General features: G+C 42.4%; 4 protein-coding genes, 1 long non-coding RNA gene and 1 other non-coding gene across 19 annotated transcripts; 4 read left to right on the forward strand and 2 right to left on the reverse strand.

The window, feature by feature from the left end:
* The first annotated feature begins 64422 nt into the window (after nucleotides 1-64422).
* On the forward strand, nucleotides 64423-76002 carry HEY2 (hes related family bHLH transcription factor with YRPW motif 2). Its single transcript, XM_054819035.1, has 5 exons — nucleotides 64423-64639; nucleotides 65790-65868; nucleotides 65976-66059; nucleotides 68730-68811; nucleotides 73790-76002. The coding sequence occupies exons 1-5, from the start codon at nucleotides 64557-64559 to the stop codon at nucleotides 74470-74472; spliced, it is 1011 nt and encodes a 336-aa protein (XP_054675010.1). The 5' UTR covers nucleotides 64423-64556; the 3' UTR covers nucleotides 74473-76002.
* Nucleotides 76003-88804: 12802 nt separating this feature from the next.
* On the reverse strand, nucleotides 88805-88876 carry TRNAE-CUC (transfer RNA glutamic acid (anticodon CUC)). Its single transcript has one exon. It is a non-coding gene; the product is annotated as a tRNA-Glu (tRNA).
* Nucleotides 88877-89727: 851 nt separating this feature from the next.
* NCOA7 (nuclear receptor coactivator 7) lies at nucleotides 89728-190869 on the forward strand. 12 transcript variants are annotated; one of them, XM_054819023.1, is made up of 17 exons: nucleotides 89728-89765; nucleotides 91380-91570; nucleotides 115720-115851; nucleotides 136953-137206; nucleotides 161581-161660; nucleotides 162489-162596; nucleotides 164015-164116; nucleotides 165182-165307; nucleotides 167709-167893; nucleotides 169303-170369; nucleotides 171824-171992; nucleotides 180932-181079; nucleotides 185549-185674; nucleotides 186157-186309; nucleotides 186860-186955; nucleotides 187625-187698; nucleotides 188602-190869. In XM_054819023.1, the coding sequence occupies exons 3-17, from the start codon at nucleotides 115802-115804 to the stop codon at nucleotides 188735-188737; spliced, it is 2874 nt and encodes a 957-aa protein (XP_054674998.1). In that variant the 5' UTR covers nucleotides 89728-89765; nucleotides 91380-91570; nucleotides 115720-115801; the 3' UTR covers nucleotides 188738-190869. The 12 variants fall into 12 exon arrangements, with proteins under 12 accessions (XP_054674998.1, XP_054675008.1, XP_054674999.1 ...); XM_054819025.1 differs by lacking the exons at nucleotides 89728-89765; nucleotides 91380-91570 and adding exons at nucleotides 95906-96019; nucleotides 100004-100150; XM_054819028.1 differs by lacking the exons at nucleotides 89728-89765; nucleotides 91380-91570; nucleotides 115720-115851 and adding exons at nucleotides 149616-149681; nucleotides 153847-153940; nucleotides 154826-154943 and having other exon boundaries at nucleotides 137105-137206.
* Nucleotides 190870-192918: 2049 nt separating this feature from the next.
* On the forward strand, nucleotides 192919-200022 carry HINT3 (histidine triad nucleotide binding protein 3). The gene is made up of 5 exons (XM_054819036.1): nucleotides 192919-193112; nucleotides 193718-193835; nucleotides 195174-195243; nucleotides 196073-196199; nucleotides 198257-200022. Exons 1-5 carry the CDS (start codon nucleotides 192978-192980, stop codon nucleotides 198302-198304), a joined length of 498 nt encoding a protein of 165 aa, XP_054675011.1. The 5' UTR covers nucleotides 192919-192977; the 3' UTR covers nucleotides 198305-200022.
* Nucleotides 197875-205994, reverse strand: LOC129203954 (uncharacterized). Its single transcript, XR_008576219.1, has 3 exons — nucleotides 205651-205994; nucleotides 205009-205389; nucleotides 197875-198142 (listed from the first exon to the last, which is right to left on the reverse strand). It is a non-coding gene; the product is annotated as an uncharacterized LOC129203954 (long non-coding RNA).
* A 2689-nt stretch (nucleotides 205995-208683) lies between these two features.
* On the forward strand, nucleotides 208684-236618 carry TRMT11 (tRNA methyltransferase 11 homolog). 3 transcript variants are annotated; one of them, XM_054821710.1, is made up of 13 exons: nucleotides 208684-208798; nucleotides 211675-211740; nucleotides 212467-212540; nucleotides 214202-214283; nucleotides 214377-214469; nucleotides 215529-215663; nucleotides 217316-217472; nucleotides 221633-221713; nucleotides 222385-222549; nucleotides 223951-224023; nucleotides 224773-224904; nucleotides 228472-228592; nucleotides 236035-236618. In XM_054821710.1, the coding sequence occupies exons 1-13, from the start codon at nucleotides 208724-208726 to the stop codon at nucleotides 236164-236166; spliced, it is 1386 nt and encodes a 461-aa protein (XP_054677685.1). In that variant the 5' UTR covers nucleotides 208684-208723; the 3' UTR covers nucleotides 236167-236618. The 3 variants fall into 3 exon arrangements, with proteins under 3 accessions (XP_054677685.1, XP_054677686.1, XP_054677687.1); XM_054821711.1 differs by lacking the exon at nucleotides 236035-236618 and adding an exon at nucleotides 235407-236026; XM_054821712.1 differs by lacking the exon at nucleotides 208684-208798 and adding an exon at nucleotides 213284-213410 and having other exon boundaries at nucleotides 211678-211740.
* The last annotated feature ends 51740 nt before the right edge of the window (nucleotides 236619-288358 follow it).

A 288358-nucleotide genomic window follows, 5' to 3' on the forward strand; every position in this document is an offset into this window, starting at 1 on the left:
CCTGAGGTTACACTTCTGTTCAGAAATCATGTCAGATCAAGAACTGTGTTGAGGATCTGATTCATTCAGTGTCTGACCTGTACGAAGTAAAATTAGAGTTAAAAGACTTTGGAGACCTTGCCACTTCTTAGAGAATCCTGGATTTTTGTGTTATTTCTGGTTTTATAGCATCTTATAAAGCAATACTTCTATCTCCTGTTAATGCCTTACCAGGTCTATGCAAGCAGGATTGTCCAAAGTCCCCCTCCAATGCTGCAGGCCTCTCCACTCCTCATTTCTCCCCGTTGCCTTTTGTCTGCTGTTTCTGTCATATTTTTTTGCACAGCATTTCAGCTTCTTTAAATGCACCACTACTGGAGCCTCAACTGATCTCAATTTGTATGTCACACAAGAAAAAAAAAATGAAAAGAAAAAAAACCCAGTCTGAAATACCATTTGCTTTTTACTGTCTAAAATGCACCATAAGTTCACCTCATGTCATGTGCGTGTTTCCATTCTCCTTCGCATCAATTTTTCCATGGAAACTTGCACCAGCGTCATATAGGATAGTAACGCCCTGCGCCTGGGCTGCCCATGCGTGAGAGGAGGAGGGGGTTGCTGGGAAGGTAGGTGTGACAGACAGACAAATGGCCTGCAGCTCTTCAGCACATGTGTTTCTCAAGCTCCAGTTGTGAGCTGACATGTTTACATTTCAAACCACTCACAGATTGCAGTGGGTGCAAACAGGCATCTTCAATTATTCGTGTGGCCTCCTCCCCATAAATAAAATATTAAGAAAGAAAGAAAACAGCCTTCTAGCCTGTTTACTGCTGGGATTTATCCCATCTTTATGTACTCAAGCAGAGTAACTACGAGGGACACCTCGGCTGTCATGGAAATAAAAAGTTACAACAAATAAGCCCAGACAACAGTCAGATAGCTGCGCTCCCCCTGGGGCCAGGAGAAAGAGCCCCAACAAAGGGATGACTCTGCAGCGAGGAGGGGGTCAGGGCCCTGGCTGACACGCAGGCAAACTTCTGTACGTCATCACGATGTCACCCCAGAATGGGGAGCTGCTGGCTGCCTCAGCCCCACTCGCCCTGGAGGTGGGGTGCGATGCGGTGCAGCAGCCCCACAGCCCACCCGGCTGCTGCCGGCATTCCCACCGGCTTTGCGTGACAGTTTAGCCCAGGTGACATCTGTGTCACATCCAGTTCCTACGTACCCCAGTGAAACTCCAAATCCGTGCCAAGGGAACTTCTTCTGGGCCATAATGCACATATGTTTGTTCAGTCAGGCGTTTGTCCATGATGGTAACTCAGCACAAAAAAAAAAGAAAAAGGAAAAGTGCAGCAGTTATGTCCTATGTGAATCTCACGTGGATTTAGAAATAACTTCAGTCCAGGTAGATTTAAGGTGGCATTTTTTAAAGAACCTGTTTCTCAAAGTGGCTTTAATGCCTGCCTCCCTCCGGCTTTCAGTGAGGTTTATCCAAGCTGGCAATTACAGCACTTCACATGCGGCGGGGCTTCACACGTCTTAATTCACAGATATTATCCCCACAATAGACATTCCTGTTTGGCATGTGGCAATGTCGATACGAACATGTGGTCGTGGGCCCCGTGCAGGGTGCGACACAATTCCTATGTCTTTGCCCAGCTCACAGGTGAAAACAGCATTTCAGTTCCTGCTGGGCATATTAGCAAAGAGTGCAGGAATAATTTTTGCCAGTTCCCTTTAAATTTTGAACTTTTATAAACTAATGAAAAAGAAATTGATGGGCAAATAAACTAATGAGAGCAGAGAAAATCCATAAATTCAGGAAGACCGATCTCCTGCAATAATCTGTGGACAGAGTGGTTCAACAATATTTAGATATTTTTCTTTTTTACTATTCCCTACAAGTTGTATTAATCCTGCCTTCAAGAACTGGTGCCCCTGCTTAATCAGACTTATAATAAGCCTAATATTTAAGTTCTCAAGAACAATTTGAGATTTCCTTCCAGTGAACATTAGAAAATGATACCGTGATTAGCCATGATATCTCTCTGACTGAGACTGCTAAACAAAACAAGCTCCTGGCACAACTATTTGATTTGGGAAGAAAGAGAAGCAAGAGTAATGACAGCCAGTTTCCAGGTTTTTATTAGAGGAAATGTTTTTGATACAGAAGTCCCATCCCAGATATATTTAAGTTCACATACTAAATAACATAAGCTCTTTCTAAAACGTGGAAAAGTTCATAAAAGCTAATCAATTTTTTTCTTACAGCCCTCTATTCACTTTTTTCTTTATGTAGCCCCCAAGATTTAAAAGAATTTTGACATAAAAGATAACCAAAGGGTCAATCCTGCCCAAAGATATAGTAGTCAGTTAATTTTGCCCAGCTTTACCTCTGAACCATAAGGACTTTGTTAGCATAAAAAGAGACAATTTTATTTTTCTGAGGAATATGAAGCCACTAGAGCTCTTGAAGAATAAACAAAATCTTTTCCTGCATTGTGCCATACAGTCTTAGAAAAATAGTGAACTGACTTTCTTCTCACATTTTTTACCACAAGTGATGCACAAGGCAGAAAAAAAATGCTGAATGGATTCTGAAATTCTAGGTTGGACCGGCAAAAGTTAGAAAAAACTTGCAGATTTAACCACTGTGATACTGAAACAAGTGACAGAAACAGAACAGAGCTATGCAACTTTATATTTTTGTTTTCCATGGTTCAGTTTAATCCCTCTTAAGAAGAGAAAATAGAGCTAGCACTGACCAGAAGGCTGTTTCTTTTTCTTCATGCCACAGAAATTCAAATTTCAAATTGCTTTTTACTCTGGTCTGAAAGTGTTTTAAAAGTAAACATCTGTCTTTCATCGGCTGGATGGCAATTAAAGAAAATCTACCATTAACCCCCCCAAGTACTTCTGCAGATTCTGGGTCACTGGAAGCAAACGATGCTTGGGGCTCTCGGGGGTCCTTGGGTGCAGAGGAATCCAGTGCATCTACACCTCGTTCGGTGAGGAAGGGAATCTGGCGTCAGAGTGCCTTTCTGCAATATAGCTTGGAGACAGCAAAAAAGTCAGAAACGGATCCTAAACCAAAACATCACCTACAGTATATGTCTGTTCCTACATGTGTTCCCAATAGTCTCCTGAAGACACATGTGTATTCGTTTTTAAAAAAATGAGAAAGAGTAGCATCTATTACAACTGAACAAAAAATGTACTTTATTGCATTTTCATGTGTAAAAACACATTCAGTCCTTCCTGTCATTTGCCTTCTCTCATGTTTAGCACCCAAGGCTATCTACTGTTCTCTTCTGAAGCAGCCTTACGAGTTCACCTTCTAGCAAATACTTGAGCACACTCAAGGTGCAGGTACTTGGCTCTCTGGGACATGATCCAATCTGTTAAGCGAGAAGAAAATGCATTTCCTCCTTTCTTTGACATGTCACCTAATATATTTCAGGAATATGAAAGGCAGAGGAGAGGAGTCAGCCTGAAATCCCATGCCTCACTCAGTGCCTCCAAACAGGCATTTCCACGTGCTTGGTGTGAGCACATTTCTTCAGAGCGGAAACTGAGCTTTATTCCATCCCAAACTGGCTACCCCAAGATGTGGAATATCCAGACTTGACGGCCTCAGGAAATTTAAACTATTACCTGCCAAATGACTGCATAGCCACTAGGGCAGTCCAAGTCCATTCTGACATTTTTCAGCTAGGACAGCAAGATGCCTTTGACCAGGGCATAAGCCAAAAGTGATGGTGGTTAGGCTTAGGGAGACCCAAGTGCTGCCACCCACTGCTAGGACATCCCATGTGTTGCATCCAGCCTTTAACACAACTCATAAGCATTCAGGGGACAAACCCCTAAATATCTTTCAACCTATTCTGTTTTGGTTTACAGGGATTATTGTGCCACGCATATTACCATGGCATCCGAGTGGTGCATTCCCAGTGGTGCACGAAGCAGCCTACATCTAGACCTATTTTTGAAAAAGAGGATTTTAGTTCACAAGTCAACTAGACGCTTTTGAAAATGTTAGTCCCAGTCAGACTAAGCTCCTTGGGTTTCCCCCAGAGAAGCAGTTGGGATGCCTGGGACCTACCAGCACAGAAGCGGTTAATTTCTATGAAGACTCCGAGAAAGAAAAACAGTCTAAGAACAGCCTTGTGTTGGGAGGAGGGCTAGAAAACGAGGCTGTTGCTGTTGTTTTCATTGTGTGCACTCTAATCAGAGAGAGTAAGAACAATAATGCATGTAATGCTGATTTTGGACCGTTTCCATGCAGCTTTTCCCAGGCTAGGCAGCCTTGGGAACCACTGATAGTGTGGCACACCAGGGGCACAGCCTCAATCACCAAGCACAGGGCAGGGCAGCCTTTTCTGCGGATAAAATATGTGAGGGATGACAAGAATCTTCCCAGCATGGGAAGTGGCAATAACAAAAAAAAAAAAATACAAGGGGCTGAAGCTGAGTGCAACATCCACTGCAGAGCGTGCCTGCAGGCAACACTCAGATTTGAAAGGTAGACTGCTATTTTTCATTTCCTCCCCCATTTTGTGTTTGTTTGTTTGTTTGTTTGTTTGTTTTCCCTTCTTTCATTAGATGCCCCCCTCCCCCTCTCAGCACCACTTTGAAGCCAAGATGAAAGAAATGTTGTGGCTGCTGGCACGGAGCACACACAGGGAGACCGACTGAAGTGTGCTTTAGTTTAAGATGCCATGGCTTTTTTTTTTTTTTTCCTAAGTAGGGGAGGGATAGGGGGGAGGGGAGAAGAGGAGAAGAAAGTTATTCAGCTAAAAACAATATATTACACTTCATTGAAAAGCATATTGTACAGCTCGGATTGAAACATGGTCCTAATTTTTCAAAGCTTTGCTCTTCAAGGACAGAGGGTTTGGGGTAGCTAAGATGTGGCGTCCTCCCAGACAGCAACTGCCCATATTTTATTCATAAAACCTGTCACATCAGTGTATGATGACAATTGACACAACAAGCTGTAGCTTCGTGACCTGTTTTGAATAAGTCGGTCAAATCAATGATGTTTGTCCCTTAGTAGCAGAAATGTATATAGCCACTGCAGGGTGGAAAAAAGTCACTTGCCACCATTTTTGTTCCTAAAACAAAGAGATGCTTTTGAACAGTAACAATAAAAGGATCAACTTGTTTTCTTTTCTTTTCTTTTCTTTTCTTTTCTTTTCTTTTCTTTTCTTTTCTTTTCTTTTCTTTTCTTTTCTTTTCTTTTCTTTTCTCTTCTCTAGGCAATGGATTTCTTTTGACACCCACTTTTAAAAAAAGAAAAATCTGGCAGGGTTAGGGGTAGAATTCACACACCTCTGCCTTAACATTGTAAATACTGAAAGAAGCAATTAACTTTGAGTGGCTGAAGAATTCAGATCTTTGGGGAAACCCTGGTGCCAGTGACATCAGCAAGGGATGTGTCGATGACTTCAGCATATCAAGGAGTTCAAATCCCACTGAGTTCATTATGTGCCATCCCAGCCTGCAAGAACAAGGCCTTTCCACCAACCCAGACTTGCTCCGATGCTGGGAAAGTTGTGAAAAGACTCTATAAAATCCAGGGGAAAAGGAAGGTCACCATGGATGGTTGCAATATTTTCTCCTGCCTTCAGCTTCCAGACCTTGCCCCTATAAAAGTGTCATTCACCACTAGAATTTCATGCTTATTTAATATCTGTTAGTCACTGTTAAACTGCCAACAGCTAGCTAAATTCACACTAATGTTCTTTTAAATATGCAGCAGTCCTACCGTTACAATCATTATGGAATTAAACTGTAGAATTAAACTCTCAGGTCAAATACCTTAACATATATCTAAAACAGCATTAATTAGCATGTCCAAGGATTTTTTGGAAGCCCTTGAAGAGAGCAATTACAACAATTGGTGAATATCCTTTGAAGGGTGGATTGCATGCAGCTTAGCAAGTTAGAACTTCTGACTATTAATTTATTTTGAACTAATTCTGACCCTGCTTCTGTCTGCTAACTGCAAGCCAATTTTCAAAGGCCAAGTGTACTGATGTGCAAAGTAAGCCAAGTTTGCTGGAGAATAGAGAGCAGTAAGCCAGCTCTCAAAGGGATGGGGCTGGTTCAGTATCAGGGATTAACGGAGAAGCAAAAGAATCACAAAATAGATGTTATCATGACCTGTTATACAGAAAAATAATTTTATAGCAATATGTTTTGTATATGGAACAATCCAGGGTCCATGTTAGGAAAGAGCACGGCCATTGTAAGAGTTTCTTGTTGCACCAATAACAGAGAGGATTTGTTTCAAACTAAGCCGCTTCCAAGCAAGTAGCAAGTGAGGGAACAGACCCATTTGCAATCATGAGCAGACCTTTAAACAACAGACAGATTATAGGGCTTGAAGAGGTTTTCTGATTTGACATCCAGGAAGGACCAGTTATATCTAAAGTATTCCAGGCATGTTTATGGAATCTCCTCTTTAAGATCTAAAATGATAGAGATTCCTCAGTTTCCCCAGGTAACATAATTCAGTGCGTAACTAGCTGCACATTAAAAATAATTCCTAAAATATTCCCCAGTCTCCTTTATTACTGTTTGGTATGCATGCATCCCATTCTTCTGGAAGGCAAAACATATTGCACATTAGCATTTTCATTTGGGCTGCCTTTATCCTTATCATTAATAGGTCTGGTCAGGCCCATCTTTCCTCCTAATGGCTCCGGGATGGTGCAATTAAAGCTGTAATATGCTCCAACTCTTTTATTTGTTGCATTTTGTCTAGCCAAATTCTAATTGTAGGACTCCTTTTTGTGAGTACCATGATACACTTCCTATTGCCATTGTTTTAAAAACACAGGCCCTTTCAGAAGCCTAAGTAGGAGGGGAAGAGGAAACGTCCAACATTTAAATCAATTGCAGTAACCCGGTGCCAAGACATTGGGCAATGAACTTTGCATATCAGACAACCACATGGACCTCCCTCAGTCTGAATCGACAGGTGAATAATATTCCAGAACTGAAGTATTTTCAACTGAAGGATAGAAAGAATCAAACACAACAATTCTGCATATGGTTATTCTCCCAGTACTACACAAAATCCTGCTGCAAATCGGAAACAGCAGAGTGAGGAAAAAGTTTGGATCCAGAAAGAGTTATTTTTTCAACGTGGAGAGATTAACAAGAGTTCTCCAAAATTCACTCTTCTTGAATCAGTGGGTTTGATGTCTCCTGGGCATAATTGTAAAGTAGTGACACAGGAAAGGCACAGTAAGTTGTAATTCTTACGTAGCATCCAAGAAATACTCCAGTTATTGTAACTACCAGAAAGACGACTTAAGTACCTTCTGGAGGGGCTCGGTAAAAGTATCTGTTCAATATCCCTCTGAGGCAGAAAAATCAAATTGTCAGTGCTTCTGAAAGAGTTAACATTTGAAAAAAAGAATGGACAATTATATGAAGAATAAAAAATATAGGGGATTATAAAAGATAATGCTGAAAAAAAGCCAAAGGAGACATTAAAACTGTTGCTTCATGATTTAGATGGCTCTAAATATTGGTGGTAAGGAAGGAACCTGCTGGGGAGGAACACACATCTGCCTGCATGTGTAAGGCAAGGTTTTGTCACCAAGTATCTAGTGCTGACTGGTTTTTAAGGTAGTGTATTGAACAGGATGAGCCACATACTGGTCCTATATGAGAATTACCACGTTCTTAAAAAAAGAGATATTTTAATAATTCCAGAATCAACCTCAAGGTAGCATCTTTTTCATTTTCACCATCATATCTGGCACAGAAATGTTTGTGAACACTGATCACTAACTCATTCACTAATTTGTTCTTTTTACCAGCTGAGTGCTAAGTGTCAGCTGCAAGACTACAGCATTATAGTCCTGGCTTTAGCTTTTTAATTACAGCATCCTACTCCCACTAGACCTGTGTGCTTATCAACCTTCCTGGCTGTGTGCCTGACCCCATGAGGCTCTGCATGCAGAGCCCCATAGAAAAAGGCAGTACTCTCTGCCTCCAGCACCTTTAAGTCTAAGTCTCTGCACTGTCCTACAGATACAGCAACCATTATTTCTATGAATCCTTGAGCTTTGCCTAGTTTATATGGCTTAAAAGGCCAGATAACAAAATTCTGTTAGCTAAACCTAGTAGTTCTGCAAGTGAACTTTGAGTTTCATTTAGCGTCCAGCCAATGATTTTGGGAAGTCAGCCCCTGTCTCTGCTACATAACAGGTTAGGGGCCAGATGCATCCTGTAGACTTCTTCAGCAGCCTCCTCGAGCTCTGTGAGGATCACCCTTACCAACAAATTCATGATCTAGTGTCTAACGGGAAGTATAAGTTGAAGAGATTTTTTTTTTTTATTAAATAATTAAATATTCTTCATTAAGTAACACTGAGATACTAAAATACTAAGTTGATTTTTCATGCCTTATGAATGCCTTTGAAAGGCAGCAAATCCATGCAAGTTATTGACTGCCTGCAGTACAAGGCAGAGGCTTTTTAAAAGGTTACAGGAGAATCCTGGTATTGGTTAACAAATTTGTCCTCTCCTACGTGTGACTAGTATATTCAAAGGAAAATATGTCATGCATTACTTTTAAGAAAGAGAGTAGGTGTGTTTTAAAGCACAAATAAATCTCCACCTTTGCAGCCTCTGAGCGGATCGCAGCAGGCAGATAAAAGGTTTGCGTCACTACTCGTGAGCTGTTCGTAACAAGCTTGAAAACTTTCCCTTGAAACATTAGTCCAAAGCTAAGGCTTACTAGCCAGAGCAAAAACAGCTGTGTTGCCATGACCCACAGCTTTTAAGGGAACAAAACAATTAGTACAGTTATTTATAACTACTTTTGAAGAGTGTAAAAGTCATACATTTCAGTTTTTCCTTTGTGTTCCTTATAAACAAAATACCCCTTAAAATAATTGTGTTAAGAGTAAAGGCACATGAGATACATGACTGCGACAAATAATGGCCTCTTGTAAAAGTATGGGAGTTTGGAGGTTTTTTACATTCCTACTATAATAAAGATCATGGGCTTTTTAAAGGAGTGCAACGACATCTGTGAGGAGGACATGAATTGCCATTGACATTTGAATTTCTCAATTATGTCTAGGCATAATTCATAGTAACTGCCGCACTGTCTCCTGACCCTGCCAGGAGCAAAGAGAAGCCCAGAGAGCAGGGAAGCGCAGCCCCCGGCGCCCTGAAGCCTGGGCTTGTGCCTCCGGCACAGCAGAACGGCAGCAAGCAGGGACGGGGAGCAACGTGGAACCGATCTGATGGGAAAAAGGTGGCGACACCAATTTGGTTTAGAGGTCAGATCCTTGCAGTCTTTTCCAACTGCTCTCACTCACTGAAACTTTTCTGTTCTTGTACTTTTCTGGTGCGGTTTAGTTAGACCTGCTACACTGGCTGGAGTGCTTATCTAAGTGAAGGCTGTTAACGCTTTTGGTCACGCTGCTCTCCGTTATCTGAAGCTCCCACCAAAATCACCATGTTATTCTGGAACAACTATGAGAGCTAATAAAAAGAATAAATATCTGAAGGCAATAATACCATATCTGAATGGATGCTTTCAGCAAAGGAATGCAGATTCAAAACGTAAATAAACTAGCGAGCAGAACTGTGACGCCCTCTCTTGCTGCCTGAGACACAACAGGGGTGTCACAGAGGTGGAAGGGTGGTGGAAGAGAATGGAGCAAGCTCTTTTCCACTAGCAATAAAAGTAAGGATACTGAAAGGATTACTGAAACTGGAACCAGGGAGTTCCTGACATGTGCCACAGCATTACTGAGAAGGGAAGTGAGTAACACCAGGTCTCCGGCTGATTAAAAACTTTCTTTTGGCACTTTGGGCTTGTTGACTGAGGGAACATGAGATTCCTGAGCAGGTACTAGAAGACTGCCGGAGTACTCTCTAACATGCCCCTGTAACAAATGTATGGGTGTCACCCTGGCTGTAGATGAAACTGCTGCTATGGAAGAGCCCCAGCCATATTCTATTTTTCTTTCTTCACTGGGCAACAGCTACAGATGCCAGCATGGGGTGCTTTTGTGGGTCCCAAAAGATGATGAATCCAAAGTGCAAGGCAAAATGTTTAACAGTGCTGCTGCTTGGAAGCCACCAGGGCAGAGATGTTCGCTTTAAAAATCTGTCACAGATGTTACAGATTGCTGAACTAGGGACTTGGCTATGAAGTCCATTTTTCAGCTCATGGAAATGATTTAACTATTTAAATCTAGCACTGCCCAACTACCTCTCCTCTCTTCTGGATCATGGCATAAGGGGAGCGTAGCCTTGAATATGGGGAGACTGAGGTTTAATTTTCAGCTCTGTCATCATTTTCTGGTCTGATTTTGAACATAGCATTTGAATGTGTGTCAGAATGATGGGATGGTAAATGTGTCTGCCCTCCCACCCAAGGCTGGTCATGAGATCAGTGACAAAAACATTTGGGCCCAATACACTTTGCTCGAGCAGGGGTCTCCCACCATCAACACTCTCCCACTGCAAGGCAGCTGCTAAACGCCTTGCAAACACAGCTGGTAGCCACGGGATGACTCAGCCAGGCTGGAGCCCTCTCTGTGAGGCCAGAGATGCGTGCTGCTGCCCGAGGGGCTATCGGGACATCTCCTGCCTGCCATCAAACCAGTCACCCCTCCATGGCCTTCCATGGCAGGGTGACTGGTTCAATGGCAGACTTGGGACATCCCAGCAGCAGCACGATGGGCTGCTCTGCTCAGAACATGTCTGCTGTCCCTCCTACGCTCTCCCCCAGCCTCTCACATGGAAGCAGTGATGACAGTGGGGACAGCGGCAGATCCTGCTCTACTCGCTACCAGTCTGACAACAGACAGTGCATGTCTATTTTTATTATACCTTTTGCTATAGTGGGTCTTGGATGTGGAGTAATTGCTGGAAACATTGTTCATCCTGAAACTATACTGGCTAGCGCCTTGCATAAGACAGCTCTGTCATTGCCTCCACCCTCAGTGTAGATAGTCTCAACAGCAGAGGAGCATCCTCCCGTGCTGACACACTGGTGTGCTTAACTCCATCTCTCTGTCATTCTTTCGGCTGTGCTGTGAGCAAGAGAGACGGCAAAAAAGAGAGAACGTGGTTGAAAGGAGAAGAGGCTTTCTGATTCAGTGCCTCTGCCTCTGCCTTTGTCTGTTGCTATCACACAGTGATTGAGTTACAGCAGTGCAAAGGAGGCTGTGGGAACGTCTCTGTCTGCTGGCCACAGAAACAGAGAGGTCCACCCGGCCAGAGCCACAGCAGCGATACAGGACAGTGAAGGAGCCCTCCACCTTCACGAGCCCAGGCAGGCTCTGCGGCAGCTTTTCCACATGACGTGCCATTACTCCCAGCCTCCCTGCCTTCGTGACAATACCACGCAACACTGAAGTTTTGCCTTTTCTGCTTAAATCTGATTTCCCACATATCACTTTCGTAAGTGACATGGCCTAGGGTGGTCCTCAGTTTGCCAGTGCCTATGTTAAAATATATTAAAGCAGCCTGATTTTCAAGGAGAAAGTTCTTGAAAATCTCTTCTCCGTTTGTCCCCATACAACTGAGGGACTGAAGATCCTTAGCTAATACAAGGATCCCACCAGACCCACACTCCTTCTACAAGCTCTGTAAAGATTGTGGAAAAGCCAGCGATGTTTTGAACTTTAAAAGCAGGAGCTATCTTCAACAGGGAAAGAAAAGCAATTCTATGAGCTGTTCTTTTATTTTTCAGGTTTAACTGGCAAGCTACACTTGATGCTAAAAGCTACTGCAAGTAGGGGGTATCCTATGATTTATACACGGCTTACTAATAGTAGGGTAATGATCTGGAGAAAATCGGATTACCTGTTTTTCAGACACAGCAAAAGGAAGTAGCTGAATTCTGTAATCCTTGTTTTGATAAGCTCTGTTTTGCTGTGTTTACTCTCACCTCTAGCCAAAATGAAGTCCTGATTTTGAATAGATCCTTTGAAAACAGCAAAATGTTAACTAATAAGAACAGGAAGATGGATGTATATAGGTTTTTTCCTGCTCATCATTGCTTTAATATTTGAATACTTTACAATTTCAATATATTTATACTTGCAATTACCCCAGGAGATCCAACATTTATACAATACCAACTAAAAGAGGAATAAGTGTTATATCATGTTAGCTGAACGTGGCTCCCTCAAGGCTTACCTGGCATCCTAATCACCAAAACAGTCTTTTTCTGTAAGCTAAATACATATATTCTGAAAAAGTGTGTTGTAGAGATGATTCTTTCAATGGCTGAGAAGTGATATGTTTCAGTGGCACTCCTTTGTGACTCTGCATATATGCATATGTACACGCATAGAGATCCATGTGTGAAAACAGAGAAAACTAAGATTCATTTTTCTAATCTAATCTAACTCTGAATGATTTTACACTCCTTCCTCCCATCTGCTTTCTCTCTGATTTGCTGTGGTTCTCCAAGCCGGTGGGAACTTCTGACAATTTCTGAGATGTTGAGCTACAGCTGAGCCAGCAGGACGGGCAGGTGCCATAAAGAATTTCGAAGAGCTGGCTGATGAGAGCAGATTGGTGACAGAGCAGTTTTAAACACAAAGATGTGAAATTTCCACAGCAGAAAGATCCCAAAGCTTTTCAAAAAGCTTTTACTGAGAGTTTTTCAGACTAAATACATAAATTGTTTCAACTATTTTACTCGCTGTGTCAGGAGTGAGTAAAAGCAAGAGTGAAGGGTACCGTGGAAAAAGAGCGTACTGCGAACTCATAGGACCACTTCAGCAGAGTGGTCCAACCAACCCAAACTCCAATATGGTCACAATTCTAGAGGCACGTCTTCTGAATCTGTAATGGCCATGTAGCCAAAAGAGAATATCTGAGTCTAAGGGCTGTAGGTTCAGTGGCACAATGTCCACCAATGCTGAAAGAAGAGAAAGTCCATATATCTGATCCAGCCTTGGTGCTTCCTTGTGTTGGGTAAGCCGTGCCAGAGCATGGCCAATTTATATGGAGACAATCCAAAAGTTTTCGCATCTGATATTTCTAGGGTTAAAATACTATTTATTCACTTGCTTTATATGGCAGTCCTATAAAAAAAAAAAATTAAAAAAATTGACCAAACAAAAAAACCCCAGTACTATAGAAACACAAACAACTCAGAGACACACTGTGATTTTTTTTTTTAGTTTTCCTATGATACCAGGTCTGTCGATCTGCACCCTGGTTGTCATAATTTGCCCCTTGGCAGCACTTATCCCTCTCCCTTAGCTGCTCTGAATTCCTCCTACTTCTCCAATGTATGTACTCTCCATCAGTTTTCTCATGGCTTCTTCACCATCTGTATCGTGTCATCCTAGCCTGAGACTTTCAATTGCAGCACTTACTTACAAACTAGAGAAAAGGCCTTTCTCTCAGCCTAGATTTCCCCCGTGCTAGGATTGCTCTTAGGAGGGCAAGACAAGAAAAGGAAAGAAAAAAAAGAGAGAGAGAGGAGAGAGAGAGGAGAGAGGAGAGGAGAGGAGAGGAGAGGAGAGGAGAGGAGAGGAGAGGAGAGGAGAGGAGAGGAGAGGAGAGGAGAGGAAGAGAAGAGAAGGGAAGGGAAGGGAAGGGAAGGGAAGGGAAGGGAAGGGAAGGGAAGGGAAGGGAAGAGAAGAGAAGAGAAGAGAAGAGAAGAGAAGAGAAGAGAAGAGAAGAGAAGAGAAGAGAAGAGAAGAGAAGAGAAGAGAAGAGAAGAGCAAAAAGGGAACAAGACATTTAAGGATATCCTACAACACATATTTTCTGGGATCTGCTTAGCACTATCTGTACACATGTTATCAAGGGAAATTTCTCACAATGAACTTTGACGTATTGCAAAGAGGGAAAAAGAAAAGAGGAAAAATAAAATAAATAAAATAAAATAAAATGAAATAAAATAAAATAACCTGTGGCATAATTCCCATGGGAAGACCATGTCCAAGAGTGACGTTCTTGAGGCTAATCTTCCCATATGTCCTCTCTAACAAGCACGGTAAGAAATAATTGCAACCATTCCTGCTCAAGTCATATACGCTGGCAAAAATTATTTCACCAAAAGAGCATTCTTTTGTGCAAGTCCCTGAGCACTTGTGCGAGGCTGTGAGGCAGCACTCGCTCGCTCTCTAACATTCGTGCTCTCGAGAGTGTGGCATTCAAGTACGGAGTGGGTTGCACTTTCTGGTATAGCGAGTAAAGGTGATTCTCACTGTTACTGTAAATTAACCTGTCAACACTAGCCAGAGAGCCGAAGCCAATAAAAATAATGGGCCTGCTAGTGAAAAGCTGTTGACATAGCATTTCAAAAAGACAAGTTCAGCACTTGTGGCTGCAAGGGCACCAAACGTTTTTGTTTTCGTTTTTCCCAAGTTTGCTTGGAAGATGCAGAAAAGTGAGGAATGTTCAGCATCATTTCCAGCCTGCTGGTGCGTTAGAGAGGGCATGGACAGCCTGAGGATTTTCAGACCCAAAAGCCACCTGAGATTGTGTACTTAGCTTGCATATCTGTATTGCATGAGAAAATCAGTAACCAAGGGGTTATATTTGTCACCAAATCGTTTTCAGTCATGATGCTCTTTAAAATGGGCCTTTAGAACCGATGATTGCATATTGAGCCCCCAGTGTTCTCAACCATTGCAAAATTATCACATAAATTCATGCTCTCTCCTTCGTTTGTAGGAGGCACTCATGCATCGGATCAGAAGTACAGGTAGACTTGAAAGTGGAAGAGCATAAGCACTTCTTTGTTCAGAGTGGGTTTTGAGTAGCCATTGGTCTTCAAAGCTGTTTGTATTCCAGCAAGTTGCATTACCACTACTATGAAGTGATTTTATAAGTATTGTTTCCAGTACTCAGGAACAATTCCTGCTGTGCTCCTCACCATCTTCAGTTAAGCCAGTACATGCAGAGCTCATCCTGCCGGCCGGATCAAGGCAGTCCATTACCAAAGGGAGCAAATACAAAGGACAAAGGAGCCTGTAAGCAAGTTGTGTGGTGGAGTGTGGGAGGGAAAGGAATAATCCTCTCTGCCCTGGTGGCTGGGACAAAAACTGCCTGTGGAGTGACTGGGACTCAGTTCAGTCATTCTTGCTGTTCTGATGTTCCTCTGAGTCTTCCTGACACATGGCCATATGGTTAGAGCACTGATGTCCAGGTGTTTTAAGCTCAGTCCCTGACTCAGCTAGAGACTAACTGAAGGCTGGATGAGTGAAGAAATCCTACATGAATGGGATGACAGGTCTTCTGTTTCCCCACCTGGTGAAACAGTGTGGCCTTATCTGTGTGTCATAGCTGTGGGTCCTCAGGCCAGGAGTGCCTCTCTCCCCATGTTTATTCAGCGCCTGCCACAGGGACACCAATGTCACAGGGAGCCTGTATGGTAGCCGAAAAAAAATAAGCAGATAGATGGATGTCCACATCCAACTTCCCCATTTTATCTTTTAACAACAGCTGCTACCAAGCTCAGCTTTATCGCTTTGTACTGCCATCCTCTCCAGATAACTTTACCTAGCACGAGACAGTGGCCTCCTGCCTCCTTTTGATGCCTCTGGTTTCCTCCATCAGAGTTTGGCAGACTCTCCATTACAGCAGACATACCGATTGGTCCACAGGCCAGAAATGTCTTTCACAACTCATTAAGGTTTTACAACTATTACAACTGCAAAAGAGTTGCCTAATACCCACATAGAGCTCTACACCAGTGAGGTGTCATCTTCCCCAGACAGAAATGCAATAACATGATTCCCATCTCAAATAATCTGCTAACTAGCTAACTCTTCATACAGTGCTAGCCCTTGCATCTGCTAATTTGCAATACAACTTCCTAAAAAATTATTTTAAAATTCAATGTTTGACTCAGAACTATTTTAATTGATGATTATTTTTTTCTGAACCATGATTTGATTTTGGAGTTAGAATCAGAATCACAGAGTGGTTTGGGTTGGAGGGGACCTCAAAGCCCATCTAGTTCCAACCCCCCTGCCATGGGCAGGGACACCCTCCACTAGACCAGGTTGCCCAAAGCCCCATCCAACCTGGCCTTGAACACTTCCAGGGAGGGGGCAGCCACAGCTTCTCTGGGCAACCTGTTCCAGTGCCTCACCACCCTCACAGTAAAGAATTTCTTCCTAATATCTAATCTAATTCTACCCTCTTTCATTTTAAAACCATTATCCCTTGTCCTATCACTACATGCCCTTGTAAACAGTCCCTCTTCAGTTCTCTTGTAGATCTTTAACATAAAGAAATTTAGAAATTAAAGACTAGATTTACCAAGTGACTTTAAAAACCTTGAGAATGTGTTGTGTCCTGATCCTACATCCTTAGCAAGAAAGTTCATTTGTTGCAGAATTTACTGGGCAGACACCAATTCAACGCCTCTCCTTGTGTCTCTGCTGCAGAGAACAGCACACTCGCATTTGGGCCCTTTGCTTCTCGGGGGCTTGTCTCAACACTCAGAAAAGGTGCTCTGTAATGGGGCTCTCCCAATACTTTGCACTGAAGCTTCTTCCCAATTTATAGAAAGTAATTAAAGTAGTTAATTAGCCACTCACACAAGTGCTGTAGACACCAAAATATAAGAATGGGTTGTGGAGGAGGGACATGCAAACATCTCTTTCTTTTCTGCATTGTGAAAGCCACTAAGTTGCCTCATGAATCAAGCCTTCCAAAATTCAATGTTTCCTTCTGAAAATGTTGAAATGAACCAGTCTGGCATTTCCAGAACTTTATTTGTTTGTTAGTTTTTGCATCAGCCAAAATTAGTTGTCCTGCTTGACCCAGTGTCACAAGCCTGAACTTTTTTGGGCAAACACTTGATTTATTAGGGGAAAAGAGAACAATTGCAAAGTCCTGGTCTGTGCCCCTTCCTTCTAAGCCAGGTCCAACAACTGGGGAGCAGAGCCCCTGCTCCATCGCGCCTGGGCGTAACGGGCAGCCTCTGACCGGCAGCATGAGGTTAGCTGCTTGTGTGGCAGCGTGTGGCATTTCTTCTTAATAAAAAAAGAAATCACCAAAGCAAAAACAGATGATAGAGAGTAGCCGTTGCTGAGATACTACAAATAAGTAAACAATCCTTGGGCTTTGTGCTGTTGCTATTTTTCTTTAATGAGGACTGTGGGTGGGAGGCCTTGGCACCTCTTCAGTGCACCCAGCCTAGAAAAAGAGCTGGTCCTACCCTGGTCAGCTTGACGAAGCACCAGGAGTGGTATCTCCTGAGCAACTCAGCTCACAGTTGGGGAGTATTTCCCCGCTTTGAAGGTTTCTGTTGCTGACATCAGAATAAAATATGAAAACCCTGTCTCTTCTCCTGGATCAAATCATGCAGTTCGGCTCCCACGAGAAGAAGCTGCTGTCAGGGAATTGGCAGGCTTCCCAAAGCTTGGTTGTTGAGTGACAAGGAGTGGGGTAGGGCGCTGTACCAGAGCTAGTAATGATTTTTTAGCTTATTATTATTAAGTATTAAAAAATATAGAGAAGATGTCCTCACAGGCGCAAATCATCTCAATTGTAAGCTGATGGCAGAGTGCATGAAATCTCATTTTGAGGACAAGCCAAGCTGTACCACATCAGTCATGGGCTTTTTGGGTACACTTGCAAAATATTTTCCTGCACTCTTCAAGCCTCATGTTTGTCCACCATGAGACTTGTTCAACAAAACATAATGATACCAGCGGGAAAGAGGTACAGAGTTGTCCCTGGAAACACCTTCAGGCTACAACTTCTATACCCAAGTACCCTCCTACTTCAAGAAGCCTCGTTCTAATTTTTTGCCAACTGCAATTGCACTTACACATGGGTTTAACAGTTCTGCTGTCTCTGGACCTCCATGTCTACTTCTTTGCACAAAACTGGCCCCGTTACTGGAAAATAAAAATGAGACGGTTACTTGAGATTCCAGCTGGACACCAAATGAATTGTTCTTCGTGATACAAACCAGCCTCATGGGAGCCCACAGAAAAGAGGGCAGCATGGCTTTTTCACTCCTCCTGTACACTGGGGCATTGCTATTGCTTGTGAGTCTTTCTGCATATACAGCCCTGATCCCTCATGGATTTCTTTAAAAACTGTCAATAATGTTGTTTACACTCCTGTGGTGAGAGGACAGAGTATTTTATGCCTAGCTCAAGAAAGGAACTGCACTCGGTAAGGGCTGCATTCCTTGTCAAACATCAGTTTGAACACGAAGGTCTGCAGCTGCTCCTTTGGAGTCCTGTGTTGCCTGTGTAGATTGCTTCCTCTTCCCGATACCTCAGTAAAACCTGTTGCTATTGCTGCCACTATTTCTTTCATTACAAGTAAATGTACAAAAAGTACTAACTGCAAACATTAATGAATGTACCTTTATGTTCGAGGGAAAGGCGAGAACAATGTGGGCTGACCAGACCAGCTGGCTGCTCACAGTCAGCTGCTGCCAAACGAGGTGCAAGGGGGGAAAACCGAAGTGCCCGCCAAATGCGTCACTCTGGGTGCCAGCTCAAAGGGCATGTGGTTTCCCACAGACTTGTGTTTCAAAGCTGGTGTCCAGAGAGGAGTAAAGTTTCTTCTTTGAAAAGCTCTGTCTCCAGTGGATTCTCAGGTGTCTGTTAGGGTTGTGCTCCCTCAACAGCATTTCTTTCAGCTGGGGTGGTACAATAGGCTTGTGTGATTTCATGAAGCTTGCGGGAATGTCCTTAATACCTTGGTGATGCCTACCAGCTCTAGATGAAATTGGTCATCTGGTTTGAAATGTATTGAGATGTGTATATGAACAAACATATGCATAGCACATTGAATGGTATGTTGGGAGCCTTATTTACTAGAAAACCCAGCTACTAAGTAAAACAAAACCAAAAGTAATGTCAGTAGCAGTAGTGTCAGCAGTCTCCTTACCTGTCATGGTGCTGAGGGCACCCACAGGTCTTTCTGTCCCCAACCAGCCTCCCCCAGGACTCCCCCCACCCTACCCACAGCCCAGGACACCATTTCAGCTCAGCCTAGGGTGGTCAGTCCCTGCCCCAGTGGGGCTGTAGCAATACTGGTTTCCAGCCCTATCTCCTGGATGAACTGGACTTACACCATAGATAGCCTGTCTCCTGGATGTACACTGTAGCTTGTCTCCAGTCCTCTCTCTGGCTCCATCTCCTCTTGCTCCTGACGGCAGCCCCTGAATGGTCCCTGGCTCTGGTCGGTCACTTGCCGTGTCAGGGACTGTTGATGGACGTTGGTACAATCCCCGGATCTGCCCACCGTGATCAGACCCTGTGGGACAGCACCCATTGGTGAGGGCATGACCTGCACCAGAGTCCCCCTTGGCTCTCAGCTCATCCCCCTTTGGGAGCAGACTCACTGCACCCTAATGTTACCTACCAAACAACAAACCACATGGTGAAGCTTTGAAAGTTATTGGAAGACTTACATTAAAATAGGTACTATAAAACATAACTAAGAGACGTATCTCAAGAGACTGAGGTGTACAGCATGCTTTTTTCAGGTCAAATAAACCATCAAGATCATAAAATTACTGTAAGTGTTTTTATAGCAGATAAGGAAAATCGATCTTCTCTGGCCAGGAGAAAGAGCTTCATCCATCCTGTCAAAGGAGCCTTCTAAGAGCCATATGGCAGCCCAACATGTCTAATATGGAGTATTTAGCCAGTTAGTGCCAGATCTGTAAATATCGCCTCTTAGAAGTGTAAAACCATATGAAGTACATTTATACAAGCTTTCAGTAGATAATTTGGGGCTCATAAATGGGGACTAATGTCACAAGCTTTTGTGGGAGTAGGAAGAGGGCAAAAATGAGCAATGATATCTCTGCTCGTCAAGGTTCAAAAAGTACAAATACTTGAGATGACCTCAGCCAACAAGCTGATACTCCTTGGGGTAACTTCCTTGGTGAGGAACTACCAAAAACAATTGATTTGTGTGGTGGTGGGGAGCCTTTAACACTAGGAATTATTTCTTATGGAAAAAGGGTAAATAGTTCACATGCAAAGTCACAACTCTGTATTTATACAAGTCTTATCAAACTAATTCATGAAAAATTTTTTTTAGCAGACAAGCTTTAAATAATAAGTACAGCACTGTGGCATGTGTTAGCAAGGAAAATATAATATTAAATAACTCCTACAAGGCTTAAGGCCATGTAATAATCACTGGAAGCTGAACAAGCTTCTCTGAAATGGAGGCGTAACAAATATGTTCCTCCTGCTGCAAACAAGGTCACAAATACTTGAGTATTCCCAATAGTTTGTTTATGGCTAGCTATCTACATGATGCTTTAGCCTGGCTATCTGGAGCTGTGGAGGAAAGGAAGAAGAGCTGAAGTCTACAGCTTGTAGCAAAGAAAACGAGAGGTTAAAATCACAGAACCAGTGAGGATGAAAAGTGAAAGGTACTAAAGGGTGGCACAAGGAAGTGTCAAGCGCCAATGAAGGTGTGTTTGTTATCTCAGCCCTGTTACGGGAAAACACGCAAGGGGACAAGTTGGAGCTCCAGCAAGGGTGTGCCTGGAACTAGAGTAGATATATAAGCTAAGGCTGTTATCACCCCGAGAAACCAGCACAAGGGCTTTTGCAATGACGGCGTAGTACTCTCTGGGTGACCAGCGGTCAAACTGCATTGGAATCCTGTAGTGCACTCATACTCCCACACTCAAGGTGACGAGCATCATATTCTATTTTGTTGAGTCAAAATAAGTGAGTTAGTGTTTTATTTTCTCAATCATTGTGCAAACATTTGGATGAATGTCCTCTGTAGTGTCATTAGCACATTTTACAGTCTGTTCTTTAATGCTTTATAGGCACATCCTTCAACAGCCCCTAGGTTTTGTCCTCTGTGTCAAAATCCTCCGTAAGACCTATCAAAGCTACCTGTGGGCCAAGCCTAGAGGACAACGGCTTCCCACGACAGCTTCATTCCTGGGGACAATGGAGCTGTCAAGATCCACGAGTCCAACCCTTGTGCCTGGCTGGCAGGGGCTCCGCAGCAGCCAGCCTTCAGCTGCAGCACGTGCTTGTCAAAGGCAGCAGGAAGACTCAGATATCAACATTCACAGCCTTTGAAAAGAAAAATGTAGAAACATAGCGTACCATTAATCCTCCATCCACTTAGAGCTCAGAATTAAAAATACACAAGAAAATTTATCTCAAAAAAAAAAAAAAAGGAGATGGAGAAAGATGCAGAAATCTCCTTCTGTTCTTGGTTTTTTTACAAGTTGATGAGCTATTCAAAAAATGACATGATGAGCACAGTAAAAGAAGCCAGCAAATGACTGTCAGGTTATTTTCACAAAATCACAACCAGATCCTGCCTTTCTTTTTGAAAAAGAATTGCTGCTGTCATTACCTATAGATGATGAAATAAATCTGTTCATTTCTGTTTTTAACTGCAAACCGAGGAAGAAAAGTTAAAAAAGTTTCCTGTTCCTTACTTGACATAATGCAGAAAATAATAAAAGGCAATTAATTTTAATCATAAAGGAGCCAGGCATGCAGCTTGCACTTACAAACATTTGTATCCAACCAGCCAGATACTTTGTACTATATGGCTTTATGGATCTAGTCCTCCATTCAAGTTTTCCTTCAGTGATCTCAAGCTGTAAAAGTCCAAATACCTCCTTCATGCAACAGGACTATAATGGAGTCCCGATACTCCAGTGAACAGACAGCCGAAACCAGTGCCTAACGTGTGAGCACACCGCTCTGCTCCTTTCTGGCGTAGTGCTGAATGGTTAGCTTAAAGCACCTGTACTTTATGCTGCAAAAACATCATTACCATTGCTCGGCCCAAATCAGTGCTTTACTGTGGGTTTTTTTGTATCTTTCTCCAGCCTCACTAGTAATGGCTTAAACCAAGTTCTCTGTCTTTGTCCCGAAGAGAACCAGAGTGTGGTGCATCCTTTCAAACCACCATGTCAGGAAGATTAGATTAATTTGTGAAACCTTCAACTTTGGTGCTTCCTTAGTTATGGTTTTTTATGTGTGTGTTTTTATGTGACTGTTTTCTGTGTAACATATAAGCGCCATACCTTCCAGTACTGCTTTAAGCAACCCTCAGCTTTGAGGCTGGGACTCTGTAGGTACAACTGCATTTGCCAGTTCATGCCTGAGACATAGCACTGAGGAAAGAGGGAATATGATGATCGCTTTCAAACCTATGTACTCAAACAAGCACCCAGAGAAGCCAAAAATGAACACTTCGGCTTCTGCGCTTTCGCAGGCTTGAAGACCTCTGATCAGGAAAGCATTTATGGATGCATTTAATTAGAAACACATGTTAAAATTATGGACTTCAATTATACTAACTTCAATGCAACTTAATTGAAAATGTGCTTAAATATTTCCTGTTTGAGGCCTGAAAGAACAAGAACACAATTCTTCAAAATACAGGACGTTTCATTGTGTGGAATCTTAAAGGACTTTATGTGCTGCATATGCTGCCATTCTTCAGCCCTGAAAAGCGGTTGCTTCTAAGGTGGAACATTTTATGTGCTATGAGAACAAACAGTGACACTGCAACAGCTACAGACAATGAGTATATCATGCCCCAATAAAACCACTGTAGGAAAACAGACAACCAGAACATAATTTCTCAGCTTGAAATTTAGAGGAGACACTAACTGTTACAAAAAGCCTTGCTGGAGCTCTGACAATGAGCATGGAGGTCTGGAGCCCTTAGCTTCATGTCGGCACGCTGATTCATTCCTTACTCTCGGGGAAGAACGACCTCTTCCTTAACAAAATACTGGTAGAACGTTATTTCTTGTACAGCATTTAGTTTCCCTGCAAGGTGTCCTACCCAAAGCCTTGCTTAGCTTGCAAGAGTGTCACAGCCTGGCTGTCACGGCCATAGGGAAAAAGCTGCCTGGCAGTTTAGAAGATGTCAAAGTTTTGTCACTGGTTTTTGCTGCTGTTGTTGCCTCCCACTTAGGGCACTTAATCCTTTGCATTTATTTCTGAAAACCACTCTGTGCCATCACTTCTTTAACAGCGCTTAAAAATTGATAGCACGATATGTTTCACAGCCCTGCGCTTTGCCTTACACGTCGCGTCTGTCTCGCCCGCTCTCAGCAGCCCCCGCCGCAGCTGCAGAGGAACGCTGCCCAACGCGCGCGAGAGGTTCACAGGAACGCGAGGGGCACCGACAGGGCTGCGAGCCTGCGCCGCCCTTCCCGCGCACACCGGCTGCAATGCTTTTGCTGTTGTAAAACCTCCAGGTACAGCTCTATTAGCCAGAGAAATATTTTTGACAGTATAGCTCTTTCCTTCGTGGCTAGGATATAATGATGTCAACCACCTTTATGCAGCTTCACTATATTTACAGTAGATCCTGCAGCAGGACATTCATGCTCTTTCTTTAAATTCACTTTCTTAACTACCACCATATTACGGTCAAAAAAATGATGTGTCTTAGGTCTTTGGCTCAAAGCAACCTGCTTGCATGATCACTACAGAAATTTGTTCTGGAACATATATTCCAAACAGTGTCAGTCTAGAAATATGAAAAAAAAAAAAAAATCTTTTAACACCATTTACAGTTAAGTAGAATCTCATTTCTTCTCAGTTTTGTCTCAGTTGTTGTTTTTCTTTTTCTATTGCTTGATGCCCTCTTTGAGGAGTGATATAAAAGACTTTATAAAAGGACATTTGCAGCAGATTAGTCTATGATGTGAATTAATCCCAGTCTGAGTTCTTAAAACATTCGACATGTCAGAATTTACAAGGCAGCTATGCAGTAATCATTCAAAATGGATTACTGCATGACTGAAATTATATTTCTACTATATACACAGACCAATAGACATAAAGGGCAACAAAGAAACATACTGCAATTACATTAGTAGTAAGAGGAGGATGGGAAAAGAGCTGGACCACCATGTAGTGTAGAAGGAATGACACCACTTGATCACACAGGCGAAGGCAAAATATTAAAGATTTGCGTCAGCCTTCAGTACAAAGATCGCATGCAATCGCACAATTAAGACAACTTAAATCAGAACTCAGCTCTCAGGCTAAGAGGAATATTTAGAAAAGTCAGTTGTTGAGTTGTGCTGTTTCCCAAATCAGCTTCCTGATTAATTTTGTCTTGTGTTTAAAGAACTAGCTGAAACCACCTTGGAGGTTCAGAGGGCTCAGATGGGCAAATGCAGAACAGACATTCATGCCACCCAGTGCAGATCGTCTGAAAGTCAGGCATCATTAATAACCCACATTGCACAGTCACTGGAGACAAGCGTCTTCTCCAGAAGGTAATTTGCTCATCCTAAAATGGTTCCTAAAATGACTCTCTTGAGGCACTCATATTTTTCCCATAATTACAGAGGGAACCTTGATAACTATTTTAAATTGGACATCTAATGCTTCAACATCTCGTGTCATGTAAGCTGAACTACCTTTATATCTTCAGAAAAAGGAGACGCTATGGGATTGCAGGGCAGTCATGTTATCTTCAATGTAGGAAAAATACTAGAATAAAGAATTGGGTACTCTTTGTGAGAGACTGCCAGATAATGAGGAAAGGAGTACAGTCAACGTGGATTTGTCAAAGTCTCTGTATTTCAAATCTTCCTGTAGAGCACTGTGGCTACTGGGTACAGACTACTGGGCAGAAGTTTCTCAGTCCATCCTGGTATTTCATATTGCATCTGCAGCAAGAGGCAAAAAAATATATTCCCCATGTGCTCTAACCAAGAAGCAATTTGCGAGTGGACAGCAATGGCAGGTGGCTGTGCAGGGAGCCCTTTTGGCACCTGGGGACTCCCTGGTACCTGCTTGGGCAGTCTCCTCTGTCATGGCAGTGCCACACGTCAGGGGCGAGGAGCAGAGAGAGCAGTGACCAGCTGGAGGGAGGACAGTGCTGCTGCTGTAACACCTCCTCTCAAACAGCCACACAGATTAGGCAGCCAGCTCTATTTTCACCCCCTCCGCGGGCTTTGGCTACAGAAACATAGCCGCCTGTTTGGCTGCCGTGAGCAACAGCCCAGGCAGAGCCGTGAGCGGTGGCTGGAGCGAGGTCACTGAGAGCCGCAGTGTGATGGGAGATGGAGATGGCACAAGGGGAGAGAAAAGTGATCCTTCTGCCAGGGAAGGGTACGAGAGTGGTGTCAGACGAAAAACTTTTTTATACAGCAAGCATATTGTCTCTTATTCAGACCTTCCCTGAGGAACAGCTTTGCAGGGAATGCCCATAGTTGTTCTCTTCTTCTTGGTCCTTTGATGTGGTTACCTACTGAAGCCACCTCTGAGCAACTGTTCCTCTGGTCCTGACCCATCATCATGTCTTCCAGCAGGTCGGGGGTGTGATGTTCAGACCACTGCATGCCTCTGCTGCGGGCAGCACCCACCGGACAGGCCCCGCAGGGTGCACCGGGCAGCGAGGTCGCACACAGCTCTCCACACCCAGAGGCCATGCAGAATTGCAGGCACTCAGGGAATTTTGCTGGTGGGAATGCAGATTCCTCAGGAATTTCGGTTCTTTTGGCCTCCAGCAGCCTCTGCATGAGTGCCCTATGCAGCTACCTTACAAGCAGATGTCTTTACTTAGCTATCCCACACACAGTAAAAAAAAACAGATAATGGTGCAAATGTTTCAAAGTAAAGTATAAAATTACCTGTAAAGAGATGTGGTTGAAATAAAATATGTATGGACAAATACCTATGTTTTAGCATTCCATCACATAGCTACTGATCCTATTTAGAATTATGTATTACCAAAATAAATTTTAAAATAGTCAGATCCTTGGCTGTTTGAGATCAAAAGGTTGCCTGATCCCTGACATCTTTTCAGCATAACTATTGTAATTGACATTTTCTCAGGCTGCCTGACTTTGATTTCTGTTCCTTTGTGTCCCTGTGCCACAGCCCTCACTGTGAGGACTGAGGAGCATCTCTGCTGTGCAGCAGAGCACAACACCCAAACCCTAGCACAAGGGTCCACCAACATCGTGTGCTCTCAAAACAGTAAGATAATCCCATACAGTCTCCTCTGAATAGTTGTGGAAGCAGTAATTTATGGAATTACATTATTACTGGAATTGTGAAAATAATTCTTTTCAAATATGTCTTATTGATACTGAATGACCATATTGACACTAGTTCTGGACCCATCGACTTCCACGGGTTGGGATCTCTGCAGCCAAAATGCTTCAGACCTGCCACTGGCTCAGCTGACCCAGCTTGGGTGTTTCCATTCCCACAAGGTGGATGTTTCCTGAGCCTCTGGATTTAGAAGTAATGATGAGCAAAGAGAGTAGAAGAATATGCTGGCTAACTTACATGCAGCATTAGCACAAATAGTACTGGTTAAATAAGGTGACATCTCCTAGACTCAGCTGTTCTGCAAGCTCCCTGCATGGCAGCCATCAAGCACCAGAAGGCAATTCAGAAATCAAAATGTTCTGAAAATCTTTTTGTGCTGTGCCTGCACAGCACCTTGCATGGTGGGGTGCTGGTCCATATCAAGCTCAGAGGCATGAGTGCAGTGAAAACAGCGGATGAGTTATCTCAGATTTGGGGGGGCGGGGGGCAATGCTGCCATTTACCGTAGCAAATGGTGTCATCCTCATTGACTCTGCCTGTCTTCCCGAGGGGCAAAATACAGCTGATTGGGGATGCCTTTTAGGTTAGACAGGGGGGTCCAGCTCCACCCTCCCATACATCTTTTTCTCTTCTTCTAGCTGTCTCAGTAATAATCATGAAAGCAAAACCAAACCAGTAACAGGACTGACAATAATGGCAACATGCAGAACCATAATTTGTTCTTTAACAAGCAGTTCAGCTGTATCGGGCTGGACATAGGACTTGTCCATAGACAAAGTGTGATGGACCGTGTTACTGGGTTTTGCAGTGTACCATCTGCAGAGAACAGCACAGGCTTTTCTTGCCTTCATAGCTCTCAGATGGTGCAGAATGCACGAGCATCTCTCTAACTTTAGGTTAGGGTTTTCCTTATGATAGTGAGGATGAAATAGAAATGACTGGTTTTATAGAAAAACCTAAATACAAATATATGTTGAAGTACTGTGCTACACAGGGTCCTTGGTGCTCTCACAGAGGAGACATATAATGATAACTTACAATGTCATGGCTGTGTTAAAATTACACTGATGATAGATTAAATCAGTGTCTGACGTTGATTATTTCCAGCACTAACTTTGGAACTTAAATTACCTTTCTGTTACTTTTGCCTGTGCTTTCTAGTTTCTTGTACTTTCAGTCATAAGGTTATATTTTGGCCACTCACACTGCCGTGCAGTTTGAAAGGTGCAAGAATAAAACATTCCAGAAGCAGAAGTGTCTTGCTTCCAGGATGCTGTATGTTTTAATTTCATTTTTTAGATATTCTGTAAACCAAATAATTTTCCCACAAGGTGAAACAGATGTAATAAATTTTCAGCACTTGCCTTTGTGAAGGGATTTCATAAATTAAGTGTCAGGTCAAACATTCCCTGGAGAAACCAGGGCACAGATTATGGCTAAAGCCATGAATGGCACATGCCGATCTATGGCTATACCTCCAGCATTCATTTGGAGTGTATGACACCTTGAACTTCAAAGAATAGGTCATTACAATAGATACAAGAATGAACAGCAGAGAGGGCAGTGAAATACAACATTAACTTCTGCCATTTTTAGGTACAGAGCCAGCAGTGTTTTCCCATGTGCTTACAGAAAAAGGAAGGTTTTGTAAACTTACAGGTGATGGAAAAGCACAGTTACATCTCAATATACAGTGAAGAATGGGAAGGATAACTTTTTCTATTAGCTGTGAGTTTTTCCCTAGCAGAAACTGAGCTTTTTCTCTTCTTTTCTTTCCCAGAAAGTGGTCAAGTTAAAAAACAAATACGTGAGCAAATATAGATGTGGGTGTATAATTTTAGAGATATCTTATATGTAGTTTTAGTGATGTTCTACTTTAGCGCCTTGCCATCATTGGGGAATTACTTTGTACTTTTACATTCCAGACAAACCCTCCCAACATCCTCTCCTGTACTTTGATGGAGAAATCCAGTACTTATAGAGATAATGCTTATTTATATCCCATGAGCTGTGCTTCCTGCCCACTTGAACCTCTGGTGAAAGCTGCAGGTTCTTCTCTAAAATGACTAGATCTTCCCAGTTCACTAGTTTCTCCCATTCTTGGAAGTACTGCAGAAACTCATGAGTTCAAACAAAGATTAATACTAGTTTTTAAATGTATTTTCCCAGTTCTGATAGGGACGCAGAAGTCCAACTGGATTGTTGGCAGAGGACTTCAGAAATAAAATGCTGTAAAGATAGCTGAAAAGTAGCAAGTAAAACCAACATGATGTGATCAGCATTGCACCAGTCAGACAAAAGGGCCTTTAGAAGTGTATTTTAAGCCACTAGGGTTGATTTAACAGAGACAAAGTTTACTGTGGCACAGCAAGCACTCTTGCTCCATGGAGGCAGCTGAAAGCAGTCAGTGAGTCCTCTCCGAGCTGTCGGGGGAAGGAAGGAAGAGAAAAAAACAGAATCAGTGTATTTTCTGAAATGCTGTCTCTTTCCACTTCTGGTCTTTAGCTAGTTTGTGAAGTTAAACCCCAACAGAAGACAATGATTTAGAAGGGCAGAAGGCTGCCCTGAGGCTGGTGTCGCCAGTGCCTGAGACAAGCCCTGGGAAGCTGTCCTGGGAACATGCCACGCTGAACAGCCTGCGAAGGGAAAGGGCTGCCTGAGCGTCCCCCAGCCACGCTGCCACCAGTCTGCGGCTGGCCACCCGCAGGGTTCCATGTGTCTTTTCGATGTTAGCATCTGTGGGGTTGTCTTGTGACAAATTTCGGGGTTGGTTCAAGACTAATACAGAAATATGGGGAAATTCAGTGTTCCTCCCCTAAGACTATTCCCCACATTACTTCTTGCATTCAAGTACACCGAGCCTGTAGAAACAAAGTCTTCAGAAGAGGATGGGGAACACAATCATGAGCTTAAGCCAAAAAAAAAAGCCCTACTGAAATGCAGTGGATAAGGTAAATAGAATACCCCTTTCACATCTTTCTAATGCCCCTGGAAGAGATCTCTCTAACTTCCTTTTCCCTAGTGTTGAAGACCGTCCCACATCTGTACCAGGTTCACCACCTCTCAAAGACCACATCAATGCAGGGCAGGAGCCCAGGTTTGTCTTGGCAAGTCTCTCTCTAGTCCTTGGGAGTCCAGCTTGCTTAGACTACTGTGGGAGCATCACTCCCTTATTCAGACAGTGTCCCAGCCTCCCTGAGGGGAGGTACTGCTGTCCTGCATGTCACCTCCCACTGCAAGGTCCTCCCTACCATCATCCATACTAGCCTTCAGTCAATTGCAACAGAGACCCCAGAAATGGGGACCGCTGCAGCAACCTTGAGCAGAAAGTCTTGAAGCATAGGAATGAAGTCTTTGTTCCAAGATAACACTTCTATTAAATTCCCAAAGTGCAAGTGTAACTATAATAAACTACCTCTTGAATTTCTCTTTTGCAAATGAAGCTCTGCGTGACAGCTCTTTACCCTTTTCATCAACATAGGGAGTAGATAGCTTTTTCCTCCTTAAAGCTTCTGGCCGTGGGGTTGCAGGTACTTTACTGACAGTAGCAGTATAGCAATCCGTAACACCACAATCTAAAGACAGATGCTGAAGTCTCAGTCAAACCTGAAATGATTATCTTATGTCGTGCATCCTGGCAATCCTTTCATTCATGGCTTGGTTATAAGACGTACTGTTACAATGATCACAAGGATCACAAAGCCAGAACTAAAACCTGTGGGGGGAACCAGCGTTCATCAAGGTAGTCAACTTTGCTCAGCCCTTCACAGCATAGCTCATGGAGCTTGACCCAATTTCTCCATTATGGCAGCTGTGATATTTGAAAACACTTGGTAGCTATGTTGTCAGCCTGTAGAATGAAGTACCACTTTAACTTCCAGCAACTCCTTATGCTTCCAGAGAAAAGGAGAACTTTGTCCTTGCCTTTATCCATTAAAAATGTGTAGCAGTCCGCATTCAGCCCTGCTAAGATGAAGCACTGGAAAAGAAGAAAGGGAGAAAGAATGAGCCACATGTTGCAGCTGTATAGCCATGCTTCAGGCATCACTAGAAGACACTTGGGTGTCTCTCATCATAAGTGATACGTAAAAATCTATGATGTCGAATCAATGAGTGCATCCTGAATCCAGGCAGCCATGGATCACTGCCAGCTTGCAGACCATCAGGAACCCTTGTCATCAAGTTCTTAGTTCGAAACATCATACTGGTGAGAGAGTTCCATAGGCCAGCTCCAGACAACAAGTAATCCACACTTGGTTTGTAAATCAGTGGAATAAGAAAAATGTTGGCTTCCTTAGTATTCGTAACTTTCACATTCTTTATTTCTTAACCCTGGAATTTTGAAGACAGAAACTCTGTGGGGCTATCCTCATTAAACAAAACCACCAGCAGGTCTCCCCATGCAGCCAAAAAAGTGGAGTTCAGAAGAGATTCCATCCTTAATTACAGCTGAGTGCTCTGCACACACTTATCTGTGAGACAGAGAAACAGATCTGCATTCCTCAAAAAAAAAAAAAAAGAGTATTTCAATGCCTTGCTGCTCACATACAAATGCAACTATAACCTTATGCTTTTATACTTCTTCTTATCTAATGTATCTTTTTTAGATTCCTAAGCACTGAAAATACAATCATTTGGCCACAATTTGTTGTCTTTATTGCAGATGAATACTGTTTGAAATATGAGAGACCTGAAGCCCATCCAAACTTCTTCTGACATTGTTTTTCTGAGCATGGCCCAAACTTTGCCATGACTCAAGTGAAGTTTAAAGCATAGTGATGCTGAATAAAAATAAAGCATCATCCAACAGTTTGCATAATGTAACAATACGTGAGATAGAGATGAAATTAAATAGTGCAGGGATCAGTAAGGAAGACACATCCATAGCCAAAGTTTCAAGCAACTGACAAAGACCATCAGGATTTTGCAGTAAAGAATAGCCATGTTTTTTCAGTGATGTCAAAGATGAAAGAGATTTTTATAATTTTCAGCTGTTACTAGTGCAAGCCATTTCACAAACTCATTTCAGCCAAGAAAAGGACCCAAACATGTGCCAAACAATCCCATACAAAGCTTCCCATGTAGCCTGTACATTTATACACGCCTATCAGAAGCACAACATCAGATTATCAGACAGACGATAATTTGCTGCAGGATATCAGATTCTGTAAATATGTTGTGTGTTTGGCCTAGCTAACCAAAGATAAGCCTTTATTCTGAAGATTTTTCCATCATAGACAGTAAGAAAATCTGATGACCTGCAGCTTGGAGATGAGAATGGGAGGGGTAAACTCAAACCAAGAGAAAAGTTTGTATTAAACTTCAAACAGTAAAAAAAAAATTCTTTAACTATAGGAGGGGAGAATACTAAAGTTACAACATGTCAAGTCAACTCTTTGCATATTAATATTGCTGATTCTTTTTAATATATGTTGTTAATGCTTTCTTCACCTTCATTAAATATGTCCTTGTTTTCTCCCATAAAGTCTCAGTAGCACTATTATGTATTGGTGGCTGTTACGAAGTTGTCTTTGTCTTGATATTCCCAAGATGACTCCATCTCTGTAGCAAGCCTCTCTCACTCTACATTATCCACTGTTAATAGCAATCCAAACAACTCCTAGACTTCAAATATTTCTGAAAAATTGGAAGAGCATCCATGGCTCCATTCTGCAGCGGGAAGAACCGCGGCACAGAGAGATAAAATCATCGTCTTTGGCAGGAAGCCACTTACAGAATACTTGCTTTTTGGTTTCTTTTTTTTTTTTTTCTCCTGCCTTTATATTCCAGATACTTCTTAGATATTTTTTCTTTCTCTTTCTTGCTGGTATTCTGTTTGGGGTTTTTTTGTTTGGTTGGTTTTTTGTTTTTATCTTCACCTTGTTTGTTGAGGTGCCTGTATTATTAATTACTTCTCCCTGCAGGCTATTTCACAGGAGAAAACCTCCCCCTGGTTGCATAAAGTCCCTAGTGAAACATCCAGCAGGACCAAGATTAAGCATACCTTGGTCTACTTTTGTCCCACTTTTCTCTGTCCTTTGGATCAGCTTACCCCTAGTTCTATCCATTTTGCGTTAAACTTCTAACTCTCCCCCCCATTCCCTGCCGCCGCCTTCCTATTTTCTTTCTGCCTCTCTCTCCTCTTTTCCCACCAGCTGGACATAAAAGGACCAGGATTTGAAATACCAAACAATAGCTTTTCAGATCTTGGTATGTTTCCTAAGGACTTCACAGGACTGGAGTCTATGGGAGGGGGAGTAGCCTTTAAAAAAAATAAGTAGATGTTCCTAATCATTGCCAGGAGATGCACTAAGGGGAGCCTAAAAGGACTCAGTCACAAAAAGGGAGTGGTATTTTCCTTGCCATGAGCCCAGTATTGCACTAGCCAGCACTCTGAGTCACTGGGGGGAACTTTGCTGGGAGAAGTCATGCAGGATGTTCAGTCCAAGAAATCAGTCTCAGAACAGCCATTGCCCTATTTTGGAGAATATCAAGTATCAACACATAGTTTCAGGAAGGCTGTTCAAGGTAATCTTCTCATTATGGGGAAAAAGCGTCAGCTGTGCCTAAGCAGAACAGTCCCCCTTAACAGTTTCTCCCTGGTATTCCTTATTACTCTCATGTTAACATGGTCGCTGTGACCCAAGGTCATCTGCTGAGTACAGATTGGTGGCATATGTTCAAAATGTCCCTACATTCCTTTAAATAGTTCAAGAAATATTTCCCAGATCTCGATGCATTTTGGAGCTACCAAATGATAGCTTAAGTCAGTCCCTGTCCACGTACTCCTTTCCTAGCTCCCCACAGTTGCTCTTACTTCTAACATCAGCATTGTTTATCAATTTCCACAAAAATTACCTAACAAAGATCAGTAAAACTGAAACACCCCGAGGTGTCCCTCTGTGTCCCGCAGCCTGTGACACAGTTGGAAGCTCAGGAAAAAAAAATCTTGTTCTCAGAATGCTCCCTTCAATAGAGACAGAAAAGAAGAAAGAGAGGATTATAGGAAAGGTTGGGAGGGCTTTTAGCAAACTGACACAAAAAGTAAGAAATAAACGATGGATGTGCTCTTGTCTCAGAAGTCTATGATGGATTTCAAATCATTAACCGTGGTGTATTTGTATTGGAATAGATGTCCCACAGACATTTGAGACAGGTCCTTTGTTGCAAGAAAAGCAGAAAAGAGGAGGTAGCTTCCCAAAGACGGCTTTGATTTATATTTGTATATCTTGCATGGAAAATGGAATAATTTGGTACAGAGTCACCATTTGTCACTTTGTCATTTAAAGTGCGATGTGGAAAGAAAGTCACAGAACAGTGACAGACATAACAGTGACATGGACCAGCTTGTCATCTATTGCTTTACATACATAGCCTTCGTCGCTTGCACTGCTGAAACATCACATTAGTTAATCTATGTGATGTAATGAGAAACAGCACTGTAACCCAGGGCATCTCTTCATATGCCTCTCTAATCACAGTAAGTCTTCCTGTTTCTGAAATCCATGAGTGGGTTTTCATCTTGTACAATGCAATGCATATAAATGAAGAGTGGGAAGACTGTACGCTTGGTTATACAAAGGGAAAAATATGGGAAAAAAATCTTAATATCAAACATGATGTTGATGAGTTCATTGCTTATCTGATTTTATTTCTGGGTATGTCACCGGACCTGCCACAGATTTGGACAAAACAGGTGTTTTCTCCATGCTTCTGATGCTCCTCCCTTGAAATGAATTTTACAAATGTAAACTACCACAAAATGAATCGATACTACTCAGAGGTGAGAGCCCAGCTAGCACCTGTCTATGAGTATGCTGTGAGACCAGCTCCTCGGTCCAGGTCCATGCCTGAGCCATGTCCAGACTCCTCACTCCAACTGTGGAGGAAGTTGAGACAAGACCCAGACATAGACCCTCGCTCCCTCCCTCCCTTGTGCCCTCGGTCCCAAGGGAAGGAAAGCCAGATGCATTTGCTGGAGGCAGCTCCAGAGTTTTCCAACAGATCCCAGGTCTGATGAACTAACAGACCAGGACAGTGAGGGGAGTGGACTCTATACTCAGGCTTCCCTCTCTTCAAAGGTAATGTAAAAAAAACCACAAAACCAGCCCTACAATCACGAGAGGGAAAAAAAAAAGAAAGGCTCTGTGAACTCTTGAAATTTAGGCTCACTGGGAGCGATACTTTGTAAACAATTAATACAGATCTTCCCAGGTGTGTCTTACACTACAGGCCTATAAGATTAATGCAGCTTTCTCAGAATCTTTATAAGAGGAACGGAAAACAACCGCGCTAATCTGACAAAACATAGACATACCAGATAGTATGGACCTGGACAGAAAAGAGGAAGGCATTTGAAAACTTTGTGTTTAGGGAGTGTTGTGTCCTTTTGAAATATCTCAAAGACAGCCTTGTGCAGGCTTTACAATTAGCGAGGGAAAGAGAGGATTGTGAAAAAAAGAAATGAAGGAAATGGAAGGAGAACACGAAGAGCATTTTAAGAGGTTGGAGGCAAATCCCTCACCACAGACAAGTGGGCAAAAAGGGAGCTAAAAATAGGCAGCATGAGACAGGGTTCTCCAAAAGAGAGCGGGAAGGACACTGTGTTCTGGTGCGACCAACCACAGACGAATGTGCCAAGGCTCTTGTACATTTTGTTGGCAGTTGCTCAAGGCTGGCACGTAGTCTGTACCAGGAAAGGTGTCACCAAGTAGGCAGTGCCCTTCGCTGGGGCGTGCGTTGCCAGTACAAACTCCTGAGGGGCCAGAGACAAATGGCTCATCAGTCAGTGACAGAAAATGATAAAAATGATCTTCCTGGATTCTCCCTTATCGCCAGAGGAACTGATAGAAGCAAAGTTTTATGTACTTATCCAACTCTATCAAGAACATGTGGGGGTTTTTTTCTACCTACTCACAGTCAGTTTATAGCCATTTGTTCTTGTGCTTACATTGGCATTTAGTTTCTTTCTAAATTATCTTTAGTTAGCTTATCTTCTCCCCCCATGTGTTTATAGAGAGTAATCATATCCCCCCCCACTATGCTAACACACCAACCTCTGCTATTTTCTTATTGTAAATCAGATCTTTGATTCTGTGATTGCTCCTTTTCCACTTCTGCATCTACTCTGGTCCAAACCAGTTTCTCTTGAAGTGGTGTAAACAGAGTGAAAATGAAAGTTCAAATAAAAGTTCACAAGCACCTTGCAAAATAGTACCTCTCTACCTCTGTCTAAGATGCCAGACCTGACTCTGGGGGTAAATAAGTCTTTTTCACTCCCAAATTACACTGATGTTTCTAAGTCCTTATTACCTCTTACAGAGACCCAGTTTATAAAGATGTTCTGATCACCTCCTAAATGCAATGATTTGCTATTTGTACTATTAAATTCTATCCCATTTCTGCTGCAGTCATCTTCAAATTAATCTTCAAAGTCATCTTTATGCAATGGTCTGATCTTCATCTGTATTGACGTGCTTCTCATTTTATTTATCACTGGCGGTTTTCATCAGCTTATTCCTGTTTTCTATGCCAAGCTCATGAAACAAACATATTAAGTGGCACCAGTGCCAAGACAGTGTCTCAAGGTACCTCCTTGCAGCCTGACAGGTTTCTTTTCAGCACAGCATGTCGTCCCTTCCCTTTTATGTACAACTCAGGGATCTCATATTAATCTTCGTCTTCTCCAATGTGACAGTTTCTCAAGTGGTACAATATCAAATACTTCACTAGAGACCCGGAATATTGGACATACTATATTTCCTTTAGCTAGAAAATCACTTATTTTTCTCAAAGATAAATTTCTTGTCTATATGGAATGGTTTATGCAACCAAGGCAATGTTTTGTCCTGTTTTCTATTTACTTCCATTTCCTTAGTTATTCTCTATGTCAGCAGTAAGCTGTGCTAAAAATCCTTGCTGCTAGAACCATACTTCTCCAACTGGTCTCACAGGTGAAGGTTGTGCAGTGCCCTGACTTGAGCACATGGAGAGGGCATGGAGACCACATGTTCCTCACTGTCTCTTCCAATCCAAGAGGCAGGAGACACATTTAAAGCAAACACAAGGAGGTTGTTCTTCAATCAAGCTGCAGGTAACCTCTGGAATTTCTCATCCTGAGATGTTGTGGATGATTAAAGTCCTGAGACGTTGTGGATGACTGAAGTTAAAAACAGATGAGGGGGCGCGTAAATGAGTCAATGAAAGAGGAAGCAACTGAAGGTTAATAACTACAACCCTCCCCACACTCATTCTGGGTATGTAAGTCCCTAGGCCACAAACTGCTGGAGGCTCAGAGACTAATCCTGATTTGGGAAGCATGGCGAGACAGATTTTCAGTCTAACCCAGTGAATTGACTCATATGTTTATGTAATTTACCATATCTTATTTGAGTAGCTTATCTGAGTCTTATTTCCACCACACTTATTCTAACATACCTACTCCCATTCACTTTCCCACTTTTTACCTCATGGCCAACATCATCATTATTGAAAGCTGAGACAAAGTGTTTGTTTAGCTTTTACACAAGACTTAGATTATCTTTAAACCCTGTAATATCCTTAAGGCACAGCAGATGCACTTCTTTTTCTTTTTTCCTTTACGTTTCTTGCTTCACCTGCTGTTATTTGCTGTAATTTATTTTTTTTTAGTTAAAAGCTTGACTTCTAGAAATTCTCACTTTGTTCCTACATTTTCTAAGATCTGGGAAATGGTTTATTTCTTGATAAGTCTTTTTTTTTATTTCCTGTAGCCCACAAGTTTCATTCATAAGTTCTTGTTTCACACAATAATTCACTAGGCCACAACTGGACCCCTTTCTGCAAGTTCTTCCTTGCTAAAGATAAAATATCAAGGTAGATTTTACACTTTTGGTATGAGGAATTCCAGCCCTCTGCTGTCTCTCAGTTCTTCGTGATCTCTAAGTACTGAAGGTGAGGACAACAGCTCAGGAGAGAATGGAAAGCAGATTTTCGCCCTCTGAAGCCCCTTCAGGCGTCTAAGGTACTTACCTTCAACAATTGCAGCCATCTAGTGGGCAAATACCAGAAACAGTCACTAGTCGGAAAAAATGTGATCTTGGTCTCCTGCTACTTGCAATTGTTCACTCTTTGAGTGGACTGATGCTTCATGGCTAAACCAGGCAATATGGAAAAACATGTCCCAAGATATCTTTCTCATAAGCTTGTATTACAGCGCAGTTGCCCTGGCCATCCCTCTAAGACCTCAGGAATGAGCATGCCTTGCTACTGCTGATCATTATACCACAAGGATATCACTTGGACATACAGATTTATTCTCTTGCATTTCCGATACCACAAAAAAATTATGATTTTACTAATGCTGCCATACACTGAGAGTGATAATAAATACATAACTAGGATGGTTTCTACAGTGGGGGCCACACAACTGACTCACGTGGAAGCTTGACAAGCAAGCGTGGAGTAAGATTTATGTACATCAAGGCCTTACCTTGCAGCTGCAATTCCCAACCTGTGCTACACCTACCTTATTGATGCACCGATCACTCTATCAAGGGGAACGTCAGCAGCTGCTGATTAACCCTGGTGTAAATGCTTGCCATCACAGTAGGTGTCTCTACATAGACAATTACCACTTTTGCACACTCGATTAACTCAGACAGCTAGGTAACGGCAATCCAACAGCAACTGCCTTTTGGGGTATGGGAGATATGGAAGGAAAATATATCAGCTGCTATGCATTTGGTGGAGGAGAGAGTGCAAAGTTGTAGGAAAAGGAAGAAAGGAATGTAGATATCTCTTGACCTGTCAAGAGCCACCTATGGAGCCAGAAGTTGTTGCTATTGCTGGTGTCAGTGGTAATTACCTCTTTTTAGCATCAGTTGTGGTTGTATCCACACACTCTATGACCACAAACTGCTTTGCTAAAGGTTTTTTTAATGCAGATATCTCAGTCACAATTTGAATATCGTATAAAATAAGGTACTTCCTTAAGATTGACCTTCATTATTTTCTTAAATGACCATGTTATCATACAGTGCATAACACTCAAAATGCTCTTGTGTCAAAAAAACATGCACTTGGCAACATCATTACGATGACGTCCTTCTTTCCCTGCCAAAAGTCATCTTTTAAAATGCTGCTACTTGAGTGCAAGTCGTGACTATTCTGTTTTCTCAGCTAGGAACTCACCACAGTTTTCATGCTGTATCTCTGATAAATGCTTCTACATACACTGAAAGAATGACTTATTGGAAGTATAGTCATTTCAGTTTTGTTTTAAGTAATACCACAAAACTTAGTTGAACTCCAGTGGTTATTACCAAGATAAAAGACATATGCCCATAAAAGAATTTGCCAAAAAGTGACCCCTGTAAACCTAACTGTTATACTAAGCAGGTACAATGCAAAAGTCTAGCTTTTCCACACCCCGCACCCATGTTATGGGTGCTTTCAGGTGTCTTATCATTGTCAGTGTATGCTTGCATAATTTCTGGGTATTTGGAATAAAAAATTTAAATAGCAATTTTCTAGTGAGATTCAGTCCTTGTGCTTCCTTGAGATCACTGCTATGACACTGGGTATGAAGAGAATAGACATGATAGGAGAGGATCAGATCAACGTGGATGAGAAAGAAAGTCAGAAACATTCGGCCACTGAAGTTCCCCTTTCTGTGCCTACAGCATTTTCCCTCCCTTTTCATTCAGCTCCCATTTTCCCTTGTCCCAATGTCTGAACTGATGCACAGAATTTTGACCATTTTCTGCTCCTCCATCTCCCAGCAAAGTATCACTGCCAGATACTCACAGCTGCCTCTGATTTTTCTGGAGCAGCAGGTATTTGTCTCCAGAGCATGACTGCTCACAAGGATATCTCCGGTGTTTCATATTTTATGGGCAGGGCAGTTTCTATCAAAAAGCACAAGCAGCTCTGCGTGCCTAACCCCCAGGGCAAAACTGTGAGCGTGCAGCAGCATCCAACAGCACCCAGGGAGCAGGGGAAATATGTGCCAGAGGAGACATCATGCTCTATGCAGACCTCCATTGCGTTCAGCACAGCTTCTGCAGCTCCTGGAGCCGGATGCTGTTTGGACACTAGTGTAACTACATGGCTGATGCAGCACCTGAGCTAAGGAAGCTGTGTGCAGCCAAAAACATAGCAAATCCATCCCTTTTTCCTATTCATAAATTATTTTTAAGCTCTGCATTTTATCAATTTGTTTTACTTGTAAGAAATTCACTGTAACTGTTTATTGAAGTGTATGTTATTCATGTTATACCTAACTCACATGATATTACTTCTATTGCCAGATCAACTCTCTGAAACCTTTCATCAATAGACAGTGGAACTGAAACAGTCATTTCTAGTTAGATCTTTCAGCAAAGACAGACTTACACAAAACAGCACCCCACGTTTTCTTGTGTGCATGGCCTGGGGCAGCAGTTTTCAGTACTGAAACCCAATGGTACACAAGAGAAAGGAAAGCAGATGTGCCGTGAAGTTCCCAGCATCAGCAGAGCATCCTCAGCTATATATTCTAGCGATAAGTCCACCCCAGGGGGGCTGACATCAAACTGATGTTGGATTTATTTCACATTCCAGAATAGCAGCAATAAACCTAAATTACATAGGTCTACACTGGACTTTTAGCGCCTGACAGTCATTTGTCAGCTGCCGTCTTGCTCCACATGTACTCAGTCCCTGCAATATTTTAGCATGTTGCCTTTTGGCAGGATTAGTCTACTGGACGTCCCCTGAGAAAGCCATAGGAAATACATACTGGTCTTGTGGTTAATTTAACAAAACTCTTGATGTCATTATTATTTAGTGGAAATGTAGTCAAACACTTACTGGGCAGCCAAAATTTAAATAAATTCCCATGTTCTTAAGTGGTCATTCTGAATGTTTGACATAAAATGCACATCTCTGTTTAAGACACATGGCATACGCAGATGAACTTACACACTACTGTGGGTTTTAACATGCTGAAACAATTTGCAACCCTGCTTTAAAGCTGCTGGCTTCCAAAACCAATGGTGATAAGTAAAGTGAGATCTGGAACAAATTAATATATTTCTCAATAACCTGCGGGTTTCTTCGGAACTGTTCATAGTAGTTAATGGGCAGCCAGAGGTTCCCATAGTTATAACAAAACGTAAAGAAGAAAAAACCCTATGAATATTGATAAGGTGAAAAGTCAAGCACTTAAAATTTAGTAAGTGTAAAAATAAGGTTCCCTGTGTGATGTTAATTTGCGACCCTCATATACGTTTATTCTGATGCAAACCTGATATTCAACTTCTTTCCACAGGATTCTTCTGCAGCCAGGACAGACCGGGAAGCCAGGAAGCAGAAGCAAAGTGCTGCATTCCAAGTAGGACACAACTGGCTGTCAGCAAATGTCACGCCAAAACCAGCTTCTCTGCCGCAGAATGAGAGAGGAGCCCGGAGGATTTATCAGAGGCACGACTGACCGAGGTGTGTGCGCCTTTGTGCAGAGACACTGGGTGTGCAGAAAACAAGTTAACTCCTCCATTTCCCACCTTTTCCAGGAGGCCCTTAAGAGCAGATGTAACCCAGGTGGGTTTCCGAGGAGGGGCGGCCTCATCCTGCTGCCTCCCTCCCTTCCCTGTAACCCCACAGCTGGGTTTCTCACCCGAGCTGGGGGACAGCAGGTCAGTGCCCACAGCCAACGGGACCTTGGAAAGAGAGAACAATCAGGACCAGGCAGCCGGAGTTGTTCCAGGAGTGCATACATTTCTTTGGCCATCATCTTTCCAACCTAGGGATCTGCGGGGAAGCGCCAGGTTGGCTGGGCTGGTTGTGCCCCCAGCTGCAGACCTGCGGTGGGAGAGGAGCTCTCCCCAGCTGGGCACCTCCGGGGAGCAGGTTGCATCCACAGGAAACATGTATCCCCAAGGCACAGTGCAGGTAATGCCCTGCGGAGATCTTCAAACCCCTTCTAAATGAGCTACTGCAAGGAGAAGGGATTAATCCTGCATTAATGCACTACTACGCCCAGCCTAATGAGCTCTGTTTCTTAAGCTGTAACGCCACCTTATCATCCCTTTTCCCCCTTGTGTTATTCTCTGTGTGGCTGTTATGTATTGGCCCTTTTTATTACAGCAATTTACAATGGAGAGAAAAGACTTTACAATTTGCACCCATTTTCTTCTTTTTTTTCTTCTTTCCAGAAAAAAACAGAAACAAAAACAAAAACAAAAAAACCACCCACAAAACCACAAAAAAACAAAGACCAACCCTGCCATTCAGCTTGTGCGTTTTTGTACTTGGGCACTACAATGGTCCACATTAACAGCTGTAATATTTTTTATAGGAGGTAACTGGAAGTTCAGAGACACTGAGTGGCCTCTCTACGCAGGAAGAAACAAAAGCCTTTATTCCCAGCTTCCTCTTCTAACAGCAAAGCTGCTCTCCCACCCTCCCTACAGTTTACTGAAAATTGTTCCTTCTCTTTAAAATGTTTACTCCAGAATACCACAATTGTGTCTCAGATTCCCACAAAGCTCAGAGTAGCAATACAACAGACCCCAAATCTGTCAACACAGCTTCACCTCAGTGTTGCTGCCGTAGCCAATGTTTGGATCAACGCACCTCAGACTGCTGCACAGCCTATACATAGAGCACACCCACTTGTAAAGGAGGCAACCGTGAGCTCTGAGTGACAAACCAGCATACGGATTTGGGGAGATACAGGGGCTAAGCTTTAAAATTGCAACCTAGGGAGTGAAGAGTAAAAAAGAAAAAAAAAAAAACCACTTTTAAAATTACCCCATATCTAAAATTTCAGAGTATTTGTTTCCAAGTCAGACAAAGAGTCTCATTCAAATAGTACAGTTGCTTATGACTCAAATTTTCCTGAGCCTCCACATTCCCAAATATTCAGCCGACTTCAGTATTTTTTAATGTAAAGCCAGCTCAAGGCTCCTCAGCAGTGTAGCCAAAATGCAATTTTGGAAATGGTGGCAGAATGGGTCCAGGGTGAGGAGGACCAAATATGATGGGCTTTAGTATGTGGTGAAGAACCAGAACAGCATTTCTTGCAGTATGAGAAGTATGGTTCGAGCAATTTGAGTCTGCTCAGAGCTTGATTCCATGAAAGTTATTTTTTAAACTTTACAGTTCCTAAAGAGGAGAGAGAAGAGATTTCTGCCTCTTGGGTGGGAATGCTTAACAAGGGACACACAGAGTTGATCCCCACCTGGAAGGGGCTATTCGCCTAAGAGGGACTGCAGGGCACAGGTTTTCATTGCTCACTGGGTTCAATTTCCTGGCCTTTTGCTGAGTGGCAGCCAAATAGTTGTGGCACTCGCTGTCCTGGCACAGGGGTTGTGCTGCCTGGGCTCCCCAGGGGTGACAAAGGGGACTGCAGTCACTCCAGTTTCGCACACGATAGGTGATGGGAGGTTCTGCTTCTTGAAAGAATAGGTCACCAAGATGAAATCTGCAAGACAGGCAGTGCCATAGAGTGCTCCTGAGCACTGTATTTTGGTCAGATTTTTGGGTTGGGGGTTTTTTTGGTCTTTTATAACCAAAGGAATCTGTTTTGTCCTCCCCCTTGATGCACCTACATGCTGTTTTTGAGCACCAGCTTGTGTACTTAGGTATGGTGCTAGGTGCTTCCTCCACAGACTGATTAGCCTGCTCCCACCTTGATATGATCCTCAGAGGGACGTGAATGTGGCACTCAGTATTCAGCTGGGGCAGCCTTCCGAGCCACAGTCAGCCTCCTGACTTCTTATGGGAATGCTCCATAACAGGGTAATTCGTGGCAGTCCGTTTGCAGAGGAGGAGAGATGTAATGACTGATCTCCTTTACACAGCCCTTCACTAGTTACCACTTATAGCAACGTGTTCAACAATAGCCTCAAGCAAGATCAGTGGCTTCACTGAGGACTAATGATGTCCATGCTATCTGCTGAGCACCTACCTGGAGCCCAAGCCTTACTTTCTGGAGGCCGTTCAGGGATAATTGGGAATGCATGGCTTTACAGCTTAGAGGGACTCACAGTATGAAGGTGTACGTGGCCTCAAAGACAGGATCAACAGCAATGGGAATGTTCCGTGATACGTGGTCTGAATGTACGTTACACTTGTTTCCCTCTCCATCAGAGGCTTTTTAAACTGCCTCTTTGGGGAGATGGTGATCAAGATGGTGCCATGTTCGTGTGCATTTAGTGAGCCTGGGGAGATGAACTGGTGTACCTACTTTCACCCGCTGAGTGCTTGTACATAGGGACTGCCTATTTCAAAGAGTGCTGGTTACTGGTAAGTAATGTGTCTGTTGCCTTTTCTCCTTGCTTCATTCTGTGTAATGTTCAGATTAAAAATATGTTAAGAGGTCCAGGTTGGTTTAACCAGGTCTTTCAGTGACTCTGCAAATTGTATTGTTTCAGCACATCTCAACTTTCCACTACAATTTAGGATGAAATTAGTTGATTTACTTCATGAAACATACAAACTCAACCAACTTTTGCTTGTTGTGGATGTGACTTGCCCCAGTGCCCCATCGCTCCTGTACTACAGACCATCACATCAGAAAGCAGGAAGGAACTTACACTTGGAGGTTGACTGCTAGCCCCTTTCTTGATACCATAAGGGAGAATGTGGTGTCCCCCAGTTGGCAGAAAAAGCAAAGTTAGTCTACTTCCTTTGTCAAATGTGTTAGTACTCCTGCTGCTGCCCCAGGAAACTCAGGGTTCCAGGATCACCGGAAATTGGTCAATGAACCAGCACAGGTCTACAGATCCATAGCTGCTTCTGAATAAAGGTGCCCTTCATGCACCGTGTACATGGGGAACTTCTCCTCGAGAGGCTTATGCAAGACTCCAAGTCCTTTGCTCATGTCACAGAGTTTTCATGAGGTTAAAGATTAAGTTTTGCATAGCACTAATATGAGCAAATATTTATCATTCTGAGCTGAACTAACATGTAACTGGGCCTACCCCAGTTCAACAAGGATTGTAAGCTGCTGCCTGCTTAAAGCAAGCCATAGGCTTAAGCAGCTTGCTGAATAAAAGCCGAAGGGAAGAGACATTGAAAGAAAAGGTTAGGCAATCATAAATGGTTGCATAAAGTTTTCAAACTAACTTTAAAATTGTTTTCCCCTTAATTCTGATGCCTTACTTTTTTTTTAATTGGTATTGCCTTCCCAGTAGAATCTCAGTGCAGCTGTCATCTTTACAACAGAAAAGAAAGAAAACTGAAACAAAATGATAGCTTCCCATTTAATTGAATACCAGTTTTTAGCAGGTGGGGTCAGGTCCAAACACAGAATTTCTGACAGACTCTGAGTTCTTTATTTGCATCTTCCAAAAGCCTTGAGCTGTTCTGCAAATGTTTTATCTTATATTAATTGAGAATCACTCATTTCAATATAATTTCAAATCATACACGGAGCACACGGGGGTATTGTAAACATAGCAAAACATTACAACATCTGTTATTATTAATGTTCTTCATTTTCTGCCAAGTTTATCCATGGTCCTGTCGAGTGAGGAGATCCCTCCTCACTGGTACAGGAATCTGATGATCAGAGCCAGGCTCACCAGGGATGAGGAGACACAAGGATTCTGATGCATTTCGGAACAGCGTAAAGGACTTCTTCATACTCTTCTGACTGAGAAGTGAATGAGCTATCACCTGTGAATATGACTGGATGGACTGAGTGTCATATGAATCTCCTTCTTACCAATGCATTGTGATCTCCTCGGCAACCTTAATTTTGGTGAGTTTGATGTGGTGCAATGAAGGTTCATTATTTGTTTTCAATGGCTTGTGAAGAAAGGCACCATGTCCTGCATCACCCAGGTTCTGTTTGTCCAACACACTGCATTTACATATATTTAGCCCAGAGAAGGCAGTGTTCAAGTACCCTATCTGTGGGGATGTTTCAGGCAAGAAAAGTATTTTTTCTGTTTTGAATGCCAAAAAATGGTAAATACCAAGTAGGGAATAATAGTAATAGCACAAAATACCGTCGGTGAGGTGAGATTGGCAAGCTCTTTGCATGTCAATATACAGAAAGCTGGGCTGTAGCATGCCATGCTAACATCTGGAGGAATGAATTGCAAGGTTTGAGCCTCATGTTTCTGAAGGCTCAAAAATGTTTTCTGTGACATTGATAAAGATTAGGAGAAAAAAAAGAAGTCTTCTCACTGAAATCTCCAGGAGAAAAATACATTCAACAGAACAAAATGATTTCCCACAATCTAAATCAGTTCAGACTTATCCCAGAGGGAGCTGCTCATCCTTTCTGCCTATTTCCACCCCATTTGTTTTGTGCCATTTCTTTCTAATACAACCAGGGAAACTGATCAAACACATTCTATACATACCACCCAGCCCACAGTCTCAGCATCCCAGCTGTATTCCTAACCTCACAAATTCACAGTGAAACCATCTCCAGGGTTTCAAAAGCATAGCAGCTTTCATGAAGGGGGGCAGTGGGAGCTCTCTTAATTAGCCTAGCTTCTTTGTGCATTTCTAGACATGTCTCTCTTTTTGTTCACCTTCAAGATTTTAATGCCAGGGTAGAAAGAGAAGATTTCTCCTCCATAAAGTAGCATCACATTCTTTTAGGTCTTCTTTTTTTCCTATCAAAGTTTTGGCACTCAGAAAAACAGCTGGGGCCAAACATCTAAATGGAAAGAGATGAATTTTAACCAGTCTGCACATTTATTGAGCACTAACAGAGGAAAATTTGGAAGCCCATCCAGTTAGGTGAGCATTTTATTACCAGGAAGTCCTTCACATGTCCCTACAACTCTGGCAGGGGAAATTCAAACGCAAAACCATCATTAATGTAATTCAACCCTTTCTGGAAGTACAGCAAAATGAAATGCAGTCTTGATAGCTTAATTCTTTTAACTTTTCCTCTTGAGACATGACTTACTGACCTGACAGTCATTTTCTAGAGGAGGCTGAATGCAGGGAAGGCAGCAGGACTGTGAATTTTCTCACTAGTGTTTTAAAGCACAGGTCTATACAGAGGAAAAAGTTGAGGATAAAGTCATGGAAAGGTGGGTTCCAGCTTTACTGTGTTCCTGATTTCATTAGCAAAGGTTTGCAACAAGGAAATCACATGATCCCCCAGCACATTCAGCCTGGGCTCAGAGGTCCTGAGACAACAAATCCTTCAAGGATGTGCCTAACCTACACACAGCCAGATTTTCTAAGGAGATCTCATGAAGATCAAGTTAGAGAATAATTAAAAATGTTATCACAATTTCTCTCTGGCTACTGATAACAAGGTTTGAAAACTGAGATTCTCCATTAAAGTTTACATGGGTTCCAAAATCTAGAGTAGTACATGGCTGGATGAGAGGCAGAAGTTAGTTTAAGTTTGTAGCTTCTGAGAATTGATTTATCTTATAGGCTGCAATATTTCTGTTACTGGAGAACTGAAATAAAACAGTTAAATTCTGTGTGTTGTCTAGTTTTTAATATTATGCATTACCATGATGGCTTAAAAGAAAGATGAAAACATGAAAGAAATGGAGAATTTTAAATAACCCCAAAAGTGGATCTCCTCCTGAAGTCAAGGCAGCTACAAACACCAATCTAGCTCCACATGTTTCCTCATTGCTATGAAGAGACTGGCTTCCTTATTCAGCAAGCTATATTTAAAGAATTTCATGCTAAGCCACTGCAATATAAAGGAACATAAACTAATTCTGGTCTCTGCCTCAACTTTCCTGCAAGAAAGCAAGCAATGATCTAATTAAAGGCTACTTACCTATTCAGTACATGCCTATGTGTACATTGCACATTTTACTGCATGTGTATTCCTCTGCTTTTCAGTGTATTCTATCTCTTTTCTCAGAAACAGCAAAGTTTAAGGGGGAGGTATTACCTAGAAATATATCAGCATTGCTTTACAAACCTATAGTAATAAACTACATCAATGTCTGGAACGACTGTAAAACTCTCACTGTGAGACTTTTTGTGTTTTATTTTTCCCACATAAAATAAGATCTTATTTTTATATTAAAAGTTTGAACAAGACTTACATGTGTTAAATTTGGCATACTGTACACAATCCTCCTAGTTTACAAGGTACCATTCCAAAAGTGACATTTTGGCCATTTTGGAGTTTTAATGCCAGTGAATCAGCATAATGACCACAAATACATATAGTTAATGCACAAAGTGAAGCAGGTATAATATATGCGCACCCATGGGGCCCAAGGGGTAAGGGGTCTCCTCATCCTCAAGCTATTAATCTTTGCAAACCAGCATCTTAATCCACATTTTCATTTAATTGTAGTTAATATTTAGCTGTTAGGCTGTGTGCTGCAGGGAAGGGGCTGAGAAAAGATCCACAGGAATATATCCACAGTCAAGTTCAGACAACTAATCACATCTGTTCCCCCTGGATTCTTAACATAGTCCCAAGCCTCATCTCTCAACCATTCTGTTGAACAAATGTCATAGATTTTGCATTCACCATGGAAAAAAGAGGCTAAATTGACTTTGTTGGCCAGCTATTCATCCTTGTTTCTTTTCAATGTAATATCTAACATGTTGATGCTATTTTAAAAAATTGAATTCATTAACATGTTAGTCAATATACAAATATTGTTTGATGATTAACGTCTTGTTCTTTTTCCCAGGGATAAAATGATCAAACTAAATATCAGATGTTTTTTCTTATTGCTTTACTTTCTCAGCTGTTTTTTTAACTATCATTTTCTGTAGATAATTGGGTAAAAGGAGAAGCTTCTGTAATTATTGTCATTTTGGATGGACTCCTTTATGTATTCTTGTTAGAGCATTTCTGCTGTTTGAAGGGACTGTGGCCGTCCCCCCTATTGAAGAGTTATACTCTAAGAAAACAATGGAAAACACAGTTCTACAACCGCCATGCATGGACTTCTCTTTATTTTTCTGAATAGGGTTTGGGCTGCAGGATCCTGGAGGATAATTTTATTTCTTTTTGGACACAGCCTTACTGTCCTGCCTAAGCCCAGCAGACTGTGGGGCACAGCTCAGTTACATCTGTACTAGCAGACAATGGCTCTGCTCCTGCTTCTGATGTAGTCACTGAGAGTTTTGCCATGAACTCATATTACTGTAATTCAGATGTGCTACTGAAATAAATGTGATGTATATTTTCCATGATATGATTACTGGATTCAGTTCTGGTCAATTAAAGCAGCCTGCCCAGGGCTATCAACAGGGTAATGATTAATGTCAATAAGCAACCTTTCCTGGCATCTGCTAGCTGCCTGTTAAAAAAAAAAAAAAAAAAAAAAAGACAGTCCCATCAATTTGCTGCCTTCAGCCACATTTAGGCTAAGAATACACAACTGTATGGAGCTGAAGTCATGTATTGTGCCGAACTGGCAGAGGGAGCACGTGTTGCTAGGAGTGTGTTGGACCTGCCATGACTGTGGTCCTGGCTCAAAGTGAAGAATTTGGGTGTAGCGCTGTGCACATCACCTGTGAAAGACCACCTGGCAGCACTCTGCCTCGCAGAACAGCTGAACTAGACCTGAGGCTCACAGCACAGCAGAAAAAGGCTCAAAACATAACAGAGATAAGAGAAAATTTTCTGCATGTGAGCACTTGAATCAGCATAATTATAACAAAACAGCCCAAGTGCCAATCAGGGCTTCAGTGTGTGGCGGGCAACCTGAGTGCCAGCCCTGCGGAGGACAGCACGAGAACAGCTCTGGGCTGGGACCCTGTCACAGAGGGAGAACTTCAGAATTGGGAAGTTCCTGGTGAGCTTCACGTGTGTCCCTGGCTCCCCCTGCTCTCCTTCCAGCTAGCTCCTAGTAGACCCACAATGACCATCAATGTTTCAGCAAGTGTGAGATACCGTCTCTTTTTCCATCCTGGCTGGGCCTTCCTAATCACCCAGTGGGTTGCATCTCTGAAACAAAGACACTCCCTCACACTCCAGCTCCTCTCGTAGCTCCTTCTCCCCTGGTTTTGATGCCACCCTAGAGATTGTGCTAAACAGATCCCCACACCATGGGAAGCAAAGATGGGCATCTCTCATTCTCCATTGTGTTGAAGCAGGAAACGGCTACAGAAAAACCTCTTCTCAGCGCGCCTGGGCTGATGACATGGGACTGGTGGGATCCCTTCTGGTCAGAACGTAACCCTCACTGGAACAATCAGCAATTTGGACATCCGAAAATTATTTTATTAAACAGCAGTTGTTAATCAGTAGGAGGTCTTTTTCCACAGCCATTCTTTAAAGCCCAAACATTTCCATGTTTCCTGTAATACTTGTGCTTAGTCACACATTGACAAATAGAAGGAAAAAAACTCAGATCTGTATGACAGATTTTTGGAACTACCAAAATAATCTCTTTGAATTTTGCAGTCACTCAACAGCAGGAGTCCAGGAGAAGGGTGTTGAAAACAAAAACTTGTATTTATTCACTGGAATTTTTACTGCCATTTCTCTCCCAGAAAAGGATACCTACCATATTCTTCTAAAAATACTTTATCAAATAAACAGACCAGAGACCCCATCAAAGTTTAATAGTTGCCAAGTCCACTTTTTGCTACCCAGCCTATAAGTCTGACAGAAAGAGAAAGGATGGTCCTTTGCAGTTTAGCCAGAATTTATCCCACTTCAGGATGAAGGTGTTTAAGACATTCAGGTATGGAGACCAAAAGTTCTGCCAGAAAACATCTTCTGCAGAGCATCCTGCCATCCTGCAACTCGGACACCCCTATGACACTCCAGCTGAATCTGGCCTCCCCATCATTTACATGTACTACACATGCCACTACACATCCCAGAGAGGGACTGCTGTTCAGAAGTACTTCACTCTCCCCATGACATGCCTGAATGTCCTTGGGAGCCCAACTCAAAGGCATGAGTCTCGCCAGCTGATGTTGAGAGTCGAAACTTCAGTGTCTTGTTGTGAATCTAGTCCTTACCCCATCCCATGTCCATTTGCATAATACGAATAATATTTTTCACTAGATAAAACATTTCTGTGAATATAAAGCACATTAAAGTCCATGAAGTGCTTAATTCTTGGTGTCTTTCAGGTCATTTTGCTATGATGGAGTTATATGTACTATAGGGAAATGAGCACCCCTGCTCATCACCTTCACAGCATACTCAGAAGTGGCCTTTGTAAACTAAATGAAAAATAAGAATCGCCAATAAATATGGACTGAGAATCGAGACTTTATAAAATCACAAGTATTCCCTCACAGTAAAGACAGTATTTATGCTAGAGACTGTGTCTAAATAAATTTTGTCCAGGTGAACATGATGCTGGCCATGATGGGGGAAAGCCATGGGTAGAAGTCTCCTGGAGAAGCAAACAACGGCAGCTGGGTGTGCATGATGGGTGCAGCTGCCCACCACCAAGCCTTTTTGGTGACCTCAGCAGGATAAGTAGAGCCAGCAGTTTCCATGCAGCAGAGAACAATTTCTTTCACTTCACAGCTTTCTCCTGAGGCTCCCGAGAGAGCAATTCTTCTTTTTTCCAGACTGTTTCCAACTGCCATAGAGCTTCCCCCCAAATCCCTGTAACTCCTGCCTTATCAATACAAGAAAGGAAGGAAACATAAAATGTTGAGAGTGACAGGTTCAACTGTTTTTCTTCTTGACTAAAAATGTGGGAAATCTGTGGTGGTAGGGGAGTGGAGTGAAAACACGTCAGCGTGGCATGGTGACATGTCTTTGCAAGCCTCTCGCCTCTTGCTCTCCTTCCACAGACACAACCGACCACAAACACGGATGCAATAGGAGCAGCTGTCACAGATCTCCCAGTTTGCCCCGTTACATCTTCTAGCAGTTCCTCTTGGTGCAGACCCCTTTTTGATCAGCGATACAAGGAAGATTAGATCTGAGCTGATGCAATGGTTCATTGCGGGACATGGCACTTTCGGCTCCTGACTGTCAGTGCAACGTGCCATGTGGACACGTGGGGCTACTGCATCTGCGTAAGGGCGGCCACGCTGAGCTCCCACAATGCACAAAACTCATGTACTGAATTTTCCCTCTTTGCCTCCAGCCATCCCTGTTCTGTTTCTTGCTAAGTCAATTAATATCTGCCATACTAGCAGTAAAGGGCCCTTGGGAAAAAGGAAACCAGGGAGTAGGCTGGTTGTTCCCGATCTAGGCTCGCCCTGTGCCAATACAGCATATTTTCTAGAGTGTTTTTTACAATTCAGTTTAAATGACTCAGCTGAGGGGTTTTGTATAACTTCTGACCACAGCCTAACAGTTCTCACAGGAGGTAATATTTCCTAGTGTTTGGCATGAGCTTTCCTCCTTTTCATCTTAGCACTTGTGCTCCTTCAGCAATCCTTACCCACTTCTTTCCTTTCTTCGTGCTTACAGCCTACAACTTTGAACGTGGTTACTGGATCCCTCAGCTTCCACCAAGCCCTTCACCACGCAGCATAATATATCACATTCATTACTGTTATGCAAGTACCTAGACAGACAGGCTTTATCTAGCTGTTTTAATCTTTCCCATAAACCAGTCCTTAAAGTTCAACAGCGGTTTGAGTTATTTTATGTGATTTCCCACCAGTTTGTCAGCATCAATCTGCAATGCTCAGATCTTTGAATAACTGGATTGTCGCAGTGCTGACAAGGTGTGACCATTTTCTTTTTGGTAAGTAACCAACTCCTCATTTGTCGCATTTTACTAATTGCACTTAATTCTACCTCTGTTTTTTTCCCATGTTCCGTTATACTCTCTGTATTACACTTTTTGTGATAAGCAGCACCAGAGACAATTTGATGCCTTAGTCTGTCAGCAGCAAAGGTAATCGCCGTAAATATTTAAACCACAGCAAACTCTGATATATGAAACAATTAAAACCCTTTCAAAAGCATCCTCTCTCTAAACCCGTCTCCTGGTAAACTGAATTTAAGTGGCAGCAAAGCAATCAAATCAAAACATTGCCTTTCATTTCTGCTGATGTGAAATATTCCCCCTCTCTGCTCTATGTTCTTGCTCCTCACAGAGTAAGTAGATGTTTGATTAGGTACAGATTTAAACACAAAAAAGATTTTCCAGGCCTCAGTTCCAAGTTCCAAGCAATTACCCGTTTGCTGGGTGTAACTCACTGCAGGGTCGCCCAACTGGAGAGCAGAACAGAGGAGGCTCTTTACAAAGAAAAAAAAAAATCTTCCAAGTGTTTCACCTCACAAGGAATTCTTGAAAAATGTGCCTCCCCCCAGAGACCTGGCGTTGTTTGTCTCATTTGAGGGCTGAGTGTTTTCCTCTCGCTAGCAGACTGGCAAAGAGGTGGAGGGCTCATGCTGCAGAGTGAAGAGCTGTCCTGAGCTGACACTGGATTTGCACGGGAGGTCCTGAGGGCTCCACTCGTGTCACCTAATAGTGCTGCCTGCCGCACGCTGGACCCTTGCACTTGATCTTGGGAACGGCAAACAGGATGTACTCACCTTGTCTGCACTCCAGCAGCACTGGCAGAAAAATAACTTTGCAATCAGGGCAAAAAGTCTCAGTCACATGCCTAGATCTGCCCCAAAAGCAGCCTTTCTAAGAGGGAATATTCAGCTGTTAACGCTGGTGGTCTTCCAGAGAGTCTGCAACGCTGTCCCTGAGAAGCTAGAGAGAGTAAGAGCTAGTATTGGTCCTCCATGTCTCAGATAATCATGATTAAATGTGATTTTTTTAACACTAAAACCAAGTCTAGAACAAGAAGCTAACTAACTAGCTCTGACTAGATGACACCAAGTGGTCACAGAAAAATTTACATTTATTATTTCTGGAACACTTTGCAAAACATTCACCCTTTGAACTGGAGTTTTGCAGCTTTGCCATTTGAACAATTTTATTTTTTATGGGGGAGCCACTAAGTCTGGGTATTTTGAGTCTAGGAAGAGCACTGAAACTGTTAAAAAATACAAGGAATATATTTCAACATGAATTGCTACTGTATTCAAAAAGCTGACTTACTGTATATTAACAAGATACAGATTTTTAAGCACTAGTTATTAATTTAGTTAATTAATGGTTAGTGAAGTAATAACTAGGCTATGCAGTGGTGCTCATATAGAAGTCAATGAAAAAGTTCCTATTACTAAAACATCAGAAGTCTTTGGATAAGGCATTGCATGGACTACGCAAACCTACTGAAGTATAAAATAGCAGCAGATCAGTTACACCGTTATTTCAGAACAAGTGTTTATCACTCCCTATGCTCTTAGGTTTATAATAGCTCTCACAAGAGATATTTGAACAAGCCTTTACTGGACAAGATACTTAAGGACGTAGGAAAAGAGAAGTCGGTGGTGCATTTTCTCATCCGTTACAATTTTGTGTATGATACAGAGTCATATAAGCAAATATCAAAACGTATTTTTAAAAATTAGTCATTTGCTGGAATGTGTTCTGTTAGGATGTTTTCTTTTCTCCCTTAGATGACTCTGTGAAATACTTCCCTAGCCACTTTGCCAGCAACCATGAAACCCCAGCAAAACATCAGAAGTCCAGCCAACCCAAGACTGCAAAACTGGCTACACTGAAAATTAACTCAACAGGTTCTTCCATTGTTTTTGAAGGGCTTAAATTCTCCCCCGCTAAAGACTCTGAACGTTTGCAGGCACATGTGAAAAAGGAGAGGGGTGGTGGTGTAAAAGCAAATGCTCTCTACGCCCACGGGGAAGGCGAGAAGCGGGTGTGCGGGCAAAGGTGTGTGGACGCACATGCTTTGTACTACCTCTGTCCCTAGCAATGAAACTCTGCTCTCTTTCTACACGGGCATCCTCTATAAATATTTCCTGTTTTGACTCTGATCCCTGTACAAGGCATGTTCTGAATCAAAAAACTGTGACTTGAAGAAGTGAGAACAGCGTGAAACACACAACGGAAGGCAACCCATGCCGTCCTCTTTCTTCCTGAGCTTTCACTGGGCTAAATGTTTCCGGCACTGACGGCACAGCGACTGGCTGTACGGTGAGGATTTACTCCCCTGGAACCTGCCCCACAGGTCCACGGCCATTTGCCCAACTGAACTATGCTGGCCTCTTTATAGACTTGCTATGTTAGAAATACTCTGCGCCCCTCTGTTCGCACCCCCGCTTCTCACAATTCACCTTACGCCTTGGGCTGTTTCCTGAGCTCTCCGGGTTGCTCTCTGTCATGCCCATGTCCTCACTGCTATTGGCAGGTCTCAAAATTTTAAATAATCTTACATGTTCCCTTTAGCATCTCTCCAGTAGTCTGCTCACTTCCCATTTAAGATCAATACAGAAGAAATCAATGGCCCAAACACCCATTCCCTCAAGCAGTTCTCTCTGGACTGTAATGCATTGCTGGCATCTCCTCTGCATCCGGTCTGTTAGCTGTCTTTCCCTCTTTATAGCAGGGGTTTTATCTGAGATAATTTTAATTAGCAGAAGGTTAAGATTTCTAGAGAAACTGTACTTGGCAGAGCGGTCCTGAAAATCTAAATAAGTATTACTTATGCTATTTTATGTTTTGCTGTATGGAACAAATAAAATACTGGTTTGAAAATAACACAGGTGACTGATAGACTTCTGATGGACTACTTGGGCAAACCCATGGACTCACAGAGCATGAGGGCTCTGGCCTTGTTGAAACCGTGGCAAAAGCCTCACTGTAGATGAAACCGTGCCCTGAGCCATGCAGGGTAACTGGCTTTGGAAGCAGGGCATACGAGTGACCTGTACCCATTGCGTGGGTACTAACCTATTTCAAATAAGCAGGTGCTTGGCAACTGCCTCCAGCAGGACGTTTGCTCTGCGCGACAATCCCCTCTCCTTAATCAATACTGGCAAGGCAGTCTTCCTTTGTTCTCCTTGCTGTCAGACTCCCTCTCAGAGCAGGAAGCTTTGCCCAGCACGTTCCCGCAGAGGAAATGTCCTACCCCCTTTTGCCCTCCCCAGCCCCATGTGCCCACTCAAACCCCACTCCCCACCGCAGCTGAGGAAGGGCAGCAGCAGGGACGTTTCTGGAGCTCATCCCTCTCGCCTCCCTCCTCCCTGACAGAGCCAGCAGGCTGCTGCTCCAGCTTGGAATTCTCCTATCAGGGAAGAAAAATCCCCTCTGATTGCAGAAACCCAAATCGCCCACAGAGGTGGATGGATGATGGAGTCCAAGCGTTGCTGCTCTGACATGTCACCTCACACAAAAAATCATGCATGTCAACATACCTCAGTGTGGGGCTCCCAGCCAGCAGGAGCTCCACGGTTGAGGGCAACATTTTGGTAGCTCAGGGACATGGACATACCCTGGGGGCATCTGGGTTTTACAGCACCTGTGCTTAGGCCCAGAAACAATATAAAAGTAATACAGGAGATATACTAGCAGTGCTACTGTAATATAACCTGGAAAATACTGGAGCTAGTCTGTTCTGGGGAGCATCTGCTGAGCCTGGAAAATCAGTATGGGGAGTCTCAGCAGACAACATAGACGACTGTCACAGCCCTTGTGTTTGGGAGCCCCACGCATGTCTGGAAAATCCACCAAAATGCTTTGGAGACTCTTGACATGCACAGGAATGGGGAAGGCAGATATGCCTGTCTTGACCAAACTAGTGGAAGAAGGGAGGAGAAAATATGGTAAGAGAAAAGGCAGGGGTGAGGGAGGGCTGGGGAAGGGCCAGGATGGTGAACGCACGGTATTTCAGCAGAGTAGGAATGAGTGAGCCAGAGGGAGTGACAGGAGTGATGTGGCCAGAGCTATTAACCAGAAGGACAAACTGAACAGCTTTTCTAGCAGTTCAGAAGCAGAGAGGAGATGTGCTTGGGAAGCCAGGCAGAAGCCTGAACAAAGTTTAGTCTATCTAACAGAAAAGTCAGATTATTCTCTGCGTTTGTAGGGAGACCTGATAGCTGCACTTGGAGATAGCCTTCACATCTAAGCAAACAAGAGGGCAGAGAAGGCACCAGCATTATAAGCGCTTCTCGCCAAGACTGAGAGAACTGATGCCCTTGGCCAAGTCCAAGGAAGCAGAGACGAGAGCTTTAGGAAGGAAGAAGAGCAGTTCAGCGCTGGCTGTGTGAATGCCAAAGATGGGAGAGGGATGTGGGAAGAGGGAGAGTCTATCAGAAAAAGATGACACGTAAAAGCCACCTCTGTGGCTTGGGAAAAGTTACTTCCAGAAATCAAGCTCTGTGAGCTGCGGTCCCTAAGACGAGCTCAGGCTGTTCCCAGAGGTGGAGGTGGGAAAAGGAAGGGAGCAAAGGTGGAGACCGGAGCGTGCCGCACGAAGAGCAGTAGAAAATAAAGGGACAATGAGAAGCAGGGAAAGCAGCTAAGGAGGAGGGCTTGCAGAGTGCAAGCTTGCTTTCCAAGCAGGATTGATGGCAGGAAAGAAGAGAAAGTTTCAGAGACCTGAGATTTGGGTCAGAAAAGGAAGCTAAAATCTTCAATTAAAAAAGCATTCTGTGGTCAAAAACAATGCAACAGTGACTAAGGTGGGGGCTGGAGGGAAGAAACATGAAATAACAGTGCCTGCTTTATCCTTAACACCAGGAGAAAAGCAGCCAGGGACCTCCTGGTGTTTTGGCAGGGGGAGCGTCCATTTGCTGTGGCCCCAGAACAGTTGCAGGCCTGAGGAAGCGGTGCTGGCCACCCTGGGTCCTGCCATGGAGCCCAAAGCGGGAAAAGCATGGGTCCAAAAATGAAACCTCTGCTCCTTGCAAAGGTAAGCACCAACACGCACGCAGAGCCAGCAAGCACCAAAAGCAAAGTGCTCTCTCACAGTAATTGTAAATGTTCTTTGGTTAACATCTGCCATAAAAAATAAAACACAAGAAAACAACTTACCAAGCAAAAGAAAGCGTTTTGGAAAGCCTTCAGTCTGCACAGATTTTTTCATCTCTTGTACCACAAAGAACAGTGAACGCTTCTTAAGTCACTGCCAATTAGTCTGACATGTCCTCAGAGCTGCAGAGCTTTCCTCTCAAAGAGAAAGCCTAATCTCTTTCTCCTATAATAGGACATATTTATTTTCAACCGTGTATAAACAAAAAAGACACATTAAATAAAATTAATCGAAAAGATGTTAAACTAAAATACTACCAAAGTAATGTAACATTTTGAAGGAGAGAAAAATGTTTATCACCATAAATCAAAAATACCTTGACTGTATCCTTTTATTTCAGAAGTGAGAAGAAAATTGGAATTAGGCCCAGCTCCTACAGAGAGCTCTTCAATTTCTTTATTGAAGCAAAAGTCAAATTCAGTCAACACAGGTTTTCCTGATTAAGCTCAGCGGGATCAAACGTCACATTAACTAAAGAATCACAGAAATAACTTGTTTAAGCAGAGGCAGCCGTAAGACACAAGACTGAGCACAACCAAGACAGAGGCAATTTCTCTTCCTTGGAAAATGAGAGTGATTGACAAAAGGGAACTTTCTGCAGTTTATAGTAACTGTCCTCTGCATGGGCACACATTCATGGCAGTATTTAAAACTTTCAGTTTGGGGAAAACCAGTTTCTTTCTTTGGTTTAAGATCCTGATCCAAACTCTTCTGTGGTGGAAGACTCTGGCTTTTCAATGGATTTATGCCTGCTTAATTTGGGTACAAATTTTACCAGTTCAGTATTCATTTTGACCCTAAGTGTTTTATTGCAGAGATTTGGAAGGTGTTTTCATTAATAATTTTCTTTTTCCAGAGATCATAATTTCTTGTTAGATGTTTAGCGTGTCCTTTTACTTGCCTAGCTTTATGGGATCTGTAGTTTCACGGTCACTTCTAGGTGCCAACAAGTACTGTTACTGAGGAAGTTCATTAAAATACCATGGATCTAGCCAGAATATCTGAGATTGCTTATTTTTATTATACGCATAGTCTATGTACAGGAGTATTTTTAGAGCATAGGTGATGTGCTTTATTATTAACAGCTAGGTTTGAAGCCTGAAGATGATACACTATTTTCTCTCATAAAGAAATCTCAGCTAACGCCACTGCTGTATCCTTAGCACTCCCTGAAAATTGGTTCCTTTGGAACTCTCTGGAAAGCATCTTGTTTTTTTTTATTATAAAGGAACAACTGACAACAAAATTCAAATAATGACAGTTGTCCAGTTTTGGCAACCAAAAAGTACAAAAGAAGTCCCATTTGGAGTGAAAACATTCAAGAAAGAAAGGAAAATGCTGAAGAAAGCTGACTATGAAGAGGAACTAAAAAAGAAAGAATTCCTTTAGTCCAAAACCCACCAAGTTTTGATTAAAAAAAATTCAAGAAGTTCCCCACTTTCAACACAGGATGTATTTATCTAGCCTTGTCACAGTTACTAGCAACATGAGCTAGTCAAACCATGCTTCACCGTTGTGAAAATTTATTTAAACAGAAATTAGTTTCAACAAGAAAGCTGTGCTTATGTGCTCATTTTTACAAGTAAATGCTCTATTTCCATTATAATAGGATAATTTTATTCTTGCTACAGTTCTATGGACTTTAATAGAGCTACCTCTAAAACAGATTAAAGTTCATAATTCGTGTTGTGCAGAAAACCGTGAGACTAGGCTCTGTATAGTTTTGTGAGGTCATTAAGTGGCCTGATTTCCATTAATAAAGAAAGTGCCCTAGTTCCCATTAACACCATTGAAGCCGTTCATTAAGATGACTAAAGTTAGAGAGTTCTTAAATCTTGGCCCATAGTCTTTGAAGAAAACACAGAGCCAAAGCCAAGGAGATGTTCAGGGAAAGTTTAAAATGCACAATGAGGCCCTAATTCTCCACTGCTGCATGTCTCCTGTGGTCATGTACAGCTGGGTACAGTCCTCATAAAATACTACCAGGCAAGAAATTTTGCACATGTGCAGAAAATCAAGACCTGGCTTTTGCAGAACATGTGACGCTAAGTATCAGGCAAAATGCTGCAGTTACCAAGACCTTCAACACAATGACTTTAAAATATTAGCAGGCGATTACTATTTCCATTTTACTGATAGGGGACTAAAATAGAGAGACAAAGCAAGCTAGGCTAGATGGAAATGCTGAGGAAAATTAATAGAGTTAATTTTTAAAGTGGATTAGTTAAACCACAAACAATTCTATGTAGACACCCATTCAAAACTAAAGCTGCTTTTACTCTATTCAGTTATTTTATTCTGAAAGTGAATTAATTTAAATCAAATTGCAGCGAGTTCTGTTGTGAATGAGAGCATGCAAATTGAGGTTCAGTACAGTTCACAGGCACTTTTAATTTACACCTTTTGTTAATTTAATGAATTGTCCTGAGTGCCTGAGCTCACACAGGAAGATTGCCAAGTTGCAAGGAGTTAAGGATGAGGCTCTTCAACTGCAGGGTTTGTCCTCTCCAGCAGCCCTTCCTTGGGCCACTGCTCAACCATCCTTCTTATCACCAGAAGGCACAGCCCTGAGTCCTTGATTCTGTGGGAGCCAGAGGAGGTATTCTTGTCTTTCCCTGTCACCTAGGAAGTAGTGACAGCTCTCAGGGAGAGCATTTCATGCATTTAATGGGAGGACTGGACAAACACGCAGCACCTATTGATCAGGGGCCAGGAGGAACCACTCGACCCAGGAGGGTGCATTCATTGACCTCTGTAGGCACCAAAAGCAGGGAAGTAGTGTGACACATCACAGGGGATGCGGAATCATGTTTTCATGGTCAGCCTAAAAACATGATAGTCAACTTCACTACTTCACCAAGATCAGATTCGCTGAGGTGTAACTCAATGATAAACATTAAAAGATGTCACTGAGAAAAATCTACAAATACACACTGCATCTTCCTTCCTGCCTACTTTTTTTAAATCATATGCAGCTTGAAATTGTTGTTTTTTACAGCAAGTCTCTGTACAATTTTTTTTTAATACTTCACAAAACTGAAGTAAGCTGAAGTGATCTACTGGCGTGATCACATCCACCTCAGGGCAGTGCAATTCTATCACTATCTATGTGGTTATTGTAGTACCGCAGCAAACACCTATGGATCAGCCTCTACTTTGGCCCATTGGCAAAAGTCCTCCAGCCCAGCTAATAGTCAAATATTTCTCCACGATACAAAAATGTGTGGAATGACACACATCTGATTTCACCCGTGTGCAGCCAGTGTCTAGGCAAAGCCACGTATTTTAAGGTCTCTCCACCTTTTTTGAGTATTATTTCCTTCAGCTTTGTGTCCAACTCGCTTTGGCTAAGAATTTAGCCAGAAATCATCTTAACCTTTTAGTTACAATTGTATCAGAGGAAAAAAAAAAATCTCTCATTTTTCAGCTTTTCCTGACAGTTAATGATGAGTCCATCAAGAAAAAAAAATAATACAGCAGCATTGTTCGTAGTCCATGGATACGTCTTGTCTTTCTCTACTGTTCTTAGAACTTCCTAATAGGAGAAAGTAACTTAAAAGTGATAGAACAGTTATCCCTATGAGGCTGCTTACCGGGTAAAGGAATGGGGATACAAACGTTTGTGTAAGGAGAGGGTAAAGTCTAAAAAACAGCTCTAAGACTAAAAGTTTGAGTACCTTCTGTGTCCAGTAAAGAAACTAGGGGCAATCTTGAGGCCCCTTGAAGAGAGCTGCTGTGTAAAACTGCATTTTTAAAATGTTCTTTAAAACTCCTAACTATTTAAGCTTAAACGTCTCACAGCTACGTAAAAGGGACAATCCCGAAATCTCGGGGAAATGGCAGATTTATTTTCGGGGACGGGGGGCGCAGACGAGCGTTGCTTCTCTACGTGAGCCGGCTTTACAGATGTAGCGAGAAATGTCCCGCTTTCCTTCTTTCGCAAGCCAATTCTCGAAACGCCCCCACGGTTCAGCCACTCGCGGGGGGCGCCGCCGGCGCCGTCCGCCCGCCCGGCTCTGGCCCCGTGTGACCCACGGGGGGCGCGTCCCACCGCCGCCTCCAGGCCCCGGAGCCACACCGAGCTTTTATTCGCACCACGTTTTTCAAAAGGAAAAAAAAAAAAAAAAAAAAAACCCAAAAACAAACCGAGGGAAGGAAGGAGAGGGAGCTGCCTACTCTCCTCACGCCGCACCCCGGCCGGCCGCGGCGGCGGGACAGGGTGTCTCCGGGCCGGGGAGCTTCCCACGGAGCCGCTGCCCGCTGGCCGGGGGCTGCCTTTCCTGGGGAAAAAGCTATTCGGGGGGCTCCAGGGAGACAGCGTCTCCGCCCAGCTCTCTCCCTGAGGCGGTGGGCGAGGGCGGGGGATGCCCCGGGGCCCCGCGGCTTCCAGGCGGGAGGCAGGGAGCGCCGGCGGGGCGCGGGGAGTCGGTCCGGCTTTCTCCCTTTGGAGGGAAATGTACTGGGGAGCGGAGAAAGATGCATTTCTCTGGGCTTCAAATGCATGCCTGTCAACGGTGCTTGCTGATAGCAGAGTGGGTAATCCCACTGCAGCAAATCTGGGGAGCCACGCTTTACGGGGCCACTGGAGAAAGAGACACACGAGTAATAGGATGTATTTCCACCAGGGACCTAAGCAAAACAAGAGGCTTCACTCCGCGACGGCGGCTCCGCGGGCGCGGAGGGCCCGCCGCAGCCCCTGCCCGGGGGGTCGCGGTGCTGGCCCTGCCCGTGGGGGACCGTGGAGCTCCCGCGGAGCCCCGGCTGCCGCAGTGCACCTGCCACGGCGGGCGAGCAAGGAACCTAGGCGGGGGTGCAAGGGCCTGTCTTCCTAGCTGCGTCCCGGGAAAGCCCGTAATACCTCCCCCAAGGAGCAGGTAGCTCTTAAAAAAAAAAAAAAAAATAATAATCTGGGTAATTGCCTGCTAACACTAGGAGCCTCACAGAGCAGGGACTTCAGTAAGGCTGCCAGGAGGATTTAGTAGCCGGTTCCACGACCAACAACGCTGACATAAGCTCTACTCGTGGAGGTAAACATAGGATAGCTCAGGTTTCTGTAGGAGAAAAGCACGGGAGACTTGTGCCCTGAGGAAAAAAAAAAATATCGTAAGGCAGCAGGAACTATTTCCAGAGCGAGCAGAAATTACAAATCTAGCGGCACCGACGCGTGACATTAAAGATTTCTGTGCAAAACCCCGAGACAGCTCGGAAACGCACCGATATCCCCGGATCATTAAAATATTTCAGCGGGGATTCAAAAACCCACGCTCGAGCCTGTTGCCCCGTTTCGGAAGCGTTTTCAGGCGCATCTAGAGCAGCTGCAGAGCAGCTGCAGCCCAGGCGAGGTAACGTGGACTTCAGTTCAGACCTACCAAATCTCGCCACCCGCTGAAAGGCGATTTCTGCGGCGGGGCAGCGTTTCCCGGCCGCTCCCGGCCCGAGGGTCCCGGGCGGCGGCGATAGCGGGCTCGGCCCTCTCAGGTCCCCCCGTGTCCTTACAGCACAGACAACGAAGGGAAGTTTTTCTATTTTTTATTATTTATTTTTTAATATAGAAAACCCCACGCCGAGCAGTAAATCTGCTGACTCGGCTCCCAGATTTCTAAAGCACTTTTGCTTCAAATTGCAGTCAGGCGCCGCAAGCTGCTCCTGCTATTCCATTTCTCCTGAAAGGTCCCGATACTTTTTTGGTTCGGGTTTTTTGGTGGTTTTGATTTGTTTTGCTTTTGCGGGGTTCTTCCCCCCCCCCCCCGATACCATCAAAGGGGCCATTGTGGGGAATGTGTCCCAAGTCCCCGGGAGCTGCCTTTGCCTTTCCCGCGGGTGCTCCCTTCTGTTTTGTCTAAGCAGCCGCGGAGCTTTTAGTAACTCTGCAAACACGGCCATGAAAAGGATGTCCCGGTAGGGCAATGAGGCATGAAATCCCGCTGTTCCTTTACATAGTGGCAACATCCACATGAAAGAGCAAACACCCGACGTGCCACCAAATATAATTGCATAGATGGAGAGTATTAGCGGAAAAGAGCTGGCGCCGGTTTCCCTTTCGCCACGGCCCTTTCTCGCACGCACACCCGCAAACGAAGCAAAAACCACCTGTACCTTCTGCAGGATTTAGCCGAGTGGAAAACTGAGTAATTGGCACCATCGGCTGCTAAATATAAGGCAGCCGGGGCAAACTCCGCCCGCGGGAAGAAGCGGCCGCGGCGCTGCCGAGCGGAGCCGCGCCGGGGAGGTGCCCGCTCCCCCCGCCCGTCCGGACCGCCGAGCTCGCAGCCTGCCCCGAAAGGAAAGCCGGAGACATCGCCCTTTCCAGCTCCTCTTTCCTCCCTCCCCGACCCGCCGGTCTCCTCTCCCTCGGGCCGGCGCAGCATGGTGCTGTCACCCCCCGGAAACCCGGAGGGGCGAGGGCACGGCGGCTCCGGCGCCACGGTGAGGGTCGCGGGGCCACGCCGCGCCGGCAAGGAGGCTGCTGGCCAGTTCATCGTTTTGCGGCGATCCCGGCGATTGCTTTCCGCGTCTCCCTCCGGCAGGTGCTGCCACTGCGCTCCCCGGAGCCCGGGCCGGGCAGCCGCCTCCTCGCCTGGCCGCCCGGCTGCAAGTCCTCCGGGCTGCTGAGCGACCCGCGGCTCCGTGTGTCCCCCGAGAGCCAGGATAACGCGGCGCTGCCCAGGCTGGTGCCGGCGCCGCAGCGCGCCGACCGCCCCTGGCACCTCTCGGCCAGCGTCCCGGCAGCAGGGCCGGGAGAAAAATGCTCCCAGGAAGGTGGCAAAAGGGAATAGGCAAAAGGAGACGGTCGCCGAAGGTGAAAGATTAAATTTCTGCGGAGAATATACCGGAGGACATACCACCTCAAGTGTATTTTGTCAGGAATCCGGAATTAGAAAACACAAAACAAACAAACGGGGTGTGTGGGGGGGAAATCCCAAACAAAAGCAAAATAAAACCCTCCTGTTACAGATCCGCCAGTAACCAAGCCGCTAAGATTCCTCCAAGTCCTTTCCAGCCGGGATTATCGCCGTGCTTGGCTCCCGTCCCTGCAAGTGCCCGCTACCCATCGGCGCGCCCGTGGGAGCACTGCGGGAGTGACGGGGCCGCTCGCCCGGCCGGACTGGGCCGGGATTTGCACCTTTCCCGGGATTTATACTTTTCCCGGAATTTACACAATCCTCAAACCCGCGCTCCTGCGCCCTACAAGACACCCGGCGGCATCCGAGGAGCAGCGGCCAGGACCGTCCGACACCGCCGGAGGCTTTGTAGAACGGGGTGGGAGCTGATCCGGCTCAGGGCTTACGGGCCAGGGGCAGCAAGGCCCCCCCCAAATGCCGGGTGGGATAGTGGGGCCGTCCCCTGCCCTCCCTTCGGCGGCATGGGAAGGCTGGGAGCCGGATCCCGCTTCTTCCCCTCGGAGGGCGAGTCCCGGGGCTGTCCTGGAGCGCCCCCCCCCCCCCCCCCCGGCCCCGTGTCGGGGGCATCTGCCCCTCCGCTCCCCGCCTGCCGGTGGCCGAGGGCTGCCGGGCCCCCCGCAGAGCGGCTGCCTGCTCCTCCGCGCCGCTCCGCGCCCCCGCGGTGGGCGGCCCCCCTCCCCGTCACCCTCGGCGGGGCGGGCTTTGCCGGGGGCGGGCCGTCGGGCTTGAGGCTGTGCCGCGGCGTGGGAAAGCGCCTCAGAGAGGGTTTGCTCTGCTGGCGGTGCGGAGCCGAGCTGAGCCGAGCTGTGCCGTGCCGGAGCCCCCCCCCCCCCCCCGGATTTATTTATCTCTGCCCCCACCCCGGCTATAAGCTGCGCCGTGTCCTGTCCCCACGATGAAGCGACCTTGCGAGGAAACTACCTCAGACAGCGACATGGACGAGACTATAGACGTGGGGAGTGAGAACAATTACTCGGGGTAAGTGGGGCTCCCCCGGCCCCCCCTACCCCGGGGCCGCCTTCACCGCGGGCGGCGGCGTTGGCCGGAATGCGCCCTGGGATGGGGCAGAGCGAGGGGGAAACCCGGCCGCCCCGTCGTGGAAGAGAGGTGGGGAGGGCGAGTGCGAAGCGGGGTGCGATTTTGTCCCCCTCCAGGTCAACTAGCATTTTTGTTGATAGCCCCCCAAGAATTTGCCCTGCGGTGTAGCTGCCCGAGCCTCGAAATTACGCAGAGTACTCAAGTAGCTTGTGAGCCACCAGGCTGCAGTCCATTGGCTCCGCTTAATTTGCCATTTTCAATCAAGTCCTTTCCAAAACATCTCCTGAGCAGGCCGAACAACCTAAGGGAATCGGCGCCCGTGGGAAATGAGCTGTGGAAAGTAAGCGAGGATCCACGGTAGTTGAACGGTACCTTCAGCAAAGCCGGTGCGCGGCGGAGGGTGAGCCGCGGTGTTTGCCGGAGCTCCGCGGGGACGGCGCTGCCCCGCAGAGCTGCGCTTCTCCGTCCCGGAGCCCCGTCTCGTCCGCGTCGGTGGCTAAATCAGTATCAAAAGCTATTGGATATACTTTCTCACTTATGATGAAATAAAAGCCTTTTTGTACTCGTGGGTAGCGTAGTTTTTAAAATGGATTTTGAATTCTCTTCCTCATGCGGGACAACACGGCACACACGGGCTGGGGAACTGGCTTTGGACTGGAGCATGTATTGAATCTTGTAGCAGTGGGCAGGAATGTCAAAACCTAGCAGGCCAGGCGGGTTGTGGCATCAGATGCATGTACTTCACACTGCTGTTAGCATGTATAGATGATTCACGTGGTTTTGGACTCGGTTCTTCAGCCTGTGTTTGGTAGACAGGGCTTTATATGCAATGAAAATGAAATTTGCTGAGCTGGACTCTCTCCAGAAAGGGACTTTATTTCCAAAAGAGTCTTGTCAATTCAAAATATATGCTGGGGCAATCAAAAATTAAATGTCTCTCACTCTCTAAAAATACTGTGCAGTACAAACCACATCTAAGCATTGAAAACAGCCTGAGAGAGACTATGCATACTTAATACGGTGACCTGAGGTATCTTCAAAGAGCAGTGTCAAGTTGTGCAACACCTGACATACTTTTATTGTTTCACAGGCAAAGTAATAGTTCTGTCATTCGATCAAATTCCCCAACAACAACATCTCAAATTATGGCCAGAAAGAAAAGAAGAGGGGTACGTTGCATTTCATTCTTTTCCCGTGTGACAGTTTGCATGCGTGCTGTGATTTTGCCCTTCAACGTTTTTTATAAACTTAATGTGTTTTGGTTTTTTTGGAATAGATTATAGAGAAAAGGCGCCGTGATCGTATAAATAACAGTTTATCAGAGCTGAGGCGGCTTGTGCCAACTGCTTTTGAAAAACAAGTAAGCCTTTTTTTTTTTTCCTAATTCTGTATCTCATCTGGCAATGCTAGTTCTCTTGTAAAACTCATTAAAATAATATTGTATGTGTCCTGATCTGGCACAAAGCAGGCATTTCAATAAAATGCTTTGTTGTGGCAAAACTATTAGAAACATAATTCATTATAAGGCTGAAAAACATTTCCATTCTTTGGCTTGTTTTTCCCTTAAGGGTAACAGTGTTCATGTTGCCTCTGTTCTTTCGATGAATTCCAGTAGTGGTTTTGTTAAAAATGTGCTTTACTCCATATTTAAATAAAACAAAAACAAGCCCAACACAACTCCCCTAAACCTGTATGTCAATTAGCCTTTTGTTTAAATCTTTAAATATAATCTCCTTTTCCCTACTTTAAGAAACCTTTATTTTTTAAACTGTAATTTCAGTTGCAAATTAATCAATCCAGTTTCCTGAAAAAGGAACAGACAGTCTGGATTATTCACGTTTTAAAATGACTCTTCAGAACCAGTGCATTAGGAGGCGGAATAGGCCCATGTCGTGTCAGCTAGTGAAGTAGGCGGTATTTTCAAAGACTTTCAGTGAGCAAGTATTCAATGGGAAGGCTGGAAGGATCCAGCAAACTTCAGTGAACTTTGGTTCAGCTCCTGAAATGGGTCACGAAATTACAGACCAAAAGCTTAGAATACAATCTGTGCTGTAAGAAGGGCATTCCGTTTATGTCATTCGAATTTATTTATTTTCCTTTTCATATCTTGATTTTTATTTTTTGGTCTTTGATTTAATGTTTAGCCTTGTTCCTGTTTTACTGGAGGTATTTGGATATGTGCAATTGACACTGTATTTCAATAAAAAGGAACCAACTGAGAATCAAGAACCTGACCTCCTTGTAGTAGTAAAATAGAAAACAGAAAGTAAAGTTTGAGAGCAGGATTGCTGAAGCTCTGTGGTAACTGCATGGCAAGCACTGCACTGTATGAGGCCTGTTACATCCCTGGTCTGAACAAAAGCTAAAAGGAAATTTTAAATATTGTAATCATGGTGAGAGCATCACCTGCAACACGCTTTTAATAACCAGTAGTTCTAACTGTGCCCTTGCGTAGGTTCTCGCAAAATGGAGTGACAGAGGTATTTTCAGCTAGATAAACAGGGGCAAGAGACAACAGTTGTTTGTCCCATTTTATTGTTTACTTCTTGAAAACCACAAACATTATAAAACAAGTCCTACAGAGCCTTTGGAAATTACCCAGCGCCATGCAGTTTTTAGCTATTAGTCACTCTCACTGAGATGGCTTGTACTGTGTCTGTGGAAAAGATGAAGTCTGAGAAAAGTACAGGATGTAGTCGCATGTAAAATGGGTAATTCTGACCAAAAATTCACATGCGCACCAACATATGTACAAGCAGAGCATTGAAAGCAATAAGCAGATCGAGAAAAAAAAGTATTGGCGTAAAAAAGAGCGTACACTGTATTTTGTTCAGAAAGCCCCGCCATTTTTCTGCAATATGCCAAGGACAAAGTCCTTTTCCAGCTCCTTGACATTCAGCTCACTGAAGTTTCCAAGTTGGAGGTTTAGTTGCGCTTCCGCTTCCCTTCCTCCCTCCCCAAATCACAGCTCTGCTCTCCAGAGTCCCTCACAGAGCTGGCGAAGCGGGGCTGCGGAGGAGGGCGTAAGCCTTACCTAACTTAGACGCGTGCAACCTGGGCGAAGCCAGCTGAGGCTGCAGGATGGCTGATGGCAGTGAGGTGGTCCGGATGATAACTAAGAAAAAAAAAATTGGCTTTCAGGATGTGATCAGCTGGTGGCTGAAGCTTGTGCAGCCCTCGTTTTAACTGATGCCAAGGGATGATCTCTTGCGCTGGAGTAACATTTGTGTGGTAAACTCAGTCATCTGGGCGTGCTCCAGATATTGAAGGGAATGCTACCATTCGAAAAAGTTTTATTTATAGATTAATATATTAATACTACCTTTTGAGTTGTATTTTATACTTTTCCAGCACTTTTTTACAGTTCCGTGAGCCACCCTCAGTAACGGAAAAGATTTTTACTGACAGAGGAGCTAAACCTTTTATTTTTAACAGAGTTTAGCTTCGCCTCCCTGCAAACTAGGCCTCTCACTAACTTAAAATACTGCGGACTGTGCGGTTGTTTTTTCAGTCGAGAATGAGAATAGAATATTCAGCAGCCAAATGACATGTCGAAAATTAATAGGCGATTAAGAAAGAGGGATACTTCTTGGTGTGTATCCATAGGGACACCTACTGGTAAAAGCAGAAAAAAAATGTTGCCGTAGGGTCTTCATCAATCACAGTGCAGACCTGTCCTGCCAGCTCTCCGTTTGTGTTTGTTGTTAAAAAGAAAGTCCAGAAAGTTATGGCTTTCTCTCATTTCATGAAGATGTCACCTCTACACTATCTTCAAGGCCAGAGCTATGCTGAGCTATATTGCCTTAATAAAGCAAAATTGTGCTGCTGCTGGTGCTTGTATTGCTAGAGAGGAGACGGCGTTAGTCCTTAGACAAAGTCTGGGAGGCAGATGCTCACGAAAGAATTAAGCTGAGAATGTCCTAATGATAGGGGAAATTGAAACCATAAGGCTGAGCTCAGTGGAAAGTATATCAAATTAAAGTTTCTGGTACTTGTAAGCCTTTATTTATATGAGTTTCTTATCTCAAAGGGATCTGCCAAATTAGAAAAAGCGGAAATACTGCAAATGACAGTGGATCATCTGAAGATGCTGCAGGCAACTGGAGGTAAAGGTAAGGAGCCGACGGTTTCTTTTCTAATATTTGGGGAAATCTCAGCAAAAAAAGTGCTTTGAGGGGCTGTGATAGGCGTTTCCAGATTAAAGGAGTGGAAATCAATGCTAATGGCAGGATTGAACTCGTGGGAAAGAACTACTGGGACAAAAGAAGCACTTGACCCTGGGCTTGTGTTTGCTTTCATAACGCTGTGGGAGTAAAGGCTTCATTCACAGGCAGCCCAGTCAGAGATTTGTTTGGGGTTTCCAAAGAGCACTGAAATCTGCACAGGGAGACAAAACAAATACACAAACACCAAACATAAACAGGAGGTTTGTGGCAACAATTGTGTAGCACAAAACCGATGCTAAACCTCATTATCCAGCAGCTATACCAAAGGAAGTGGATGGAGAGGAACTTACATTATTGTTCGTGTATTTTCTTTGTTCTGGAAAGACTTTTAAATTCCAGGTTAGACCATCTCATTCACCAGAATAAACCAGTCTTGCTCTGTGCAGCTCCAGGTATCTGATAAAGCAGACAGGCAGATGGCTGCACTCATATCTATACGCTATAGTTGTGTGTCAGAGCTCTGGGTAGCTCACTGTTACCGGGTGCTGGCGTGACGCAGGGGCTGCGCTGGCTGACCCGCTAGATCAGCCGGCTGCCGGGAGTCGAGCGTACCTCACTTGTGCAAGCTGACAGTCCCGAGGCTGGAGGCCAAATGATTTCAGCCACCCACGAGGTATTCTGTATAGTCATGATTTTGGAACTTATTTGGAGTGAAAAACTTGCTGGCCTCCTGTAAGCACGGTCCCACGTCCTGTGCCATCAACTGTTACTGTGGTTCAAATTGTTGTAATGGAAACCAGCTGATTTTTCACAGACCCATTCTGCCATATAGGTAAAGGCTAGAAAAGAGGTAGCTGCTTCTTTCTCTCTTCCTTTTTTGATTAAACTCAAAAGTTTTTAGCCCATGACTGAATTACTGCTCCTCTCTGTACCTTGCAATGACCACGGAATTCAATTTATTTAATCAGTGCATGCTTAACAACAGATGGTTATAGGAAAGCATGCCAAAGGCTGGTGTTCTGTTATTTGTGAAAATTAACACCGAGCTGACATACGTATTTTCTAGGTCTTAAGAGGCTTTTGCTGGAAGTCCATTTAAGCTTAAAATTTATGGGTGGCTTGTTCTGTAAGAGGTGAAAGGGATTTTATTGCCCTTCATATAACAGACACACCTCTTGATTCCTTGGAAAATGTGCAAAATTGAATAAAAAAATGTTTATTTTTATATCTAAAAATGTCCCTTAAAAAGCACTACTTAGTGGGTAAAGCTAGGCTCTTGAAAGTTACGAAACGCCAGAATTGATCGTGCTTGTGCAATTTGAATTCAGATCCTCTGTATGTGTGCGCGACGGTGCTGTCTTTAATTGCGTGGCTGCGTGCTGGCTTTCCACAAGCTCTGTCTCACTTGGTGCACGGGTGATAGGCGCTCAGCTGCTGAAGGAAGCAGTGGCTGTTTCGCTTCATCCTCCCCGCGTGACGTGCAGCTCAGCTATCCCAACCTGACCCCCGCTTCACGCTGCACATCGTTCTTCTTAAAAGCTGCGGCAGCTCCCACCCCTCTGATGTCTGCACCGACAGCGGGAGGGCCAGGAGGTCAACCCTCCTTCCCTTGCCTCCCTGCCTCAAAAGAGTATGTGGGGGATTATTTTATAACTGGCTCAGGTCGGGTGGCCCAGCTAGTGGGGCAGGGGATGAAGTGCCTGGGATGGGAGCTGCCGGGCAGAGAGAGGTGTCGGCAGAGCCCCAGCCTCCGGCTGCACCCGGACAAGCTGGATTTTGTCAGCATTCCCAAGTCCTGTGGTCTCTCCCGCCGTGCACCGCCGCTGATGTGCGTCTCCCTGCCCCGGCTCACGCCGGCGTGCCCGTGGGTGCCAGAGGGCGGTGCAGGGAAGGACGAAGCGCCGGGGTGCGGGGAGAGGCGACGCTGGCTTACACCCGCGTGAGCCCGCTGCCGCCGGGCGGGCAACCGCAGCCGCCTTCACGCCGTACACAGCCCTGTTTGTTACTCGCACTCTGTAGCACATCAGTAAAATACCCAACTGCTTCATAAATGCTATGACTTTACCTTCTCCTTCAGACCCAGAGATAAGACTAATCTTACTGCACAGATTAAGAAACTTTAAGAAAAAGGTTTGCGAGTTAGTACTGGGCAAAGTTTAAGCCTGCATTTCCTGTTCGCTTAATGTTTTACTTTGCAACCTAAGTAACAGCTTTAAATATAATTTCTTAGGGTGCTCTTAAGGCAGATGTTTGTTTTATTTGCAAGTGTAGTTATTCTGAGTTTGTAACTCATCTTCTGAGCTAGAAACCTTTTTGGATCAGCAAAAAAAATGAGTTCCATCATTTTTCCTATGGACAAAAGCTATTATCACAGCAGGGAGAAATGGATCCTGATACCCTTATGCTCCCTTGTGGTGAGGGCTGCGGAGAGCTCATCTTCTTCCTCCTCACGTAGAAATGGAGGACACCCACGATGGGGAATGCCCGGGGCTAGGAAAGCCAGGGTGGAGTTGGCCGCTCCTCAGCGTGCTGAGCCTGAAGTGGGCACGGTGGAAGAAAACTCAGCGTGGCTCCTGTCCCTTCTCTGCTTTTCGGAGCTGCCCAGGCAGGCAGGCTGACGCCTCTGAGGTCCTACGCAGACTCCGTGTTTCCGCCACCCTGCTGCAGGTGTGGGCAATGGTCTCCTGTTCACATTGAGTTATTATTCTGGCCTGGGGCCAGGGCTTTTCGCTGACCGTGCAAGCAAGCACAGGCGAGGAGTAATTTGTCAACAGCGAGTAGCTCACTGGGATTTCGGTGTTGTTTTATTGCAGCTTCACTGCAAATTTAGCTTGGGTGACTGACACCTGGGTCAGCAACGTAGGTTAATATAGCTCAAATGACTTAGTCAGTGTCCTGTGTGCAGGGCAGGTGGGGTTACCAGGATAGCTGAAGGAAAACGGAGGCTTCCCATTTACTATGAAACGGCGGCGTGTATGTGTGTGGGTGGTGATGGAGGATGTTCTTGGGTTTTGGAAAGAAACAAGAAACATTTTTAAGTCTCTTTCAGAAGAGGGAAGCCAGCAAAAGGGAAACCTGGAAAAGATAACCATCAAAATCAAAACATAATAGAGCCTGGGAGTCCCAGCTCTCATCTCTGTTCTGTTTTCATGTCTCGGCCACCATAGGAGACTGAGAGGGAGCCAGGATCACCAGGGCTTTGGGACACAGAGCCAGCAGCTCAGACTCAGGGGAAGCTGGTGACAACCACATCCCCCGCGTCTCGTCCGGTCTGGAGGGAGGGAGGCCGGGAAGCCCTGGCTTGAGCCGCGTGCTCTCAGGACTCCCAGGCTGGCTGAGCCGCGGCCAGAGCCGGGGAAGCAGCTTTGGCTGTGCGTCAGCCCCTCTGAACCCGCCGGAGGTCCTGGAGCCTCTGGTGCAGAGGCAGTCGCCATGCCAGGCTGGCTGGCGCCCGAGCAGGTACCCTGCTAGCTCGCCACCGCTGGCCTGCTGGCGTTTGTTTCTCGGGAGCTCACTCAAACCGCAGCGTTTCCGCAGGTCGCTTGGTCGCAGCGGACCTGGCAGGAAAAAAGCTGCAAGGAGTCAGTGCTTGCTGAGACGAGTCCTCGACCCCTCGTGCTCACCGATCTGCTGGCTGAGCGGCGTTTCTCTCGGGTTTCGTACAGCCTCAGATGAGCAAGGCAGCCTGCGTCAAAATCGCTGTCATAATTTGGCAAGAAGGGGTATATAGGAGGCAGGGGATTTGGGGCGACGTCTATAAACGTGCCCAAGTTAATTCTATAATGCGGGTGTGCAGTGACGGAAAGGCTCTTTGCTTGCTTGAAAGTTGATAAAACAGCTAAGGTGCTAGTGTTCTTCAGAAAGCCTGAGATTATTTCATGCCAGAGAGTGCACGGCCTAATGCAGGCATTGCTGCCACATTCCTCCATAATAAGGGCATTTGATCTTTAGATACTAACAGTCATCATAGTCATACATACCTAAAATTTTTCACTGAAAGCAAGAGGAATAAACACTATACCAGACTGGGCGTGGATAGGACATTATTCCTCCAAGGAGACTACTTTTAAACTAAAATAGGAAAATTCTAAAAATTGGAATAGGATTTTGTGGTTGATGAGCTGCAACTTAAGCACTAGATTTGAAGTTAGACCCTTTTTAGAATGGGAATATCTTTTCATGTGCATTTAATAAGGCAAATATTTTTTTCGAATGCTTTTTTGTCCCAAGCCTGTGGAGCTCCAGTTGCTGTTTGTCGAAATACCTCATGGACCATATGACTGTCAGTCTTCCATCTTCAAATTAGCAATGGCATTACATAAAACATTTTCTCAGTAAAGCTTTTTATTGTGTGTGTGCAGGGTCATGACAAGATGTTTTTAGTTTGTAGTTAAGTAACACCGTATGTCATATTGTCTTAATGACTCTGTGAAGAAGATGGGACCCCGGCAGCAGTTACAACAACCGTCTCACAATGTCGAGAAATAGTTTGAGAGCGTTACTAGGAATGCCAGCGCAGGGAAGAAAAGGCAGGGTAGTGCATGCAAGCTCCCTGATCTCCAGCCTGTTTCTTTGTGTGGATAAACATCTCGTTCACACACGCGCGCAGGGTCAATAGTGCACTGCAGCAGCTTGCTGAGGAATTTCAGGAGAGGCATCGTATATCTTTTTAAGTATCACAAGTACTTATGGACTTAATTCTTTTCATTTGTATATTGTCTGCAAAAACAACTGCAGCCTATTGCATTACAGGGATGGTCACACAAATCATTTACAGATCGGAGAACAAACTTTTTGCGTTGCAAATCTTAACCTGTAAATGGGAGATCTGGCAGCTGAGCGAGGACCGGGTTTAGCCGCGTCACCCAGCGTCAGCTGGGAAGCCGGCTCGGCACTCAACGCATCTTTTGCCCTCCCCTTGCAGGTTATTTTGACGCTCATTCCCTGGCCATGGATTTCATGAGCATTGGCTTCCGGGAGTGCTTGACAGAAGTCGCAAGGTACCTGACTTCGGTGGAAGGTCTCGACACATCTGATCCCCTGCGCGTTAGACTCGTGTCTCACCTGAGCACCTGTGCCTCTCAGAGGGAAGCCGCCGCCATGACCTCCTCCATGGCCCACCACCACCACCCCTTGCACCCTCACCACTGGGCAGCCGCCTTTCACCACCTCCCGGCCGCTTTGCTGCAGCCGAACGGACTCCACGCCTCCGACGCCGCCCCGTGCAGACTCTCCTCAGACGTGCCCCCCCACGGCTCTGCCCTGCTCACGGCCACCTTCGCCCACGCCGACGCCGCCCTCAGAGTCCCCTCCGCTGGCAGCGTCGCTCCCTGCGTCCCCCCTCTCTCTACCTCCCTCTTGTCCCTCTCGGCTACCGTCCATGCCGCGGCAGCGGCAGCCACAGCGGCTGCCCAGAGCTTCCCCCTCTCCTTCACCGGCGCCTTCCCCATGCTTCCCCCCAGCGCGGCCGCTGCCGCCGCCGTGGCTGCAGCGACAGCCATCACCCCTCCTTTGGCCGTGTCAGCCACCGCCAGCCCTCAGCAGGCTGGCAGCGGGGGCAGCACTAAACCGTACCGACCCTGGGGGACTGAAGTTGGAGCCTTTTAAGTCCCCTCTCTCCCTTCCCGCTCCAGCTCCCTCCTCTCCCTCAGCACACGCGTGCGTGCACACACACACACACCCCCGCGTGCACACCCACACTCACACATGAGCCTGCGGGACTCGGCGTGTCCTTCCTGCTCAGCCCAGCGAGCGGACGCCTTCACCCAAAGGGCATGAGAGGTGCCGGCAAGCCTGCCGAGGAACGGCACAGCTGTCCTCTTTTCGGGTGTCAGAGAGGACACAGGATGATTTCTTCTTCTTCTTCTCGGTTTGTTTCACTGGAGGCACCTTGAGGGAGCAGCAATGACTTTCAGAAACAGCGTGACCATATTGGCATGTAGAGGTTTCCTGGGAAATAGGTAGTCACTAGAACTAATAATTCTCCAGCTATGCATCCTTGTTTGGCAGAGAGGCGAGGGATCATACCTACCGGGTCTCCACAGGCTAGAAAAAGAGTTTGAGTTTCGTAAGTGCCTGACATTGAAAAACCAGTAATAAAAGAAATATATATGTATGTGTTCTGCTATAACAAATAACATTGTGCGGGTATGGAAATGAGAGAGAGGCGAAATCCTGCATTTAACTTCAGAACTGGGATACCTTTCCAGGGAAGAGCGTGCTCTTGAAGGGGAGAGGGGTTTTTAGCCAAAAGATTGCCGAGGAAGAATGTTCAGTTTGACAGGCCTGGTTCTCACTTCCTTACTTCACTTTCTTTGTACAGACTTGCCAAATTGTGACATCTAGCATAGCATTGGTAAAAGCAATTATCTTATCAGTGCTGGGATTAATGAACGTTTCAGCACTGCCTGTGAGCCTTGAGGCACCCTTTTTATGGCTTAAATGTGGTGCTAGCTCCAATCTGCACAAACAGTGAATTTGTCATGCACCCAGAAGTAACCACCTACTTAAAGCGTGCACACTTGAATACAGTTGATTCATGCCAATAGAAGAGACCCAGTGTTGCAAGAGTTCAAATTTACTTACTTAGCTGTATTTGGACATTTACTTTTAGCCAATTCTGTGCAAGATCCCTCTTCTTTTCACTATCAACTACAGGGAGAACGATCACTCTGGGTATGAAGTTAGGGTAGGGACAATTTTTAAATTGGCTATTAACACGCCAACATTGTAATGTGGGTTTGATTCCAAACCAAAATGAATGTATTAAAGGGTATGTCAGTAAGTTATTTTGTCAATACCCAGACAACTAGTGCTGCATAAAACAGTTTGCTTTCATTTTTTATTACAGTGACTTAAAATAACCTAAGTATTTTAATACATCCAGTCAAGAACTAGAGATTTTATGTAAAAAAAAAAAAAAAACAAACACAGCATGTATTATTATGCACTTGATTTCTCTGCTGTGTGGAGAAAGCAATAAGCATTGAGAATGTTAAACATTATGCAAAATATACTTTAAAATATTTGTTTTAAAAATACTGTACCTAGTCGGTCTTTTATGCATTACTTTGTTAACCTTTTTTCTATGCAAAAGTCTTTACATATCACTAATTAAACGAAGTCCTTTTTGACTGCGTTTTATGGATGATTTGTTGCAGTTTTTGTTTGCTCTTGGGGAATACTCGTGGACTCTAAGTTAGTTTCTGCCACTGGTAACAAGCCTGTCGGCTGCTCCGTCCTCTCCTGCTCCCCTTGCGCAGCCAGGGAGCCCGTCTCATACCGCGTGCTCTGAAATAGGCAGGAAAAAAGCGGTCTGTAAAGCAGCATTGGTTTTCAGGCTCGTAAACTGGTTCTGCATTAACAGTACGCCTGATGATACAAACCCGTCTGTCCATCCCGGAGAGCACCAAAAATCGTTGGGATTTCTAGGTTCAGCTTTCCTTCAGTTCCTCACTAAGGGCCTGTGTTTAGAAGGGGAAAACTTTAACCTAATGACATGATTAAGAGATAATTAATAATAATTGAGAGAAGGTAGTTTTTATTTCCAGTTCTGGGCTGCTAATTTACCAGTTCTCACTGAGGCAAGGGTTTGTTACTGTTTCATCTGCAAGGCCCATCTGTAGAAGGCATGTGAAGCTCTGCCCGTAAGGAGGAGCGCAAAGTCTTACAGGTCCAAAAGACACTAAAAGATTATTATGCCCAAATAACAGCCGACAAGGCTGAGGCACAGAAATGAAGTGACCACCCTTCAGACAGACAGAGACTTCATCCATTGCCAAAATGCAGCCTCAGCCCAGCGGCTCGCTCCCCATCATCCCTTTCTCCCAAATGTTAAACAAACACGTAACCCATCCTCGCCTGCATCAGCTGGTCTCCAGCCCCCAGGCGAGGAGGGATTGCGATTTGCCTGAACAGCATGCTGTCCCATGGAGAAAATGGACAAAAGAGTGGGAAGAAGGCTCTTTACTCTTGTGCTGTAAATCATGCTGGATCTTCCTTCAAGTTTTGTTATTTGGAAGGCAATTAGATATTTTTCTGTTTCAGGACATAAATGCTGCGCTGCTGTATTGGCATGTTTAGCAGCACACAGTTCAGGTACCATTTGCTTTCCATATAAGCAGTTTCAAGAATAAAGATGACATTAGTGAACTGGCAAGTAGATAAAAAGTGGGCTTTATTTACATGAAAAAGAGCAGGTTGCAACCCTACTTGACTTTAAGCTGTTAACTATTAACCTGGCCTCTAAGAGACCGGTAGGAGGTCTCCCATGCATCATATTGTGTTAAAAATGGGCAGCCACTGATTTGGTTCCACCTAAGGGCTTCAATCTGATTGATGTGCCCTAAAACATTACCATTACCATTTGTTGCCACAAATGCAACATTTTGCCTCATTCTGAAAAAAAAAAGGAGTTTGAAAAAATATTTCTAAGAGACTGATCAGATGAAAGCGTAGTTATTAGCATCTTGAAACAATGCACCATGGATGGATTTGTGCAGCCTGTGTGTTGGGGCTTGTCCCATTTTCACTCTCACAAAACAGGCCCAATTCATGGATGCTGATGTCTCCTCTCTTTTCTTGTTTTGTTGTCGTTTGGTTTGGTTTGGTTTGTTTATTTAATCTGAATCACCTGAAGGGACCAGCACATGAGGCAGGAGCTCAGCCTTCATGCCTGTTTAGTCCTGAGCTTCTGTTGGGAATGTTACCTCTCTGACAGCAGATGAAGATTTCCCAAGTGAGAAATTAATGGAGAAGCAGCATATTTCACATGTGCAGTTGGAAAGCCATCAGAGGGTAATAGCTTCTGATGGCTTTGGTTGTGGCTGTGCTAACAGGTCAGAGCTGAAGGAGTCCATGAATTTTTAAAACAGAGCAAAGGAAAGCTGTTTCCTTGGCATAACTGAGATCCAAAAGGTAGGACTTGTGGCTGTGCACGCAAGCTTACTTCGGCCTTTTTCTATCTTTATCTGCATTCAGTGATGAATGGACCTGGAGGAAGAAGAAAGTTTATAATCTATATAATTTAGGACTAGATATAGCACAGCACAAGAAAGCAAATCAGGCTGCTTGCTCAACAGTAAGCAGTTGGCTTTGACTAACTTTTCAATGGGTGGGTTTGCAACTTTAAATTCCACTTATTGAGAGGATCAAAGGAGGTTATGCAATTTCCTAGAATGTTTTTCTTAAGAGGAAAAAGCTAAAAACCAATTCTGTCACTCAGCATTAGCAGGCTCGAAACCTTAGCCCTCAGCAGTGCAAATAAAAAGCACTTAGGCTGCCGTAGCTGCGGGACTGACTGTGTCACACAGCACTGGGAGAAGATTAGCCTGGAGAGGAGACGGGCAATAGAGGCGGTGCTGCCTGTCCTCCCTTTGCTCTGATTGCAAGTGGAGGAAATCCGGCTTTAGGTATTGCCCCAGAAGAAAAACCGGCTTCTGTGGCTGAGGACTGAATGCATATAATTCAAAGCAGAATAATTGTGTCCTGGCTGCGACTACACCTGCCTGAACAACTGGCAGGAGGTGCCAGTTCATGCTGTTGCCGCCTTAGTGCGGGCCTCCAAAATGTTTGTTTGCAGCTATTCTGAAAGATGGTACTTCAATCAGGATGTCGTGAGGTACGTAAAGGGCATTTACCGAAGCCTGGGACGTGGATATTGGCAAATTCTTAGGGCTATTGTAAATGACAAATTTCTTATTCATAACAGAAAAAAGGTCACAAGCATCTTTTCATCAGAAGATACTACATCAGAAAATACTACTGAAGTGTGAAGTGACTGTTACCAGCTTTGTAGTCATCAGTCTCATTAGTCATCTGCTTCTGTAGGCACAGATAGCCTGAGAGCACACCAATGAGGACCCGATGTAATAGTCACAGGTAGTTTTGTCCAACTTTGAGAAAAGATGAAGAAATTGGTATAGCTTTGTTAACAAGCTTCATGTGCCCAGCCTCATTTGTGTGAGGCTACCGCCTGAACCTGAGTGTAATTTTACTCAATGCTGAAATTTTTACTTGTGCTCCATTCCTCTGCTTCACCATTTTACACAGTAACGTCTTGTGTTTTGGAAACTAATGTGTAGTGTAAAGGTCTCACCACAGCAACACATCTGACCATGACCAGAAATGAGAAGCAGAGGAGCACCAGGCAGGTGCTAGAAATGCTGGGATCTCAACTTGAGGGTAAACCCAAGCTTTTCTGATTTACAAATGAAACAAAATCTTGACAGATAATTATCTGAAAAGAGATATTTTGGTTCGGGTGGGGTTTTTTTTGTTGTGGGTTTTTTTCCCTCTGGTAATTGCTGCCACTGGAAGTTATAAAGTGCTATTAATGTGCAAATACAATCACTTAGTCAGCATTCAGTTGCCGAATATTTGCCATGTCCTAAGCTGGACTCCAACTATCTCTCTGGAAGGTGCAGGTCTCCCTTGTGCCCTGTGTCACCTCCGCCAGCCGTAGGCAGATGCCTGGGAAACCCAAGGTTGCTTAAGTGGCACTAAATGCGTATGGCCAGGCAACTGAATTTCTCCTTCTCTATCTTGCATCATCTCTGGAGAGACAGGATTTGAAGCTTAATAATATTTTTGCGTGATCTAATTTTTTCAAAGAATCAGCCTCCTTGTCACCTGAAGAAACAACAGAACTGTATCAAAATCATTTGAGGATAACGTGTTGTTATCATCTATCCATCTTGTAAAACTAAGTCAACACCTGCAATGGGGTCATTCAACACTGACTTCAGAATTTCTCTTAATGCTCTGGCTGCAGCAGTGGCAGTGATTATAAGATGATGTCAATATAATTTCTTTTTAAGGGGATATTTTTCTGCATTCATGGTGGAAATGCAAAGCTGAGATACATGATTTGGTGTTGTACTCTAGAAATTAAAAAAATCAAAAGCAAAAGGAAATTAATATGGGAAATAAAAGGAGATGTGGCTGGTCGGATTACTTCCATGGTCTGCAGAGGCAGATTCCTTTTTTACAGCTACAGCTGATGATATTGAATTAAAGAAAAGCTAAATGTTTTAGACGATGTTTATCTGAACAGTGCTATTACTTATTCTACAGGAAAATCCTTCTGAGGTGTTGACTTAATTTTGCTTCCCACACAGTCCATATTCAGCATTTTTTTCTTCCACAAAGGAAAGTCTTCAGGATGAAAAAAATATCTTGATGCAACATTGAAATTGTGATTGCAGTCTTCATATATGTTAAACTGCAAGACCTCCTATGGAATCAACATGCTGCTCCAGGAAGCAGTATGTTACAGGAAGATGTAAAGAAAAGTGTTTTACCTGTAAAGAATACCCATACAGAGTATTCTATATTATTGTGTGGTAGGTGAAAATCTAATAAATGACTACAAGGCAATCCATGAACTTAAAGAGAGAGAATTACGATTACTTAAAGGCCTATACTTTTTTTCTCCTTAGTTTTGATTTAACTCTGAATGCTGTATTTTTTTTTAATATATCAAGAAGCAAAGTAACTTCATTTTTCTTGGACTCCTTTGGGGAGTTTAAAACAAAACGTTACGCATTTTAGGTACACTTTTGCAAAGAGATTAACAAGATGAGGTCTTTTGTGTGTGGATAGTTCAAATAGTTTTTAATGACACTTCCCAGCTCAACACTTGGGTTTAATATACAAGCCTTAAAATAAAATAACATTGTTTCCCTCCCCACTCCCTCTCCTTCTGTTGCTTTCTGAATGTATTTTGGTGGAGGAGAAGGGAGTTTATTTTGTTTGGGTTTTCTTGGGTTTGTTTTTCTGAAGAGGCACCAGGGTGGCAAGGGGGAGCGACGGCGGGGCACGCCGGCTCCTCGGGCGTGAGGAGCATCTCCTTTCCCCTGGGCAGGCAGAGACACTTCCTCGCCTTTTCCCTCCCCTGCCCTCTTTTTGGGCAGCCATCCCACCGGGCAGCCCCCTCCCTCCTTTCCCGGCAGAAAGGAAAGGCAAAGGAGTTGCAAGGACAGCAAAAGACTGCAGTTTCACCGGGCTGTCCGGGTCTCTCTCCCCATGCCCTTTTCATTTCATTGATCACAAAGGCCGAAGTGTGTGTTTTTTGATAATTACCTCAGGTCTTCAGTCGTGATCTGCCATCACATCACCGGTGTCTGCTTCCTTCCCTCCCCCAGTTATCACAGGTCCGATACCTGCCCAGCTACAATGACGTTGTCCCTTCATTTTTTTATTGCAGTTAGCGGATAAAAATACTACAAACAGGAATCTCAAAAAAAACCCCAAACAAGCCAAAACAAATCAAAATGTTTCTTGAAACTGCTGGAAACTGACCTTCATGTGCCGCCCTGTCCTCCTTCAAGGCCTGCTAAACCCACAAGAAAGATTCCCATTAGTAAATCACTATTGGATCATTAAACCTTTTTAAGGCAGTATGCGCCTTACCAAGAGAATGAGGATTACGACACAGCAGTGGCTGCTGCCCACTGACAATCATGGGAACCGACCTCAGTCATAAATCCATGAATTATCTGGCTCACTTTGACCGGTTCTCATGCCAGAGCAGCTCCTTTGATGTGACCGTCAAAACCCAAGGATGCCCAATAGCAGTAACAATGAACAAAACAATAGAGAAGTAATAATTCAATATAAATATGTAAAACCTGCTTGCCCGTATGCCCAGCTTTTGCAGTAGGGTATTTCTGTGCCTGTGGTTGAAATTGGAGACAAAAAAGAGAAAGAGGGGTTTTTTTTTTTTCTGTGTATTACCCTTTAAGGGAAGAAATGCTGGGCATGTTACAGAGATATTTTTTAGCTACCATTGATGTGCATGACTTTTTCGGCTAAGGGAGGGCTCCCTGTTGCTTTTCAAAATCAGTCTGATGATAGTTCAGAAACAATATGCACTTAAGGACTGGTTCTGCAGAGGGACTAAGGATATTAGGCATACTCATACTATTCCACTTCAGTGGGACTATTCATATAAATAAATTATTCATGCTTTTAAGCCCCGGCAGGACCAAAACTTTAAAGGATGCATTCTCGTTTGTCTCATTTGTAAAAATATTTAGGTTGTCAAGCTCCTTGTGATTGCTTAAGCACATCAGAAGTACAACTGTTCCTTACTCTGCTTCTTGGCTGCCCACCTGTAAAGCAGGAACAGAGTTATTTAGTTTCTTGTCCTTGATCTTGTCTAATTAGACCTCAGACTCCATGGAAAAGATGTCTCGAAACTCACGTTCATCTTGTGAGCACCCCTAACTAGGGTCTGTGATCCTTACCGTAAGCCTCCAGTTAATAGAAGGTAGTGGCTGTCCCGGAGCCCAGAAGCTAGTGAGGAAGGCAAAATTCTGATGGCATAAAGGATGACATGGAAGAAAAATCCCCTTCAAATTGTATGATCAGAGAAGCAGCAGAATTTAGTAAATTACTTTTAACTATTCGGTTTTTTACTCTTAAAGCAGGATCAGCAAATTGTAATAGACAGGAGGTAAAAAGGATTTTAAGATACCTGGTTTTCAGAAGCACTGGATTACCTGTAAGCACACCAACATGATGGGAATGAATAAGCAGAGGACACTACTTCTGGGTATTACTGTGCTGAGCTGTCACAGGGGAATCACTGCTGTGCTTGGGGTGAGGTGAGTCTTGCCTGCCTGTAGGCAGATGGCTGCCCGCTCCTGCTGCCTGCAGCGTATTTATCTCACACTGCCACGAGTTACCCACTCCAAGCAGCCCAGCAACGGAGTGCAGTCACCAAGAAAGCAGAGAGGCAGGAGGGCAGTGGGCGCCTCTTCTAAACTTCTGTGTTTCTGAAGAAGCGTGGCAGTACGGCATGTTGCAGCGCGCTGTTGCGTGTTGCCTGCATTCACAGCCAGAGCCGCCGGCAGCTCCCGTCACTCCTCACTCACCAAACACAGACTTGGGGAGGTCGTGGTGGGAAGCCCAAAGGTGAGCGCTTCAGAACCAGGGTTGGCATGCACACATTGGCGTCTTGTGAGCCTTGCAGCAGGCAGGGGAGTCATGGTGATAGGAGCTTGTGCTCGTCGTCGCACGTGCTTCACACACAGCTTCAGCCCGCTTGCTTAAGGGGAGATGAGTGCAGTATGGTTGGAGGGATGAAAGCCACTCAGCGGGTTACAGCAAGATGCTCCATTTAGATTGACCTCAGGCCATTGTCCAAACAGATATGAAGCTGAGACTTTTAACCCAGCTTGGGGCAGAGGAGGAACAAACTGAAGACTCTACACTACAAAACTTCATCCTGTTCTAATTAGACAGGTAGTCTCTTACCTGAACAGAGGGGAGGACCATTCTTGTTTCTTTCATTTATTTTGCTGGATCTCTTGTGCAGAACTGCAGCTTACAAAATACCGATTATGCCATTTATGAATACAGAGTTGTCATTTACGTCAAAAAATCCCTTGCAAAGGATATGGGGCCAGTTTGGGTGCATAGCTGCTTGGCGGAAGAGCTGCAGAAGGCACCCTGCCGTGGCCACGCTCCATCAGCCGCCGTGGCCTTGCCTGGGTCACTGCTATTCCATGTTGCACGCAGCGGGCAGCACCATAAGCCAGAGCATGTGCTGTAATATCAATTTATAGTCTATTATTATTTTCCTGCTTTGGGGGGAAGCTGGCACCTCCCAGCTCCATTTTCCTGCCAGCAAGACAAAGATTAGGCACGGCATAATAACGTTGTCAATATAGTTTACTAAAATGTGATTAATCAAAAGAGCACATGGGAAACAAAGCATGGAAAAGCAGAAGGTAATGATTGACTGTAGCCACAAGGCAGTAATAAAAGGGGTCTAGAAAGCAGATTTTCAGCATGTAAGCAAAAAAGTTCAGGCATTTAAAAGGATCAGAGATTTCATAATTTCATGATCAGAGCACTTCTTAATAGGACATGGCAATTGCTCCTGTAAAAGGACTTTTTTGAAAATGGTCCTTGGACAGTATTATCTAGATCTGTGTGTGGTAATTAAATCTGCATTGGACTTTCGTTACCATCACCTTAAATAAAAAGCCTCGGTTTGGAAAAAATAATTTCTCTTAAAAAATGATGCAGAGTAAATTTTACAACTATAGTTCTGAAGGGACAGTCCTAGCAGGATTCGAAATGAGGTTGTTATGGTTGGGGTTTTTTTTAGTTTATCTCACTGTCCAGGAGGTGTTCCATATTGAATCTGTACCTAGGAAAGAGATTTACAGTTATGTTTTAAGACAGCAGTATTTTACAAAAAGGATCTTGGGGAGATAATGGTGGGGCGGGGAGGGGTGGGGGGTGGAGAAGGGATCGCGTGCCTGAAAACATCCTTCCATCTCCAGCAGTTTAAAAACACTTTGCCTTGTTTGTGTCCTTTGACTGCCGTGGTGACAACAGCACTAGTGTCTTAGCACAGACTGCTCCCATGGTCCACCAAGCTTGTGAATCAGTGCAGAAGGGAACAAAACCAGACCCTTCTTGTCTCCCTGGCCAGCTGATGCCGTGGGATCCTGCCCTGGGATGGAGAAATTCTGGTTCCCTCCTTTGCCTTAGTGCAGACTTTATGCATGATCTTCACTTCAAAATCTAGAGGTGAAAACCAGAGATGCTGCTGGCCCCTGACAGAACAGCTGTGAGGATGAACACGTCCAGAGCCACGTGGTTCTTCGTCACTCTGGTAATGGCATATGTCATCAATGTATAAATGCCACAGATAGATAGACTGAGGTGTTGAAGAATCCTTACTCCTGATAATCCCTTTGTAACTTCTCTTTTTTAAATGCTACATTAAGGCTGTTTCAAAGACAGCTTGCAAAGCTTCCATGTACAGCTTTAGACTCAAGGAAACACATTGCGCGTGATTTGGCTTAGTAACGGCTTCATCTGTACATCTTTACCAGCAAATTCAAACCCTTCATTACTTTATAGCTCATTGGAATTAAACAGACACAATGTTGACCTATGGAATTAAATCGGAAACCTTCCGAGCAGGGCCCACGCAGGGAGGCGCGGGTGAGTGGTGGCAGACACGGGACCGGGGTGCCACCTCGTGGCATGTTCAGATGATGTTTTTATCGATAAGCAGAGGATCGTTGCCCTGTAGAGGATAAACAAAAAATAAGGGATAAGCAGCCACCAGAATGTCCTGGGAACAGAATAAATCCAATGACCGCATGACTGTACGTCCTTCAGATAGAAGTGACATATAAGGGCAAGTAGAAAATATGCCTTTAGAAAAAAACCTGGGAGCTTTCATTTTTCTAAACAAAGTCATGAAAAACTTTATGTTCACTCACAGGCAAGACAAGATATAAGATTCGAAAAAAATTATGAAATTGAATTAATGTAGGGCTATAACTTAAAGAAGATAGCCAGAAAGAAAAGTTAATGCCAGATCAAGTTTGGATGCAAAAGCTCCTGTTCCTAAATTTTCCAATAAAGTATAAAAAGTAAGCGATAGGAGTCTTAACCAGAAACTCAGCCACTAGTTTAAACTGATCTGTAGTTAAGGTATTGTTTTTCTTACCTTCCTTATTTCTACTGCAGTGCACTCCCATCAACCTTCACTGTGAGATGGAAGGCAATTGGTCAAACCTTTAGGGAAGAACAGAAATGAAAGTAAAAATACTTGAGATCCAGTATCTCAGAATATATCACAGTTAGAAGCAAATTTGAGAATGCGACACTAATAATGACAATAACAATAACAATCAACCATACTGATGTTATATTTGTTTGAAATACCTCTGTTCTAGCCTGTGCAGCCACGTGTCAGATTGCTTTTGTAATGTGTTTTTGATTGTACTGCCTGCCTTTCCTCTGCAAAATAGTCCACCTTTTCTGGGGCTTCAACATTCCAGTGTCATGAGTTACTATTTAAAACAATAATAACAACAAAGACTTTAGGAGAGATGCTTCTTCCATCTGCTAAAAACAAGTACCCTGTTCCTTCCCTCCATCATGTTAATCTAAGGCCCAGGAAACAGGGAGTCAATCTTAAACCCACACTGAAGGTGAACACCTATCCTGGTGTCTTTTCAACCCAAACCAGGACACCTTTAATCACAGTGGGACCTGAAATGGTAGACTAGCAAGAAGACTGGTTTCCACTTCTTACCTGGTGGATATTTGTCCTCTGTGCAATGGCAAGTTTCAGGTCTGGCATTGGACTGAAAAGGGATTGGGAAGTCCATTGGGTAGCTTCTTCAGAGACTATGCTTCCATTCCTAGCAAAATACTGGAAACTGTACTCTTTCTTTGTGTGCAAGAGCTATTCTGGTGACTTTGCCAGGTTTTTAAAATCTCACGTATGATTATCCTTTCTCAAATGACTTTAAAGCTGGACTCATGGTGCTAAGAGCATGCAAACATACTATGAAAAAAATGGGTTAAAACTGAAGGAAATGCTTCTTTTGCTACTATTCTGTAAAACCACACCTGTACCTTTTCTAGGAGAGTAATTAACACCTGAAATTCACTTTAGCTGCTTCTAAAATGACCCATCATTTTCTGAAGTAGAAAACAGCCAACTTCTTCCACCAATTTGGTAATGCATTTCACAGAGACCGAAGAGAGACAGGGGAATCTAAGAGCCCCACACAGCTATCTCAGTGCAGCTCATGTAAACTGGTAATCATAGGGGAAAATCCAAGATGAAATAATAAAATTAGGGCTTCCAGGGCCTTAGGAGACTCACAGAGCTACTTCCCTGGCCCAGCCTGAGACCCCTGATGCGATGCTTGCCCAGCCTGCTCTTAACAACCTCCAGCCACAGGAATGCAGTAATTCCTTAGGTTACATCCCATGGTCCCAGTGCTTAGGTATTATTGGGCAGCTTTTCTTAATATCTACAGTGACGACGGCCCTTTTGACTGTTTGCTTTGTGCCTTAAAGCAAAGGTGATCCCATCCCTTTGAACCCCCTTAAAGCTTCCTTGTCATAAAAAAATATAGGGGATGACCTTGGGATTTCTCATGACATGCTCCTATCTGCGTTGGAGGGCAGCCCAGACTGCAGTACGCCTCCGGCACGCCCTGGGAAAGGCAGCCAAAGCCATTATTTCCAGTGGTGCTTTCACATCAGGGCAAAGTACTCCAGCGTAAAGCATGGCCCGACACCGTTAAGGAGTTATATGGGTGATGCAATGGCCCTGGCTTACTATTGGCAGCAGGGAGGATCCCTGCTAAAGCATAATCTGCCAGGTATGCTAGCCTCTGTTTTGCAGTGTGTCTGAGGTAACTACTATATTAATTTATTACCAATATTTCTTGTTTTACCTGCAGCAGTGTATTGGGTCTGGATGGGATGGAGTTAACTTCCCCTGTAGCAGCCCTCATAGTGCTGTGCTGTGTATTTGTAGCTAGAGGGGTGTTGGTAACACACCCGTGCTTTGGCTACTGCTGAGCAGTGCTGTCTTTCCAACATTCCCCCCTCCAAAGGCCAATCTGCTGTGGAGGGGCAAGCATTTGGAGGGGACACAGCCGGGACAGATGACCCAACCTGACCAAAGAGAATATTCCATACCATATGGCAGTCATGCTAAGCAATAAAAGCTAAGAGAAGGGGAGACAGATGCATTATGACATTAGTTATTAAGGCGTTTGTCTTCCAAAGCAACTGCTACATGGGGCCCTGCTTCCCAGGAAGTGGCTGGACATAGCCTGCTGATGCGAAGTAGAGAATAACTCTTCCTTTTTTGCTTTGCTTCCATGCACGGCCATTGCTTTCTTTCATTAAACTGCCTTCATCTCAGCCTATGAGGTTTTTATCTTATTTTCTCCCCCTGTCCTGCTGAGGAGGGGGAGTGAGAGAGCGGCTGGGTGGCAGCTGGTGGCCAGCCAAGGTCAGCCCACCACAGGCAAGGCACCACTCCAACATGAAAGGAGAGGTCTTCCCACTGCCTACTCTCTCACCCCACAAATCAGGGGCGGGGGTGAGAGGTGGGGGAACTAATGAGGGGAAAAAGAGCTGCTCTTGCTGGAGCCCTGGATGCAGGTTTGAGTGCGCAGGTGATGTGCTCTGCTATGGGACAGAGCTGGTGGCTGCTGGGGAGCTCTGGGAGGAGGGGGGGAGGTACCCCACTGCTGCAGAACCAGAAGAGGCTTTACTCTGTTCTCATCACCTCTCTCCTCCTCACCTTCCAAGGCACCTGCACCATTTTTAGGAGCTGAGAAGGTGTGCTGGGGCCTTCCTTGCGGGAGGCAGTGAGACATGCTAATGACAGGCAGGTATTAAAACTCCCTTTGCCGTCCCCGTTTATGTCTTTCCACCTCCCAAAGAATTAATGGGATCTTGCTTGTCCCCCTAACAACTCTGCATGGTGAGGGCTGTGCAAATATACTGCGAAGAGACAGTCTGTTCCTCAGGTGAGGAGACACTATGGAGCACTGCAGCCCCTCTCCTGCCAGGCGAGTCACCTTCCTTCTGTGGGGGAGGCGGCACTGGTTCGGAGAGGCGTGCACAGCAGGGACAGCTAAGGGGGTCCCTGCTGCCATGGCCCAAGGATTCACGATGGCACCAAGTGACCCTTTATATGTGGGGGGAAAGGTGTGGAAACACCCTTAGCTGTCAGACCCACAAAAAAAAAAAAAAAAAGTATTTCTAAGTGCTGGCCAACAGCCCTGCCTGTGCCTCTCTATGCAGACATTGCTCAGCAGTCCTCTGCTGACTTCTACAAACCCTGTGGGTGGGCATGGAGTGTCCACAGGCAGTTTTGTGAAGGGAAGACTTCCAGACAGATGCTGCACCTCAGCCGGCTTCCGCTGCCTGCCGGCACCTACACAGGGAGGTGAGGCTTTGCACACTCCCTTTGTGCACGACTCCAAACTGCCAAGTGCCTCTTAAAACTCGCTGCTAGGCAGCAACGCCGACGCCTCGGGCTCGCACAGCAGCTGACCGGCTGTCCCCTAAATTGTATAAACCAGGAGAGGGTCGGAGAAAACCCCAAAAAGCAAAAGAGTGGGGGGCGTGCTCAGAAAAATTTAGTTTCCCTGACCGGGAATCGAACCCGGGCCGCGGCGGTGAGAGCGCCGAATCCTAACCACTAGACCACCAGGGATCTGTATGTGTATTGCACGCCCTTCCTCAAGAGCTAACTCACATGACCACATCACACTCCCCCACCGCCTTGCTGGTTTCTCTTCTTTGTGCTCCCCCCTTCCGGGCAGTACTAAGTCCCCGAGGCAGCTGTGTGTAGGCAGGGACGTTCCATTCCACCCTACGGAAGGGGGGGTGGGGGGCTGCGGGGTGGGGAGGAGAGCAGGCGCCTCAGGCAGGATGGCGGTGGGAGGCCGGGCTGGACACAGTCTCCGGCCTTGTCGGTCCGGCAATGGAGCGCGAGCAAGCGTCCCCCGCACAGCGCTACGGCCAAGAACTGCGCGGCCGGGGCAGAAGGCGAGTCGTCAGGAGGAAGGCGCCGTAGCGCGGGGCGGACAGGGTCTCCCTCCTCCCGCCGGGGTCCCTCCCGCCGCCCCAGGCCGCTGGCTGGATGGCAGCCTCTGACGGGAGCGGGGCCGAGCGGGATTATTTTTCCTCGTTTCGCGTTGCCTGTTCGCAATAGTGTCTCTACGGGGCGTTGCTGTAACATCTTCGGGCAGGACCTCCTCAGTCAAGCGCTCTGCGCTGTGAACCCCGGCCGACAGCTCCCGGGAGAGGAGGAGCGTGAGTGCTGGTGGTGCTTCCCTCCCCCTGTCTTAATTGCTCTTCAGGCGGGCTGTGGATACAAAAAGACCACAGCTTCTCCGGTTTTTGGTCTGTAGGGGAGAGCTTATTAGAAGGTCTACTTCGAGTGGAAGTCTGTGGTGGCACAGAGGGAAAACAGATTGTCAGTTCACTTGTGCTTGCAGTGCCTTCTTACACGATAGATATGAATGTGTGACTTTGCTTTTTTTTGGTAAGGTTTCTATGAAAGGAGTGAAAACTCTGGCATCAATGCAGCTGACATCTGCGTAAGTGCTTTTTCTTCTGGCATGTTGATTTCATGAACAAAGTAGATCTGCAAGCTGTACTAGCAAAAGTAATTTTCCCTCTTTAAGCAGCATCCATAATATAAGAGGGTTTGCTCTACGCAAGCAAATTTCTCTGGTTCTCAAACCCTCTGCCTCTGAAATGCATTATGTAAGAAACCTTTTCCATGTTAAGATAGATAAGCTTCAGGCTATATGCTTGTGGACTCTGCAAATATGCATTAGCTTATCTTTAAAAGCTTTAGAGTCTGAAAACAAACTTACAGAGACCACTTTCCCCAGGGATGTACTCGGGGGGTTGGGTGTTTGGTTTCTGTCTCACCAGAGTCCCTGTTCAGCCAATGGCTCATTTCATACCAAACCCTTCACAGTAGCAGGCTTAAACAAAATGTGTTGATTGTGGTGGAGCTTTCTTTTGTCCAAATTGAGCAATTTTACTGTACAGTGAAGTAGATAACTTATAAAATTACAGGTTGCAATCAGGCCCTGTTAGATAGTCTGATGTCTTACACACCGCAGGAACTGCATTTCACATATGTATAGCGATAGCAGCTTCTTTGGTTAAGACCAAGGCATGTCAGGCCTTGAGGAGACAAGGCTGTGGAGCGCTCGAGGCAGAGCACAGCTCAGACTGAGGTGCCACTGCAAAGATGGGTTCATCCTTAGGTGAGAGAGGTCACCTGGTCTCAGCAGGTAATCTGTGCCTCTTGTTGAATGAAGAGAAAGGCAAAGTGGGACCTGGTTTCCTGCAACTCAGGATGTGCAGGGAACACGAACCAAATTTTAAGGTAGTTCTATACTGCAGGAACTGACCTAGCTTTAAAGGAGTTTGTATGCCTCACTGGGTCTGCAGTGTCATGGTTAAAAGTATAGGCTTCCCCACCCTAGGTGCTTCTCAGGTGGGTTTTGGAGGGGTACTGATTTCTGTGCTTCTGTGGCTGTGATGCTAGCAGCACTTGAGACAGCTAGGTTAAAACTAGGGTAGGTCCACATCAGCTGCATTTGCGGTATTGAAGATGTGTGTTACGAAAGGGTCGTTGCCACTGTTTGTTCTTAGAGTGCTTCTGTTGTGTGACACCTCAGAGTAAGGCAGGGGTGAGCCCCCTGATTCTTAAGCTGCCTGAGTGACAGACAAAATATTCCCCTGGACAATTTCAGAAAAGTAGCTGAGCCTATGAAAGATGGGATATCATGGCTGATGACAGGCGAACATGTTTTATCCATGCCTTAGGAAACTGTTAGATGTAGAAACAAATAATTCTTGCTGTGTTATGCTTGAAAATTAGCACGTTATTTTCAAGATTTTTAATATGTCATACTAAATTGCTTTTGAGCAGTGAAAGGATTGTTGATGACAGCTGTAAGAGTAGTGAAAACTCTCATGTATGTACTAGAGAAATTTTAATGAAATAAGAAATCTTTTCCTGGATGTGCACCCAAGTTGTGGGGGACGGGGGCTGACCACTAGACCATCAGGAAAGTAGCATTGAGAGTCATATGCTGTCTAGTTATTTTTAGAAATAGCTTTCTTTTCTGTACAAGTCATGTGCACTGACAAAAGATTATGCCTTTTCTCTGGCTTCCTGTACCCAATAGAGAAATGCATCAGTGAAACTGTCAGCGATTCAGCCTCCTGCCAGCACAGAAGCAGCCAGTGCCTGTGCCTGCACCCCTGCGATGCTAGCTGGAGAAGAATGATCTTCCCAAAAGCGCCAGGGAAGGAATGTCAGAGGCCGATGTTTCTTTTCACTTAACACAACGGAACAGCGGTGTGTCAATAAAGCCAAGTGAGTAACGTTCAATGTTAGAGGTATTGTATCCCACCTTTCAGAGTTTGGTATGCACAGCTGAATTTTGGACCTGAAAAATTGGAGCAATTACTTTAAATGCAAGCTGTAAAGCAGCATGCAATTAACTTGTCTGTTCCATATGAATATATTACGTATTATTACTACTTTAATTTGCCATGTTAATTGATGTGTGACAGTAGGCTTACTATGTAAAAATGAGTAAGAATAACATTGAAGTAATGTGCTAATTTACTGAAAGTATATTATTTGGGAATGTTTCCACTATATATAATGGTAAGTACAAATTGTCTTTGGTACCTGTGGTACATGCTTCAGCAGTAGGGAAAATCCTTGATTTGCACAGAAGATATTTACAGCTATGTGCTACGTATGCATTTATCACTCTCTTTTCTCAACTGTGAATTTGATCTGGAAAGTCTTGACATCAGCTTTTCTTCTTTAAGTTAGCCTGAATTAAAATGCACATCATCTCAGTTTCAGGGAGGTAGAGAGGGGAGGGAAGGAAAAGATGATGCACAGTCTTTTGCCATTTTACTTTTAATTTCCATGTATGATCAGAATAGTTACTTAACTGTTAGATTACAGTGCTTTTTTTGGGGAAAAGTACTATTGTAGTTTATATTTCTTCTATCTATTTTCACCATGATAGTGTTTTTATGGAAATAATCTAAGGAAAATCTCAAAAGGCATTGTCCAAATGTTACAGCAGTTCTGATACTCCTAGCTCCAAGATCATCCAAGCTGTACAGTGACTTGCTCTATCTTCTTGTAGTTTAATTTAAATAGAGCTAGGGGGCAGTCTGTGAGAATTTGCAGTGTCATGTCTTAATACTGTGCAGACTAGTCATTTACTGTTTACAGAAAATATTTTAAAGATCCTGAAGAAAAATGGGGCAGTAACTCATCAGCAATATTTTTCTAAATACTTTTACAAGTTCTTGTATTGTTTTCCTTGATCTTCCATTTTTTCCCTGACACTGTATTTGATCCAGAAAAACCTGTGTCAGCTTTTTTTCTCTTAGCCTGTGTTAAAATGCACATGATTCTGGGGTTTGGGATAAGGTGTGGCAGTGAGGTGCTTCATCCAGTGTCCCACTGAGCTCAACAACCTTACTTGAAACAAATATGACCTTTTTTTACCATGTCCTCATGTATCTCAGCAAACTCCTTTTCTTTTACAGTCTTTCTTCTGCAGAGCATTTTGGAAGCAACTTCTGGTTTGCTCTACTAGACAGTAGAAACGGGTGCACAGAATCAGTTATGAGGGGAGAACTTCTTATAAAAGTTCCAAGCTCTGGTCTCTTTCATTTTTGTGAAACTTGTAGAAATTTTCAATACCTCTGTTAAATTGAGTTATATTTAGACAATCAATTCAATGTTACAGGGTTAGTTAGGGACACTCAGAAAATTCATCATTACATAAACTAAAGAAACCAGGCTAAAAATAGCAATGTATTATTACAGAAGTCAACCTCCAGTGCATGGTAGGATCAAGCAGAGCCTCAATTATGCATAAAAGTCTGCCTGTATGAAACCTATTTTGTGACTCCTTCATGGTGAATAATTGTAAGAGTAATTGGGAAAAGCAGGATGACTGCTAATGGAAAAAGACGAGATTGGGGCCACCTTTATTTTTATACCTTTTCAAAACTGGACCGTCATGGTATTCAAGTTCATCAGTGTAATTCTTTATGGCAGATTGTCTTTCTTAAATAAATGAGCTGTAAGCTAACAGTTCCAGATGTTAAAAAAAATTTACATAAACCACACATGAGCAATACAATATTTTTTTCTGATATTAGTGTAGGCTGATCTGAATGCAGGCCACAACCATACTGTACCTGTGACAATTTTTCCTTTGTAATGTATGCAGCTCTATTAATATACAGTGAAGTTTGTATTGTGGAAGATCAAAACCCATTCAAACATTGTACTTAAGTATCCCAAGTCTATTCTGTCTTCCATGTATTATTATGCATGTGAGTTTGTGTGAGAAATCCTTTTCTAGGGTAAAAATTCACAACTTGGAAGTGATTAAAATAGCAAACTTGTATTTTATCTCCATCAAAATAGTGCAATCAGTGATAAAATAAATTTGCCCAATCCTGAAATGAATGTGACATGAATTTAAGATTTTCTTGTGCACAGATATTCTAAGCATTGATATCACAAAGACAACTAAAATATGTTAGATCATTTGTATTCAAATGAATGCCATGGAACATATTGCCATGGGAAAGAGCAAACCACTCAGACTGTCTTCTATGCTGTAGGAAGCCCAAAACTAAATTTTATTTCAAAGTTGATGTGTGTATCTCTCTGTCATGTTCATTGCTGTAACAGGTAGTCAGGCATTACCTCTTACTTCCAGACTCAGTAAAATAAAATGGTATATTACATCCCACTCACGCATTTTCTTCCAACGACATGAACTGCGCATTGAGCTCCAGGCAATGACCCACAGCGTCGTAACCAGAACTTGCATGATGCTTCTGTTCCAGTCCTAGCCTGCTTATTCTGCTGCTCTGACAGGAGTTTGAGTGATTTCTGCCCCATGCCAGTAGGCTAGAATATATATTTGAAATGCTTGGGGCAATGTAAATACTGTAGAAACTCTCTACTTTCTTTGCTATATGGAATCTATGCATTGTCCTCATAGAGCTTTCTACACAGTACAGTAGAGGTGACCATGCTTGGAATGATGATGGACAGTGAATTGGTACATTAGGACAGTGACAACTTTTCCTGGAGCTAAAATAAGGTCATTGTCATTATGCTGCAAGTTCAGCTAAGACAGAAGGAGAGTTTTCACCGCTTTGGTGGATAGGGCTGTGCATCTTGCGATTTGGCAAAAAAAGTCAGGTAATGGTACTATTTTAGGTCTGAAGTTTTCTTCCTCTTTTTCCCCCCAATTTTTGTTATCTCAGCAGATCCAGAGAGTAAGGGAGAGCAGGGTCCCGTTCTTCTGTGCTCTGCTACAGAACCCTTGTGCCAGTGAGGTCTTTGAGATTTTAACCAATGTAACTTTAGGTTTGCCCATCTTTTGCCTGGGTAATAATATAGATATAAGATGTAATAACTGCAGTATGCTATCAAAATGTATCCTCTAAGCAGGAGATTATGTTTTAAAGAAAATATATGTCTTGTAAAATAAACTGTTTTGGAGGAAAAAAAAACCAACAAACCAAACAAAGCAGATGCAAACCAATTTTAGCTGGAAGTACAGCAGCAAGTTTAGTGGAGGAGTTGATACAGTTACTGTCCCAGTACTGACACTGAGTGGTAGAAAGATACGCTGCGGGTAGGGTAATGGTAGTGGGGGGACATGGCCGCATGCCCATATTAGAGTTGCATTAAGTCCTGGAACTGGCAATACGGTTTTGAAATGGATCGTTAAGCAGCTGTTAGGTTAAAAAATAGGCTGTTGACAGATACCTCTCTTACTTAAAATTAAAACTTGCTGGATTTGTAACATTATAACTACTAAGGAAAAGGATTCTTATCCTGAGACACCTGCACACCACTCGCTATTTTATTTTTGCACGTTCTTTTAGCATGTGTATGTATGCATTTTGTGGTTTTATTTATGCAGGTACCTGCCTATCTTCAGGCTTTTGAACTGCAGAATAGGGGATTTAATGGTGTTACAATACTGTAGGCCTCTTCCTGAGCTTTCCAGTCTTTCAGAGCTTGTTACCGGCGGGAATGGGAAGCTAAATCTCGTTTAGGCTAGCTACAAACATCTAGAAGGGTTACCTGGAGTTATCTCAGGGAAGGGAATGGAGTCTCTGGTAACTATAGCGGGTTTTGGGGGTTGGGTGAAGAAACCTGCGCGTTGGCAGTGTGGAAACAGCAGATAAAGTTTGCAGGCTTTTCAGTTTCCCATGGATCTAAAGGCTTTGGTTAACCTCAATTTCCAAAATTGGTTGTTTTGTTTTAGTATTGCCCTTGAGAGAATTCCTCTCCGGAGGCAGAGCCCGGTGGGCGCTTGGGCTTTATGAAGAGATACGCCACACTCGGCTGGTTTTGTCCCCAAAGACAGATCCCTTTCCCCAGCACAGGGCTTGTCGGTACCGCGGCGGGCGGGCGGGTGGGTGCAGAGGCCCGTGAAGCGGCTCGGGTAGAGCGCGCCCTTCTCTCGCCCGCCCAGTGCTCCGGTACGGGCCCGCTCCCGGAGCGTCCAGCTGCAGCCCGCCGGCTGCGGAGCGACCGTCATCTGCGGGGGCCGGGGCGGGGCCGAGCGGGAGGCGGAATCGCCGGGGCGGAGCCGCGGGCCGTGCCGTGGGGGAGCGGCGGGGCCGGCGCTGCTCTGGCCGAGCGGGGAGCGCTGCAGCCGGCGCTCCCGCAGCGACCTCCTGCCGCCGCTCGGCAGCGGGGCCTGGGCGCAGCGCCGCGGGGCCGCCATGCCGCCCGCCCGCCCTGCAGGTGCGCGCCGCGGGGGAGGGCGCGTTATTTTCCTGTTTACGCCGTGCCGAGGGAGGGCGGGGGGTGGGCGAGCGAGCGCGCGCGTCTGCTCGGCCACGGCCTTGTTCCCTGGCGGGGGTCGGCGGGGCGGGGCCGGGCCGGGAGGTGAGCCGAGCCGAGCCGAGCCCCGGCGGGGCGGGGTCTGGTGCGGCCGGTGTTGTGGTACCGGAGGATCTGTTTGCCTGCTCGCTTGTTTACAGAGCCAGCCCGTCATCGCAGCGCGGGAGGTGAGGGGCGGCCCCGCGGTGGCGATGTGTTTCCCCCGGTGCGTGTGTGGCCGGGCTGCGCGGGGCGGCTGCGGGGACCAGCCCGCTCAGCGGCGGCTCTGGGCGGACCCGGCCGGCGGTGCTATTCCTGTCAGCCCCGGCTTTCGCCTCTGCTGTCGCCTTTAACCAGCCGATACAGATGAGCGGATTGCTTTGTTGGCTTTCACGGCTTCACACCGTAGTTGTTTCCTCCCTCCCCAGATCTTGGATGACTTACTGGAATGTTCCAGGCTGTCTCTCTCTAAATTTATAGTCTCAGGTTGTCATGATTAAGAAGTGCTGCCGGGTGCCAAAGGTGTGTTAGTAACTGATTTTTGTCTGTTAATCTGTGCAACGGACTTTCCTCCCTGTACCTCATCGTACACTACTTCAGAGTTGTTTTTTCGGGCTGGAGGGGCTTTCCTGTGTGCTGGTGATGTGTTTGCAGTATTATGGTGCTAAAGGATGCAGTAACTGTTTGTCCTCTAGGTGATGGAATAAGATGATGAACACCTCTATACTCAATAACAGGCTTTTACCATGTGTTTACTTTACATGCCACAATTATTGTTCTCTCTCCAAGTAGTCATGCATTTCTTGTATTAATGCATAATGATGGACTTTTAAGATGGGTAGGTGCCCATTAATCGATTATGGTTTGCCTCAAATGCTGTGACCCAGACTAAGGGCCTGTGTTTGGATGGTACGTAAAATGCATGTTGATGAACTCTGCCAGCATATTGTATCAGCAAATGTTTACATAGTGTGGAAATCATGTTTTGCTAACGTTGTTATTTTGGATGTGTATGTATACACACGCAGGCTTCAGAAAATTAATGGAGAAGGCAATAGAAAATGCCAAGAAAAGTATGCATGCATATATACTATATGAATGAAAATTGCTTTATCAGGATTATATATCTTTAAATGTAAGTGGTAGTTAAATATATGTAAGTTCTAGTGCATTTTAGACTGCTTTCTCTTTCATTCTTTTACTTGTAAAATGTCCATAAATAGACACAAAATATTTTAAGGATCTAAACAGGCAAGCAATGTTGGTCCTGTGAAGAGTTGTGCTAAAGCTGATAGGACTGCTTGTAGACAAAAAGCTGTTGATGGCTTTCCCTCCCCCCCTTTTTTAATTTTTTTTTTTTTTAATAATCAAAATCTTGGGCTTGGAAGGAAATTCTGTACTTCAGTTAAATTCAGTACCTTTTTTTTTCTTGTTGTGTGTTATGTTATGAAAAGGAAACACTTCTAGAAAACCTGATTTGTCTAAGTCAGTTGTGAGGCACAATCTCTGAGTCTCGCTCCTTGCCTTTGCCCAGTGTCCTGTTCTCGCTTCACCAGCAGCCACGCTCCTGCCTGGATTCATCAGGTCTACTGCCGAAATGATAAGTGATTGCCTTTGAAGTGACTTAGAATTGTTTGGAACAGTCGTTGTCTCATTGTATAGGAATATGGCTTTGTTGCTTTGTGTATCCAGGATTTTGAAAGAGAAGAGTAAAACTGGCTGGGGATTGGCTTTAGTGAGTATTTGGCTAGCTTACAGTCCTGACTTCAGTGGACGGCTTGCAGATCCCTTACAGTGTCAGGGAATAAGTCCCTCAATTTATTGGACTGTGATTTGGGTTAGAAAATAACACTTCTTCAAAAAGGTTAGTAACAAAATTGTGAGAATCCTATAGATGGGTGCTGCAGCCAGAGTGGCTCCCTGCAGTCGCCCATCTGGGTGAGTGTTTCAAAGGTGGGAAATTAGCGTGAGCTTCTGGAGCATGATCTGGCACAAGAATTTGCTGCTCCAGGCAGCTGGAGATGTTCACAAACAATAGTTATGTTGGAAATGAGGGACAAAGGACTCAGTTTCCTTTTGCTTTCCAACAGGCATTGCAGGAAAGCTGGAACCATAACCAGCACCAAGAAAAATGGTAAAACTTCCTTTTTGGCACCTGTTTTGTGCTCTCTGTGTCTCTGCAGGTGGCGGATGCAGCAGCAGGCAGTGGTCCTCAGCTCTACTGGCGAGGCGAATTTAGTGTCATCACCCAAGAAGCAGCAGACTGACAAATCTCTTCCTCCTAGTGATCAATAAGTCAAAAAAGTCTAAGGCTTTATGGGTGCAGCTCTTGTAGTGAGGTATCCACTCAATGGTGTAGTTATTGATGGTGGGGATGGCTGCCTGCCATGGAGTTCGTGGTTTCTTGCTACCTGCTGCGAGGGAGCTGGGCCTCAGGATCTGCACCCTCGGGGAGAAAAATGCACGAGTCATGCTGCTGCTGCCGTGGGTTTGTCCTGGGGGTTAAGATTGCTTTCCCAAAAAGAGGAAACCTAACGCTATGGTTGAGGAGAGAAGTCAACATTAAGAGGACGAAAAGGAGGGTAGGAGAAACAAGTTTTCAGATTTTTATTTTTTTTTTTATTAATCTGACTGGTTTCTTTATTCCCATGTCATTTTTCCTAACCCAGTTCATGAAATAGTGAAGCAGTGACAAAATTCACAGCAAGCTAGAGGAATTATATTCCCCCCCACAAACATAATGTTTCGGATTGATACATTAAACACATATACTGGAGTAGTCTCTCTTTTTCATCTTTTCATTGCAAACCCTTCTGATTGTAGGCAGAAGGCTATACTACTTTGTTCTTGATCAAAATGTCAGGCAGATGTGAGCAGCTGTGCCACTGCTGGAAGGTGTCTATTATGAACTGTTTGTTCAGTTTTGGGGTGGGCAGTGTGCTATATCGGGGCAGGGGCCTGTGGTTGTGTATCTTCAGTCTCTCCTCTGCTTGCCTGCAAGGGCAGAGTGCAGGCAGGCTTCGTGGGGTCTGCCAGTGCTTCCCGATGGGTTGCAGTGCAGAAGGTAGCAGTAAGTACCAAGAAAGGTGAATTACTCTAGGTGCAATGCTTTGGTCTTGGACCTGTGCTGCTCCCAATCTCTGACCAAGCTTGGAGAAATAGTACCAGTACTTCAGCTTGGTACCGTATAGCATCCTAGTGACATGCCTGTACTTAGCTGAGACTTAATGACTTGTCATGGAACCACAGCTTATCCTTTTGGAAGACTTCTGGCTTAGATTTGGAGCTCTCAATGTAGAGTACTCGTTGTAATCTTAATAAGCCTTTCTGATTGCTATTCGTCTTGTTTTTAAGATGCGAGCTGTGCTTTCAGTTGCATGCCTCAAATTCCATGTGTTGTGTGGTCCTATGGCCTTGACAGCTAGATGAAGCTGTTCCCTGCTCTCAGTTATTCTGTCCCCTGTAGTACTCATGTGTTGTAATTAAGCTTTAGGTCTCCTGTTTGATAACCTACATGTAGATCCCACGGAGATGCCATTTTTTTTCTTTTGTTGCCTTTGTTATGGCTAATCTGTATGTTTTATGGGGTTTCTTTTCAGTATCCTTTCTGAAATGCAGGCTCTGTGCCTACCCATCATATTTAAGTAATGGTAATATCAACCTGGTTTACAGGAACAGAAAACATTGGAGCTGAGTAGGGAAGTTTATACCTGTTTATACAGGCAAGATTTGTGTTTACCTTTTGGTTACAGTGTCAAATTAGGATTGTTTATGTTTCATTCTCTATCTGCTTAGCAGGATTTAAAAGCCTTTTATTAATAGCTACCAGTGTCTAGAAAGGAAATTTTCTTATAGTAGTCTCACCCATTAGTGACTAATTGGGATCTTCCCATGGTGTTTCTGTAGATACCTGAGCCATTTCCCCAAAATCGAAGACCCCCCAGGCAGACAAAGAGCTGTCCCAGTGCACCAGTTAGAGGAAATAACTTTATTTTGCAGAAGTTCACAGTGAGAGTTACTGCTGCCTTGAACTCGACATTATCTTAAGAAAAGGTAATTTATTCCCTGACTCATTTTTCAAGTAAATTTAACCTTTTCTGACAGTGCTCTCTCTATCTACCACTACTCCTGTCTGATTTTTTTCTGCTTTCCATCCCACATGCCATCTGTCTTATTTTCTGGTTTGTTTTCTTTTGAAATACTCTAAGCTAATGCAGCAGATAAAAAAAGAAGTATGGGTATTTCTGAACCATCGCTGATGGTTCTGAGGGGAAGAGATGTGGATGATGACCTGCCGGGTCAGGTGATGCTGTGGTTGCAGAAACTAATTGGGATCTGCCTAGGTTGTTACATGAAGGGCATGCTACAAGGAACAACGGTATCATCAGTGGCTCAGCAGTGCTCGCATGCTGTGTCAATAGTCGCTGTGCACAAATAACGTAGTAGGTAGCACTAGTCTGTTGCTGTAGTTAACTGTCTGGTGGTCAAGTAATGCCCTAGTCTGTTGGCAAGGGCTTTATTTCACCATCAGCTTAAGTAGCTGCATTTCTATAATGCTTTTAAGTAGCTACACTGATGCTAAAGACCTGGGCACTTCCGATAAAGCTGGGTATAATACTGTATGCAGGTTTTGGTAGCTGTACGAAACTCAGCAAAGCTTTGTAGGCCAGAGAGTGGCTTGAGTTTTCCTTCACGCTTTCTCACAAAGGTTCAGATAATTCAGAGAAGCATTGAAGAATATAATAAAGTAATTTTACACATTAAGATTATTTGTGTGATATTTAGAATATATATTAAAAAGAAATTCTTCCCTCGTAACTTATAAGCAATGTTTGATTTTTTTTTTTTTTTGTACTCACTTTTTTCCCCGTCCTGGTTGCCAATCAAACCTGTTGCAGTGAAACTGCTGAAGACTGATGGCTAAAGCTAGCAGCTGTGATAACCCATGATGTAAAATCCAGGCAATTCCATCTGTCCTGGCTCCAAAAACTTCTGAAATGCAAGTGTTGTCTGGTAGATGCGTGGTGTGAGTGGTGATATCCTGGTGACAATGGTGGAGAACCAAGGAGATAAAACTTTGACTCTTATTTTGTTAGGGAACAGTGTGCTGAAAAGTGTCCAGGTATGTGGGGAAAGATTGACTTTGCTCGCTGTAAGCCAGTCACTTGTGCAGATATGGCCCAAATGATAAACAGCTATGCAACGATGAACAGGAAAGCCCCCTTGCCACCCAGCTGCATGGGGTCAAGTAGCAAGCAGTCTGACTAGTCATCAGAGCACTTAGGAGGTGAATTGAGAACCACAAAGGAATGACAAGGGTGGCTTTCTACCAGTGCGGGTGAGTCATTCTCCAGCCCTTGTGCTTAGGTATCAGCTGAAGAAAGTTCATTTGATTTACAAGTAATTTGTTTAGGTGTTTTTTTGGTGTTTGGTGTTTTTTGTTTGGTTGGTTTTTAATTGTGTGATGCTGAACTGTGTTGGCTAGGTACGCCCTGTTGTTAGGGATGAGTAGATGGTGGGAGGTGGCTGGCATCATCGCATCTCTGTACAGAGGCTAGGCAGGAACTTGCAGTGGCATCTACATTTGTGTCCTGCTATGGTCATGCTTGCAGGATGGAAAGTAAAATTTCCTATATTGGGCTAGTGCCAATGTGGTTGCTCATTGGGACACATTTGTTTCCTTATATGCAGGAATTCTGGATTCCTTAAAATTGAGCCCTGCTGCTAACTGATCACTCAGTGGATAAATTTTTAAGTGGATTATTTGTTTTGAAAATGGGATTTCCCTTTGTAATGCATATTTTCTGTTAGTACAAGTAACACATTGGTTGTCGCAAAAAGGGATTAAGGATCTGCAGATGAGTTTTCTTTTCTCCTGCTCTGTTGACACTATGCACTTGATGCTAATGTGTGAGTAATAAGTTTCAGTGTTTTGTCAACTAGTTGTGTCCTTTCCTGAGCCCTACTCTGGTAGTTCCCAGTCTCAGGTTGAGCCTGGCAGGTAACAAGCAGGTCTTACAGGAAGGGGATTTGAGACCACAATCCTACGCAAGTACAAGAAATCCAGAATCTTCTACAGGCAGGGTGGGAAGAGCAAGTAACATGAATTCCAGGAAACAACTAGACCATATGCAGTTGCATGTGTTGGCGAGTTCTCCTGGGCTCCGTGGATGGCGAGCTGTGATAAAAACACTGCACCCAGGAGAGTGGCTCCTAGCCCTTCTGCTTAACTCTGAGAGCCCTTCAGATTAAGCTTGTGAGAAGACCAAGGAAGGTGTGTTTCTTTCCCCTTGTTTTCCTCCTGGGGATGAAGTGCAGACCCAAACCTGGCAGAGCGGGGGCATGCTGCTTCTCGCAGAATGGGGCTCTGCTCCCCTAGGAGCGAGCCATGATTGAAGAGTGCTGTGGGCAGTCTGTGCAAATGCCAGCGGAAAGCCAAGGAGGCTTCCAAAAGGAAAGCTGGCGGAGCTGGAGGGGCCACCTGTAGCACCAAACCTGATTTAAAGGTGCTTCTGAAGAAATGTGTATTTCTTTGTACTTGGTAACCGTAATATGTTCATTTTGTCATGAGGACCCATGCAGGATTTGGGATGTAAGGACTTCAAGTTAGAAAATGTATTTTTTGGGCAAAATTATGGTCATCCTCCAGTAAATGCTAACAGGCCTTTAAAAGCCTCTCTTCTGGCTGTGTTTTTTTGTGGGTTTTGGGGTTTTTTTTATAGTATCTAGAAACTTTGTAAACAATCAGACTTCCATGGAGGTCACTGAAATCTGGACTTCACTTTCAGTACTGAGTACAGTTTTCAACTTTTTACTGCTTTACAGTCAGCATTATATTGCATTTAAAATAAAAGTTTTACCTGGTACTGTGTTTTGTAACCGCTGTTTAAGTTTTGATTTCTTCTTCATCCCATGTACTATTTGTTGTGAATTCTGTGATGAAAGAGCTGTGGTTGATTATTTTCTCACTGAAAAGCTCTAGGATGACAGTATACTGTGTTATAAATTGGAGTTTGCTTTATCTGACCTTGAAATATCTTTCTTCCTGCTTCTGTGATTCTCTTCATTTTTTTTTTTCCTTTTTACTTCACAGAGTCCAGTGAGCAGACAACTCAGAAAAGCAATTTTGACCTGTGGAAGCTAGTGCCAGATATTAACCTATTCATTAGGTTAGCCCAGCCACGTGTTTGGGATTGGAAGTATGCATTTTAATCCTAGGTCTTGTAATAGTTATTGATAAGAATGTGAATCTAACTCTGGGTTAATACTTCAGTCCTTTTTAACTACAAATCACTAATGCACCCAGATGGGGTAATTGTAAGCTGCTTTTCCTATTTTTTCAAAGGTGTAGGTCTCTACCCAGTTTGGACAGATTTTCAGAGCAACTGTGAAAAGGTCTGAATTGCTCTCTGTCAAATTTTAACACCAAAACTGGAAGCACTACAGCCCCTCAAAAAAAGTGGCTTTAACATGGACCAAAAAACCTTCCAAAACTCATTAACACATTGACTGTTTTGGCTGTCTTCAACTTGGGGAAGGGCAAGCAGTTACTTTGATGTAGCTGTAAACAAGTGAAGAAGGTGTTTTGTTTGAAATGTGCTGGGCAGTCTGAAACACTCGCCGTTGCCAGCTATGTCAGCCATAACTTGCGGTGGATGCAAAGTTAACAGCTTTCATCTTTGGGCCCCAATTCTGCAAATGTGTGCTTAGGTATTACAAGCATAACACGAGTAAGTGACTAGTCCCTCTGAATGCATTTGGTACATGAGTAGAGAGCTCAGCAGTGTTGTGGTACCTGGTGATGTGGCTGAGGTGGCTTCTGTGAAAATGCAGCACTGGAGGAATTGAAGCTATTTGTGAAATTAGGTCAAATTTTGTGGAGCTTTTTTTCCTAGCAAAAAGAAATATCTAGCTTCAGAAATGCTGATTTACATTGTCAATCTTGTCAGTGTAAGATGTTTGAATTTTAGTTTCAAAATCAACCCATTTTGTTCAACAGGAACACCTCGGTTCAATAATAATGTTTAATACACTTGAATAATCTGAAAGTAAAATATATACTTCTATAGTTTTACCAGAAAATTTCTACACTTCTGTTTTTATGCAACAGCACTCAACCTTAATTCAAGCATATTTTTAACTTTTCGTTGTTTTTTTAACTAAGCCCTGAACCATCTCATTGACTGAACACATCCAGAGTTGAGCAATTAAAGTCCAGATTAGATAAGCTGAAAAAAAGGATAACATATAGCTATTTTGTATGAACCATTCCGTTGTTCTGTCTTTCCTGTATACATAGAAATAGGTTGATAACTTTATTTACCTGAATAATTTTGAGCAGACACTTACTGTGCACAAATGATTAGAACACAGAAAAGCAGAGAAAACTTGTTTTTCTGTTTTTGGGAAGAAGTAAGCAGCTATTCAGAGAGATTCTGTAATTAGGTAGGTAAATGTAACTGTGCTATGGTATATAGCAAGGGGAATTTGCTTTGAGAGGAGAGTTTTTGCTTTGTATGTAGTGCAAGGTTACTCTCCGTACAAGGCCAGAAACTGTGTGTAGTTTTATATAGGAATCCGGAGATGGAGGAAGGAAAAATGGTAAGATAATAAAGGTTTTAAGGATGTTTCAGAAGAGCAAGAGAACTAAATCATTCTCAGTTACACAATACCTAAAGGAATTTTGCAAGGAGGAAGGAAATAATTAGAAACATTGCTGCTTTTAAAACACGTTTCAGACTATGCAGTGGGTAGAGGGTACGATTTACTGGCGATGTAATTTTAATGCACCTAACGTTGCCAGCATCTCAGCACCTGTGAAGCTGCGTATGCTGGTGTAATACAAGGTCATGCTCAACGGACTGTAATGCAATAAATGTTGCAGCTTAAGGAATTGAAAAATAGACAGTGAAGGTTTCCCAGTGTTAATTTTGTACATTACAAATGTACAGGATTATCTGTTACAATTAAACTGTTCAATATGTTACTTAATGTACAGTGTATGCAATGTGACACAGTTAAGGTTGCTATGGAAACCTGCCATTTTGGTTCTGTTAACGGTGTTTCAGATAGGAAAACATTTGCATTGCATTACTGTGAGACTCCTTTCTCCCCCCACTCAGCTCCTTTCCTTCTCAGCTGGGAGGGAGGTGACAGAGAAAAAGCCATGGCCTGGAAGTTGCATGAGTGAGGGTCAATTGAAAAAAGGGATGTTGAGCTGAACATAAAAATTATAATTTTCCCTTCAAGTAGCTCTTGTGTCTTGAGCTGCTTTTTTTAAGTGAGGAAGTATTTAAATGTTAATCTTTCACAGTCTAGTGTCAGTGGGCTATTAATTTGAGGGTCTTTTTCTAAAAACTTGAAAATGATGGGTACTTTCTAAAGAAGAGTTTCCAGTAATTTTCACAGCATGATTATGAATATTGTTGGAAATGTACTTGACCTAAAAAACAGTGACCAGTTCTAATACTTCCTGTTGGATTGATGAGTTTATTCATATTTTGACACTTTTGTATTGCCTGGCCTTACTCTGTAAAGCATTGAGAACATGTTAACCAAGCTTCATTGAGTACAATGGGAATATGTACAAATATAAACCTAACTTTATGCTTAAGCATTTTGGGGCCTAAACTAATTGTAAGTAGAAGGTGATTTGTGGTACCTATGATTTACAGTACAAGTATTTGTGCCGAGCATCAAGCTGCATCTTTGTGGTTTAAGTGACTCCTCAAACACCTGTCTCTTTCTGCTCTACCTCTACTTTTTTTACCTCTGGTATAAATGCCTTTATAGGGTTGGTGAGAAGAGAGCCAAGAAGCGAGAGAGCAGGTTTGCTGTGAAGCTGAGAACATGCGCTTGTCTTTCGTAGGCTGTTTTTCATCTCATGAATGCTGGCCACAGGTCTCAGCAGCACTCGTCTTTCAAAGTGTGTGGTTGCTGAGGCCCACTGAACGAAGTCGCTGCTCAAGGAGTTACACCGACGGTTGCCTGCCCGAGCTTTCTCCTGCAGGTCTGCCTTCTGTGGCAGAAGTAAGGGTGTGCTTGCAGTTCAGCTGTGTGCAGCAGAGCCCGTTGGAAGTGGGTGTGAGCTGGCATGCCAGGATATAAACTGAACTGCAGATACAGAGCTGCTTCTGCTGACTCTGCTGCAGGTAATTTGTGTGGTAATTTTCGGTGGAGGACTGGTAGCAAACAGCTGAAGTAGGTGAAAAGGAGGAAGGTGAAGGGCAGTAATACTTCAAACTGGCAGCCGCTTGCTGCGTGGACGTATTTTAACAGCCTGAGAGAGGTGAGCAAAAGCCCAGTTTCTTTGGCTTGGCACTTTGACTGGCTGAGGTACCCTTGATCACCAAAGGACTTCTGCTGTCTTACCTATCTGCAGTGGTGCTACTGTTTTTCTCGTGCCCTATGTAAGCTTATTCATAGGAGCAACTCTGGTATGGCCGGGTCTGGGATATGTGACGCTGGCCCTTAACAGCATTCTGTGTATGGGACGTAGGAGAGTTCTTCTTATTGCTCACCTGGCATGGAGGTGGCACCAGGCAGTCGACTGATTTTGTTTGGTACCTGACTTGCTCTCGTAACACCTTGCTGCATAGGAGTGGTGAGGATGAAGTGACTTTGCTGCTTCTGTCCCTTTGCTTGGTTCAGAGAGGGGAATCTAGGGAGAACTTGGTCATGTCCCTTAAAAACGTGGTAGAGAACCTGTAACTCATTGGCTCTGGGAGTGATGTGGTTATCTGTGTGCATATGCTTTGACCTTATCAAAACAGATGTGCAGGCTTTCTTTGAAATGTTTCCAAACAGATTATGAAACAAGCAGCTGTTAGGAGCAAGTAAGTAAGTGCTGGTGTCAACTGCCAAATCAGCAAGGTAGTCCTAAGGGAATTGTCTAAATGCTAGTTGATGTATTGAATGTTCATCAATTTGCATTTTTTAGAAAACTGCAAGTACTTGGTGTTTGAGTTGAACACTGCTAAGCACATACATAAAAGTCCTCTGTGTGTGTGCCTGCACACTCCAGGGCGAGGTAAGAGAACAGTGACATTTGTCTTACCCTCTCTGGATATGGGAAACTGCATCCTCCTCCTGTTCTGGGGTGGTGGAACTATGATGCTGTACATCAATTTAGGATCTGACTCAGAAATGCAACATAAGCTGCGATAGAAATACCTTAGTATGTGACATAAGCACAGACTTGTTTTCATTCAGCAGGTGTCCCAGGAAAGAAAGGCACGAAGGGTAAGCCATTTGCCTTGCAGTTACAAGATCTGTGGTTTTGTAATAACTTTGCAGAATGACCACACGGTCCTTCTGGATCTCACTCGCTCACCTATAAAATGAAAGCAAAGTTCTTGATGAGGAATGTTTGAAAGGCTTAGCTTGTTAAATAAAAGTAGCTAAAATTTACTGGAGTCTCAATTAACTGGAATCAGGACCCTGCAAATTCTTGGGTGTTTCTGTTGTTTACATGTATGAGGTTCTCTGTATTTCAGTGGCTACAGAATTCATTCTGTTTATCCAAATGCTATTGTTTTTCTGCTGCCTTGTACCTTTTGTTACAGTATTTGGTAGGAAGAGACCAGTGTTTTCTGTCAACAGTCTATAAAGATGCAGGATTTGGCATTTAGACTCCACATACTGTGTATACCTGTACAACATGAGCTTGAGAGGCTGCAGGGTTCAGAAGGCTTCAGCTTGACGCTTACTTGAACCGGAGGGGGTTAAAAAAAGGAATACAAGAAAAGTTGTATTCAAAACTTCTGCAGCAATGTTCTTGTTGACTTAAAAATGAAAATCTTCCCAAGTGGCCTAATTTCAAAGAGCACTATACTTTTACATTTGGTATGGCATAGCACTCTACCTGTTAATAGCTTACACTGTGTTTTGTAACTGGTTTCTGTCTAGCAACCGCAGCTCAATGACACAGTAAATGTTCCTTATGGAAAATGCATCTGGTGATGTTCAGCTGCCAATGAGGGAAGATTAAATCTGAATGTTTTTCTGTCTTGACAGCCGTCACTGGTGATGTGGAATTTCTGGTAGCTCTTTTGCTTCCCCTTATTCTGTGTGAAACTTGACAGCCTGAGTTAGTGGGTAAAAGTCTTCTCACAAGCAAGGTAGAAATAATTCGGCTGGGGAATCTATTGGAGCTGAATCAAGTTTTGTTGTTGTTCTGTTTCTGAGTCAGAAATGTTTCTGTTACGTTGATTCTCATTTATTTTACTTGAACTTTGTTTGTGTGGACAGGCTGTGGCAGATCCAGTTGACAAGTTGAAGGTGATCTAAGCTTAGCCTCTTCTTACTGCATTGGTAGGGAACGAAAATACTTGGACCTTACTACTCTGTAGAGGGGTTAATAAGCTCCTAAACATTGCACCCAGTTCCTCAAGAGCAAGGGTGTTTGTTTCTTTTGCCTGTCTTCAGGTCTTATCTTCACTGCCCTTGAGAGTCCACAGGGTGCAATAGCCACATGGAATAAGTCTCTCTCCATTTGGAGATAGAGGAATTGTGGAACTGGTCTGTGTTTAATCTGGACAAGAAGTCCAGAGATTGCTTTTGCACACAAATTTATTTTCAGTCTCTTAAAATCCCCAAATAATTAAAATGCAAAAATCAAGAGTGTTACAAGAAATGTGACGGGCTTAATACTTGAAAGGTCAGTAGAGTTGTGTGCATAAATAAGGGTTATTTACCAAAGCAAGGGTTGAGTCATCAGCCTGAACTTCACTGAGGTGGAGAAGCTCTCTTAGGTTAGTTTAGCACCCTTCAGTTATGTATAATGAACTGGAACCTCTTCATAGAGCTTATTAATGTTTTGGAAATAACATTACACTTTACATGGTAATTATAATGTAACTATATAATTGTATTAAAATAACTCCATATTTATCTTAAGATAGCTTTAGAATAAAGTCTATTTGTCCATTCTACTGAATCTAACTTGACACAATTAGTCTATGTTGTGTTTTATTGGCTTGTGCTAGTGCTTTCCTGAAAGCTTCCAATCTCACTTTTAGCTAGGTCATTCTGCCTGAAGGAAAGACTAAAAAAGTTGTGGCTTACTCTCTTCTTTGCTGGCTGTGCATTTCTGTTACCTTTCATCTTGAGATGCTGTAGTGTTTATTCTGAAACTTTTATCTTACTGTTACACTGAATAAAATACACTAGCAGAATATGAAAGCAGTAAAAATCAACCTGGTTAGTCCTGTCAGTGAGGCATTAATTAAATACTGCAAAGTTTAGCATTTCTTCTAAGGTGCTGATGTGCTTTCCACCTTCCTGTTTTTAAAAATGGAATGTCTCTTGAAATGAATGCTAGAGTTGATATTAGTGCTTTGGCTTGTGAAGCTTAACCATATGCATTTATATGACCCAGTAGCAAATTATAATGCATCTCCTCTTCTGTGTTAACTTGTTTCTGTTGCCTTACGCTTAAAGGTGTTGTGTGTGACCCTATGCTGCAGCCTTGTTGGTGTGTATCTGTATCTATTTGCATCTGCACAGTGCCCTGAAAACTGCTTTGGGCTCACCAGAGGTGCAGATAGCAACCCCCAAGGGTTCAGTTTCAGATCTCTAATACAATGAAAATGCTTCTTCTCTATCTGTGATTTGTTCTACAATTTCTTATTCCGCCAGCTTGATGGACATTTTTAATACTGTTCTTGAAGTACTACATATATAGCTTTCCTTTTTTTGGTCTTAATATGGACCAAGGTGTAATCCTTGTCATCTCTCATGGTGCATTTTTTTAGGGGTCAGAATTGGCACATGTACCCAGAAGACTTATTTGTAAGGAGACACTCTGCTGCAGAGTTGCCGATCTTAAGCAGAATCGTTAGTAATGCTTCGTGTCTAAAAATGACTGGTGACAACATTTGAATTGTATTGTAGCAGATGATGGCAAGGAAGCATGCAGTGCTATGAACAGATGTGTGCAGCATTTGTCTGTAGTCTCAGGGGCAGAGGTAAAATAGAGAAGCAAAAATAAAAAACTAATGTTGCATGGGATAATGGACCAGAGAGCAGGTGAGAGCTGTGTGGTGTGTCTGGGCAGCATCCTGTTCCCACGGCACTGTGGGGTGTCCCTATTACATCCTTGGTGTGACCATGTCCGCTTGGCTCTCTCACTGGGAGCCTTCTACCTCAATCTGCTCCGTCTTCCTAACTGTGGAAAATTTCTGCTTAGGCCTCTCACCTCTCCTGCTTGTTTTTCACAGTATGATCGCTGCCAGTATTGCTTACGTTGTAGGGCCCCTGCTAAGGCACATACCCTTGCCTCGGTTTCCCTAAAGTCAATTCATTGCTTTTTTTACATATTTCCTGAGGGAGCTGAGACCACCATTTAAACCTAGATCCTCAGAGGTGTTAGGCATTTTATTTCCTTTTGTGGATCTGAGCTTTAATTTCTGTGTGTGTGTCTGCAGATCCTAATAAAGGTGAGACTGTGCTCAAAGTTTGTCAGTTTAAATTTTACACGGAATATAATACCTGGTTCCTTGTCAAAGTTGTCTCCTCCCTTGTTCTCATTGTTGCTGGTTATTGAGGCTGGTTGGATTAAAGCTAGTGGAAGGTACTTGCACACGTTGCTTTTCTGCTCTTATTTGAGCCTGTGGAGGTACTTCATGTAGTTCAGTTTTCCATTTGCAAAGTAGGGGATTACAGCATTTTCCTACCTCATGAAAGATTGAGAGATATTGACTCTACAGGGTTGTGAAAATATATCTAAACAATTGCACGATCTTGAATGTTTTTTGGGTTTTTTTCTGTATGTCTTTGCAGGACTTGCAGTGGGCACAGATGGCCAGAGACAAGCTATCAAGTCCATTGAATGTTCTAAAAATAATCAGATACTTCACTGGTTTCTGCATTGCTAGTGCTGTTGGATGTGCTGTTGTTCATGTGCATGCTTTTGGAAAGTAATGCTCACAGTTGGAGGATTGATCGTTGATGCTTTAGAGCCAGCAAACAGGATTTCTGGGTGCTTACGTCTGAGTGCAGCAAGCAGGTCCTTCTGTTGTCTCATGAAAATGTAAACTGCCTAAACCACAAGTAGCAAGGTATATTATTCTTCATGCCTGAGAAGGGAGGGAAAAGAGAGGAAAAATAATTAGAAAAGAATTGGTAAATTTATCAAAGTCTTTAGAGGACTTGGGATGCTCTATTCACATATTTATTTTTAATGTTCCCCTCAAAAATACAGTTCCCTTCCCCTTTGTTTATCCTCACACTTAGAGCATCTTTCTCTGCTGCTGCTTTGAATGTACTGTGACAGGAGGCTGCTGTCCTGCAGTGCCAGGTGGCAGAGCAGGCAGCAGGAGCTGGGAGCAGCATTTTCGGAGGTCTTGAGAAGGTGGTGGCAGTTGCAGTGGTGTTGGTACCCACAGTCAGGAGTTCAGTCTGGTCCTCTGACTTTTTTTTTAGTTTCTTTTAAACTTTTTGTTTTGTGGCCTTGCTGGAGCATTCCCACTCTTGTTACAAGCTCCCAGTAGCATCCCCAAAACTCCCTGACAGCAAGCCTAAAGAAACAAACCAAGTATCCAAAAATATAGTAATATAAATTAAAAAAATCTAGAGCAATAGGACTAACAGTGAAAGGTCCGGTATATTTTTATATATTTTTTCTTTTCTTCATATAATTATCAGGTGCCGACATTGGCTAAATTTGGAGAGCATCAAATTTTTACCAGGATCCTTACTTAAATGCATTGTTTGTCTGTCAGGAATATCTTTCTTTTGAAGTTATCTCATAAAAGATTATATTGCTGTAGACATGTAGTATAAGCTTTTCAGTGTCTTATTTCCATTTCAGTGTAGAAGGGGTTAAACTGAGCCTGAAATTTCTATAAAACCAGCTTTGTCATCATTTGAGTTTGGACTATACTCATGATGTATGAGTAAGGTGTCTTTCTCCCAGTATATAAATATCCCTCAAATATGTACATTTTTAGTAGTCTGCCTGATTCAGCCTTCGTCTCTGCCAGAAAGGAGCTACCAGGAAAACAAGGTTCATTTTAATCATATATCCTTAATAACATTTTAAGCAGTTCATATTAATAAAGAATAGCTGGGATTTCCTTCTTGGGAGATATCAAAGGACAGGTAGGGGGGAAGTGTGTAGTAGGTTTACTTTTATTGATGGAACTTTAAAACGTCAGTGATAACCTATAAAGCAAACATGGCTTTTGTACTGTTACTACTTAAAGAACTAAAAATTGAAAAGGACCTTTCAGAAATACTAGTTTCAGTAGCAATTACTGCAGGTTATGCTGTGGTCCTCCTAGTTTTCAGGTGGTTTTTTTTTTTTCCTTCTCCTCAAAGCCAACCAGTACATGAAAAATTCTCAATAACAAAAGTGAACACAGAAGTTATGAAGTCTGCACTCCTAATCAGTTTGCTTTTCCTAGTACTACATTTTCAAAATGTAATTTTCAGCCTTAAATATGCCTTCCTAGAACACTGCCTTTGTTTCTACATGGACCTGTTGGAGCAAGTCCAGAGGAGAGCCACGAAGGTGATCAGAGGGCTGGAGCACCTCTCCTATGAGGACAGGCTGAGAGAGTTGGGGTTGTTCAGCCTGGAGAAGAGAAGGCTCTGGGGAGACCTTATAGCAGCCTTCCAGTACCTGAAGGGGGTCTGCAAGAAAGCTGGAGAGGGACTGTTTACAAGGGCAAGTAGTGATAGGACAAGGGGTAATGGCCTTAGGCTGAAGGAGGGTCGATTTAGGTTAGATGTTAGGAAGAAATTCTTTACTGTGAGGGTGGTGAGGCACTGGAACAGGTTGCCCAGAGAGGTTGTGGCTGCCCCCTCCCTGGAAGTGTTCAAGGCCAGGTTGGATGGGGCTTTGGGCAACCTGGTCTAGTGGAGGGTGTCCCTGCCCATGGCAGGGGGGTTGGAACCAGATGGTCTTTAAGGTCCCTTCCAACCCAAAACATTCTATGATTCCATGATTCTTCTAAGAAGGTGAGCTAAACAAGTTTTAAGTCAACAGTATGGGACCTGATATTAAATTATTTTATTGTGAAAATTTTCATTAATCAGTGACTGGATATGAGATCTCTGTATTTTTATCAGCAAAAGGTAAAAAAGTATTTCACCTGAATGCCTTTGTTACTTCTGTTCTATGGATAGCGTTCCAATTTTCTGAGTGCCCATCTGTTCCGAATATTTTTAATATATTTTTTTTCAAGTTCTTGATTTATTGCCCCACCATGTGAAAGGACTTGGAGTTACTTTTCGTTGATGTAGGAAGAACAGGCTCCATACCCACATTTTCATTGCTAGCTTTGTTTAGCGAGGATGAAAGCAAGCAGCAAACTTTAGACTTGGCGAGCTGAGCAATGCCATGCTTGTTTGGTGCTGGCATCTCCTGCAGCATCTGTGGTTAGGTCTAGGCTTAAGCCCTATCTCCTCTCTCTTCGTGCCCCCTTTGCCAAAGCAGGGGGTGGCTGCTCTGCCACTGGGCAGGACATGGCTGTGAGCAGGCGGAATTTTCTCCTCCTGGCTCCCTGGGCAGTGACGCTCCCGTCATTTGTCAGCACAGTGCCAGAGCACAGCTGGTATTCCCCGGGGTGGGGTGCGGTAGATCATGGGAGAGGAAGAGAATGAATGGCGGGGAGCATGCTGTTGACACTTGCACAGAGTGAGACCCTGAGGACAGCTCTCGCTTCCCTCTGTCCATCCCAGATGATCATGTTTCAGTGAGGTGAGAGGGGCTCTCCCTGCTTCCCTCTTCTTGTTCCCATGGGTCCCACTGTCCTTGTGGTCGTGGGTTTAATATTGTCTCGGTGCTCCTGCAGTTATTTGATAGTTCTTGGTGTCAACGTGAGGCTCAGCTCTGACCCATCAGCGCCCTTGTGCACACATCGCGGCATGTAGTGAAGGCAAAGCAGCCAAAGGGGAAAGAGTGGTTCCTCTTTCTTTGAACTCTTTTGTAGTTTGCTATAGAGGTTGTAGTTGTATGCTGTGAAAGATTTATTGTAACTCTAAATGCAGTACTAACAAAGCCACCATTTTTGGTCTTCTGAAGATCTAAGGACCTGCCCCAACAGGGAATATAAGGATGCATCAAAATTCTTAGGAAGTATGTGGTATCTTCATACAGACTGGACATCTGAGCAGGACAATTTGTTTTGATGCTGTTCTTGTGCTACTATCATGTAGGTTTCTGTGTCCAGCTGAAGACTGCAACATGCATTAAGTTGCAGAGATAAAACAGTATTCTCTTTATAAAAAGCCAAAGATGTCATAGGCAAATTTGCCATTTAAAGAGTGACTGTTAGTGTAAGGCTCTACCTGATGTATAAAGATCAGAGAGACTAGATTCTTTTTGATGCACTGGATGTATTCAAAATTAATGAGTAAGAAAAAGTGCATTTTGAAACAATGGACTTTAATTGCTGTGAACTGGTGCTCCATAAATATGGACAGAAAATTATGGCAAGTCTTTCTGATAGAATCTAGCATGGTATGTTCTTGGGCTTTTTTAGTAGATTAGTCTATTTTCGCTACATTATCTCTTTTGTTGACATCTGGCAGTTTTGTAGTTTATGATCTTTTAATGTAGGGGAAAATAGTGGGAACTGATTAGATCCCAGAGGAATTTTTCTTTTACTACGAATCATCATTTATGTGGCTTCCATTTCTTTGTTATACAGCCCATTAGACTAAAATATTTTGTAGTAACTTCTGGTTTGAACTTTAATCTGGAATACTGATAAAGAACTCTTAGGAAGTTAATTTACTTTGTTCACGTGCACAAGCCATTGGGGTAGGTTGAATGCCTCCATTGGGGTGGGTTGGAGAGGGGAAGAGGCTAAAACATCTTGGTAGGATTCTTGGAAAGCAGTTGATGTGGCATATCATTAATTGCAGTAATTGCCAAGGAGTTCTGAAACTCCCAACTTCTGGTTTCCAAGTGCCTCAGTATGGCATTGTGTGAAATGGTGGTGATTTCCATGGCATAAGGCAGTATTACTGGTCTCTTTTTTTTTTTTTTTTTCTAAACTTCTCAGAAAACCTTCCGTACTGTTGTCTATCTCAAGGTGACTGCAATTCATCTGGAGAGCAGGAGGTCTATTATGTTTCTCCCTTTATACTTGTTTGAATTTCTGTACTGTTTCACAACAGTCAAGCCTGTGTAAAGAATGTAGATCGCTCTTTTTTCCTTTACATTGTTTTAAAAATTTTTCTCACTATTTTACAGAATTTTTATAAAGTGAACAGTGTGTGTCTTTCTGGTTATATTGTTTGTTTGTACTGGATGTTTCCAAAGCTTCTCTTGATCTTCCTGTCTATAAAACACATGAAACCAGGAAGATGTTTTGGTATAAACTATTTAACAGCTTGCAAAAGATTTTAATCCAGGGTTTTAAAACTTGCTACTGCTCTTTGGGTTACCTGCTTTGCAGTATCTCTCTTCCTCTGCTGGAGAAGCTGGCCAGAGTGCATTTATTGTTTTTTGTCTCGTATACTAAATGGATATCACATGGCAAGCACTGACTGGTTAAAGTTTTACTTTGCCTTGTCACTGGGTCAATTGCATGTCTGCAACCCTGTTAGTTTTTGTAGGTGTTGTTGGCATATTGATTTATGAACTTCCTAATTTCAAATGTTATATACAGGGGACTCTGCCTGGATATGAGGTACTGAGGGGAAAAAGAGCATCACACCTGGCCGCTCACCTTGCCTATTTGACTGTACATAATGGAGACCAAGGAAGAGAAGAAAGAACGAAGACAAGGCTATTTTGCTCGGTAAGGTTACAGGGTTTATTTCAATGTTGATTAAAATATGGAACTCCTCATTCTGCCTTTTTCACAAGGCTTTATGATTTTTCAACTGCATATAAAAATGAAACCCATGCTGCATTATGTATCCAGAAGGCGCTTTCCTTACTGTGTCCCTAATGTTGGAGTGGTGATTTTTTGCTTTTAGGTAGTGGAGGTAAACTTGAATTATAATTGTTATTCATAACACAAAACTGGTTTTGGGTACTCAATTGCAAATTGCACTGCATTTGAGCTTCCAGGATCATTCCTGAACAGTGTTTATAAAAACAAGCGCATCTAAAACATAAACATGTCTAAACTTAAAGTTTATCTGATTTCAAATAAAGCACAGACTAAGTAGTATTATCTGATAGGATAGATCAGCTAAGAAAGGGTAAGCTGCCTAGACTGTATCATCTTTATAAATAAAAACAATGTTTTTTCAGTCAATCATTTTTATCATTTGGAATTCATGATTGGTGATTTAAGAAATAGATGTCATTGATTTCCTAATAACTTCTCTCTGTTAATTTAGCCAGTCTGTAATCATCTCTAAGCTCTGATGTACAAGAAGAATCAAAGTTTACTTACTCTTGGGGGGATGGGACGGGGAGGAAATCAGTATAAAACCCATCTTTGACTCAAAGATACTTTCTACACTGTTGAAGAGGAAAAGTGTATACTCTCTCCACTCTATACTAAGTAACTGTTACTGAAAGTACACTGAAACACTGGCCTTAGTGCATTACAGACATCTGGAGACATGCCTGTTGCTCCACGGAGGAGTAGTAATGTGGGGGAAAAAAAGTTGCAGCATTTCTTTGTTGCTGTTCCGGTGGTACGTAGCAGTGGCTAAAGACATGAAGTTTTGTGGTGAAGGACATCTGTTAATGCCAGATAACTTGCTTTCCATTTGGAGAAATGCAATTATGTTGATGTTGACAGAAAGAAATGTTGCAGTTTTGGATTTTGAGAAGAGGAAATAAGCAACGGCACCTATAGCAGAGAAAGTATCGAGTAGGATAAAGCAAAAGTAGCTAAAGAGATTGTACAAAGGAAGGAGTAATTTCTTGTTAAGGAAGACTCAGGCTTTGAGAGAGATGTCTGAGTAAGATGCTTTAGTATTGAAGAGAATGTTTTGAGTACTTTCTAAATGCTGTCTGCTAAACAAGAGGCTAAACAAAAAGCCACGAGAGGCTTTCAGCAAAGTCCTTGACATTTTATTTAATCTGTTTTGCAGCTTTCTTGTGTCATCTGTGGCTAGTCTCTTAAAAATTCACAGGGGCAGTGTGTCCTGTGTGGGCACAGGACATGAGGGAAGGATCCAAAAGACCTGAGATAAATTCTTAGTTCTAGCACTTACCTTCTGTCTAACTTTGGGGGGGGTCATCTGTCTCTTTCCCTCCTGGCTTGCATCTTTTTTCTTTATGTAGCTTGTAGGCCCTTAAATGAAGTTCCCATTCTAATCAAACCCATGTATAATTTCTACAAGAATGTTCTTGCAGACCCTCAAATCATATTTCAATAGAAGCTAAAGTAGGGCAGAAGGTGACATGCCCAGTTTGCCTTCACATACAGTGTCTGCATCTACAGTCAGGGACAGAAGCAGAACTGAATTTACATGTGTTTGATTTTAGTCTAGCATCTTAAGTCAGTCATGCTTCCTCTAGGAAACAGGTGTCCCAGCATCTTGCAAATGAATGGTTTGAATGCTTTATATGATGACCCATGTAAATGTCATATGAGTACCTGGAAATAATAGGCAGCTTATAGAGCCTTTAGCACAACGGCAGTTCTAACAATGTCCCTACTTGTTTTTTTTAAAACTTTTTAAAATTTAGCTTTTGACTTGATGTAGACAGAAGTTCCCAGCTTAGGTGCCTGATATTGGGACACCAAGATGATTTAATCACGTGCATGCTCTGATGTTGCTGTCAGTTTTGGTTATTTCATATCTTAGAATCTGTGGACACCTGTTCTGTCCTTAAATTTAAGCACCCAAGTTTAATACGTTTTGGCCCTCGTCCTGTTCTGTGTGCTACTTCAAACACCCTGCTTTCCCTGCCAGCTTGGGCTCATATTTATTAAGCTAAGAGCAACCTCAGCTGATTCCCCAATGCACGCGCCCCTCTACTTCCATTACTGGGTTTTTTTTTTCCCCCCTCTTATCTCTTATTACCCCCCCACCTTTACCTGAATCTTGTTATTTGGGCCTGTGATCAGATGTTCATGGGAGAAGACTCTGCTGCTTACCAAGGAAGAGAATGGGAAAAGGGTTAGATTTTTTTGTCAGCAGGAAGGAAAACTGTGCTCCATGTCAGGAGGGTGGGGAAAAGGGCTCTGCTCCACCCAGGGCTGAGAAGAAGGATCCTGCTTATATCCTGGTTAGAAAGGAGAAAACGTATCCAATGCTGATGAAATACAATGTTTTATAGCTACCTTGTAGACTATATTAATGAAAATACACAAATTTTAATAGAAAACTTCACTCTTTAATGTGAGGGGAAGGGTTGTTGTGGTATTAAGAAGGACAAAAGCATTAACTGAAAAATGGGAGATAATAGCTCTTTCTCTTAAGCTCCTGCTAACGGAAACCCAAATTCTCTGTTGGCAGAGCAAGGGAGCATGTGAGCATGAACACCAGGATGAGCAGCAGCCTCACTGCCCTGCCAGCATCTCATTCTGACTTCCCATCAGAAGGCAGCTTTTGGCCTTCAGGCTGGTGTGATCTTGGGCCCTCCTGGACAGCTTTTGGTAGGGGTGGTGATCAGTGTCTGACTGGTTACACTAGCAGTCGTTGGAAAGGTTAGCTTGAGAACCCCAAAATATTTGAAGTGGTTAGCATGGTGGTGGTTATGTGCTGACAAACCAGCTCCTGAACTGCTGGAGAGGAAGCAAGATTAACATGAAATAACTGCCTGCATCTCTGTCCCCCAAATTTAGTCTTCTAAATAAACATTTATCCTTTAAAATACTTAAAATTTCTCTATAGAAGGGAGCACCTAGCCATTGTATCTTTCCTCTACAGATCTTCATGGTCTGAGTGCCTCAGTTTTCCCTGGTCTCTTCCTCTCCCTATGGCAAGTGGAGCTGAAATGAAACCCTCATCATCCATTGTTGCTACTTACCCACTGTGTGTTGTGATAAAGAGCTTATTTTTTTGCCTTAGTTGGCAAGAAATGAAACAAGTAACTTTTCAAACAAAATAGAAATCTCTACAAACTTTTAAAAGACCAATTTAGATTCCTTATGCAGATAAGATGTTAGAGCTCGTGGGAGTTCAACAGACAAGAAGTATAAAAGCAACATGCAAGCATAAAATTCTCTTATGCAATAGGTAGTTATTTAAGACTGCTACTCCTACTGAAAGACACTTCTGTGTAGTTGAGTTTTCTTGCCTAATTCTTCAAACCTTGTTTTTAGGCACTTCTGTTGCCTTCTGTGTCATTAGCTCCCAAATGGACCAATATTATGCCAGCTCTTGCAAAGAACTCTGTCTCCTCTTGCTGTGAAGTCTGTCCTGGTGTCCAGCAAGTCCAAAAATAAATGGTACAGCAGTGTAATATAGATGTACAATGGCACATCTAGGTGTATTGGGTCCCTGACAACTCTGATGTTTGGTGCTTTTTATTGTGATTATGTGCCCTTGAACTGTGGTACAACTTACCATTTCCCTCTGCTTGTGCTTCCTTTATCTTCCCTCTCTCCTTACAGAACGGAGAACCTCTCAGGTTTCCCCCACCCATTGCATAGGGTCAGGTTCAGAGGTATTTCACCTCGTGAAATGAATAGCTATTAAAATTTTAACTTAATTTAAAAAGAAATTACCAACATGAGTGAGTATGTCACATGGAAGGAATTGCCTAGAATACCAATTAGTAGTCTGGAACGCTGAATGCACAGCTTGAAACTGGAATTGCTTTGCATGTGGTGTTGTGTGATACTGCATATATTTGGACAAGAAGTTCTAGGAGATGAGAACTTGACGGGAAGAGTTTGAGTAGTTTTCTGAAAGAATGACAAAAGGGGCTTTTAGTTTCAAGTTTTCTGTGTCTCTTAACCTTCCTCACTGTGGGTTACTCAGCATTTTTGATGCTTTATATGATCTGTGTCAAGTAGCTCTCTACTACTTTCTTAGCAGAGAACAACAAATTAGTAGTACTTTATTTGAAAAAATGTTACTTTTCAACATGTCAGCCGAGATGCTTACATTAATAGTTATGTCTCCAACTTGTGGTGACCTAAATCTGAAGAATGCTGTATGGAGATGAACTGTAAAACTGGTATTTAAATTGAATGATTTTTTTAATAGTTTCAAGGGGAATTATGGATTTTAGTTCTCAGTCTCTTTTTTTTGGTCACCATCTGAGCGCCAGGTTTCTGAAGTCAAATATGAAGTGCTTGTATTAGGGAAATATTCTCACTGGATTTTGGGTGCTTTTGTATTTATTGAATTTACATTGGTTTTGTTACCATCATTCTTTTGAAAAAACTACATCAATGTCTGGGACCTAGTCCAAAGCCCATCTGATTAGGTAGAGAATCCCTTTAGCTCCAGATTGTTTATACTCTGTCAGAACCTGAAGCCAGTTGTACAACCTTATGTTCACCTCTTGTTGCCTTAAGACATGAATATTTAAGGGAAATAAAGGAATTCACAGCATGTTTTAATTTAATTTAGACTCTTGCCTTAGATACCTAAATTTACATTCATAAGAATTAAGATTTGTACATTAAAACTAAGATTTTAAAAAGATATGTATGAGTGCTTAGCACAGTTATAATTTACTTGTTACCATGCTCTACAGCTTTTTTTTCTCCTAATTATTTTTAATACCTAAAAATAAGTAAACAGTATAACAAATAGTATATGGTATTCCAATCACATTAGTTGTTTACGACCTAACATTAGCTTTCCTTTTAAACATTCACAACCCATGGCAGTGGGAATCATTAATACATAGTTGCTGAGCTGTAAACAGCTAGAGTCTGGAAAGCTTAGCTGGAGAAGGAGTCAGATATACCTGTCTTACTGTTAAGGTCTTTCCCTGGTCCTTGCTTTTGCCTCCTGTGGGAGGCAGGATGTTGGCTTGCATGGACCCTTGGTCTAACACACTATGGTCACTCCTTTGGTCAGTCTTTTGCATGTTACAAAGTGACACATTTATTAGCATCTCATTTGGAATTTTTGTGGCTTTGTTCTGTTTTATTCCCATGTTCAGATTTTTGTACTGTTCATGCTTTTCATTCCTGTGACTATTAAGACGTAGGAAGGTGATGAAATGAGAAAAACGCAGCGAACACAGAGGGAATGTGTGGAAAAGGAGGATATCAGTGGTAGCTAGGAAGGAAACCCAGGTAAGAATATATGCACAAACATACTTTCTTGAGGGCATCTCCTATATGTGAGACTTTGTCATAGGTTCTTCTGTTAGGTGCTTTTCTTGTTGGCCAGGCTTATTATATCCATGCAACAGGCTTCAAATGTTGGGTGCTCCTCAGATCGCTGGTTCTCTAGCAGTCATCTCCTCGCAATTGTTCTTGCTCTGCTGAGCTAAAGTGTTGATGTTTATTCAGGTTTCCTGTAGCACCCATAATTTATTTTTTGCTTTTAGAAGGAAAAGTTTCCACACATTGTTTTTAAAACAAACCATTGTGGAGGTTTATCTTGGGCGTGAAGAATAGTCAAGCCAAGATCCTGGAGATGCTTAAATTTTTTTAAATGACTCTAGGAAATAATACATCATTTCAGCTCATCTGTATAATGGAAATTTCTTAGCTCTGCTTCCAGACATATAAACATTACCTCATAATCCTGTTATTGAAACTAAAAACAGTATTGCATTTTACTTGTATTGTTTTGACCAATAACATGTATGCCTGAGACATTTTATTTTCTAAGAAAAGGCTGAAGATATCACTACTTCACATTTATGAGGTGCAATGGATATTATTTGCTCTGTAATTTAGGGGTATATGTGTGGGATAGTCGATTTGCTATGTTTGATGCTGCGAGAAGCCATAAAAAAATTTCTGAAACATACAATATTGTGATTTGCCTTCCAGTTACTTAAAATGGAGAGGTTTCAATGTTTTTAGCAGCCTTTCTGCCTGCTGCTGTGGAGGTTAGTATTTCAGCTGTCCTTTGCAGCCGTTGTAGTTTTCAGACATTAAAGAATGTCTAGACTTCCACAGACAGCAGCACCAGGAGCTTTTAAGTAGAGCTTTGGGAGGTTGGTCAGATCCTTCAGATGATTGAGAGACATTGCTCATAAATTCATTGTTGTATGTATATATGAAAAAAAAAGGAAAGTTTTCTTTTTATCATAGATATAAACCTGGAGCATGAAAGTCGGGGGGAAATTGAACCTGCTTTTTCTGAAGAGTGTTGCAGTGCAAGACAAAAGTATGTTCAACAGCTTGAGAACTGTTTCCTCATCTTGCTTTGCTGTTGCTTTCTGGACCCTGAGGTTTTTATAGTAGTGGTCTTGTAATTCTGTGGTGCAGGATGAGTGTTAGCAGAAGAGCATGAATTACCGTCCTCTACTTAGCCTGTGAATCACAGCATTATTCCCAACGTGAGTGCTTCCTCTGGGAAGCATAAACAAGGCAGTGGTTTTGCAGCCTCGGTTCTTTCCAGTGCTTTCATCCTCAAGAGTAGTGGAGTCATTTAGGATTGAAAAATAATTTTGTTATTGGGTAACAGAATTAGTGAAAGTATCTAATGGGGCCCTGAGGCTTTCTTCAGGGTTTTTCAAAATTTTCCAGTACCAGAAATGCTATTTATGGAGATACAAAGCTTGCATAAGATGGAAAGCATGGTTAATCTCCTCACCCGTTCACTTCCCTCTGCATGTGAAGTGAGACTTGGTAACAGTGTGGGCTCTGTATAAAGAGGCTTTTTTTTTTTAGGAAAGAGAAGAAAGGCGGAGTTTCATGATGTTCTTGATTCTTTGAGAGCTATATCACAGAATATACAGAGAAAAGAGTTTCCGTTTATTTAATCTTCAAGCATGCTGTCTCACACCAGCAATTTCAGAATTTTCACTAATCACCTTGCAAGATAGGTATAAGGCTGGCTTGTTAGGCAGCAAGCATACAATGACCTTGTATCCGCTTTTCCCAAAGGGACCTTTGGGTGTCTCTTATCAGCCTTTAAAAAGACACTGCAAAAAAAGAAACTTATTTAGCCTTCTTTTTAGAACATAAATAGTTACACGCTAGGCCTTCTGATGTAGGAGTCTGTGCAGTTTTGATAAGAGCTGCTATTAACATAGTTGTAATGCATTTTGACTGCCTCCCGTTCCTTGCAGCTGCATGTGCTGGGCATGAGGGGTGTGCTGGAGGCTCCCGATGGGCCCTGCTGTTTACTTTTTTGCTCTTAGAGGGTTTTAAAGGTGTTGTATCTTAAAGGCTATAAAATTTGGGGGCTTCAAAAGGTGACTTTCTGGATAGGTGAGATACAGACTTTTTACTGTTGTCTGTAGGAAACTGATATAATTACCTTTTTCAATTACACTGTTTCTGTAGTGTCTGTGGGCATGCTCTTGTCCCTTCAGCCTCCCAGACGTGTCTTCTCTCCTGCTCTTAGGACCTACTCCATAAAATTCTGCTTTATTGCAGTGAACTGTTTTAAAACTAAGCCTAGCTTAAACACTGAAGGAAATTTAGCATTAATACTTGGCAGATGTGTGGTTCCATGGTCAATTTTAAAGCGATGCTGTGTAAGATGCTACTGAAAGAGGTGGTCCCACTCAGTCTTCTAGTTTTGCCATGTCTCTTATGGATGGCAGAGCTGCTGTGGCATGAAGGCCCCCTTCCAGAAGCAGCCAGAGGGTTTTTTTAAGTGACATGGAGGCACACCCCTAAAGAGATGCCTAATGGTACTGACTTTTTGGTGGTTCTGTTAATCATCTTGTTCTCTGAGAAATCCCAGCTGTCTAATCCCCTTGTGGCAGCGGTTCTGGTCAGCTCTCCTGTGCTTTGTACCACATGGTAGTAGGGAGTGGCGTGTACGGTAGTTTGAGAAGGAGAAGAGTTAGCATCATGTTAGAGTTTGCTGGACTGAAGAAAACCCTTCAGGGAAGGTTACTGGTGTTCCTGCCCACAGATGAAATTGCCTGCCTTTTATCTGCTGCTGTGATTCAAGACTTTTGCCTGTTCATTTCTGGCATGTGCCACATGGCTACATTGGATTATTGATTTGGATGGTGGCATGGTCTATTTCTGGTAGTGGTGCTGCATGTTTAAAGGGAAGGATATGAATGATACCTGCAGGAATGTGCTTTGGAGAGAGGCAGTTTTTTCCCCTCTGTCTGAGGGATTGGAAAGCATTATCTAGGTAATTAAAGGAATTCTGTCGGTAAGAGAAGGAATGCTGTGGATCCTGTGCGGGGACACTGGATGACTGCTTGCGCTGTATTTGAACTATTAATTGCATGTTCCACAGTTTCTGCTGTGTGCCTGTGGGCATTGGGCTCCCCACTCCTGCCTCCCCCAGGAAATGAAGCTTTTTCCCCCTTCTCTGGGGCTTTGGACCAGAGTAAGATGCTGTGTGGATATTCCTGATGGCATTAGGTTCCCCATGGTGACAGACTGGTAAGCTCTCATGCATTCAGCATTAATCCAGCTTCCAGCCTGAGTTTGGAAGGGGTTTCTCCCCGCCTCACTCCTGCCGATCTGATTATGGGGAGGTGGGTTGTAAGTGTAGGTTTGTGGTGGTTTTTTCTGTCCTACTCTGTAGTCTGGGCAGGGAGTGTTTCCTAGGATCATCTGAAATGTAAGCATGTATGTTAGCTATGCTGTAAGTCTTTTCATGCTATTCCATTGAGGTCTGTGGCATTTGTCCTGTTGACTTGTGTGAGAGAAAATCCCAGGGAGCAGAACTGGTTGGGAATTTGGAGAGGAGGGAGAGAATTGTCCTTATGCTGCAAAACCTTTGTAATGTAAATGAGCCATAAATCAGCTCTCTAAGTGTCTTAATGCACTGAGTATTTTCCTGTCAGACAGCAGCCTCTGGCACAGAGAACTTGTCTTGTATAGCACTTAATATAGTGATAATACCTCCAGGTTTCTACCACTATTTTTCTGGAGTGGCTGTTTTTATTTCAGTAGGAGTAAACTTAACATCTAGCCAATCACAGGTAAACTTAGTTTAAATTATATTTTCTGTATTTCACTTAACAGCGCATTTCTGTCAGCTGCTGGATTTTTGCTTTCAGTAATGCTTCTATAAATACATGACTTCAAAGTGTTAATCACATTTCAATCAGTCTTTAAAAGTCAAATCTCCTTAAGCAGAAGATTTATCTGTATGTTCAATATCAGTGTTAAAAAGATGATGCTACTCTTTACACCTGGACCACAGCAGGTGCTGCATGTAGCAGTTCTGCTTGCCTGAGGATGAGACGAGTTTTTTGTTATTATAGAAGTGTTTTGTGTTGCAAATGCTGCCAAACGTGCCCCCCCCCCCCCACGTGCTTTTTTGTGGTTTTTTTGGCAATCCCACAGTGTGTCTTAAAACTTCAACATATGACTCTGGTCATGTGAACTGATTCATTTGAGCAATTTTATGCATATGAAGAATCATACTCTTAGGTTTAATAGAATGGTGAAAGTTGCTTGCAGGAGCATAGTGTAGCAAGGGTGGTGGGAGCAGGTCCAAGGCACTGCTGCTGCAGGGTGAAATGCCAGGGCATGGGAGAGAAGGGGAGGCCAGCAGCTCCCCACCCACCTGCCGTAGCAGGGGTAGGACCCAGCAGGCCAGGAAGCTCTCCTTCCCTGCCCAGAAGGGAATGGGCAAGGGGGGACAGTGGCAGGCGGCAGGACGGGATGTTGCAGAGCACCTGCCTTATCTGGCTCTGGCCAGCCGGGTTTGCTAGGAGGCCCTTGTCCTTGAACGCAGCAGGGGATTGAAGATAGCTGGCCTGCTTCTCCTCACCACCCTCCTGCTCCGGCTCTGTGGGGAGGAGGCAGTGCTTAACCCTCCCCGGCCGTGCTGCAGCCTGGGTGTGTGTGGTTGCTGCCGGGAGCAAGGCTACTCTGTGTTAAGCAGAGGGACTGCCTTATAAGATCAAATTCAAGAGCATTGTAACTTTCTCATTTCCTCAGCTTATTATTCTAGTTTGGTGTCTGCCTGAAGTGTGGGACTGTCTGGAGAATGTGGAGATGAAGCAGAACTTTTTGTGTCCTCCTGTCATGTCTTCTTCCAACGTGCTGATGGAGGGCAAGATTTACTTTTTACTTTTTATTTTTCCCCTGCTGTAACTGCTTTTTCACCTTCCAATCATAAACATTGTGATGGCATGTTTAAAGTTTCAGCTGAAGAGTAAATGTCAAAATCCAAACTATTTTTCCATCAAAAAAAAAAAAGCATAAATAATTAAATATTTGATTTAAAAACCACAGAGACATTTTAAGACGTAGTAATTAACACAGGCTTTGTCTCCTGCAAGTGTAAACATAATGGAGGACCTCCGACACTAGTATAATGATATAGCTGCTGAAAAATACCAGACCATGTCAAATACTCATTTTAGCCTAAGGTATACGCATATGGGAAGTTAGTTGCATTGGTACATGCATGCCATGTAACTGTCCCTGTAGAAAAGCCCTACCCTGTCATGTCATCTTTACACTCATAGTTAATGATCTTTTGACCATAGTATTAAAAAGGTGGTGCCATATTATTTTGTATAGAAGCATTGATGCAAACACTTCCTCTGGGTGGAGGGGGATTATCATTCTCACTTACGAAATATCCATTGTAGCACACAATATCGCTTATTATTCCAAATGCTAAAGCTACAGATTCCTCATTTTCCCACCCATTATCAGCATTGCTGGGTGTTTCTTTGAACTTTAATCCATGTAACAAGTTCTTCAGTGCGCTTGGGCATTTCCTCTTCTGTGCTGGGTGAGTGTCAGTTAATGGGTATGCTATTCAGGAAGCCAATTAAACTGCTCAACATGCAAAATAGGTTACAAGTTGTTTGGGGACAATGAATGCAAACATAGAACTGAGACAACAAGTGGGTTGATTGAGGGTTTTTTTAACAATTGCTCTGAAATACTTTAAATAGAACCTTTCTCCACTTGTGTCATGATGCTTCTTTCTGTAAATTTTGTTCCTGAACAAATGAGTTTGCAACCTGTTTGTAAGCATGTGTACATCGTCTCTTATGTTATGAGCTCCAGATGTGATTCACAGAATCCCTGGGAAATACATGGTGGCATTTGGGTAATTGCGTCATCGTGAAAGTTAGCATTTAAAACCAGTAGTTTGGCTTCGTTTTTAGTGGGATTTTGTTTGGTTTTTTTTCATCCTGGTCTTCTCTATAAATAATAATAAAAGAAGAAGCTGTATGTTTTTTTCTTTGTTTTTTTTTCAAACTACTATTATTTACATATGTATTACTTCTGTAGAATGGTGCAATGATGCAGAGAGCCTTGACATTTAAATGTCAATTTACAAAGTAACTTTTTAAATAAAAGCAAAAGCTAATGCAGACAGATGTTGTAAATCTCAGTCGTCTCCCTAAGATATCCCTTTCAGTGGTCATTTAAATAAAGAAATAATTGAATTTTTGACTTGTGTTTGACCACTGACTTCTTGAGCATGGTTACTTTCAGACCCCTCCAACCTCGCTGGTCAGCAGAGTTAGCCAGGTGACTTTACTTACCTAGTTGAGTCAACTTACTTAACATTAAGATCCTCTTTATGAAGAAAACAATGATTTCTTTTCTTCCCTGCTGCTGTTGGAGAAGCAGAGTCACTGTTTCCTTGCTTTTTGCAGCAGGGGAAGCTGCCTGTCTCCCAGCCCTCGCAACACAAACCTTCATGAAAATTTCCCAACGTCAAAGCACCTTTTCTGGATAAGTGGGAAGAAGCTGCCACAACTGCTTCAGTACTCCTGTCCAGAGGTCTGTTGGGCATGGCGTGGCCTGTGTCTGGTTTGACTTTCTGGCTTCCTCTTTTTGCTAAACTCAGCCTAACATTACAGAGAATAAGCAAGGCTGTAGCTTGACAAGCCCCTTGGTCTGGGCAAAGTGCCTTTGAACTGGCACTGCTGCTTGGAGGAGCAGTTTTGTCTCCTCTTTTGGCCTTCTCCTTTGCGTTGATACAAATGTTTGCACAGCCAAGTGGGGTCTAATGGGGGAGTGATCCAATTTTGAAAAAGTAATTTATGTATTGGCACTTTTGCTGGGTTATGTTTAACATAGATAATTTCCCAGATCTGGTCCCTGTGGAGCCGCAACAAACACTTGTGTGCAAGAATGGGGACAACTCCTGGGGACAGGATTAATGGTGAGCAGAGAGAGAGGTGCCTTCTTTTGCTGACAAAAGTGGCTTAAAAGCTTCTTGAGCTACAAGCTTTTCCTTCAATAGTTCTGTGCTCTGCTCCTCCTGAGTCCTAGGGGTTTGCTGTGCTTTTTTGTCCCAATACCACTGCAGTCAGCATGCTTTCTCTCTGCCAGAGGCCAGTTGGGGAAGCTTAAGAAGGAAAAAATAAAAAGGTGAGTGTATGCAGGGATCCTTCAAGAGTGTGCCCACAGGTGTACAGGCTTCTAGCAGATTGTGGTGTAGGCACTTGCTAAGCAATAAAAAAGGAAAGGCTGTATCCCTGTGACTCTGTTCTCCATAGCCCTTCATAGGCCCGCCCTGCAACGATGAATTTTCATAGTTGCTTTTTGTACCTGATTACATCTTTGGCAAACACAGCATGCCTAAGCTACTTATTTTTAGCAGCTTTTCACCTTATCTGAAAGTATTTCTTGAAAGAATTTAATGTGGTGCCCTTGGTATTTCTCATATAAGAAATACTAAAATACCATTCTCTGAGGTTTTTTCCTGTAGGTGGGTTCCAGCTGTGTTACCGCTGCATGATGTATGGCACGTTTCCCATGGATTTTGCTTTAACTAACCATTGATTTTCATCTACAGTTTTATTGCTTCATTGTAAATGTTTATTGCTGTTTGAGTCATTGAGTGCTAAATTTCCTTCCAACTGTTTTATCAATACTAAAGCCAGTTTAATCAATACTAAAACTGGTTCTGTATTATCAGCAGTTTGGTACTTACCTGATCTGAGAAGGTGGGTGTGCAGTGATGACTTTATGGAGTGGTACACATCTCCCCACAGCTGTCCGTGTACCCTGTCGTCGTCTTTCTTCTTCTGGGTCGTTCGCAATTCTTGCACTTTGTTTCCCTATGTTAATCAATTACTAATTTAAAAGGGCCTTCCCCTTTGTTTCATGGAATTTGAGTTTCTTGAAGTGTGTTCAATTGAGGCAGGGAGAGAAGAGTTTGTCCAAGTTTCAGGGAGAACTTGAGATGTGTTTCAGCCAGCCCTATTACCACGTGCTTGTTGTCCTCATTAAATAATCTTAATACTTTTAAGATGGTATGACTCTCCTGTGCAGAATCTGTGCGGCTTCCCTGTAACATCCTCCTTTGCCGTGTAACTGCAGTTCCCTTTTTCTTACAGTTTCAGCCAGCTGCTGCCAAGGGGAGTGGTGGCTCTGGGAGCTGGCACTGAGCATGGGAGAGCAGCTGGAGCCCAGCACTGGCTGGAGGTGACAGGGCAAGGCTGTTCCTCCCTGGCCAGGGCTTCGGTGCAGGGAGAGAGTGTCTTGCTGAGCCACTTTGGGAAGAATTCGTTGCATGTGTAGGAGCGGTTTGGGGTGATTAATGAACACCACAGCCAGAGAAAGTATCTGGCATCATCAGCAGAGGAGAAGAGGAGGGGCAGGATGGGAGTGTGGTAAGAGTCAAGTTGGTATTTGTGACAAGATAGGTTTGTGGCGAGGGTTTAACTGAACAAGCCTGTTATGGGAACTTGAGGCAAAGTTAAAGGAGTCATCTGAAGGGAGGGATTTCTTCATTTTGCCTTCTGCCTAAAGCTGTTCTTTGAGAGCTTGCAGTAACAAATCAAACAAAACAGCTTTCCAAAATCCTTTCCCTGTGGAAAAGATTTTATTAAATTGTTGTTACGGTAATGAAATGCTGAACACATCCTAACCTCTTTTGCTAAGTAAACAGAAAAGATGGGGATACTTTTTGCCTTTGCAAATAGAAAGTTTATTAAGCTGTGTGGGAACATTGTATTCTTAAATTTAAGGAAACAAATACTTTCTGACAGCTCAGAACTCTCTTGAGTTTTACCCTGGGAAATTGTGATTATTCCCTCCCCCCCCCAAAAAAAACCAAACAAAAAACCCAAAAAACCCCATGAGAGCTTAAGTGGGATATTTAAAATTTCCTGGTATCAGTCAGAAGGCTGGGGGGAAAATGAACATATTTTCGTTTAATCTAAGAACTTTTTTCTATCAGAAGGTACAATGTCTTTAAAATATCAGAACTACTTTACTACAAATCCTTCCCTCCATGTCACAGATGATGAAAAAAAGGTAGAGTGACTTGATTTTGTAAGCTAATGGCATCGGGAAGAAAACAGACATACCCAGACTGTCAGTACAGTGCTTTACTCTTTGGAGCATGCCACCTTTTCTTGAGCCTTGCTGATGACTGACCATGTGTGAAACCTGTTGCTGGTATTTATTGTAAATTAGCAACAGGAGTTCCAATAAAGGTGGAAATTTCCAGCTTTGTCCTGTGCTGCTAATATCAGAGGTTTCCGTAGTTGCTGTGTGTCATTTGGAATGCCCAGCGTATGGATACTTTTCAGTGCCTGGAACCACCATACTGCAACCATGCTGTTGTCCTTGATAACTATTCCAGAGTTACTTTTTTTTTTTTGTAGTTATGTTGTGTTTTTTCCCCCCTGCAGTTAATTGTTTAAATCTCTCAAAAAAAGTGTGCTCTTATTTTTGCCTTAATAGGCAATGCTGTTTTAATGGTAAAGGTACAGCCCTGTGGCTTGCTCATTTCCAAACCAGGATGCATACCAGCCTGAAATGGCGGGTGTTTCATGGAGCATGCTTTCTTGTGTGGTGGGTGATGTTTAGTTTTAGGAAGACTTCTCACTGAGGAGGAATGGTTTTCTGTTCATTTGTGTTGTGAAGTGAAAGTAGCTACACTGAGGAAGTTGGGAGTGAAGTGTTACAGTCTGGCAAGCAGTCTGACTTCTTTTGGCTTTGCAGGCAGTAATGATTTATTTTGCCCGAGGTGGTTTATTCACCAGGTTACGTCAGATGGGATGAGAGCACAGCCGTGCCCGGAGCTGGCCAAGTCGTACTGGCACCGAGCGGGGTGAAGGGGAGATGGATGATCTGTGCGAGCTGGAATAGAATAGCTGACTGGGATCAGACCAGTGGGTGCCTAACAGGGATTTTTACTGTAAGGTTTCTGTACACAGGGGTTCTTTTAATAAATCTGATTTATTTAGCTGTTCTGGATGGGCGGAGAAAGGCATGTAGAGTACAAAGAGATTAGTACATATTATATTGAGTCCAGAGATTTACATTAAGATGAAAATAGTTAATTTTGAATGAAATAATTGGGGTGTATATCATTTATATACAAAGTAAATTAACAGGAATCTTGATGAGAACAAAACAGATTAAGAAGTTTGAAGTGTTTTAAAGTTCTTTTTCACAAGTTCTGTTAATCTTATTGCATATATGCATAAATGGATTAAGAACCCCAGCATTTGTAGAACATGATCTGTTTGTGCTGTGCAGGATGTTAAGCTGATTGTGTGCCAGATATCAAGGCATGTTTTAGAGGATGCACATTGTGGAAAATTTCCCCAAAGGAAAACTGTGTCAGCTTCAAGATAAAATGAAGATTTCTTCTCCCTCCCCTCCCCCTTCTCTTTTATATTTTTTGGAAGGCCACTTTGTTAGATGCTTTTGTTTCTAAAGTGAGAGTTGTCCATGCTGTATGATTTTTATTAGTCTAATACATCATAAAAATCATGCCTTATTATCCTAGGAGATTTTTAGAACATCCTGTGATATGGACCTAGTGCTGTTTGTCTGTGATTAATTATTATATATCAAATGAGGACCTATTCAATTGTTTGTTAGGCATCTCTGTTGAATAAGTGTTAACCAAAATCAAATGGAATTTCTAGAAAAAATACTGTCAAATTTCCATTTCTTTGTCTGAGTGTCAGAGTTGCGTAGCTTTACTGGTTGCTTGTAGTCTTCTAGTGAAACTGTGCAGATAACATCATCCCTCCTTTCTCTGATCAGTTTTGTTTTTACGTTAACCACCTACCTAGTTAATGTAATGGGAAATTCAGGCTGTTTTATTCTAAAAATGCAAATTTATGTACCTTTCATAGGCAGTCAAATAGACTTGGGTCTGGAAGATGAAGTAGGCCATTTCTTGAAAACTTTCATAGCTCATTTCCTGCAAGTCAGTGCCCAAGGTGTTAAGCAGTCAGTTGCAAATTAAGTGAGCACTGCTAGCCTTGTATTTTTACCTGCCTATTCTGAGATTACATCCATTTCAGATCGTTAGTCTTTATTAAATGGTATGAGAATGGTCTTTGTGTTGCAGAAGGTTTCTGACCCCTGTTCCTTCTGTAGAATAGATGCCTGAAAGATCTCTGCAGCCAGCTCACAGTGCCCATTAAGAACTAGTTCCTCTGATTGTCATGGGACTCAGTGGAAAAGCCCCCATGCTGTCCACTGTGCACAGCAACAGACTGAAAACTTTTACTGGGAAACTCTCTATATTTGGACAGACTTAGAAAATGGCTTATCAGTTGTTACTCAGAAAACATTGTGAGGAGCTGTAAAAGGATGCCTCTCTATAAGTTTGGAAGAAATGTTTTGCCTGTCAGAACCAACTAGCTTGAAAAACATAATCTGGTGTCCAAACAAAATTACAGATGTGTAAGACTTTAGAAACTGGGGTGTTTTTGCAGATAAGCTGTTTGTTGTTCCTGCCCTTCCTTTTTCTCTCTCCCTCTTCCTTCCCCCAGCAACTTTCCTAGCGAAGCACAACATCTCCATTGACTCTGATACTGAAAAAACCCCATCTTCTGCAATAACACCTTATTCATTCTCAGGAAAAGATGCATATTGTTTTGTCTGAAAGGCTGATTTAATTGCAAAACCTGACACTGGTCAAACCGAGGGGTTTCATTTATTTATTTATTTGACCTTCAGGTCCCTTTTGCTCTCATAACCATTAGGACAAGACTGAATGTTGGTTTTATTCAGAGAAATCCCCTTTAAAACTGAACAAAACCACGCAAAATCTTCCAAAGTAGTTGAAAAAGGAAATAATTTGACAAATAATGTTCTTAAATCTATCTTCCATGGCAGCTGGGAAGTACCAGAGAGCTGGGAGAAGAGTGGATGAGACCTTCAGTCTCCAACTTGTCCAGGAGGTGATGGGTTTGAAATCTGAGCAGGAGAGGGGCTGGCAGGTTGTGTGGGTGCCCAGTCTGCCTTGCTGGGATGTGCAGGTCAGTCTGAAAGAAGGGTGGGTGAAGGCCAGAGGGGGTGCCTCAAGGGGATGGAGTTGTGTTTAAGATGCAGTAAACCCTCCAGCTGTGCTCTTCACACTCCAATCTCTGCTGCACTGTACCAGCACGTGCTGATAATGAATTGCCTTGTGTGTATACAGGACTTTGTATTTGTGTCGTGGTTTAACCTGGTCAGCAGCTAAAACAACCATACAGCTGTTCCTCACACCTTCCCCCCTCCCTCACAGTGGGATGAGGAAGAGAATCGAAAAGAAAAAAAGAAAAAGTTGTGGGTTGAGATAAAGACAGTTTAATAGGACAGAAAAGGAAGACAGTAATGATAAAAGACTATACAAAACAAGTGATGCACAGCACACTGATGCTCAGCTAGATCTTGAGCTGAACCGCCTCCCAGCCCACCGCCCAGTTATATGCTGAGCATGACATCATATGGTATGGAATATCCCTTTGGCCAGTTTGGGTCAGCTGTCCTGGCTGTGTCACCTCCCAGCTTCTTGCCCCCCCTGCCTTGTCGTTGGCAGGCCAGTATGAGAGGCTGAAAAGCCCTTGACTGCTTGGCAACAACTAAAAACATCAGTGTGTTATCAACATTATTCTCATCCTAAATCCAGAACACAGCACTACACCAGCTGCTAGGAAGAAAATTAACTATCTCTGCTGAAACCAGGACAATTTGCTTTACTACAAAGGTACATGTAATGTCAAAAGGCACAGTAAATTTGAGGCTGCTGTTATGGTTTCAGATGCTGTTGAAAGCTTGTTTTGGTTCCTTGGAATATCATAGTCGAGGGTTTTCAAGAGTGAGTGATTTTGGTTAATTTTGGCCAGGCTTCAGACACCTCTAAAAGCAGCATCATCCAAGCAGAGATCATAACCCTAGGCAGAGTTGCAGTAACTCGGAGTCCTGTGATGAATGTCGTGGTTACTCAATCCTCATCTGGTATTTTTTCTAGTGCCAAAGTTGCTGCTTTGAGAGTTGGATAGTCATTGCCGTGAAATGGAGCAGTGGGCAGGAGGACTAGGCTTGGCACTATCTGAAAATCTCATGCCTGCCATGAGGATGGAATAGAAGTTATGTAGTGCTCAAGATTCTTGATTGCTCTTGCCAGAAAAGTGCCCATGGCACTGTCCATTCACAGCAGCAGCTGTGAGCTTGGGATGCTGTAGGTTGTGTGATGAGCTCTTGGTGGGCTGTAGTATGTGGGAATCAGCAAAGATTAAACACTATGGGGAGAAGCATCAGTCAGTTACGCTGAAGTCAGTTCAGATGGTCGTTTCTGCTTTCATCTTTTCTATCACTAAGGGACCAGTTCTGGTTTAGCTCTTCATTCTTAAACTTGCCTGAGGCAACTTTGAAAACTAGTTCAAATTAATATGTTTTAAGGAAAGTACTGGCGGAAGCTGTTAGTATCGTCACGAGGACCGTTGACCTCTAGAGAGGTTTTTGTCTTTATTCCTTTTTTCCTCTCAAAAAAAGGGTTCTATGTTTCTATTAGCAGATTTTTTGTTGTTTTGAGATACTATATTTACAGAAAGCTTACTTAACAGAGTTTGTGATCAAAACAAATAGACTAGGAATTGAGGACAAAAGTCTCTGATGCAACATGAGTAGAAACGGAGCTGCCGGTGGGTGCTTGCCAGTTCTTGTCTACTGGAGCAGATGATTTGGGTACCTTGTGATATGCACATGTACAGGAAGGTTGTTGAGTAGAGTAAAAAGTCAGGGATGTGTCTCATTTACAAGTCTGGAATCAAGTACAACCATGGTAAGGATATGCCATTTCAGTGTAGAGGGCTGCTTTGCAAAGATTTCTACCAGGGCTAAATATAGACGTTGTGTATGCAATGCGACTGTAATGTTTTGCGGTTGCTACAACAGCCTTTGATCAGGACTGTGGCTTATTAGTCAAAAATAAGCTTCCTTTGCATATGCAAATTTTCATTAGTCTGAACAAAACACTTAATTTGTTATATAGATGTATTCACTTTTATCTCTTATAAATCCCTGTAGGTTGTTTTCCTGTGTAATCAGGACCTGATCTGTAAAGTTTCGCGCACACTAAGTCTCTTGCTGTGCAGAGCAAGAACAACTACTGGTTATCTCACAAATCAGTGGGTTTGAATGAATGGAGAACCACAGCATCCTCACTGAGTTGGCTGCAGAATGTGAATCTCCTGCTACCGTATTTTGGGAAGCATTTAAGAAATATGTATACATACATGTGTGATAGGTGCAGCTTTTGCAAGACAGTCTTTTGAAATGTTTCACTGAAAGTGTTGGTCACGTATGGTCTGAGAAACTGACCCTTTTCAGAGGTCTCAAGCTGGATATTCTAAACTTGGGAAATGGTGTTAATGTTCTATTAAAAAGGAAAAAGAGGTGTGTAGCCTGAAATGCCTTACTAAAATACACAGAGCATTTGAGAATTAATTTTTATGTTGTAGCCTGAAAAAAATATATTGATAACATATAAATATAAAAGATGGAAGGAAGAATCTCTTAAATTCCTGCATTATATTAATAACTTAATGTATTAAGTTTTCTCTTACGTAAACTACTACTGTGAGATCATGTAACCTTTTCCCATTTCTGGTGACTCATTGATTTTTTTGTATTTTCTATGCATAATTCTTCCTGTGCACGTAACAAAGTTTTTAGCATCAACAAAATTAATATACTACTGCCTTCCTTAGGTACCTTGTAACTAAGAAGTTAATGCACTAGAGAGAAGGACCACTAGGTAGATTAGGTTTTTTTATTTCATGTGGTATGTGTCACTGATTTTTAACTGAGGACTATCTGAGTGACACTGACTCTCAGCTCATAAAGTCAGCCTTCGCTCTCGCTAAGCAAAGTCAGTATTAAAGATGGTGATTAAGCAGAAAATTCCGTGGTAGCATTCCTGAAGCATCTTTCTCACTTGAGCTGTGCTTTAAGGCGTCTTCTAAAAAGAAAATATTCTTGTTGCTATAGTGATAAGTTGGACGATTTATAGGCAGCTCATTAAGGTTTCTCTCAGAAGAGCTCTAGCAGCTGGGAAATGTTCCCTCGCAAGCCGTGTGCGGCCACATCGGTCGTGTTGTGGAAGGAGCTGCTGGGTGGTGCCTGGAGTACCAGGTGGTGTGGGTTGTGCAAGAACAGATGTGGAGAGCACGGGTGGCTGCTGGGAGATAACCTTGGACATAATGGCAATAAATAACAAGTTTATATCAAAGCAAGATGCTTTATAAAGCAGGAGCAGTTGACTGTGAAATTATGTTAGCTGTTGCATTACAATACATTATGATCTGCGGTTTTATTTTATCCTAAGCTTCATCTTGAAAACATGATTCAGTATCTTGTTTCTGCATTTACATGTATGGTGGTTCAAAACAAAACAACTTTTCCGTGGTTTTTGTTTCTTTTTCCCCATTTCTCCTCCTCAGGAAACAACAGTAAAAACTTTATTACCTTTTTTGTTATTCTTGAGAAGATATCCTTGAGATGGTGATATGATTCAAGAGTAGGCTGTGGGATAGTCTTAGTTACCACGTTACTGATACAAAGTGGGTGGTTTTTACTGAGTTGTAAGGAATTCTGATATTAAATTCATTTTTAAAAAAATCAAGTTAGCAAGTCGGTTAACTTATCTGTAGAGGTTGGCTACATCTTAATGTTTTGGGTTTTTTCTTTATGCATAGTTTGAAAAAGAAAAGGCAAGCCAAACAAAACACCGAGACTGTCTCTGCCAATTCCCCTGGATCTCCTGTTTCCAAAACACCTTCTGAGAAAGATGATGAAAGTAAAGTTATTTTGGAGCAAATCAGTTCGTCTGAAGACAACCGTAAATTTGCTGGGGAAAAGGAAACTGCTCCAGACAAAGAAAAGAAAAAGAAAAAATACAATCAACTGAAAGACATCAGACGCACAGAACTTAAAAGATACTATAATACTGGTGAGTTATGTTAATGCTATACTATTTTGAAATATGTTTGTTTTGATAGCTTGTTAATGTACTTTTCTCATATTCTGTAGGCCTTCCTTAAAAGGACAATTGACCTTGGATATCTTTCCTGTAAAACCAAACAAAATTATGTAGTTCTGAATATCATCTACTTCTAACTTTAACCTTGCAGTTCTCAAAAACCACGTATTTCTTGTTTCTCAGTTATAAAACTCAGTGTTGTTATAGACAACAGTTAACTGTATTATTGCATTTTATTTTAATTAAGATTTGTCTTCAATGTTTAATGGCATTGGGATTCAGGTTTTTTTGATGGGGTTATTTGTTTCATAAATTGATGTATACTGTTTAAGATTTCAGTCTTAATTCATATTCATTTTGTCTGAAGTGTGAACGAGTAAGTAAATTAACTATGTATTTTAAACAACATGTAAGAGGGCTTGTGCACTGGAAAGCTTGTTTACCCCTCACCCCCCCAGCTGTATCGATACCTCAGTTAGTCACAAATACCTTTTTTAGATTTACTCTTGCAATTAATTCAGAAAAAATCAGTTTGAATAAATATGTGAGATGAGTCATACACACATCTGTTTGCAGTTCTGGACTGTAATTTGTTAGATACTCTAAGTAATTTTATATATGATTTATGAAATATTTCTCTTGCCATATTTTATCTTGGTGTTTTGTTGGAATGAGCTCTTAGATTAAGAGAACTCTGGTTCTGTCTTGTTAAGGAATCCTTTTTTAAAGAGCAGGAAGGGAACAGAAAATTGTAGTTATCCTCAAAGCAGACTTCTTTCCTGCTCATGCAGTGTGTGCATGAGGGAGTCATCGTCCCCTTTAGGAGAAAGAAATGAATCCACAGTAAAAATGTTATGTGTTGACTGGTGCATACAGACTAGTCCACACCTGAAGGTTGTCTTCTATGAGGCAATGCAGGCTTTGCGAAAAAGAAGATAAATCTTGGAGTAATGTTTCCTGGCAAGCTCAAGAGTTTACAGTGATTTATTGTTAAGGCCATAATTTTTGGCAGGTTTAAACCTGATGAGATCAATAATTCAGAAATGAAAGCAAACCTTATTTCTCTTTGCCTGAAGTTCTGACCACACTGTTCTTGAAATAAAATCTGTAGAAGGAAAACTGGAAAATTGTTAATGAATGAACCTGTGAACATTTTCTGTTTTGGTAGCATGCTAATTTTTAAAAAAAAAACCAAACACACCAAAATATAAACTTCTGTTGCATTCCTGGTAAAGTGCTTTTGCTGAAAGCAGCAATTTATTGTTGGTTTGTACCTAGAGAAATTTGGGGTTTCGTGAAGTAGCTGAATGTTGTTTCTCTAGTGTTTCAGTAGTTTTGTGAAAAATGCTGTGACAGTTGGCACGTGTGGTGTCGAGATGCGGGAGAAGGGAGACGATGGCATCCCTCTGTCTCACTGAAGGGTGTGGCAGAGGAGAAGGTAAAGCTCTTCAGGTCTTTGGCTTGTGATCCAACAGTCAAAACAAACTCAGGTTTTACTAATGTTTGTTTCATAAGTGTTCCTGTTTTTCATGTGGACTGGCATCGTTGAGGGGGTGACTTGAAATGCTACTGGCTATCATGCGTGTGTGTAGAGCCTCTGGGTTCTGCCAAAATACAGAATTTCTGCTGAGAAATGCAATAATTTAATGTTGCTGTTGAGCTGAGCACAGGCCCAACTGACAAAATCCAGAGAGAGAGAGAGAAACCCTTTTGTTGTTTAAATGCCTGCTTTCGGTTGTTCCTAAATAAAGACTTTTACCCAACTGGAGCATCAAAATTGTGGAAGTGAAAGTTTAGAGAGAGATGGAAAACAGTTGATTGTGAAACAAGTGCAACAGCTCCACGTTCCCCATGCAACTCTCAAAATGAGGTAATATCAGTGGAATAGTTAGTTGCCATAGTATTAGTCCGCACGTCTTATACCTGCCTTCATCCACTGCAGCTATAGCTGGCAGTGGTTACCTGCTTAGCCATTTGTTACTGCTGCTCTCCTGAAAGCTACCACCTTTGCTGACATCCCCAGCAATTTCCAAGAGCTCTCCCTACACCCATAGCAGCCCGTACAAACTGGACGTGTTTAAATAGTTAGCCTTTACCTGCATGCGACAGAGGATAAAACCATCTGTCTTGCTGAGCTGAGTTCTACCAGAAGATGTATTAGCTGCAGTGGTGGGAAGGTACTGCCAAACCTGTAAAGACTTCAATTTTTAACTGTTGATACGTTTTCATATGAAACTGGCTGAGAGGGATTATCTATGCATATACATCTGTCATCATTATTTAACATTATGAATGTATATACCTCAAATTTGTTTTCCTTCCATATGATTTTTTTTTTTCCTCCCCTCTGAGTTGTCCCTCTATTGATGTTTCCGAGGTGCTCTGTCTATATAGTGTCTCTGTCTTACTTAGTTAACCGTTTTTCTAGGTGTGTTTGCACAGGGGCTTGGAGGTTTTGTTTGATGGTCATTTCTTCCCAATTACCCAGCTTTGTCTTAATGTCTGGAACTTTAAGAAAATCTGATACACGAAATACTAATTCTTTTTCTAAATGCTTTCTGCACATTGCCAAAATCCTTAGTTTTCCTAGTCAAAAGAAAAATGCATTAGATGTAGCAAGTCTTGCATATTCTCATCTGTGTTGCTACGATGACACTTCATTTTGTGGCTTCATGGAGGTCTTGTCATAAGATGCTTTGAGCCTAGAAGGGTCGTGTCTGTCAGTCTAACAGAATGAAGACCCTGTCCCCTGAATAATCTCCCTTACATATTTTACAGGACTATAAATCCTTCTTTATTTATCGTTCTAAGAGATCGGGGAAGGAACATCACATCTCGCTATAATTTGTTCCTTGCACACCATGTCCCTTCATCAGAAGTTTGTGAATATGTTTGCCTTTATGAATTTGTAATTGCTGACAGTGACATCCTTACTCTTTCACTTTGAATGTGATGCCTTTTAATAGATTTATGCAAGGGCCGATACTCTGTCAGAAGGATTTTGTTGTCTCAGTAAATCCCTCTTCTGTGGTGGAGACTGTAACACAGTTTCTGAAGGCTGTGGAGAACTGGAGGGGGTGCTCCCTGCCACACTTCGTAGAAAAGAGAGTCGTTAAAAGACTTAAGACTTTTCTTACTTGAAGAAGATTGAAGCGGAGCTCCTTGCCTGGTATCCAAGTGCCGTGTTGCATTAATGCCTGCAGCCGACGGGTGGCATCGCCGAGCCTAGGAGGAGGAGTTGCGACTCTGGCATCCTCTAGAAAAGGATCCTCCAGCATCCCTCTCCGCAGCCAAGATAGTTCTATATGGCATATCCGCATCACTGTGGTGGCACCGTTAGAAATAACCTATAGTACGAGGTATTGATCGTTTCTCTTGAGGCACTGCTAAATGGCTGAACAGGTCCAGCTGCCAGAATATATATCCAGTGTAGCCTCATATTTTCCTTTTATCTCTTGTACTATTCTTCACTGGCTCTATAATTCTGGAATAATGTGTACCATTCTGTCTCCCAGTCTAACCCTGTAAGACATTGCTTTGCAGATATAGCTCGTTTTCTTCCCTTAAAATATCACAGGCGCCGATATTGCTTGATGTTCTTTCCTGAGGACCAATGGAACTCCTTTGTCTTTATTTTTGGCTCATCTCTTGGCTTATGTGGTAATTGGCTTCTTAACTTTGTCTTACCCTTTCTCCTGCTGTGGCTGCAGTAATCTGCTTTCAGACTTCCAAGGATGTGTCTGGCACAGTGCAGTGGTTGCATAGGCACCCTGGCCACTATAGCCAGTGCCCAGGAGGCTCTCCCCTTCTTCGGATAACCTAGTTGACCTACTTCTGCAGCTTGGCTGCTTGGTTCAGACACACTTTCTGTGGGAAACCTGTTTATGTTGGAACACTTGCTAAGCTTTGATATAATTTTTTTTCTCTCTTTTTTCTTTCCTATCTAATTGTTTTGCTTTCCCCCCCCGCTACATGTCACAGGCTCTGAAACACTTTCACAAACTACAAGGCGAGTTGCAGGAACCCAGCAGTGAAACTGTAACAGCCTGGAAGCACCAGTTTATTGGCTGTAATGTACATCTCTGGGATAGACCTGTTAGGTGGACTCCTGTGAGATTAGGAAACCAGGATTCCAGTCAGGAATTGCTAAGATGGATGAAGATGATTGATTGAATTTGCCTCTGAAGACACTGACACAGGAAAAAAAAAGTGACCTTCTGAAAGCAAGCAGTGTAAAAGTGGTGTAAATTAGGGTTGAATTTCATCCATATATTTATTCCAGCACAATATAATGTGTCTTTCTACCAGATGTGCAGAATATTCCTAGATTCCACTGGTTTTGCTTGAAAACATAAGTGGTCAGTGAATGTGAGGAGTTGGTCTCCATTAAAGAATGCATCATAAAGAAAAGTTCAGTTTAGGTGATTTGTCCTACATCACACAGTTACTTTTATCAGCAAAATAAAATCAAATTGACTAGCTTATCATTGTGCTCGCTAATCGTAAAGCTATCCTTTCTCAGTCACTGTACGGTGTGCAATTTCTGCAGCAAGTGAGTGGGAGGTGAGACTAACAAAACCTCCTCTTATTGTAGGTCTGACTTCTGTCTAAAACAAGCAGGAGTCCTAGATGCTATGGGAGGGAAAATGTTATGTGCCCATTTAATGAGATAGTATATTGTATATTGAACAGGAGGTGCCAGAGTATCTCCCCAGAGCGCAAAAATGAATGCCTTTTTGACTTATCCTCCCTGCCATCACTTGGGCAGGGGGCGATACGGGAGCAGCATGGCACATGTGTGGTTACCAAGCCTCTGAATGTTTCTGGGTAGCTGGCCAAGAACAAATGTTGGTAAATAAATCGGAGAGGGCATAGTAATTTTCATCACTCATAATGTGGTGAGATTTGCCCTGACTGGCACAGAACCAGGAGAGCCAGCTCCCGTGATACCAGCAGTATTTAATCTGTTTCCAAGTTGAAAGTTGCTTGCGATACAGTGAAAATTTATAGAGAATTTAAATTTAATAAAAAGGTGGGACACTTATTGAACCTTCTTTGCGTAATGGTTTCTAATAGATCATTTGCTAAATGGGCTTAATCTGAAATGGACTTTTCAGTATATATAAAGTTGAAAATTGAAATTTCCATCTGCTAATGAGTCCTGGTTTTGTCTTTTGTACTACCTGGTACAGTTATTCAACAGTTGTATGCAGCTGAAGACCTAATTAAGGTGCTAGTGATAAAAAGGTGGAGTGCATTTCAAAAAATAAGAAAATCAATATAAGTTCTTGCTGGTAATTAGCTAACTGTAATCAGCCCTAATCTCTGGGGGCTTGATTTGGTCAGCCCTATTTGTGTAGCAAAGTACTTTGTATTCTGAGTAATACAAGTGATTTACAAACTGGGCTACTCAATTGCTTAATACAACAGTAAGAGGAACAGGATCTGAATTTTCCCAAGTTCTGAGACCTTGCTTTAGCCTTTGTGTTTCAGGTTGGCTTCAGATAGCAAAAATGAGAGTAGATATAAGGAGGCGTGAAAAGGGAAATAATTTTTTTCTTTCAGAATCAAGATCTCAAAATTAAAGCAGCATAGGAAGAAGTTTATTTGGTTGTAATTGCCTGTGTAGAATAACAAGGGGTTTGGAATAACATACGTATGAGTATAAACTGGATGTAGCGGGCAGTGGCCGGTTGGAAAGCTTCAGGCAGCTGGTATAATGGCATTGGTTGCTGAAACCGCGTGGAAAGAATGAGGTGGCCAAATGACTGAAAGGCAGCCAGTTTCAGATCACTTGTTTTGGAATAAGAACAAATTATCTCGAGTCCCAGGGGATCAGCGTTAAGGCCACCAGGTTATGTTCAAGCTGGGTTGTTAATTGGTGTTTCCTAGAAACCGTTGCACGCAGAAGGGATGCCTTGTCCACAGGCAGGAGAATTTGATCTAAGCAGTAAGTACCAGAAATAATGCCGTTTCCATCCAAATTTTCAGAAGTGCTAACATCTTAACGCTGCTTGAGCCCCCCATGTGTGGAATACTCTTCTAATTCTCATCTTGATGGATAAGCTCCTGTTTATTGTAAAACTTAGTAAAAGACACAAATAAGTGAAACTTGGTTTTTTGTATCTAATCCTTAGGTATTGCCTAGCAATGCACGACAAGTTGCCTCAAAGACTATAGTTAAGACAGAAGACTGAGCTGGTTTTAAGTCCACTGTTAGATAGAAATGAAGCTATATGGATATATAAAACCCAGTTGTAAACTTGGCCATTGATAGTCAGTAAACTAATGTACCTTTCAAGTGGGAAGCAAGGGAATTGAAATGGGAAAGTAAAGGACAGAACATGAAAATGATGTCCAGTAACATAAACATAAAAATAAAGAGATTTCTTAACTGTGTTAAGAACAAAAGAGAAACTAATTTTAGCTCATTATGTGATGTTATCGGCTGAGTTTTCAGTAATTTTCTGGTGTGCATCTGGGCAGCAGGGAGGAAGAAAGGATGTAAAAGGAGAATTGATGTATGTGTATCCTCTAGTGTAATTCTGTCCACTCAGTTAGAAATTCAGGTAAACATTAGCTTAATAGATGTAATATCTTTTTTTAACTGGCAGAGCTGCTTTTCATGTAGGAGTCCTAAGAGCTTATTGATGAACCTTCTTGATCACTGATGTGGCTTTTCTTTAGTAAGCCTTTAAAAAGGGTTGATACAAAGATTTTATATTCCTTCCTTTACTTTTCAAATAGTGAACCAAGGCCAATTGCATTTGTAAGAATTATGTTCCTGATGTTGCATACTGGTATTTTGTGAGGCCCTTGAGTTTATATTCTAGAACATCAGGAGTTTTAAATTTGGATGGTATCTCCCTCCAGTGGGATGACTGAACAAGTGTGTAGCTCTGAAGGGATCGGTTGCTTGCTGTGTGTGATTTAATACTTTTATAGGTGGGAAGAAAAAAAAAAGTACCTGTCACATTTGTACAAAGTTGTAAAAATTGTAAGCAGCGCAGGTTACCAATGCTGAGTTATGTGAACTGGTTGGTAATTTGAGCATGGGCGAATTACATGTTTTAAAGGTAGGTTGTAGAACAAGGATTTCCAGGATGAGGGGCCTGTTAACGCTGAAGAATTGCTTGGCGTACTTGATGTGCATATTTACCTGAGCATAAACTTGCAGAATGTTACTTTAGAGAAAAAAAATCTTACAGGTACTTGAAAGTTTTATGCAAGAGAGTAATGGGAATTATGGTGTGACTGCTGCTGAACTACTATGTCCCAGCCTGGTGTCTGTGATTCTAGGGTGAAGACACGCAGGAGTGACCATGGGAATGGCCGTGCTGTTTCAGACCAGGGCCTCTTTTAAGTGCAGCATTTGTTCTTCCACAAAGGCCACACCTGCGTGTCTGGGGAAGATTAAGAACACAGTGAATTCTGTAAAATTATCCGCACTAATGTTCTCCAGTCTTCTGATGATTTTCAACTATTGGTGATTCTTCTAACCTGCTTGTAGTTTGTTCATTTAGGGATTGTTCTTCCATACACTTAGCTTGTCTCTCCCTGGGCCTGTGCAGTTTTTTATGATATCTTTTGGTAAAGAGTGTCCAGGTTTGCTACCATTTGCATGAAGAGCAGTCTTGCTCCTGCTGGCTTTGTTTGGTGGCCACTGGTTCTTGTAGGAGAAAATGAACAGTCAATCCCTACTCACCATCTCCAAGCCTCCTATGACTTTTTTTTTGTGTGTGTGTAATGTTCTCTCTATAGAATACCCCTCTTCCATCATTTCCTTTCCAGGCTGGAGAACTGTGGCGTTCCTTACGTGTAAGCTGTTTCATGGCTTTGCTTGTCCTTGTTATCCTTCTCTGAACCTCCAGGACCTAGGATGCTGGGACAGGGAATGTTTTTGCTCTTAACTCAGATTCTCTGACTTGATTTACTGGGAGCTCTGTTTAGCACAGCTCAGGGAGGAAGCAAATGTTTGGGGACAAGAGGGAGTTGTGAAAGACTCTTTCAGTTCCAACTGCTCTTGAGGGGAAAAAACCCAGAGCCTTATCCTAAATTACTTGTGTAAGTAATTGAAATATTGTAGCAAAGAGTTTTGGCAGGCTGAGCAGGCTAGGAGATGGAGAGAAACAAGTGGAAGAGGCCTGCAGGGAAGAGACAGAATATTCTCTTTGAAGTTTTAGACATAAGGTTTACACTTGTAAGATTTTTATCTCTTTAAGGCAGGAATATTCATAAGCCAAGTACCTAAGGAGCACAGGAGAGTGCATTTGAGATCATACTGCAAATCTTTTAGTCTCCAAGCAGAGGTGAGAGGGAGGTTCTCAGGGAGTTTGTATAATTCAAGCCTGGTGTCCTCAAGGCAGGCTTTTAATTTCTCTTCTTCAACAACACCCCATATTGTGCTTGAAATACACTGTTGAAAGTTAACCTAAAAGTTAACCTAAATGCTCTAAAAAGCAAAACTCCTTTTACCTCCATTTAAATAATGATACAACGTTAAGCCAAATCTCTTATATTTTGTAATACTCTTGCTCCCAGCTTTCCACAGTGATGTTTTCTCATGTCTCGTCAGTCTGTCATGGTGTCTGTGATGCAACTCGTCAGGTCGTGCTTGGGATCAGTAACGTGTATAAACTGAGTTGCCCTTTTCTGTGGCTCCTGAGGATCTCTGTGATGAAGTGCTGGCAGTCAGCAACACATCAGATGCTGATACCATCTCTGTAGACAAAAATAGGGCATGTGTCCCATATCTTTATAGTCTTCATGTTTTTGCTATATTTTTGACCTGTGACCTTGTAATCACCAACCAATAGATAAGGCAGTACAGCATGTGTTTTGAAGAGATGTTGTCCTGGTCGACTTACGTGGCATAGCCTTCCTAGGCAAGCTGCTGTGTGTTCAAGAAGTAAAATAAATGAAGGAAAACAGTATGTGCAGTGTTAACAGTTTTCTAAAATGTGCATGTCGTCTTTTGTGATGCTTATGTGTAGGTTTCCTCAGCTCTGCTCTGTTGACAGGCTGATTTTCCTCACTCTATTGTATTTGAGTCCCTGATGTAGTGGATAGTCAGAAATTTTATGGTGGTAGTGTTGTGATAGATGCATTTAGTCACTGACACCTGAATGGAGTTCACAAGTAATGCTGTCTGTCAGACCACAGAAAAACCAGTGGGCAGCTTCTCTTCCACACATCTGCAAAATGCTCCTGAGCCTACCTACATCCAAAGTGAGTAAAAATTCACTGAACTTTCTTTTTCTGCATCCCCTCATCTCGTGAAATAATCACCGACCCTTTTTACCTCCACCTTTGTATAAGAAACCTGGAGCTAGCTCTGATTGTGACCATATCCCAGGGTGTGCTTTTATAAACAGTTTAACCCATCTAAGGTGTCCACGTTGCTGCTAAAAGAAGATGTACTGCCCGTCCTCTTTCTGAGCCCAGCTGGGTGGTCCCAGTCCCAGCCTTCAGCCATCACCAGCCCAAAGAGTCAGGAGCTGCTTTCCCCAGGCTGGCATCTAGTGACCTCAGCCAGTACAGGGCTGGTGGCAGGAATGTGTGGAGGAAGAAGGTGGGCAGTAGCTTCATTGTAGATAGGTTTAAGCTGCTCATGGAGCATTGCCCAAAGCCAGTACTGCTCCAGATGGACTGATGTTGGGTCTGCTTTCAGGGGGAGTTGTAGAGAGTCATGTGCGCTAGGCCTTTGTCACTGTCAAGGTAAATGCATTCAAGAAATTGAAGTTAGATATGTGAAAGGCTTAATTTTTAGGCATTACTTAATCTGAAAACTGTATCTTGTTTTTTCTTAAAAAAGAAAAAAAATTAAAATGTGTAGTTTAAATTATACATTGGGGATTTTTAGGGTTTCCTAATGGAAGTCTTTGCTTTTTCTCATTCCCACCATTTTATTTCTTAACTTAACCTGAATGATTTCCATCCAGCCAGAGGCCTGAGAAAGGCAGTGTGAAAGCTTTCCTTCCTGTACCTGGATTTTCTTCAGTAACTGAAAACAGGATGTAGAATACACATCTACATCTAAGAATTGAGTTCCTGACCACACAGCTAGATACCTGTTGCAAATAGTGATTTAGGATCCTGTAATTTGTCGCAAAATGACTTTATAGAATTTTGAGGGAGCACCAATTTAAGATTTATTGTGGTTAATCACAGAATTAGATTGTATGATACTTAATGACACTCGATTATCAGCCAATTAACAAATTGTGTTAATTTTTTTATATCCAAAATTTTGTGACTTAGTTAAAGATTTGAAAATGGCAAGGTTCACATGAGACTTACAACAGTTTCCTAAATCAGATCACATACACATAAACACACACACACAGATATGGATACAAACACAGATACGGACACAAATACAGAGGTTCACCTATGATATTTTTTGTTTCTTCATGTTGTAGTGAATTACTCACTTTTTCCTACATCAGTATATGTCAGCGGATCTTCAAATCCTCGTTAAATCTCCCCTGAGCAGCGCCCCAGCTCAGGGGGAGATACTGGGTCACAGCCCGCTGCGATCCTGGAGAGCTCAAAGGGTCTCACCTAGGATCACTGTTTATAGGATTGCGAGATAATTGACTTTGGTCAATGTTTCATTTGGGCCATAGTTCTTGTCAGGTAATTCTGGTACCTTCCAGATCAGGCTACAAGATAGGGCTACAATCTAGGCAGCAGGAGTTTCACATACGATTAGGGAGTGCCTGCTCGTCCCAAATCACTGTACCTGTAACCAAAACAAGAACCCACTGAGGGGTTCGCAAAGTGGCCCAGGGGATGCTGCACCACCACAAAACCAAGTGTCTGAACAGCTCGGCTGGGCAAGTGACAGAAAATAAGAACAACTTTCTCTATCTGATCTAAGGATATGTGTGGTTTGCTTCTTGCAGTTCCCAGTAACACAGCATATTTCTGTCGTGTGTTCAAAGATGGACATACTTTAACTATGCTGTGTGGTTCGATCTGGCTTATGAGTTGATAGCACAAACACCTGCATGGAGTATACATCTGCAGGTGACCAACTAGCCAGAAAAGCTCTTTCACGTGCAGTGAATAATGGGGGAAATGCTATCCAAGGGAGCACTTACCAGATACTTTATTACTGTCATTATCAAACTGAAAGTGTAGGGGGGTTCCCCCCTGATTTTAAAGAAAACCAGGGAAAGTAATTCTATTTTTTTCCCCATGTAGTTCACCCTGCTATTTTTTGGGGTGTAGACTACTTCTAAGTGTGTGGTTACTGTTGCAATGTGGTAAGGCATCTAAGACCCCACTGACTGATAAATCTGTCAAAGCACAAAATTAATTTTGTCCTGCAGCTCCACCTGGCTTTATCAGTGCACCCAAGAGAGCCTTTCTTCCTGCACAAATACAGGAGGAGAGAAGGATATTTTAGAAGTAGACTGTCAAACACAGGAATCTTGGGGTAGATTGAGTGGTCTTGAACTGGAAAGTGGAAGAAGCGATGACAGATGGTATGAACAGCTTCTAATCTCGAATCTGCACATTTCTGAGTAAAGCTGAACTCCGGGGAGGAGGTTTCTGGATGCTGAGTCTGAATTGTCTTATGCAAGTTGGTATTTCTGCAGAATGTTGACTTAACATTGTGTATTTGTATAATGCTAATCATGCTAGTGGGAAGCTAGACCATACTGTTGCCAAACATTCTGGAGGATATAATAATTCAGTTTTGGGGTTCTTGTGGTGTACATACTCAGTGTACCCAGCCAGTTGGTAGCAGTCCATGCTGGAGTTTCTATTGCTGCATCTTTCCTTTGGTTGTTACTTGCACTTCTTAGGTTGAAGACAGCATGTGTACCTGCATGCTGTGCAATTACTTCCCTGATAGCTGTACACCTCATGGATGGTAGCTATTTAATCTGTCCTTTGGACATCCATTGCTTGCAGGCTGTCCTTTGTGTGGCTGATAAATGTGGTTCATAAACTTTTGCTCTGAAGGAGGATAAAGCACTTAGCTGAAGATGTGGTATCCCTGCCTGCAGCAAGGGGGTTGGAACTAGGTGATCTTTGAGGTCCCTTCCAATCCTAACCATTCTAGGATTCTATGATTCATTCTATGATTCTGTTTGGCTGCTGACAACGGTTAGTCTAAGGTGGTGTTGATGTAAAGTAGGACTTTGGTCTGTCTTGTGCATAGCTTAGGTGAACAAGGTGCTCCCAAGTCCATCTTACATAGGCTGTTGCAGGTTGGTGAAATAGCAGTTTCTGGGGAGAGACAGTTATGAAATGAAAAGTAGGTCAGGAAGAGCCCACAGTTTTGATGACACCACAAAGTATTTACCCAGAGCACATGGGAACAAGCTCCTGTCACAGAAATGATGATCACTTCCTGTTGTTGCAGGCATGTCAGTATTTCACTGCGACTATCCAGGGCCAGAATAAGTACATGGTTACAAGTACTTCCACAGTAAGTATAGTTCAATCATGTATGCAAAATACAGGAGAGCATTTGCAAATATTTTCCCTTCTGAAATTTTCTGTGGATTTCCTTTTGAATGTCATGCTTAAAACTTTGTGTAACAAGATCTCCTTTTGTTTCACACCACTTTATCTATACATGGGAGTGTGCAGAAGGACACCTAGCTGTGGAATGGAAGGCTAAAATTATCACATATATCTTTCGTATCCAGACAGCATCAGTGGGAACTAAAGACAACCTTGAGAAAAAGTATTGTAATAACATATATCAGACATAGGACTGATAATGAAGAGAGAAAACATTTAATTGTCCTTTTCTAAAGGAACGAATAGTTAGGACCGGGATCTACCATCTGACTGCTTCAGCTGAGATAAAACTGGTTTTTTTTCGGACACTGCTATCCTTCCTCATTCCCATCTCCTCATTCTCCCCCTGCCCTGTCCCCCCCCCCTTCCCTCTCTCATCCTCAGGGCTGACACGAAGCTTGGATAAATGCCACCTTGCCCTGGGAGGATTAGGCAGGTTGGGATGGGGTGAGAGTTAACAGATGAGTGTAGGACGAGCAGAAACTAAAGCTGGGAAACTATTTACTGTTTTAAAGCATAATCCAAAAAATTAAGCTCCCTAGAAGTGAGGAACTGAAAACTTGTTTTTATACAGTAATATGGATAGATCCAAATTGTACATTGTTGCATTTTGAAATAGTGTTGCTCAGGCTAAAACCTCACATACGAATGTGATTCATGGTGAAGAGCGCTCTATAAAATGCATGAAAGGGTAATAGGAGCAATATTAACTCTGCTGTTAGGATGTATAACTTGTAATTAATTCCGTGATGCTTATATTGCCAGTTTATTCATGGTACTAGAGGAGCTGCTTCTATCTTGGATCTTGTTCTCTGCTATAGTAACAGTTCTGTAGTTCCTTAGAGACAGTAATTGTTGTGTAATTCCTTATAGAGACTAAACTGGTCAAGCTCCATTTTAAAATTAATGAGGGCTTCCTTCCCTTTCACATCTGTTACTCCTCCTTACTGTTCTTTATTAAGCAACTTACTTGTTGCTAAGACTTACTGATTTTATGCCATCTGAATCTTTCTGGTTGTCCCTCACAATCTTTAAGAGTAATAAATAAGTTTCATATGTCAAAAATGGTTTTATTTTTCAAATTTCTTCCTTAAAGTGGCCCAGACTAAATTTAGACTATGTCTGTATATCTAGTGACTATAGTTTTCTTAAGCAATAGTTTCAAAGTACAGCTGAGTGCTCTGAAGAGCCTGATGTTCCACAATGTGAATTAACACCTTGCTGCCACTGAGCAGGGAGGTCTTATGCTTCCTGCCCCTCCTTGGAACTACATTTTTTTTCCCCTCCCTCTGAACTGGCACTGGCAATTATCTGACCACAAGGTAAGATGAGTCCATTCACTAGACCAACAAAGAAAAAAACCTGAGATAATTATTTTAATCATTTGAGTAGTCTTTTTGTGGGATCAGATGAGAGCCAGAGTCCAAGGTAGAAAGAGATGTGAGGAGAGAACAGCTCCTCTCCTCTAAGGAGTTATTAATTTGGCTTATGAAATCATACCTCTCTGTCTGCCCCGAAGAAGAATTGGGTGTCACTGTCACTACTGAATAATGTGAGATTGAAGGAGTCCAGAGCACAAAAGCAATATACTTCTTTGTGGTCTAACCTTATAAATCTTTTGAAACTTCAATCCTTGATATCTTTGTATAAATGTACTGCATTACACAAACTTTTTTTCTGCCTTAAGTAAGCTATCCTTAGAAGTAAGCTACTGAACTGTTTTTGTAGGCCACTACACCTTCAATGAAATCAGTTCAGTGGCTGTGTGCATTTTGTTCCTATTGTCATCCCCTAAACCCAAATCAAATGATTCTTGATGTGTGATTCTTTCATTTTCTTTCCAGTATTTGCATATGGGGGAATTTGGTTCATCCTGTAAATGCTTTCCTCTGCGTAAGCAATATTGACTCTGTTTTTGAGCTCAAGGTGTTGTATGTTTACTTTTACTTTTTTAATATGCTCTAAATACCCTCTCATTTAAGAGCTGTTCACTTTTTTTTTCCTTCCCTTTTCTCCAAAGTATTGTCCTCTTGTGTAAGGAAAATTACCCAGTTTAGGTTTTCAATTTCTGTACCACTTTTGTTTCCGCCTTTCATTTGTGTAGCTTCCTTGAACACATATAAATTTTGGAATGATACATCTCCTACAAATTTAAAAATACTAACATGATTTATAATATGAAGTAAGACTACCTGTGCAGTGAAGTTCTTTGCCTAGCTGCCATTGTACAGTCTTGGACAACTCACAGAGGTCTACAGATACACACCTTGTGTTGAATTTAGGCATCTGAGCAGTCCCTTTTGGTTTTGACACTACTCTTTACCTGCATTTGATGTTTTGACAAACACTTTCTAGTATTACAGTATGGCAGTGTGAACTGTCAATTCCAGTAAACTGAGAAATAAGACTTCAGAGTGCTCTAGTGTAAAATCTTCAAGAGGGATGCAATTACTTTGGACCCCTAAATTGCTTTTGGAAAACCTGACCCAGTGCTTATGCAAATCGTACCCAAAATGAAGCAGTGATTGGTATCTTAACATCAGTTACATCTCCTCCAAGAGCAAAGCCATGTATGGTTTAATAATACAATTAACAACTCTTTTTTTTGCTCAGTCTCAATGTGTTTCATGCTTGTGTATGGAGGTGTTCAGTTGTGTCTGCAAGAACTCTGCTTACAGACACATTCCAGTTGCATTGTGGGGACTTGGTTTAAAAATTGTATGAACTGTTCCCCAAAATGTGACTAGCAGAAATGAGATTGTTTTCTCGTACCTGTTTTCCTTGCACAACTTGAAACACAAACCACTTTCACCTTTGGAGAGATGGTCAGGATAATTACATTTCTGTACATTACGTTCCCTTAGGACATACAAAATTATTTCTTGAAATCTAACCAGCGGTTTAAAAAAAGTCTCAGTGTGTGTTACGGTTCTGCCTCAGACCCAAAAGGAAATGTCATCTTTGTTTTGATCCACAGACAGCTGAAGATTATGTTTGCTCACGCACCCAGTCTATCTCCGAGAGAGAGGACACAAAACATTTGCACCATGTAGGACATTTTCCTCAGCACAAAAGAAAAGCATGTGTAACCAGTTTACTTAAAGACAGACAGATACAATCATTGCGGCTGGGACCTATTCTCCTGTCCAGCTGATACATATCTTAACTTGTTCCTAATGTGTATTTAGCAGCAAAGCTGGATCCTTTTCAGACCTGAAAAGCGTGCTCGTGGTCCCAAAGACTTCTCTGATTTTTCTTCCTATATTCACTGCCCTGTCAGAAACTTGTTACCTCTCTCAGTAACCTTGTCTTGCCTATTTTTGGCTACAAGGACACCCCCACCCCATCTTTGTGTGCTCTCCTCCCTGGGAGTCACTTATCTCCCTTTTCCCAGCATAAGTTTCACAGGACCTGGAGGCAGAGGCTGTCCTGTCCATCAGCATCCCCTGTGAGCAGAGGATTGGTTGTGCAGTCTCCGTCAACAAGGCACATGCATCTAGAATGGCTTTCTCTACAGGCTTGCTGCGCTTTGGCAAACATCACCATGACCTATTTAAATACTGGTCTCTACCAGCAGAAGTATGTCTGTTTTCTGTCTGATACGAGGTTATCGGTTGATCTGAATCCTTCCTGTGTCTTCAGACAGCACCTAGAGCAAATGCCAGGAACCCTCTGCCTTTACTGGACATCCTCTGCATGTCCTCCCTGCTTACAGTGCTGCACATCCTTCCCTTTAAGCTTCCCTTCTGACTGTAGCGTTCAATATAAAGCGTCTTCTAGTCACCCCTCTTCAGTGCTTCTTTCTGGGTGCCCAGCAACATGCTGCTTCAGCAATACTCTAGTTTCAGTACATTTCAACTGCTGGCGTATTATTTTCTAGCTAAGATTTAGAGCTAAAGCACTGGGCTGTTGGCCGCATCTCACTGTTTCTTTACAATAATGTGTCAAATTTTCCTCTTGACAGTACCTCCCTCTGAAATTGAGTGGTGGGGTTTTTGGGGGGTTTTCCCTTTTCCTAAACCTCAGCGACCTTTTAAACTAGATCTTTCCTCCTCTCACTTTTCAAGCAGATCCTCACAAAGGAAACTTTGAATACAGCAGTGCATGTCTTGCCATCTTAAACACGAGAACCGCTTACCTGCCTGGAGCTTGGCACTCTTGGTGAGCGCTCATCCCCCTTGTGCTGTCCTCACGGGGCTTGTGTCTCCTGCTCTGTGTCCACCTTGTTCAAGTGCCAGCAAAAAAGTAGCAGTGATGCTGCCCTGGATGAAATCTCCTTGCAAGGCTCCTGGTGGGAAGAACCCTGTGTGGGGAGGCCCTTCACCCTCACTCAGCTGGAGAGTTTTCTGGGTGTGCAGGCACCTCTGCGTGTCCCATTGCCCAAAACTACCCTATTGCCCAAGGGTGGGTGCTGTCTGTCCTCCAGCCCTGTGCACAGTGGAGGGGGAAGGATGGCAGTGGGTCCTCTCTTGCTTTGACTGTGATGGGAAAGGGTCGCTTCACATTTTAGTGCAGCACATTCAGGTGGTAGTAAACTGTTAAACATGTGGCATTGCTTTGTGCCTCTGCAAAGGATCTAAAGCCACATCTTGAGGAGGGAGGAGTAAATAAAGAGGGAATCTAAGTTCCTTGGAAATATTTGCAGTTTTTCATGTAGAAGCTGCAGTATATGAATATTGCATGAATATCAATAGCCAAATTCTTATTTAAGTGTGCCTTAAAATACTGTCTCTATAGCAGGAGGAGTTACTACCTTTTTTATATCAGTTCTTTGAACTGCTTGTCATTTTTGTTGGGGCCCTGTATTTTCTAGTGATCTCTCTATTCCTTTGAAAGACTTTCTTGGAAAATAACTAGATGAGAATTGCAATCAATTTTCATTGATAACAGGAAAGTTGTTCAAGATGTAGATATTTCAGAATTGTGTGCCTGGATTTGGTATTGATCAGGGAATTGCTATTCTTTCTCCTATGGCAGAAGAAGTTTTGCTAATGAAGGAACACAAGTGTGGTTGTGATGGGTGACAACTGCCTTTTTTTTTTGCAGGTAACTTCATCCGTAGAGAAGGTGGAAGCCAAATAATAATATGATTTAGTAAAATCATATTATGATGATTGATGCGGGAAAAGTGGGAAGCAGAACAGACAATCAGACACCTAAGATGGTGGGATATTGTGGGGTTTTTTTGTTTGGTTTGGGTTTTTTTTTCCTCCTTCTCTTTTAACATGGTAGCAGTTCACTACCTAAATCTGAGCAGCGAATGTTTCTAACTTGCTGCCTTTTCCTCAGTGAGATAGATCTGATGCCTAAAACCTTTTTATGGATGTGCATCCCAGCAGCTGCAGCTGGCTAAAGGAGGGGCTGGGGCTGGAATAATGCCACTTCCTAGAAGGCTGCTGTGGCCTCTGGGAGGTGCTGGGATGTCAGAGTGTGTGGAGGGTGTCCTAAAATAGGGACCCGGCCCCTGTGGTTGTGGGGTTCACCCACGCTTGTCATGAGCTGAAAGAAAGGCTTCTTAAAATCAATAATTGTAATGTGAACACTGTTCAGTTCACTTTGAGAGCCATGCAAAGAGCCAGAAGGGTGTTTGTGGAGACACGATTAAATCATCCTATACACAACTCTGCACATAACAGCATTGCTGGGAGTTATTAAAATGTTAGTCTAGAAAGTAGAAATGGAAAAAATTGTTCAGATAAACTGATTTGTCTTTCTCCTTCCTCCTCTACCAGTCCAAGCAGGACTTTCATATTCTTCATGTCTCTGTGTCTCTCTAGAATGCCTTAAGCGATACTTATTGTACTCCATCTCTGTCAAGATAGTTGGTATCAGGCCTCATTCACTGATAAGGGAACTACCCCAGGAAGCTTTGTTTGCTTAATTTCTTATCAGTCCTCTGATTAGGTTACTCCAAGTGATAACTGTTCTCCCCTGAATTTATTGTGTTTCAGATTCTTCTAAGCTACCTTCAGGTTTTCACTCCTTGGTCCTGGTGCTTGACTAGACTGTAGTAATATAGTTTTATTTGTTGTAGCAAATCTGTCATAGAGACATAGGGTGGGAATGTCCTAAACCAGCAGTGATGTACTCAGCAATGTGGAAAAATATGACTAGTATCTTACAGTTTTAAGGAAACTCTCACTATGTCATTGCACAAATGAATGGGGTTTTTGCATCGTAAAATCTGCATTTGGGTTGCCTTCCTCCATCTCAAAAAGGATATAGGAGGAGAAAAAAAATTAGCGAGGACAGTCTGTGTGATCAGAGAAATAGGAAGGAGTTTAAAGTATGATAGTATTAGTCAACCTGAAAAAATGAAATAACTAAGAGAAGATGTTGGAAATCTGTGACATCGTGAATGATGTGCAGAAGGTGAATAAGGAATATATATTTATTTATTCACCCTTAAAATAACATTAATTAGGATGCTCAGTGAAATCAATCAGGTATAAAATACAAGAAAGGAAGCAGTACTCTATGTAGCACATCATGGTACTGTGGAGTTCATTGGCATGGGACTGGGCAGTGTAGTGGATGCTGCTTCTCTACACTGGGAAATCCATGATTTCTAGAAGCCAAGGGGGTTAGTCAGGGGAAAGATTTCTCTATTTACATGCTGCCTAAGTGTTTGGTAAGACAGAGATTAATGAGTAAAATGGACTTTTGGTCCAAGTATGCCATTGCCTCTATTCTCTCAGGCTGCTGAGTTTGTTTACCTGGTGTGTGAAGTGGTCAGTCCTTTGGCCCCTTGTTTACTTCGGCATTCCTGCTAGCGTTACCAGACATCAGCTGAACTGATGGCTCAGGAACTGCTGGGCAGGTTCAGCTGTCACTGCCAGCACTGTGAAACCTTGCACTGATTTCGTCTGGCAGCAGGTTAGTCCGTAACATTGGTGTTTGTGGTATCGTCTTGCAGTGGCACGTCATGTGTCAGTGTGAGCAACCCAGGATTCTGTTGCTGCTTCTTGACTTATCTGATTTACTTATACAGCTATTTACATAGTTGCAGAGGTGTAATTCTCCTATCGCGTGTCAAGGTCTTTTGGATGATAAACTGATTGACCTTTTTGTCATACTCCTTCAATAGTTGCTTTCCAAATTATTCCTAGGTAACTCTTTTTAGTTAGGCTTCCCATAGCACTGCAAAATGAAATATGAACAGTCTGCTAGGAAACTGAGTTAGGTATAAATATATCAATAAGGGTAGAAAAATTTCCATTCTAGACCTATTCGTTTTGAGTAGGCCTTTTTCTTTCCTGTTCTCACTTGACATTCTTCTTTTCATTGCTCATTAATTTTATTATTTTTGCATAATTCTTATTTTACATGTTTCCTGAAATCACAGGTTCAGTCCACCCACTCCACCCTTTTCTTAAAAATGCAGTGTGTTCAACTTTACATTAACACCTAGTCAGTTCTCATGGCTGTACGATCCCATCTTCAGTGTATGTGCAGGGCTGGAAGACTTGGGAGGCGGAACCATGAGTCACTTCACGACTAAGCAAATGTCCAAGTTCAAAAAGTAGTCAGTGGCTTTTATTTTAAAAATTGTCGAGAGGTGCAGCTTTTCCATCTAGTTCTGTCTGAAAGAAATGTGGTTACTGAGGAGTGTCATCTCACCTGCATGTGCTCTGCATGCCTTTGGGACTACTGCTAGAGCTTGCTGCCTTTGGATCACATCAGAAAACATTTGGCTTCCTGAAGGAGAAATAAGAGAGGATAAGGGAACTGGAGAAATAGTGTATTGTGGTGTTTTGCTTTCTTTGCCAGGCTTTCCACCCCCTCCACTGTAACTATTCACACAGAGCATAATTTGTGACCTTCTCCTTGCTATGTGTACAGTAAGCGGGTTAGCAGTACCTGTAAGATTTAATGGATTCATTGCAATTTTTTCCTCTGAAGGTCTGAATTTTTTAATTTATTATTTTAAATTTTTATATGTACAATTAAAAATATTGCCTAGTTAAGACTTTCCACTATTCAAAATGCGGTTTGTAATTGCCAAAGCCTGCCAAGAAGTTATGCTCAGTGCAAGGATGGTGTCCAGAACTCCTTGTTGGTGGGATTTAAAAAAAAAAAACAAAACAAAACACCACAAAAACAGGAAGGGGGTGAGGGGGGCAGAGAGGGAGAAAAGAGTATCCAAACAAGAAGTGTCAGATTTTGGTTTCAGATGGCAGGTAGGTTCACAGACTGTGACTTCTTTTGGCCTGTAGCTAAACAGGCCATAGAGCATACATTCTTGCATGTAGATGTGAAAGAAAAGCAAGCTAATTGTTGGTCTTACTTAGGTTTTATTAACCTTTATTGGCAAAAGAAGAGACTGTATTCCGTTTAGTCTAAACTCAGCTTGTCCTTTGAACTCTTTTGCCTGTACAGTTTTGGGTTTTCAACTATGTGTGAGTATCTCGCTCACTCTTCTGTATTGTGCCTGTTGAAGTTCTGTTGAAGACCCTACTAAATACATAGACCCACAGTCCTGTGGACCAAGAACTAGAGTGTATTATCTGTCTCCTTGCAGCACTGTATTTCAGGTTGTAACTTTTCAGGGAGCCTACAGGAAAGCTGGAAGGGGACTTTTTACAAGACAGTGATAGGACAAGGGGTAATGGCCTTAAGCTGAAGGAGGGTAAATTTATATTAGATATTAGGAAGAAATTCTTCACTGTGAGGGTGGTGAGGCACTGGAACAGGTTGCCCAGAGAGACTGTAGATGCCCCCTCCCTGGAAGTGTTCAAGGCCAGGTTGGATGGGGCTTTGGGCAACGTGGTCTAGTGGAGGGTGTCCCTGCCCATGGCAGGGGGGTTGGAACTAGATGGGCTTTGAGGTCCCTTCCAACCCAAACCATTCTGTGATTCTATGATTTGACTGACCTCGGAATGCATTCACTTAATATTATTGCAAGTTTGCACCTTTTTTAGTGAAAACTTCGGGTGACAGACTTGATGTATTCTTACTGACGCCTGGGGTGTAATTCAGCGTGCGGCTTAGAGGTTTCCTTTGCAGCCCCAAGGGAATTTCGTATTCTGCCCGCTCAGAAGAGCCTGCCCGTGTCGAGGGTGCCGCTAAGCGTACGCACGGCCCTGCTTGAGCTGTGTAAGGCGCCATTAAATAACCCGGTTTACGTCGGAGTGACGGGAGGGGGGTTGGAACTAGATGATCTTTAAGGTCCCTTCCAACCCAAAACATTCTATGATTATTTTTTTTTTTATCTCCAATTAGGAGGACCTAAAAAATACAGTGTATTTTATAGGAGGAGAGAGAGGTGTGAGAAGGAACATCTCCTCCCAGGTAGAAAGCTGTAGAGAAGAGTTATCTGTATTGCTAGAGTATTTTGTGGTCTTGTGGCACAGTGGTTGCTGTCATGGTCAGCTCAGTCACCATCCCACCTTCCAAAGACAAAGTTTTGGAACAAAAATGTTTACCTAATACCAGACATCATAAGCTCTGCAAAGAAACTGCTTTTATTGCATATTGTTATTCCTCCCATCCACACACAGCAGGTACATTCACATTCAGCAGGTACAAAATCTCCCCACTCCCGCCCAGGTCTTACTGATGCATGTCGAGTTAGTATGACATAATTGTTCTTAACTGTTTCCTACTTTGTGTGCTGTTTCAGAGCTGAGCAAGAGTTAATATATCTGAAAACTTGTCTACTTTTTCCAGCTAGACAAAATGATTTATTAGAAGATGAAGTCTACCTAGACACCTTTCTTATCTCTCTCCAGTGACAGATCGCAGGCAACTTAGATATTTTGCCTGCATGAGTGTGATACGTAGTTCTAATTATTCTGGAGTGACTGAAGTGGTATCTCCTGAGTAGCATAAAATAGTGTGAACTCACTCATTGTTAGTTGGGGGGGTTTCTTCAGGCAGGATTATGTCCGTATCAGCAGTTGTACCTAAATAATGGATTAAGGAAACATCCAGTGTTTGCCACTTGTTTGTCTGCCATATTGGCACTGTGTTTCTGATGGTTTAATACTGTGCTTTGCTAACATTGTCATTACTTGTTTTTCCATCCTTCACCATAGACTGCTCTGACTTTGATCAGAGGAAGATGGAGTGACAATAGTGGAAATACAAATGGTCAGAAAAAGGCAGCAAGAATGCTAATTTTAAAAGTTTTACTGTGGGTCTCCAGTCTCAGAGATGAAATGTCTGAGATCATTGGGTGATGCTCTGTTCCAAAATACTGTCAGGGAAAAGCCAGCATCATCCTGGTCTTCCTCTTCCTACCTCTGTCCTTCATGCCATGTGTACTATCGACATGTACTTAAATTGTGTTTAGTCTCTGCATGCTTTCTGCCTCTATTACATCATAGGAAAAACGATTTGCTATCTGTTGCATCGCTAACCATGGTGCTTCTCATGACTGTATCCCTGGCAGGTAGCGGGTGGTGTATCCCTGCAGTAACACCTGGATGTATGTTCAGCTATGAACACCGGGCTAGGCTTGTGTGAGTCTCTGCTGATAGAAGGAGACGGTTCTGGCCGTGTAGCCTCTGGAAGACGCTGAGGCAGCCCCCGGCATTAATCTCGCTGTGGAAGTGGGCTGGCAGAAGGGTCAGGTGCACACGCTTCTGAGCCCCTCCTTTTTTCTTGTGTACATTACAGTGGGGCAGGCGAGTCCTCGCCCTTCTTTTTACTATCTGCCTCTTGCTCTCTGGAAATAGCAAAGGTTGCAGCAAAGCCTGAATGCGAGCCAGAAGCCCTGTGCTGCCATTCACCATCCTTTCCTCCCAGACCTCCTTCCGGAGCTGCCGTCTTGGAGCATGGGAACGGTCCCCCCGGCAGGGCAGCGTCTCCCCGTTCCTGGCCCTGGCTTCTGGTTTTGCCGGGCCCAGCCCTGCCTTGCCCTCTCGCCTCTCCCAGTCTCGGCTGGGCTGCAGGACCCTGTGGGAGGCAGCAAGACCTTTCCGAGGGGCTGGGGGCGAGCAGGCTGGGCGAGTGGGGCAGCCATGGGCGGCCTCTCCGTGCCCCAGCCCCGCTCCTGGAGCTGGAGCTGTGTGCCACCCTCGTGTCCCCCAGGTATGTGGGTCTGGGCTCGGGGTGCAGAGGGTGAGCCCTTGGGGCCGGCGTCGCTTTCAGGAAGCTGGGGTTGGCTGGGCAGTAGGCGTATTCCCTGATCCTCGGCTTTGCCTGCCCTCTGCTGTGGTAAGAATTGGGAATAGCTACTCTGCTCTCCCGAGAGCTCATGTGTGCCTTTCGGGTCTTGCAGGGGTTTCTGCAGGTGCAGTGAGTTTTGTGTACCGTAGCTGATGGAAAATGTCTTCTGAGCGAGCTTTATGCTTTCTGATACTTGACTGTATACTGTATGCATGCATGTTTTGCAGGACTCTTAGCATACTTCTACCTTCAGAATTTAAAATAGTAAATATGATGTACTGGTGGTATACAACATGCATTTGTTGTGGTCATATGGATGTGGTATCGCTGTGTGCGTTCATCTGCTGGTTTCTACCTCAGCCTTGATAGCTGCTCATCACACAAAGTAATTGTATCCAACAGCTGAATTGTGTAGGAATCACAGAGAAAAACATGGGAGCAGTTCTGTATTGATACGGTATCATGTATACATTACTCTTGCAGAGTTTCTGAATGATTACTAAACCTGCTGTACTTGATGAAGTTTTGCTTGCTTTGCAATGCAACTTTAAGGCCTAATAGATATTTTTGATGTGCCCTCTTGTTCCCGTTCACAGCTGCAATTTGCACATCTGTAGATCTCTTTCAAAATTTGTTGATAGGCAAGCATCTTGAAAGTCAGTTACTTGAATATTTTTTTTTCTTTTTAGATGACAATCAAAACAAAACCAATGAAAAGAAAGAGAAAAAAATGGTTTCTCAGAAACCCCATGGTACCATAGAATATACTGTAAGTATTGGCGTGTGCTTTGTTCATGTCTGCTTTTTGAAAGTGGAGTCATTGAGGTCGAGAGGGAGCCAGTGGCACAAAACTGAAAGCACTAAATGAATACCTGTCTCAATAGGGATTGCTCCAAATGAAATTGTGTGGAAGAGCTAGGCTCACGTTCTGAACCACTGCTCAACCCAGGTCCTCTGCCTCTTCTCACAGCTGCCAGTTCTATTTTTACTTCGGCACCATGGCTCTTTAGTAATCGACTTTGTTATTCTGCAAAATACTTCCATTCTACAGTGTCACCAAACGGTTGGCCTGTGCTTGGTCCTGAGATGAGGTGAGACCTCTTTAAGCCGGAGCAGGGTGGCAGTGTACTGCTGCAGTGGTGCAGAGGACTGGCTCTGCCCGGAAAGTCTCTGTGTGAGCCGGCCAGGTCCCTGATCCCCACCCTCCATCGCACAGGGCAACTGTGGGAGGCAGGTGTCCCAGCTGGGAACAGCACAAATGCCTGACGTTCTGCGACTGCTGAAGGTGTGATGAACTTTTCAGTGCGTGTCCTTTCCCTGCTTTCCAGACCAGCTCTAAATAAGGTGCTGCTGCTTTAACGTTTTATGAGAAAAGGAGAAGGACGTCTGTAACACCTCTCCATTTCATCTACTGTATAGTACGAGATTTTTTTTTTTTCCTTTTTATTGATACTGGCTTATCACGTAAGCTATTAAGCAGAGGGTGTGTTGAGATCATCAAATCTATTCCCTGCAAAAAGTCTGTTAGATGCTTTTAGTTCAGCTGCTGTGCTGAGTGTGTTAACTGTGGTATCTTAAGCTTCAACTCTTTCTTCAGGCTGGAAATCAGGACACCATAAACAGCATAGCATTAAAGTTTAACATCACCCCGAACAAGCTTGTGGAGCTCAATAAGCTTTTCACACAGACGATTGTGCCAGGCCAGGTAAATCTTTTAGGTTTTTTTTTTAATACCTGAAACCTGATTATTTGCTATGTATTTAAAAGCGTTTTACTATCTTCACATATCTTTTAGGTACATGGATACAAGGATAATGGACAGTAATTTAAATCCCTCAAAGGGGAACTCACTAGATCATTACCTGGAGTTGGGGGGGAAACTTTGTAATTGCCATATCTGACTTTTGTTATTCATTTGCTGTCACTAAAGCTTAAAGATGACTCTGAAGCTTAAGAAGGTAATGTAGCTGTTGCAAGAGAGTTGAATTCTTGGAAAGCCTAGATAAACGCTATATATAATACATTAAAGATTTGAGAGTTAGATATAGTAATTGAAATGACTCTTTGCCATTATGTTCTGGATGAGTCAGTCTCCTGTAAGATTAGAAATAAGTGGAGATAGACTGTTTTGGGGAGAGTCAGGTAATGGAAATGCAAATGTGAAGGCTAAGACCTGGTTCATGAAGAGCAGATCTCTACTTCTGCTTCATGGACATGAAGAGATAGAAGTGTCCTGATTTGCAGATGGGGAAACTGAGGCATAAAGAGATGGCATGACTTGCCTAAGAATACACAGCAGACAAAAGCTGGGATAAGCAAAATGGTTTTATTTTTCTGAACATTTTTAGTTTAAAACTAAACTGTGGATTTTTATTTTTTTTAACTTTAGAAGTATCTATCTTTACTCTGACACTTGCAATGATTCTGTGTTTTTGTTTGGGGTGGAGGTCCAAAGCTGTACTGCAATTTTAGTACTGCTGTACTAAAAATCTAGGATGTTCACTGTAAGGAAATGTGAAAATTCAAACAAAGCATTATATTTTTATATACACTTGTATTAGTGTAAGGTTGTTGGGTTTTTTCTTTTAAATGTAGTACATGATGCTAAAATGCTGGTTCATATAAAGAATATTTTCTTAAATTTGGAGATGTAAGTATGTTTTTGGAAACAGACAACCTCTAGTGAAGTGTTACAAACTTCTAGCACTAAAAATCCCCCATCTTCATCAATGACCACCTCTTTGAAGCAGGGTTTGCTGTTACAAGTTAATGACTATTAATAGTCATTTTACAGTTACTTGTTTTGTAGTTGCGATAGTTGCAAGACAACCTGGGATTCTCAATTTGGGGAAAAAACAGGAGGTTCTCATTCTGTGGAAAATGTTTTATTTTCTTGCCTGTGCTGCAAAACAAAATGTAGACCTAGATCCTGTAATTAATTAGACCTGCATGTGCCCCACCATCACCACCTGTGAAGGACTCTAGAATAAGTAGTTGTTAAGGAGTGCATTGCAATCACGAGTGATGCATATTGGGTTATCTTTCTAGCAGAACATAGCATTTGTAGCGAATAACTTTTTAAAGCTTGTGTCTTACTGTTTTGGCATATGTGTTTGTATTTAGATTCTCTTTGTGCCAGAAACAAGCACTGCGAGGCTGTCTTCTTTCAGTCCTGGTGCTCCCGTTTCTCCTTCATCATCAGATGCCGAATATGATAAACTCCCTGTAAGTCAAACATTGGTTCACTGGTCTTAAACTCACAAAATAATTTCTGATTGTGAAGGTGAGATTCAAGGCTAAATAGCAGGTTTTTGAGGTTACAGTTCAGACCTTGTATGTAGTGCATTGAGTAACGTTAGTTTTTATTTGCTGTACTACAAAATTTACCATCTCTTGGAAGTATTCCAAATTAGGGGAATTATGTCTGAGTGTAGAAACCCAGTACAAGTTCAGTTGGGCCCAGAGTCTATCAAAGCAATTGAAAATGTTGTAGTGTATAGCTTTTAAAGAAGAGAAATTTAAATATGAGGAATTACTTAGTGTTTCACCCTGGAAGATTTCTGTGCTGCTCTGCAGTCCAGAGCCTTGATTCTGCATTGGGATCCTTGAGCACAGAGGCTGTTAGTTTAGTATGACAGTCAATTTCTTTCTAGTTAAGCGTATTGTGGTGGTACCCATATGTAGATTTGTCTTATATAGACAAGACTGCTGGATTTAGTCATTGTGAAAGGCCTTGGCATAGCTGATCTTTCATTCTTCTTAGAAGGGTGATTGCCCTGGATGATTTTAGATGATAGTTTTAGGGAGTTTGACTGTCCACCTGCTGATGTTAAAGCAATTAGACATGTCAAATCCATAATTAATGAAAAGGAAAGTGGAGAGAAGCCTAGAGTGAATAACTGTGTTTAACCTTAATCTTACACCTCTGTGCTACCTGCATGGGGAATCACACCAGTGCACTGTGTGCAGAGGTCTGCAGTGCAGGCGAGGTGGCAGGACTGGCCCTCTCTTAATTGAGAGTACCTCACTGAAATTTAGTGAGCTGACTGGCCTTGGCATTTTTTAATTTCTTGCCTATTATTTGTATGGAGGTTTTTTGTAATGCTACGAGGTTTTTCTTCCATGCAGGGTACTGTGGGAAGCATGCATACATACATACATACACGACCACCACTTTTCTTCCTTAAGCAAAGGAAAATAGTTGGTTGAACTTGGCTTTTTAGTTGCCCAGAATCTCAAAGTACATGATTCTGGTCCTGTTGCTCTGTGCTGAACTTTTTCTTTTTTAAGGATGCTGATTTGGCAAGAAAGGCTTTCAAACCAGTTGAGAGAGTCCTGTCCTCTACTTCAGAAGAGGATGAGCCTGTGGTTGTCAAATTTTTAAAAATGAATTGTCGTTACTTCACAGATGGTAAGGTAGGTGGAACCTGGCTTTTGAGTATTGTTTGAAATTCTTTAAAAGCAAAATCTGTTTGGATAAGTGAGAGATGAATATTGAGGGGAGTCAAACGTGCTCCACGTTTGTCAAGAGTGTAAATGTTACGGTGGCTTTATCACTGCTGTGTTTATTGCTAGCATGGTAATATGCTGTATCATTTTGTTCTTCCAATTGTTTAATCTGTTATGATAATGCTTTCTGAAAGAATAGCTCTTTTACTCATCTTCGTTCCCTTACCGTGTCTTAACAGAATTATCTGTTTAAGAGTGTATTGCTAGATACACAGAGAAATCTGCACTTTAGAGTTATGACGTGTCAGGATTAGTTGTCCGGTTCCATCAAATTGTGCAACAGTTTTATAAAACGAGCACATGCCTATCTATTTCATTTATGACTTTAAGCTAAATTTTAACTGTTTCCAGAGCAGTGTTTCCGAATACGTCCATGTTGCTTCTGCACTTGCTAATGGATGTCATACAAACCCCAATAAAAAGATAAATATTGCACGACACAACCTTTTCTTTCTTTTTCTTACGAGCGTTCTTGTAACATATGTGTTCCCACTGGGACTGCAACCCTAAATTTTACAGCAGCTGTTTTAGAAGTGAAGGCACAAAACTTGGGGAGTATTTTAACCATCTTTTCTTCTCAAGGTTGTAAGACACTGTCTTCTTGAACTGTCTACTTTGATATATCTACTCTTATTGACTCTGGTTTCAGTTAGATGTCTGCATGTTTGGGTTTTCAAGTTCTCTGGAATTTATAACACTGGAGATGCTAACCATTGTAATCTAAACATATTTTTCCCTTAGTCCTGACCTTTGTAAGATGGATGTGTTTACACCAACAGTTCTGGGCTTTTTTTTGCATCAAGTGGATGTAGACTGTATTTAAACATGCTGCAATTTTTCAGTCTGCTATTTTGTAGAAAGTAAGAGAGGGCTACTTGATGTCTCGCATGTAAATTAGGGCAATACTGTTGCTTTGTTATGTGATGCTTGTGAGTTGCAGAGGATACAGATTGCGGACTTCATGGCTGCAGGCCTGAAAAAGTAATTTGCAGCCAGAACACTCAAAAATGTGACAGCTTCTTTGCCAGTGTAGCTAAAATCCCTTGTTGCCTTGCTTCCTGCAGTGTCTGGGTAGGAATTACAGTCTACTGATGTATTGCTCTTCTGGTGAACTAGAGTTACATACCTGTGGGAAAAGCCTCTGCACTTGATTTTGATTCTTTCATCCAAACACAAACCAGGCATTTGTATGTGAGTCGTACAGGAGAAGCAAACAGGAAATACATACAGACTTGGCTTTACAAAGGAGCAGGCACACATGTACTCACTTGCCATTGCTAAGCCATCAGCTTGGCATCTCTCTGATTTAAAAAAAAAAAAAAAAACAAAACCAAAAACCAAAACAACAAAACAAACCACAAACCAACCAAGTTTGTGGTCCTTTACCTGCCTATTTGTTAGCCTTCCTTGGCTTGTCTTGCAGATGACCTTGGATAATTAATGGTACCTACAGTGTAGGTCATTCCTGTTGATCTGTGGCTCCTATTTGTCAGATGTCATGATTTATGCACAGCCTCTGAGTTGGTCTGGTCAATTTTGTAGCTTGTCTGGAAGAGAGGGTGCAGGAGCAAGACACTGGAAATCTGGAAATCTCCTTTGTAAACCTTGAAAAACGGTCAGTTGCCATGGGTTGGATGTTGAATAATGGCTGATGTAGCCTCTTATCAAATCTATGGCTAGAGCACGTTTTGAAGAGTTAAATGTGTCTTCTTACAGCTGTGCAAAATATGCTTGGATCAGCGGTGGAAGCTGCTTCTAGATTGGGGAGAAGCTGTTTCATATCAGTTCCCTATATATAGAACCTTTTTGCATGTACCTCTGGGAGAGTAGATCAAGGGGACCTATAATGTAGCTTAGCATAGTAACCTTGACATTTCCATAGTTGGACTGCCTTCAGTTATGCTGGTTGCCTATAAATTAATGTATCAAATGAAGGTGACTGCATCTAGAATAAAACAGTATGTTTTTAAATTTTTTTTTTAAATCTACTAATCTGTTTTGTCTGAGATTTGATTAATAACCTGCAGTTTTAGCAGGTAGCAGCCAGCACTGAAAGTTGAATAGTTTGGATGCTTTTCCTTACCAGCCAGGAACTTGGGTGTTACTAAGCAATTTTTTTGCTTTGCTCTCATTACAGTGTCTGACTTGATGCAATTGGAAACCAAAATGTTTTGTTAGCAAACACTGCATGATGGGGTATAAAGAGGCAGGAGACAGGTTTTTCTTTTTAGGATAGTAGCCTAAAATCCAATACCAAATGATAAGTGAATTGCATGTTATGTGCTAACTCTTCTTTCTCCTATTTTAGGGCGTAGTTGGAGGAGTCATGATAGTAACTCCAAACAATATCATGTTTGACCCACATAAGTCTGATCCTCTGGTAATTGAGAATGGCTGTGAAGAATATGGGCTCATCTGCCCCATGGAGGAGGTTGTCTCAATAGCTCTCTACAATGATATCTCTCACATGAAGATTAAAGACGCATTGCCATCGTAAGGAGTGTTCTTCCCTGAACTTACGTTTACAGATTTTCAGTAAGGGTCATGGAAAAAAGAGGCGGGGGGGAAATGGAAGGAAGGAGTTTTAACGCAACAGAATAAAACAAATCAGGGGAGGAAAGTGCCAGCAAAGGAATGATTCACTTGTGGTGGTGTTCTGCTTTCTTTTTAGAACACTTCAGTGGCATTAAAGGGAAATGGGTCAGGAATATGAGAACCAATGTGCAAAGGAGACCAGTAAAAATCAGTAATTAAAAGCATTGGTGGGATGCCATAGTTGGGCTCTTGCACTGACCCATATCTACGGTTATTTCAGTGGAAGAGTGTTAGATTTGGACAATTTGTTGTGTTACCAGGTCTGTTCTGAGAGGAGTATTAAAAACTTTTGAAGATAACAGCACCTTAACTGCCATCTTCAGGACTTACAGACATACCAGTCTGTGGAATACTTCCATTTCAGAACCAGAAATGCATTGATAGTTATCATTTATAATACATAATAGACTTTCTGAGGTGGGCTACTTTCATTTATGCTTAGTCTAGGTACTGCTTATGTATTTGTTCTAAGCAAGGTTTTGTCCTTTATAGGACACCTGTTTGATCAGTCAAATTCATCTATTTCCCTCCATTTTCTCATTTCAAGAAAAACTTTCCACATATTTGTTACATTCATTACTAGAGTGTTTAGTAACTTCTTAGTAACTTTTAAGTGATGGGAATCTTGTATTCTCATTTACCTCAGACTTTTTAGCAGTGATGTAGAGGTCAAGTTGTATGCTTGAGTTTCTAAGAATTTTCCATTTTGAAATGTTTTATGATTGTCCTGCTTTAAAAAGAAATCTTTGTGGAAGTCTGCATTCAAGCAGTACTTTTGAGTAACAGAGAAAAATAAAAAAACCCAACTCTGTACTGTTTTGCAGTAAAGATGTGCAAACAGGGTGCGGCTTATCTCCTATTTGCTTTCTTCTCAAAAATACATTTGTACTGACTAGGGAAGCATGGATGGTTGTAGAGGTTGTCTCATTGTCAGGTGTAGGAAATAGCAATATTAATATGGGACAGATGAAATTCTAGGAGCTAAATACATGTCCTGTGGTTTTTTGGTTGCTGAACTTCTGATGACTTGCACATTGTTATTACATGTGTACCATTTCTTCACTCATGTGGCATATTCCGCCAAGTGGTTTACTCATTTTATTTTGGTATTATCCTTTCTGCATTTTTCTCCATTTTTTTTAAAGTCACTTATTTCCACTGATGTATGTTTATTTTGGAGAAAGTAATTTTTGTTAAGTTTCAGAGCTTAAGTTGATATATTATTTAGTTTTTTCTTTTCCGTTTTTTTTTTTCTGTTTCCATTTTGCTTTTAACATCCTATGTACATCCATCATTTTCCCTGACAGTGACATACCAAAGGATCTTTGTCCTCTGTACAGGCCAGGAGAATGGGAAGACCTATCCTCTGAGAAAGATATCAATCCTTTCAGCAAATTCAAATCCCTTAGCAAGGAAAAGAGGCAACAGAATGGGGATCCATCCATTGCTCTGGGTGCCAAACAGATAAAGCCTTCAGATAAGGAAAAGTCTGGTGATTTTGAAGTTCTTCAGTCATCCGAGAGTACAGGCTCAATCAAGTCAAAGTCGCTGGAGTTTCCCAACAACATCACTGCCACTGAACATTTGGAAAAGTTTGCTGCGGATCCATGTGCCAAGGAGCCTTCTGGAGAAAAAAATGCTTCGGATATCAAAACCAAAGAAAAATCCCTTTCAGGAGAAGAAGAGGATGACTTCATTGAGCTGGAAAAGACATCATCTCGTGTGGATAGAGGGTTGGACAGGAAAATCTCAGTAATGGAAAGCTTGCTGGCTGACCCCAGGGAGTTGGGGAGAACTAAGCAGCAGGTAACCAAACCCACTACAGAAGTCCAGGAGCACTTGACAGTTGATTCCTTGGAAAAAAAGGACAGTGTTGAACCTAAAGCTGACTTAGACTTAGAGCTGTGTGAAAAGCAAGATGTTATTCCAGAAGTAAACAAATGTGTCAGTTCCCCGACAGGTAAGGTGGAGACTGCATTGGACACTAAGAAAGAGCTAGAGAAAGATAAACTTATTGAATTTTACCTCAATAAAGATGGGAATGGGTCTCAGTCATCTGAAGACTTACACAAGGCTGAAATCCAGAAAGGTGAAAACTATAAAGCAATTGGCCTAGACCTTACACTTAGCTGTTCAAAGTCCCAAGCTAATGAAGTCCATACAGTTAAAAGTATGGAGCTTGATTCCTGCTGTGTTGAAAGGAAAGCACCTCCATTAGAAATCAGCTCAGCAGCAGCAGAGGAAAAGGATCTGAAAGAGTCTGTGGACTCTTCATTAGTACCAGCTATAGACAAGACCTGTCAAGAAACACAGTTAGACAATCAATCAGAAATCAGACTGTGGCTGCTGCAGAAAATTCAAGTGCCAATTGAAGGTAGGTCTCTGGTTATCCTTGTTTCCTCTGAGACTTGGACAGCATTATGACGGTAACCTTTGAATTGGTAGCTTTCTGCTCTAAATTTCCTCTTTCTAGAATACCTGGTCTTTTTTTTTTTTTACTCTGTATATTATATTTCTATATTAATTGCTATTTAGAAGAAAAAAATAGCTTCAAATTCCCTAAGCTTCTGGTTTCATAAGTAGCTTGTGTGCTCTTTCCACATTCAGTGATCACTGTTTATCTAATCTTCACCTCTGTTTACTGGCTTTAAGAAGGGCAGTGAAATGTCATCCAGTTGCAGTATTGACAGGGACACTTCATGACCTAGGAACTGTCACTCTGTATTGGGAACTGTTGTTGCCTCAGTGAAGTCTGTCGGTGTATTTCTGATAGTATCCAAAGTAGTAGTGCGTTGCTGTAAAGGGGCACACCAATGTGTTTTTGCCACTATTTGCATCTGTCTAGTGTATTTAATGCTATGGAAACCCTTAAACAAGTGATAAACAGGAATATATGTAGAGTCTTACTGATTGATCATTTTGTCCTCATTGGTCATTGGGTTATCATAAATAAAATTCAGACTGTTACTGGAAAGCATGTAACAAAATGAAATCTCAGTTTAGATAGCATGTACATATGTTACTATTTCTACTACAGCCTGGTGCCTCTAAGCAGTAATCCATCCTGGAGCACTGATGCTGCTCTCTTGGTAGTTTAATGAACCGGTGGACGTACCCTTGATTCATATCAGGTTGTGGAGGATAATTAGAGTGGAAGTCTTTTTTTTTTTTTTTTTTTTTTTAAACAGTTGTTCTTAAAATGATTTTTCCTCCTTTTTGGAAGGGTTTATATCTTGCTAGTTGTATTTGGTGATCGTTCTCATTGGGAGAGAAAGAAAAAAAGGCTGTATGTGTACCCCTAAAATGATTGAGGCTCTATTTTAATAAGCAATTTTTTTGTTGCACGTGCAATTTAAGGAACTTAAACCACTCTTATGCTTGACCCCATCTTGTGCAGACAAAAGATGTTTGTATGGCTGTCAGAGTTGAGGAACTGATTGGGCTTTGTGTGCGCGCAGAGTTACCCTTTGACTGGATGGGTTTCCTGGAGCCAGTCAAACATGGTCCCCTTTGCTTGCCTGCTTCGTGTTGCAGTTTGCACTCAGCCTGATCATCTTACTGATTTGCTTTACAGGGCTCTTCTGTACATAGCTGTGCAGCTGAGGGGGATGCAGGCAGTGATGAAATTGGAATAAATGGCCACAGTTTAGGATGAACAAGGATTTATTAAACTAGTTTTGCTATTGAATGACATGTCAGATTTCATTCTGTGTATGGTGCCTCTGAGCATTCCTTTGCACAAGATTATTAATCTTTGTGACAATGTTTTGTCAGCTGCAGTATTTGTACTTTCCTGTAAGCAGCCCGTTTCTTTTGTCTCTCATTCAGATATGCTTCCTTCAAAAGAGGAGAAGAGCAAGACTCCTCCAATGTTTCTGTGCATTAAAGTAGGCAAGCCCATGAGAAAGTCCTTTGTGTCTCAGAGCACCACCATGTCTCAACAGTACAGTAAAAAGATAAAGCAACCAGAATACTGGTTTGCTGTTCCTCGGGAAAGGTAAGCTGCAGTGCGTAGCACAAAAACATGTTTGTCTCTCTTTTTTTTTTTAAAATGTGTAGTGCTTTCTAGAGTTGAATCTGAGTTTTCCTACGTGGTCCAAGGTGTGAAATGCAGCAAGGACGCCATGATGAGGAGAGGGGTGCTCTCGTTTCATTGCATACCAGAGAGATAAAGCAGTGTAGCAGTGTTTGTTGCTGGTCTAATATGGCTCCCAGTGGGAAGGAAGGAAGAATCAGGTGCCACGTGGAAGATGAAGATAGGGATATACATGCAGCTAACGTATGATAAAAGCTCCGGGGGATGATCTGGGTTACGGCTGTAGGCCAGGAAGAGGGGAAAAAGGGGAGCAGTGGCAAGAGAGGCAAGGAATCCATGAAGGTGCCAGTGCTAAAAACCAGGTATTTCACATGAGCAAAGGGCATCATGTGGAAAAGGGAGATACTCCGATGCTTTTAACTGAATGAGTGTGGCTATTTATGCCTTCAGGCCCATAAAAAAACCAAAACCCCTTCCTTCATGATAAAATCCATTGAAATGTTTTATGTACCTGTAGGTGTGTGTGTATGCATAAATAGTACTATAGTGCACAAAAAAAAAAAAGGTGAAGACCTGTGATTTTTCCACATAAACGGCCCAAGAATTTACAATTTTCACTGGCTGTGAGGAATCAAGTCCCTGCTCCTTCTCTTGCTAGAAGGCAGCTAGAGTAACTCTCTGGTCTGTTGATGAACCAAAATAGGAAAATTGGTGATCACATTTCTGGTGAATTAGATACCAGGAAGGAAGAATCTGAATTTATGATCAATCTCAGAGGTGTGTCTTTAAGATGCGGTCAATTTTTTCTTTTTTTTTTTGTAAATAATTTTTCAGAATATTTAATTTTATTTTTGAATTTTTAGCATGTGTGTTGATTTAAGTGTTTATTTTCTGTATTTTAAAAATGAGTGTTTTGAGCAGACCAGTAGTGTGAAAGTTGCTGCTGACCCAGGGGAGGGAGGGGGAGAGATTTAATCCAGCTGGAATGTGGCCATCGGGGTTGTAGCTGAAGATAACTTTTGGTTTGCTTGCTATCTGCTGAACCCAGTCCTTGGCTCCTCAGGGATTGCAAAAGGGTGGGTTCAGAAAATTCGAGGTTGAAGCGCGAGTAAATACTTCAAGGAGTTGGAATGATGCTGTAATAAACACAAGGTCAGTTATTGCTTTGAGGATAGCGTATCTAATGTTGAATAAAGCTGCCGAGCTGAACTGAGGCAGTCCCTGATTATTGCTTTGTGCAACAGGTAAATCTATTGAGCTTCTTCCCACAAATTTGGAAAACAGCTTCTCTACTCGTAATTTTCTGAATAGTGAGGGGACCTAACCCATATATAAACCAAAGTGTTGACAACTGGTTTATACTTCTTTTTTTAGAATGAGGAAAAAGTAATTTGTGCAATGAGCTGTTGCAGCAGCACTTGGTTGTGCGGGCTGCCAGGCCAGCAGATCCTTGCTGTCAGGGCTGGTGTTCAGATCTTGGTCAAAATTAGTGGTGAATGTAGTATAAGGTTGGGTCATTTTGGTGCTATTCATGCATGCCTATTTTAACACCACAGAGGTGCATAAAAGATCAGGTAGAACTTGGGACAAAAATTAAATGCAAGACACACTCCTTTGTATTAATGCAAGACATGTCTTTGCCTAACAAGCCAGTGTTTTCTCCAAACTTTTGGATGCGTTCCCAAAGCAAAATGCATCGCTTCCTACCCTGTGGTGATACTCTTGCACCGGTGTTGCATAGTATATAATTATCAGTGTTGCATCTTCAGACTGCAATGGACATGAGGTCATTTGGGATAGCTTTGCAATGTATTTTTGATACAATGTATCAAAATAATTTACTAAATTTAAAAACATTTGGAATGCAATTTATATTCATGTATAAAAATATCAAGAATACCACTCTCATCTTGTTGGCCACAAAGCAACATAAATAAAATACTTCCCGTCCAGTGCAGTCACAGTAGCGTGTGCAACATCTTAATGTTTCATGGTAATTAAAAAAAACGAACAACATCCAACCAAACAAAAAACCCCACAACCCAAATCTGGATTTAGATTGTGAGGAAATTGGTGTGCATGTCTATAATCATTGTGTAAGTTAAATCTTCCTCTGATTTGCATTTAATTACATTTTTCCACGGTCTCTTAGTGTTTGCTGTTAAAACAGCTTCCGTCATCAGTTGTGAAAATGGGTCCATTTTCAGCCTGGCCCCTGTAGCCCACCACTCCCAGCAGAACTGCTCTTCCATCTGCAGACGGCTGCTGCTTTCCTGGCTGTGGCAGGCTGCGGGAAAGCTGCATTGGGGGCAGACATACTTACCTTTTAAATTTTTTCTTTTTTCTTTTTTTTTTTTTAATGGAAGCCTCTGGAAACATCATTAATACAGAGGGAAGACTGTTAGGTTGATATTCTTTATAAAGGCCGTCAATAAGCTTTAAGTCTCATTTGCCTTTTGCAACTGTTGTAGGTCTTCTCTCTTTCTACGTGGCTTCCCAGGTGCCGAGAGTGTCCTGGCATGCGTCGCCCCGTGACCCGCGCAGCACAGCTGAGTTAATCAGTGACTATAGGGCTGCATTGCGCTGCTGCTTCATCACAGTGGCGCTCGCCTTAGCACATAAAGGGGGAGATTGGCTTCTTGAGTTGCCTTATGTACAGATTACTCGGTCTAGGGCAGCTTCTTGCTGGGTTCAGCTGAGCAGAGAGACACCCGTGCTTTTGGACACCATTAGAGAGATTGATTCTTTTGCTGAGAAGTCTTGCAATGGGTATAGCTTACAGTATTAGAGGGTAAGTCTGTGCATGCTCTTACTACATGGTTTTATGATTTAAATGTTAGGTAGATTTATGTTTAAATGGTATGTAGATTTTTCCACCCTACTGGATTTTCGGTAGTAGTAGGTCAGTAATTATGTCACAGATTTCCTCAAGGTCTTGCAGAGGAAAATGCCTTGCACTGGGACAGATATAGTAATGCAGAATTTCTTTGTTTATAAACATGTGTCCTAACAAATAATTTACTCATTTTAGCATTGACTAGTTCCTAGTCAAGAAGTAAATCTCATTGATCATCTATAATATAAATTTGGCAGACAGATTTGGTTTATGAATGTAAAATTTGCATTGATGTCGATGTAAAAGACATTGTACTGAGATAATGGTGCTGAGAGGGCCTCTGCTTTTTTGAAGTTTCTTTTTTGAGAGCAGGCAGAGGAAGAGTAACAGGGTTGAGCCTTTCTTCTATTTTTCAATCTTAGCTTCCTGCCCCGTGGGTTTTTTTGGTTTGGTGTGGGGAGTTGGGTGAGTTTTTGGTTGGTCTTTGTTAGTGTTTCTGTGCGGTTTCCTTTTGGAGAACAAGATGTTTCTTGGTTGTGACTCCTAATAGTATCTAGTGTGTGTATTTAATATGGTTAAAGCTGAGATCTGGAAGAACTTGCAGCACAACTAGCTGGAGTCAATACCTCCATGGTGCTACTGTGCACTTAGGCAGGGCTTTGCATAAAGAAACGATGATTAAGATGGTCCTGATGCTGAAGGATCATTCTTCCGTGCTCCTGTTAACGAAATGGAATAGATAGCATAAAGCTTAGATTTAGACTCCTTCTGATTTACCCTTCTACAAATAGAGTAATCCTAGACTCCTGATAAATAAGATATCAAACTATACAGATGAAACCTATGAAAACCTGTTTGGATCTGTAGCTTAATATTTTATAATGAGGGCTCATGTAAGTCCTCATAAGCTTATATGACCTTATATAAACTTATAATACCTTAGCCCTCATAAGATTCACGAAGGATCATCATCTAGTCAGGTGTGTTTATAACAAAGTTGTAGGACTCCTCTGAATTAGTTCCTGTTTCTAGGCCAGGAGCTGTGGTTGGACGTGGAGCACAAGATGCACAAACCCTCTCCCACTACTCAAATACACAAATTTGTAGCCCCCCCTCCCACCTGTGACTCATTTGAAGACATTCATTTATGGAAAACTGATTTGCCTCTGCCCTCAAAGAAGTCCAGTATTGTTGCCATATCAACAGAAATGGTGGTGGTGATGACATCAGTTTGGGACCTCCTAAATTAAAGTATGTCTTTTAGAAGCCAAATAATTTATGGTTCCCCCTCAAGCATCAACTGTAACTTGACAAGTTGTCTGGTGTGTTTTATTGATAACTGTCTTTGCTCTTTTTCAGTGCACTATATGACTACTATAATTTTTTTGGCTTCTGGTCCCTGGTTGTGGTTGTATCTGTATTACCAGAATTCAATTCCTCTTAATGTAGACTATCACAGAGTATCGCTTCTGTAAGCTAAGTAAATCTTTTTGCCTGTTGCTGTACAGCGGTTGGTTTTGCATCTCTAAGCTGCAACGCTTGAGCATGACTTGGAAATGGTGCACCAGAGACGGGCACAGTATTCCAGCAGTGGTCACCAAGGTGTCAAACACCAAACTAAACACAATCTCGTTCCTTCCGCTGAATGTTACTTTCTTGGCACATTCAAGGATGACACCAAGTATTGTCATCAGTGTGCTGGTGCGGAGCTCTTGCTCCAAACTTCAGAGCCGTTATCCCAGGTCTCTGGGGTCCTTCTGCTGAGGGTCAAGTACCATCCTGCAAGCACAGCCTCTGTGCTCCTCTGCAGCACAGTATGTGCTCCTCTGTCTGGATGCATTCACACCCACAGCTGATTGTGCCCAGTTTACTAAGCAATGCAGTGGCATAAATACTCCACAAAGCTTTCAGCTTACACTGATTTTATCATGTTACTGTCATGATCTTTATGTCATGTTTTGTATTCTCCAAAATTAGTTTTCTACTGAATTTATATCCTTCACTGTAAACTTTTTATATTTGTTTTGTGCCCTCTGTGTGTGTGTTACTATGAACACATTTGTAAGCATCTTCACTTTCCTTTTAATCTGGCTGCAAGTGGGAGGAGTCCCTCTTTAACCAGTGTTCCACCTTTCATTTTTGATTTGTGCCTCCTAGGTTGTTTGTTGGGTTTGATTGTGAGTTTTTGTTGGTTTGGGTTTTTTTTAAGTTTCCTGTTACCATCTTTTCCTTTTGAATAGTTTCTTTCTGGAGTGATTAATTTCAGGTTTCTGAAGTTGTTCCTTTCCAAGTATTTTATGTTTTATTTACGTTCCTCTGTTTGTGCATGACATACTCATAAGTATGTGATCACCAAAACAACTGTTGAGTTCCAGGATAAATTTCCTCACAGCTGTCAAGTTGGCTGTAAGAGTGTTCTTCAAGCAGTGGTTTTTCAATTTTAAAATTGTCTGAATTTTTTTTTCAATTTGGTAGCTTACAAATACCACCATAGCATAACGTTATAATTTTATTATCAGAGAAGGGATGCTCTGCATTTTCTTTCAGAATGACCTCACTTCTGTAGTCACCTATTTCTCATTTTATGCTGCTGCTTCTTAAATCTGGAGTGTCTGGATTTATTTAGCATCCGTCCATGGTAGAGGAAAACTTAGTTAAGGACTGCTTAAATAAACTGAGCATATAGAGGTGCATGGGGCCTGACAGGAAATATTCTGAGTGTGCTGAGGAAGTTGGTAGATGTTATTGCAAAACTGCTTTCTATCATCCTTTGAAAGGTTATGATTATTAGGAGAGGTCCTTAATAATTGGAAAAACAAATACTGCAACCATCTTCAGAAAAATTGAAGAGGATCTGTGGGAGCACAGGGCAGTCAGCTTTACCTCAGTCCCTGGGAAGGTTATGAAGCACGTCCTTATGGATGCCGTTTCCAAGCACACGGAGGGCAAGAAGTGAACAGGAACAGCTGTCGTAGACTTACCAAGGGCAAATTGTTTTTCGACCAACAAGATAACTTTTCTGTTTGAGATGGCTAGGTCTGTGAACAAGGGATTGTTGGTTTACCACGACCTCAGTAAGGCTTTCAACATAATCTCGCATAGCATCCTTAGAGCCAAACTGGAGAGATATGACCTGGACAGATAGACTGCCAGGTGGGTGTAAAACTGACTGGACCATTGGGCTCAAAGGGTTGATAGCTAGTCTGAGTGGCAGCCAGGTGCAAGTGGTATTTTTTGGGGACTGATACTGTTTAATGCCTTCAGCAGCAACATGGACATTGGGACAGAATACACCTTTGTCATTTTGGGGAATGATGCCAATTTTGGGGAGTGTTCATACATTGGAGAGCAGGGCTGCTCTTCAGAGGGACCTCAACATGGAGGAATGGGCTAACAGAAACGTCAGGAAGTTCAGAAAAGGCAAATGCAAGGTTGTGCACCTGGGATGGAGCAGAGGTACAGTCTGGGAACGGGTTGCCTGGGGAGCAGCTCTGCAGAAAGGAGCTGGGGAAGTTGAGAGCAAACTCAACATAAGTCAGTGGTGTGTCTTTGCAGTAATGGAGGCTTCACTTCTTGCTGGCCTGCGTAAGGAAGAGCATAGCCTAGAGCCTGGGTGGTGGTTATTCCCCTCTTCCTTTTGGACATGTGGTTAAAAAAAAAAAAGAGGGGTGTGGAGGGGGGGAGGTAGGATGGCACCGGACCCTTTTCGGATCATATGCTGCATGCGTCATAGGAAATTGTGATTAGATTGAAGAGAAAAACAACATGAGACTGGTTATGCATGGAACAGGTTGCTTGGAGAGGTTGTGGAATCTCTGTTGGAGATTTTCACAACTGCAAATGGACAAGACTCTGCAACCTCCTCTAACTTGGAAGTTAGCTCTACTATAAACAGAAGTTGGCCTAGATGGTCTCCAGAGGTGCCTTACAACCTAAACATGTTCTGCAGTTCTGAGATGAGAATAGGCTGCTCTCCTCCACCCACCTGCACGAATGTACTTTCAAACTGATCTTAGCCAGACAGCAGCAACCACTAGTTTTATTGTTTTTTTTTATAGGGATTTGTAGGAATTAGTTAGCTCTCCAGACTAGGAGTACTGCACATAAAATACATGGTGCTCAAGTTAAATGTCTCCATTAAAACTCACATTAGTTAGCAAAGAGATGATCATACTGCTCTTTCTGAAGCCTCTGTGAACAAGTGAAGAGGAATGGGGTGTGCTGAGTGGCATCTACTGATGTCAGAAAACTTTTGCAGTTAGAAGAAAAGGTCTTGACTAAAATGAGATGATATGGCTTTTAGAAGTGCCTTCCATAGTTCACTGGTTTTAGATCTATGCAAACTCGTAAGCAATCACATGGCTTCTCACAAAGAAGGGGGCAACCCTTGGCAATGGGAGTGTGACCCTTTTCTAGCCTTTTCCAGGTAATTATTGGTGAGAACTATCACAAAGACTGATTGTTCGCACAGTACTACCTTGATCTCTTGTGTGTGTGTGTTGCTGCAGAGGATCAACAGCAGCTAAAATTTGTACTTTGATATCAACATTAGGTACCTTACTTGTCCTTGATGAAGGGAGGCTGCTGATGCCTCACGAACTAGTGTTGGGTGTTCACAAATTTAGCACAATTGTACTAAAACCGTATTTGGTTGTATATGTTAAAAATGTTTCACAGGTACAGTTCTTATTTGATAACAAAAATTTAAACTCTGCTAGAACATGTTCGCCATGCACCACAGAAATGTTTGTGAATGCAAAGGAGAAGAGAAAAAATTGATGGCAATGCTAATATGTTCCTTTTTCATGGTTAAGAGGATATTTCCATGATGAAGCAGTCAATCCTTTATCCTTTCTGAGGGTAGTGGAAATTGGACCCGGATTTCTTGATTCAGGCTCCTCCAAATATCTCACTTAGATTGTGAATTAGTGTAGCTGTCATGAGTGGGCAACAATTTCAGAGCTGCCAGTTCATGCTGCTAGAACTGACATCAGACTCTAGCCCTCGTTGGTAGGAGTGTAGAACAAAAAGGTAGACTTGAGTGCAAAAAATCTCTGGAATTATACTAGTGACCCTGAACAGAACCCAACAGCGCTGAAATGGTGTTTTAAGATTATTTGTGCGCGCGCACACACACATATATATGTATAAATCCAAGTAACTTGAAATAAAAGGGGGAAATTTCTAAATTTCTCTAAGATTTTTCTTGGCTTGTATTGATCAAGGAATTGCCAGACAAAACTTTCTGGTGAATAACTGGAGAAAGATCCAGTGCCATAAGTACTTCTTTTTATCTGCCCTCTTTAATTAGGGTTTTATTTTTTTGCTGGCAATTCAAATTCTTGTACAGTAGATCCACTATTGTATTCCTGCTTGAAATTGCATGCATTCATTCTAATTTTAATATACTACATAAATTCCTTCTTGAAATTGTTTTACCGTTTGTTACGAATGTTGTCAAAGAATATCTCTTTAAAGACAGTGATTGAGAGCTGGCCACATTTATAGAACTGCATATACTGCTGGTGCTATATCATTAGCAAAACTGTCAGTAACTGCTTATTGTCATTATGCTAACAGAATGAAGAATTGTTTTGTGGTTAGTCTCTAACTTTTAGAGGGCAACTAGAAATGTGATGTAGACTTTACTGGTGATATTTTACGGCTTGGTTTATGCAGGAGGTCAGACTAAATAATTCAAGTGAGGAGTTTTTTTAATGGAGTTAACTTTTGTGAGCATGATCTAATACCAAGCAATTTGTCATTTTAATATGAATTGTGTGGGACTGGATAAGCCATTTAGTTTCTCCATGATGTTTTGGCTGTGTGTATAGCAAAGGGAAGAAAAAAATATTGTGGGGACGGAAAGCAGAGAAACCTTGAAATGCTTCAGGCTGCCAGGTGGAAGGAGCTATTGCCTTGTGCGGTATGCGAGGGTGGAAGTACACGGGTATCCTATTTGTATGGCTGTCCCTTCTTTGTCATTGGGCAAAGCCTCAGTGCTACACAACAGTGCTGTGTTCATGGACCACTGCACAACGATTGTCTCCGCTTCTGTTTACAGGGTGGATCACTTGTACACATTTTTTGTTCAGTGGTCACCAGAAATATATGGGAAAGATGCAAAAGAGCAAGGTTTTGTCGTCGTAGAAAAGGAGGAGCTTGACATGATAGACAACTTCTTCAGTGAGCCCACAACTAAAAGCTGGGAGGTGAGTGCTTTCTGCCATTGTATGAAGCATGGGCGTATCAAATGTGCATCCCCTGATAAGAATCTTAGCACTTGCTCCTTTGATTATTTTTATGGTGTTTCTTTAGAATGCTTCCTGCTTCATATAGAAGTCTCGTCAAGGCTTGTATCTGTCTCACAAATGTATTCATATTCCTTTCAGTCCTCCTTTCTTCTCTCCCTAGAAAGAGCAAACAACTGGGAGCTCTGTGGCATGCAACCAGCAGAAGTTGTATAAATATTTTGGTTATGTGATATTAGCCTTTTACAAAACTATACAGGTGTATGGTTGCTAAACTCATGTTGTATTTATATACTACAAACAAAACTTCCAAAATGTATGTGTACACGTAAACACCAACAGAGACTCCTGTGTGCTGGTTGAAATAGATTGGTATGTGATGTGCCATACCCTTGCTTCAGGGGCACGCAACAATACTGTTTGAATATTGGTTGTAAGATCAATAGGTTTCAGACTGGGACTTTGGCCTTTTCATATGGGAGCTTTTGCAATCTGTTTTAACTACTTGGCATGCCTGCGTGTGTTATCTCTCTGTCTCTTGTGCATGCAAAGCCTAGTTTCTAAGGGAAATAAGCTTTCACACATTTTTAAATGATGTTTCTGAATGCTGAAGCACTCTTGTGCTAAAGATACTGGTTCAATTAAAAATCAGATAAATCCCTAAGTGGGAAATATCTTGATGGTGATTTAAAAAGTGATCTGATTCTTTGTCTTAAACATAAACTTGTCTTTAAAATTCTACTGCCCTCTTCCCCCCGCCCCCCAAGCATTTCTATCTTCAAAGTATGTTGTCCTACTCAGAACTGGAGCTTGCCATTTGAAATTTAGCAGCATCATCTTTAATCCCAAATAGCTTTTATTTTTGCAGTTTTTTAGTTTCTTAATGTTGGTGCTTTGTGAACTGCAAGATGGGAAAAAAAAAAAAAAAGCATCTTCATTCCTTGGTTTGCTCAGAGTTGAGTGCAGTTACATATTGCACTAGATTTCACTGTATTTGCATGCCACTTCCATAAAACCTAAACAAAGGAGGAGGGCCAGTGATCTGAAGAACGGAGGTGGGAGAGATCTGGCCACACTGGGAGCTTTTATCTCATTGTTTTATTAAAATATGTATTGGGAGAAGAATTAGCTGGAAACAGCTTCTTTTGGTTGTAGTATATTCAAACTTTATAAATTGAAAGTAGGTTTGCCAGGAAGTCTCTACTGGAAGTCCAAATTTGGGCATGATTACAGTGAAAGTTTCACTCGCCCTTGCAGGGAAACAGAAAGTGCGAGTGTAGAGAAGCGTATAAACCATTTTGTGACAGTGTGCCACTGGCAGTAGCTGTCTGTCGTACTTGTAGGCAAGAGCTCCTGCTGCTGGAGCAGGGAAGTGTAGTGGATACTGCAAAATAAACTGGTAGATAATGAAAGGGAAACAAATGCCTTTGAATGTTCGAATTCTTTACCATGCCAGACCCGACCAGGAGGAAACTTTTGTGGAGGTATGTGGAACTATGTCCCTGTTTTGAACAGCGTGGATCTGATACAGCACTTCTGTCCTAGTAAAAAATGTGCTCTGTACTTAGATGAATTTTAGTAGGGTATTCCCACCCAGGTAGTTTGCTTTCTCAGTCCCATAAAATCTTTAAAAGATTTTTGTAGATCCAGTTTCTGTAGTGGTTGATTCTTTTAATCTGTTTCTGCTTATGTGTGGTCTGTAATTATCTGAAAATATCTATCTATGCAGATCCTATCTTTTTTTTTTTTTCCAATTGTTGACTCAGAACTTCATTCAAATGTGCACTTCAGTTATAGACTGAACAGCTATCTATGCAGTGAAGAGGCGGGCTTGTCTCTCTGTGGAGTCGATTTGCAATTTACCACTGTGTTAATAGATTTTCTGTGGTGGCTTATGTCTCTGAGTTTGGTTGCATTTTGCTACAGATACCTGTTACCGTTTGATTTACTGTGATACTTCCCCTCCCTGGGCAGGGAGACTATTCCTAGAAAAGAGTGTTTGAAAGAAGAGTTGGGTACTTTTGATATAAGAGGGCAAAAATAAAAAAAAATTTAAAAATAATGGCCTGGGAGATGAGGAGGGAAGGAAAACCATTCAGGAGGTAGAAAAAGAACAAGGATAAAAGCAGAAAGACCATTTTCCTTTAACAATTTGTTGGGTTTTTTTAAATTGATCTTAATTTTGCAGTGCAAACCTTCCCTGAAATTGGCCATAGGAAAATTTTCCAGCACAGGATTCCCTCCAGTCTCAGAAGACCCAGGACTAGATCCCACTGAGCCTGGGCTGGAGGGGCAGGACGCAGCTGTACAGCTTTTCCAGTATCACCGACAGGAATACCGGTACTGCCCGGGCGTGCAGGGGCACGTAACAACGTTAATTCTGCAGGCTGGATTTTGATTTGTGGTGGTCCTTCCTGTCTTTTCCTAATCCTGCTGTGCATGTTGGAGTGCCAGTGCCCGGGTGCCCTGCTCGGGGCGGCTGCAGGCGAATGTGGGCTGGACGTGAGTGCATGTAGTGGACAAGTTCCTCAGGTCCCACTGGAGATGCCAGGTGTGACTGACGGTATCAGGGCTTTGTCCTACCCATGGTGAGCTCCTCACCAGACCTGATCTTCACAAAAAGCTCCTGCTCTGTGCTTTGTGGTGTGGTTTAGTCTGCACCTGGAGTCAGTCCAGTGGATTTGTTTTCTCGCATGTGGGGTAGGTGCGTGTAGGACCTCCAGGCAATTCTTGGCAATTGTCTTGACTGTTGACAGCTTCTGCAAGTTCAAGCAGTGATCATGAAGGCGTGGAGGACTTAGGCAAAACTTTATCCATGTGTAACGTGAAAGTCCTTTGGAAGCCATATTTGCAGGGAGATGTGTGGCAGTGGCGCAGTGTGCTCTGCAGCCACATCTTGACGTTCCCGCTCCAAGATAAGACCTCTGTGGTGATGTGCTCATGGAAGGATGGTGGTTTACGGTTTCCCATTTGTTTTGTACTTAGGCCTCCTTGTTTCCCTTTTTCTTTCTCATCAGCCCTGTCTCTGAGCTCTCACTGTTGCTTCCTGTTTGCCCTGGTGGCACCGAGCCCCAGCTAACGCCCCGCTGCTGGGCACAGTGTGTCTTACCTCACCTCCCGCTGCTGTGCAGAGCCCAGGCTCCTGTTGCTTGCTAGGCACCCCAAGCTGCACTGAAGGGTTAGTGGCTTTCCAGCTGTGCCAGATGATGCTTTCTGCCAGCCGGGAGGCCGATCACCCCAGCACAGCTCATCAGGAGCCAGGACACCCGGACCACCATTGCTGAGAGGCTAGGCGGCGTCCTCCCCTCTGTGGTGAGCTCCGGGCACCATGGGTGCTGCCCGCATGGGAGATCCTGTCCCACACCACCTTTGGATTTCTGTTTGCTGCCCGTGCCGCGTGGGATTCAGAGTTTGTCCTCTGTCTCTCTCACCCTGTAAACTACTGAGTCCTTTTCTAGACAAGCATTAAATGTATCGACTTGCATTCTTGCTTTGTTTCCAACTTTATGGGAAAAGGTAGTGTGACTTACCTGTAGTTGCTGGGGAGAAGTCTGTGCTTCGTTTTATCAGTATTTAAATTCAAACCTGACATTAGAAATATTCATATGGACTCACCTTTTAAAATATTAAAGTGTACTCTCTTTATAAAGTCTTAAGCAAAGGAATAAATAGAAGTTTACAAAGAGTTGTTCAATCATTTTCAACTTAGAACGTATTTTATAAAGACCTTGACTCTCAGAATGAGTATTTTCAAGAACTTACATAAACTGGATGCTCAGAATCTTACTCAGTACCTTTCCTACAATACAGAACTAACTGTTCAAGTTGATTTACATTTTTACTTCTTTGCTATATTCATTCTATTTCAGTTTGTATGCACAAACCCATGTCTGAGTCAGTAAAGAAAACCAGAAAAAAGCTGCTGTTTTAATAAAAAGATGTAAAATTTTAAACTTTTTTATATTCTCATGCATTAGCACCTGAGAAAATAATTAACATGCTCAACTAGCTGCGTGAGAGAAAACAAAGAAGCTTCTGTGTCCTCCTCATTTAGATTGCTACAAGACATCTAGTTCAGATGCATGTAGTGTGCCTCGGAAGAAGTAGGTGCACTTTAGCCTTCTGACTTGCGACCAAGTATGTCTGAGACTGACCACGTGATGTCACCTGGTTACCTCAATGTTTATTAAGCCAAAGAATCTACAGTTGTGGGGGTCACCAGGGCATCAAGAAATTCTGGTTGTGCTGTCTCACCTTGCCAGTTCAGATTTTCCCCATTTGGTTATTGTACTTGATAGAACCATCCCATACAGTGGTTTTGTTCCACACAGTGTAACAGCTGAGGAGTATGTTGTTTTAAATTTGCTTCAACAGAGGATTGACAGTGTAAGAGCTATGCTTTAGGTTGGACACTTGTTCTCTTGCCTCAGATCATTACTGTAGAAGAAGCAAAACGACGAAAGAGTGTTTGCAGTTACTATGAAGATGATGATGATGATACTTTGCCTGTCTTAAAGCATCACAGCGCCCTCCTGGAGAATATGCACATAGAGCAGGTACAGCTGGAAAAACCTCAAGTCTCCTTGTTAGCTGTGGTGCTGTCTCTGCTGAGTGGGGGACATTCTGCCTTCTGGAGGCAATGCCAATGTTTTTTAAGAATTTGGAAAGTACTTAGGATGTTGGAGCATCCTTGTGCAAGGTCCTGTTTGCTGCAGCACTGGCTCACCCGGAAAGCTTATTTTTATGTTTTGCAACTCTGGAGTTTGAGTTGTGATATTGAGGACTGGCAACTCTTTTTAGTGTTCGGAGAGGGGCTGCCAGTTTTCAAATCTCTTTCACAGGTGATGTGAGTACAGGCAGTTGGCCTCAGAGTACAAGGCCACATGCAGGTGGCAGAGACGTTAAGTTGCTGGCATCACCTGCTCCCTTGACAGCCATTTTTTGGCTCAGAAGCCCCTGCAGAAAGGGAATGGTCTGGGGCACCACCTGTGACCCAACCTGCTGAATATGTAACCATTTCCTCCTGTTCATTGCCCAGCTTGCCCGGCGCTTGCCCGCACGAGTGCAGGGATATCCCTGGCGGCTTGCATACAGTACACTGGAGCATGGGACTAGCCTGAAGACTCTGTACCGTAAATCAGCATCTCTCGACAGTCCAGTTCTCCTTGTCATCAAGGACATGGACAACCAGGTAAGGAGTGCTTGTTCTACAGGGGTTGGACTAAAAGGGCAACATTATAAAGAGTGATCATTATGAAGTACTAATCATAGCGTGAAGTGACGTCGCACCAAAATAAGACATTGGTGTTTTCTTCTGTATTTTCTACTGCTTAAACTAAACTTAGAGGCAGGAAAGTACATCAGCACTAATAGAAATACCACCTCACCCCCTCCCACTTCATAATGGCAATGAGTGCCCCTTTTAATAGTGCCCATGGGAGTATCTTCCTCAGGTATCTCAGTTAACAAGCTGTCACAAATAGTCCCTCTGTGGAGGTCTAGTACTTCAGTAGCTCCTAGGGTTGGCATTCCTGCTGCCATTGTTGTCATCTGGCTTTTAACTTGCAGGGTACAAAAGATTTGCGGGAGTACTTGCTCATCTGATGTACTTTACTAGTTGGTGGTTCTGATATGAAATACCAGCTCAGTTGTTCTTTAGAAAGTAGTTTGGAATGTCTTGGGTTTTTTCTCTTGAATTTTACCCTGTTCTCAAAAGTAGTTTAATCATTTCATTCTGACAGATATTTGGAGCATATGCTACACATCCCTTCAGGTTTAGTGACCATTACTATGGCACTGGTGAAACATTCCTCTACACATTCAGTCCAAATTTCAAGGTAAGTGGGTGTTCACTTTCTCAAATAAGATTTTTAGGTTCCACTTCTGAAACATTTATGAGATTTTTATGACGACAGCACATTTGAGTTTAGAAGATGTGCCAGCTGTTGATGAATGCAGTTAATCACTCATTGCCTCAATGCAGTGCTTTAAGGAAAAGTAGCTGTAATTATCCAAAGTGCCAAGAGGACAGTCTGTAAGGGTGAGGAGAGGTTTTAAAGTGGATTGAAGGGGGAAGCACGAGGAGTAAGAAGTGGACTGTCAAAGACTCATCTTGGCAGGCAGCGATATAAAGAATAGGGTATAATTTCACACGTGCTTAGGGTCACAGTGACAACAAACCAGAGATAAGAGTTCTACTGAAATAATGTTCATGGCTTATGCATTTTTCAATATTGAACACATTTTCCTTTTTAACAGAATGCCTGTTGATTCAGAGATGCAAGCAGAATTTTAAAAACGATTAGGGTGCCTTGTTCATAGTTTTCAATATGTATTGTTCCTTTACTTTCTACCTATTACCTCTCCTCATCCCCCTTGAAGAAAAAAAAAAAAAAAAGAATAAAATATGACCACACCAAAAAATACCTGTTGACTCAGTTCCCCAGTAGTTTTAGAGTACAAGAATCCTCACAGTCCAAATATATTTGGGTTTTTCCCCCCCTCAGGTATTCAAATGGAGTGGAGAGAACACCTACTTCATCAACGGAGACACCAGCTCTCTGGAGCTCGGAGGTGGAGGGTGAGTGAATGTATGGTTTTCTAATCATGCAGCTGATTTTTTTTTTTTTTTTTAATGAGAATAGGGACAATGGTAGTTTCAAGAAAAACTAATCAGTAAAATGGCTGAACTTTTAGTAAGCTGTTTAGTGCAGATACCTCAGCAATCTGATTTCTGTTACAGTCCCAGAGCAATTTCTACTGCTTAGAGTGACTGATGTTGGGCAATTAATTTCTTTTTTTTTTTTTTTTTTGAGATTGGAAAAACCCCAGATGTTTTGGGTAGATACACATCTTATTGCTGAAGTGGTTTGCCACTGGAAGATAATTTTTAATGGCAGTTTTGCTTCTAAGGTTTCTTACATGGTCCTTATTAAATTGTCATTATTATGTTGTTGTGCAGAGCAAGGATACAGACAGTGCTTAATGAGGTCCTAAATTTCAAAGGTCAGTGGGTGTGAAATCAAGGGCTAAGGCTATACGAGTAACTAAAGCTGACTGCAAGCTGCACCACAGGCATCTGGGCATGGTGTTGCATTGGGAGTGTATAAACACCCCTCTTCCTCCCCCTAAACCAGAAGGGGCCGTGTTCACATCCAAACAGCCCAGGAAGGGACCCTGACATCCACATCCTGGTGTCAGTCACAGCCACAGCCAGCGGTGGGAACAGCCAAACGGCACCGGGGGCCGTGGGCGCACGCTCGGTCCTGCACTGTGCCCCACTCGCTGGCATGAACAAAAGTGAGGGGACTGCTCCATGAGCTTCTTGGCAAGTGCTTTGCTAGGATTAAGCTCTTCACATTTGTTCAAAGAGATCCTCAGAATTACCTAGATTCCTCTGTATTGCTCCTCTGGTTGTTTCTAAAGCTTCCAGTATTTTTACTATTATATGTAACCTGAAATTTGTCATGTATTTCCTTTTTAGTGGCCGGTTTGGCTTATGGTTAGATGCAGATTTGTATCATGGGCGAAGCAACTCCTGCAGCACCTTCAATAATGACATCTTATCTAAAAAAGAAGATTTCATAATACAAGATGTAGAAGTATGGACATTTGAATGAAATACGGACTGCCTTAAGGACTGGATCCATTAGGCACTTAAACGCTAACTAGAAGGTGCAGGCTGCCTCACAATGTTACACGCTTTTTCCTCAAGTTTGTACCAGAGCATGACTACGCAAAAAAAACCCTAACCAACCAACCCAAGAAAAAACAGAGCTGTTTTTGAGAGGCAGTAGGAGACAGAACAGTAAGAGATCAGTCTGAAGTGTTTTTTCACTTCCTCCTCCAACACTCTTCCATTGAAGATATGATGCTTATGAAATCATTCACGGTGTGTAAGTTGAAAACTTTTTCTGTAACTGTGAAAAAGATCCTGTGGGAAAACTATAACTATCTAGTACATTCCATGTGTATTTATGTTCAACGTACAAATGCTAACCAAAAATAAAAGGTTACTTTACCAAAATCTACAGCATACTGTTTGCCATGGAAAAGAATCAGAAATAGGTGTACACAGCACTTAAGGGAACATGGTTTTTTAAATCTTTTTATTTATTGTTATTGCATAGCAGATTTTTTTTTTGTAAATGTATTAGCTATGGGTTTTTTCTCTTAATGTTTCGAATCTCAATTTGATAAATAATTGCTATTCAGGTAGGTTTCATATGCATTCTGAATCAATTTATTTGATTTCTGAAGTTAATTTTTATATTTTTATTTCATAAATGAGATTTGGTTTTCTTTTTACCCTAATGAGAGGGTTTGTTTTCTGGCAGAAACACTTGAGTGCATAATTCTGTTTTGTTTTGGTTTGGTTTTTTTCTGAGATGAGGGAGAAGGTGGATAGTGCTTCTTCTTAACTCTGCTGTCACATTCCTGTTAATAGATTATTATTTTGGTGGTGTCTGGAGACACTGGGCAAACTGCCACCTGGTATAGACTGTATCAGCTCTGCTGCAGTCAACAGAACTGGGACAGCATGCTCGGAGCATCTGCCCCAGTATTATTTGACTGTTTACAAAGGACATGTCTAAGAGAGGATTGCTTTTCTGTATCACCACCAAATGATTCAAAATAAGCCACCCACTGTGCTTTTATGAGCACTGCTCTACAAATTGAAGAGTAACTGCTTTGTTAAAGAGGAAATAGAATTGAGATTTAGAGAAGAATGCTATTTCCCTAACAGGCCAGGTCATGTTAGTGTAATACTTGTTTTCTTAGTAATTATATATATGATTTCCTTCCTGAAAAAGACTTGAAGCAACAGGCTAGCTTAGGATTTGACAGGCAACTAAATAATCTTGTTTTTCATGAAACAATCAGATACTTTTTCCCCTCCGCCCTCAACACTGAAAAGACAAGACTGCATGTTACAAAATGAAAACTTCAGTAAATGGAGTGTGACAGAGGACTGGCAATCTTCACTATTGGCTAAAGAATTCTGCTTTCCCATTACGCTGTGATGTTGTTTACACAATCCAGACCCAACCAACATTAGGACGCTGTCCTGCCCTTAAACTTGAATGTGTCACGGTCCTGAGAAAGGTGGCTTTTAGAAATGGTAGTGCGCTTCCATGCATTAAGCAGTACAGTCTAATTTTGGAATATTATTAACTAATACAGCTCGATTTAGTTACTCTTCTTCCCATTTTGAATAGATGAAAAAAAAAAGCAGCCAAGTGGTTTTCTTTCAAAAGCATTACTAAATCTTAATCCTGCACAGAAATTTCACAGTCTAAAAGCCAATGCTATATACAGTAAGCCTTTAACACGCTGCACGTGAGCTTTTCACACTTCCCTTCTGTGTGGTCTACTACAGCCATAAATAAAGTTCTTATTGGTAATGCTATAAAATATTTTGGAAGTTGCTAACAGTATAACGCTTTGAAGATACCAGGAATATCTAATACTGTTTGCTCTTTTAAATGGTGGCAGACCACTTAATCGTTAAAAAAAACAAACCAAAACCAACAATCCAACCAAGTTCAACATTTTACATACATTTCACTATTGCTATCTACAACTTACTCCATTATATTATCCTTGTCAGAGCATATCTAAACGCTGTGGTCTATATTCGAAACAGTGTTGTTCAATCAAAATTCTGTGACCCTTGAAACTATGAATATTGAATATATGTAATGCAGTGCTATCACAATATTTTCAATAAAGGAATTTATGCATTCAGAAACTTGTTATAGAGATGTTTTCTCTTTTATTCACAAACTTCAGTGCATTTTAAAGATGAAAGGATGCAGTTTAAGTTACAGGTTACACTGACAAATGCCTGTGCCTCCCCTCAGAAAGAGAATTCCAGCAATATATTTGAGAAACATGGCTAAGAAGTTAGGGGCTTTTGGGTTTTGTTTTCTTTTGGTTTTGTGCTGTGTTGTTTGATTGTTTTTTTTTCTTGTGTGGTATGGCACCTCCTAAAATACAGCCATGTTTTGAGTTCATCTCAACGACAGACTGTGTCAAGGAGGTAAGAAATACCGGTAATCCTGTTCCAGATTAACAGTAGTTTAACCAGTAGTTCTTGTTGCTTCTCGCAGCTGTAGTGAATGACATGTATTCATTCCCTCATTGGTTTAGACCGTCCTGCTCCCAGAAGTCAAAAGTCCGTGTACATAACTTTTGTATGCACCCTTCTTAGGTTACTAAAGTGTTGATGTATTTTTCTTTCTGTCCAAGCAAGACAAAGGCATACTATGTCTTAAAAGTACTTGGGGTTTGGCTTTATTGGTTTTATGGTATACAGAGGTGGCATAAGAAAAAACAAATCTATGATTGCGCATGAAACAGAACAAGTATGCTGTCTGTGAACCTTGCCTTGAGCGCAATGACGGTAAGAATTTTCTTAACATAAAGTAAGAGGAAAATTATGGTCATGAGTAAATTTTCTCTCGGAGTACAAAAGCTTGTTCTTGCAACGTAAAGCATATGTACTTTAGTGGTACTCCGATAAAGATTGTTGATCCAGAACAGTGTTGAAATGCTCATTCACAACAGGGCTTGTAAGTACCCAGGTAAGCGTGGCTGTTCTATGTGGTGCTGGTTTCAGTGCCATTTTTGCACTGGATATTTTGTACAAAGGTGGCTTTGGAGCAAAGTGCAACCCAGTTACTTTCAGAATAATCCTCGTGTGTAAACTTTCAAGATATCACTTGCCTGTTTGTAGCTGAGAAAAGGAGCAGGTTAGCTCATTGCAAAGGGATTGCCTCGTGCTCTGCAGGTCAGCAATTGCTGGCAAATGCACTTCTTCAGGTAGAATAGCTAACTGTGTCCTATTTGTACAAGCACAGCTCACTCGCTCTGAAAGAAATGCATTTTTAAAAAGTCTCATTCTAAATTTTGCAGCTTGTTACCTCTTTAAACACTAGGGCCTATCATCTGTGGGGCAAGTACTTTGTACCATTTGGGCTGCACAAAGAATACAAACATTGAAATTCTGTGGTCAGGGATTCTGCAATTCAGTCTAATAGTGCAAGGGATTTAAGATATAAATTATTAAGGAAACATTTTTAGAAATTGAAGGTTAGCTGCCACTTAGAAATACCCTCTGTTGGCTTTGGAAGCAGTTGATATGATGAGGGTGGTGAGGCACTGGAACAGGTTGCCCAGAGAAGCTGTGGCTGCCCCCTCCCTGGAAGTGTTCAAGGCCAGGTTGGATGGGGCTTTGGGCAATGTGGTCTAGTGGAGGGTGTCCCTGCCCATGGCAGGGGGGTTGGAACTAGATGGGCTTTGAGGTCCCTTCCAACCCAAACCATTCTGTGATTCTATGATTTGACTGACCTCGGAATGCATTCACTTAATATTATTGCAAGTTTGCACCTTTTTTAGTGAAAACTTCGGGTGACAGACTTGATGTATTCTTACTGACGCCTGGGGTGTAATTCAGCGTGCGGCTTAGAGGTTTCCTTCGCAGCCCCAAGGGAATTTCGTATTCTGCCCGCTCAGAAGAGCCTGCCCGTGTCGAGGGTGCCGCTAAGCGTACGCACGGCCCTGCTTGAGCTGTGTAAGGCGCCATTAAATAACCCGGTTTACGTCGGAGTGACGGGAGCGCCGGCCCTTGCCGAGGCGCGGGGCGGCAGCACCGGGGGGGGGCGGGGCCCTCCGGCAGCCCGCGCGCTCCCCCTGGCGGCGTAGGAGGCGGGCGGGGCGCTGCCGCGAGCGCTTGTGAGTGGTCCCCGGCCCGGCGTCCGCCATTGGTTCTCGCGGCGAGCACCAGGCGCCGGTAGGGGGCGTGCGCGGTCCCGGCGGCCGGGCGGTGTCTGCCGGCGGAGGGCCGGGGCCGGGGCCATGGCGGGGGAGGAGGCCGCTGCCGCCGCTGCTGAGGAGAGAGAAGCCGGTAACGGCGGCAGCTACAATGGCAAGTGTGTGTTCTGCAGGATCGCCCGCCGGGAGGAGCCGGGCACGGCGCTGCTGCCCTGCCAGGTGGGTGAAGGGCGCGCGGGCGGCGGCGAAGGCCTCCCCAGGTGTCTCTCCGCGGAGCTCCCGCGGCCGCTTCCGCCCTTCGCCGCCCTCGTCCTCTCCCGCAGGTGCGGGTCCGGTCAGCTTCCCGCTGGCAGCCGCTGGCTTTTGTTGGCCTGGGCGGGTGGTGGTTGTGGGTTGCCGGTTTTGAAGGAGGAGGCACGTCCTGGCCGTCGCCATGCCGGTGTAAGAGCTCCTGTGCGGGCACCGGGGCCTGCGGAGCGGGCAGGGCTCAAGGGCTGAGGGCGCGTGGGGGGAGTCTTCAGGGTCCTCCACTCTTTTCTGGAGATAGGAGTGAAACGCTGATCTGAAAGGAAATATCTTGCTATCCTTAAATGTTGGCATAAGAGCTAGAAACCTTAAAGCAGACGGAATCCTGACTGCAAAGGTCAGCTGAGGACACAAACGTGCTTAACAAGTCTTTCTGTAGGCTGGCTCCAAAAATCTTAAGATTTTTGCGAGTTATTTCAAATAGGTATCACATTGACACGGAGAAGATGGACTTTGTTACCTCCTCTTTGCCAATATCCTCGTCCTAATCGATTTAATATGTTTGCATCCTTTTTTAGTACGAAGACCTTGTTTGCTTTAGAGATATCAAACCTGGTGCCCCCCACCACTATCTGGTGGTGCCGGTGGAGCACATGGGAAACTGCAAAACACTGAAGGCAGAACACATACCTGTAGGTAAGGCTCTTAGCGTGTGTTTAACCTAAAGGAAGATAATTTTGTACAGTGTCAAGTAAATTACACCTTTGAGCACCATTTAGTTGAGGATGTAAACGTGGAAATAGATGGTGTGAGTGACAGTAGATAGGGACTTACTCTTCCTGGGAACCTCCATGTGCTGTTCTAGAATAGCATGGGTTTTTTGGTGTAGTTCTAGAAAAACATTGCACTAGTGCATGAAATCTCTTTTGTTTGTGTAGAGTATAGATACCTCAGCACTTTGTTGGAACTGCATCTTTATTTTTAAAGCATTTATGTGCTGCTTTATTGTGTTTTCTTAGATATATATGCAATTTTAAATTATATGAAAAATTATAGAAGAATTTTATAACATTTGTATTTTAAAATAGGTGCTACGTTATTTTTCAGGAAAAAAGGAAATGAGAAAAGAAAGAGGGAAATAGTGTTCCAATAAGCTTCAATAATTGTTGAAAAGATAAAATTCTAAAATATTGATGCTATGATTTATTGTTGATAGACTTTTTTTTTTTTTAATTAAGAAACATTGTCCTGGCATTTGTTTCACAAGAAATGCCTAGCTAAGTGTGTTGAGTAACAGAAGAAACAACAGCCATACATGCATGAAGAGATTCCACCTTAGGGAAATTTACTGGTGATGCAAGAAAGGAGTTATAGTTGCATATTGTAAATCTTGCATCACTGTATTTCTCTTCTAAACGTAGGGTAGTTTTCTTCAGAAAATACTTCTGTATGTGTTTGGCTTCAAGACAATTCCTTAGACTTTTGCCTGGAGTTTTTGTATTAGAGTTGTTTCTTTTCTCAGTGATACTGTAACGAAACGTTGTCCTAGTAATAAATAGGACTGACGGTTTTATTTTATTTTAAATTTGTGTACCATCTCTGAAACTTCCTAACTTATGCCAGGCTGCACAGGACCTAGAGATCAAAGTCCTGTAGCTGTGTAGAGATAGATAGAACACTGGAATTAGTGTAAACGTCATCATTCTGACCAGTCAGTATTTGTTGGTTTCTTAATAAGGGTGTGGCTTTGGCCAAGGGTCTTAGAATAATACCACACTTAAAAGCATTATTAATGTGGAAATTGGTAACAGTGGCAATGTTCATGTCAATCATTGCACAACACTGTCTTGACAATTTTTGTTTGATTATGAGTAGTTGCAGTATTTCTATTTTGAAAAATTCATGTTTGTGATCTCAGTGTAATCAGTTTGTTGAAGCTAATATTCTGAAAAGTATATCTTTAAATTACGTGATGACATATAATGTGTAAATACATTACTTAAACATTAAATGAAATTTATTTGTGTTTAATAGTGAAGAGGATGATGGAAGTTGGAAAAGCCGTCCTCCAGAGAAATAATTTTAGTGACTTGAATGATATAAGGTATGTAATGGAACCCTGCGTTTGAGTATGTTTTTTACTTTTTAGAAAGCTATTTTAGAGATGGTGACAACAACTGCAATATTGAAGAAAGCAGATCTGCGTTCACTTATCGCATGACTTCTGAAGTAGAATGTCCTGGCATTGAATATAAACTTTTTTTTTTCTGAGGAACTTCCAGAGCAGGTTGCATTCCAACTGTGAGATTCTTTCTTGACCACATCTTGGGATAGAGAGGGCACTTCAAACAACTTATCTAAAAAGCTACTCTTTACTTACGTACTGAAAATATTCTCTAAATCCCACGTTCCAGAAGAGGGATAAACTTTGTCCTATACAAGCAGGGCACTGCATTGTATTTCAGTCATAGCTGCATTCATTTGGTTTTAGCGCTGCATCCTTTAGTTTAAGCCAGTGCCTTTGACAGCTGAAGTAAATTGTAACATAATTAAGGTAGTGTACAGTATAGGGAGCTGGGCCTTCATGATTAAAATAGGTACAAACTACATTCATCTAGTAACAGCTAGGTTTCCAGCTGAAAATTAGGTATGATATATTTAAGATATGTTTTAGTTTTTAAACCCTCCTTTTTAACAAAATGTATATTAAATACAGAGATGTGAAGGAGGAGGTTAATGGGATTTTGGAAACATTCCCTGAGAGCATAATGGAAGTGAAAGGGCTTATTTTTGTTCCTGCCTTTATGTACAAGGAAAATGCGATGAGTTGAGCTGTTAATTCAGTTGATCAGGTTAAATAACTTGCGATGTTCCACTTCTTCCTGAATTAACATCACCATTTTTTTTTTTTTACTCATTTTCCTTTTCTGAAGAATGGGTTTTCACTGGCCTCCATTCTGCTCAATATCCCACTTGCATCTTCATGTCCTGGCCCCAGCCAGTCAGCTAGGATTCTTATCCAGACTCGTGTACAGAATCAATTCCTACTGGTTTATCACGGTAAGTGTAATGTAGGTGAGCTTTTTGGTAGGTTTTCAATTGCAAGCTGAAAATGTGATGTCTTTCTAATGTTTTAATTATGTCCAAAAATTCTTTGAGCAATTATTTTTGTCATGGCTGTAATTATTAATTATGTGTATTTTGCATTAACTATTGCATAGAATGATAGAATGGTTTGGGTTGGAAGGGATCTTACGACCATCTAGTTCCAACCCCCCTGCCATGGGCAGGGACACCTTCCACTAGACCAGAGAAAATATAATGGTAAAAACTTTAATGTTTATGCTTATTAAGGGGAATGGAGTGCCAATAACATTAACAGCAAACAATACAGTAGTTCTGGACCTAATGTGTAGCTTAGGTTAATGTGATACGCTGCTGAGGACACTTCATAAGTATTTGTTCCTTAATTTAAAAGGATGTATTCAAATGTGATGGACTGTTGTACATACCCTGGTTCATCCAATTTAGGTGAAAAACACATCTGCCTAATCATTGCTTTTATCAGTTCACATGTTTTTTCTCGTCACCTTTAGACTAGAACAAGTGTCTGCTTTATAAAAACATTGTTTGTACTGATTTATGTCAGTGGAGGTAAGCAATGAGACTGAACTGGCACTGACTAAATCACTGTTTGAAGATCTCTCTCGAGGACTAAAGCTTATTCTCACTGCTTTGACACAGCAGAGACCTGATCCTTGCAGTGTAGCCACAGCATCCTGGTGTCACTGTGCAGCCCCAAAACAAAGATGCTGAAAAAGGTGTGTCTCATCTAAAGAATATAGACAGCCTCTTACTTAAAGAGAAAAAATTCAGCTGCTTCACAGTGGTACCTTGCTGGAGTTCTCAGCTCAAAAAAAGCAGATGTGTCTCTGCTGTATTGTAGAGCATCATGCAGATATTTGGCCCTCAAATAAATATGGCTGTGTAGTTTTACTGCTTGCTGTCTTGGATTAGCTCAGAGAGATCTGTACCAAGTTTGGCTCTCCAGTATGGACGCACTTCAAAAGATATTTTGCCCTGTTGTCAAGTTGGAAAATGTTCTTGAGTTGGTTTAGGTTTTGTTTCTTTTTTAAATTATAATGGCTTGAATGTGATTCTTGTTTAGGAATGCAAAACAAGATTCAGATAAAGCATGGAGCAACTGAAAATGAAGTTATCTAGCTTTATTTGCAAATAAACTTCAAGAGCGAAAGTCCTGTTAAGTTGTTCCTACCCTAAGTAGCTGACTGCATTTTTCCTGCATGTATTTAAAGCATGCCAGACTTAAGGTTTTTACCTTTCAACATGGTTCCTTTGGAGATCTTAGTAAAACCTCAAGCGCTAGTTCAAATTAAAAGATTAATTCAGTGGGACTGGCAAAAAACCAAAAGGCTGACAGTGAATTGATTTGTTTCAGAAGTGCCCGTGTCAGCCTCCATGTGCCCAGTTTGGCCTGCTGGAACATCGCTGGCAGGCTTCCTTCTGCCCTGAGCCTTCCTGAGGGCTCTGTGGGCTGGTGCTGTTAGATACACAAAATGCAGCTGTCCCAGCTATGCGCTAGATGCGCAAATAGCCATATGATGAGAAAAGTATGTGTGAGCATAGTGACATAACCAAAGAATGGATGTGTATCTCGTGACACGAACCACATACTTGAACGCACTCCATCCCTCAGCAGCACATGTGGCTGGTGTGCAGCTTGTTGGGTGATGAGAGGTCACAACACGCTGTTTTGGAGCATCTCCCAAAGAACTCCAGGTCTCACAGCTTGGTTGTTCAGACCACTGTTGTCTTCTGAGTTCTTTGACACCACACTGCTTTATCTGCTATTTATTTGCTCAAACGTCCTCTGACATTCCTAGGTTCTGGTTCGTCTTCTGATCACCTAATGGGAGTTTGATGTGAAAAGGTGTCTGCTGTTTAAAGAAATCGTTGATTTCTGCTTCTGTTGTATGCTTTGTCTGTAAAAATGAAAAGTAAATGGTCTGTCAGTGTCACTTACATTTTTAAAGTGCGATTTTCAGTAAACTGAAGGTCCATGGTGTAGTTAATGCATTGCTTTCTCTCTTTCGTAGGCTGAACAACTGATTGAGCGACTGCAAACTGAAAATGCTGCCAGTTGAAAGCCCTTTTAGCCTTGTGTCACTAGCCACTTTGTTCTTTGTCTTTGAACTCTGATTTAAGGTGGCACAGTTTGATGTTGCCAATAATATACCAGGACAAAAAAAAAAAAAGCTTTAATTCCTTATGAGGAGATACACACATAATTTGTACCTGCCAACCTAATTCTCCCATTTGGATACTTCAGTCTGTATACTTCTCTGACAATAAGGCCTTGTATCTTAATTATAATTTTATATTTGTGTATATATATACATGCATAATACCTACACATGCACATGCACACATGCAGAGACCTTTCCTAGTTAAAGTCAGGGTATAGCAGCAGAATGTACTGCAACTAAGGCAGCAAGCTGCTACTAACGGCATGTACATGGTACCAAAGGGAATATTTGTTGTGGAATAAAGCTTTTATTTTAAAGATGCATTGTTCTGGGATTGCAAGCAACATTTAAAACATTTACGTTTCCATCTGTATTTGTATGATATGTTAGTTATGCCTAGTTATTGGTAGGCACATTGCTGAAAGTACACTACTAACTTTGTGGTGCTAAACCACTTTAATATATTACCTGTCTTTTGAATGTTAATACAATAGGTGCCCAAGATGCGATAATGCTATATAACATAGAATATAGTTTAAATGTATGTGTAAGTGGTTGTATGTTGGACTCATTTCCCTCTTATATGCACCACATTTTAAGTTAGGTATTGTATGTTTACAAAAAATGATGTGAGAGTTCAGAGGAATTGATTTAATATACCGCTCTTCTGCATGACAGTAGGAAAAAAAAAAATCCAAAATTTTAGATGGTTCTGATAGTGTTCTCGCTGGCAGTCCCTTGGAGATTACTAATGCCTTGGCTAAGTTTGATTTCTAAATGAAGTCATAAGAGAAATGGGTCCTTAGTGCAGTGAGTCTGTGGCAGGCTTGCGTAACAGCAATGTGATTTGAATTTGGGGACTCAGCCCAAAATTGGAACGTGTCGGGTTGCTGTATGAACCATTGCTGTATGCCTCTAAGCAGTACTGCCAGCACTCTGTTTGTCAATACCATATTAAGGCAGACTGTTGGGAAAGTTCAGGCTCCAGAAAACATGGAGTGGATTTTCTTGGTTCACAGAGCCTCTCTTGGTGCCTCACTAATCGAGTGTCCTCGGCTGATGCATGCAGATGCAGCTGAGGTGGTGATGATCTGTTGCACTTGCAAGCTTCCCCAAAGGTAATCTTCTCAGTGTTTTCCACTGATCCAGCATCTGTTGCCTTAGTGGTACGATGTATTGTAATATTCTTACGGTAAACTATATGTAATACTTCAGAAAGTTCACACCCTTCTGAAGAACATTTTCTACCCAGAAGAGTTCACACCTTGCTCTTCTGTAAAATCTCGTTCATAATATCTTGTAATTCTTTTAGTGGGTGCTCCCATGTCATTTGCAGCTCTTTAGGGGTTTAATTTGTAACATTAAGTAGGAAGAGTGTGAATTAAAGCCACTGAACTTTGCCTCTGTGCAATAGATTAGGAGGTTTGAGCTGGCTCCTAGCTTTGTGAAATACCTGAACATTAAGATCTTTCAAGAGTTAATACTGTGTGTGTGTGTTCTCATTTGTAATTAATTTATGTAACTGTACTTAACTGTGACATGTAATATTTAAAGTACCAACATGAACCACTGTCAAAAAGGACTAATAAACAGAATAAATGCTAATCTTGGAATGATCTTCCAGTGCAATGGAATAGTGGACTGTGGGGGTTGACCCTGGATTGCCCTTTGCTTGCTCTTCACCCCTGACCCCAGCGGGATGGGAGAGAGAACAGGAAGAGCAAAAGTGAGAAAACTCACAGGTCGAGGTAAAGACGGTTTAATAAATGAAGGAAAGAGAAAAAAAACAGGGTATGTGATGCAAAGGTAACTACTCACGGCCTCCCACAAGCAGGCCGGCAGCAATGGCTGTCCCCACCCCACCCCAAAAAACCCCCAGAACCATCTCTCCTCAGCTTTTATTGCTGAGCATGATGTTATATGGCATGGAATACCCCTGCGGATCAGTTTGTATCCGGTGTGTGGGTTGTGTCCCCTCCCAGTCCTTTGCCTACAGGAGGGGCAGAGCGGGGAAAAGAGCAGCCTCGACACTGTGCAAGCGCTGCTCAGCAACCACCAGAACGCTGCTGTTGTACCGACACCGCTTGTGGCACCTTACGGGCTGCTCTGAAGAAAATTATCTCCATCCCAGCCAGACCCAGTACATTGTCAAACATACGCAGAAGCACAAAGCTCAACTTCTATAGCTTGCGTTTGAGAAGGGTCCCACTAATGACAGTAAGACTGGCAAGGTAAGAATCAGGATATAATCTAGCTACCAAACTTCTGCTGATGAGCAAGATGGGGAATTCAACTTGTCTCTGACAGCAGCAGCAGCTCAAACAACAAAGCATTAAACAGAGCCACATTAATTACTGAGATGAATGCTCAGTATCTCATTAGTGTTTTTCAGCATAGAACTGTGTTCCATTTTCCTTCTGTATTGACAAGTGTTCTTGGACTCAGCAGATAATTTTTTTAATTAGGTAAAATACTTTCTGAAGAGCCTATCCATATGCTTTGAATATGTTTCAGAATTACTGGCTGGCCCCTGGAAGAGGCGGTGGGCAGATGCCATTAACTATGTCACCCTCTTCTACAGCAGCATTATAGCATCATTTTAAACCTTCCAAAATCATCCGTAGAGCTTTCCAATGAGCAAGGATCAATAAAATACTCTTGGAGAGTGAACTCGGCAGCTCTTGCTCTCCAAGAGCCTGGAGAAGCAAAGGGAAGTTGCTTAGCCACTGCCCATGGCTCCATTGTTCTTTGATCCAGTATTAGCAATCCTGAGAAAAGCTGCTTTTTTGACTACAAGTTTAGGAAAGACAAAGCTTTATTTGTACTCTTTTGCTCAATTGTTTTACATAAACTCCCAACCTAATGCGAACCCAGAGAATGACGCTTTTATGCTGAAGTACTAACTGCCCCTTCTGAAAGAATGAAACAGATACACATACAATGCTGTTAAACATATAATAAAAAATAGTTTGTGTTTTGACTAAGGACAGCATTTTCAATGTGATTAAATTGGTAATAGCTCCTCAAGCTATTCTGAAGTCTTCTTAAGTGTGAGTTGTAAATAAGAGCATAAAAATGGGGGCAAACCAGTGAAAATCGTATTTGAAATTTGACAAACTTGGAAACAAGAAAATGCTGCATAAAAACTCACTTGCTGTCATTTCAAACTGATGTGCAACATCCATTGAAGTGCTGAAGGTGCTTTCAGTGTCTGACAAAACACAGATAATCCCTATACAACATACAGTCCAACACAGATGCAGAATTCACAGGCTTCAAGTGGAAGAAGAGGAAAGAGCGCCGAGGGAGCTTGCCACAGAGAAATGAAGTTTAGGAGAGATTTGAAGAGCTGAAAGTTACTCTGACCTTTTGGAAGGTCAGAATTTACTTATTACAAATAATCTTTAATACTAAAACACTTCACATGCTACAATTTTTGTAAAAATAATTTAATAAATTCTGCTCCATTTGCTCTAATAGGAGCCTGTCACAAAAAAAGTTGCCTATTGAAAAGTTTAAATTCCTGTTCCATCTGTAGATGCTAATCTAAACTCCACATAACAGAAGAGGAAGCAGAATTTTGTAAAACTTGTAAATAAGTAGTTAAATTGAGTCACGTGCATTAGATATGATGCATTTGTGACTACACAGGCTTCAGGAGTAATTTTTTTTATTCTGGAGTGTTCCAGTGGACAAGCTGACCAACTGTATTATCTATCTTTTACACTTCATTTGAAATACTGGCTGTTGCTGGAAGTGGGAGCCTGGGTTTGTCAACCTGCATGGTTGACACCCACTTTGGCAGGTTGGTGTGTATAATCATTGCACGGGCACGTAGACGTTTCAGTCGGTCTTTAGAGAATGCTCATCTAAAGCTGGCAGGTAGGAAATTTGGCCCTATAATTGTTTAAAAAAATCCATCCCTCTATAATCTTTTTTTATAACAATCCTTGGTTTTATTCAAAATACCACAATAGGGCAAGCTTTTTTTAGTCGCTTACAAAGTGGGTAAGACCATTTCATTAGGACTTACTCTGCTTCTGTCTGTTTTGATCAGAGATGCGCTTAAAGCCCTTGTAGATGTACTCAAGTGATATTTAAACCAACCAGCAGCAGGAGAGAGTGCAGCAGAGGCCATGTAAGCATCTATTGCTAGCTACTTACATGGCAGTGTAAGCTTAGATTCCTGACGTTTAACTATTTGAGTCAGTCTTAATTAAGGACTAGCAAGTTTACATGAGCTGGACTTGCATCTTAAGGTGCTCAGGCTACACACTGCCTCAACTGTGTGTCTTTTAATGTATTATTTGTACGATGTCTAGTAATGTATTATTCTTCCTGATATTACCATCCTGTTAGTCAGCTGGTGATACTAGAACCACTTGATACTGCTTCCTGCGAGCTATGAACTAATGCTACACCAGAACTGACTGCATTTCAGAACTGTTAGAATTAAACAAACCGCATTCCATAGCTGTATTATAAAAAGCTTGATTCATTTGAAATTAAAATGTATATCCAGGCTTTATCTAACAGGAGCTGAAATCCACTGAGGTGTGCTCACATCATTTTGGCAAGAAATGCTTTTCCAAAAAACAAAGCATGTTAAATGTGTTAAGATCACAAATAATGTGTCTTGTTTGCAGCTGCAAGACATAGATTTGTTTAGGAAGAAGGAGTGGATTTGAAAACTAATGGAACACACACCAGCAGTGCCTGGTGCAGCACATATTGCCCAGTTTCCAACCTGGTAAAATTATGTGGTGATTAAACTTCACCCTTTGTTTCCCCCTCCATGCTCTACCTGCATCTGGCTCCCAGATATATTTATTTCAGCACATTTGTTTCTTCCCTGTTTTCTATTTTCATTGTCTCTTCACTAGGAAAAAGAGGCAGAAGGATAATGAAATCCATATTTTTATTTGCTCAGTCAAAAGGCTTATTTTGATGCAAATCCCTATTGGATGAAAATGTCAAAACAAAAAAATCTTTTAGGCTTTTTGCAAAAAATGTTCTTTTATATTAATAGAATAAAACCATCTACCACTTTGATCGAGTTCATAATTTATATTAGGTTTCAATATCCTTTTGAGGCAAGAGAATATTCTATTTTAAAGACCCATCAAGTAGTGTAGGTAACACCACGTAAAAGCTTTTATTTGCACTACTAAAAAATAGAATTTTGTATTCCTAATTATACAGTTTTCTTGGTGGGGACTATTGTAAATACAGCTCATGATTATTTTTAATAGCATTACTACAACTATTGTATATAACCAATCCTTTCTTTTTTTAAACACAGAAATGTTCCCCAAGAAGAACCATAAAGAAAATCATTATCACTCATCTTTCAGTCCCATTTTTAACCAGCAGATAATTTTTTCTCCCAGTTCAGAGAACTCACAACTGTGCTTTGAAATCACAGCTCTGTCTCAGCTAAGTGAGGTATGGCACTGCACTGCTATACTTTTATTTAGGCATTTGGCACTACAGGAACTCTACTCTCCCCCTGTTGTAAACTGCACTGCTGCATTTTTGTGAAAGAAGAGCCTTTTTCTTCCCCCCACAAATGCACAGTGCCCCAATATACAGTTTCAGTTGTCTCTCACTTCTTTATGTTGAGGCACCCTACTTTCTATGAAGAGATATTAGCTGAATTCACCAAGAAGGCTGCAGAGTTTTGTGATCTGCTGGGGTATGACACAGCATTAGAAGAACAGAACAGGTAAAAATTCTGTGATATAGAGAGGAAAAAGAACAAGAGACACAGAAGGTTTGGAGAAGATATGATGATAAGAATAGACTATTAAATACTAGGACTAGCACAGCTCTCCAAAACACATGCAAGATGCAATTAATTTAGGAACCATCAAATATCCTGGCTGTGCTATTTCTGTAAATTCAGGAATTTTCAGATACTTCATGAAAGTCAAGGTAACTTCCATTTATTCAGTTTCACCATGTGAAAATAACCTAAACTTTTGCTATATCCCAGGCTCTTTTTTTGAAGAAGTATATGAATTCCCATAAAAGTTTTCAATTCCATGTTTTACAAATCAAAATCCCACACACAGTGAGTATTTCACAACCTGCAAGAATGTGCTGAATGGTAGCAAGTTAGTAATTTATACTTTCAGTAACCTCTCGTAGTAAGCCAGTGGAGTTATTTGAAGAACTGTGGTATACTTGGTAGTGGATAATAATAATGAAAGGACAATCCAATGGCAGCATGATGGATTAGTTCATCATTTGTGATTTATGTCCAAATCTCTACCATTTTGTCAAAACTATTTTTTATCCTTCTGGCCTATTTTCTTTCCTGCTCATGTCCCAGTAAGTAGCTGAGTTGAAATTCTGTAATGACAACCTCTTTCAAGATGGTATCCAGATATGTTTTTCCAAATGGAACCATGCAGCAGAATTTATTAGATGACAAAGCCTTATTCTAGTAAAGTGATGATCACATCATCATCTTTTCCTTGCCAAAGCATTTCACCTTCAAAATGAACCAGACCATGCTTTCTGGCTCTTAACAGGATCCCCACTACTTTATTGGAAATAGTCACGTATGTTTCGAACAGCTGCCCAAATGTCACACTCACGTGTCCATCTTCTCCCACCTCTCCAGTGCTCCTAATGATCAAGCACAGCTCTTCTACTTCCTTTCCCACGTGTGAGTGAGCATCTTTCCCTCTCTGCTCAGTCTGGGAGCCTTCAGGGGGTCTCCCGTAGGTAGGGTCTCCTCTGTGAGTATGCACCAGTTTAGCTGCAAGCCGGTTGTCGTTGCTGAACGGGTTCTTTCTCTGATATTCAGTGTGATCCTCTGCCCAGGTTTGCCAACTTTTCCTCAAGTCACCTACCACACTGGTAGCTTTAGCACTCTGCCCTTTATCTTCTTCCATTTCTTGAGAATGTTTTACAGCACTCTAGCAGGAAACAAATCAATGCCTGGTTGTAGCTGTGGTTCTTGGGTGCACTGTCAGCTGTGAAGGAAAAACAACAATAAATCAGCCTGATAATTTCTGGGAGAGTTTTGCCCAAGTGAGAGGCAGGGCTGCTGAAATAGATGTTAAATATCTGAAAATTTTGTCAAGTCTACCCATAACTCTACAGCAATAAAGAAAATAAAAGTGATTCAGCTGAAATTCAGAAGTCATTTTGTAAAACAGGGCAGCAAGTTACGCTTCTGAGGTTACAAGACGTAGCAGTGCCGCAGTTCTTGGATACAGGTTTACCATACATACCCTGCAGCCCCCGTGCAACACAAACGTAGTGCAGTACTTGCTCTTCACGCAATGACTCCTTTTACAGAACTTTATCCTTATACTCGGCAGCCCTGGAGACTTCCCAAAGACTGGGATGCGGAGCTGGCTGACCTGTCCAGCACAGGCTTACTGACATTCCCGAAGAGCCAGCGCACCAACCCACACACGGGGGTGGGCAGCCTTTCTCCTGCCTGCACACTGATTAAAGGTGGACAAACCCACGCTGTGCCGACGAGGTGCCCACAGACTGTGGAAGTTCTTACGCACAGAAAACATTCTCTGGAGCTGAAATGCCGACATGTGGTGGGAGCAGGGGGATTTTCCTCATCAGGCACTGAAAAGAGAAGCAGAAATCCAGTTAGTGAGCGCAGCACTGCTCGCAATGCCCTATTTAGCGAAGAAGACAAAACCAAAATAGATAGTTCTCCCTTAAAAGGCCGTGCTGCACAGCCATGTCTGCCTGCTAAAACCTACAGGCAGGCTGCAGGCAAGGGAGCGTGCACTCACTGCCCAGCGGCCCTGGGCACACAGGCTGCCTGCCACCTATAAAATTACATGCACTTAGATTATGGACTAGCTCTGCAGCATGTAATTACTTTGATGAATTAGGGACAGACTTTTTATACATATAGAGATCTGTGTTATAACCATGTCTTGGGATCATATCCTTCACCTGTGGAAATACACAAACTAGAGTTTCCATGTAGCACATTAATAGAGCTGATACTTTTCTTACAGACATTTGGAGATAAAACAGAGGATTAGCGCTAGCTTTTCTATGGGGAAATGGATAGAAATGCAAATTCTGAACAATTTAATAACTGAATTATAGATTAGGCATTTCTATATTTTAAAACCATTGTTGTTTTTTTTTTTTAAAGTAAGGTTTCATGGGTATGTGCCCATATACATATGTTGATGCTGTTGCATGTGAACCCCATGAGCAGCGACAGAGCTCCCTGAGTGCCCCAGCAGAATGTGCAAATCACAGTCAAAAAAGCTGGTGTTGCATTTGGGTCTGGAAGAGTACATGGGGCGAGCAGAGGATGGCAACCCCACGGCTGCCAAAGACAACTGAGAAAGAAAACCAGCAGCACACACTGAAGAATGGCTTTTCATTTACAGTCTTTCACTTTTAAATTGAAACTCATGATTGTCAGATGATCCTGTTATATTTTTTGTGAGAGAAGGGTGGTTAATTCTAGCTTCCTGGATAAATTTCAATTTGAGTAATTACACTTTGTGTACTTAAAATTCCCCTGAAAGCTAAAAAGGATAATTGTTCTCGCTTTCCCTCCTTAAAATAGTTATGTAATGTTGTCGACGTAAGAGGACTCCCCAAATCCACGCTAACAAACTGCTTGATTCTTCTCAGGGGCAGTATAGGAATGTATGCTAAGTTTACAAACGCAGCATCGGCAAAGCACTTTGTTTTTATGTCAGGATCAAATACTCTGTAACTCTTAATAATATACATACTTTCAAACTATGCTGAGCAGCATATAGAGACTGCCAGAGACTTTGCATGGATCCTAAAGTCAAAAGCAGGATGAAACAGGGCTTTGGTTAAACTCTTCTGTAGAAAACAGTATCACTGGAAAATTGAGGTATGCACCTTCTCAGAAGAGACAGCAATGCTCTGCAGATAAAGTAAGAGAAAGCCAGTCTGAAAGAGATTAAGCTTAAACAGTAATACAATAACCCCTCCTAAGGAGTTTCTAAAATGGAAGCTATACAGCTACGAAATTTAAAGTGAGACACATTGGAAAAATAAAAGCAGACTTCTTCCACTAAATCTCTTTCAGCAATCCCAGGATTTTGTAAGCAATCTCAGACTTGCAGGGCTTGTCAGCAGTTTGGCAATGTGTTTATTGCCAGGTGTCAGCACTCAACTGCTGAGGTGAACAAGTCCGATCCACTCTACATCTTTTCTTGCTCTTCTCGGAAAGTTCATGTTTAGATGTCAGTTCACATTGAGATTGTTTTTTTGTCCATCGTCAGGGCTAAAGCTTCATAGCAAACCTCAGTTTTGATTACTGCAGGAAAAGATAACTAGAGAAGCTGCAGGATGAGATTATGGAGATGCATAAAGAACACGGCCCGTGCAGTGCTCACAGGTCATGAGCAAAATCTTAGTCATCTACAAAACAAGCTGTCCAAAAATCAGCACAGAAAATACAGAACATTAATTCAGTGCTGAGCTGGCCCAGCCCTAATAAAAAGCTTACTGAAATCTGGATAAGCTGAACCTTTCAGCTCAACATAACAGGGAGATCAGTGGGTACAGGATTATAATTACCAAGTCTAGGTGTTAAAATAAAACAAAATATAAACTGCAATAGAAAAAACCTTCCCCTCCGTTGGATAGTCACATCTCTGCCCCTTTCCTGGGAATCTGTTTCTCGTCTCTATCTGCTCCTACACCCATGTCGCCAGCGCTGACCTCCTTCCCACGGAAAAACGAACGTGACTCCTTTGGCGTCTGTTAATTGTTAATGTTATTTAACGATCTGCTCCACCGATGCTAGCGAGGGAAGGTTACTGCTGGGGAAGGGAGAGGTTACAGCTGTGCAGCCTTATGGGCATGGCCCAGCCGGGAAAACACTGTTGTGTGGGGGTCCCCAGCATACATATAGTTACTTATTTATATATCATATACAGGTACTAGTGTACAATGCACGTGGCGTGCCTTATAAAGCATACACAAAATACAAATTTAAAAAAGGATGAGATTTAGATGAAATAAACACTAACGAAGAGTGCGAGCAGTACTTGGTCCCCGCGCTGGCAGTGGCTGCTCCGGGCCCCCTACAGCCAGCAGCGCCGCCGGCAACGCCGGCACCCAGCGCTACGGAGAGGCGCGGGAGAGCACACGGGGGTACGGGGAGTCTTTCTGTCACACACCCCTCACCGGTGGCCGCGGCCGGGCCGGCACCGGCACCAGCACCTCCCCACCGAGGCGGGCGGGCTCCTCCCGCCTCTCCCGCTCCCGCCGCGGCGCTAGGCCCGCCCGGCGGCGCATGCGGCCCGGGGAGGTGGGGGATGGCCGGACATGGCGCTGGCGGTCCCGGCGCTCAGGCGGTACCTGCTGCTGCTGGCGCAGGAGCACCTCGAGTTCCGCCTGCCGGTAAGCGCCCCGCGGGGCCGGGGCCGGGGCTGGGCGCCCGGCGGGGTCGGCTCACTGAGGCGGGGGCCCGGGCGAGGCGCTGCCGTCTGGAGCGCCCCCGGGGAGCGCGGCGTCGGTTGTGCCTGGGAGGCGGCCTGGCTCCGGTGGGGCCTCGCCTGCTGCTCGGAGAGAGCCCGCGGCTGCAGGGGCCGAGGGGCGCCCGGTGCCCCTTCGCTCGCCGCTCTCCGCGTCCTGTGGCAAGCGGCCCCCTGACGCGGGGCTGCCTCTTTTCCCTGCAGCGGGCGTAGGCTCCCTCCTCCTGCCCCCGGGCTCCACGGAGAGCCTCTTCGTGGTGGCTTTAAGGCAACACTTTCCTTGCGGCTTTCGAGAGCCCTCGGAGCTAGGAGAGGTTGCCACCAAAGTACCTGGGGCTCCGGATAAGAAATTGAAACTCGTAGGAAAAAACGGGTATACAAAAATGTTTTTAAGGTCTTGTTGTGGTGACTTTTTAGTTTGTTTAAACTACATAGCTGCTCCCGCCGGTGTGGTGTGGGTGCGTAAATGGTCGGTGCTGCCCAGGTGAGCTGCGAGGTCCTCCCTGCCCCAGGTGTTCCAGGAGCTGCGTGAGGTAGGAGAGCACGCACATCCTCGTGGTCTGGAGGAAGACCTGGGGAGTGGCGAGGACGGGGCTTCTCTGAAGCCCTAGGGCCTGCACACATGCCGGGGTCCAACGGGGGTCTCCAAGGCCTTGGTTGGCGTCCTGTTTGCGAGCATCTCTCCTCCGTGTTGCACTGGTGGCACCAAGGACCACTCGATTTTTTTTGGCTTTTGATTCTGAACCGTTTGTTTCTTTGGGGTCAGAAGGGTTTGTGCTGTGCTGGCCGATGCGGGATCAGAGAGAGTAGACCCACTTCTGCGGTAGGATCGCGACATGTCAGGGAGCCAGCAAGTCCTGGTTCGAGAACTGCAGTCTACTTGTGACATTTATGCCAGTTGGTTGCAAAATTTGGGGTGCAGAGTTTGTTCTCTGTCACTAAATTGGTTTTATCAAGTGGTATTCACAGAAATCATTTAAAAAAAAAAAAGTGTCTGATCTGAAGCTCTGGTATTTTTTATGAGTCCCTAGTGGGTTTTTTGGTTCCTTAGTCAATGTCTAGTTTAGCATACACTCAGTTTCTGTTGTTTATAAGAAAACCCTCTTGTTTGTAAATTTAATTTGTGATTATTTTTTTTCCATGATGACTTACAGAGTTGCTACACACTGTAACAAATTTTGATACCTTAGGTGCTCTTCTAGGCACCATCTTGAAGAGCTAGTAATATGATATCCAGGGTAAAATGTTATTGTTTAAAATGATGCTGAAATGCAGAGTTATTTTCTTAGAATTGGTAGGTCACCATTACACATCTTAAAATATTTAATGTGTATTGTGTCATTTACTTTCCTTGTTTTCATTAGGGCTTTTTTTTGTGTATTGTTTTTTACTATCTGCTTTGTGAGACTGGAACATGAATGTATTTATTCATGATCAACCCAATTTTTCTTTAGGCAAGGTCATCAGATTAAGTAAAAAAAAAAAAAAACCAAAACCAAAATGACACATATATATGTGTAACATGCAAAGTTTTTCTTTTTTCACCAAGGTTGCAGTTGCACTTGGTTGATACAGCTGCTGAAGAAAGCAATTCCATTTCCCTTTTCTTGTACTCTGGTGACTGCTCAGCCTTATGTTTGGCTTTGTGATGAGCTGTGTTAGGGATCCAGTTTGTCTGAAAACTTAACGAAACAAGGAAGACAGATTTTTCAGGCAGATCAGCTGCCTGATCTCCATCTCTACCACACCTGTATACGGGATATGAGAGGACTGCTTTTCTTCTGGTGGTGGTGCTGGATCACAACAGCTGAAGGTGTTTGTTGAAGTTGACATTTGTTGCTAAGTGTAGAATAAAGGTCTGTATTTCGTATTTCTTAGTAGATAAGAAACTGTGTTCCATAGTCAGGGATTTCTCTTTGGATGTCTGAGATACTGAGGGGTAACATCAGGGATCCAGTTTTCCAGCATAGGATGTCTCTAATGGACCGATACATGCATGTCAAATATTTTCTTATCAATATCTCCAGGCAGATCTGTTCCAGTGCTTCACTGTCTTCGCTTTTAGAAGGGTCTTCCCAGCTTCTTATCCAGAGGGCTGCTGTGATCTGGACCCGATGCTCTTGTCTCATCTGTAGGAAATGTCAAAAACACATTATTACCTTGCTTTATCACAGCAACCTTTAGCATGTGTAGAGGTCATGATCACATTTCTCTCCAAGCCTTTCCTCACAGGCCATGTTTTCTCTGCTTCTCATTCCTGTCACTTCCCTGTAGATAATGTTACCGGTAGAGTGGGGAGATGCTGTTGATTCATGTGTAAAATAGAATAGAAATATGGAATAGAAAAATAGAATAGAAATAGGAGTAGAAAAACGCAAAACAGTGGGACTTGATTACTGAAATTTGCCTAACTTGATCTTATTGCATTGTATACTGTACCACTTCTCATAACCTAACCATAGCTTGTTCCTTTGCAGCTGAACTCTGAGAAAGGTAATCAGCTGCTTTTATAGCAGGAGAGTCTAATTTTTTTCAGTTCTTGAACACTGCATACAAGCTGCATTTAATTGTGAACCTCTGTCCTATCCACACAACTACTCTAAGAGTGTTTGACTGTTGGTTCCCACAGTAAGTCCGTGATAAACACTATTCTTTCTGTTGCTATCTCTAACACTTTGCTCATAATCACTATGGAGGTCATTGTCTGCATTAGAATTTATGGTATGGTGCTTTTTTTTTTTTTCTTTCTTTAAAACATTAGTTAATGCTCCTAAAGCCTGGCCCTTTGTATTTTCACTTTAGGAAATAACAGCTTTGCTTTCCCTTTATGGTGGACAGTTCAGCGGTGAGCAGGAAATTCATGTCAATGTAAGTGAGGACCAAATATTTTACTTAAGCGCATGTATGGTATACAAGTGTGTTCTTTAGAGTATTTTTATGAAATGTAGCTAGCTGAATAAATTTTGAAGTTCCTTATGAAAATAAGGAGTGTTCCAAAACCGTGCAATTCTTAATTTCAGTAAAGACTGGATACTGGGTAAAAGATGCACAAAGTGCACGTCAGGATGGCTTCATTTGACAGTGTGAAAAGAAACAGTGCCATCTGCTGGGAGGCTCTCCTTGCTTTTCAGAATAGCCGAACCACGAAAACGTTCAGCAGCAGTTTGAATTTGGTGTTTGCTTCTAAATCAATGAGACAGCGTGTCTGCAAGAGTGAAGCTAGGAAGCTGTATGATTCTGGTCTCAATGTTTAGTCAGAAAATGTTACTGGGTTTTGGGTACTACTTCTGTGTAATGAGGTGTTTTGAGTCTCTAGAGGATGAATAATCTCAAGGAGCATAAGCAAACCAAGTCAAAGATATGGTGGGAAAATGAAATACCTAGTAAAATTTCTCAGACATTCAAGCTGACTATACAGTTTTACCTCAAATTAAATGTTTTACCCTCATGTTCTCTGTACAGTTAACAGATTTATTTTTTAAAAAATTTTCAGTGTGCATGTTTTGGTTTTATAGAACAGAAATTTGTAGTTGTGCAAATCATGTGACATCCTCCAGCTAGGTATTTGCATCGCTTATCTTCTCTTTATTTCAGTCTCCATTTTGGATTCTCAATATTCTTTCAGAAGAGATGGCAAGGGGACTAATGAAACGGACAGTATGTGCAAAGTAAGAGATGAAAAATCTTGTAAATGATAACATGGGCTGTGGAAAATTGTTCTGCTATATTGTGGCAAATATTAATTTTGTATGGAGTCTTAAAATAAACAGTCTCTGATTACCTTTAGAATTGAGGAGGCATTACTGAAGCCTGTAGGACTGATTAGGTAGTATGCCCATCCCCTTTATTTAGTGTATGATCAATGCAGGGTCTTAGAATCATAGAATGGTTAGAGTTGGAAGGGACCTCAAAGCCCATCTAGTTCCAACCCCCCTGCCATGGGCAGGGACACCCTCCACTAGACCACATTGCCCAAAGCCTCATCCAACCTGGTCTTAAACACTTCCAGGGAGGGGGCATCCACAAGCTCTCTGGGCAACCTGTTCCAGTGCCTCACCACCCTCACAGCGAAGAATTTCTTCCTAACATCTAATCTAAATCGACCCTCCTTCAGCTTAAGGCCGTTACCCCTTGTCCTGTCACTACACTCCCTCATAAACAGTCCCTCACCAGCTTTCCTGTAGGCTCCCTTCAGAAACTGGTAAGCTGCACTGTCTTGAAACAGTGTTCTTCACTGCAGAGCCAGTACTTGTCCTGTAGTGTCACTGATGTTTTAGTCACCTTAAATAACGTTTACTTAATGACTTGCTTTAAAATGTGGATGGAATTAAAAGATAAAAACAGCGATACATAAAAAATTAAAATCAAGTTTGGAAGGGAAAAGCAGTGATTCCTTGTGTCCCCTTCCTAGTGCTGGTATCTGAACCCTCAGCCCAGATGGCTGCAGCGGAGGTCCTTCTAGAAAATTTATTTTTGCTTGAGTGAGCTAAACCTTTGAACATCTTGAAGATTTTCTTTCAGGAGTCATCTTTGAAAAGGTACTACATGGCACTGCTAATCCTTAAAGTCTGTGTTTCTGGTGTGTTGCAAATGCACATAAGAGTGTCTAACAATATATGCAGTGACACTAGGATTCCTGTACTAAGAAGATTTTTTTCTTTGATACGGAAAGTTCACTTGGTTTGGATATTTGAATGCTGAGGAAAAGGTCTATGATGTGGCGGTGTGCCTTCATTACAGTAGCATTGGTTACATCATCTTCCAAGGCAATGCTTGTCTTAAAGCCAGCAATATGGAAACAAAAAAAAGTGTAAGACAGCATAATGTTTAAATATCTGAAAATATCAGGCATCATAACCACATCTTAAAATGGGATAGAACTGCTGATGATGTTACTAAACATCAAATGTTAGTTTCACGATTTGTTTTACTCCAGGGTAGCATAATACTTTGAAAGTCTGTTCTTGACCTTTTTCAGCCCTTGCTTACCCCATAAAATCGACAGATACAAATGAATTTTGTCTCATTTGCTAGTATCACTATATGCCAGAGAAAGGCCTGGTGATATCCAAGGGTACTAAGACTGAAATTTACCTTTTAGTATGTATTACCAAACAAAAAAGCTTCATTGAAATACCAGTTTAGGATTAAAAATAAGTGTGTCCCTGTTAAGAACAAATCCTAAACATGTGCTAAGAGTTAAATAACACACTTCAATACTCCATAAAGCAAAGTCTAAATACGTTGGCCAAGAAGGTTAAAATGAGTATCTGTAAGGCATTTTTTCTCCTCCTATATGACTGCACTCTAAAAAAATTTGTAATTTCAGGTCTATATTTGAACTGTGGGGTCATGGAAGATCTGCGGAGGAGCTCTATGCATCTTTGAAGAACTATCCAATGGACAAGATGGTATGCACGTAAAGAATCTGGAAATATGGTTCCTTAATCACACTGAATAGCACTGCAGCTGTACTAATGCAAGTGTCTTTGCCTTTTTTTCAGCTTCCATATCTACAGTCAGACTCTACTTACAAAGTACATATTCATACATTTAATAAAACGCTGACCCAAGCACAGAAAATAAAGAAGATAGATGTAAGTACATGTTTAAGAAAACTTTGACATTTAATTTAATCTGTTCCTCTTGTTCTTATTCCATGCTATCAGTCTTGTCTAGAGCGTATTTAAGTTTGGGTTTCCTGAAGATCTTAAAGCAGTTTACAACTCATACCTTATCAGGTCTACATGAGATCTTTGTGTCTGAATTAACATTCTCCTCACAATTCATCATTTTTTTTTTCCTTTTCTAAACAGACCATATAAGGCATGTACAAAGACAAACAAATATCACTGCTGATTTCAGCCCAGTGTTGTGGGGAAGCTGAAGCCCGTTGCCTAAAACTATAAGATTCAAATGGCTAGAGTTAGGTGCTAGATTTTTAGAAAACCTATTGGTTGATCTCCGTGTTAGGCCTTTGTTGTTGCAGAATGTGGAACAAGCCAGTCCAGTGACTTGAGTTGCAAGCTGTGGATTGTGTGCTGATTTCCTGTTCTGTCCTTATGCTCTTGTCTGCACTTGTGCTCTCCTCTGAACTGTATCAGTGTTTAATTAGGAATTTTTTCTAAATTATTATTAATTTTTGCTCTTCCACATTCTATTTTTAGCAGCTATTTATCCGATTTACTTCATTTACAGAGACTGAAATTATTTGTATTAAAATAGCTACCCTTTCCTGTTGTTCAGTTTTTGTGTACGTGAAACAATGCTGAGTATGTAAATTGATGTAGCTACACATCACTGAAATTGTAAATCCTATTGTTCATCATCAGTGTTGTTTTTATAACTTGAAAATTGCATTATTAATATGCACAGTTCACTTCCTCTAAAGTTGGGCTCTCTTCAGTTAATAAAAAATGTTATGGTTCCTGACTTCTAATCCTTAATCATTTGAGCTATCTTTATTCACAAGAAAGGCATTTCAGAAATCCAGAGAAAATTGAGAATGTACTTTTAGTACTAATCTGTCATTTCTCACAAGTGGCATTGGGGTTTGTTTTATGGTTTGTTTTTTTTTTCTTTTTATTTTTTTTGTGGGATGCTTATTTCAAAATTTGACCCTCCTATTTTTGACTCTGGTTTTATTTATTGTATAGGCCCTTGAATTTTTACCATTCAAAGGAAAAGTAAATTTAAAGAATCCAGAACACATCTTCTGGATTTTGGAAGATTATGGAATGGATCCTAATAATGTTCCAGAAGAGCCCTTTCATCTTTATTTTGGTAGATGGGTGCGTGAGTATGCTTGCTTCAGTTCTTACGAGCTTGTATTTTCAGGAGTGTTCTTCAATCTAAATGTAAAAAAATTGTGTTGAGTTTTAATGCATGCAGACAATAAAATTATGGCTGAATCTGTCACTGCGTAATACACTGATGCAAGTCTTGAAAGTCCTTATTGTGACTAGGAAAAAGCAGGTTAATTGAGCATTTAGAGGTGGAAAAAATTGCAGTTGTGTCTGGGAACACACCTTATCTTGCCCTTCTCTGAGGCAACTCAATGCAGCAGTGTGGCCGTACAGCTGTGGTGGTGCATTATATTACTGTGGGCCCAGGTGGAGCTAAAAGCACCAGCAGCTTGTTTCAAACACAAAGAAAGATTTACAGGAACTGTAGATGGCTTGTGGTCATGCTGAGTTGCATCTGCCCTGCTGGAGCGTTCTCTAAGTACCTCAAGTGGTCCTGACAGAAAGGTGCAGACTGATCCCTGAGGCTTTGGACATCAGCGAGCCCCAGCCCACAGATGGATGCTCACCCTGGGGGGGACGCTGACAGTGCTGTACAGTAGTAACCATGTTCAAAAACTTGTTGTCTGAGGTCTTTACTACAAACGTTCTTGCCTGTTGGGTATATGCACTCCAAACCTGTTGCATTATTAGGATATCATGAGGAAATCTGATCCAGTCTTTTCTTTTTTGTGAGGAAAAAGTGGCTCCCCAAAGGGCATCTTCCAGAATGACACCAGCCGCTGATGCGAATATGCCCTTGCAGTGTCCTGGGTCAAGGGCAGCTGAAAGGAGGGAGAACCACTGTTAAGGTTGTACAGCTATGGTCAGGGGCTGTGTACAGAGAGGTTAGAGATCCGAGTGATCTATTAGCACCTGTGAATATTCTCCATGCCTGTGATTAATGTGGAAGCACCCTGGGTTATGGCAATACTGCAAAACATTGCAGCTGTTGTCCCATCTGTGCTGGATTCCTGAAGTGTTTAAAAATGAGTAAACCAACCTGAAAAAAAACAGGCAAGTGTATTTTGTTTACCCAGTAAGACTGATGTTGACCGGAGCTGGGGGATATTGTTGGAAGAGCTTTTGAATGTGTTTTCTTCCAGATTGCTTTGGTCTTCTTCAACACATTTTGGAAATCTGATGTAAAAATGTTAGCATTTGGTCTTTGTTTTTCCAGTAAATCCTGGTCTGTCAACACTACCCTAAATTTAGATTTTGAGCATGACAGAAATGCTGGTGAAGGTGGAAATTCTGTGTGTCCTTAAGCATTTGCGTGTGTATGTGCATGCATGTGTTAGCATGCATTTCTGCTCCTCATAATTTTGAAATTCTTTTAACTCTGAATTGCCAGGAATTGTCTTTCTGATACCTAGAATAATAGCAAAGTTGCTCTAATTGTTATTTCTTCAGAAGAATTTTTCCTTTAAATTGTTTATATTTTTTGACCTCTCTCTTGAAGAATTTATCTAGGTGTTGAACCAAGATACCTGTTGCTTGGAAAGAAGTCTGTCATATTTTTGATGGCAGAAAGCAAGGTGGTATGTTATGAAATGAAGACTTAGCTGTTTGTTGGATGGTGTCACTTAAGCAAGTCTGTTAGCCTGCCTGCTTATGTCTTGTATCTAAGACCTGACAGTGATTTTTAAATGTTTCAACAGATTGCAGATGGCCAAAGAGAACTTATCGAGTCCTACAGTGTAAAAAGGAGACACTTTATTGGAAATACGAGCATGGATGCCTGCCTGTCTTTCATTATGGCGAACCATGGGAGAGTAAAACCCAATGATGTTGTCTATGATCCATTTGTTGGAACAGGTATATATTTTTTTTTTCTACTGGCAGGAAAAACTGGGAGATTGTGTTACAGCTCGCACCACGCTTTTACCTGGCACAGTGACTGCTGGTGCTGTAGTGATATTTGAAATGATACCACAAGTAAAATGGTGATTATAAAATGAATGTTTTGTTAATTTGAAAGGGATCTGGGGGGAAGGAGACCAACTTCAGAAGATGTAAAGAGTTTATTTTACGCTTCTGACAAGTCTATCTTCACTGTATTATTTTATGTAACATGGCTTAAACACTAGTTCACGTGTGTCATGGAGCATTTAAGATCCAAAGTGACTCAGAACTAAAATTTGACTAGAGCACTCCCTGCAGCCGCTTTCAGAATGTTACAAGGAGCAGCATCTTTGGAGGTGGCTATTGAGAGGAGTGCTGAGGGCACTTCTGGGCGTATAACACAACGTAGCAATAGTTAGGTCATAGCATTCAAATGCGATCAGTTCCTTGTACCATCCATCACGTCTTGTCTTCAGGATAATACTGTTCACACCATATATTCGCCCCCAGCTGAATTTTTCTTAGTTAAGCCAGGAGGGGGAGCTTTTATTCCACGTATTTCTGTGTGGCATAGAAGTACTTTTCACTTAAGGGAAACTCAGCTGTTTTGTAGGTGAAATAGAAGATCTATTGTGTCAGATTGTGCTATTTAATCATACAAGAGTATATTGTGCTAAGCTACCTATAGTAGTTTCTTCAAAAGCATAACAAAGGCTGTGTTTCTGACCCGGATTTTGCTAAACTTTGATCATGAAGACCATGTGTGAGATGCATACAATTAAAAATACATTAATGGGAGGATGAAGAGGATTCACTGCAGAAATCACTGCAGAGAAGTTGGGGAGGGAGAAGACAACACTACAGGGTCATTAGTAGGACAAATTCTTATTAACATGTGGTTTCTCTGTACCATGGAAAACAGACCAGGGATATAGTATTTTCAGAAACACGAGGCTTCAGTGAACTGTATGTGTTTGTCTTAAACTTTTGTTCATATACAACCTGATTTTTTGCATGCATAATCATGTCTTATGAAATTTCCTCCTGCTCCTCCTTGTGCTTGTGTTCCTTGCAGATGGGTAGTACTCTTTGAAAGGTTGAGGAAATTCCTCTACTTCATCTCTAAGCAGTTTCTTTCGTATTGGTGCCTATGGTTTTGTGTCTTTTTACAAAAATCTACTACACCTAAATCATAAAAAAATCTCTGAGAGCATTCATTATCTTGGGAGTGGAGAAAAAAAAGGAAGGGTAAACTTAGAGGAAGAAAAGTCACGTATAAATGGCAAAGCTATAGAAATTCAAGATAAATGTTAAGTCGTGTTACAGTTCAAAAGATAACATGTACAACATTGTCCCCAGATTGCCTAATGATATGAATTGCAATTTTTGTGGTTTTATTGCACTAGACATCTATAACGTACAGACTTGAGATTAAAGGTACGTAGGGACACTGGAAATACAGGGTGGCATGCCATTTGTCAGTAAAGTGTATGTATGACTAGACAACTAACCAGTGCCTTTTGTACCTACTTTTGGTGAGTAAACCCCAGGAATTTCAATTGTCTCTTGAGATCTTTTAGAGGATTTTCAAGATAGTCAGTGCTACAGTGCCCTGCCACTGGAATTTTGGGAGGTAGTCAAGAGCTGAGTGATGCAGTGAGTTTGACCTGATGGGTTTGGAAAGAACATACATTCAGGATTTGAGGAGTATTTTGAAGAAACTGTAGTTCAGATTTCTTTATTGGTGCAACTTTAATACCTGGCTTGGTTTCTTCCCTTTTTTTTTTTTTTTTTTTTTTTTTTTTTTACAGTGAAAAGGCAAGTGTTACCAAGTTAGAACAGCCTTGCAAAATGATGCTTGCTTGTTGGAAACAAGCTGGTTTTGCTGGATGACCCAAATCACAAGTCTTCCACATTAATGTAAGAATGGACAATTGGAATTTGTCCTTGGAATAAAAAGTGCTTTTGACCAGCCTGGTTTAGGAGACTTGATTCCCTTTTTTTTTCTAAAGCAGAATTGGAATGGCCAGGATTGTTTGTGAGTTGTAAAATGTAACTTCCACAGACTGTTTAGGTATTTCTTCCCTCAGTCTTGGGCAGAAGGAAGACTGGAGGTTTCTGGAAGATTAAATCAAGTCTTTTACCTGAATACTTTGTACTTCCTCCTAGATGATCTGTTCAGGTTATCTCAGTAAGTTTACTGTTTGTACCTTTGGAAGATATTTGTCCCTACTTTCTCTTTGCCAATTTGTGATACAGCATAATTGCAAACGACAAGAATTTTTTCTTTAACATCCTAGAGGATAGTGGTATGACCAGACTCTCATCTGTGTTGAAGAGATAGGGGAAATAGTGTACAATAGAAAGGCATGAAGTTCTGTGCCATCATCATTCTGATGATAGTCATCAGGTGACACAGTGATTCTCTGATTAACCCTCTGTATATATCTGTTCGATAAAGTAGGTCAAAGGGCTGGCCATATTAGAGTATTTAAGCATTCAGGCACCTTCTGTGTGAACACAATTGAACTAGTACCAGCTGAGATTTATTAAAAGCTATTAAGTTCATGTTTTCCTAACTTTTTTTTTCCCTGTGAATAAAAACATTCTTAGATGGGCAAAGTACTTTCTTCTTACTTTTTTTATAGGACTGGGTGGTATGCCATACTTGGGGTCAGGGCTAGCTAAATTTGTCTTGACCCTCTGGAGGTACTGCCCATCTGTTCTGAGGGATTGCAGCCGAGAAGGGAAATGGGTGACTCCTCTGGGGTGAGTAACCTTGCTTTTCCCTGATCCATTTCACAAGAAAAAGCAGAGGAATTTAATTTTTTTTTTTTTCTTTCTCCCTCACCGTCAGTTTTGGTGGCGTTCATTAGCATATGATGTAGGAGTTTTCTGGCACCCTGAGATAGGATCTTTAGCCTGTGCACGCAGTGCGTGTTAGGGGGTTGTTGGTGCTGAGTGGGTGGCGTGGGCAATGCAGTCACCTGAGATGCTCTTCTCCACACTGCCGGTGAATGGGAGACTAGTGTCACCCACATAGCCAGCTTGCACGTTGTTCCCCATGCTGGACAGCTCTGTGTCCTGCAGCAATTGTCCCCTTTATTTTAGCAGAACTGTATCTATAAGCAGTTGGTGTCAATAGTGTGGGGGGGGTTCACAGCCTTGTTCTCAGTCACTGTTCTGTTTTAAACCATTCTGTTAGCTACATAACTCCTTATTAACTCAACAACACAGCTCTTTGGTAATCTTAAGCTGGCTGTCTTTTTTTTTTTTTTTTTTTTTTTTTTTTTTTTTCATTTGGAAGCTGTTAAAGAAATAATGTCATCTGCTTTTTTCTGTGGGCTATTCAACCATTGCCCAGTTTCAAGGGGAAATCAGACATGCTTTTTTGTATAGGTTGTTTGTTTTTTTTTTAATTAGGACAGCAGATGACAAAGGTAGTGATTTAAAAAAGAGTTTTATTGCAGGATGAGTTTGCAAATAAATGTACTGGCAAAATAAGCGGCGCACAAAAAAAAGCATCTGTATATAGCTTGCACACTGCAAAACAATTACAGAAACTTTTTTGATATTGCTGTTTACATTGGAGATATTTACGTGTGCAAGGTTCTTGACCATTGCTTCTTACTCAGGGAAAGGCCATATTATATAACAAGCTTGAAATTAGACACAGTTAAGGGGACTAACTTTGAGAACAGACATGGTAGAATTGCCATTCGTTTGGTGATGACTTTTCAAATTGTTTGCCAACAACTTGAAATTCTGCTGCTTGCAAAGTAGAACTAAATGTTTTGGTTCGTATAATGATTAAAGGATCTTATTGCCTTGAAATGTAGAAAACCATAAACAAACTCCTAAGAACAGTCTCCGGAGATAAGAAGTGACATAGGGCATAGCAAGTTAAGGGAGATCAGGTATAGCAGACAAGGGCTTAGTGTTATTATCTCTGATTATAGTTGCATAGTGATTCTAACTGGTTGGTAGTTTTAATTCTTTTTTTTCCTTTTTTTTTTTTCCTTGGGTCTAGTGTGCTACTGGTGTAAACTCCTGAAGTTCCTGAGCAAAAAAACCTAACACAGATAACATTTAGGACAGCAGTTTATACTTTTCCCCTTTTCTCCCCTTTATAGGTGGCCTTCTAATCTCCTCAGCACACTTTGGAGCATATGTGTGTGGTACTGATATAGATTACAACACCATCCATGGATTAGGTATGTTACACATTTCTAAGTCTCTGAAATCTAACTCTCTGGAATTTAAGAATACTGATGGTAGCAGATGATACTTAGTGGATTTTAAAGCAACATTAATCTTCATGGGATTTATTTGGTCATGCTTTATTGACCATTTTACATGTATCTTAGCTAACCTATTCTCTTATTTTTTAAGCAGGAAATATTTAATAAAAAGAATAATGAAAACCAAAACAAAGTTTCTAATAATAATTACAACAGCTGTGTGCTGTTCTTTTTGTGATGTAGGAAGCTTCTCATAACTTAACCTAGGAAGTCTAATTCCATTCTTACTTCTCTGAAATACTGCAGTCCAAATTATATCTGACTTACTGGACAGGGTTATGACTGATGGATAGTGAGAACATCTTACAAACCAACATTTTTATAAATGTGTTCTGTGACACCCTATGCAGATGGTGCAGCAGAACTTTTCTCATGTATTTTCATTATTCCTTGCTACTTGTGAAGTTTATTGCAAATACTTGTGACAATGAGTAGAATAAGGCAGCAGATAAACTCTAATTTTGTATGTGACATTTAATTCTTTTCCTTTGAAATAAATGATAGAGCTTATGAAAGCTTTTCCTGTAAAACAGGTTGTTGTTGAGTATGCTTTTTTCCCGTTCCATGCCCCACTCCCTGCCCAGGCAAGGCAAGCAGAAAGAACCAGAAATGGAGAGGGCCAGATGAAAATATCAGAGCTAATCTCCGACAGTATGGTTTAGAGAAATATTACCTTGATGCACTAGTTTCTGATTCTTCAAGACCAATATGGCGAAAAGGGATGCTGTTTGATGCAATCATTACAGATCGTAAGTTTGTTAATGCTTTTTGTTGCTAATGACAATGTCTAAAAGATTATTGCCTGTGCCTATGTACATAGATTTAATGCCTTGACGAGTGCTCAGATCTGCAGTTTCCATATTACAAAAGATAACTGTTGAGAGCAGCACTGTGGAAATTGGATCTGCATTTGACATCTCTGCATTTATTTTAAGGAGAGTTACAAGTGCGGAACAAAGCTGCCCATGATACTTTCTTCCATGGAGAGAATATTATGTTTGCCAGTAGAAATCAATATGGCTGAAAAAATCATCCTTCAAAGAAGTCTCATTCGGTAAAGGCATAACTTTGTTGATGCACAGAGACTTCTTATCAGAATGGTTCATGCTGCTGTTAGGACTTGATCTGCAGCACACTGTGGAGTCTGCCATGCAGCTCTGATGGACTTCTGGAGACTTATGTTAAGTGCTTATTGGAATGCTTCCAAAGAGAAATTTTAATGCATTTCTGATACACTTAACTACTAGAAGTGCTAGCGGTTTGAAAGGATCCTCCGCTTTTTTAGAAACCTATGTACTTAACACCATTTGTCATGCATGAGAAGGAGTAGAGGCTAAGAGAATAAATAAAAGACGTTGATACAGCAATTTCTGATCTCTAGTGCTGGCTTTTATGATGACACATTCATATTAATTAGGAATAAGGCGTATGACTTTTCTTTGTGGATTACCCGCTAATTTTTATTTGGCCTGTTTGGCAATAAGACAGTGTAGAATATTAATATGACTTAGAACTCAGTTTGCCAATTGCGTCACAACTTTTGTGTTTGTAAAATGGTGATATTGGTGCTTCCATGATGCTGAAACAAGTCTCACAAAACCAAATGTGTTGAACATGAAGTAAGTATGTTATGCTATTAGAAATGTGCAAAAATGTATGAGAAAAAGCCATCTCTGGCTGGTCTTGTCTATCTGTGTGAGAATTACCATTTGTGTAATGTGTTGGCAAGAAATTCCAGTATATACAATTTCATTTTGAAAAAGGTTAGCTAAGCGCTATAGAGGAGATGTTTGTGTCTGTCAAACAAAAGAGGATGGGATTATTTGTCACATGTTAGAAATGTAAGGAATATCTTTTAATGAACAAAACAGAAAAGCATTGTCCTTTGTAGTGTAGCAAATGTCTAGGCTGCTAGAAGCCTTTTACAGCTGAAAGGCTTTCTTTGAAACAGTTTTAAAATAACCTTTTGGAGCAAGAAACTTTTAATAAATCTTGAAGAAAATATCCTTACTGATTTTACTTTGTAAAAGCTTTTTTTTAAACTTTGTATAGGCCATAGCTTGTGCACTGTTGTGTATGTATAATATAACTGTATGTTATTTGGACAAAGGGTGAGGTTCTCATCTCTGCTTTATGCACTTGCTTTGTAGCACCATATGGTATCAGAGAAGCTACTCGCAGAATGGGTTCACAAAAGGAAACAGTTAAGTCAACTGAAAGAAGGTAGGTAAACTGTCTTGTCTGTTGTAGAATATAAATGTCTTAATGGAAACCCAGTCACAGTTTTAGAATCTTTATTATTTCTTGGTTGACTTCAGCAGTTAAAAAAAAAAAGATAGTAATAAGAATTAAAGAAGAAAAGCCCTTTTTGTTCTGTTTGCAAAACTAGTATGTCACTTCCTGAAATCCTCTTGGTTTTGTTCTCCCTGCTTATCGTTTGTATCTGTTCAGCTTTCAGATCCTATTTCTCATATCTGTGAGTCACTGTTACCTTGTGTTTCCTATTCCCACAAAGTTCTCTTCAGTCCCTGCAAGGTGCCAAATCTATCTAAAATGGAATACCTGTATTTTACCTTAACCTTCTCTCTCGGATTTCCACTGCTCCTTTCTCTTCAGAGACAACACGTGGCTTCTCCACTGCCTGGCCTTCCTTGTCTTCTGCCTTTTACTCTAAATTGCCCTTAAGAAAGATGCTGTGCAAAATAACTATTCCTGACATGCTTGTGATTCTTTCACTTCCACGGGTACTAAAGATGATAGTCTAAAGAGCCAGTAGGGGGATTTGGGAAGTCATATTCCTCGTAGTAGAAATTGTACTCCTGGATTGTCATAGGTAGTTTTGCAAATCTCAGTGCTATTCTGTAGTTTGGGGTTTTTTGGGGTGGTTTTTTGTTTGTTTGTTTTTTGTTTTAAATTAAAAATGCAGGTTTTACCTGTGCTTTTATGTTTACGCTTGTAAATTTTTTGTTTAGCACAGAAAATCACATCTTCGTTTCATCCAATTATCATCTAAGTGACATCTTTTTTGACCTGTTGAAGTTTGCAGCAGAATATCTGGTGATGGGAGGAAGATTAGTTTACTGGCTGCCAATATACAGGCCTGAGTATGTATTCTTGATTTCTGGTATGTAGTATGTCAGAACGGATGCTGCATTCTCGCTGTGCTTTCTTTTGGGGCGTAGTACAGCTGGAACTTCAATAGTACTAGCACTTACGAGTAACGCTTAGACTTCATATTGTAAAAGTTCATATGAGGGAAAGCAGATTTTGAAATAAGGCTTTTGGATGGACATAATTCCTGACTGTTACCAAAAAGAAAAAAAACCTTCACATGTCCTTGCAAATGCATGTCTAATAGGTTGAGTTTTAAGCTTAGAAAATTAGACTTTCAAGGTGCAGATAGATTTCTAAGATAGTAGCAGCAAGGCTCTTATTAATATATGTTTCTACTAGAGTAGCTGATAGAGGTGCCTGACAAGGTCCTGTAAAAGAACATTCTTGGCTCTTTGAGGTTTGGCACTACTAATTTAGCTTTCTTCTGAGAAATCAAAAGACCAAGAGATGGCAGTGAGAGGCAGGAAGCATAGGGGAGCAGCCTGGTTAAGGACGAGAGGGGCTAGCAGAGATTGCAGGATGCTGTCTGCTCAGTAGCGCAGCCTGAGATTAGAACTGAGTTTAAAAGGAAAGATGTCTGTTTGCATACCTTACTTCAGCATCTCTTAGGTAAGGTTTTGAGGGGTTTTTTTGTTTGGTTTGGTTTTTTTTTTTTTTTTTTCAAAACTGTTTCATAGTAAAGTGGGGAGTTGATGTACAGTACCTGTTTCTAAGTATCTTCCACATGTACGTGTGCTCTGAAGGTAGCTTCTACAATGCTGTATGTTTCTGTGTACGCTCAAACTATACTGATACGAAAACTGGTGTTCGTCCCTGGTTTCACCATGGAAATGGTTTGTGACAGTCTTACATTTCTGTTACGTGCTTCCGTAACACAAGAGTGCACTTAGTAGCTTGCTTTTTTTTTTTTTAATGGTAGAATTGGTATCATAGGCTTTTTTTCTTGTAAGACTATTCACAAACAAAATAATGAATGCCATTAACAGTATTATAGCTAATTGTTCAAAATGTCTGTCTGTACATGCTTAACCCTGACAGACAGTGTGTGGTCGTGAATTCTTAGATCTCCATGTCAATAAACTCTGCTTGGGATTACTGAGTTTATTCTGTTTGTCAAGATACCAGAGCTCTTTGCTCATTGAACATTGGTAAGAGCACGCTTCCTCAGTACAGCAGTTAGTAGATAACTATGAACTGCACATTCTGGTTCTACTTTAGTTGCTGGTTTGGGGAGGTCAGCTCCCTCAAGCTCTAGGTGGCTTGCCTCTTAAAAAGTATTACTATGAATTGACTTTATGCAATGACGATTGAAATATTGAAGTCACTATATTAGCACAGAATATTAGGATAGTCACTTTATTTTCAGCCGTAATGATGAACACAGGAACAACTATTAAAGCAAGTATGTAGGGGGAAGATAAGATACTGTCTACTAATATGTTGTGCTATCAGATATCCCTTGGCAACACCTGCCATCAGGTTCTTGTGTTACGTGAGATTTTTGTGTATTTCCTTAAATTAAAATCAAAACTGGATTAAAATGGATGTCTGTTCAAACCACTGCTACTATATTTCTTATTTGATAACGTTCTGAGTTTTACCTGAAAGAATGTAGAAATATATTCATTAATGCTAACAGACAAGGCTTTTTAACAAAGTGATAATGATCTCTCCCTCTGCAAGATAGCATCTCATTCCAAAGTTTACTCTTTCAGTCTGACATTGAAATCATTGTTGAGTCTGAATTCTTTTAATTCCTTCACAGTCAAGCTTTTATATGGTTACGAAGAGAAGCTTTTAAGATGTTGTGGCGGAGTGCCTACCTTTGTAAGAGAGAGAGGCAGTTTGGTGGTACTAGGTGCATCAACAGTCTTGTGTAATAGCAAAGACAATTAAGAATTAATTTGATTCTCCTTTGTCAAAAGCATGTTCTGACTTCACCTAGCAGAAGTGGTGACTTGATTTCACACATGAAAAGTGACTGAAATGTTTTGCGATCTGGAAGTTTTGGAACAATGCGAAGAGGCAGTTCTGTTTTTCTATTTACAAGTCTGTATTTTATATTATCTTACTTGTTTAACAGCTCACTATTATCTTTAAGAAATGTCAAGATTTCCATCAGGAACGGATGGATCCTATTTAGAGCTGTGTTGGATTTGACTTCTCTTTCTCCCAGAATATACATTTACTTTGTAAAGTGCATCCAGAAAACCCACTTCTTTACAGGAAAAATATGAAGCTCCTCCTTTGTATCTTTTAAGTTCAAGTGATAGGTGTGAAAGTTGTTTAGTTCTGCTTTTAAATGTCTGATTTCTCTTGATCCCCAAGCATTGAGGAATCATGAGAGCAAGCATTTTATATGAAATCATAGTCACTGACAATACCATATACCATTTTCTGTATTATGTTGTAGTAACTATTACAGGAAAGCTTATTACAGAAACTAAGACTGAACTTAACTGTTTAAAAGGGCATGTAGTAATAGGACAAGGGGTAATGGCCTTAGGCTGAGAGAGGGTCGATTTAGATTAGATGTTAGGAAGAAACTCTTCACTATGAGGGTGGTGAGGCACTGGCACAGGTTGCCCAGAGAGACTGTAGATGCTCCTTCCCTGGAAGTGTTCAAGGCCAGGTTGGATGGGGCTTTGGGCAATGTGGTCTAGTGGAGGGTGTCCCTGCCCATGGCAGGGGGGTTGGAACTAGATGATCTTTGAGGTCCCTTCCAACCCAAACCATTCTGTGATTCTGTATTTCTCAGTATATAGGAATGATGTCTGATCTCACATTTATCTTATTAGCTAGGTCAATACTACTTGCTCCTCTAGTCCCATGCAAGGCTCTTAAATCCTTAAATTCCTCTTTCAGCATTTGGAGAAATAGACAATCTAGAGAAAGCTGTTTCTGTAGAAAATAGTATGCTTATGACATGGGGGCACTTAAAACACTGTAACTGCTTGCTTCTATAGACAAGATTTAATTGCAAGCCAGTGTTGCTACCATCTGATGTTAAAAGATAATGGATTTTTTTTCTTCCCTTTAGAAAAAGTAATTATAATGTGGTACATTAGTAACACCAAATTCTGAAGTCCAGGAATGTCACTGTCTAATAAAAGCTGGTTTAATACAATTTGGAATTGAAATGTAATGGTCTCCTTTTAGGGAGCCAGAGTTAAGTCCCTTGTTCCTGCAACTGTATGTATATGGAATATACATGTGGAATACATTTTTAAAATCATAGCTCCTCATTGGATAAGTTATTACTCCTGATTGACTGAGATATTTTCTGCTTGAAATGATACAAGCAGGCTTGTGTGCATACATTAACATCATGTAAATATATGTAGAAAATGTGTGTGGAGGTCTCTCTACTGTGAGGTTTTAATTTATTCTAGACATTTTATGTCACAAGCACCAATACTTGAATTTCTTTAATCATATTAAAATGCATGGCAACTTTCTAGTGTAAGCCATTTTGTGAAGAATCTGTATGAATTTGGTTCAGATGCAAGTGTTCCAGTTCATGAGCTTACAGCTCTATGAATGTTTATTTCTTCCAGATACACAGAAGAGATCATTCCCCGCCACCCGTGCCTGAAACTTATTAGCAACTGTGAGCAGATGCTTTCCAGCCACACATCAAGGCGCCTGATAACCATGGAAAAGGTGAAAGAATTCAAGGTAAGCTTGAATTCTTGATTATATTGTGTAAAATAGTAGCTATTGTGTTCATTAGAAGTTTGTGCTATTCAGCATTTGATCCTTGTTTCTATCACACTTGAGTCTTTTATGATGAGAGTTAGAGCTTTTGTAAAATTGCCACACATTTCTTTATAATAAATTGGGTAGTGATTTAAGGGACTGTTCTAGTTTTGGTCGTTACCTTTTTTTCCTCAGTTTTTGATAAACTTTTCATCCTGAGCAAGCCACTTAATAGTGTAAAAGAGATCTTTGAACTTACAGTTACTTGTGAAAGTTGCATATGCTTTCCTTGGAAAACTGAACTCTCTGAATCCCATCCACAGAGATGCCTAAATACCCATTTATTGCAAAGTGTAATTTGGTGTCCAAATAAATACTAAATGCCTTTGCAGGTCTGACAGTACAGGTAAACCACATTCAATTGTTACTTCATTTTTAGAGTGGTACTTTTTTAACTTTTGGAAATAATACGTAGCTGTGACATAAGTACAGGGAAGCACATTTTTAGTTTGTTTTGGGACATGCTGAGTGCCTCTCCTGAGGCATTGAGACCAGGGAATATAGCATTCAGGTCTCCTTTCTGTTCTTGCTGCTGCTCTCACCTGTTAAAAGAGATGCTGAACGAAGTTGAAGCAAATTCTTAATGAAACTACACGCAAACGGTGAGCGAGTGTTTTTAGTACATTCCTTGTCAATTGGAGGAGCTATTTTAAATGTCAGGAGATACCGTCAGACTGCTGTGTCTGCAGGGTGCTTGCACTAATAACACAGCAGGGTTTCAGTACTGCATTAATAATGCTAATGATGACTGAGATTCTCAAGCAACACCTGAATTTTTTAAAAACACTGTATGTGGAGGTCAGAGCCAGAGCTGCCAACTTCACTAGTAGTGATCCAAGAGGGTGAATCATGAAAGTTTTTGACAAGTATGTCTAGGGGTTTTCATGGAGGTTTTCTGCAGGACTTTTATTATTGCCAGTGCTGTAGGATAACATGTTCTAATTTAAAAAATGTATCCACCCTTCTGCAAATAGACTTTTATAAATTGTTATTCTTGTTTTGTGCATCACCTGTTCTTCAGTACATGCTTTGACAGGTTCATGTCTGGAAATGCTTAGCTCTGAGCACCTGAGTCTAGTTGGCAGGCTTACAGCTTAGATAAAACTGTGCAGGTGCTTACACTCAGAACTCCAGATGTCTTTCAGACAATTTAAAGATACCAGAACCTGTGTACTGTTTCTCTTGTCCGAATGACAAAATACATACTGACTCCTTAGCTAGTGCCTGGTTGGTTTAGGGTCTTGTTGTTTGGTGTCTAACTATCTCAGATTTCCCCACCCCACTGTCCCTTACCTGGGACATGGGGTTTTTTTCCCCTGTCTTAATATCTTCAACAATCTTTGAATTGGATACTTCTGATTCACCAGATATGATCATAAAATTGAATAGTTGGAGCTGTGGCCGTTTTTCCCAAATGAAAGAGTGAATTTTTATGAATATCCAAGCATTTATGTTTCCAAACAGTTCCTGTCTGCTTTACTAACTAGTTTGTAACAGACATTCACAAATGCCTTTTAATTCAGGCTAGTGTAGTACTCGCAAGTGGCTAAGAAGTTTTAGAAGTCATGTAGTGTCATTATGCAGTCCTTCATTTTCCCCAATGTTTGCCACCAATAATGAATTGCAGATTTCACGGCAAATTTGATTTCACTATTAACACTCTAAACTCTTAACTGGAGATGAATTCAGTTACTGAACGTGAAGTTGGTGGTGCAATTTGATTGTGCTTATACTATAAAGGAGACCAAAGTGAATGTAAAAAAAGAATATGTCTATTTGAAGTATGGATCCATCATAATTAATCATAAACATGAAGATCATAAATGTTGGATTAAAAACATCACAAAAGGTGGTATATAACTCACTGCCTTGTAAGCATCCAGTCTCTTCTATTTAAGTTTATGATGAAATCATGCCAACTAGAAAAGATTTCTTACTGAACTCAATGTTGATACAAATAGACTTTTCCAGCCTGTGCACAATATAAGCAGAAGAGTTGTTTGCTTTTTAACATTTAAGGCTTTTTTTGGACAGCCACGGTGGTCATTAGTAGCTCCCCTCCTCCCCAGTCTTAAATTATAGTGATAATAATAAAAGTGAATGAAGGCAGTTGTTGTAGAGGGCAGCTAACAATAGCCAGCTAGTGAATTGTAGTCTTCTAAAACCCTGAATGCAGAAGAATTGGAGAAGTGAAGAACAGGAGTGTGAAACGGGAGAGGAACAAAACAGAAGCGATACCAGGTGAGAGCTTACTAGCCTGATGTATTACTTTTTTCTATGGACATTAGTGTCCCTTCTGGTATTAAATAGATATGGATCTCCCCAATATCTCTCTCAACCTGAAACAGAACTTTCTAATTGATATTATAGCAGGCAGGACTGTGTGTGAATCTACCCTCATTGAACTGTGAAAGGAGGCTTTTTTTAATTAGTAAAAACACAAGTCCAGCTCCCTAAAGACTGTAGGCATTCATGGGTAAGAAATGAACACAGTGGCAGTGGAAGAATGAGAAGTTGTTGGCCAAGTAGATTTGTGTTATAATGTCTATTGACTGTGATCTAATAGGAGTCCAGTCTTCTGCTTTACATCAGAGGAGGTTTGAACCAATTCTTCCAGCCCTAATCAAGTGAAAACATACCTTCCATTGCACCAGTTTATTTTTTCAAAGGCCTTAAAAAATACAGTTATGTAAGACTGAAAGATTTCAATCTGACACACCTATATCTGAATCTGAATTGTCATCGTTATTTTTTATTTAAATGTCAAATAACTGGTAAGTTGTTAATCAGTAGGAAAACTGGAGTATAAAAATGTACAGCATGATTACCACAAGGATTCTTGGGAATCTATATCTAGTGATCAACCGTTTTCAGAAGAGGTGGACTTACTAGCAGTGTGTAACTGTAGGGTTGTTTGGTGTTTCCTTTCTTTGCAGCAGTATGTCTAGCCTTCTGTTTTCTGAGGCTTGTCGATTTCTCCATGCTGAATTATTTCAGCTGTTTCTGAATTGTTTCATTCCTCTGATGGCTGTCTTGCAGAAATATATGGTATCTATTTGGCTGGTAAACGCTACCTAGTTCTGAAGTTTCTAATCAAGACTTCTTAAAAAAACCTATTGGAGTAAAGATCTGCAGTTGACGAGGGCTAAGAGAGACGCCTAGAAATTATGTAGCAACATGAAACAGAAAACTTGACTGAAGGACCAACTCTGAGCAAATGACTTGTCATGAAAGGACTGTGGAGCATCGGGCATACAAATCCACCACACTGAATGGGTCCAGCATTTCCATGTCACATGGTCACTCCAGAGTCATTACTGGTGTAGAATTTTTCCTACTGAATTTAGCAGTGTCTGTTCCTGCATATGACCCTGTTGTCCCTGATTTGGAAACTGCCGGGTGTTGTTTATAGCTGTATAACGTTAGTACAAGTGGTTTCTATAGCTACTGTCCAGCACCAGATGTAGAGTGGTAGGAAGCTGTGATAAGGCTAGGAAGATTTTTTAAACAAAAACTGAATGTGGGTAATTACCCTGAGGCTGAACTGAGGCATGCTAGATTCATAAAAACCTTCAGAATTTCACTTAATATTTGCCAAGATTTAAAGAAAAACAAAGCTTTCTTGTTATCTTTAAGCTTCCTCCTCTTTCTTCCACCTCTTTCATTATTTATTGGCAATCTGTAACACCTTTTTTAGTGTTGTCTTTAGAACAAGTAAGCATTGAGTTGAAAACTCAAATTAGCTAAAAGCAATTTGGTAGCATGTACTTTGACAAGAGCTTTGTTGGTCTTCAGTTGTCACAGAAGTCATCATAAAACATTTCAGAGTAGAAGTTTTATGTAATAACTGTTGTTTGCAATTGGTTTGCTGTTTTGAGAACTTAAATTATTCAAAGTGAGAACCAAGGATGATGATAAAGAATGACCAGGGATTAACAAACATCTGCCTTCATTTGTAAAAGTCAGAACTGAAGTCTGTGTCATCTTGGTAGTGCTGGCATACTGGGGAAAGAGCTGACTTAGTGCCAAGTAGGCTGATCATTGCTGATCGGTCTTGGAAGTGATTTCTTGGGAAGTCTGATTGGTTTATGTTGAATAACCAACTACAAACTTTTATACCTTAAAAACTATGTGCAGTTGTTTCAAAGGAAGGAGGTTGAAAAAAACTCCTCACCCCTAGATGCAGCTGTGTATCACAAGCAGTACTCCTTACTCCTCTTCCAGTGTGTCATGTTAGGAGGAGGAAAGAGACTCTCTCCCTTAAAACACTGTGGTTCAACTCCATTCCCTGAATTTAAACTTTAAAAAAAAAAAAAGCAAAAGAAAGGAAAAAACATCCCTATTGACTGCACTGGACAGTTAATGCACTTGAGGCAGAGTTGGCACTGCCACTGAGAGTCTCCATAAGAGATCGTCTGTTACTGCAAAACATTCCTGCCAGATATTTAGTGTGGATATTCTACCAATTTATGCTACTCAAGATAGAGCTTAACTGAGGATGTTTGACTGGCTGCTTTACTGAAACAAGCTGGTGCCTGATGCCCAGGCAAATTCTAGTGCAAATAGTCAAAACAAATTGTTTCATGAAGATGATTTTTGACAAGGTCTTATCTCTGTAGAATTAACTGCAGCCTATCCCTAGTGTTCAGGTTGTACCCATTCAGCTCCCTGTGTAGATATAAAATACCCTAAGTTAGAATTTGTTCAGAAATCGTTAGTCTCTGAAATCCAAGAATTCCTTTTACTTTGATCAGTACTCATGTTGCCCATAAAACTGGTTTGACTAGTAAATGTTGACAGTGAGTGGCATCTCCAGGTAGTTCAGGGTTTCTTATTTTCTTTACCTCTTTTTTAAGAAGAAATTCACAATCTGTTATTTTTCTTTAAAGCAATTACCATCTTTATTGGGCAGTCATGTCTGTACAGGGTAGAAGCAAGGAATAGAAGCTCTTAAGCTGGAATTTTTGTGATGTGGGCCAGGACCTTCCTTTGTAAGCTCTCCCAAGAAATCCATGCCTGACTGTAGATCTGCTCTCATTTAGTGAACAATGATTTGCATTGCTTTTGATGAAGCTTGGATTTACAAAATGGATTCTTCTGTGGAGTGATGCGCCAAGCCTGTTTCCATTTGATGAATGCAGATGCTCCTCTTATAGCTGTGTTTAACTCAAAGTTTGTTCTCTTACGTATCATATCCTCTCTTTGCCCTAAGAAGCTTGGGGGTAGAGGGGGGGTAGTTCCTTTCTTCCTTCCTTCCTTCCCTCTGAATCCGCATTTTGTTACTTAAGGAATCAAGATGAATGGTGTACAGATGTGTGACCTCTTAGAGGTTGTAGGGATTAATTTTTATGTTAAAATACTATTGACCCATATATCATTATCCTTCAGGGTCAAACGTCACATCCATTTCTCAAAACAAGCAAATTATGTAGAATTATTCTTAAAACACATCCCAAAGGTATAAAAATATATTATATGTTTGGGTCAAAGAAGGATTACTGATACACAAATTCAGGGCTTCCCCTGAATAAGTGCTCTTTTCGTCAGCATGGTCCTGTATAAGAGCACTGGAGAAGTGGGTACAAGCTGGCTGTGAGAGGAGCGTGTCTTAAATCTTCCTTGTTTCCTGTCTGCCAATAGTAATTTTTTTCTTTTTTTTTTTTTTCCTCGTGAACATGGTAAATTCCTGTTGCTTATCAGCCTGAGAATGGTCTCAGAAATGGCAGTCTCTCACAGGTGACCAAAAGACAATAGCTAGTACTGTGTCTGCAGTGGGTTTACTGAGAACATTTTCTCCTGCTATTTTCGACATTGCAGTATTTAAATAGAACTAACTTGCTGCTACTGATGTACATGCTTTACATGTTAGATATCCACATGGCACTCAACATTTAGCAAGTTAGTTTAAGCCAGTGGCATACTGCTGCTATTTGCTAGGGTAGCAGATGAAAACAACTTCATAGGAATATCTCATTGTGTCCAGAAGAGGGCACCTGTATATGCACAGAAACATTTGCTGTGTTGAAAAACCTTGTTTCACTCCTTTAGAATGCATATTAGGGTATCCAAAGCAAGATGAGGTGTTGATCTTGCTAGGTGAAAGCCTGGAAAGGCTACAAAATAGCTGAAGAGGGAGATTGTCCACTAGGATTCAGTTCATCCTCTCATTGTAATACTTTCCTAGTATAAAAATATTGACTTAAATCTACTTCCATGTTCCTACTACTTATGCCACAGCATTCTACTATAACCTTATTTTCAAATGTGAACGAATAACTCTGAACTGTAAACAAGTAATGAACCAGTCCGTATGTTGCTGCATTGCTTAAAATATAGCAATGAGGATGCATTGAGAGGAAACATTTAGTGGAATAGAGGTTTAGTCGTTTTATGCTTGTTTTTATTTTCTCTTTGCACAGTTCAGTTCTTTGTGATGCTGTTTATCTTACCTCCATCTTGCTATTCAGCATAATAAACTGAGATCAACCATAAGTCTAAAACTGTTTTAAAAATTGCCATCAGTTTTCTTTAGCACTCAGATTAAAGTTTGATGTATTGTTTATCTTACAGTATTGATAACATTAGTTGACAAGTATCTTAATTATATAAAGCCACAGTACACGTTGAACTTAACCTTTGTATATATAATGGGCCAGTTTTCTAAACTGTGTTGTTGGCTGATGTCAAATAGATATTATGCGTAGGGATTTACTGTGTCAACTTTAACTTTCAGAAGTACGTGACTACTGCACAAGAAAAATTCCTCTGAGCTTCAATAACTGTAGGAAGTCATTTTAGTCATTTGTGTTCCTCTTCTGTTTGTATCTGCCTTCCACAAACCTCTGAGTGATTGAATTCACCAGATGGTATTTTTTCTGGAAACTAACCTTTATATTTTCCTGTGTAAAAGACTGTGTGGCATTGTACTCGTACTCTCATTCATTTATTCAGGAGTTGGATTCTGGTGATGTTAGCTGAGATATTTCCAGTGATGTAGCACTGTTAAAACTGTCTGGTACTGACAACTTGCATCATTTTGCTGTACACAGTAGAATAATGAAGATTTGAATGAATGCACAAAAACCCCAACAAAACCCCCTTGTCTGCTTATAGCTTGTATTTGTTCAATGCCAAATGAGAATCCATTGCATATGTATTTTCATTTATGTTAAATGGTAAGACTTTGCAGTAGGATGTATATGTTCTTGTTAATGGAAATCCCCGAACCAAAAATCCCAACCAAAACCCAACAACTTTACTCTTGCCAGTAATTGTCTGAAAATGTTTGGAGGAAAACCAATGGCAATACATGCTCAACGTACTACCGTAAAGCCTAATGCTTGCATTTTGATACCATGCAGGATCAAGATCAGAATTCTTACTTGTTGGATGGTCAATATATGCCATACAGGGGACACAATTCATTCCGTGAGAAGTATTTCAGTGGTGTGACAAAGAGGATTGCCAAGGAAGAAAAAGACAATCAGAAGTAAAATATAATATAAACAGATTAAAAAATGAGGAAAGAACGAAGATTGTGTTTCTTTGTAAGGACATCTGGATATGAACATTCATTTGGATGCCTCAGAAAAATAAATACTGCTTTTAATTTTAAAACAAGATGAAACCCACAACACAGGTTGAAGGCAGATCTTTTTAATTAGCTTTGTTTATAGTGGATTTTATTGTACAAGTTTTTTGAGTCTTATTTAATTTATATTTGTACTTTCAAGTACTAATGATGATTGACTAAAACCATTATTATTGTTCTTTCACTGTTAACGTTTACAAAAAGAGTAGTAGTATTATTTGGCGGCTTAAACTGTGAACATCTGGCTGTTTTAGAAACACGTGGTGGTGATCAAGGATTGCTTATTAAGAAGATCATTTTCATTTGTTTTCTTTTTTTGTAAATGGTATACAATAAAACAGAAATGATTGTTGTGAGTTTTTTTTAATTGTTGCATGCAATAACTGCTCGTATGAATTCCGATGGCTCTGGCTGAGGCCAGCAGTGTTTAAAACAAACAAAAAACACAAAGAAACAAATGCGCGCATACACACACCCCAAAAGCCTCTGTGACCTGACAAATTCTGGAGAGCCTATTAAACCCTGTGAAGCCTGTCCACATCTGAAGCTCATCTGTACCTTGGATTTGCTTTTGCATTCCTAAACCTTGACTCTTGGTCAAGCCAACTGTCTGCAATTTTTGGTTCAGAAACTGATAGTTAAAGCAGTAACAACAACAGCATAAAATCAGTAATGGTTCCCTAATGGTATTAAGCCTAATCAGATCTTTGAAATCGAAGCTGTATTTGTTAAAGGGCAAACTTTGCTGAATCCACACCATGTCCATCATGAAAATACCTCATTTGAAAACCACTAAGCCCATTAATTCAGGATGTTAATGGCTCTTCTCATTTTGATGGTCAAATATTCTTCAGCAGGGCCTTGGTGAGTGTATCTACTTGCTCCAGCCAGAGAAAGCCTTGCTTCTCAACTTGCTGCAAGTTACTGGCTGTGGTCATGTTACAGTCTTTGTAGATCTTAATCTTTAAGTGCCTCTCCAAAAAACCCAGTGATACCTAGGAAGGCATGAGTCATTGTGTCTATCTGATCAAGTTCATTAACCGAATTTTCTCTTACGTATGTTGTGGTCCTCAGCTGCAGCAGGGAGAGCTCACATCCTCAATGACAACTTTGTCTGACCTTCTGGATCTAATCTGTGGTGTGTTAGGAAGTTCTGAAATAGTGATTTATTTTCTGTGTTTCCATTATAAATCACTTTGGTTTTGAGACCTTTAATGTCAGCCATATAATAGTTGTTCTGGGCTAAACTTGGAGCAAGATCAAAGCTCAGAAAATTTTTCAAAAGCAGAATTTGAATTGATCACTTTTAAATATTACATCAAAAAATTACTGCTTCTGAAAACCTGTCTTCGTATAACTTCTGACTTCAATTTTAGCATTACACTTTGGCATTCAGCTTTTATTACTTTACAAATTAAAATTACTTTCTGTTCTTCATAGGCAAGGAATTTTTCTAGATGGATTTATTATGCATTTATAACTTCATTTTCATAAAAGTTACCCTACATAGACATGATCTAAATGGTTATACAAGATGTAAGGTCATTCAAAGAGAATGATTTAGTTTATTTCTCCTCTGCCTGGTCCAACTTTTAGTCCACTCAGCAGCAGTGGTGTGGCCTCTGCTTAGCAGTTCATACATAACAGCTCTATCATTACTGAAGAATACCGTTTTGAACAGAAACTCTAAGTGTATTTGGGGTACTGCATCAACATCTGCTGATCAAAAATAGTTCAGAATTGAAATCAGATGTTCTAGCTCTGCTGATCCCCAACTTTAAAGCTATCATTTGGAAATATTTCTGATCTCTAAATTTCTCGCTTAAAGTGCATGCTCCAGTCTACTGTACGCGCAGACTTGCAAAGCGGAGGCGTTTATAGCTGTAGAGCTGTGACACAGTCCTTGCGCTCGCTCTAGCGCAGGACTGACAGGCGGGTGAGTTATCCTTTCGGCAGCACTTGGCCATTGATGGTCGCGGTTTCTGGCACTTCCGTTCAACCTGGTTCCATTCAGTCTCTTTCCGTGAGGTTCCAGTTTCCTGTCCCTGGCAGGCAGTGTCAGTTCACGAGCCCACGCTGAACTCACGCCGTTGTCATTCCCTCCTTTGGGGTGCTTTGTGCCATTTTCCAGTTTTGAACAAGAAATGTTATTTTTGGAGTGCTTCGTTGCGCTGCAGCAAATTGGATGGAGGGAGGAGCTGAAAAAGTCTGCGAGGTTGTATGGGCAGAGGCTGCTTCTTGCTGTGGGGAGTGATTTGTTGAGGCAACAAAGGGAAGGAGCCCCCTCTTTCCACAGAATCCTTTTACCTGGTGGTGGTGTGGAAAAGTAGCGGAAATAGATTTTCTCTGCATCAATTACCTACTATCTTTCTCTTTAAAAACTTTTTTTAATTAGTGGCCAATTTGAACAGGTTTGACAGAAGGTCAAGGTTTGATGAGGTCTTACAGATAACAGGGAGCTACAAATTTTGTTGAAACAGGCAGAGGTATTGAAGAGAAAGACCTAGTTAATGTCTTCCAGGGAAAAGGTTGTAATACAAGTTCAACTCACTAAACATCAGAGAACCCATGTAGAAACAAGACCTGGAGACAAAAACTAACGAATGTTTTTTGTTGCTGCTGCAACAACCAGTGCTGGTCTTGCTGCTTCTTGATTTTCTCTTTAAAGTAAAAAGACCCAAATAAAAGCATACAAAGAGCTTTTTTACAAGGAACATAAAGGTCTCGACTGAAATTTCCACTTCTACTGTGAGATTCACAAAAACTCAGACTTGGTAGTTTCTCCTTATCACTCTGATGAGAGGAGTCAAGGAGATGCGTCAACTTGCTGAACATCTCAAGGAGAGTGCAGTCCTCCGTTTACAGCAACCTAAGAAACTGATCTCTGTTATTGGGACAACATCTGATTCTGGATCTCCTCTAGTAGAGCAGGCTTCCACAACACCCATTGCTGGACTTTGTGCTGGCACCATGCACTGCACCAATGCCCACTCACTGGGTACAGGCACTTCAACAGCAGCTCTTCAAGTTTGGTTTTGGTGGATCCTTCCTTCCTCTCTACATGTTCAACGGGGCTGGAAGACTGTGGTGGAAGTCCTCAACTGTTTCATGTCTCTTCTTTTTCCATTAGACTAGTGTTTTAGCTCAGAGTTGTGACTTATAAGAGGGTCATAGGTATCCATACGTGCGGCCGTTGGCAGAAGGCAGTCAAATTTTGGTGAGTTCTCAGTCAAGGCTCACCTGTCTGAAAAGTGCTGCTAACAAGATGAAGCATGGGCTTTCTCTCAGGCTGTTTTGATACTAGTTAACTGCAGAGATATTATAGGAAGGAAACACCTTAATAATTCTGAATCTTCTCTCTCCTACTCTCACTGCTTTTTAAGATTTCTTCTTAATTGTTATTTCCACTGTCCCCAGGACAACTCCACAGCCTCAGGGCCACCAGCTAGAGAAGGATGTCACAGAAAGGGTGACCCTGTGACTTTGCACTGTCCTCTGGCCACAGGTTTTCCAGGGACAAAAACGTCCAGTTAGAATGGGCAAGACTGGGGCAGATGATACGCAGTGGGATGGGTTTCCCTGTGGGACAACAAGCAGCTCTGGGGTTAGCTGGCAGGAAGCCGATGAACTCTCCAAAAGGCAAAGGTGGTTCTCTGCTGGCTTGGCTCCTGTCACCACCATGTTTCTCTTTTCTGACTCTTCTTCCTACTCCTTCACAGAAGCTGAGAAGAAAAATTTAATGCGTTCTGTCTTTGCTGTTTAGCTTGGTCTGCAGTTTAAACTGAGGTCCAGAGTTGAACAAGGCTGTCTTTTCAGTCTGGAAACTTCGTCCCTACTCCTAAAAAAAATAGAGGTGTGGGTACCCAGGAGAATGAAGAGGCCAGTATCTTTCTCTTCTGTTTGCTATTTGGAAAAAAAAATGTGTTTTTTTTAACCTTGGTTTTTTATGTCATTGATTTTGGTGATCACGTCATTTAAACGGGAGAAATACATCTTACCTGCCTCCATGCAACACTTTTTAAAATATTTCTCTGATATTCTCTTATTGGACTGGAAAAATTTCTGTTTATGTATGTATCCTCCCAACTGTTTTCATTATAGTTTTCTATCATGGCTGCTGTTATTTTGTACAGTGCCTCTAATCACTTACAGCTTTCCTGAGCCTATAGATGGGGAGGAAACCACTCAAAAGAGACCAGAGAGGTTGTGGAGTCTCCTTCTCTGGAGATATTCAAAACCCACCTGGACGCCATCCAGTGCAACCTGCTCTGGGTGACCCTGCTCTAGCAGGGGGGTTGGACTGGATGATCTCCAGAGGTCCCTTCCAACCCCTACCGTTCTCCGATTCTGTGATTCTGTCATCTCTCTATTAGCTAAAAGGCCTCATCAGAGCTGAGGTCGTGGAGAAAGGACAATCTATCTGGTTACACTAAGGCTGTCGGACCTCAAGACAGGTTTGCCAAGGTTAATTCTTGTAGGTTGCTTGAAATGAGGTGGGCAGCTGAAAGGTAAAATCCATTGATAGGAGGGAGATCTTGCTGTCTTTACTGCCACTGTTGTGATCTTTAGGTGTCTGCACACTCAGCAAGGTGCCCAGGAGATGCATTACAGATTGCTGACAACCCACAGCAGACTGAGGCACAAGAGGCTTTGGACCTGCATGTCAGGTCTGACAAGGAGTATTTTGAGTACAACTGGGTAGGAACAGGACATTTTGCTTCATTTAAAATTGTCCAAAAGTTAATTTTTTTAAATTCAATTTTCAGGTGCTGGGAAGGGACTATTGGTACAAAGATGTGATGATTGCTAATGGTCATCTGAGATTCTAATCCAAAATTTCTGTTGCTTTACATAAAAATGGTTAAAATAGAAAAAATCTTACCTTCTCAGATGTCAAAACAGCATAGATTTTTCACTGTTTTAATTCTCTCCAAAACTAAATTTTATTTTAAAATTATTTTTCAGGGTTTTTTCCCAATGAAACTGCCACTTGCTCTATAAAATTCTAATTTAAAACTTTTTCTTTGTGGATTCATTCTCATAAATTTTTAACTAAAAAAGTGCAAAATACCAGCTCACGTTACTGTATGTGATGGGATAAGTAGTTAATTCTAATCAAATACGTAACTCTTAACTAAACAATCTCACCTCCATAAGGAGATACCATTGGCAAAAGAGTCATGTACCAATTCGTCATAATACTTCCTCCAATAAGACCCTGTCCCAAAAGATGTGATGTCTCTCAGTGATGGGGTGGGTGTTTAGTGCCACGAATGGACAGCCCAGAGTGTCTTTGCTTTATCCTCATATCAGTGATTTTTGGCTAGAGATGAAACGTAGCTTTTGTTTACGTGGACAAAATCTTGCGAGTAGTTGGATCTATTCAACTGGAAGGACAGGCAGTCTTCTCCGCTGAGTGGTGGTACTATTCTTCACATGAATGTATGTGAGGGGTGGAATGATGCTTCTCTGGCCGCAGTTCATGCCTTTATAAATTGTTCTGCTCTACAGGTTTGTTGTGAGGCTGTTTGCATAAAGTTGTGAGATCCTGAGATCAGAAGTGCGAGGCAGGTGCAATGTGTTTTTTGCAATAACAGTTGTGGCAGAGACTAGGATAACCAGAATCACGAGCAGCACCACAGGACACTTGCTCCTGTCTTCGAGAGAACCTTTTGTCTTTCTAATAAACAAACCCCTAGCAATTTAGGAAAGGTTTGGAAAGTTTCCACTCTCTCTTCAAAACGTATACATGGCAGGTGGTACTTGTAGGCCTTTGCTTGAATCTCACCCCTTTACACAGCGCTCCCTGGAGAAAGGTCATGAAATTATATGAGAAAAGGGGCTGGTTCGCTTAATCAGTAAATATTTGTCAGAGTTGGCATTTGCAAAATGTCACGTTTTGGTCTCCACAGCTTGCAACAGGAGCTGTCACAGAGGTGTGTGTGCACCTATGGGTGGCTCTTCGATAGCAATTAGTGGAAAGCAGCTTCTTCAGTAGCGCGACGCATCTGCTCAGTCCTGTAATTGCAAAGCAGCTGGCACCGACAGCGGTGAGTATTGGGCGAATATGCACAAGCGCCCAAGCACTGCCTGCGCTTGTTCTGCCTCCCCGTTCTGGTGTTCCCCGGAGTGACCTGACAAGCTGAACTTGATGAACTGCTGCTGTTTGCTACGGGGAATGACCTGCCAAAAACCCGCACAGGCCCCGTGCCGCTGGGGCCAGGGAAGTGGGACCTCCCCTCTCCCCCCCCAGCTGCCCTGCCTCTTTATAAAGCAAAGAAAATTTCTACCCGAGTAAGAAATTAATTTTCTAATAACTATAGAATAGCATTTTTAGCCTTACGTAAAGATGTCAAAGAAGACAAAGATATGGACTATTTCTTAATTAAATATAGATTTTCTTTTGTTTTTTGCTTTTACTCTAAAAGCAAACCAAAACATGTTTGTGCCAAGAACTGTTATATCCCACCCCCCTTTCTCTCTTTTTTTTAATTGCATTTTGATATGCTTGGCAGAATTAACGATGAAAATCTTTCCAGCTGTGACTTTGCCAGAATCCCTTTCTGAAGCTCCTACTAATTTGGATTAAAACTGGATGGATGAAAGCCTCAAACAGCAAATCCTGGCAGTCGATTTGCTGAGGCCCCACAGCATATACTTCTCCAACTGTTCTTATCTTCTGAGGCAAAAGAAGCAAAAAAAGGAAAAAAAAAAAGAAAAAAATAAGCAAACATAATTTTGGAATGACACAGTTGTTAGCGCTCTCCCTGCCGTTCCCCTCCCTGGGCTGGGGCAGCGGGCATCTGCATGCAGGGCCCGGAGCACGCGGCCGGCGGCTCCCACTCGCCCGAGTAGCCTGCTAGGGCTCCCCTTTGCGGGAGGGACCTCTGGCTTTTGCTGGGCGAGGTTTTGATTGCAGGGTGGTGGGGTTTTTAGCACTATCTCATACCAGCTAACAGCCAGCGTGGATTTTAGAGAGAGAGTTGCCATGCTGGGAAGTAACTGTTCAAGATGGCAAAGGTGAGTGTGCAAGCCTGTCATTGCAGGGACGTGAAGCCACTGAGCTTCCTGAGTCCCGGCTGCTGGATGCTCACCTCGCTTGCTTAATTCTAGCAGTGTTGGCGCCGTGTTTTCTTACTGTCCAGGCTTCCTGGAGCCAGCAGCTGCAAGCTCTCCTGCTGCCACAAACAATTAAATTAATTTCTTTAAATTGGACAGATCAATCTCTGGCAAGTGGCCCGTGTTCCTTCCCTTCCTCCCTCTCACCAGGAGAGTCTTCTGGATGCTTGTGAGCTTACTAAGGCCTTGCTTGGTGTCTTCCTGTCTTCACGACCAAGCTGAGACAGAGCAAAGGCAGTGCTCCGACCACGCTGGCAGCCGCTTCCCGTGGCCTTGCCAGAGGGTGCCCTCTCCACCAGCGCAGCTCCTCCAGGTGTGAGGCTGCAGCTCACGAGGGCATCCGAAAGCTATTTGTGAGCACATTGGCCAGAGGGGTGGCAGGAGCTCCTTGCTGCAGATGCTCTGAGCGCCTTGCTGACCTGCCTGGAGCACCTCCTGCATGGAAAAGGAATACAGATACTGCCGGTTATATTTATGGCATATTCTGTTAATTGTTATGAACAACAGCAACAGCAGCTTTCCCAGATGGACCACTTACAATTTCTAGCGAATTTGAAGATTGTGAAGGAGGTGGCCGCTGCTAATGCTTTATGGGGGATGGTGTAGGCAGCAGCATCTACTGGTATGGAAAGCCATGCAGCCCCTCTGATCTCCTGTGGGAGACCTACCCTTTCCACTCATTTCCACTGGGCTGAGGGCTTTGTTTTTAAAGGGCATGCTCCTTGTCACCATTCGCTGCTGGTTTTCTCCATCGACGGTTCAGCAGGTGTGAGCAGATGGTTGAGAGGCTGCCTCAACTTACCTCCCAGCTGCTTTGAACGAACAGGGGAAGTGCAGTGACTGAGCTCTTCTTTCCTTCTCAGGATGCCTTGAGGTAGGGATGAATGTAGTCTCAAGGAGGCAGAAAGAGGAAAGTGAAATGTCTCAGCTGAAGTCCAGCCTGTCTTTCAGTCAGGACTGGGGTGTATTTTCAGCCATCATCTTGTGTATTTCCATACCAAATGTGCACAGTCTGTGAGCAAGAAGTACTTCTTCCCTGACTTCCACCTTTGCAAATGCATTTTGAGTTCTATAATAGCAAGTGGATTTTTTTTATAGTCATCCTATTATGAGCAGAAAGAGTTATTCAGGATCATGTATTCTCCCTGCAAGTTCTCTATAAAGCTATTGCCTTCAGATTTTGCCCTTGAACACATCTGCCACAACCCACCTGTTTATAGTATTAGTGCAAAAAAATAGGCATGAATTTGGACATGCTTCTTTGGACATGGTTTAATCAACTTCTAATTATTAACAATCAACAGGTGTTGAATCTTGCTTTTGAAATAATACAAAAATATTTTAATGGGTTGCTTTGCTTTTCCATCAACTTGTAACTCTTAGGCTGGCATGTCAGAATATAAAAGTTGATAACCTAAGCCACAAGGAACATTCCTTTTTGCATAAGCAATTCCCACTGTATTCAGTGGCAATAATGCATGCCATTCAGAGAAGAGTATTTAGGTTAAAGATAATATAGGAAGTTCTTTGTTGACAGTAGGGCTTCTGTGATCCTTATGGCGATAGTGGATTGAAATGAACTCCCTGAAAAAGCTGAAGCTTTTAACAGAGTAACCTAGTAAATGATGAATATTGTACAATTTTAGTTTAATATGATAAAAGTTTTTAATTCATTCAACTCTACAAGAATAACAAGATATGGAAGATTTTTGAATCCTTCCTCTGATTTTTCATCTCACTAAGAACCATTTATACTTCAGAAATGTATACCTAATTAACGAGAGCTAATTCCATCTAACTCACTACCAATGAATGGGACAAAACAGTTCATTGTTTCCCATGATACTTCATTCTCTCTTGATTTATGGTAATCAGGCATGGTTTGGGAATGACATTGCCAAAATTTGGGTTGTTTAATCCATAAAATACTCTGATTTTTTAGAATTTCAAATAGCAGGATTTCAGGAATTGCTACAAGTTTGAGAAAGCCTGCTTTCCAGATACCCATTTTGATTGGTATTGATTGCTTTAATCTCCTTTAAATTTTTTTATTAACTGGGTATATCAAGATTGGTGCTGCTGATCAAATTGGCAGGCCAGTTCTTTGTCTTTTACCAAACTGGCACAACATTCACTTTATTCCAGACACCTTAAGGTTCTGCAACACACAGACAATCAATATTTAGACTGAGGTGTGACTCACCTAATCTTTCATGTCAACATCTGTATCTAAAGCAGTGATGTTGGCCGCCTTCTAGTCAATGGAGAGGAGTAAGTCCAGAGCACTTGTCAGTCTTCTCTTCTAGAGCCCGTGGATGTGGAGGACTCAGACTTGCTCATTTAAGAATTACTCTAGTTGGTAATGCCTATTTTTTTACTGAAACTCTTTGTTTACAGTGAGGCCAGTTAATTCACCTTCATTTCATATATGTATATCAGCTGCTGCTTCTATAGTGCTGGATAAGAACATTTATGAAGTAGTTCTGCCTCTTCATTTTCATCTACTTTGTCCATCCAAAAGTGAACCAGTTTGTTTTTGATATACAGCAGAAAACAAGAACACAGAAAACAAACACACAGGAAAGCAAACACCCAGACATCAAAATCTCCTTTCTTAGTGCCTTTTGGCAGCCACAGAATTTATTTCCCTCTGTGCTTTTGGCCGCCTTACCAGTTTTCTGGCTTATGATTTCTGTGAGTTGCTGCCTACTCCTTTTTTTCATGAGTTATCTAAATACGTATATGGCTAATTTTACTTCCCCTTTCACTAGATTGTTACTTTATATGTATGATGCTTTGGGGAGCTGATGGATGAATCCTGCTTGGGAGTAGCGGATTACATTTCATGAAAGGTTCTGCAGATGAGTTATTGCTCGGCAGCAAGTCCTCAGCCTGCGGTTTCACAGGCAAGGAAGCTAATGTGACAGTGCGGTGCTGCTGAAAGGAGATGGCGTTGGTGCCTTTTCCCTGGTCCTGACTGTTCTCATGCTGTGCTCAGCTGAGTTGCCCACCCTTGCACTGACGCTGGTTCTTACTGGAGCCTTTCTTGTGCCAGTTCAACTTACTAAGCCAGCTGAAAACTATTCTTTTCGCTGAATAAGATTGCTGCAAGGGAGTGAATTTCCCTCCATCGGAGGTGAGCTGTTGGATCAGCTCGCTGTGGTCATCAAACTGTGGTCTCTGTCACATCTCCCCTAGAGCTCAGGCTGACTGTGGAGACTGCGCAGCTCCTTGCTGAAGCACCCAAGAGCCTCCTGGCAGGAGAAGGAAAGCAGCTGATGGTCTTTTGTGTCACAGTGGCCTTTGTTAAACATAAAACTGTGGAAGGTTGAAGAAGAAAAATCATTAGCTGCCTTTTTAAACGCAGACTGACCGTGTCTTTGAGAAAAGGAAAGATAAACTAAAAGTGAGAAGGATTGCCTCTGAGGGTTATTTACTCACTTGCAACTTATGCTTTATTGGTTTTTTTTTCTTTTAAATGAAAAGCTATGTTGTTGTCGCCACTGAAAGCTGTCTTTTCTTGTTGTGATCCAGGGACAGGGTGTGGCAAAGTTAACCGAGAGGAACCATGAGGATCAGTAGTGGAGCTGCAACTGGGCTTTTGGTCCGTGGCATTTAGCACCTCGGAGGGGCGTGAAGAGATTTGCAGCCCAGGGGCACTTGCAGCCTCCCTTGAGGTTCTGGAGGGTTTTAAGGTGTAGAAAAGTCCTGCCACAGTGTGTGCCACACCAGCAAAAACTTCCTTTTTGTGTGTGTGACTGTGGATCTTTAGGTATTCAGTGCTCTCTTTTTAAATACCTCCTAATTATCACTTCTGTTTTCCTTTCAAAAATTCTCTCTCCAAGCTGATTTGGCTCATAATATTTTCCAACCCTGTGAAACTGGCCCTTTTGGAGCATAATGTGTTTCTGATTTGGTCTTTGTCCTATTTGGATTTGCCTCTCAGTGGCTACTGATTTTTACTGAGAAATCAGTTCTTTCCTCTCAGTCTGTCAGCTGAGGGGTGGCCTGGGATTCCTTCAGTTTGGATGCTGCAGCTTTTTGACCCAGGCATTTCAAAGAACATGCCTGGGTAGCTGGTGTGAGGATGTGCTGTGGTTTTTTTGCTATCTGAGTGTGGTTTGGTGAGGCAGTCCTTGTCTGTGTGGGTAAGGTCTGAATAGCAGGACATAAACCAGACTCAGTGTGTGAAACCACTGACTAGTTACTCCCACCCTGAATGGTACAGGGGAGCAGCAGTGTTGTGTAGCAGGTTAAGTAAGTCGGTTAGCCAGCGAACAGCAACGCGCAGAGGAGTTTTGGGAGGTGTTTGGAACGAGATGCTATGTGTGTGCTCATGGGGGTATTTGTACCCTGCACGCTGAGATGATGAAGTGGTACAAGAGTGATAGAGCAGCAGCTGTGACTGCAGTAGGTACTCCAGATTTTATATCCTATCTGAAGCCTGAAGGGGTTTTCTGTGTCTGAAAGGCAAATAGGCATTTACCTCTGAGCCTGAGAACACCTTCCCGTGTGGAACATCTGCCTTCAGGAATTCAGAGTGAACACTCCTTTTATGTAGTGCTGTGGCCATTCTTTCTACAGATTACATGGGAACTAGGACTCCTTACTCTGCAAAGCCTCCAGCCACAGAGCTTGCATAATTATTTTATGTATTTATATAAATAAATAAATAATATAATAACTATAAATAAATAAATAGCTCTGGGGCCCCCAGTACAAGAAGGATTGGGACCTGTTCGAGCGGGTTCAGAGGAGGGCCACGAAGTTGATCAGAAGGCTGGAGCACCTCTCCTTTGAGGACAGGCTGAGACAGTTGGGGTTGTTCAGCCTGGAGAAAAGAAGGCTCCGGGGAGACCTTATAGCAGCCTTCCAGTACCTGAAGGGGCCTACAGGAAAGACGGGGACAAACTTTTTAATAGGGTGATGGGACAAGGGGTAATGGTTTTAAACTAAAAGAGGGTAGATTCAGACTATATATAAGGAAGAAATTTTTTACAGTGAGGATGGTGAAACACTGGAACAGGTTGCCCAGAGAGGTGGTAGATGCCCCCTCCCTGGAAGCGTTCAATGTCAGGTTGGACGGAGCTCTGAGCAACCTGATCTAGTGGAAGATGTCCCTGCTTATTGTAGGTGGGGTTGGACTACCGACCTTTAAAGACCCTTTCCAAGCCAAACCATTCTGTGATTCTATGATTTTATGATTTCAGTGTCTTGCATGCATTTGTCCTCACAAGATCCTTCTGAAAAAGATAATATTCCCATGTTAGAAATGTGACTTGCCCAAGGTCGCACATGACATTATGATGGAGCACGAAAATGAACATCTCTCGAGTCTCAGTGCAGCACCCAAAACACTCCACCATCTTTTCTTCTAGGGTTGACCACAAATGGCTCACAATGCTGTATGTCCACTGGGATTTTTTTCTGTGCTAGGAGAAGCAAAATGTTCTGAATCTGTAAATCTAAATCTGGATCTATGTGTGAAACTAGTAATTTTGTAGGGTTCTGTTGCAGCATTTAATATTTTAGTGCTTCTGGGCACCGTTTACATTCACTTACTTTGTAACTGGAAAGAACGAATGATCCATAAGAGTGTACTGAAAATACATGAAAGAAAGACTGATGTTAAAATTAGGGGGAAGTTCATGGTGAACTATAAAGTAATCGTCCACAATATAGTGCACTTTCTTTTGAACAAAATGCAGGTTATGTAAACTGTTTGGTACCATGATCAACAATGCAAGCAGATTTGCCAATGATTGTTAAATTTTTCTGGACAATTAGTATGATCTTCAAGTAAAACTTCAAAGGTTGTAATCTGCACAATTGGTTTCATTCACTCCAACTTGTCATTTGTAAGGAAGGTACTCTTTATTTTATACTGAACTACCTAGGAGAGGTCTTGATCTGTTTGCTGTAGTTCAGTATAAAATAAAGAGTACCTTTCTTACTAAGAGAATTAATCCTTTATTGTAGCGGTTATCTTCAAAGCTTGTCTGAAAATTTTTTTCCACAAAAGACCCAACTGTGTTAGGTTTTCCAAAGGAAAAACTGAACGTTTGTGATTGCTAATGTCAAGAAAGACTAATTTATCTACAGAGCATTGCTAGTCTGTGAGCACCGATGGTGCTGGGACTAAAATGTCCTCACAGAATTTCATTAAAACTGGTAAGTAATTGATGCTTATCACTCCACATCTAAGTGCCTGCTTTATTTAACTCAGTGTTGTGCTGAGATACTCAGTATGAGAGACACAAGAACAACTTTTGACTTTTAAGAAAGCTTTATCTTATTAATGGCAGACCTTCACAGGCGTCATATGAGAACGGAGATGTCATTTAAAACTTACTGTTCCTCCATGTCACCTTCAGGCACATTTTGCCAGATCTGAAATCTAGAGCGGTGTTGACACTATTCGCTCACTCCAGAGAGAATAGACCATTCAGATCCTCCTCCATCATTCAGCAGAGCTGTGACAAGGTGAAGAGAAAAACATCGCAACATTTCAGAGAGTCTGTCTTAGCCTTCTTCACAGGATGCAACACATCAGCGCTAAGAGAGAGGACAGGGTGGTGAGGTACCTCCAGCACATGCCTAGAAGATTATTTTCAAAGTTTTCTGTTTGTTCTTCTAGAAATGAATTCCCACTCTATGATGATGGATATTTTCAGTCTTAAAGGTAAGAGGCTAGTCTATCAGATTACTGGCTACCAGATATGGACAGCTGATTGTGTTCGCTGTTCCAGCAGCCGGTGTGTTTATGTCTGTGCTTAACTTTACCTTCCTAGCTTCACTGCTACAGATGGATACAGAACTGCTATTCCTAGATTAAATTAGAGTAATAGACGCTAGAGATGGAAAAGTACCTAATGGTCCATTTTTCTCTAGCTGCCAAATAGACTTTATTAAAAAAAGTCCAGGCAAATATCTTCCTTGGCAATATTTTACTGTGAAATATTACATCCTCATATAGTCTGGGCAGAGAGCAGGAAATCTAACTGCTTTTTGGCTTAAGGTTTTGCCAGTCTGCAAGCTTGGTACCCCAAGACTCTATTTTGGTACCTGTTGCCTTTTGCTTTGTAGATTTGGAGTGTCTGGAAAGTTGGATAGGGCAGTTTTTAAAGTGTCCAACTAATCTGTTGTGTTAATACCTATGTTCCAAAAAAGGGTGTAAAGAATATCTGTGGAATTGCAAACATTAAGCACCCAGTCCCACAGGTTGCTTTATCCATAACTCAAAGCACACGTGCTGTAACTTTGTAGTAGCCCCTGCCGTAACTGTAGGATGCCTTTGTAGCTACAACGGCTGCACGTACTTCACTTTGACTCACTGTCAAAAATACAGCTGTTCTGAGTGGAACGAAAGGGGTGCCTTTCTCCCAAATGATCCCTATCTGCTGTCTGTCCTATCAGATACATAACTGCACTGGTGCTTCTGAGTTTCCTCAAAACTGATAACAATATGTGATTTTACAAACCAGGGTTTTCAGCCTTCAAAGGCTTGTGTGTGTATGTGGAGGGGGGGAGTTGTGAATCTGTAGAAGTAACTAAAATGCCTCATTTAGGTTATTGAACCTGTAATGGAAAAAAAACCCCTGCAGACAATGTAACGGTTTAATTGGTATTCAATTGCTTGTACTTTTTCAGGCTTTTAAAGAAAAATATCAAAGAATGAACTATAAAACCAGATGTATATCTCCAGAGACTTAAATTGTCCAGTTTCCAGCAACATGCTTTAATTCTCCTCCCACTTAGTAATTTTACATTGACGCAAGTCCTTTGGATAAGAAAGGGCAACTGACCCCTCCAAAATTATTTGTCTTACATTGAGCTGGAAATGATGGGATCTCACGAAATCTATAATCTCATTAATTATAATTGTATATGTATTTTTTTAATTCTGAAAGCTCTAATTAATGTCTTGGAGGTGATCCAGAGGAAGACTTCAGTGTGTGCAGTTCTGTACATGCTTAGGTGCCTAGCCAGCTTTAGAAATTATTGTAGGTAAGGAATTACTGACGACCAAGTTTTTCCTCTCCTTTTCCCATTCCTCCCCCTCTCCCTTCCCCACATCGATACTTAGATTTCAGTTAGTTCAGGTGCTCCCTGCTACACAAATGTCTGCCTGAAAAGAAACAAAACCAAAAAACTCAGCCCAAAAAACCCCCCACCAAAGCCTGGGTTTGTGCTCTGAAGATCCTGTCTTTGGTTCAGCTGGTCCTTGTAAGAAAGGGGGTCCTGCTGCAGCTGACCTCGAGGTGACACACCAGCCACTTGGAAAGGGTGATGGGTCCCCTCTCAGCACCTGCCTAGACAGGTGGTTAGAGGGGAATGGCATCTACACCTGGGCGTCACAGGCCAAGAGACACCCATTCTCCCCTTCTCCCCACTGTAGTGGGAAGCCAGCATCGATGTGTTGATTTGCTTTATTTTGTGCTGTAAGTACCTTTTCTGTTGAAGCAGGACATTGTGTCCTGAGGTGCAGGGCTCAGAAGGACCAAATGTGGCTTCAAATGTGGCCAACTGGCCTTCACACCAGTAAAACCACCCACCCTTCTGCAGATGGTAGAGCAGCCATTCTCATGGGATGGCCACTGATGACTTCAGTTCTCCTGGTGACTGGAGTTCTTCTGGGAACATATTGTGGTAATTCAGTCAGGCAAATGGTTGGGACCTCTGCTTATAATGTGCAACAGAGCAATAAGGTGGAGTAGGGATTTAAACCAAAAGGAAATAGCCTGTTTATATGAATTGGAAGAGAATTTGAAATCCCAAGGTCTCATCTTGTTCTGGTTTTTTTGTGGGTTTACCTTCCTCTTTCCTACTCATTACTTATGACAGAATGAAGTTTACCGAGACCTTTCATTTTCCTGACTCCTGTCCCAGAAGCAGAAACTCAGGATGAGGTCGGATCTACGCCAGCCTCAGCTTCTTTTCTATTCTCCATTGGTTGTCATCTGAGTATTAACTTCATCGATATGCATACAATAACATATATATTGGAGAAACAGATACAAAGTATGGTTTCTACTAAAAATGATCACTTTATTTATTATGGAAACCATGATCTTGCCTGTTATCATTGGTTTAAAATATGACTAATTGTTTGGACAGACCAGCAGTTTAGATGGATGGTTGGCTAAAGAGTGTAAGTTGTTTAAGAGTGAAGTAGTTGATTTTGATGATAAAATATGCTCAAATATTATTACAGTTGTGTGTTTGCCTGAAAATTGAGGGGAAAGGGGTTTTTTTTGTCTTTTTTTGGCTGAATTCTTGGTTTTCTTGGCCAAGGAAATTGTTCTGTGTCAATCTGATTTGCAAAGAAATTGTTCAGTGGAGACCCGTAACTGTTTATTAGAGCTGTTGGGGTAATGCTGAGATTTGGGACCTTTTGTTGGAGATGGAGGACAGAAATTGCTTTTGTTAAAGGGTCTGAGGAATAAAATGAACCTAAACTTATTATTAATTCTACTTACAAGAGAAGAAATTAGAAAACTGCAAAATAAAGGGTCACTTACAGACTTCCAGATCCGTTTCTATTGCAGCTAAGATTTTGGGAGAGGTTGATCTGCCTGTTTTAAGGTTATATTTTTCCCTTCTTAATCTAGCTTTGAAAGTCGTATGGCAGAGAACAAGGGGATTTGTAACATCTTTGAATAAGGGTAGTATTTCTCAACCTTTCTTAACTGAAGAATGATGTAGTCTTATAAAAGTCTACGAACCTTTCTGTATCCCACTCTTTGTTGGATAAGAGGGTCAGTATAAGTAAAAAAAATCTTTGGCAATTGAGCTAATCACTTTTCAAAATCCTAGCTTTATCTTGTAATCAAACAATTTGATTAGAAGTGTTGATAATAAAAATGTCTTTATGCCTGCCAGTAGGTCCTGCCAACCCATAAAAAACTGATGGCTGGGTGACTCCCACTGTTTTTTTCTTCAGCAGGCAGTGATGCTTCCCAGCAAACTCCCTTGGAAGCTGTGGATATGCTTGAAGCAAGGTGTAGTCATTTTACCAGCCACCTCCTGATGTTGTAGAAACCCCGGTGCTCTGTGGACCTCGAGCTGAGTAGCAGAGATGAGAGAGAGCAGAGCAGTGGCCCCTCACAAGCACTTTTCCTTCTTTTCTCTCTTTTATAAAATTTCTGCATTTGAGCTTCAGCTGGACAAAGTGGGGATGCATTAGAGTTGCTTCTTTACCAGGGACTGGGAAGCAAATCCAGTGTTTCCCAAAGGAAGGAAGGAGAGCAGTTCTAGGGCAGGAGCAGTGTCTTTTCCTGTATTTTGCCTGGTGGGGTGATGAGCCTGAGCTTGGGGAAAAGGATGGAGAATCCTTCTGTGGTTACCTCTCTTGAAGGAGAGAGAGTGTTGAGAAGCACTTAGCATGCTGTTGTCCGTAGGCCGTGGCTTGCCTGATGGGGCTGGCTGCAGCGTGTGCACAAAGTGGTAACAAATCAGCAGAAATGGAAGCAATGAATATTAAATTGTTCTACAAACGAAAGACTTTCAGGCTGATTATAGTAGAAATCCAAGGCATTTTTTTCAGCTAATGGCAGCACTGCCGTTGGCATATCCTCTAGCATAAACTCTGGGAAATCAGTTTATAGAGCTGTATTCAGATGTGATGTGTCAGATATACCACCTTCCACAGACGCGGGTTTTATCCAGCCTTCAGCTGCCTTCAATGAGATGAGGTACTTTCTGTGACTCTTCCAGTTGTAAAATGAAGTCTAGGTTGTTGTCTCTAATGTGCCATAGACCTAGAAGTAAAATTGGAGCTTTGAATGTGCATTTCTACCTACGTCCTGAACATGAGGAGATCCAAGTGCTGCAAAGGAAATGTACTGCTGGCTAAGTGACTGAGTGGGGTTAAAAAGGAGGGATTACAGTAACCTACTATTTGGAGTCTGGCATTCTGAGTATACTCATCATTTCTTAATCTGTCCCTGGGTCTGGTTATAATTTGCATCTTGAGCAATTGTATTGCATTCTGCATTTGCATTTGTGTTTTCTTTTTCTATTGTTAAACCTGTTTTCATCTTACACATTTTTCATTCTTCTGCAGCCCGTAGCCAGTGATTGATGACAAGGTCCAAACGCAGAAGGTCAATTAGATCATCCAGCGTCCATCTCTGCCAGCACAGGATTATTGCTTTCATGGTCTATTTGCTATTGTTTTGTCCAGCCGATTGCTAAATAGGTCTTGTTTATTCGACAAAGTTTTGCCACCAATAATACCCCACATAACCTTAATTATAACAAGGGAGTAGTCTGGGGTATTGTTGAGAGGTGGGAGATGGTCTCATATGGTCAGAAAAATTATCTGGTTTTTGACTCTTCTTACTCAGATCAGATTCAGTACGTTTTTCTGAGGCACGTTTCATTAACTGGTCAAATCAAACCCCTACATCAACAGCACTGTTTGAATCCTGCTTATCTCAGTCCTTTCAGTCTAGAATATTCTCTTAGCAGAAAACAAGATGGCTATTGGCAAGCGTTGTCATTAACTCAAGGGCTCTGGCATTTATTGAGAGCTTGTTTGCTTGTATGTTTACAGTCATTCTGGGCAAAGAGGTTTGCAGTTTGCTTTCCTGGTTTATCTAGTAAGGAAGCCTGTCTTAAGGAGCTAGATAAGACACTACTGAAAATTACTTGCCTAGAGAAAGAAGTAGGGTTTCGCTGGCAGCCGCAGAGACAGAAATCCTCTGAATCTAAGACTGGGAGTGGTGCCCTATTGTAAACATCATCATGAAAATGACTTAGTGCATATTTATCTTAAATTTTAAACAATCCATAATACAAGTCTGAAGCATATATAATTCACGTCAACTTCAAAATGATTTTCTGAAGCTAGAATTCTAAATTTGACAATGACCAACCTACTGAAATCAGTGGAGAGGTTGCCTGCAAGCAATATACAGCTGTCCATATTATAATATTACTTAAAGAGATTCTGCTCATGCAGAAGCATTTTACTGTTAGCTGTATAAAATCACATAATATATTCTTTGGGATAGTTTATTTTTTGGCTGTAGCTCTCAGCTGATTTCACATAAATATTACTCTTGTACACTTAATAAGGAAGCTTAAGGAGGAGGTAAGTTGCTGGCAGGGTTCAACAGATATTGCATCCAATATAAAAGAAATACACAGCTGCGCTTCACTTCCTCAGGGAGAGCAGAGCCTTCTTTCACAAGGTAGCAAGCACAAGGGAAGATAACAAGAGTCTGTCCATCAGTTTTCCGTGCCTAATACAGGAGTGGGAAAATGCTGACAAAGAGCTGGCTGTGAAATTCTCCCACATTAAGCTTCTGCAGTTCATCTGCATCTTCACCTTACTGTGAGTAATATAGGCAGCTATGGGATTGTTGCATTAGTAATAGATGGGTAGATGTCTCAGGGCACCTAAATCCTGATTTCTAGGCCCAGTTGGAAGGCCGTGCTGTCTACCTAACCTCTGTTGTCATGCCTACCGCAGCATCAGTCTTGGTGTGGACAGTCTCTTCAGAGTCCCACTTACCTCCGAGTTCTTGCAGAGCAACTTCTCAAATGGAACATGTCTTCCCCCATCACAGCTGTAGGTCAGCCTTCACGCTTATCTTCAAACTGGGTCTCACTTTTGCAAGCAGCCATAAATTAGGCTTTTCAGGATGTATCGGACAGACCTCACCCAGCAGACAGAAGGCTGACCTGGGAGGTGAATTATTTTTGGCAAGCTTGCACACACTAGCTGATTTGGATCAAAAATTTGAACGCCACACTCTGACATCCTCTGTTGGCATTCAGCTTTCTGCTTCACCTGGTGTTTTCAAGTGAGCCTTTCTCAGTTTCTCCTGTTGAAGCCGTTTCACTTTGCATAGTCGAGGGAGAGGGAGCAGGTGAACCTGATTTGATGTGGGTGCTCGCATGTGATGTGCGGGAGTCAGGCCCAAATCCTTGCCACAGATCTGGCAGCATGGAGGTTTGAAGCAGGTTTCCCTTCTTCGTGGCAAGTGATCTAGCTACTGAGATACGGAGTGCAATGGGAGGCAAAGGAAAGAACAAAGTGTCTTTTTGTGACAAAGGGTGAACTAGGCTTGACAACTACCTTCAGGAGAGATTCAGGACTGAAGAGAGAGAGATATTTTTGCTGTCTCTGACTGTGGTCCTGTTCTGTTCTTCTGTGGTTTCTCCAGGCCAGCGTAAATAACTTCATGCTCAGTGTGCTGGTTTCTAGGAATACTATTCTAAGGCACCTAATTCTCCCCGGGAATCGTATCTTGACTGTCTAATTCCTGGCTGAGGAGTCTGCTAGGCAACAGGAAATCTGCAAATTAAAACATTGCAACATCTAAGTCCCTGGCTGCACCCCAGCTTTGCTGGAGGACCAGTTTTCATCTGTTTGCCTATGAAAAATATACTCAGATGTATATCCTTTCTCTTGCATCATTTAAATGATTCCTCATGTTTCCCACCGGCTATTATTTTTATTACCCATATGCAGTCACTTTGCTGCTCATTTTGTTCATTGTAATGCAGCCAGTAGCACTCTTGTTTCTTGATCCCCAAAATGTGTGGTTTAAGGTCCCACATTAGCAAAAGTTGGTTAGAGTTAAGTGGGCTTAGCCCTCCAGCTTCTGCTATTTTGTGGTAGGAGCTGGAACAGCTCATTTACCCATTGCAGAGATGGACTGTCCATCCTGATTGACTGGCCTGGGTGGCTGCTTCTCTTTCCCACTTCTAGTCTTTTGTCTTTCTTATAAAGAGGTTGGAAGGGACTGTGCCCTGAGTTGCAGCAATTGGTACGACACTAGTCATCTTCACTTCTCCCATTTACTGACTGCTCCAGGGTCCTCTCTTTACAAATCCCAGAATTATTTGCTCTTCCTTTGCCACAGCATGAGACCACAGCTCACTAACAGCAACACTAACTTTGTGTCAAGAGGAAGCTTCACTGCTAGCAGCATCCTCTTAGAGAAGACAGTAATCCGTGGTTCTGTGGCCAAAACACTCAGAAGAACATAAGTGGGAGTGTCAAGTATTCCAATGCATGCATGGGTGCACAGGGAGCCCACAAATTACTCTTGGAAATCAAGGGTAAATCTAGTCAACATTTTCTCTTCACTGAAGAAGTCATCTGAATGTTCCACCAGATTTGTGGACACTGATGCTTGGAAGATCCTGAAGCTCGTGGAGACTCCCAAATTTTAATTGGCAGGTAGACTGCATCTACTCCCTTCCAGGCCTTTTTTGGGAGAGAGATTTTTGATTTTTTGCCCAGAAGGAGAGAAAAATATCTTGCCTCTGAGTGACGCTCAAAGGCAACCTTTGGAAGAAACAAAGGAAAACAACAAAAATAATTTGCAGCATTTATCCCTAGGGATATTTTTAGTGTGGCCAGAAGTGTGTGTGCCCTCTCCTATGATTTGATTTCTCTGTCTTTCTGTAATAGTATGATGCTCAGCACCAAACAAGCTTTTCTTTCAGATGACATGCCTGCAGAAACATGAGAGTGAATCACTGATACTCCCTCTAGATTTCTGATGTTGACACCATAACACACATTGCTCTGGGGATTTTTCATCAGCCTCCTGCACTGTTGCAGGGTTAAAAAAAAAAGAAAATCTTATCAGAAAATCAATGCCGATATTCAAGATTTCCTGATAACAGACTATTGAAACCCTGGAGTGGGGAGCAGAGCACATCTGCCTGAAGGCGTTCAGTCATCTGCTGCACAGGGACTCGGTATTCAAAGACTGTCTGTCTCGCTGCTTACCTCTGATGGTAAAGTAAGGCAGACCCCGAAGGACTCAGAAGGGATTTAGGCACTTTCAGCTCTACCTGCTTTCCCAGTCTGTGGGGCACCCCTCCTTTGCCAGGGGGAACCAGGGCTGTTTAACCCACCTTCTAGGAGAAAAGGCTTGGAAAACTTTGTGGTGGGGGACTTAGTCTCCCCACTGAAGCTGAAACCTTTGGGTTCAAGGATTTAATTATTATGTTCAGAGGAAGTACCAGAAGAGGCAAGGCTGTCTCTCCAGGCTGCAAGACCTCTCCAGACACTCTCCCACTGCACCAAATCTTTCATGCAGAGACAGGAACCCACTTCTCACCCTCCCGGGTGACTGCCACAGATATTTCTTTAGTTCACATAAAGCAAAAAGCATATATGCGATGCAGTGCCCTGCAGAATGGAGGGCAGACCCGATTTCGGAGAGGTAGGATGTGAGAAGGGGAGGAGAATTTGAACTGAGAGGCCCAACATCTTGCAAGAGGAAGGTGAATCATACCTATTTATGCTAAAAAATGTATGCAACCAGTGCGGTGCTCAGTGTTGCAGTGTTTCAGTTCTGCCGGCAAAGCTGGACTTCTGGTCTGTGTAGCTGGGAGACAGATAAATTCTGGATTTGGAAGGACTTGTCCTGAGCCATAGGAATAAAAACTTGTTTACAGCACACAAGGTAAGATTTACTGAGCACTGTCACTATTAATAGTATGAACCTATGTAACGACTTACTCCTTTCTAGCTGACAGTTCTCTGGCCCAGGCCGAGAGCCCTGGACTGTCATCAAGGGCGTTGTTATGCATAATGTATTAACAGCATTGCTTCAGATTATTTCTGATTACAGCTCTCTCTTTGTTCCTTCCCAGTTTCTTTTTCCCAGGTCTGCTCTTTCCCACTCCGCTTCTTCCCCCTCTCTTCTGGCTGCCAAATTTCTAGTCTGTTTGTGTGCTGCCTCGTAATCTCTGCACCCGGGGCCAGCCACAGCATCCCGGAAAAAGGCGAGCGTTGGGTCCCCACTTCGTGGCATCGTGAGCGTCCCCAGGAGGAAGAGGAACCCCTGGCTGTCCAGGCCAAGAGAAGAGAGTCTGGCACCGTATTCATATGCCAGAGCTCCAGGCTCTCGGCTACTGTAAGTTAGCATCGAAACCGGGGGAGCTTTCTAATGTACATTCGCTGAGCATCTGCTTCAGAAAATGTGTCAGATTTAAGGGTATAGAAATTCTTTAATTATTATAATTCCCCAAACTTTAGCAGTCAGCAGATTTCATATGCTAATAATATTTGTAACAACAGGGAACCTATGTGGGGATTAAAATAAGGCTGGAGGCAGATTTAACCCAAATTCCTGCCTTTTGCCAGTTACAAATAGTGCTGCACTATTGAAATTTTCACCTTACATGTTTTAAGAATCACTGCACTAGAGCCAAAGGTGCTGAGAGCAGTCTTGCATTGCCCTATAAATTCGGCTGCATGAACTAGGAGGTCTAACTGCACAATTAGATTTAATCTAACCTATTTTTCACAGAGTGGTGTGTAGAGTGCATTAGAAGAAATGGATTTATTTAAGATGTCATCTAAAGCAACTGATTTTAATAATTGGACAAGTACTGAGCCAAAGGCCTAGATTTTCTGGTTATCAGCAACTTTCGCTGCTTCACATGCAAATTTAATAATATAATGAGTGTTGGGGCCTAGTTTGTCCTTGAGCGTACATGCAGAGCTGGCTGACCCCAAGGACAGGAACAGGATATATGCCTCCAAAGGCGCAAGGGGGCCTCTTCATTTGCTCTACATAAATCTCAGTCTTTAATGACTTGAGGGAGAATGTTTGAATACTTAAATGAACATTATTCTTGAACATGAAGTTTTAATGGTGCACATTTTAAGTTTGTCATCAACCTGTATAAATTTACAGCAGAGGACAGTGTGTGCATGATGCGTTATCCGCTTTGAAGCGAAAGCCTATTCCACAACTGAGGAATCCACCCTGTGTGCACTAGATCCCAAAGAAATCAGCTCCCAAGCCTACAACTTGCTGGGGGAAACTAATGATGAGCAGGATGGATAAAAGGATTTCTATTACAACTATCTATGTACAATTTAGGAGCAGCGCTGCAGCTTCCATGGTAATTTTGCTTTTAGTTTTCTGTCAGTATAATGAGGAAAGAAAAGCTGGAGGACTATTTCTTAATCACAGCATTCATTTTTTAGGCTAGATGTTAGTTGCGTGTCAAAACTGAAATCTTTGTAGGTGGAAGCGATATATTTACTGGACACATTTGAAAGCCTTAGAATTCAAAACAATACCAAAATGGTTTAAATATGTATTTAGTCAAATACACTTTCAATAGCGTGAAATGTGTAATAGAGCCATTTCTGATTTCAAAACAGCTAGCTTTTGTTTTCTGTCTGAAACCGCACACCGTTGTAGTTGGGTAACTTTCTCACAGGGTGGGATGGAAAGGAGCTATGGAAGTGTGAAAACCCCCTTGCAATCTCCTATGAAACAGCCGATAAAGGAAACCCAGACGATTTTAGGTGCTCCTGCCGTTGGGAGTGGCAGGAGTGGCACCTGTGGGGCCGGCCGAGCCCGGGAGCCGGGGACGTGTCCCTGGAAGCGCCTGTCTCTGAGTCACTGCAGCAGCTGAGCCGGGGCTAAATTGGAAACAGAAATACCGATTGTCATGTCACCCGGATGCTCTGCCTCCAGCCAAATGGTAGATGGAAAAAAAATGCTACCAGATGTTCTTATGTTATTAATATTGTTATTATTGTTATTATAAATAATATTCCGTATTGGCTGGCTTTCACTCCTGGCACATCTGGAGCGCACATGGTTGGGAGGAGAGCCCCGGCAGCCCGTCGTTCCCCCGTTTCCCTGCACACCTGTAAAAGAGGCCAGGCAGATCCTGCTCCCTGCGCTGGAGAGGGGCGAGGGGGGCTGCCCTGCGGTGGGGCACCCCCGGCCCCGCTCCCCTCCCGCTGCCGCTAGTACTAGCCAGAGCTCTGCTGGCATCCCGGTGATGCTGGCCCAGCCCAGGCCTTCGTTCCACTTTTCTCTTTCCAGCACGGCGAGATCCTTCCACCCACAGCCCTGTTTTGAGAGCTTTGTGTCTGTCCGCAGCCCTGAGATTATACAACGAGAGCAAGCTCTGCTGGTGCTCCTCTCGCTGCATGTTTTGCTGTTGGAGATGCCGACGCAACATTCCCGTGGTCTGAAGGACCCCTGGCCAATTAAGCAGGATGCTAGGTGTAACTTTGGTGGAAGTTTGCTGGCTAAACCTCTCTAAACGTTAGACCAGAAACTCTCTAAAAATGTTTCTTTGTAATTGTTCCCGCTCCATGTCACCAAAAAAATGGACTGGTTTTGGAGGTGAAAATGGAGAGTAGGGCATCACTCTGGTGTGGGTCTCACCATAAACATCAGCAAACTGCGTCTTAAGGGTGCGCCAGCTCCCAGGCACTGTTTAACATAAGCGCCAAACCATTGCTGGAGTGGAAATTATCCCGTTATACCCACTTAGGCCAACTGTCTAGGAATACAGGAACAAGAAAAAAGAATACTGGAGGAGGTGATGACAGTGGTTCATTAAAAAATAATAAAATGCTAGGATACTATTAAACATGGCATACCAGTATTTGTATATCTCTAAGCTGAGGAAACACAGCTCCAGTATAAATAGATGGAGCTTTATAAATGGACTTTTGCGGTCACACTAACTGTGTAATAAGACAGTGTATTTTTAATTATGACATTGTGGTGACATACAGAATGGGTAAAACACTTTCCATGGACACAAGAAGAAGCGGTGCTTGCCACTAGACGTTTAAGACCAGCAAAAAATGAAGTACAGCCCTCTGAACATCATGTCTGCCTGGGGTGGCTGTATGCACAGCACGTCTCCCTCCACGTGGCTCTGTGCCGCAGGAAGCGCTGCTGCCCAGGCAGCGGAGGGCCCTGTGTGGGGCTCACGAGTCCCAGCTGGGAGAGCACAGACCCGCCTGCAGTCCTTGGGTTCCTGGCTAGCAATGGGAGAGGTGCCCAGTGCACATACTGAAAAAGGGCAATGCCTGCTAAAGAGCCTCTTCTCAAAGGCAAACCTGGGCGAGGGACAGCCTGGCCAAAGCAGCCAGCTGTTTTCTGGGTGAAATCTCAGCTGTGCTGTGCACAGGAGCTAGATGCAATCACAACAAAACCAGTCATCGCATCTGACTTCAGTTGCTGTGGGTCTGTGTTGCAGCAATTCCTTTGCCAATGGCGTCAGGAACAATCATCTTCTTTTATCTACGCTTTGAGCAAGGCTCATCCTATGCGATGAGATTTCCATGCAGTGAAGTTTTCTGGAGGATGTCTCTTTTTTCTGGCTGAAAGGTTCCTCCAGGCAGAATTGAAGAGTTTTACACACTGGCCAGGGGGTTTCCGGTCCGTGACTACATGAGGATGTTTGGGCTTCTGGAAATGCAGAAGCCGTAGGGAAAGGGCTGGGGTCACGCACAGCCCTTCCATGCACACCGGGAACTTCCCAGGCAGGTCACGCAGGCACTGCTGTCCAGAAGCCCTCCCGGGAGCAGCGGGGGCCCTCGCGGGTCTACGGCTGCAGACTAAGCTCTTCATTCCTCTACGGACTAGCTTGGTATTTCTTCTTTCCCCTCCTCCCTCCTTTTCCTTTTGCACCTCTGGGCAACAGAATCAACCAAGTATATATTGGTGGAAGTGGTTTTTTCAGACATCTCACATTCCCCCAACACGCTGCTGGAAAACAAAACCGGTGCTAGTCTGAAGCCATAAAGAAACAGCAGGAAACCTTTTCTCTATTAAATCAACGAGGTATTGCCATTGATGTGAATAAGTCACAGACTTCATGCTTGCCACCTGAGAGATATCCACTCATCCTACAGAAAAGAGAGAGGCAATTAGGCTAAATCATGGCCAAATGAAGAGATAAGAGTGTGTGTTCCTCTCTTCCTTTCCCTGCTATTTTAGAACCCAGTAGTTTTCTACTCCAAGTGGAAAATAAGGATCATTACTGTATTCAGCCTTGTTTTTTGTTAGATGCTTATAAATCTTGCTAATTAGCTGTAGAAATCATAAAAGCTCAGCATCATGTTTTAATCATAAGCTCCTCGGGCCACTGATGTTCATGTTGTTCCCTGGATCCTCATTTCCATGTACAAATTACTGAGCCCATAACACTTTGGCAGCTCATCTCTCATGCCAATGATATTTCCAACAGAATTATTATTTCAGTAACTAAGCCACAAGCCTACACCTGCAAAAAATAAAAATAAGAGAATAACGCAGCAGCGGAAGGTCCCCCCCCTCCTTGTACTGGTGGAATATTAAAGCTTCTTCAAAGTAATTAAATGCAGGTTTTAAGTCTAAAGTCTGGCTGACAGATCAGTAAAACCATTTTCTCTTTCCCAAGAAGCTAAAGAAAAGTTCCCCAGTCAGCAGCCAAGGAGGATAGGAGACCGTAAGCACTGCACTTAGACACCAGTGCTAACGTGCTGGGAATTTCTGGGGCAGGACAACAGGTCCAAGGCATCGTGGACACAGCTGTGAAATCAAACCTCAGCTGAATTCTTATCCAAATCACCATAAACGAGGTCAGCATCTGCTAAGACACTGGATAATAATAGCTTGCTTAATTATACATTTTGCCTGTAATTTAGTCCAGACCAGCTTTCCTAGTGGCAGAGGAGGAGGGTATTTTCCAGTTCTTTTATGTTCCTGTGATTAGTGGATAATGCCCTCGGTGTATGTGCATGCATCTAATTTTCACTTTTAACTTTAATGCAATTTAACATTGTCAAAATAAATATTATTCTTCACTTTTCCAAATTTTGTTTTAGCACTTGTAAAGTAAATATTTTGCTTAAGAATGTGGAAAGCCTGTGCCTGCTTACTGACGCTCTCTCTGAGGGGGAGAAGGAGCCCGTCCCTCTATCGCGGCAGCTCAGGATCGCCTGGGAGCCGATGGTGCTTCTTTCAGGGAGGATGAGGCCTTCCTAACCTGTGGCAGAGGAGCAGGGTGGACAGCCAGGGATACCTGCTCTGGCCACCTCTGTCAAGTTTGCCTTAGGTACAGCCCAAATAATAAAGGAGGAATGGGATAATGGGATAAAAGCTTCTTTTTCTTTGTTCCTTTACATGAATTGCCATACTAAACTCATCTTTGAACTTTGATATCTGTCGCGTTCGTTTACTGTCAGCAAAATGATGATGTCAGTCAGATCTCTGAGCAGCTCAGAGCTCCTGTGCTGGGCACGGGTATGAGAAGCGCAGACAATCAAGCTGAGCCAAGCTTGACCATTTGGAGTCCCTCACCTCTGCAGTGGCGTGGCTGAGGTGTCACAGGCCTCTGGTGGTTATTCCTGATGCACCTAAAACTGGTTGCTGGCAGTGAAGGTTGCCATTGAACAGAATATGTTGGTTTGCAGCTGCAGGGGAAAAGCATATAGGACCTTGCCTGCCCCGAGTGTGCATCTCCAGCCCGCGCTGGGGGGGCTTAGGTGGGTCAAGGGAAGCTCTCTGTAACTGTTCCCCTGGTCAAACAAAAGCACCCCTCAAGATAGATAAGTTACATTTGCTAAAAAATTGGATTAAAAAGTCACCGATCATGAGTTTCTGGTTAAGTTTTATTTTCTGAGCTGTTTTCAAGCAAAGCGAAAATTGAAAACTGGCAAGCTTACAAGATCAATAGGGTTTACTTAAATGACTCACCAATTAGCATGTCTGTGGCTTTTAGTAACATTGTATTCTTGCCAATCACACTGGTTTAAACTTTCCCTCATATATAAATTACACACCCAGATTCGTGTCTCCTCTTTTCCTCTTTTCCTTTCTCTTTTCTCTTTTCTTCTTCTCTTCTTCTCTTCTTCTCTTCTTCTCTTCTTCTCTTCTTCTCTTCTTCTCTTCTTCTCTTCTTCTCTTCTTCTCTTCTTCTCTTCTTCTCTTCTTCTCTTCTTCTCTTCTTCTCTTCTTCTCTTCTTCTCTTCTCTTCTCTTCTCTTCTCTTCTCTTCTCTTCTCTTCTCTTCTCTTCTCTTCTCTTCTCTTCTCTTCTCTTCTCTCGCCTCGCCTCGCCTCGCCTCGCCTCTGACTCCTACACTCGACATCTCCAGGGAGCCTGTGCAGCAGGCAGAAGTGTGACTTGGGGGCAGATGCCCTGCAGCATCGGTAGCAGAAGGACTGAAGCAGAGATCGAGGAGACATTTCCAGGATCCCTATGAGATGTGTAACCAACACTTCTTATTTCAAGTTCAAAGGCCTGCAGGGGGTAGAGGGTCTTAATAAATGCACTTTTTAGAGGGTCAAGTGAGAGCTGTGGTCAGCATTGCTCTTCTCTCTCCCAGTCTGGCCAGCAGATCACGGCTGTTACTGTTTTGGAAGCAGCCCTAGCTACTGTCATCCATGCCTGGTCCCCCTGTGCCTGCGCTGCGGCAGTGGCAGCAGCCTTCCTCCTGGGAGGCTGGGTGGAGAAGGTGCAGAGTCCAGCTGGCCTTGCCATGTGGGTGGCTGGGCTGGGGCCGGCAGGCAATGGCCTCTGGACAGATTTAGCTTGCACAGAGTCTTGAATCGAGTGTAAATTCCCAGTTTTAGCTAAAACATCTGCAAATAGCTAGGAATTTGCATGCTCAAGAGACCTGTCCCTGTTCTTGACTCTGTGTGTGCATTCACCCATTTGGTTTGACTTTTCCATCCAGGAGAAAGAGCTGTGAGCCCAGTGTCCTTCATGCAGCTCTCTTTGCTTTGACATTCGCATGCGAGACACGTAGCCACGTTACCCTGGCTCAGTGAGCAGGGACGCGGCTGCCGAACTGCAGTGACCCTCTGTACGTGTCCTCCCAGCCCCTCAGGCAAGTGATGCAGGAACCCAGGGATGCGAACCTCAGTGAGGTCAGCCGAAGCCGTGCTGTTTCACCTCGCACTATGTACGAAGCGTGCTCGCGCAGACACTCGCCGCACGGCAGCTCATTCATTAAGCAAGGGGGACCTTGTGTCTGAGCCCTTGTTCAGCCTGAAACAGGCCAGATTTGTTGACCTTAAAGGCACACTGAAAACCACATTATTCCTCATAGGCATTTGCAGAGGTTATGAGCCTAGGGAACATGTGGTTAAAAGGGAACTAGGCTATGTATTTACATGGTTTCATTTTATTCTTTTCCTTTCCCGGTGCAGCACGTTATTTTATTTGCTATGAAAATGCCTACAGCAATTGGATAGGCACTTTTCTGCATGCAAGAAATCCAAAGAAATTTAAAGTCTTCGAGGGGCTTAAACATCATCTTGTGTTTAGCTAAGATGAAGCTTAAGAACAACCTGGACTACGATGAGTTTATACACAGGCACATAAAGCTCCAGGGTGGTCTTAGCGGGTCTGCTGAATCCGCCCTTCATCTGCAGCGCTCCAGCCGTGTTTCCTGCTGTGAGTTTGCACAGGTGTCTGCATAATTTGGCTTCCAACGTACTCATTTCTTGCGATGAGACACCAGACTGAAAAAAAAAAAAATCACATTACACCAGTTTAGCCTGAGATCAGTTTGCTGGGCTGGCAGTCAGGGGAAAACCTCTGGTGAACTGTGCACGTCTGACACGAAGAGTGGGGAGACCGTCAGGCTCTGGACCCCTCAAGATCATTTTTAGAGACGTGCTTTCCAGGGCTGACCTGCCCTGAGCATGACATAAGGGAGCCCACACAGTGAGTCAGTGCTGGAACCGAGTTCCTGGCGCTTGGTCCTCTGCTCGCTCTGCTAAACCACACCAAGATTAAACCAACAGAGGCAAAGAGGGAGCCTGGATATGAGGGAATTTAGCAGGGAACCTGCCTTGACTCATTAATGGAAACTTTTGAAAACAGGCAGCAGCAGTAATTTTATTATACTTTTTTCCCCATGCTGAAACAATTTGTGTGCAGCAGAGTCATTCCCTGGAAAAACATTTCTTTAATTTATCTTCTTTAATTATCACTCATCTTTAGCAGCATCTGGTTCTGATATTTTATTAGAAAGTTTGCATGTTTGAACCAGGCCTGGGTGGTATTTCATTTTTTCTTGTTTCCATTTTCTACTGTGATGGTACTTCCCGTGGTGGGAAGGGATTGGCTTTGCTTTATTTCACAAGGCATAATAAATCATACGGCCATTCTACTTTAACATCATTATTACCATGTAAGCATGCTCAGAGACATATCCTGCAGATTACTTGGTGTATTTACTTGAGGTTAGAATGCCAAGCATTACAAACAGCAGACTGGGTTCCTGTTGTGAAGATGTGCATACTGCTTATGGGAAGATGTACTTTCTAGCCAAGATCTTAGCATCTGACTGCTGATGCTGAATAGCTTATGATGTCCAAAACAAAGCCTGATTTTTGAGAGGACTCCTTAAAATCGGGTCCCTGTAATATTTCTTGAATTGTGCATCCAAAGTATGAGGTACTCGGCATCCAGCTCCCTACTGAGATTTTGAGCTGTAGTTTCTATGAGCAATTGTGGACAGAAGAGAAAAGATTGCTGCTCTTATGGACCACTTCTTGCCTTGCTAGTATTGCTTTTCAAGACTAGCTCCCTGCTGAGGGACAAGGGGCTGCTTAGCTTATCTAACGTTGACAAACCTTTTGGTTTTGCTGCTGATTCTTTCTTCAGCTAAATGTCGTTTTCTTTATGATCATATATGACCTTCTCTAAAGTAACCCACTGGTGTTGGTCAGAAATAGTCTATATCAGATAAACATTAATTCACCTGTAACAAGAAGATACGTGATCTTCTGAACAGGAGAAAGATGTCTTTCAGAGAACTGCAGATATAACCTATCACCATTTTACATCTGAAAGAAGAAAAATGAGATCATGAAGCTAGCTATTAAAGGAGACCTTTAAATAGAAATAAAGAAATGCAGATGTCAGTTGAAGGTTTTCAGTACCTACAGTATTGTACTTTCCTTCCAGTGGCATCTGCTTACTCAACATGCTGTATTGGATTTTGTGGTGTATACTTAGTTCGTGGTCTGCCTGTTTTCCCTATCATGCAATGTTTTCTTCTGGTTAGACAGAATTATGGTCAGTGTGGTGAGGGTAAATTAAATATGACCTAGCAGTCACTTGTCCTCACATACATAAGCCAATGAGTGTTCACTGTTGTCCAGCAAGGGCTGTGTCCTTTCTTACTGATGCACATCTATAATGCCCACAGAAGTCTCAATGAAATTTCATCTAAATAAGCAGTTTGGTTTTGGAAGAGGAGAACTGCTAGTCCTGAAATGCAGCATGGAAAAGCAACGCTGTGAGGATACACTCAAATGATCACAAGGAGGACATGCATTAGCACTTCTTGTTACTGCCCTGGAGCTGGAAGGCAGTAACTGAGCAGGCCTGGTACAGACCTCATTGCAAATGTAATGCAAAATCATTAATATGCTAATAGATTAAACATTATTTCAGGTGACTTAAACTAGCCTAGCTTACTTATTTGCAGTAGAGCAGAAGATACAAGGTCCTAGCAAGAGGCGTTACCTTCTTCAGCACCAATAGGCAATGCTTTCTCCTGATGGTATAAGCTTGCCCTCTGCATCTGTTCACGCACACTCTGTCCCACTCAGGCTGACTGCTGGACTAGCAATGTCTGCCCATCTGGTGTTGGGACTCCGATGGGCTGCAAAGCCCACAGGAGGAGAAGGAAACAGTCTGATTCAGACATCGGGCACTGTCCAATGCTCTTCTTGGCAGGAGAGATGTGGAGGAGCCAATTGCTGGTGTCTGACCAGGGTGATCCAGGACCAGCTGGGCTGGGGGGCTCACAGGGCGGCCTCTACATCCATAGTTCCACCAGAGTTTGTTACTGGAAACTGTGTTTTGACCTCACCTTGGGCATTCAGCCTTGGTCAGCTGGGGGAGATTTCAAGAGTTTGGGTCTCATGTCTCCTTGAGTTGCCAGGGGCTGCAGTACAGGGAGGAAAGGTTTCACCAAAAATGTCCGGCCATGGTTGGATGCCTGTGGACTTTGCCTCAAGGATAGTGTGACAAATGATGCCCACAAAATGTCAAAACCACTTTCTCAAAACTATAGTATTGTTTCCTTTTCCAAAAAGCATTTATAAAATGAGCAATTCTTCCCCACCCTCCAAGTTATCCAAAGCTCTGCCCCTTTGGCAACTGAGGCAGGTCTCGCTTCTGCAGACACTACAGCGAGTGCCTGAGTCTCGGTCTGGTGCCCCTGAACAGCTCCCCAAGATCTCCCTGGCTCTGAAAAGAGAGTCCTGCTGATGCAGCCAGAGTTCATTTGTGCTTCTTGGTTGTCAGACTTTTGGCTCTGTTTTTCCCAACCAGTTCAGTAGGCCCTGCAGGAAGCTGAACCAGACTCCTGCGAGCCCATGACTTTCCCATTGTCCTGTGTTAACTGCAGGGCTGGCTGAGTTCAAGCCTTTTTTCTTCCTTTCTGATTGTTTTCCTTACAATCTGCTATTAAACTTAACCAAAACATTTGTGCAATAAACAGTTATTAGGCCAAAGCACACTGTTAAAATTATTGTCAAGTAGCTCTGTGTCCATCACACCCAGCCAAATATCCAATAGGCTGCTCCTTGTCCCTCACATATACAGATGTCCCTAGGACATCATCTTTAGAGTCACACAGCGTGATGAACATAAAGAGATGCCTGCCCTGACACCTGTGCTCTTCTGATCAGACTAAGCAATCTACAGGTTCAGGGATGTTTCCAAAAAGGTTTTGTTAAGGTTTGAACTGAGGCCATGTGGCAATGTTAAGGTTTGGTCTTGGATGGTGAAGAAGTCACCCAGCTTTGAGGTGAAGTACAAATAGGTAGCAGCTCAGTTTAATCAAGGATATAACATGAAGGTAGTGGAAGGTTGTTCGCATTTGTTCAATACACTGCGTTAAACACATGATGTCAGAGTGTCATTGCAGTGGCTAGAGAGCATAAGCTTTTTGTCCAGGTAACAAGAAAAACACATCCCCAGAGTATTTGCTAGATCTTAACTGGTAACCCAAAAAGAAGATAAGCATGGACACTAATGTGCTTTTTCATCTCTAGTTGAGTCCCATCCCAGCTCCCCTCTGTGAGGGAAGTAATTTTTTGGTAGAGGTAGTTTTATGGGGAGTGTGGAGGCAGGAAGGCATTATGGAGGGGAGAGACTGGCAATCCTACTCATACTGAAAACAGCCTGGCCTCCCACCCAGAGGGGACAGAAACTGCTCCAAGACACTCCTCCTTTCCCAGCTACCCCATCTTGGGGAACAGCAAGAGATTTCATCTTCCTAGGGTACCAAACAAATCATCTTTTGCCCTGAGAAAGCCACTGAAATAGAAGGAAACAAAAGCCTCCCTCAGAAAGGTGGAAAATGGTCATGTAATTAGCAAGCTGGATCTCTTTTTTCTGTGCTGTGTTTTTCGGCTGTCATGGATGTAAACTTGGCCTTGTGGTTGAAATGGCAACAGCTGTAAACTTCAAAGAATAAATTCCTCCACACTTTTTTAATAAGCGTCTACCCTCATCAGTAGACAATCTGCATGGTTCAGCTGAGCTTCTAATTCTCCAGTACTTTCATGCACGAAGTACGAGCTATGGTTTCCCAGTCATGTTTTAGGACACAGCACTCACCCATTAGAAGGAAATTTTTCCATATTGCTCACTGACAGGATATGGAAGGAGTAAATACTTTTCTGGAAAGACCTGGGGTTATTCCCTAACAAATTGAGTGTGGTATCTGTGGCTTGGCATGAACATCAACACTGATTTGTCTCACTGTAACCCAGAATCACCAGGAGATATTTGATTGCCCCAGCGGGCACGTAGGCAGGTTAGTGCCTTCCAGGTGTTTTTTCTCTTGCTCTCTATTGATTCACTTCCACAGGCATCCTAGAATTGACCCTTGGTAAAGCACACAGTTCCCTCTTGGTCTGTCTTCCTTTTCAGCCATTTTCACCCTTCTTATGACTAAAATTAAGTGGAGAAAGGAATAATTACACTGTGATATTTAGCCCAGACATCCACTGGTTCATTTATGGCTTACTTAGTAAGCACTTGTTTTTACTGTTGAGCATTTCTTTCCATTCCTTTCCCTTTAATATTTTCCTATCATAAGTCTTCATGCTTGGGTGCTGCTGAATATTGATTATATGGTGTTTGGGTCTTGGATCATACCTTCAGAAATTCTGGGAAGAGCTTCCTATGCCTTCAGCTCTCAGAAACAATCACAAACAAAAATAACCTTTGCATTAAATCTAAATGAATGATGTGGGGACATCTTGACCTTGCTGAGGCTGACTTCAGGATTATAACTCATGACTCGTGGCTGGTCAGTGCCACGACCTGTGACTCTAGGAAGTTCCCAGATACGCTGAAGAGCCATCAGGATCCAGTTGCCAACTCATTGTCATACTGAGATATTTCTCTTGCATCAGTAACAGTAGATTTCTCTTTCAAAGGGGCCATTTCCCACTTCTTCCTTATCCTCTCCTGTTTTTTCTGGAGAAAAGAAGAGCATCCAGCTTTAGCATTGGCGATCTGATCCCAACACCCAGTACTTCTGGTTGTAACTAACAATAAAGACGTAGCTTATTGCTTCAATAAAGCGACTTTACAGGTAACACATAGGTCAGCTTGGGGAATCTGGCCATTTGCAAGGCAGGTAGTGTGTTTTTGAATTCAGTTCCTTCCCTTACTCTCCACCTATATCCATGGTTTGACCTTTATTAGAGACTTTTAAAGAACAGATTGAGGATATCACTCTCAGCTGTATTTAGCTTGCCTCACATTAAAAGAATGGAGTAAATGACTTCTTGAGATTCCTTCCAGCCTTGTTTCTAGGATGTTTCTGACTCTGACTTTACTAGAACAAACACACTATGCAAAAATATTACCCTGCATTTTATGTATGCTGCCTGTGGGGCTGTTCGTTCAAGCTGGACCCCTCCCTGGGTGGTATTTCTCTGGCTGTTTTCAGTCTCTGTAGGCAGACTGTTCTCCAACTCAAGATGCTTCTATTATGCCCATTGTACAATTGACTTTTACTTGTTTTGTCTCCTCTTGGATGTCGCCTTACGCATTTCAGTTTGAGGAATTGGCTTCTTTTTTGCTTGGTTCCTTTTTTAGTGGCTGCAAGATCTCTACTGTAGGTCAGTTAGAATCATAGCATCATAGAATCACAGAATGGTTTGGTTGGAAGGGACCTCAAAGCCCATCTAGTTCCAAACCCCCTGCCATGGGCAGGGACACCCTCCACTAGACCACGTTGCCCAAAGCCTCATCCAACCTGGCCTTGAACACTTCCAGGGAGGGGGCATCCACAACCTCTCTGGGCAACCTGTTCCAGTGCCTTACCACCCTCACAGTAAAGAATTTCTTCCTAACATCTAATCTAAATCTACCCTCCTTCAGCTTAAGGCCATTACCCCTTGTCCTATCACTACACTCCCTCATAAACAGTCCCTCTCCAGCTTTCCTGTAGGCCCCTTTAGGTACTGGAAGGCTGCTATAAGGTCTCCTCGGAGTCTTCTTTCCTCCAGGCTGAACAACCCCAACTCTCTTAGCTTGTCTTCACAGGAGAGGTGCTCCAGCCCTCTGATCAACTTCGTGGCCCTCCTCTGGACTCGCTCCAACAACTCGATGTCCTTGTACTGGGGCCCCCAGAGCTGGATGCAGTACTCCAGGTGGGGTCTCACCAGAGCAGAGTAGAGGGGCAGGATCACCTCCCTCGACCTGCTGGTCACGCCTCTTTTGATGCAGCCCAGGACACGGTTGGCTTTCTGGGCTGCAAGCGCACACTGCTGGCTCATGTTGAGCTTCTCATCAATCAATACCCCCAAGTCCTCCTCAGGGCTGCTTTCAATCCATTCCTCACCCAGCCTATAGTTGTGCTTGGGATTGCGCCAACCCACATGCAGGACCTTGCACTTGGCCTTGTTGAACTTCATTTGGTTCGCACAGGCCCACCTCTCCAGCCTGTCAAGGCCCCTCTGGATGGCATCCCTTCCCTCCAGTGTGTCGGCTTCTCAAATATGATGGAGAGTGGCTTCATCCACCAGTTCCCTCAGGACTCATGGATGCATCTCATCAGGTCCCATGGACGCATCTCAACAGGTCCCATGGACTTGTGCACTTTCAGGTTCCTTAGATATTCTCAAATCTGATCTTCTCCTACAGTAGGTGGTTCTTCATTCTCCCAGTCCCTGCCTTTGCCTTCTGTGACCTGGGCAGTGTGGCTAGAGTACTTGCCGGTGAAGACTGAGGCAAAGAAGTCATTGAGTACCTCAGCCTTCTCCGTACCCTGGGTAACCAGATTGCCGGCTTCATTCTGGAGGGGACCCACATTTTCCCTAGTCTTTTATCACTGACATACCTATAGAAACTTTTCTTGTTGCCCTTGACATCCCTGGCCAGATTTAATTCTATCAGGGCTTTGGCTTTCCTAATCTGGCTGCTCAGACAGTTTCTCTGTATTCCTCCCAGACTACCTGCCCTTGCTTCCACCCTCTATAGGCTTCCTTTTTTTGTTTGACTCTGCCCAGGAGCTCCTTGTTCATCCATGCAGGCCTCTTGGTGTTTTTGCCTGACTTCCTCTTTGTTGGGATGCATCATTCCTGAGCTCGGAGGAGGTCATCCTTGAATCACCAGCTGTCTTGGGCCACTCTTTCCTCCAGGGCTTTGTCCCATGCTACTTTACCAAGCAGATCCCTGAAGAGGCCAAAGTCTGCTCTCCTGAAGTCCAGGGTAGTGAGTTTGCTGTGTGCCCTCCTTGCTGCCCTGAGGATCTTGAACTCCACCATTTCGTGGTCACTGCACCAAGGCTGCCCTTGAGCTTCACATCCCCTACCAGCCCCTCCTTGTTGGTAAGAACAACATCCAACATGGCATCTCTCCTTGTGGGCTCCTCTGTCACTTGGAGGAGAAAGTTGTCATCAATGCATTCCAGGAACTTCCTGGATTGCTTGCGCTCTGCTGTGTTGTCCCTCCAACAGATATCAGGGTGATTGAAGTCCCCCATAAGGCCCAGGGCTTGTGAACATGAAGCTGCTCCTATCTGCCTAGAGAGGGCCTCACCTGCTCGGTCTCCCTGGTCAGAAGGCCTGTAGCAGACTTCCGCTATGATGTCCCCTGCCCCTGCGCTCCCTTTAACCCTGACCCATAAGCTCTTGGTCAGCTCCTCATCCATCCCCAGGTGGAGCTCCATGCACTCCAGCTGGTCATTGACATAGAGGGTGACATCCCCTCCTTGTCTGCCCTGCCTGTCCTTCCTAAAGAGCCTGTATCCTTCCATTCCAACACTCCAGTCATAAGAGCTATCCCACCACGTCTCTGTGATGCCAATGAGATCATAGCCCTGCAGGTGTGCGCATGTGTCTAGCTCCTCTTGTTTATTCCCCATGCTCCATGCGTTCGTGTAGAGGCATTTCAGTTGTGCCCCCGATGAGGCTGACATTGGCTGGAGTGGCTGGAATTCCTTTGATGTATTCTCTCAGTGTTTCCCTGTTGGTTCTCGTTGCCTCAGGAGCCCCTGGCTCGTCTCCTCTAGGCTTCAAGCATGCTGCAGTGTGTCCAGCACGTGTCTGAGCAATAGGCTGAGGGCCCTCACCAGCACCCTGTCCCTCCAACCTGGGCATGTCATCCCACAACATGTCACAGGTAAGCCTGATGTTATCCCCCTCCCTCTTTGAGCCTAGTTTAAAGTTCTGTCAATGACCCCCACTAGCTCCTGGGCAAAACCCCTTTTTCCCCTGTGAGAGAGGTGAGTCCCATCAGGGTTCATCAAGCCTGGTGCTCTGTAGACCATCCCATTGTCAAAAAGCTCAAAGTTGTGGCGGTGACACCAGCCACGGAGCCATGTGTTTATGGACTGAGTCCGCCTGTTCCTTCAACATGAGTGCTTGCAACTGGAATTAGATTGTGCTGAACAAGAATAAGGGAAAGCTTTCAGGCAGGGTTCCTTCACTTCTCCGAACATAACCTACTGGAGATCCAGCTTTGCTATTTTAGGCACTAATACTGGGTGAATTGTTCAAATCCTATTTTTATTGTTGTAGATCACTGGGAGCTGGTACTAATGCAATAAAGCTTCACAATGCCATGAATAATTACTGTGTGTATTGACCTGAGTTTCTATATGGGATCGAGTAAAACTCTGGAGGGTTGGTTTGGATCTATTCTGTGGATAAAGATAAATAACTAAGAGATTGCTTTTTTTCCCCCAGTTGTGTCAAAGTCCTGGACAGATCCACAGAAGGAGTGTTTAAAAGGCCCTTTCGGGAACAGCTGTTCCTAAGCAGAAACAGCTCCTGCCTACGTCAGCCAGTTGATGTACTTCAGGGGACACACTAGGACACTGCAGCATCAGTGATAAGTGTCATTTACTGAAATGTTAGAATTATCTCCAAGATATATAAAAAAAGACATTTCATTTTGTCTCTGAAATTTAATCTAGTCAGCTGACGGAATGGATCACAGAGCTCTAGTTTCGAATGCCTTTATTTTGTGGGGAGCTGTTGTTTTGTAGGGATGTTTCTACTTATGTCAAGTAAATGTTATTGCTATTTGGTATGGAAGCCAGATACCACTGTCTGCATAAGAAAATGCTACTTTTTGGTACACTGGGATGCCAAGTAGTCATGTTAATATATGGCTACGTGTATACATTGCCTAAAGTCTCTTCTGATATCAATAGTGGATGAAAAGAATATAGATGTATTTACTGGAATATCTGTAGATAACTAGAACACTTATACCTGCTAAAAAAGTCTTATTTTGCATTCTTGATCAATCAGAAATACAGTCGAGATCCTCAGGGAGGCAGGGGGAGGGAAAGCAACTCTGTAAGAGCAGTGAATGATCAAGCTGCAGACTATTTTTTTTCATAGGGGAACAATGAATGAGGTGTTGATGAATGCCTTCTCCTGGTCTGCTTCAGCCACAAATGTTGTCTGCAGAGTACAGGGTAAGTTAGCTCCAGGCACATACGCTCTGACCAGATCAAGGGAACAGCAGGGGCACTTTGGAGTTACCTCCTGGACCATAAGTTGGGGTTTCCACTGCATGGGATGGAGGGGACCAGTCTGTAGCTGGGTCTGTGTCCAACATAGCATTGGATGTAGCTGGCATGAATACCTAGGCAGAGGAGCTAGGAAGTAGTCCCAGGTCCTGCCAGACAGACATGGGCAAAATGCCCAATGCTTGTAAAGTGTTTTGGAGCAGGGATAGATGATAGATAGCAAATCTTGCATGCTTAATACTTACAAATTACCTTTCCAAAGACACACTTCCTTCCTTTCAGCCAGCTGTTCTGCCTCAGCACTCTTAGCTGGTAGTCTTCCAGAGCTGCAATGTGAGTTTAAATTAATTTATTGAAAAATCTTCCTCCTTGCTGCAGTTTTCTTACCCCTCTTTCCTGAAGCTCTGTCAACCGAGTCTGCTGTGCTATGTAAGAAAGAGTTAGTTGAACCAAGGTTATTTTCAGCAATTCTTGTTCTATTTCATAATAAAACTTGATGAGAAAAAGACTGGTCAGTCAAATATCTTCACCAACCTTTTCTGCCCATTGTTTGCTGTCAAAACAAAATGTTTTTGAGCATTTTATTATCATTTGTGTTACATGGGTTTAGGCAAGGGCTCAATCTAATACTTAGCAAAGGCAATAGAGTCATTTCATTTACAGGCTTGCATGGGCATTTAATCAACCCCAAACTGCCTGTGTCTGTATTTTTTGCCATGGAAGCTGAAAGCTTGGGTGTCTAGACTGGAGCCCTCACACAGGAGAAATAAACAGGGAAAACACAATGGATAGAAATGGGAAATCTACTTGAACTGCACCTTCACCCTTTCTCTATTACTTATAAGTTTGGAAGTCTGGGGGGACAGCGAGAGATTTTGAGTGTTGACCCCAGCGATGCAGATACTCAGCAGTAGGTACTTTCACCCGTCCCACTTATCCTGGTGGCTATCCCCGTCCCTGTGTACTAGGATCCTGGACTGCGTATGGATGACGGGCTAGTACGGCAGAGAGAGAGGACAGTCCTCAATCTGATATGCAGGGTAATGTGCTTAGATCCCAGTGTTGTCAGTCTGCTTGTCTGATCGTTCACACAGGTCTTTACATCTTTATATGCCTCAGCTTCTTATCAATAAAATGGGAATAATAACATCATGAGAAACAGCCGTGGTGTAGTACAGCAAATGTCCATCCAGCCCATTATCTTCTCTCTCTTACCACCCAGTAGCAGATTCTCAAAGAAGGAGTTCTTGGTCACAGCCTTGATTTATGTGGCAGCTTTTAAAAGGTGAGTGAAGATTTTTTTTCTATCCCATCCCTATAGCAGTTAAAGAGACATTAAGTTTCCTCCTCAGCTGTCATAATTCACAACCTGGCATATTAACTTAGATCTTGTCGTTCTCACTTCACCTTAGCGCCCTGGTCTGTGACCTGCGACAGATGTGTGCTCTGATTCATGGTCCCTGGTGACTGATGGCCCATGAGATCAGTAACCTCTTCAACCACCGCCACTAAATTTGGCAAGGACTATGAATCAGAGCCCTAAAATTAGGGAAGTGAGTGAATTTCTCAGTGCATCTAGCTGTGATTACACGTCAGGTCTGTGCACAGCTTTCACACACAACCTCCCTCTCTAGGTTATTTATAAAATGTAATCATCCCTGTGTGTTTTGGAAATGTTTAACTTTTCCTTTAAAGCAGTCGGATCATTTTATTCTTATTTAAAGACAATGGCTATGAAGTATCACATGTGAATTTATTACTAAAAATGCCCTCTCCAACTGTGCAACACATTTATTTCAAAGCCTAACGGTCTTCCTTTCCTTTCTCACTATGTAATCTTTATTAGGGTCTTCCATGATTAATTTTGGATCAGGAACACGAAAGGGGCAACTCTCCAAGAATGGCATTGTCTGCATTCACTCTCAGATAGATTTTTTTATTTATTTATTTCTTTGTTAAAAGATATTTCATTCAGAGAATCCCTGCTGAGCTTTTTATTGCAGAAAATTAGGGATCATAAATCGTCTCCCAGAAAACTATAAATCCAGTACTATTGAAACATTCCATGGGCAGAGCTTGGCTCTTTGATGAAATCACTCCTTTTTCTTGTATAATTTATGAGCTTTTTTTCAGCATGGGGGGATTTATGCTTTTAAATTGCTCACCAGGGTTTTATTGAATATAATTTGCTAGCAAATTTATATGAGCCAAATATATTGCATTTTATCCACAATTATGAGCAATAAAATTGATGGGGCTTTACTTTTCATTTTCTTCTGGCAAGCAGAGGAAACATGAGTTTATCCTGAACTTGGAGTGAGGTTTCTCAGGGATACACGTGTACAATTAAAAAAGAAAAGAGTATAGTCAGCAAGGCAGAGGTGCCATTTTGGAAACTTTATTTGGTGCATAGGAGGAGGCAAGCTGGATTTCTCTTGCTCCAAAGGGACTGTAAAACACTGAGGAGCTGAGTTAAAGCCACCAAAGCCTATGACACACATTGACTTCTGCAGGGTTTGAATCACACCGTTGGGAGGGAAGGTATAGATAAGTTAAGAGCTGCTTGTCTTTCAAGGTCCCCTTTGGTGCCATTTTCCTGTGATATTCTGATTTTCATTTGGTTCATCCTAGTATAGTCAAAGGTACAAACAAAACCCCCAGTATAACCATACCTTCTAGGATTTATTTTATTTACTCTATCTAAATTGTGTTCATTTCTGTATGCCTATTTTCCTTGAGGACTCTTCTGACTGACAGAAAATAGGAATAAAACTCCACATATCATTAATCTCTCTAAGACATAACGGGCCATAAAAGTGCTCCATGTCCTGAATCTCAACAGGCCATTATTTCCAAACATTGTTTCCTCAAAATAAGACTTCATAACACAGTCGGATGCAAATCTTGCATCTTGCTTTGGACTCGGTGCATGACATTTGGGGTGCATGAGACCACTTAGGTGACAGAGTACGTGATGGGGAGAAAAGTTAAAGTGCAAGAATACAGCTGGGCAAAACATCCCTCCTAGCAGTGCTTTTGATTCTCACCTGCTTCAGGCCAGCATGGCTGCTGCAGCCGTGCCTGCCTGCTTGTCTGTCTGTCCCTCTCTCTCTTGGCTTCGTAGGCCCTGAATCATGTCCCTCCATAGGAATACTAAACCCTTACAACACGGACTTGTAGTCTGGGAGAAGAAATGCCTCAACCGATTTAGCTGAACTGGGGCAGGCTGGTTTGCAGACACACATCACAGCACAGCTGGGGAAAAGGCTGAATGTAGCTGCTCTAAAATGGAAATAAAATGGTGGGAGTTTCAAAAGCAGGAGGGCACCAGCCCCTGGCCTGGACCCTGTGGTTGTCCATGGGACGTGAGGCTGACCTACCTCTGTAACATCACTCTTCACAGGAGGGAAACCACCTTCTGTCCCACGGGAATTGTTCAGAGGAGACATCCTAAGGAGGATCCTCATAACTTTTCCCTTCTTTTTTGGCCTTCTCCTTCAGGTTTTACAGCAGGAGGGCTCAATTTGGCACAGAGCAGGTACCCTGAGGTTTTCTTTGCACTGAAGGAAATTAAGGCTGCAGTTTGAAATGGGCAAATCAAAGGAAATTCAAAGTTTAAGCCTACATACTCTTTCAGCTATTTGTCCCACAAGAGCCCAAGCTGTTGGTATGGCCAGTGGGTTAACAGTGAATATCCTGTTTGGCTCATGCCCATTTTTTGCCATGGCTATATTATTATTTAAACATTCTATATGTTTTGTACTTAATGTATACAGAGTGATGATCGCTGGGGCCATAATAATGAAATATGACTTTCTTAATGAAATTTCAGTCCCAGCTCATTTCACTGCTGACATGGAGGTGACTGCAAATAAACACTTTCCAGAAGAGTCAGTTAAATGGCTGCATAAGCAATTTATCAAATACTGTAACATTTAAATAAATAATAATAATAAAAAGAAGTATTCAAGTGTGGTATATTACTGCCTGTGGCTTTGTTCCCAATAACCTCACTCCTTGTCTTTCTAATAGTTAGATTCCCACTGACAGAAAACAAATCTTTCTCCAACTTGGAGAATTTTATCAGATTTATCTCTGAACGTCAGATCAATGTGTAGGAAACAAATGGAGTCAGCAACATGATTTAAATTAGAAGTCTAACAATTTACAGTCTCCACTGGCTTCTCATAAACCTTATTAACATTTGGCATTGGGTACCAAGGAACTATAAATAACATTCCAAAAGAACATTTATATCTGCTTAGACTCTCGTTATATGTCTTCAACACAGCTTAAATAATGTCAGTAATACCTTCATCATGAACAGGAAATGAAAAAGTTACCCCATACATGTTTTGTCTTTTAATCAAATATTATTTTCTCCTTAGAACTGCAGAACTGGTTTTTTTTAATATTTATTTTATTTATTCAAAACTTATGGCTACAATTTCCACTTGTTTTTCTAGATCTCAGTAGGGTGCAAACCCCTCCCATCTGGACAGAGCTGAACAGTTTCTTCACATCTCTCCGTGCAGTCCTTCCCTCCAAGCCCTTCACCTTGGCTGCTGTTGGAGGCCAGGCTGTCTCCTCAGGGACGCGGGCAGGGGCAACACCGTGACACCATGAGCTGCCCATGGGCAGAGACGGCATGAGGAAGGAGGGCACCATCAGGCATTTTGAAAACTGGATCTCATTGTAGCAGAGCAGGAGATGAGAGAGATTTATAGACACTCTCCCCAAACTGCCCTTACTATTTTCTTATGTTCTTAATCCTCTTTCTTTCTTTCTCTCGCTCATTTTAGTCTTTTCTCCTGTCTATGTGCAACGAATTCATTTCCTTCCTTAGAAGAATGGACCCAGATTTTCTTTTCCATCCAACGCATCCAAACACTCCTGTCCAAAATTCAGTTCTGTTCTGAAATCATCTGTTCCCAATCTGCTGCATGGTCCTTGCTATTTTGATTGCCTCTCTTAGCTGGAAGACTAGTTCTTCAGTAAAGGATGTGGAATTACTCTCTGCTTCTAAAATATTGTGCAACTGCCAGGCTCTGCACCTAAGAAGTCTTACCTAGGGTAGGATTCATCGGTCCAAATGTCATCTCACTGGAAGATCTACTTTTGCTCAGTCAGTGAATTCAGAGTGAATATTTTGTGATGGAACTGGCACCTAATCATGTTGCTGGTATCTAGTAAACAAACAAGGCAACAGAGAAGCAACAGACGTTGTGCATCACACATATAAGAAAGGTAAAAAGAGACTAAAAAATGCAAAAGAAGTTAGTGGTTTGGAAAAGAGCAAATAGTAGGAAGAAGCAAAAATCCAACAAGCATTGCCCATGTCAACACTGTAAAAACAGAATTAGTTCTTACAGATATGCAGAGCGCATTCATTTAAACTAAATTTAGAAGCTTAAAGAACCTACTTTCTTTACAGTCAAAGAAAAGAGATAGATACGTTGGGAGAGCAATTCATCTGCTCTAAGACATCTGCCTTAGGAATAGACACACTTTAGATCTGTCTGTTTCTCCCCATTAACTATAGAGTGAGTTTAGACAACTAGTCCAGGTGTAGATGTCTACTGGCAGTACTGTCTGCTGGTGAGACGAGCCTCGGTGGCCGTAGCAGAAAGGATGCTGCAAAACACGCTGTGCCAGGAGGGACCTGGCAGCCTTCCACCATGACTCACCATGGGGAGCAAAGAAACAGGCTGCATAGCCAAAGCTTCATGCACATTGGTGCAGCCAGTCCCCTGGGACTGGTGCCAAGTGGTATACGATAACTCAACCCACGCGATGGGAAAGAAACTGTGATAATGTCCTATGTACAGCAGTTCACTCCAACAGGTCCTTGTATGAGATAAAATCAGGGAAGAGTTACATCCCTGTAATTACCTTTGCTCTTTTTCAAGGCATCCAGACCTCAGGGCACCTCGTCTGCTAGACTTTCATCATGGCCTCTCGCCTTTCTTGGACAGCCCTTCCCACAGCACTCCTGGGGCCCACAGCTAGAGCCTGGAAACCCTCAGACAGCCAGCTTTCCAGGGTTGCTCTCTCCTTTGTATCCCTCTCGGCAGCCCCTCTCAATACTTGTCTCTCTCCAGTCGTCCACTCCATCTATTCGCATGCAGACTACTGCATCTGTGAAGCCAACTCTCGTGGCTGCCTCTCCACCGAGCCACCCAGACTCCCCCTCTCAGCCCAATGGGGCAGGTGAGACCCTTTTCTAAAGTGTTGAGAAAGTCAGCACACAGCAGTGAAGCTTCACTTGCAATTTTTGGTTTTAGCCTGGCTTCTAACAAGGCACTTAGCTCAGAAGGGTCTTTGGAACAAAAAAAAAAAAAAAAAAAAAAAAAAAGTGCCAAAGGCAGAAAAGGAAAGAATACAGACAAAAATTAAAAAGCCACAGAAATGCTCAAAGAAATATTTCAAAGAGGTGGCAATTAGATTTAGGTCCTCAGAATGATGTGACAGTTTCAAGGGCAGAAATATTTGACATTCAGTAGCATAAGAACTGGTGGAAAATTAATTTCAAGAATGTCTGGCCATGAAGCCAAATGTTTCTTCACCTACAGAACTCAACTGCAAGAAAAACAAAACCTTTAGCGTGACCTTCAAACAACAATTAGTGGATGATTTATTGACAGGGTTTTCCAGAAAATGGACAATGCTTATGAAGACATTGAGAAAACTGTATAATAAATTATATTTTCTTTGAGCTTCAAGGGATGTAGCCAATTTTCCACTTTAAACAAGCTCTGCCGGGGTGTCCTTTTGTTAGGTCTAAGAATTAAAATCAAACAAAACAACAGCTTTATTGTAGCATGTGGTTTAGCAATAGACCTGAGGCTACTACTCAATATTAAATCTCCACAATAAAAAAAGAGGAATAATTACACACTTTGTTGTGGAAATTATATGATAAGTTCATTAGAAGCCTCTCTGAAAATAAAGCAAAGTACATGGTAATTCAGTTTTCCACTACCAAGTTATCTCCTCACTGTGACTATTTGAGGGATTTTGTTGTGTTCTGCATGGAAGTCAGAAATCATTCTAAGTTACAAGATCCCATAGTCCCTTCAGCTGGGGGTAGAAGAAACTCTGTCAGAGTTACTTTTTATTTTTGAAAGCTTTTTTTTTTCTTTTCCCCTCAAGTGCTGTGATTATCAGTAGCAGTGATTTCCAAAAGTGCCTCCAAAGCTACGTGGCACTCCCAAAGCTGAGTTTAGGCTGTCAACATACAAGCAAGATTTGTGCAATTTTTGGAAGTGCCTAAATTCCGTTTTTGAAAAGGATTTGAGAACCTGAGAGCCCAGAACAACCACCCAGCTTCTGCAGCATAACAGGTTACCACGTGTTCCCTAAGTCGCAATACCTCTCTGTGTGTCTGCTTTCAGTCTGTGGCAGCTCTGAACTTACCTCATAATAGGAGAGGTTTAAATTAGGTCAAATTACATTGCATTTGTATGCACACAGACATTTACAGCCATTCAGCTTATGCACAACCTCCGGTAACTCCTGGATGGGCAAGTTTGAGTAACCTGACCATGTGTTTGATCTCTAAGTACCACTCAAAGTCAACAGGGCTTAGTAACAAAGGTACTTCTGAAAATTGTACTCAGAAACTGGCAATTGCTTGTAAAGCACCCATGTTTGAATGATTTAAGGAGATCCCTGCAATTTTAGGAATACAACAGTAGGCAGCCTGCAAGCAGAAAATACTTGCTAAAGGAGCTGCTTGTCATCAGATGATCAATCTGGCATTGGTCCTTATGCCACATTATACGATTGATCATTCTCATATATAGGTTTACTGCTTAAATTTGCTTTAATATCTTCTCTGTGGAAAGTGTATAAGTTGTGTGATGACACAGATGAGGAGGATGACTTTCACTCATCACAGACCCACCAAAAATCCCAGTCAAGGAGCAGAGCCCAGCGCAATGACTTGTAAGGAGATGTCAGCCCCAGGGACCTCCCTGTACGCCTCCTGTTTGGGGCACAGGATGACAATGCTGGAAGCACAGCAAAATATTCTTCACCCAAGAACTGAGAGGCGACGGCCCACAGAAGAAAGCGTTGGGGAGTGCCTGAGGTACTTGAGAGCCACCAACGTTTCAATGTTGCTGGTCACCTGTGAGTTGCTGATTGTTTTTATGACACATTTTTCTGAAATGGTCTTATTCTGGACACTTAACGCTTTGCTGTAAGGAAGCTGGGCAGCCCTTTCATAACCCTGCCATTCTCTCCAGAGACAGCAGAGCAACAATGGGTGAAAAAAAGTGAATGCCTGTGATTTATGTGAGTAAAAGAAGAAATCACCAGAATGTGGCTTTATTCAGAGACAGCTTATGCTGGAAGAACTTCCTTTTGCAGATACAATCGAGTTATTCTACCCCTGCTGGCTCTATAAGCTTTGGTGATAGATCACAGATTTTAGCAATTCCCTACTGCCTTGTCACTTTGTTTGGCTGGATATTGAGTTCCTGATCTGCCAACTGTCCGGAAATTCTGTACGAAGGCCACTTGGCATAAGCAGCAACAGTCAACCTGCACATTTGCACAAGGAGTCTTGCAACTGCAGTTGGACTTGCAGGAAACGCTTCAATCAATTGCCATTAGAACTGGGCTGAAATCAGACCATTCTGGATTGCCAGTAAAGGAAGGTGTCCTTACGCTATATAACACGTGTATATCCCAGTTCAACCTGACTTTAATTCTATATCGAAATAAGAGAGATTGAATACAAACTGATTCACAGTGAATATCAAAGGTTGGTATAGATTTTAAATAACTGATTCTCAGTCCATGTTGATGAAGCAGATTAATATTAGCATACCACATTTAGAAACGGGGAGACTGATATAGACATTTATGTCCAGTAACTTTTAGGTGGTTAGCCTGTTAGGTGAACACTTCAGGAGAAAAGAAAACATTTGATTTTTTACAGCAATGTAAGGAGAAGACCTACAGTGTCTCGCACTAGCCAGAAACTCAAAAGTCCTGCTCAGAGGCTGTTTTTAAAAATTGCTGTAGCCCAGCATCCCAAACCACACAGGGAGTCAGTGAGAAGAGCCAGGTGAGAGCTAAGGAGTTTCTAATCACTGCTTGTGTTTTCCCACTTCTAACCCAAGCTTCTGGACTAAATATAAAGTGAGCTGTCAAGTAAATGCACTCATGCCATATGCTAGAAACATCACAAAGCTTTGTTGGCCATATAAAAATCGCTGCACGTGGGAACAATAACTCTTTCTTGAAAACCAAATAACTATTCTGATCTAAAACAATCAGGCCCGAGAAAGAGAGAAAATCCACCACTTTCAGGAAACAGTCATTGTGCAAGTGTTAGTAATATAACAGATATTTGAAAAAACACATTATCTGGTACCTGCCCTTCTCAGAGCTATTGCTTTTAAGTGTGAGCTGTAAGACCTCTTACGCCAACATTTTAGCCCAGAGGAAATATCCCTGTCAGTGATATAACCCCTTCCAGGTCAGAGTCCATAACCAGAAGCCAGCCCTTTTGGCTGATGGAGTGATCGCTGCAGAGCATATAGCAAAGTGTCAGTCAGGTTTTCCCTTGCACTTTTTCTCCTCTATTCGACATTTTCAGTGTATGCTAACTGGAGATTTAAATTCAAAACAAGTCATTTGTAGGAAGCTGGGCAGTCACAGCTTTTTCAGAAGCGCAATGCAAAATTTAAAGGTAACTGTATGTGTCCGAGTTCAGTTTCTAACTGCAAATTTATCTGAAGGCATAAGGACAATTGTGTCTGGGTAGATCTAATTTGTTGTTTACATTTAAGTGGAGCTTCAGAGACTTCTGAGCATGTTATTGTACAAAAAAACAGCAACGGAAAGGAAGATAGCACATCAGAAATCCTATACACCTCACAGAGAAGTGACAGAGGCATATATGGGGCAGGAACTTCCACTTTTATTTTCACACTACCTTGTGTAATGAGTTTAACTAATTTCTGACCAGGACTCTCAAATGCAACAAAAATACAAGCCAACAACAATAACAAGAGGGAGGGATCTCAGCTTCCTCTGTCTCACCAGGGCTTTTTCAGGCAGGGCAGGGGGGCCGGGCTTTCCCGCAGCCCTCTTCTCCATTTAGGTCATTCTGGGACATGCTTGTGAACTATAACCGTATCCCTACTGACACCCCAAATGACCTCGACCGGGGCCACAGCTGCTCCATGCGGGACCGGGATCTACGTAGTTCCCTTTAAAAATAAGTGGCTACCCATGGGCTGGAATGAATGAGTCTAATTAGCTATGGTTTGTATCCCACGGCTGAGCAGGCACCAGCCCTGACCAAAACCCCTCCTGGGACTGGGGCATCTCTGGGGCCCTGCTTACATGTATGCTCGCCGAGCTGTGCTAAGGGCACCCTTCCCTCGGGCAGGGCACGGTCTCCCTAACCAGCCCCGAGGACAACCGGCACGCAGCTGCAGAAATGGCTCGAGTGGAATGGAAGGACAGCAGATGAATGTGCACGCGGGTGGAGTGGCCGCAGTGTTTCCAAGGCTGGCAGGCAAACAATTCAGTGTTTACGATTTTAAATATTATAATTGCAAATGCAATGATCTATGTGGGAAAATATGAAGAGGAGAAAAGAGGGCTATGGGATGACCTGGAGGAACACAGGAAAGTTCCTCCAGAGGGGGATTTGCAGCCTGGTTCTTCAAGGTCAGCCGCCAGTGTGGTTATCATTAAATGTTGCAAACAGAAGCCAAAATAGAATCATGTGACAGCAAAATTCAATTTTTAGAAGTGGTTTGGGGTTTGTTTGCTTGTTTGTTTGTTTGTTCAGCTAGCATCCCACTGCTTTATACTTATCACGCTGCCCAAAATCTACTTTGCATATATAGCAAGTCCTCAACAAAAATCTTGCAGTCTGATCAAAGTCAGTGAAGGGAAAAGGTCAAAGCACAGGTTATAATGTGTGCAGCTCCAGGGAGCTCTGTGTCACACGTGCATGTGTGTATATACACAAAATCCTCTCTGCATGATGCACTGGCAGTAGCTAAGATTCATGGCGTGCACTAGTCAGGAAGCAGCACTGTGCTGACAAAACTGCATGGCAGCTGTCAGATAAGCAGTGCAAACTGACCAGCTGCAGAGCAGAACCTTCCCAGGCAGGCCTGGATACTTGTCCCCATGCTGAGACCTGGATCTAGCAGGTATTTTTTTCACATATGGAAAAAATACTGGGAAATCTTTAAGATTTTTCCTAAATAGTAGCATAAAAGTGATTGCAATTGCCCTACTGCTTGGTTGTTCATGACTTTACTCTCCTTGTGTGGCTCCCACTTGGCTCACCATGGAAATACTGCTGGAGCCACAGCGTATCTTGCTGGGTGTGAGAGAGGGTTGTACTTTTAAATATAAATTCATAAATTCAGAGATTCATAAAGTGTAAGGCCAGCAGAGATTATTATGATAATTTGTTCTGACCTTCTCCATCGTGTGGGTCGTGGAGTACCATAGATATATATTTATGTATGTAAAGAATCACTGAGCGCCACTTCATGGAGCTTGACTTTATTTTAGCTGATTCAAAAATCAGACTAGCACGCTACTTGTCTTTCCCTCCTCACTGCTTACAATCTTTATTTGGCTTTTGTGGACTTGTCTTTCTCAAAATTTTCTCTGTATTCCTGGTAGATCTCTCTGTGTAGATGTACCTTCAGACCCAAGGTCTTCTTCCTGCCCAGCACCACGGGAGGCAGAGTTTGCTAGGGGAACCTGCCTAACCGTGTTTCATGGCCGAGGCCAGCTAAGCTCGCTCCGCAGTGTGAGCAGCTATGCTGCGCCCGAGCGGTGCCACTGAACAGGGCTGCTTGGGGAAACTCCAGGAGTGGGAGTCTGTCTCTAGCTTGGCTTTGCTGTTTCTCTCCCACAAATTCCTCTCCTCCTCTTCCCTCTCCCTCAGATATTTTCCCTGTTCAGCTCCCAGTCACTGGCAATATGTCCTCCTTAGCTGCCTTGACTCTCTTGCTTGGATCTATTAGTGCTCAGCTACCTGATTACTTCTAATCCTTTCTTCGTTCTATTGATTTTGCCATAACTGAATCCATCTGCTGTTTCTGACTGATGGGAGGATGGGAAGGCTGTTTTTCAAATTGCTTCTTTCCTCCTTAAAAGGGCGGTGTTTTACAGAACTCAGCATGAGAGTTTTGGTGCTGTCTAGAAATTTCCACAGAACAT

Source organism: Grus americana, chromosome 3 (genome assembly GCF_028858705.1).
Source record: "Grus americana isolate bGruAme1 chromosome 3, bGruAme1.mat, whole genome shotgun sequence".
NCBI lineage: Eukaryota > Metazoa > Chordata > Aves > Gruiformes > Gruidae > Grus > Grus americana.

Excerpts from the sequence above, each read along its gene's own strand:
- NCOA7 (XM_054819023.1), top strand. The coding sequence starts at position 115,802 with ATGGAGACCAAGGAAGAGAAGAAAGAACGAAGACAAGGCTATTTTGCT. Across the intron at positions 167,894-169,302 it reads ATTAAAGACGCATTGCCATC|TGACATACCAAAGGATCTTT; the intron begins GTAAGGAGTGTT and ends TTTCCCTGACAG. Across the intron at positions 186,956-187,624 it reads CATTCAGTCCAAATTTCAAG|GTATTCAAATGGAGTGGAGA; the intron begins GTAAGTGGGTGT and ends TCCCCCCCTCAG.
- HEY2 (XM_054819035.1), top strand. The coding sequence starts at position 64,557 with ATGAAGCGACCTTGCGAGGAAACTACCTCAGACAGCGACATGGACGAG. Across the intron at positions 65,869-65,975 it reads CCAGAAAGAAAAGAAGAGGG|ATTATAGAGAAAAGGCGCCG; the intron begins GTACGTTGCATT and ends TTTTTGGAATAG. Across the intron at positions 68,812-73,789 it reads GCAGGCAACTGGAGGTAAAG|GTTATTTTGACGCTCATTCC; the intron begins GTAAGGAGCCGA and ends CTCCCCTTGCAG.
- TRMT11 (XM_054821710.1), top strand. The coding sequence starts at position 208,724 with ATGGCGCTGGCGGTCCCGGCGCTCAGGCGGTACCTGCTGCTGCTGGCG. Across the intron at positions 214,284-214,376 it reads ACTATCCAATGGACAAGATG|CTTCCATATCTACAGTCAGA; the intron begins GTATGCACGTAA and ends CCTTTTTTTCAG. Across the intron at positions 228,593-236,034 it reads AAAAGGTGAAAGAATTCAAG|GATCAAGATCAGAATTCTTA; the intron begins GTAAGCTTGAAT and ends GATACCATGCAG.
- HINT3 (XM_054819036.1), top strand. The coding sequence starts at position 192,978 with ATGGCGGGGGAGGAGGCCGCTGCCGCCGCTGCTGAGGAGAGAGAAGCC. Across the intron at positions 193,113-193,717 it reads CGGCGCTGCTGCCCTGCCAG|TACGAAGACCTTGTTTGCTT; the intron begins GTGGGTGAAGGG and ends ATCCTTTTTTAG. Across the intron at positions 195,244-196,072 it reads AGTGACTTGAATGATATAAG|AATGGGTTTTCACTGGCCTC; the intron begins GTATGTAATGGA and ends CCTTTTCTGAAG.